The following is a 288,358-nucleotide window of genomic DNA, read 5'->3' on the forward strand; positions in this document are numbered from 1 at the left end:
AAACCTACCTGGAGATCAGTGAAGCGTCTGATACCCTCTAATATAGAAAATCATCAGTTAAGGTAGTGATTAACATAAGAACAGTGAAGTCAGGGGTAATTGGCTAAAAATGAGGCAGCAGCGTCTATTTTGAACAGGAAATTAAACACCTGCTCTAAGGTTACAGGTGGAGCTTCTGAGAGGTGTCCATGGGGAGTGACATTACTTAGCAATCTTTGCACAGAAAGTTATGACAGTTGTCCACGGTGCAGAGCTGAGAGTACCTGTCAGCAGAAGGGGGTCTGAGTGTCCTACAGGAACAACCAAATAATAGTGACTGTTACAGTAACAGAAACAAAAGGGAACTTAATCATAAAAACTGCTGGATTAATAACATGGGTACTGGTAAAAATCTCTGCCACGAGTGAGGAGAGGCTTTGTATTTGAAAATGAGAGAGGAAGAGAAGCAGCAGTGATCATAGATAACAATATAGTCCTCCATCATGTACAAGAAGAAAAAACAATGATGATATAGTAGACCAGAAATGTTGTACAGCAGCAGTGTACAAAGACTTGCTGAGACTTCATGGGGATGTATGAGGCATGTAAAGCTTTAGTGTCTGTTAAAGATAAATGTAGTCTGCAGGTGTTGAGAAAGATGTTCAGGGAAGATGAGTAGCTTACAAAGTCATTTCTCTCTACTCATGTCCCTTCGATGCGTCTTTAAGGTGCAGAGAGTTCCTATACCCTTTTGACTCACTCTGATGTTACAGAAGATGGCCCTTTATATGTGGATTTGTAATTGTCATTGATGTTGTAACTCACATGCTGCTCTTTCACTTTCACCCACAGACTCTCCTTCTCGATGTTTTTTTTTCCAAGGCAAGCCTTTCAGGGCTCTTTTCCAATGATGTCTTCTTTCTGAATGTAGAAATGCAGTGTCCTTGGCTTTTGACAAACTTTTGTGTCTTGCCCTGTTTGTAAGCTTAGAGTCTAAAATGTTTCCTATGTGCCATCCTAATATCAATGGTGTAATGAACCTCAGCATTAAATTAAGATTCTAAAGTTATGTGAGAGAACGGTTCCAGCTTAGGAGTAGGTGTGTTGCAGATATCTTTGTATCAAAACAGAGGCAGGCAAGTTAGGAAGGTTACACAGAAAATATATTAATCCTCATCCTGCAATGTGACCAGCACAAAGTGTAGTGTGTGGGGGTTTTTTTTATTTCATGTGCAAGAAAGATCTTTCTTGTAGATTTCAAATCCTGTATTGGGTAGGACACATTAAAAAAAGAAGTTTTGCATTGAAGCAGCAACTCACATGAGAATGCCTTTGCCTCACAGCTTGGCAGCTTGGCATCTATATTAAAAAAATAAGAACATAAAAGTGACACTTCAGTATTACTCAAATAATTAAAGCTGCCCCGCCTTACTAGAATTTCCATTACTACTGATGTATATTAATCTCAATATACACGAAAACAAATTTTTTGTTCCTAGCACAAGCTTTGTCTGTATCAAAAGCATATTGTACCTTTTAATGCAAAAAAAAATACTACTTTTCTGTATCATTAATTTATATCCACTACTTCTGTGTTGTCTTTTCCACCCTTGCTTTTCCACGTCCTTCCATTCCATCTACTTGCTTCCCAGGACACACACAAATTAGATTACGTATACTATATGGCAGAACAGTTGGTTTTTCACCATAAATATTTTGCATGCTGTTTTTCTTGAGGCACAGTTTTGCTCCCTATATATTTTAATTATCTCCTAAATGTATATCCTACCTTTCTGACTTTTGAGGTCTGTGCCTGCCTGATACTTTTAGACCGCTGATGGTGAGCTACAATCCTACTCTGCACCTTGTTCCTTGAAGAGTATATTCCCTGCCAGAGCGTCTCCTGTGCTGGCCACAGATTCCCTGCCTCTCCAACACTTAAAATGACCCAGTAAGTTAGTTTCCACTGTTTCCATGCAGGGTCAAAGTAAAAGGATTGCAGGAAAAATAATAAGGGTCTGTGTTTTAATCTAACCCTCCCATACCAAAATCAGCACTGCACTGTGTTTAATTCTTTTTATTTGTTTTCCTAGGAATGGCTTATTGAGGTATCATTGTACGCAAGTCCATACCACTCACGTGTATTTTATTCAAATCCATCTTTCAGAAGGGGAGAAAAGGTATGACAGACAAAACATGTGATTGCTAACAAGAGCTCATACAACTTTCAAAATGCGACGTGGCAGGCATCTCTTCACACTCTGGGCAAATGGCACACGGTACCGGGAGACATTAGGTTTTTAAAAGTGAAGTTAAACTGATAAATTAGACCTCATTTATTGAACAGCAGTTACAGCCAATTGCCCAGGGAGTCATTTGACACCTTTGAAGACCCTGCTAACTTAATTGGTGATAGTTTGGGGGCTGAAGGAAACATTTAAGCCTGTAGCAGCAGGACACCGTGCAGCATGAAAATGGAGAAGACAGGCATTCTCACTGACAAGGGGAGTCATATATAGATTTTTGTGTCCATTGTTTTCGCCTATTTGTGTGTGTGCTTTACTCAGTCAATCAAATATAATTGACACCACTGGGTTCTGTTGTTTTGTGGATGACAGGAGCTAATGCAAGGGAAAAAAGCTGGAAGTAAACTTCCCCCTGAAAGGCTGTGTAAAGGTTTTTCCACTGGGCTTGTGACATTTTTTGCTCAATTGTATTAATTGATGTAGTGGCAAGGCAGTTGGAAAGATGATGGATACTGATCACTACACTTTTCTTTTTTCTTTTTTTTTTTTTTTGAAGTATCTGGGTATTAACATAAACTCTGATTTTGTGTAAGCGCTAGGAATGCAGCCAGTAATAACATAAGGTAAAGGTTTAAGCACCAGCAGACCAAATTTATGGGACCCAACAGTCACAGCTGGAGATTACTACAGAATGAGGAAGGGATGTTGCCTTGGGACGGACTTCTACTCAGGACACCCAAGTTCCCGCCTTGACTTTTCTCTTCCCTTTTTCCCCTTGTGTTGGAGCACTCCAGGTGTACTGGCTCCTTGCATCAGCTCAAAGGGCATATTTAATTTAAGATAATCTGGCTCTTCCCTAGATTTAAAGTGTCTCCAAATTCAGATTGGAAATTTAATTGCCTGAATGAGGTGACAGAGGAGGTCAGTAGATTTTGATTCCAGCAGTTAGTTACCACAGTTAGGTGGCTGGCTTCCAGCTCTGCAGACCATAAGACTGGGTGTTCTCTTGATTCGAGGTACAATGTACTAACTACCCTGTGCCTTTCTGTGAGGACGCTGACAAAATCACACACACATTTACTATTCTGCCTCACAGCTTTCCGCAGAGGACACTGTAGTCCCAGCACAAAGGAGGTGTCCCCATGTGCACATGACCAAGTGCAGAGACAGCAGGAATGTGGTAACACAAGCATAGCTTTGCCTTTGAATACAGATGCTTGATCTAGGCTAACACAGACATCAATCAGTCAGTTTCCTAAAGGATGTCATCTCTGGAGTTGTCTCAGTATGTAAATTGCATAATAATAATCTTAGTTTTTCTGAAAAGACACCAGTGTCAGCTTCTTGCTTCTGGACTTCATTCAAAGGAGGTGGCTAAAAAGGGAGTTTCTGAGGGTCCAGACTCCTAAAGGAGAAAGTTCTGAGGCCTTGACATATCAATGTGAGTGCACCTGTGAATCAACATTAGGGGGAGCATAGGTATCATCTATGAACACGCAGGTTGAGCGAATATTGAACCACTCATAATCTTCCATTTACTCATTGTCTACAGTTGTGGTTACTAGGCTGGGTGATGAATGCATTTCATCTGTTAATCTACTAATTAGAAACTTGGCTTTAAATGCCCCACCACCTTCTTCTGGATTCTATTATATATTACTGGCTTAAGATCTACAAGAGGGGGCATTGCTCAGAGAAAATTGTCCCCAAAGTTCTTATCCAGATACAACATTTCATCAAGAAAACTCAGGCAAATTCATAAATACCAAGGCATTTTTTTCATAAATAAATATTCCCATGCTCTATTCCATAAATATTTGCTTTAGCAACTTGCAATAAAAGAGTTGGGCCCACAGTTTAAGTGATCTGAATTCATTTCCTTCTCTATCACTGACATTGTGTAAGATGGTGGCAATTTAGAGTGAGAGCCACAAAAGGGCTTAATATCTTGCTCCTTCTGGAAATCAGAGTACAAAGTACTGTTTTCCCCCCACAATGCAGAAAGCCACATAAGAATAGGACACCCATAAAAAGGCAAACTGGCAAGGATAAGCCCAAGTTAACCAGAAGGAAATATGTGGAAGGGAGAGACTCAGCTCTGCTCCTCTCTGTGAGTCAGGGAAAGGACGGTACCTCTTTTAGCCAGAACTGTAGCCAACTACAACATCCTTTCTCTAGATTTCTAACCAGATTCTTGTCACACAACATACTTCAGTGGTACATTAGCTCAAAAGAAATGGTGCCTGGTCATGGGTTCGCTGCCCTCCTCTCTCTGATGCGGAGTAATGTTCTGTACCTGGACTTCAGAAAGCATCATGACCCCAAGTCTGTAGGACACCTGGTGAAGGTTGTCCCACTGGTTCTTGCTGGAGTTGTTTCAGGAAGAGTGGATCCGGCCAGCAAGGAGCCTGGCTTTTGCTGGTGGTGGCTGTGGGAAGTCATTCTTCTCTCTGAGCAATGAACAGTTTGGTGCCAGGACTTGTGCAGTTGTGCACCAGCAAATGTGTGTAAGAGTTCTACTGGTGAACATGTGAGAGTCTGGAGTCTGTCTCTTCTTGAATTTGCAGACTGCAAAATTACCATATTCCCACAAATCCCCAGAAAGAGTGCAAAAAAGTAATCCATTGTTTCCCTCTGATTTCAGGCTTCACAGACTTTCCTCTTTGGATGCCTTGGTGTGCGTGATCATAATGCCTAGTATGCAATATGTGAAACAGTTGGGTCTCCTGCAAGGGCAGATCTCTCTAGAAAGAGGTGGAAACATTTGCAAATTAAGTGGTAGATAATCAAAAGCAGATAGTAAAACAAAGTAAATAATGTCAGTGTAGAATTATCTTAATAGTTCAGCCAATTCTTTCGTGTTATTTCTTTGGTAACTATTGATAACAGTTTGCCCATTTAGAAGGTAGAGATCCATCAAAACAAACCTGTAGTTATTTCAAAGTATTTGACTGTTATCACATATAGTCTCAGTCAGAGGCAGTAATAAGCTGCATACAATTAGACTGAGCAGATGTTTGAATTGTGTACTTTTAGTCTACAAGCTGATGGGAAATGAAGAGCTAGACGGAGACGCATTCCTGCTTGAAGAATGCCAAGTAGCTATCAAAGGGAGAGGCATGAGTTTCACACTTCATTGAAGGATAGAGCTTTTTACCAACCAGTGCAGACTCCTGGTATAAAAATTGATATGTTTGCATACCTATGGAAAGGAAAACCTTTGTTTTTATTAGGAGGACTAAGGTCGAGTAAGGGGGTTAAAGACACCACTCTTCAGCAAGTAAGAAAGGGGGGAGGGAGGGAATAGCAAGTCATCTGAACAAGGAAAGGGGATGCTCTTTTGACATAATTTTAGCATAAGCAGAAGAATTGCTGTTCTTGTTGATTCTTCAGCTTTGTCTTCTGTATGTATAAGTGTTCTGCCTGGTTTTAGATTTTATGGAGAATTACTGCACTTAGCCTGCTTTGATTAGTGGCTTAACAGAACTGGAAAACAATATGATGTTCCTTGCCCAAGGATGTGCTGAATCTATAAAATGGGGCCCAGGGATACCTCAAATATTTCAGGTCCTCAGCATATCCTTCACACTCTAGCCAAAGGATATCAGACACCCTTTTGAGCTGCATGGGTCACAGGAGAGTGGGCATCACAGGGATCAAAGGAGGCAGAAGTTTCCCAGTGACTGTTGATGATGCTGAAGGCTCTCTGTGTGCAATAAAATACTGGATACAGGCTTGAGCTTGGAGGCTCACGGAAGGAGATGTGTCACATTTGTGAAGACAAGATTTTCTTGTTCATGTAGGAACTTGTAAAATTATAAGGAAGCCACAACTCAGTATCTTGGAGGAAGACAAAAAAGTTAAAATATTTGCCTGATCCAACAGAAACTGCCTGATGAGATTTTCAGTTGTGATGTCAAGTTCATCTAAAGCATTTGAATTCAATTTATTTCAGTAAACTTTCAGTCACACCCATGTAATGTTTAAGAATATACAGCATATCCTCCACATTCAGATGGTTCAGATGTTATTTCAGGTCGCTGATCCTACCAGGCAATTAGTATATTACTGTCCTCATAATTTAGCAGATAGCTTCTAAAATGTGTAAATGGAACAAACCATTTTCCACTGGCAGGGAAAGCACCATGTGCCAAGTTGTGGATTTCTTGCAAGGTGCCATGGAACTGGGAACATGTGCTGTGAAGTCCCCCGGAGGTCGCAGATCTGCGAAAGACAAAGACCTACACAAAAAGGATGATTAGGATATACACATTTGAAATGAGGCTTAGAACAACTTTTATTATAATTACTTTTTCCCCTTTAGATCCCTTTCAGATAGCTTCTTAAAGTATTGGTGTCACCCTGGAGTTGGCCTTCCTAATTAATCCTTCAGAAGTTTGATCATACGTGTATCGATTTATATTTCTGTCATGTGTTGTGTCATTATACGAAGTAGGAGCATGGCCTGGCATCACTGAAAAAATCTGTCAGTGGATGTTTTGTTCCATTTCAGCGGGAGATTTTTGTTCTATATAGCCCTTGGATGAACAGAGAGGGAGTTATTTTCAGACATTCCTGAAACTGAAATAACTCCAACGTGTTAGTGCAAACAGTGTGAAACAAATGTACAGACACTTCTCCCTGCAGATGTTTGTAATTTTCTGGTAATTCTCCCAATGTAACCATGGCAGTGTGGGAAACACTGGCAACAACGGGGGAGTCTGTAGTCAGCATCCTTTCTGTATTTCATTATGAAGTTGGAAATACTCTTCTGTGCCAGGAAGATAAATCCAGTACAGCTTGAGAGCTGTGGCTGTAGAATCTGCTATCTCTTCATAGTGGAATCGGTTCTACTTTAAATCAAAACCCAAGAAAATAAAAAAGATGGAATATTGGTATTTCTTGTCGAGGTGGTGAACATCCTAACTTAAACTTCATTCCAATGATTTTTTCAGTTATTCTTTTCTTGTCTGCATGGTAATTAGTTAAGTTCTTAAGATAAACACAAGTGGAAATACTGATGCTAAAGATTGGAAAGAAGGCTGAATTCATTCAAAGCAAAATGTTTCCCAAGTATTCTGTAGCTGTCATTTGTGGGAACTGTGATACCTTTAGGGAAGCTCTCTAACGCATGGTACAGCTCATCATTCAATTCACCATCCATCTACTGAAAAAAATCCATGCATTGTTATTTATTGTTCTTCTTGAAGTATACTGATCGCTTCATAGAAGACATGGGAAAACATGACGTTTATTAAAGGGGCTTTTCAGTGTTATGCTTCAGCTGTATCACAATAATTGTGACAAAAATAGTGGCAGCAACGAATGTATCCCAGTATAAAAAATACACGTGTGATTCTTCACTGTAGTACTGAGGAATACAGTCTCATACTGCTGTCAGTCCCTTCATGATTAGTCAAATATGCTATAGCTTCTGATCAAACAACATTTTTTATTTCCAAACCATCATTTGCATGCTCCTTGATAGTATTCTTCGGATGCATACAATATGTATGTCATACCAACATGCAGGTGGATGACGGTGAGTGTTAGGTAACTGCAAATCTGTATACAATTGTATTTCGGTGTTGGTTTATCTGTGTGTAGATGCAAGTGTGTGTTTCCTCAAAGCCAGATTTGTCCATTTATTCTCTAATCGGATTTGCAGGAATGGAAAACGTGTAGTTGTCTTTTGGATTAATTTGATGAGGTTGTACTGCGTGTGACATGTGCAGAGACCAACTCTTCCATGCGCAGAGATGCACCTAATCTACGTGCACAAGCCAAATGAACTCATGGTATTTCGTGCTACTTCTTTTAGGTTTTCGATAGGTAAATTTTGTCTTAAGATACACAGGGATTCTGACTACTGCCCACGAAAATTGTGGATGTAAAACAAGTAGAGGGTTTATGTCAAGATAGAGAAGGCTGGAGCAGCTGCACGTGAGCTGTCCATCGGATCTCTAATGCCTGGTGGCATATTTCCTGGTTATGGTATGAAGCCACCACTTCATCACTTCCTCAGCTTCCCATCCACAGCACAGCTGAATGCAGTCCCAGACTCAACTGTCTTGCAGTAAATGCTATGGGAGCTGGTTTTTTAAATATACCCGCTATTGAGATGCCTGTGTAATTATCTTTTCTAATAGAGTTTATCAGTAAGCAGTGCCCTTTCCTATTTCATAACTAGCATCTAAATTATGCACATTAGCTCAAGATTTTCATAATACTTCAAAGGATCTAGGTCTGGAGAGTGCATCAAGGAAGTAATAAATATTGTAAGGAGTAGCATGTATAGAATATAATGTGCATGTGGAGACTGTAATGGGAATGCATTACTTTTTATAATGTCTTGGGTGAAATATTCTGAAATCAGCACACCTGCAGTATAAAATTGTGTACTTTCTAGAATTTAAAGATTGCAGTCCATCAGAGGACTTCACTTCTGCTTTTTCACTTGTAGCCAAGGCAGGTGCTTGGTTGTATATGCAATTATGTTAGTGGGCCTTATATGAATGCAAGCAGGTGCCAAGACTGACTGTAAAAGCAGAACCTTCTTTAGTAAATAAATGAAAGAAGAGCCTTTGTATAGATCTCTTGACACCTTTTTACTAAACTTATTCTAAAAACCAAAGTCATTTAAGCAGAACAATGAGATTTAATAACATCATAAAAACAGGGGAGGGTCAGGAAACATACAATGAAGTTTGGCCTTTCAGTGAGTTGTCTTAGACTTCTGGTTTTGCTGAAGTTATGCCGATGTCATATAGGCCTAAACTTTGTTTAACCACCATGTTCATGTATATGCTTGCATTTGCCAAGCAGGATGACTTTTTCAGATGATTTAAACGAGCATATTAGATCAATGCTGTTAGTGTTTTACATCAGTGGAGAATGCTGCCTGTACTATGCAGTGGCATGCTAAAAGAAAAAAGCTAGGGTTTTCTTGAGCTCACTACCTTGCTTGCCACAGTGGGAAGCGGAAACCTGGGGCACATCTTCCTTTATTCATAGGTGAATGAAAGTGTGGTGTGCAAGGAATATTTGTCACCAGATGCAATTGTATTCATGTAATAGACACAATATTTATATGTTTCACTCTAACTTTTGACACCTGCTCTTCACCGATCAAGCTTGATTGTGCTTGTACGTTGGAATGAAGTGGACAGCATTCTTGCAGGCCCTGCAGGGGCTTGTGTTTTTACTTTTCACAGTAATAGATGAAAAGGGAGCAGAGCAAACTGTTGGTGTGGTCATCCAAAGTTCGTTTTCTCTTTCTGTTTATTGTCCTGCAATTGTTTCTTTAACCCACTCTATTGATCTAGAGAGGGGAAGCTTAGTGCTCTGCCACAGTGACCTGCTCCTTGGGGAAAGAATAAATGATCCCAGAAAAAGAAAGGGAAGAAAGGAAGGGAAAAAAACCCCCAGCAAACCCTGAAGATTGACTGGGGACCCTAGTGGATTCCGTCTTACACCAGAGCATCATTTAAGTCTATGTTCTTCCATCTACCTTGTTTGCAGTAAATAGCTGCCCATTATGTCAGGTCAGGCGAGCGCTGTGGCGTCACAGCCCAGCAGCCGTGATCAGCTTGCCAAGCGTGCAGGGGACGGCCTCCGGGGAGCAGACGCATGTGTCAAGTTCTTGAGCTGTCAAGGCTCAAAGCGACAGTTTATCTAGAGGGTTTAAAACATCCTTGCAAAGTTTTCCCTTCTTCCCTCCCCCTCTCTTCTTGTTGACAATCTGCTTGAAAGAAGACAGATGCTGGAGCAGTTTTCTTTAGACTTGTTTAATTCCACAAGGTGCAATGCACCAAATACAATTGCGCCCATCTTTTAAGAGGCCAAGTTGAGGAGGCAGACACTTTGTTGGGGGAAGGGCAAGGGATCCTTTATGCTAACACAAACATTTCCAGATTAATTTGATGCTGTCATTACACCTTCCTTGCATTCTTTGCCCACAGTAAACAAACTACATTAAAGTTCCTAGAGCGACCAAAGAATTGTGTCTGGGGTGACATTTTTCAAGCTGCTTTTCAAATGCATTTAGTTGAATATTTTATAGCCCTATGGCACAGCACCAAATTATAAATATGACATATATTTTTCCCTTGCATCATTTTAGCTTAGAACACAATAGGGTTGTCTGTGGATTTCTTTGCATGAAAATAAGATTTATCTTGTAAATAGAGATGAATCACTTATGAAAGCATATCATGCAATGCCAGTTCCATATGATTGCCACCTTTGCAGGCTGATTCTGTTCATGGTACAAATCCAGAGCCATTTGTCCTAGACATTATGTCCAGTAGAGTAAGCTTTAGAAATACAACCTCTCAAAATATAAATTATTCTGTACTCTCTTTGTAGTTTGCTGTCCTCTGATCACAAGGAAGCACATTTGCACTCAGGGCAAACTTTTTTCTGCTCCTGAGTGCCTTTTGACACATGAAAGATAATTTCTATATTTTCTTCTGAAGTTGCACCTCCATCAGGAGGAGGGGAAGTGTACCATTTCAAGAAATCTCTCTTTCTACTGTGCTTCCTTTCTGTCTCCTACAAACATACCAGTTTGACAGCCAGTAATAGAAAACCTTCCTTTGAGATGATCCTGCCATTACCCATCTCCATAGAACAAGAAAAGTGATAAAAGCAGTGAAGAAAAGCTGAAACACCCCTCCTTCACCACCACTTTTGCCATACTTGATCTCCTTGAATAATTGCATTTCTCCATCAGAAGTTACAGACCTTAGAAGAGCTCCCAGCAGGGAGAGGCACAGTTTAAACCAGGGAGTAGACAGAAAGGTGCACCATGTTTATTCTCATGCTCCCTTCATTCTTCAGACAGGTAAGGGAGGGACCTTGAGCTGTCTGCAGACACAAATGATCAAATGCTTTGGACTTCCACATGTATATCCTCAAACTCAGGGACAGCAAACTGGCCTGCGCATCATTCTTAGTTCTCTGTATGGTTTCCCAGTACAGATGATAATGCATATGCACAGAGCAGTGAACAAAAAAGCACTCACTCATCCTTCCTATAACAGGCAACCAGTCAGGTTTGGAGTTAGCATTATGACCGTGTGGTAGCTCTGTTTGATTTGCATCCTCCAAAAGTCTGTCTGGAAAACCTCTTCTCACATAAAGCCATCTGACTAATGAGAGACATCCATTGTAACACCCATCTATCCTTTGGTATCTGTTTCTGGGGAGACCTTATAGCCGTCTTTCAGTACTTAAAGGGGCCCTACAGAAAAGGTGGAGAGGGACTCTCTTTATCAAGGAGTGTAGTGATAGGATGAGGGGTAATGGTTTTAAACTGAAAGACGGTAGATTTAGAGTAGATATTAGGAAGAAATTCTTTACTGTGAGGGTGGTGAGACACTGGAACAGGCTGCCCAGGGAAGTTGTGGATGCCCCATCCCTGGAAGTGTTGAAGGCCAGGCTGGATGGGGCTTTGAGCAGCCTGGTCTAGTGGGAGGTGTCCCTGCCCAGGGCAGGGGGGTTGGAACTAGATGATCTTTAAGGTCCCTTCTAACCCGAACCATTCTATGATTCTGTGATTCTGTTTCTTCAGAAAGGGAATGCTCACAATAAGCATGTTTGCAAAAGGTATCAGCTAAATCTGAACCTCTTCTTAGAGGCTCCTTGCTAAATGTCTTTAGGTGGCAATGGTCTTTTCAGTGAATGCCTATGATTTTCTTCTGATTTCCACCCAAATTCAGATAACAGAAACCTATACTAACCCTGATAGCACTAGTAATGGCATCAAGTCTATTTCTGTGGTCTAGGCAGTTTCCTGTGCCTCTACCAATTTTCTAAAAGGTATTATGTTAGATATTGCATCCAAACTTGAATTGACAGGTTAGTTACTGCCAGCAGGGCACTGTTAATCTCACGCAAATATAGCACAAAATGCCTTACAGTAGCACTAAACTTTACACGTGGCCTGCACCATGCTGAACTTCTAGCATGCACAGCCTGGAATTGAAGAAAAGGAAGTGCAGTAACTGTGGAACAAGTAATTTTCCGTTTCCCATACTACCAGCAGCCTGTTAAGATAATTTTTGAGGCAAGAAAAAAATGTTGCAAACCAATAGTCACAGGTTATTTATTGCTTGATTGCTCTGCAAATCTTTTTAAGTGCCCCCCTCTACTTTTGCCTGGCAGCTTACCAGTCACTGGATGAGCATCTTGGTCTCTTTCAGATCTGTAGAGTGAGCCGGGTTGTCATGGCACAGAGATGCCACAATATAAGGTCTCTGAGCAAGTTTCCACAATTAAAAAAAAAAAGCAGGAAAGTGAGCTTCTCCAGCAGTAAAATTTTACTAGCAATGCAAGTACATACAGTAACTTTTAGGGTCCTCAAGCCTGTGCTTAGCACAGCACAGGCTCAGTGGAGTAGCAAGTCACGAAGTGAAGATTTGGAGTTACATCTGGGTGTGTGATCTCCAGATGGTGCCCTGTGCTGCTTGGGCAATCTCCTTCCTCTGTGCAACTGCTTCACAAGGACAGCACAAGCTGGCCTTCCAGAACTAAGCCTACACTACTTTCAGCCCCAGCCATCCCCTTTCTTGTCTGTCCTACTGTATAACAAAGTGTTGATGACTGGTATTCTTCCTGTCCATTGTATCCAGCATCCTTAATCTTTTCTTCCACTAAGTGACTGCATACTCAGTGAGAAATATCAAAGTAAATGGAGCAAACGTAACAGTTCATGTTAGAGTTTCTTTACATCATTTGCATAAGCTGATAAGTGACATAGAAATGCTCATGAGGCAATTAATCTTTTTTTAATGCAATGGAAGGTGTGAAGGATGTAACCTAAGCATAGGGCTATGCTCTGAATAATGAAGAGACAATAAAATATTGAACATGATTTCTTTCTCTGTACTGAATAAAAAGAACCTATGAAAAATATGAGATCATAATGCACACGACTGGTTGGACAACCTTGCGACTGTCGTAGTCAGACTTATGAAGGCATGATGCTGTATGCAAACATAATGTTATTTCAATAAAAATTTTTGACTGCAATATAGAAACTGAGCAAATATCTTTTTCTTAAATGGTTTTCATATATGACTCCATGGAGAGCAATGTTTGTTCATACCACATTGGAAAGCAGGAGTTAGATTATAGAAATTGCCAAGGACCACAGTGATTGATGAATGCATATTTTAAAATTATTTTTTCCTATTACATTGAAATCAATAACCTCGATACATCTCCTCATGACTAGCATGATTCCAAAATCACAAATTTCTGTCTTTTCTACATCTTTCAGTAAATTGAGAAAGTGATAAACTTAACTACTTTATGTGGCATTTAGATTTGTTTTTGACAGTGGCTTATGAACAGTGACCTCATTCACAGCAACCCATGACCATGCCTGTTGAAAGAGCTCTTCTATGTTGTTTTGTGACAACTTTGAAAGATATATCAGCGTTATCAGAAAGCCTTCCTGAACTTTGAACAGTGTTTTCAAAAAGATGTTAATCTTTTTTGATTGATCTTAAATAGCAGAACTGTATGGATTTGGCTTTCTCCACTAAAGTTCAAGATTTCAGAGATGGTAAGAGAATCCAGGATACCACTGTTAGAATTCTGTTAGCATCCTACTGATTATACGGTGCAGTGGAAACATACTAAGCCATCCTTTAGGATACCAAGTCTCCATCCATTTCAGGAATGTTCAGAATTATAACAAGAGAGCACTTCAATTCATAAAAAACAAGCTGCAATCAGGAAAAGAGGATTTATCAGAATAAAGTCTTTAAGTGTTTTTTTCATGTTAAAATGCATCAAACTGAATAACTGAACTGTATTACTGCTATTCGAGGAAAATTTACCTAGTGATTAGAAAATGTCATTAAAAGGAAAATGATTGGCTGTAAAAGTCTTTCCCTGATAAAATGTGTTGACCTAAATGATATTCCTCAAAGGTAAGTCAGAGTGTTATGTGATGTTCTCTTATCGATTGTTGATTCTGTGTGTACCTCTGGGAACAGAAACCACAAAGAAATGTTTTGAAAGAAAAAAGAGTGACCTTTTCTATGAAGGCATTTTAATACTATGTGATGCTGAAATAAATAACTGAAAGTATAACAAAGGGGGGAAAAAATCTTTGTGAAAAAGTAGGCATTTTTATATATTCAGGATGAAATCAGCGTTATAATACAGCAACTGCTGTCTACACTGAAAGCTATAACTTCAAATCAGCCCTTTATATTCATGCACTCAATGTTGGAGAGGCAAGATAAAGTAGCAATCTTTTGCACAGAAAGCATGAAAGCTACATCTGGGATGATAAATAAAATGTTGCATCATTGTCACAGTTGAAAACCAGAAGTTTCTACAGTAATTTTTTTTGCAATTCTGTTATATCAAAACAAAAACCAACCCAGTATTTTCTGGGGTTTCTTTGTTGTTTAATATTTCAAAGAGAGTGGTATTGTTTATTAGTCAAGCCAACTCTCATATCCTTAGAAGAAGAGGCTTGGTAGGTGCTATAACAGTAGAAGGAAATTAAACTGCATTCAGCTAACTGAAATAACTTGAAGATCATGATTACTTTTAGTGAAATATTTGAATCATGTTACTGGAAATCTTATTTCTGGCCATCTGTCAGGCTGACTTATACATGCTAAGTTATATACAAGACTTACAGGGAGCACCATGTGACTTCTTTTTCATCAGTTTCTTTATGGTCTAAAGAGAACTAAACAATCCATCCTAAGCCTAATGTATTCCAAATCCCGAGAGGAGGAAGGAGGGTAAGTGTGGATCTATAGAGGGTTATGACCTTTAAGAGAACTCCAATTACAGGTACTGTGGGTAATTTCTCTTGGATCTTTATACGCCTCAAGACTAAGTAGTTACTATTCTAGTGTTCAAGATATGCCTATATAAAATAACATATATCATGAAAGTATTCCTAAACATTTTAGTTGGAATATATTTTGGACATGGTATTAATGAATCATACGAACAGTTTAATACTGAAAATCAAACACAGCAGAATGGAAATAACAAGGCATTTATATTAGAAGGAATTTTTGCAACATAGTGCAAATATAAATATATTTTGTTTAGACAGAATATTCCATCTGTGTTTTGTATCTCATCATTGCTAAATCATAGCAGTAAAACTCAGTAAACTGAGATGAGTAGCTAGTATTAAGAAGAACTAAATCTATAGATGGAATACCAAGTCTTGACAGGGAGATGGAGTAAAGGTTTAAATCTTCACCTTTCCTTCCAACAAAAACTACAATTCCGTCTTTTTTTTTTTTTTTTACCTTAGAGAGAAAACTGGTTAAATAAAAAGAAATAAAAATATAGAAATATAGTATAGAAAAAATGCACAAAATCACCAATCTGTTCTTGGACAGGAAAACAGAGCAGGCAAGTACAGGCTTCCTAATATTTAGCTGGAACTTTGTGGTTTCCTTTTAGTTTCAAAGGCACACACAAGTACACAGGGTTTCTTCCCTCTAAATTTGGGCAACAGAATTTGCTCACTTTGTGTGAATTTACCCACTCTTTAGTTTACCTCAGCTCTTCATCAGCATTTGAAGCCAGGAGAAATACATCACTCTGCCATGACCTGGAATGATGTCTTTTTCTTTGGGGCAAAGTCTTTCCAAACTCAGAAGCTACATGTTGATACTTTATGCTATTCTACTTAATGACACAAAAATTGATCTTCCTGTGACAGAAGATGTTTAAATTTGAATGTGAAGAGGATAGGACAATAGAAATACTTTACAACAGTGGATTGGTGTTCAGCTCATATATTCCAGGTAAGAAGAGGAGGGAAGGAGCAGAAGTCCCCCAGGCAGAAGCTGGGCTGGAGGTCTGCCTGCCCAGCAGATAGGGTTGGCCCACAAGTTAAGAGTAAGCCAGCACCCACCAGAACTCAGGAAGGCAGATCCTTCAGTAGAGGAGGAGGGTGCAAAAGGAGATGTTCTCCTTGTCTGTTGGAGAAGTTGGCTGCAAGGGAGGAGGAAAGAGACTGCCTGGCAAAGGAGAGCACTGCAGATCAAAGTGGTGTTTTGATACTAGTCAGGAATTTTCCCAGCATCTCCATGGCTTTCTTGGGTTGAAGAGATTGATCAGGCCACCAGTGTCACACTCAGCCACTTCTCACATCACACTAGCCATATCCCTGCTCTGTCACTAGAGTGTCCCCTCCAGGTGGCTATCCGGTCACTTTTCACTTAGGCACTCACCCGAGCTCCATCGCCCTTACCCAAAGGCCGCCTGTCTGCGCCCTGTACAGCAGTAACACCAGCATATCTCCGACCCCCTGTCACTGCCCAGAGGCCAGAGCTGCCTGAGCAAGAGGTCACCTGGGACTCTGCCTGCCATGGAGGCTGTGGCAGCCACCCTCCAGCCATGCAGCCTGCTGCTACCCTCCAGCCCTCGCACCCTGACCTCAGCCCTCTCTGCTTTTACTGGAGCAGTTCTTTCCTGCAGAAGCAGCTCCCGTGGCCATTGCCACGTTCAGTGGTGGTCACTGTTTCAAGTGCCGACACAAATTTGTGTCATTTGCATGTTTTGGTTTATTTCTTAAGTTTTGTCTTCCTTTCACAGTACCATGAATGCTACCACCGGCGTTTTCTCAACACTACAGTATCTTCACACTGTAAGAATTGTCACTGCCTACACGGTTGCTTGGTTTTTACATGTTTTTAGTGTTTTATGACTTTTTTCCAATAGTTTTATGCACCCTTGCTGCTGTTATTTTCCTTTAATATTTGTACTTCTTTATTATTTTTACTGTCACTGACTTCATTTACTTTTCCAGTTTGCTCATGCAATCTGTTTGCATGTGATTTCTATTTTTATCTTTCTTTACATTTGATATTATTGTTTGCACAGTTCATACCAACTAAATGTTTCTGTTTCACTGCACTGTTTGCACAAGCAGCCTGCCTTCCAGGTGAGAGGCTCAGGCGTGAAGGAGTCTTTAAGATCTGTGCAGACCCCATTGCCTGCCATAGGCAGCCAGTCACACTGGAAGGGAGAAAGTGGAGGAGCAAGAAATGGCAAAAGAATAAGACAAGAGCCAATGGGAGATGGTGCTAGGGAAAACACAGAAAGAAGGAACTACAAACTCAGAAAATATGAGATACCAAATATTTCAGGTTCCCTACTAAACAGTGACTTAGACTTTTCTTGCTCTCATAAGCAGCAAAACAAGAAACATGGATCCCACCATTCCCCCTTCAGTGGGACAGTCCCATCCTCCATTTGCTGTAAAATATAGCAAAAAAAAAAATTATTTCATTGACTAACTAAGAGCCAGCCTTGAATATGATCCAAATAGGCTTCTACCTTTCCTTTCGGACCACCAAACACTCCTTGCAGTGTCATGCAAAAGTCACCAAGGCAGTAACTGAGGTCCCTTGGTAAGGTGTCTTGATGCTTGTGAATGACTTTGTGAAGCAGGGGGCACACAAAGGTTGCCACACGTAGGTAACAACTTCACAGCTCTGTTAATTTCCAGGGCTCCTGTAGCTGCTAAAAGTAGGGCTGGCTGAGGTCAGCCCAGTTAGAGCTGTGGAACACACGGGTGTCATGCAGCTGCCCACACTGCGTGCCACTGATGATGATCACATACCAGTGGAGATCTACCATGGCTTGAAAACATGGTAGCAACAGTACAGTACTGGCAATGTGCACTCACAGCCCAGAAAGCCAACTGCATCCTGGGCTGCATCAAAAGAAGGGTGGCCAGCAGGTCGAGGGAGGTCATTCTGCTCCTCTACTCTACTCTCATGAGACCCCACCTGGAGTACTGTGTCCAGCTTTGGAGTGCCCAACATAAGAAGGATATTGACCTGTTGGAATGGGTCCAGAGAAGGGTGACAAGGATGATCAGAGGGCTGGAGCACCTCTCCTACGAAGACAAGCTTGATAACCACAATGAACATAGTTAGCGTGCAGAATTTTTATGAAAGGGATCGGAAATCTGTTGGCAAAACATGGTTCCCTCTGACATTTTGTCCAAGTTCACCTTTTACTTCATACTTCATTGCATTTGGGAATGGTCTCAACTATTTAAAGTAAAACAAAAAGTGTTAGCATGGGCTAAAGGTTATGTACCTAGCCTTGGTCTTCTCTAAGTAATACCAGAGGAATAACAATTCCAGAGGGAATGGACTAACATATAACATTCATCAGATATAATAAGCCATAGGATAATTTCTAGATGCGAAGATTCTCTTTTAAAAGCTGGTTTACGAAAATAATGATCACTCCTTTACCTTCGCATTGTGTGGCCTGGATCTTTTTAAAGTTCTTTCTTCACTTATCTACTAGGATTTCAAACATTTTTAAAACTTATATTCTCCTACGGAACTGCTGAACCTTTCTAATGACAGCTGCTCCATTAGCCTCCCCTTCAGAGTTTTGTTCTAATCTGTGGAAGCAATTGTCAGAGACACCTTACAGCAAAATAAACCGAGTCTCTGTACTGAAGTCACTGAAGTTACAGAAATGTTTAATATAGAGGAATCTGTTTGCAGATGGACGGAAAGGTAACCTTATTTTTGAGTTAATATTAATTAGATTGTTTTTGGCATAAAAAGACATGAAGAAAGGGGAGAGTAGCCCAGAGAAAGCTTAATTGTGTATGATATTTTTTCAATCACAGCAGAGAGTACCTGGCACATGCCAGGTACTATTCTTTAAAACCACAAAGCAGTCTTTAGCAGTCAATGGACTAGAGTCCATGCCTTGAAGAAGACAAACACAGTTTAGTGTTGCCATACAGATCTCTCTCTCTCTTTTTATTTTTTCTTGAGTTGTAAGTAATGTTTGGATACATCTTGATAACATCTCTCCCATGTAAGTTCGAGATTGCACAAGATCAGGATATTTTTCAGAGTCACATTTTTGCCTTACAGCAAAATGTTGATACAATCAAGACTGGCTAGATTACAGGCAATCACAATTTTTTAAAGTCGTGTTAGGTATTAACACAATAAATCTAGCACCTGAGCAGATAAAATTATACACCGGATAAGATCTTATAGTTTATTTGTTTACAAAACTGCCAGGATGATTTTTAGGACCTTATTTCACTGTGTCCATGTAGACACAACTGATATAAGCACTGGATAAGATTATAGTTTTGTTCTGCCTCCAAGAAAATGTATAGTATTCTTCCTTTGTTGGGGGAAGTTGCCGTGGCTTAGTTTTTCCCTGAACATCTCCAGGTAGGTGGCTGGAGACTCTTTTAGGCAACTGGGAGCAGCTATAAAACTATTTTAATGTTGTGTTCATTCTTTTTAAGGTGTAGGTACTCACGTTGCACTGTATGGGCTGGGAAAGGTGGCGGGGGGAGGTCAAATGACCCTGTGGGACAGCCAAAACTGTCACATGAACTAGAAAGGGGGAATGACATTCTCTCACGGAATCATGGAATTTCAGAGTTGGAAGGGTCCTCTAGAGATCATCTAGTCCAACTCCCCTGGTAAAGCAGGATTGTCCAGAGCACATTACTCAGGACTACATCCAGACGGGTCTTGAAAGTCTCCAGAGAAGGGGACTCCACAACCTCCCTGGGCAGCCTCTTCCAGTGCTCTGTCACCCTCACTGGAAAGAAGTTTTTTCTCATATTTTATTGGAACTTGCTATGTTCCAGCTTGTGCCCGTTACCCCTCGTCCTGTTACTGGGAACCACTGAAAAGAGTCTGGCTCCATCCTCCTTAAACCCACCCTTTAGATACTTGTAAACGTTAATAAGGTCTCCCCTCAGCCTTCTCTTCTCCAGGCTAAAGAGTCCCAGCTCTTTCAGCCTTTCCTCATAAGGGAGGTGCTCCAATCCCTCAATCATCTTTGTTGCCCTACGCTGGACTCTCTCCAGTAGTTCCCTGTCTTGAACTGGGGAGCCCAGAGCTGGACACAGTGTTCCAGTTGTGGCCTCACCAGTGCAGAGTAGAGGGGGAGAATGACCTCCCTTGGCCTGCTGGCCACACTCTTCCCTATGCAGCCCAGAATTCCATTGGCCCTCTTGGCAACAAGGGCACATTGCTTGCTCATGGATAATTAACTGTCTACCACGACGCCCAGATCCTTTTCTTCAGAGCTGCTTTCCAGCAGGTCCACCCCTAACCTATACTGGTGCCTGACATTCTTCCTCCCCAGATGCAGGACCCTATACTCATCCTTGTTGAACCTCATTAGGTTCTTCCCTGCCCAGCTCTCCAGCCTGTCTAGGTCACACTGGATGGCAGCACGGCCCCCTGGGGTGTCAGCCACCCCACCCAGTTTGGTATCATCAGTGAACTTGATGAGGATACACTCTGTCCCCTCATCCAGGTCTTTGCTGAGTTCCTTAAACGATACTGGTCCAAGTATTGATCCCTGGGGGACACCACTGGTTACAGGCCTCCAACTCGACCCTGCTCCGTTAATCACAACCCTCTGAGTCCTGTCACACAGCCAGCTCTCAATCCACCTCACTGTCCCCTCATCTAGTCCACACTTCCTCAGTTTCCTAAGGAGGATGTTATGAGAGACAGTGTCAAAAGCCTTGCTGAAGTCAAGGTAGATGACATCTGCTGCTCTGCCCTCATCTAGCCAACCAGTTATAACATCATAGAAGGCTATGAGCTTGGTTAAGCATGATTTACCCTTGGTAAATCCATGTTGACCACTTCCAATAACTTCCTGCTGCTGAGAGTGCTTGGATATGACATCCATAACAAGTCGTTCCCTTACCTTCCCAGCCTCATCTCAAGCTGTGTTTGTTTTCACAGGGGCTCATGGTGGATGGAGGAGTGAGCACTTCTCATTGCAGTCCCTCCTGGGGAGAGAAGGACATTGCACAGCACCTGGCAGTGAGGACCAGGAGGCTTGTTTAGACCAAACTCCTTGGAAACCATAGGAACAAATGCACACAGCAGTCAGTGCCCAGCCATGCCTTTCCTTTTGATGGCATGGCCTGCCGTGCAAAGGGATAATGCTGTTGCTTCATGGGGCTGGTTATTGCCCCTGGCCAAGGGAGCTCAGCACTGCTCCAGATTTGTCCTGGCTGTGGCCCATTCTCTTCTCTCACAAAACTAACCTATCACATGGAGGTGAGCAGCAGAAACATGTTGCCCACAGCTTTGGGAGCATCACAAGGGACAGTTGCATGTGCTGCGGGTAAATGTCCCTAAGGTGACTACAGCCAAGGCTGTGAGGTTACGAGCCCACCAGTAGCACCCACAGAAGGAACCCCCCTGAGAGCACCTCGTTGGCCTAAGAAAACCGGAGAAGCATATGCACTGGATATGGACATCTGTCCAACAGGTATGTTGGGTGTATTTTCTTTTTTGGAACAGAAATGACAGGGCAGAATATTTGAAAAGCTTTGAAGATAAAAAGCCTTGCATTGCTTTATTATATGTTGAACACTTACTCAATATTACAAACCAGAACAAACCTGTCTAACATACAGTTGACACAAGCCTGTATTGGTAATATCAGCAGTAATCTGCACTAACAGTAGTTATCTTCAGCAATTGATTATTGCAAGTAAATAGGGATTTATTTAGCATTTGCTTTCATTGTAGATCTACATAAAATATATCTCTGGGATTTTTAATTGAAAGTGCTACCAGATGATCCATTTTGCAATTGTTCAGTACAATAGTGAAAAGAAAAGACTTTGTGATTGGATTTGTACTCTTCAGCCCTTAGTCTGTGTACACTCGTATTGATTCAGGTAATGCATTCATCAGGGAAATAAAAATGTTAGGCCTTATTTAATTAAACCAAATTACTTTTGTGGCTTTTACATAGTTTTGCTTATTTTTTTCCCTTCTGGGAGTCCCATTAACATATGTTGAGCTTTGCATTTTATTTGTAACCAAAAAAATAAGAGCGGGAGATAACTTCTGTGAATGGCAGTCATATGTAACCTCTCAGACGGCACAAATCAAAGAGCATTAAGTGAACATCCTTTAAAGTAACATTTAGCTTTAGAAAAGAATCAGAAACTGGAGGACCTAAAATTACTTGGCTTGAATCTCTGTTACCATATTCCTTTTGATACCTCTTTGTGTGTTCAGAACTGGAGCTGACTGCAAATCAAGTTCCAGAATGAGCTGGGTTTGGCTGGGGTAGAGTTCATTTTCTTCTTAGTAGCTAGTATGGGGCTATGCTTTAGATTTGTGCTGAAAACACTGTTGATAATATAGATGTTTTAGCTATGGCTGAGCGGTGCTTACACGGAGTCGAGGCCTTTTCTGCTCCTCACAGCGCCCCACCAGCGAGGAGGCTGGGAGTGCACAAGAAGTTTGGAGGGGACACAGCTGGGACAGCTGATCCCAACTGACCAAAGGGATATTCCATACCATGTGACATCATGCTTTGTATATAAAGCTGGGGGAAGAAGAAGGAAGGGGGGGTTGTTCAGAGTGGTGGTGCTTGTCTTCCCAAATAAACATTACGCATGATGGAGCCCGGCTTTCCTGGAGATGGCTGAATACTTGCCTGCCCATGGGAAGTAGTGAATGAATTCCTCATTTTCCTTTGCTTGTACACATAGCTTTTGCTTTCCTATTAAACTGTCTTTATCTCAACGCACAAGTTTTCTCACTTTTACCCTTCTGATTCTCTCCCCCATCCCACTGGGGGTGAGTGAGTGGCTACGTGGTGCTTCATTGCCAGCTGGGGTTAAGCCACAACAGTCCTTAACTGCAGACGAGGAACAGGCAAATATCTGTAGATAAATACCCACACAATATAACTGCCAGTAGTCGTGTAATCTCACTGACCACATCATATGCAAACTGCAGGCGTGGAGGAAGAGTTTCAGAGTACATACTCTGAAAGACCCAGGCTTGCCACTTGTAAAAGTAATTCAAATCCATACAGTTCAGGTATTACTTTGTACAACTTTGTTCTCCAATACCTGCAAATCTGTTAATGATTGTGTAAAAAGTCCTTGCTTCAATATGCATGTCTCTATGCACCTATGTGATTATAAAATAGGGGAATATAAGTGGCAAACCTCCATATTCCTTGATTGTCCCCACTCTGCTGTGTTCTCAGCATTTCTGTGTCTTACACTTGTCCGGAATTGCCACAAGCAGGTTTAGAAGGAGCTGTAAATGAACAATAAAACTAAAGAAATCAATTCCTTCACTAATTGAACACTTTTTACAATATTAATAATTAGATTCTCAGCTGAGATAAACTTTCATGATTCCTATCTAAATTATAGTTTTCTTTCCTCTATGAATCTTCCAAACTATGGAACACAGAGTAGCCCATTTTTCCTGTGGAGTTTGTTTCAATAATCTATTCTGAAACACACTTTCTGGGATGGGCGGGGGGGGGGGGGGGATTCTCAAATAGACAAAGAATGCAATATCTTCTAATAGCTGACAACCCTCTAATTTCTGCTTGTTTTTATTTTCATAGCAACTTCTAATGGATACATCAGTTACTCAGGAGGACAGTAATTACATTAAAGCATTAATTTGTTTTCAGTAAGAACATATCTGTAAATAGCTAGATGAGTACAGAGTGAAAATTTTACCAGCAGTCATTATGCAGGAACTTCCTAAGCATCCTGAGAATGTCGTAGGGTCTTTCTGATTACAGTGGTCTTTCATTTTCTTATTTGCAAATTTGGTATCACACAGAATTTCTGAACTAAATAAATAGTTTTCCGTATTATTTGCTACTTGATATAGTGCTGACAAACAAGCTGGGTCTCTGGACTTTAAAACACAGATTCATTCACCCTCCTAAGCCTTTTTTCCCCATATGCAGTATATATGTAGTTACGAATATATTGTTCACAGATATTACTGTGTTTCAGTAACTCAGCTAGGTGAGGAAAAAAATAAGAATACAGGCTTTAGCAACAGAATTATATTCTGAGAAGATGTCCCCCATGAACACTATAAGAACAAGAAGCATCTCCCCACAGATGTTAAGAAAAAGCGGTAACTCTAGCTCTGTCTGTTGGAGAGAAATTTATGTGCTTCCTGGAATGATTAATGCTCCTCATGAGTGATTGAGCTTTTTCTTTTTGCTCAGATACCTGTTAAGACTGTCTTAACCCTTGGCACTTTTAAAGAGTATCAAGCAAGCAGGATGGGATGGGACAGCCAGGCAAGTCACAGAAGAGTATGATGGAAAATGAAAAGTGGTTCAGCACACCACTGTTGGGAGTGTGCCAACACCACATCTTAACCCAAAGAGATTATAGTCCCGATTAGGCACAGTGCAGTAATGGAAAACCGTCAGATTCATTCAGTATTCAAGGTGGGCAGCTGTATAACAATTTGTTTCACAACAAAAAGTTGACAGAACAAATCCAAAACAACTCTGTGTGCATGTTTACATGGGAAGCTATTGGCATCAGCAGTGCATTTGAAGGTGTGCTTCAAGTCCCTTATGCTTTTTGTAACATTTTCAAATTCATTGCTGTCTTCAAGATGACAGGAAATTCAGGTCTGCCTTCCTCCTGGGAGATCTTTATTCACAGACAAGTCAAAAACCCTTGACAAAAGGCAACCAAGGGAACTTGCTGACCTTTTAGCTGCCTGTCTAACATCAGTGCAAGTATTGCTTCCTGATAAAATGAGAAATTCAATTTAAGGGGAAACGTAGCAGGTATTTGAGTAGGTGCTCATTTTATTTTACTTCTTGGGCTGTCTCTCAAACAGAAAACAAATATAAATAAACAAGACTCCATCCTTCATTCCTGTGCATTTGCCAGAGCTAACAATGCTGCACACACGGGTGACATCGTTCTTGCACCATTGTCCACCCCTCTGTCTGCTCTCTCGTTCACTCATTAATGATTAACTCCCCAAACTAAAATTCTCATTTTATATTATCCCATTAATTTTTGTCCTTAATTTAGGAAGAGAGGTTCCCTTCATTGAAAACCCATTAGTACTACCTCAGTTCTTCGGAAATTAGCTGATTCTTCAACCATGGCTAACCATGGTAACTTCCAGACTTTGGAGGACAGGTATAATGCCAGCATGCACAAAGCTTGCTGGATTATAAGGGTAGCCTAGATTTGTGGCCCAACACATCCAACACCTTTTCTGTATGAACCCCTTTTCATCTCCCTCACTTGCCCCAAATGAACTATTTGTTTCTAATAGGATTGGTCTGAAAACCTTGAGCTTCCACATGGAAAGTCTTGGCTGAAGAATGCATCAGGGTCTGGAGCATCTCTCCTATGAGGAAAGGCTGAGAGAGCTGGGACTGTTCAGCTTGGAGAAGAGAAGGCTCAGGGGAATCTTATCAGTGTATATAAATATCTGAAGGGCGAGCACAAAGAAGACAGAGGCAGGCTCTTTTCAGTGGTGCCCAGCAGCAGGACCAGGGGCAAAGAGGCACAAAGTGAAACACAGGAGGTTCCCTCTGAATGTAAATACTTTTTCACTGTGAGGAGGACTGAGCACTGTCACAAGTTGCCCAGGGAGGTGGTAGAGTCTCCATCCTTGGAGATATTAAAAACCCATCTGGACAAGGTTCTGGACAACCGGCTCTGGGTGGCCCTGCTAGAGCTGAGGAGTTGGACCAGATGACCTCTGGAGGTCTCTTCCAACCTCAACTCTTCTGTGATTATGTGATGCATGCAGGACATTTGAAGCCAATAGTTAAACTGGGTTCTTCAAAGGAGAAGAGATGCCATTTTATGTATAGGAAGCAAATTAAAATAACATGGGTCTCCAACTTTGAGAAAGGCAGAGAATGACATTAAAAGTGCTCGCATTTATATATTATAATTAGGAAGAGTCTCCCTGTTGTACTCTGCTAATCAATTTTTTTGTCTTTAGTGTACTAACAATTGAAAACTTTTCATACATAAAGTTAGCTTCTCTGCCTTGGTGTGTACATGAGGATGTACTGTTTTACTTGTATATAGAACACAAAATATAGGAAAGTTTCAAAAATAAATTCTCCCATGCTTGTAGAAGCTAACATACCAATCTAAGTTGTGGCCTATTATGAAAAGTAACCCCAAAATGTAGAAAAGTTTAAGTACAAACTTTAATCTTAGTGATTTACATGTAAGCCTCGATTTGTACGTATTTATTGCATATCTTTGGCATCATTAGTTTAAATTTGCTAAGCTGGTCAATACAGCTAGATTTGGAAGCTCTTTAAGAGTTTGTTCCCATCGCAAGGCTACAGCAGAAAAAATATCCATTGTGAAGAGACAAATAAAAAAGGCAGAACAAGTCTATTACTGGACTTGTAAAATTATTCACACCATAGTATCTTTCGTTTTTTGTTATTTGCAGTTAACATAGAACCATAGAATGGTTCGGGTTGGAAGGGACCTTAAAGATCATCTAGTTCCAACCCCCCTGCCCTGGGCAGGGACACTTTCCAGTACACCAGGTTGCCCAAAGCCCCATCCAGCCTGGCCTTGAACACTTCCAGGGATGGGGCATCCACAACATCCCCGTAGTGGATGGTGCTTTTAGGAAAAATAGCACTATAGCTATTGTAGTATGGATGTACCTTGGTGTTCCTTGTGGTTTCGATTTACTGCACGTAGCTAAAATACACTTGGTAACTACTTACCTCCTGCCAAGCAATCTGTAAAATTTGTAGGTAATGAATGGAACAAAACAGGGATTACTACTTCCTGCGTTAGATGTCCAGGAATAAATGTATGACTTGAGAGCTACCTGCTTTCTAAACAACCTTTGCTGGTTATAAGAATTGCACTGCATTCGAGTGCATGGGGAACATCCTCTAGCACATGAGAGAAATTATCTGCCATAGTAACCTGCTAAAATTCCCTGGCACTGTGCGGGCCTCTGAGCCAGCACCCTGCAAAGCATGCAGAGCATTGCTGGGTCTGTTCCCAACAGGCAGCTCACGTGCAGCCAGCTTGTTTTGGACTTACAGAGAGTTTATATATATGGTTGTGGGCTGTTCTATGTGATTTGGTCTTAGTTGACCCCATTTAATCTATTAGCATAGATTCAGCCTCTTACCTGGGCTCAGGCAGGGCTGCTGGTTAACCATGGAAAGGGCAAGTATAGCAGAACTTGTGCATCAGCACAGCAGTTTTTGCAGCAGTCTCCTTTTCCTATGTTCTTCCACTACTCTCTCTACGTCTAAGAATCTCACTGCAGTTAAACAAATACAAAAACCTAGTAGTAATTTTCTTCAGGTAATTAGTAATATTAATATCTGCTGTAAAGATGCATGTGGAAATTGAGGTGATGAGCACCGAATGGCCAAAGTCTAAGAAAGCGCTGAAGTCTCTGTTCTTCCTTGCTTGTGTTCTCCCCTCTCAGTAAAGCTGCAGTTACAGTGGATGTTGATACGTGAGTCCCAGAACTGCTCCCCATGACACCACCAGAAAAATTAAAAGTATTACGAGCTATTTTTCCTTCAGTCATATCCATGGTAAGAAATATTACCATACATATACTGCATGTGCAGGTCTGCAATGCTGATTTACAGTCCTTCTGGCTGAGCTGTGAGGACATTTTCTCATTAGTATTTTAGCTATGTATTACTGCCTCCCCTATTTGGGCAGTAGGAAAGAAAAGGGTTTATTTGAAAGGACTTTATGGGAGGTAGGAAAAGGACAAGGAATTTTGAAGAATGAACTAGAAAGGTAGAACTGCCTCATTTCTCCTGAGCTTTCAAAAGATCCAGGTAAATCCTGCAGAGATACCACAGAAATAGCATTTCAGATTGACACCATAGAGCTCTCTAGTATCTCTCCTAATTATTACATATAACTCCATAGGACCGACATTTTTCAGTATGTCATTATCATGAATCTTGGATTGCTGATGACTTTGACAACTAGAATTTGATGATTGAAATGCTGTCTGCATGCTCCATCAAAATACAAAAACGCTTCTCACTGGAAACAAAACCCGGCTTCCCTATGTAATACTGTCTGTTCTGCATTGCTTCAGTGATAATGTACTTTTTATTTTTTTTTTAAGTGACCGTTTCAGTGTACTGGAGATACACTAAGGACATATAACAATCAGATCTTACCAGCTGTTTCATATTCAGCCCACACACCCTGCTAGGAGTGGAAACTGCCCTTCCAGAATGGCCTTAGCTTCTGTGTGGACAAAGACAAGGCAAAACAAATTGTCATGACTGATAAAAACGAGCCAGCTGCCTTTCCAGGGTAAGCTGCCTCTTCAGATTTACATTTGCTGAAACGGTCCACTTTGTGCACTGCAAGGCATCCTCCTCCCTGTGCATGTATGTTCTGGTACTGCCCATTAGTACACTTAAACTTATTGCAGTTACGTGTACAGAGGACAGTGACTTTACTGGCAGGATGGTGGATCAGTTTGTCACTCACACACCTGCTAGCCCCGCTGCCATGGATCATCACTCAATCCTAGAAGCCCAGTTTCTGAAACATTCAGAAAAATCAGTTTCTTCAAATGTCAAGCTAGAAACAGAAATGCAGAAGTAAAGAGGCTTTTTGATACCTCTCCAAGATTTTTGCACTTCTGCTCTCTGTTCTGGATGAAATTTTTTTGGTGCAGGAAACCCTGATAGTTCAGGTTATATGAACCACAGATAAACACTTGAACTAAATTGTGGAGCTTCTGACATCCTACCTATTATTTTTCTAACACGTATAGCCTTCCGTGGAGAGCACCAGTCAAGGTTAGCAGTACAGAATCCCAGACCAAGTTTTAGGAAAGTTAAATGTTCACTTCCTTGATTCTCACTGGTGTTTCACTTTGGCTAAAAAATGGGGTCATATTTGCAGAAACAATTATATTACTTATATTTTAATTCAACTATTATGCACTACCATAAGGCTGCAACACATTAGGGCTGCAACACTTTAGGGCTTCATGGGGACCAAACAAGTGTTAGCTAAGGAAAAAAAAATCCAAGAAAATGACTATGCAAGACCACCTAAAACATGTTTTCTTCACTTTTACTTTTCCAAGTTCCACTTGCATATATCAGGAATGCAAATAGGTTTATTTGTAGCAGTGCATAGGTGCATATCATCTTTTGATAAATTCATATGTACAGATTAACCTTTTAAGTCCTCAGTACTAAGATTCTAGATAAGCGGCATAAGTTCCCCCATAACATTGCTTTTGGCTGTCTGTGGTTATGCTGTTTATGGTAGCTCCGTAGGAAAATCTGAAGGAAGACCTTCCACAGGGGTGAACTGAAGGACCCTCCTTGAAGCTGTAATCATCGCTATCACTACAACATCCCTGAGTTATGAATCACAGGTGTGAGAGCAGTTCAGTGGCCATCAAAAGAGAGTATTTGTACTCTCTTGGGGTGCAACAGGTCATAGCAGTGCCTATGGTCCTGTGAAGATGAGTGACTGTTGCTCTACCCCCAAAAACCACAGACGTTTCCATGTGGAGGAGTAAAGATGCATAGCAAAACTTCCTTAATGTTTTTCCCCCATACAAGAAAAGAAGGTAGTCAGTCATACTGTAAATCTTACTCTTGCCATGTCCCATTCTGCAAAACTTTGCACTTTTAAGATAAGGTAACAATGTCATAACACAATCTGAATTATATCAAGCTAAACTGTTTTCTAAACCTGGATGCGGCATTCACTGTCTGAAAGAGTTCAGAAGTACTGAGTAAAATGTGGCCTCAGAAAGAAGATGTCACACAGCAGTCTCTTGGTGACATTAGCCACCAAGGATGCAAGACATGGATGTGTAAGATGGAATAAGGATAGTATAGGAAGGACTGAGAAAAGAGGGCAGGTGCAGTGATCACACAACATACTCCTCTTTTACTGGAGTGGCTGAGATGCACTTAATCGCATGGTGGCAAAGCTGGCATTTTTGTTGCTGGACCCTGGAGATACTGGCTTATTCTGCATTTTAAAACGAGGCTCGTTTTGGGCTGCGCTATCTTCTTTCTTAACCAGAGGTGCCACAATGACACTTTGGTCCCAGCTGACTGACATTCACCCAACAAATATAACCGCTCCAAGGCCATTTTCTCTTTTGTCACGACAGCTTCACCTGCCTTGGGGGCACTGCAAAGCCCCTGAGCAGATGAGGTACATAACACTGGGAGGAGATTTTTTAAGTAACCCCGCAAAAAGATTTGTTCAGCGCGATCTATCTGAAGTGAGTTGCCAGGTTGATCAGAGGTGTCATCTTTGTTTAGGAGGTCTATAAAGTAAGAAACATATAAGCATGGCAGTATATTTCTATAATGAGAAGAACCAATTTGTTATGTGTTTAGAAAGGAAATTTCTCCCATGTCTTCCTACAGTCACCAAGTGGTGAGTAATAGGTATAGAGAGATGCAGGTCTTGCCCCTTTAAAACGAAGAGCACTGCTCTACAGCATAAAAAGAAAATGAATAAAATACACATCCCAGGCTCCCTGTCCCACACAGTTTCCATGCCCTCATACCAGTTGCACCAAGGGTCACAGCACCGCCACAGAGAATATCTAGATTTGGAGAGAAGAAAAGGTAATTTTCAGCAGATCTAAAGCCAGCAGATGCAATGCATCTGACAGGTCTGCTGCTGTAAAGGATGTGTTGGGTTGGGGGTAGACTGAAATGAAAGTCTGTCCAGGAAAATTTTGGCTGGCAGCTGATCCCAAAGACCATGCTATTTTCGGTATGGGCCAAGGCTGAGGTTGCTGTGGCTTGAGTCAGGGGAAGCAAAGCAGATCCCTCAGGCTTCAGTTCTTCCCCCAACCCTCCCTTTCTCTGCTATGAGCAAAAAGGATGAGGAAATACCGTGGAGACAATTTACAGTTCAGTGACCTACACAACCTACAGGATTCAAACTGAATTTAGAGATAAATCAAGGGTAATCCGGTGGGTTTTTCACAGTTTATTCCCGCCAAGCTTGTCATTCCCTCAGTATATTTATTGCTTCTGAGTTTGGTTCTGACAAGGGGTATTGATAAAGTGGACAAATTTATTATTTAAGTTTAAAACATATTTGAAAGAATTTACTGGTTAATATTTTATTATGTACTAACAGTTCATCAAGAAATAATATTTTGCCCTAATTTTTTCAGAGGCTTTGAAGATCTCTGCAGCCAGCATGAACAAAATGAACCGCCTGCGCGCCTGCATGAAATCTGCTTTCTGGCAGTTGCCCCAGCTGAAGTGCACGTTCTCGGGAGACCACAGAGGAGACCCAGACCGCTACACGCTATTGATCACAGATGAATGGGCTGCAGTAACAAATCCTAGAGATAGCTCACCACTTTTTTTTTTTTTTTCTGAAGACCTTTTCAAACCTTTCTCTAATCACTGGGTAGAAAGCAGTAAATTAAAGCAGCAGGTTCAGGCTTTGGAAACACTTAGCAGGCAGGGTGCAGCAGGAGAACGTATAAGAGTTTGAATTATTGTATGCTGCAACCTTCCACGTTTACATTTGAGTCATAAGTTATGGAAGTGTGCATAAATAAGAATTAAATATCTGGAAAGTCTTTTTTCTTCTGTCCTTTGATTACAGCTCTGTTTTATTTATGACTCCCAAAAGAGAGCCAAACTTCTATTACGTGACATTTCTTCTGTAAATTGTTAAAGAATCACAAAAATGAAATACTTCACAGCAGGTTTTTCCTCTATTGCTACCTGCCTGTGGTATTAGCTTGGTCCCTGTCTCAACCCCCTCTTTAGTAGGTGATTTTTTTTTTCTTGTAGGGAAGCATCTTATTATAGTTTGTGTGCCTCTTTCTGTGATTTTATCTAAAGCCAGGTGATTTAGCTGTACAAGGTATTTGATGCTTCTGCTGCTTGCAAGGTTATGGTAATATTTTCACTGCTAGAACCTGAAATATATTACAATAAAATAAAATTTAAAAAAGAAAATCCTTGCATGAACATATGGCAAGCTGTGTATTGAACAAAGTTAGAGGCTATATAAGTTTTCACATTGTGGGTCAAAGCAGCGTTTTCTTGCCTCCATCGTACCTCTGGTCTGCTTTTCTGGACCCCCCTGCTCTGACAGAAATGCTCCTCTGAATTTCAGCCTCAGTTTTATTTATTTTATTTTATTTTATTTATTGCCAGGTCATATTTATTTTTCTTTCTATCGGCACTCACCTTAGATAAGTCTCCTCTCTCGCAGGTATTCATACCTAGCTATATTTATAGAATAGTCTTTTCTACCTTCAGCTTTCATTTTGCCAGACTAAACAGTCCTAAAGACATCAGAAACGGTGCTATGGAGGGCATAAATCTGAGAGTACCATTGCTAAAACTTTATAGGCTCCTATACCAGCCTTTATCGTTATTTGTTTCATTCTTCCCTAAGCAGAGCACACCCTTAAGTACTGCAAGCATGATTACTAGTCCAGCCCTTTTCTGTTGTTTCTGTAATACTTGGTTTCATCTCTTGCACTGGTAATGGTTGTTCTTACAGCATGCTGTTTGAGCTTCTTGCACCAATACAAAAACATTTCAGTTATTTCTTTCTGGCCACACTCAAATTCTTTGATGCATTATATACAGCCCTTTTGTTGATGCTTTTAGCAAGACTTCTGCTGTTACCCATATTAGTCTTCATTTTTCTTATTATCCTTCCTTCTCTGCTCCCTTTTCATCTGCTGTTTTGCTGTACCTAAGGGTTTTGAATTAAAACTAGGTTTGGAGGATACATAACTGCTTCCCTTTGATTTAAAATTTCTGTCAGCTGGGGCAGTACTGGGACCAGTGCTGTTTAACATCTTTGTAGATGACATGGACAATGGGATTGAGTACACCCTCAGCAAGTTTGTGGATGACATCAAGCTGTGTGGTGTGGCCGACATGCTGGAGGGAAGGGACGCCATCCAGAGGGATTTGGACACACTTGAGAGATGGGCCTGTGCAAACCTCATGAAGTTCAACCACGCCAGCTGCAAGGTCCTGCACCTGGGTCATGGCAATCTCAGGCACAAATACAGGCTGGGCGGAGAATGGATTGAGAGCAGCCCTAAGGAGAAGGACGTGGGGGTGCTGGTAGATGAGAAACTCAACATGAGCAGGCAATGCGTACTTGCATCCCAGAAAGCCAACCGCATCCTGGGCTGCATCAGAAGAAGCGTGGCCAGCAGGGGGAGAGAGATGATTCTGCCCCTTTACTGTGCTCTCATGAGACCCCACCTGGAGTACAGCATCCAGCTTTGGGACCCCCAACATAATAGCACATGGACCTGTTGGAGGGAGTCCAGAGGAGGGTGACAAAGATGCTGAGAGGGCTGGAGAACCTCTGCTATGAGGACAGGCTGAGAGAGTTGAGGTTGTTCAGCCTGGAGAAGAGAAAGCTCAGAGGAGACCTTATAGCAGCCTTCCAGGACCTAGAGGGAGCCTACTGGAAAGATGGGGAGGGACTCTTTAGCAGGGAGTGTAGTGATAGGACGAGGAGTAACAGTTTTGAAGTGAAAGAGGGTAGATTTAGAGTAGATATTAGGAAGAAATTCTTTACTGTGAGGGTGATGAGACACTGGAACAGGTTGCCCAGAGAAGTTGTGGATGCCCCATCCCTGGAAGTGTTGAAGGCCAGGCTGGATGGGGCTTTGAGCAGCCTGGTCTAGTGGGAGGCGTCCCTGCCCATGGCAGGGCCTTTGGAACTAGGTAGTCTTAAAGGTCCCTTCCAACTCTATTCTCTGATTCTATGTCAGCATCCGTTCCCAAAAAAAAAGTGCCTCAGGGTCGAAGGAAAGTCCGTCTGACAAATAGGGCCACTTCTCGAGAAAGAATCTGTGCAGTTGACTTCCTTATCATGTCAGCCTTTTCTCTAGAACATTTTTTAGCATCTGCCCTTTTCATCCCTGATCTTCTCCCAGAGGATCTCATACTGTCATTTGTCCTGGTAGGAAAGCTAGAGCTAGATCAGGATTATCTCCTTACCTTACATGTGCTCCTACATCACATTCTTGCTCTTGGCGGTTGGTGACTTTTTCCTAGGGCTGCTCACTTGCCAGGCCAACCTGCTCTTCTGCTCAAGGAGTCCTTGAGCTACAGGTCAGCTGCTGCCCACTGGTGCCAGCATGGCATTTCTGCCTCCATCCTTGCAATGCCTGTCACTGGTCAGAGACCAGTGCTCCTTACTGTCACAGCATTAAATCCTGGGCCATCGGCCATCTTTGTTATCTGGCATTTCCCAGGGATAAGAAACGGCTGTTCCCTCTCCCTTCTCTTTTTCCCAGTAAGTGCAGGCACCAAGCAGCCGCCAGTAGCAGGCAATGGGATGCTGCCTGTGATTCCCACAGCATTGCAGTTCCCACACCTCAGTTCTGGTTGCCTGTGGGCATAAGCTGGGTGCTTGTCAGGGGTTTCCCACAAACCTAAAATGAACATGGCAAAATCTATACATGGAGATTGTGTGCTTCATTCTCAGACCAAGCCTCAAATTTGCAGCATAGCGATGAGGCTGACTTGGGTTTTATTTTTTAAGAATTGCTAACAAAAAGTTTCTGGTTAAGACACCATTCACTCCCCTGGGAGCAAGGACTCTGTTGAGTATCTGAGTAGAAGCATCTGCTTTTTCATAATTCTGTCTAGGTAGTTCAGTCAACACAGTACAGTAGCTCAACGACCAGCTTTAGTAATTTTTATTTTTTAATAGCTTTTATAGTAATTTTAGTTTCATTAACATATATGTTTATTGTTTCAGTATTCTTTTGAGAAGAGACATAAGCAATAAGTAAAGAAAAAGATCATGCTTAGACAATGTTCCCAAAACCCAAATAAAAAGTAACTGTTTTGTTTAATCCTGAAAACAAAGTATATTTAAAAAATTGGACTTTTTTAAAGCTGCTTTTTTTTGGTTTGTTTTACTGTTTCCTACTTTCTGACTGCTTCTGACGTTATTTCCTTCTGACCTGTGTTATAACTGAGGTTGGATCCTGCAAATCATTAGTACCCGGAATGAGGTTAACTTTTGCACAGGCTTATTTTGAGGATTTGACCAGGTTGCAATGGTCAAAAGGCAAATTGCTGCTTGAGCCTTTAGTTGCACCTATTTGTTCCTCTCTCTTTTGTTGTAAATACAGTGTTGTGTATATAGCGTTATGTAAGAAGCCATTAATTAATAATGGATGCATAAGCAGACCATACATGTTGTTAAGCACTGCTGTCTTCAGCATACAGCATTGACAGGAGATGACAGAGAAGATAACTTGCCCTCTGACACCTTATATCCTCATTCTCAGTCCATTATCCTAAATGCTGGGAGAGCCTGGACAGAGACCTCTTTGCCATCTGGCTGTCTTTCAATGTTTTCTCCTACGACGCTTATCTCCTTTCTATTTATGGACTGAAGGCCATACATGGAGGTGGCTCATCACCACACAAACCTTTCTTGTATCTGTGTCAGCACGTGGAAATAGCAGTGTCTGACCACAGACTCGCAATACTTTTAATATATATTTCCAAAGAAAAGTGAAATCCAGAGAGATCACTTCAATCTAGAGACCCTGTCATTCCCAAACGCAGAAAAAAAACTGCAGCAGAGAACAGTCGCCCCACCAGCCCAAACAGTAAAGGCAAAAAAATCCCAGTATGCAGACATAGTTTGAGTTAAGCTGCACACAGTGGAGCTATTTCTGCTTTTATTCATTAGTAGTATGTTATCAGTAAACTCACAAATAAAAGTATATCACACTGTCATCAGCCTTTTCTTAATGTACTTTGAAAATATTCATCATCTAAATCTGTTTCTTTCTCAAGCCCAGCTCTGGAAGTGAATCAAAAAGATTAAACAGGGTTCTCCCAGCTTGGGCTTTATCGCGGTAGACTGACAGCGACACTCCCTCTTCTTCCTGCCTCTTGCTCTTAAATGCTTTCATAAGTGAATTTATTGTTATTAGTTCTCATTAACACTGCCAATTTGGGGAAACACATTTCTCCTATTAAGATGCAGGCAGTCGACATGTTCCTTTCTGGGACTGGTGTAACAGGTTTACATAAGCTTTGTGTCACTGAAAGGAAGAGAAGAGATTACCAACTTTCTTCTTTTCTGGGACAAGAAATTTCCCCAAGATTTCTTCAGTCGGCAAGTTGCAAAAAAAATGGCTGTAATGCAGCTGTTGCATCAGACAAACATTGTCTTCTCGCAATGGGTATTTGTGCTTCCATCTTAGATCAGCCTAATCTCACATCATACAAATCTCAGCAGCCTTCCAAGTGTCAAATCTCTACAGGTACCCTCTTCATTTGCCTTCTTGCTTGCATTAAATTGTTCGCCACTGACCCACATATTGTCTACACAAAATATTTCTTTGCCTGTACAACACAAAGCAATGCGTTGGGGTCAAATGACTACCACTTGCAAATTGCTAGTATTATGCTGCTTTCATACACCTTCTGTCTTCTCCTCAGAAAAATAATTTTCAACCAATGTTACTCCATAGTGATTTTTACTGTTCTCCATGTTTTTCTGCATTGTGTCATGTAAACTACACAATACTACTATAATATTGCCCTCTGAAAGAATCATCATATTTTTTCTCCTTAAAAAGTAAGTTGATAATTAAAAGCTGCATTTTTCCCGTAGCTCATAGTGAGCTTTTTCTGTTTAAGGAAAACAAAATCCATGTGATAGCACTCAGAAACTAAACTCTGTTTCTTGAATGAAAAAAAGTTGTAGCTTGGAGCGCTGATTTGCTAACTCAAGCTTTCTGTCATTATTAGACAAGCAGATCATTAAATATAACAAGGAGAAATAAATTCTGTATTTTCAAATGAATATTTTGAACAAGGATTTAAGAAAATTAATGGAGGGCTACGCATCCTTTTGGGAAAACACAGGGACTTTCAAAGAAGTAAAATAAGCAAATATTCCTCATTTCAGATACTTTAAATGCTCAATTAGGAACAAGGTGAATTTTTATTTTTCTCTTCTTTAGTGTTTAACATTTAGGTAATGTTTTACACAAGTGGATTTTTGCTGTACACACAGCGGAGAGTATATCATACCAGGTATAAATCCAGTCCTTGTAAATCAGGAAATTCAGACTTCAGCTAAGGACACAGAAAGCCTTTCCTCTGGCCCCTGGTATTGACACTGACCAATTTTCTGCATGCAGGCCAGCAATGGAAAGCGAAGAGCTGTGTTGCAGAGAGGGGAGTGTAATCTGGACCAGTTTGGCATAGCGGTGATGTACAGCTAGTGCAGCCTGGGCAGGAAGACGGTACCACAATCCACCCAGGAGACTGCTGGCAGTAGGGTAAACGTGTATGTCCTGTGTTAATGGCAAATAAGTGAATTAGAGAGTAAGCCAGCAGCATCCAAAGCTACCGCCTTGCAAAATGCAGGAGGTATGCACAGGCAGGTTCCTGCCTGTGGAGTAAAGAGGCAAGGAGCTCTGACACAGCCAGGGACCTCTCAAATTCCCCCTTACTGGGTTGGCATTTCCGAGCAAAGCTTAGCACTTCCTGCAGCAAATGGGTAATGGCCATGATGAACTAGCAGCGGCAAATATTAAACCACTGAGGTCCTCTGGGAAAATCTCATTGCTGTGATTTAATTCCCTGGGTATGTCCAATGCTAGTAGCATCTCTTGACCTTAAAAATGTTTTCTTTAGGAGCTGTGTTCCGGGAAGCTCTGGCTCAAATGGTTCAGTTTGCTTTAATGACTACATGAGGAATCCCATCAGGGAGTCTAAGGAAGTATCAGAAGAAAGAGCTTTTACACTGAAAATGAAAGTTAATTACAATTTAGCAGTCATGAAAAATGGTGTACCCTCTTTAAGGACCTTATCCCCCATTGCTCTGTCTGTACATATCTCACCCATTTTTGACCAGAACTCAGAGACTGTAAAATGCTACCTGACTTGTTTGCACTGCACTTAGGTAAACACCAATAGATTGGAAACCAAGTGATTCATATCCTGTGTACACGCTTTGGAGACCTGAAGCTGAAATTCTTCCCTTACAGTCATATCTGGCAGCTGAAATGTCTTACTCCCAGCCATGGGGAGTAAAAGCAACCTTTTCCACTGTTTGCTGCTTTGTGATTACCCCTGGCTGTTGTTTTGGCTGTCCTTCTCTCTTGTTTTTCCTCTCCTGGAAATTAGACTGGGTATTTAGTCACCAATCTTCCTTCTGCTTCCACGGAACCTAAAAGCTGCCCATCTAAGGATTTAAACCACACTCGTGTAGCTATTAACTTGAGTAGAAGGTGACGGAGTTGAGTCTGAAATCTGAAAGGCGCAGTCTCTTTGCAGGTTTTTCTCCCTATAGGAGCAATATCAAGAATTTTTCACTTAATGTCTCTGATGGATGGTATGATCTGAATGTCTGAAGAGAAGACTGCTCCTTCCCTGGTGCTGCAACAAAGCTCTCATAAGGAGGTACTGTAATATCAGCCGGTGAATACACTGAGAAGGCTGGCATCCTTAATGCTTTTAACATCCCTGCTCTGACACGAGATCCTGTACTAGTCTGTGAGCATCTGGCTGCTGGGGGAAAAAGCGCAGACATCCTAGGAGATTAGATATGCCCATCTGAACTTAAAACAAGTGGAAGCTATATGTGATTGAAACATGTCAAAGTCTTCAGCTTCTCAGGGGCTCAACCCATACCCAGGCACTGGCATTTCAGCCGTCTCAAGCCGTGGGGAGAGGTCTGCGAGGAACAGCCCCCCATCTCTTTCCCCCACCGTCCCACGAAGTACTGCCGACCTGGAACCCTGGCTTCCCCACGTGGCAGCACTGACTGGGGCTCAAGGTGGTGCTGGGCCCACAGGGAGATAAGGGCTGATGAATGATGTGGATGGTCTGGGGGACGAGATAACGGCCTGGGACCTATCCAGCAAGTATGCAGTGGGAGGAGATGCTCCCTACTACCACCACAGCCCTATCTCCCACCACTGTTTGGGAAGGAGGTGAGGCCCTGACCCTGTGTTTATTGTTACGAGGGTGTTTCCACCTTCTTGAATGGAAAATCTTACCTGAGAAAAAGCTTGGAAAGTGAGCTCATACCTTCAAAAGCCTTTACCAGGTTTCCTAACCCACACATAGAGTCACAGAATCATAGAATCGCCTGGGTTGGAAGGGACCTTGCAGATCATCTAGTCCAACCATCAACGGAACTGACAAAAACCATCACTAAATCATATCTCTAAGCACTATGTCTACCCGCCTTTTAAATACCTCCAGGGATGGTGCTTCTCCATCACACTCATCTGGTTCCTTGCCTCCTACTTGCTCAAGCACAAGGTCCCCAGTGACCACAAGTGTGTTTGGTAGGTTATTCCTCTGCCTTGCTGCCAATTCACACATGTCTAATTTCACATCTTCTTGGTATTGTGATGCAGGAAAATCTTCCATCCCTTGTTTCATGTTTTAACATCTTCAAGAGAAGCCATTGGCTCTCAGCGTTTTGTAATATTTAAGTCACTCTTGCAACTGGCAAAATTTGGGATAACCCAGCAGGAGAAAGGATGTTCTGTAATGCTTTTGAAAAAACAATGCAAAAGGAGATGTGTGCTTTCACCTTTTTTAATTAAACGACTCTATTTGTTACATTTAAAAAAAACCAACAAAACAAGCAAAAACGTTCCCAAACCTGGAAGTAATCCTTTGGACCTTACTAATAGATGGTTAATATTGCTGCTGTCACAAAGATAACTGCGAAGATGAGGTGGGGTTTTTTTCTTAAAATGAAGTTGAAAAAACAGGTGTTTTTAAAAATGTGAGGCCATGGAATGTGGGAAATAAGAGCAGACCAAATTTATTGTTGTTTGAAGAGACTTTTAACATTATCAACTAAAGCCGGTTGATGATCTCTTTTCAGGAGTGAAGCCTCTTCAGCAAACGAGTGTTTAATAATCCTTGTGCTCTCATTTTTGTAATCATTTCAGTCTGATATTAAATACGACTTGTTCAGATGTCTCTCTGATACAAGGTATGCGTGTCAGTGTTTGGACAGAGAATAATTGGATTCATATCTCTGTTATGCTTTCAAATTGCTAGGTCAGATTTGGGTCTCTGGCTCTAAATTCTTCAATTCTATTCTAAGTCAAAGGAATGTGACAGATTTAATACCTAGAATAAGTTATTAACTGCAATGATGCATAAACCAGTGGCACTTTCAGAAGTAATAGTCTATAGTTCTTCTGTTTTCTAAAGAAAAAATTAAAATATAATCTTATTTTTTTGTTTCCTGCAGCCCTTGTAAACATTTTTCTTGATTAATCCATGAAGAACTTGAAACTGATATGCCCATAAATGTGATCTTCTTACCTTTTTATTGCAGTAATAATTTCTGTTGGGATTAGTTTTCCTTTCAAAATTATAAAAGCGAGAGGAATTTATACACACACATGGCATTAAAGCATCACTAGCTATAAACAGAAAGTGCCTGTTCCTACCACGAACTGTTCATGAAAGACTAATATAGAATTACGGGCTGTGTGGAAAGAAATCAAGAAAGATTGGGCGAGTGGGGAACTTTGCCAGCCTGTGTATGTGCTCAGCTGAAAAATAGAGTGGCCTGTTGACTTTGTTAAAACTGAAAATGCTTCAGTTTGCTTCTCCTACAGGCTGGTTACTTCTGGTGTGCTCCATGCCCTCCACTTCAGCTTGTGTTACTCCTGCTATTGCAGGGACCCTGGTGCAGACTCTTGAGATGGAAGCTGCGGTTCCTACACACAATTTTGCCACAAGTCCCTTGTGGCTGGAGGGTTGTTTTTTTCTAACCCTCCTAACTGTCAGTGTTTATGAGGACAGATTGTTACATTTCACTCTTTAGGTAATGGATGATCATTGTTGGTGATTACTGAGGGCTAAGGGGGAGGCAGCCTACTATGCTTGGCAATAGACGTATTTTGGTTTTCAGATATTGTCTTAGGGAATTTGTCCCTCTGTAACAGTCTAAAGGATCACTGGGCTACTCTGAATGTCTGTATTTGGAGGAAGGTCTGTGGGTAAATGTAGTATTTTTTTACTACATAAACTGATACATCCAGAAAAAAAGAGTAGAGTAGCACTCCAGCACACAATCCAGATCTGGGAATTTTGATACATGAAATGTGGTCGTATCTCTCCATAGTTGGTATTTGCTTAATATAAACTAAAAAACAACCACTATTCATCACATTTCGCATCATGATACCCTCAGAAATTGCCTGGAGCACTGTGCATATCATTATGTCCAGATATCTGTGTTTTCTTTGCCGCTGTTTGCATGAATAACATCAGAAATAAGCCAATTTTTAATTTTTTAACAAATCGCGTATTTTTTCCACCGGGATGTTATTCTCTTCCTTTGAACTCAAAAAGGTGGAACTGGTCTTCTAAGTAACTGCAAGAGAAATTATGTAGAATGTGGAGTTGAGCTTAGGGATCCTACATCCCAGAAGAACAGCATAATTTCAGAATTATAGCTCTCATTTTGACTGTAAAATTTATTCTAGATCTGAAAATATGGTGGTTTTGTAAAAAGTTCACATCTCAGTATCTACTTTCAGAAAATCTTTTACTGAAATGTTGCCAATTAGCCCTAACTAGAATACAGAATATAGCATATAGCATAGAGGAACTCTTGAAGAAATTTACTTTAATGACTGTTATATCCTTTCTACTACAACTGTGGTGTTTTGGGAAAACTGCCTAGTAGGCTAGAGCCAAGAGAATTTATAAAGCTGTCATGAAAGCCTATGAGAACTAGCCCAGTCTACCTGAAAAGGACACTTTTGCTTACTAAGTAGCATAATAATCACAAGACATGATGACAATGTATTGTCCTTTTAGGAGTGATCTCACGGCAGTTTTCATCCTTCTCATTCAGAAGCCATGTTTAATAAGTATTAAATATTTTCCCTGAGGTACTCGGTACCGGAAGATCTAAGAAGTCTTAGCTACTAGCCAGCTAAGCACTAGTGATGAGGGCAAATGATTGGGAGACACTGCTTTATACGTTTATGATTGTGTTAGTGTCTTTATAACCTTTTTAAATCTTGCTTTTCACTTTTTTTGCAGTATTATGCAAAGTAATTTAATATATATATGACATCATGATGGCTAAGTGCTTTGGCTAAAGTGATAAATTATAGGAAATCTTGAAGCTGAGACTGCTGTGCTATCTTTAATTCACCATGTTGTGTCTAGTTACAGCCGGGATCCCAACGCAGTGGGGAACATTCTGTACCTATAAATCACGACCGGTCATGTGCACACTTACATCCCCACTCTTATTTTGTTATGAGAATCACTTTCTGCTGTTTTAGGTACCCTTGGCATTTCCGATGGTTTATGAATAGTCACTTTTATACCAAATGATATATTCTGCTGTGACGGTGCAATCAGAGACATTTTGTCTTTCACACATTATGCCCGGTCATTGCCCAGGCCACCATTTATTAGTGGTGTCAATAGCGCCCTACTGCCGACAGCCAGTATGAAAATAGGAAATACACAGGATGGTGGAAACGACTGCAAAAGAGTTTATTAGAACTGCTTTAATATTTTGCATAGCTAAAATCTGTAGCTGCTCTAGGGAGGCAGTAAGTGGGCTTGAGTCCATAAGGAATGATAGAAATCTGCCAGTATGTCAATTTTAATGTAAAGGTCCACAAAATGCAGGACTGACAACCATCAGCATGAAAGAAAAGGGAGTGCACAGTTCAGAAAACTGCTACTAGGATCCTTCAGTTGCTGCTTTGTACTATGTACAAAGCTACTGTGGTGAACTTGAAGATTCGAAAGTTGTTGTGGATTTTTTTTTTTAAAGAGTGTGAAAAAATCCAGTAATTTGGGAGGTACGGTCAACTGAATTGAAATCAATTAAGTAAGTATTGAGGTTCCAAATTTTGCTTTTTAGAAAAAAGTAGCAAATAACAAGTCATATCTTGGTAAATATGTTGAAACACGCTTTCATTCCGTACTTTTTTTGATGTATTGAAGGTAGTTTTCATGATGTCATCCAGATAGTTTAAATAAACTGTTTGCATATAAGGTTAACAAGCTGCAGTGGTAGCAGGGTCTGTGTGGGATTATATTAGAATTAATTTGATCAATTACTTTTAGTTCCAGAGGTCTCCAGATGAGACAGAAGCCAGCATATGCAGTTTGGCAGATGAAGAATCAGTGCAGTCAACAGATGCCGTGAAGGTAATGAACATTCTTTCAAACTTCATTTTTCATCCTGAGCAGAGAAGACAACTAAGCCAAGACACTGCTGCTCAGAGCAGCCAAAATGATAACCATAAATAATCATAATAGAAAGCCCGTGGCTTAAATGCAATTGAGAAGGATAAAATAAGTATTTTGCCATTAAAATGATGTTGTTAAACCTGGAATTTTCATTATGATTTGCCCTGAAGCACATGGAGGTTCCTCTACCTTGAGATGCAGCTTCTGAATTAAAAGATTGCAGAGAATTTTCTTTTGATAAACTGCTTGCAAGAAGAAGCTGGGATAAACAACGTTTAGTCAAATCAGGGGAAATCTCTATGATAAGGTATTTAATTTCCACAGCTGACTTGAAAATCAGGAGGATCGATCCTGCTGGCCAGCTCTCGTGGAAGACAGTGGGTGGCACACCCATGAAAGAGTGCCGTGGGCTCAGTGCTGTCCGGCACTCATGGTCTCATATACACAAAACTCCTGATGATTCATTAGCAGTTTTTAACTGGGTTCAAACTGTAAAATAGGACCACAGATTTTCAACGTTCAACAAGAGCAGCAAGCTGCCTGCAGTCCATATCCTGAGACTGTTTCATGCTAATGAATGAAATTTGTTATTGGCTTGAAATTTATTAGAATCCAAGCATAACTAAACTGATACCTCAGTGGAAATGAAAATTGTGACAACAAATGCAAAAATGTAATCTTTCATGCATTGAATTACACATACACACTCTATTTTCTTTCAACTGCATTTTCTTTCTTTTCCTGGCTCTCACTAATAACTTCTCTGTATGAGAAAGCTTGATGTACTTACAAGTCATCCATACACCCATGAATACCAAGCAGTTGAATTTTTTTTTAACAAATATAATAATATTGCTTTTCTAAAATAAAGCCGTTTTATATTTGAATGTCTAAGTGTAGATTTAGAATGTTACACCTTATTTATATGCCAACCTGCTATAAATTTTCATTTAACTGTATGAGCATAGTTTCACATTAAGTTGAAAATTGTCAGGTGGCTTTCATGTGTTAAAAATGTGGAAGTTCCGGATTCGTGTTTTATATTTTTGTAAGATTAAGACAAAAGCTAATACAGTTTAAAAAAATCTGTCTTCATTATAAATCTGATGTATCTGTTGGAAAAGAGAAATAGTTTGATTATTTCAATGCAACTTTTTAAAATTACCACATTTAAAAGTAAGATGATGCAGAAATGTAGCACATTAGCTCAGCTCAAAATTTTGTTGATCAGAATTGCTTATACCTTCAACTACTTCTTTCCAAAAATTCTGTGATAGCAGTGTTTGTAACCTGCCAATGTTTTATTTAAAGTATTGTGATAACTTTATCTTTCATTGAAATATCACAGGTAGTTACATTCACTGCAAACCATCCTGTTCCAGTTTTTATATTCTGAATATATATTTACGGTCTGAGTCTGTATTTATATTCTGAATTTATATTTACAGTCTTGCAGTATTTTCGCTTTGCCGGCACAAAATCAAATTTCAATCCACCAAGTTCTGATGGCCAGGCATCTTTTTTCTCTGACTTCTCAGTGAGAGAGTCCGTTCCTCTGTATGCAGCTATTACCAAGTGATTCGCTTCACTTTCATACTTTGGCACTTCTCAGTCATGCAGCCATTGCACTTTGTTACCTTTGAACAGAGGTTCTGGGCAGAAATCCTGCAGTTCGCCTGGCACGTTGATTATTGCCGTGTGAGTTTTAATCTGCACTCTAAGAGTAAAGATGGTCTTATTATTGATTGTATTATCCCTGTCTTCTTTCTTCACATCTCCCACTGTTTTTTCAATAATTCAAATAAATTCTCTTTCAGCCTCTTGCCTTTGCAGCTCCTCATAGAAGCAGCAAGCCGTACATAACGCAGGCATAGCCAGCAGCGTGTGCCCATCAGGTACACAGCAAAACAGGTCATTAAGATTTGCAGTTTGCAGGGAAAGCAGTTGGTGTGTGTAATCAACACCCACAGTTCATTAAATGCCTCTTGGTTGTCATAGGTGACGTTGCCTGTCAAGCGGTAACAACCCACTGCAGTCAATTTTGATAACTTTATTTCCCTATCAAAAATTTGGCTATCACAGATGTAATGAAATGTTGACAGTAGGCGGTTTTAAATGTTTTCAGTGTTCGGGTACTGGATGATACCGCTCACGAGAGACAGTTGCTTTCACCAGAGCTTTTACTAGATAGGAAACTCTACCTTCACCCTGCATCCGCAGCATTATTGGCTGGCAGGACATGCTCCTTTAGCCTGTCTTGCTTGCTCTGTTTTATCAGGATATGTAAGAATGCACATCTGAAGAAATATTTATTGACTTCAGTGAGATTTAGAGTTTATATGACTGGGAACACTCAAGAAAACTAATTCAAATTAACTAAAGGTGTAAATTTAAAGTTGTGATTACTTTAACTGCATTATGTGCACATTCTCTTTCAAAATTAAAGTGGCCCTAATTCGATTTAACTACATTTACTTCCAAAGTAAATTAATACATTCTAAATGAGAGCTGGCTACACAGAAATTTAATGTGGTTTATCCAATCCATTTTAAAAGTTAATTCAGATTGATTTTTCTGTATGTTCTAGACAAAACCATCAGCTCTTAAATCAGCTCTGAAATGGAATGTGAAATCCTATTTCATTTAGGTGTGTAGTCTAAAATGCTACTTGCTAGCTCCTCTAAGGATTATTCTGCATGTCTGCAGCCTATGCTTATACCTAAATATATTTTTTAAGAATCAAAATACTAGTTTTGTCATTGGAAATGTTTCTACATTACAATTCCTTTGCAATAGAGGATTCCTACAGGAATGCCACTCAACCTCTCTGGACCTTAGATCAGTAACTATTGAGTGTTTTTAAAATGTATGTTTTCATGTCAGGCTTTGAGAGCTGTTATAAGTCCTCAGAAGGAAGAGAAATTAACAAATTATTATTATTATATCATGAACCAGTGCAGAACAGAACTCAGGGACATAAAGAGTATGTGCGTAAAAGAAGGCACACTGGCCTGACTTACAGAAGTTATTCTGAAGTTAATACAGCATACGTACATGCATACACATCCAAGCTTTTGATAAATTAAAAAATAATGGCAGTGGGCTATAATGTGTAACACAAGATCCACGTTAACTGCGTCAGAATGACACATACTTTTTTTTGCTAACTCTCCTAACAGCAGAATGAAATGTAGCAAGAAAGATGATTGCAGATGATTCTTGATAACAACCACCCCTATTAATACAGAGGTAGTTAATGGCATTTTCTTAGGGCATGTTATCGTCTAGTATATGTTACCTTGTTATCAAATTCAGAGCAGGAGAGGAACTATTATTTTTTACAAAGTTGAAGAATGCTTTATTCTTCCAGAGAGAACTGTTAGTATACCATTAGTTCACCATTAGCTCAAACAACCCCATTTGTTGATTGATTGATAGATGGACAGAACGGTATTTGTTATATGTATAACCTGTAAAGATAAGTTAGAAGAAGACTTATGAAGTGCCTCAGTGAGTTAGTATAACAAATTTTACTGGCAGTCAATACAGATTTGTTCTCCTAACCTTCTTGGTGATTTTGATGAGAAAGTAAAGATATGTCTGCCTAGGAAAGTGCAATTGTGCCACATCCTAGTATACCACTGCTAATCTAATTAAAGGTCCCTCGAGGGTTTTTTCTCTGATAGCACACGTTAAGACTGTGCTGCTGCAATGACTGTTGTTATCAGTGCTTGCCCTGTGAGGCTGGTGTGGATAAACTATCGCATGTTACAGTCATACCTTTATTTGGTTGTGTAGATGAACATGAAGAGGATAAAGTCTCTTTGAAAAATAGATTACTATCTAAATTAGACTAAAAAAAAATAAGAAATGGGGGGCCGTGAATGTTAGGGGTAGAAAGAACCTTAGGATTTTTAAAGTTTGAGTTTTGAAATGTTGATCTGCTGGTGTTTAGTTTGTATGAATACTTGATTTTGCTTGGAACAGATAATTTAAATACTTAAATTCAGTTTACAGGTATGAATTTATTCATGCTGAATACTTTCACAATTTTAACATTTTCTTTTAAAATCTTATGTGTTTGTTTCAGATTAGTTGGTATTTCAAAGATCTAAAGGTACTAAGTCTTCCAAAAATCAAATATATAAATGTCCAGCAAAGTGCCACAAGTTTAGATCTAAAGCAATCTAAATCTTATCGTACAGCACACTCCTGTCTAGGGGCCATACAAAAATTTAAGTTCTCAGTGTGTGCACCAGCCAAAGCCAGTTCTTGTGGTTTCAGCGCTGCATTTTCATACTTGTGGTTATCTATAGAAGGGGTGTTCAATATTTAAGGAACTTTCTACTGTCTCTTCCAAAGTCTCATGGGAATAGGAAATATCTATGAAGAATAATGTACAGGTGACAAACTTGTTATTTACATTCATGTCATATTTTGTGCCCTGTCCCAAAGCACCTCATGGTACATATGCCTTCTCCAGAATTCGTTCTCATGTTGATAAGATAAGGATAATTTAATACACAATATAACACACTGAACAAATGAAAGAGCTTTAATTAACTATGGAGTAAATTGATCCAATTTTCTATTTGGTAAAGGCTATTTAATATTCCTCCCTGAACACACAAAGATTTCTCTGGAACTGCTGGAGCAAAGTAACAGTAAGTAGGGCACATTCACTGAAATGTCTAAGCAGCACTACCAACTCCATGACATAGAAGGTTTATTTAAAATACTGTTGGTTACTTGGTCTGCTAAGCGTGTGGCCGTATGAGAAGGCAGCATGGTCTGGTACAAGTGCATTTCCAAGCCTTGTATGTAACATATACTGAGAGCTCTTTTTATGAAACTGAGCATGCGGTTCTGACTGGGAGAGTGCAAAGAGGTCGGGGCTGGCAGAACCTCCTGCGGGCTGTCCCTGTCCCTCGCGCGGGCAGCTGGCAGGTCAGCGGCGGCAAAAAGGGCTCCCTGAGCTCTCCCTGAACAGTGTCTTACTGGCTGGGTGTTTAGACCCTGCTTCAGTGCAAGGGTGTTAGTTTAGACCACTGCCAAATGCAGTGATTTATCAGATTAGCATATATCATGGGCCTGAGCTCAAGCTTATGTTGCCTTCCTGAGGGACAGGAATGAACAGTTACCTCTACTGTGGTGGTGGCATGGAGTAAAACTATGTGACGTGAAATATGACTACAGAGTAAATCATTAGCAATGACAAAGTTAAGAATGAGGAACCCATTCCCATTAGGATCAGTGGAAAAAAGGCATCGATACTGAGCTTAGAACTTCTTCTAGATTTTGCAACTTGACCTATTATAACAAAGGAAATGAAGGTGTATTAATACCTCCTACATCTGACATCTATGAATAAAATGTAGGCCTAATTACCACTCTTCCTCAAAGAGAATTAATCAGTGGGATAAAGCTTGTTTACATCCAACCATATTGCGAGCAATAATTTGCTCCATTTGCGTCATCTTAAACACTGAACTCAGCAATTTCCTACTTGAGTGACTTCTGCAATTTTTTAATCATAAATGGATTTGGAGGAAACTCCACGAAATGAGCAATTCCTTTAAGGTCACTGCTCCCTTTGTCATCTGGGAAGCGTGCATACACATTGCACCACCAAGGAGTGCTCTTTGGCAGCAGCTGTAGGTGCTCTGCCTTGCAGCTCACTGGCTTTTGGCCCCGTGTAGAGTCTGGCCCTTCCTGGCAGGCTCTCACCACATTTCTCCGCTGCTGCTGCTGCAGCTACTTTCATTCCTGGCCTACTAACAGAAAAGGATCGGAGATCTTCCCCTTTAAACTTCAAAAGTGGATTTTATTTTGTAGCTCCCACACGACACAGCAAGCAACTTCTGATGTGTCCGCTTGCTCCTCAGCGTGGTCTTTCCTGCTGACCCTCCTTTCTCTATGTCTTGTGTGTACATCCCAAGTTCTTCTCCAGTATAGCCAAAATTTTCATAAAGTGCCTAGAGGGTATTTCTAGATTTCTCTACAACACCCAGCCTCCCTAAGAACCTTTTATTAAGGGATCCCTCACCAGACAAATATTTTACCCTGTGTCAGGGTGTTTCATTCCTGTACTAAACTACAGAATACAAGCATAGCATCATAAGTTCTTCTCCTCCAGTAGAAATTACAGCCTCTGTAAAAGTTTTCTTGCTGGGTTTCAAGCTCATTTTTAAAATCCTAAAGTTGTCAGCAGATTAGTTTTGATTATCTTTTTACTGTTTTTCAGGATGGAAGGAGTCATTAACATAAAGTAGTACAGCAGTACCTCTGATATCAGGTTCTTTAACAACCAGGTATCTTCTATCTGAGTCACAGTAAAACTTCCGCAAAGTATCTTACAGTACTTCGGGTGTCCAGTCATAGATAACAATTTATAGCTCTTTTGGCACTGGACAAGTACATACAGCACAGAAAGACATCCACTGCCCTTAGACATTTATAGTTTAAGACAAGAAACAGTAGGTAGTTTAAACAAATGGGAAAGGCTAATGAAATGGCACACTAAACCTGTAAACATGAAACATTAAAACAGAAATAGAAACATTAAAAGCCTGTTTTTCTGAAGGTCTCTGTGACATCCAAAAAACTTCTGAATGGTGTCAAGAGGGTAGTGTTGCAGTATACATAATTCCTGGCTAAAGAAATGGTAAAGGGTCAGCTCTGTGGAAGAGCAGACTTTATTAAACCTGAGGCTTCGCTGTATAGATACTGTAGCTGCACTCTCCAGCTTCCCTTCTGTTTGGAAGCCTGATTTGCTCTCTGCCACCCTTCAAAGATTAACACACAAATTCTTAAACACCAAGAACCAAAACTTCCCTGTATTGATTTTTAGTATGATTCAAAACTCATTCAGTGTATTTATATGAACAAGAACCATGAGGAAATTAGAATTAAATAATAGTTTCTAACAGTTGTGTTTCACATATGCACAGAAACTTTTTAATATGACAGCTCTACTCATCAAAATAGAATTTTATCTGAGCATTGAAAGAGACTACCGAAGTTTTAAAGATGCTCCTATGCCAGATGTGCATTTTCTGACTTCTTAGGCTTCAGTGTTAAAGCTGGTAAGAAAGAACACTCAAGTGTTTTCTCTAAAGTAGCAGCAGAACTACAATTTTATTTTATTATTCTTAATAGTGCATATATTGACTTTGTTCAAATTTCCAAATAAAACTGACTATTCATAAAAGAACAGCATATTTCAGCCTGAAAGGTGAGAATCTGATATTGTTACAGGGGAAAATACCCCTGCAATTAAAGACTGCTAAGGAGTTTATTTGTCTTAGAATTACTCCTGCTCCAAGATGTTTGCAGACAGGGAAACACATATTTGCATCTGTTATATATAGCACAGGCTTGGAAGGTTACCTATGTCACTTCAAGGACTAGACAGTCAGGTCTAAATCCTTGACTGTGGCTGAAGAACATCCCCACTGGTTCAAAGGAGCTGGTGGTCTCATTAAGCTGGTCTCTACACTTTCACGTTTTGGATCAGGCATCTAACAGTCTTCTTTCCTGCTATTTCTTGAAGCTGAATTAGCTCCTAGCAGACCTTAGGGATGAAGACAGTAGCCAAAGCTTGTGGGCACAAATAGTAGCCATCCTTGCATGCCATCAGCCAGCCAGAGACTGACACTAGAGTTTCTCCACTGTTTCTGTACTGCCAGATGGTGCATAGGACTGGGGCACTCCATTCATGGCAGGCAAATTTGCCTTTGGGAAACCATCCGCACTGGGAGTGAACAATAAAGACATCCACTGTAGAGGAGAAATGAGACTTCTTGTTGTCTTTCATACTGCTTATGTTCTGTGCCAGAGCTATACAGCAAGTCCTAGAAGGTGTAGAGTACGTGGCAAGTTGACAGCCTCAAAAAAAAGCCCTCTCTGGCTCAGTCTTGCTCACTTAGACTGTAAGGCCTTTTGGATGGAGCCAAAACATACGGTGTTTGTACAGGACCTAACCCAGTGGGCTCCCAGTTGATGACGTGAGGTCATATATGCTATTCCGTTAGAAAATACTGAGAAGCTATTTGGTTATATTATTATAATGCAGTGGGTGCCAGAAAGTGCAAATGGTGCTTTTGAAAAGCCCCCAGAAAAGTTAATCTAGCTCTGCAGTGTTGCAGTGTAACGAATAGCCACTTTCCAGCTAGTCAGAAGTCTAATTACAGCACACTGCAAGCAGATGAATTTACCTGTGGTCTCCGTTTGCAGTGCAGGCGCACACATGCACATTGAAGTGCATGATGAATGATGATGAATCCATGATCCCCTTCTACATTCCCTTCCCAAAGCATGGGATTTGATATCTGTTCAGAGCACAAAAGAAGAGGATAAACAAGCATCAGTCATTTTTAACAAGAGAAGTTCAGTAAAGGGAAGAAAACAAAATCTGTCTTCAAGTTATGCTACCCATAAAAGAAACAAATTCAAATGTTGAGCCTTTGAGGGAAAGCAATGAAAGAAAAAACAACCCTTAAGTATAAAAAAAACCCCAAACCAAACAAAACAACAACCAAAAAACCCCCACTGCATCTTGACAGAGTCATTTTGGAGAGGAAAAAGAGGAAAAATAGATGAAGGAGACAATCACTTTGCTGTATCCTCCACAAAGAGACCTAGACAAAATAGCCTGTTAGCTCCTAAAACCACCTCTCTCTGGTCTGGAGGGGTAAGTCCTGTTGATATCAGAATGACCCTTGCGGGTATGGGGGAAACGACCTCCCTGCCCAGCGACCTTGCCTCGGTGAGACGCATTCCAGAGGCGGCTGCCCAATGCCGGGCTTACTCCTCACCCGGTAGCAGTCAGTGGATTCAGACTGAAGTGTTTTGACAGGTAGGAGGATACCATGGCACAAAGCCATAGCATCAGCGCTGAAGAGAGAGGGGAGAAGCCTTGCCAAAACACACTCCCTCAAAGCTAGCTGCTTACTATAATCGCACATCATTTATTGAATATGAAAGACAGTCTGATACAGGCAGGGTGCAATGACCTTGCAATTTATTTCACTTTTCTTTGCCACAGACAAGACACAGCTGGGTCAGACTGAGGTTCTTATCCGCTCTCTGCCCAATATATGCTTTTTTCCCCGCCTAATGTTAGTTTTCTTTACACAGACCAATTAGGAGAAATTCCTCTTCAGAAGTTAGCAGCTCAGATACAGTGCAGGTGTTTACACTGACCCAGCTCAACTGCTCACTGCTAAATCTGTCCAGAGCACTACCCAGTATCTCGGTGGTCTCCAGATACTGTAGGGGCCCTGCCTTGCTGACCTCGCCAGTGCTTGCCCAGGGCTGGAGGAGAGACCACCAGGACTCCTCCCACAGCCATTGCAAATAGCACTTGTCCTTGCGTGGTGCATCCTGATGCTTACCAGCTTGGACTGCCAGAAAAGCAGTGTTGAGTTTGTTTCAGATACCATTTTGGGAACACTTATGGTATCACCCTGAGTTTCTCGCTAATAGAATGTACAGCCTTTATTAAATATGTCTGTGCAATTCCAGGCATCAGATATTTCTCTTGAGTTTTAACAGGTTCATTTCTTTTGTGGCAAACAACATTACCATGTATAAGGTATTTATACAGAGTAAGATGGAACATGTATAAAAATACTAATCTTGTTAGGCAGCTCCATGTTTTAGATGGCACACAGTGTCTGAGCTCTCCTCCTATCTGCAGGTCCTTTTGTTTAAATAATTAGTGTGTTTTGTTGACGTTATTAGACTTGAAGGCTTGAATGACTTAGAAAGTTTAAGAGTGTACCTTCACCTCCCTTCACTGCGCCCAAATTCCCTTTCAGTCTTCTCATAGCGTACAAACAGTGCTATACTCCCTGGAAACTTGACTGACTTAATTTAACTGCAGACAACCAGGATAAGTATATTATTGACACAAAAGCAGATAACTGAATGTGGGCAACTTTTGGCAGGTGACCATCTAGTGACATGACAAATGTGCCGCTTTCATGCCAAGTGCCATAAACAGCCATGTATGTGCTGCTTTTTTATAATCCACAGGGCAGGTTACATGGATAGGACAGTTCACAGATCTATTCTTATGAAATATATAAGCTGTAGGTAGAAAACATAGATTTATTTACCTAATGGGTTTACTTGCAGAAAGTGTCTAACTCTTAACGCACATAGCAGCTTAGGATCAGAAAGCACTGTATATGTATTCATTCAGCAGCTCCTGCAGTACTCCTATGGCAAATATCCCTCTGTTCCAACTATTCCATAATTTTTTTCCTTTAGTTCTGTTAATTAATATTCATATAGTGCTTACTATTATTCTCCCAGGAAAGCACTGCATTATTTCATTTTGCTTGAACAGATCTTCCCCATTTGTTAATGTATTCTTTTCTCTTCGTGTTTTACAGGGCATTAATATGGTTTGCATGTGCTTGCCTGATCTCTTGATCTGAGGTCACAAAATTTCATAGTGCAAAATGCAGTCCAAGTCTTTTTTCTCATAAATGAAATGAAAGCAAAATATTCAGCTCTGTAGTGCTCTCACAAATCAAAGACTAAGTGAAGGATTTAGGACTCTCTCTAATAAAAAAAGCTTACAGAGAGTACTTAGTCAGGGATAAAGCCACATAAGAAAAAGGTAAATAAGGTAATAAAAGACTTGTGTATGTCCCCAGTCTTCACAACCTTTACCCCCAGGCACTTGGGATGCTGTTAAACAGTAACAACAAGAGGCAGATTATTTCGCCTTGCGATGGTCTTGCAAGAACGAAAGGAGAGTAGCTTCAGTCCTAGTGGAGTCATCCAGGCACTTTTGAATTCCCTAGTGAGTTGGGATCCAACCAGTTTAAGATAGGGCTCTCCCAGATACCACATGGCAGAACAAAACCTAGAGGTCCCTCCCGAGGCCCTTCTATGCTTCGTAACACCTAAAGCCACGTAGAGAGATGTCATGCTCAAAGAGCTGGAAAAATAAACCCAAACTGATGTGAGAATGTGACTGGGGAAAATCAGCTCATGAAAGCCAAATCTGACATTAGTTTTGGACTTCATTGAATTTATTTTTTGCACAATCATAACCTCAGCTGTTGCTCTGGGAATTATAATGTAATGTTTTCCTTCATAGCCTTTAGGCTATCAATTAATGAATTCTTGGAGATTGTTACTATTTGTACAATATAAAATATATCAAGTTTATCTACTTTCTCATGGTGTCCAACGAGAGGATGATGGAGCCGTTCTTCTAACTGAACTTTAATTCTAACATCAACGAACTAAATCCTGATTCACAGGCACTGCTAGTGTAAATGTCCCGAGTACACTCCATGTCAACTCACGATGCTTCTTAGAGAAAAGCTCACTAAAAATTATATTTCTAGCTGGTCTCTGATGAAATACTTCACTAGTTTCGTCAGTGGAGCCTTAGACTCCTCTACTCATCTTCAATTCTGTTTTAGCACCTTAGTAAAGCTTTTGGGATAGATATTGTGGAGACAGTATAAGAGTGGTGAGAATACTTTTCTGGCATTGAAGCTGGCCAACAGCTCTGAAACAGATCCACCTCCTAGGAATGGAGGGAACTCCTGCGTGTTACTCCAGGGAACCCCTGCGTGTAAAGAGAATTCCTGTGAATTTTTTTAAATCAGGAAAATACAAAAGATTTTCATTTTTTTTCCCAATTTGTCTTCTTCAAGGACCTACATGCTTTCTTTCTGGTAACTTTTGGGGTGCCCTGTTACTGCAGCTCACTTTTCTTGCCTACAGAAAAGAAAGTCCCAATATTTTGGGGGGATTTCCTAGGATCCTCACTGAAATGGATGAGTATCACCCAGACAACTGCTTAGAGTAGATCAATATACATCTTCCATTTAAACAAGCAAATGTCACATTGTAAATTACTATATGCACATTAAGCTCTCCCTTGTTCCTTATTTTCAGGGCAAAAGAATCTTTGCTATCAGACATTCAGAAATACAACATGCTTCGCAACTACTTTAATTCTTTTTCTTGCAAACAGAGTATAAAATTAAATATAAAGGTTCAAGCCTAATGAGTTATGTTATAAATAACCCAGCCCTTGACATTTCTTCTTTGTGCGTAAACTTTTTTTTCTTCTTTTCCATTTTAAATCATGATTTATGAACCGGAGTTTCACAATCCAGCTGCTCGCCTTGGGGATCCATTCCAGAACAGCACTGGAAAGGACGGCAGGTCATCTGGAGCAGAGGTTGTCATCGGTTCTCCCAGCTGGTCCCTAACCTGACAATGGCACTAGCTGCAGAACAATGCAGATGTTGCAACAGTTACTGAAAGACAGTAAGAGAGAAAAGAATTAGAACAAAGGAAGTTGAAAATTGATTACAAAAATACTCCACAAGAATTTACATTATTGAAATCCAACTTTAGCATATCTAAACAGTTTTGGTAACACGTGGGAAGCCTGTACTGCATCATCATGGAGTTTAGAAAAATGGTATTCTACTCTCCAGGCAGTTTTCATTCATTTTAAAAAACATTCTGGTTTACACAGTTATTTCCTGCCTTCAGGTTTACATTGAGTATGTCAGCAACTTCCAAGAAACAGGCTGGATTTTTCCCTGGAAGGTTTTTGCCGGCTGGATTTTTCACTGGAAGTTTTTTTTCCAACAGATCAGATTCCCGTAAGAAGTACCCAGGTGGGAGGTCAGCCATCTTGGCTTTCAGCCATGTTGCTGGCATCAGGTCCATGCTGAAAGAGCAGAGAAGGGAATCTGATGTCCAGGGAAAACAACAGGCAGCTGCCAGAGAACCGAGGGTGGGAAAGAGCTGCTTGGATGCAACACAGAGTAATCATTGTGCGCTTATGTGGCATGTCCAGACCACAATATAAATGCAATCAGAGTAGGGAAAAATGGACTGGGAAAGTCTTGAGATGATTATGAACAATTACCAGCATCATTTCTGTGCTTATTGCATTTCCATTTTCCTCAAGGGGAAGATAGCACACTGCCGATGGCTCTTCCAGAGCAAGTTGTTCATTCAGTTCTCTTTGCACCATCATCTGTGAAGATAACAGAGGAAATAAGGGCAAAGGAAAGAGAGAAGCTAGAAAGCAACAGTCTATAAAAATATGCTGTGAAACAGTGTAAGGAGGAAAAGGAAAACAAAACACATCTTGATATTGTGCCAGGATCACCATATTGTGCCAGGTTCTGCTTAGGCATGCAGTATTTTTCCCTCTACCTTGAAATTTTCATCTCAGTTTTTCCAAAAATTAGAATGAAAAATGAAAGATTATATGTTCTAAAAATGGATCTATGCATTTTGTCAGATACAAGACTGAGGAGCATAAGGCAGTGGGATGAACCAGAAATTTCTTGAGGTCCATTCCAACCCCATCTCCTAAGATCCCATGATAAGGCAGAACGTTATCACAGACAGATACATAACTGACAAAAATAACAGATCAGGTTGAACAAATGTGAGAGACAAGATCATTTTTTTAAAGAATTCTTAAGAAAATACTGTATACAGGATTTATATTGTGACAGAATGATCTAAGTGATTTTGGTTTATGTTTCAGGATTACTATCTTGCTTCACGTGAATTGGAATACTTGTTTGTGTTGGATGCTTTCCTTTTAGAAAATCCCCTGTGCCTTCTTTTTCAGATATAAATAAAGTCAAAAAAAATATGTGAAGTGTGGATGAAGGAGGAAAAACAACAGATCCAGACTCCCTGGTACCATTCAGTGGAAGCAGATGCCAAACATAACAAATAAGTTTTACAACGAGCTTTACACACTAGTCACCTTCTTCAAGAAAACTCTCAGGCAAGAAAAAAAGGGAGTTTAATTCTGCACCTCTTGATAAGCCCTTTTCAACAATCCATAAAATGGGGGTATCTCCGAGGCAATAAAAGAATCCAGTGCTTGTTCTTGCATTTATGGCTACAGTCTAAAACTGAACAAAAGGAATTAGTCTGCAGAAGCTGTCTAGGTCCAGAGGTAACAAGATGCCACCCAGCACCTAGAAGATGTAGACCTAGAAGACAGGAAGTGACCCAGTCTGCTTCCTGTTCTAAGATCTCATATACATAGACCATTCTTGAAAGACATTGTTCAGACTACTGCGTAGTGTCTCATGGAAGCGTTGATCCACACACAATCAGCTCCACACGTATTAGAAAGTTTTCTAAGTATCCACACAAAACTTTCTCATATGCAAATAAGCCTGTGCTTCTTGACACATTATGAGGGAAATGCATTATGGTTCACCATCACTTTTCTTTACACCATTCTTTACAACTTCTCATAGATTGGGTTAGTATCAAGTCCCTCATTGTCTTCTCAGCTTTTCCTCACAGATCATGTTATTTAACATCTTATCCTTCTTGTTACTGTCCTTTGAAGTCCTTTTAGTTTGTCTACATCTTTCTTACTGTGCTCTGCAGACACAATATTCTTGACCTGGGGCCTGAGCATGGAGTTGAGTATGCCTTATATAAAATGCCTCATGCCTTATATAAAGTGCTCCTGTTAATATTCCCAGAATGAAAACTGCCTTTGCAGGTGATGTCCTCAGGATCAACTTGTGGTGTGCTCTACACTCTCAATTTCCTGACGCAGTTTTGTTTCCTCAAAAATCAGTCCTTGTTTTGTATTCGTGCATTTCATATTAGCTTCCTGAATGTGATATTTATTTTTTAAATTCTAATAGGCAATTCTCAAGTTCTTTAATTTCAGAATTTAATCCTCTTTCAGCTCCTCTCACTTATTGATAGTGCATCTACACATTCATTAAGTCTGAATCTTTTTCATCAACAAAACCACAATTGAAGGACTGACCCAGAATAGATACCAGTGGCATCAGCTTACGACATCTTTACATTTTGGCTGTGAAGCATTGACTATTCCTTTCTGATATGGCTTCTTGACTCTCTGTTGTGGTAGATGGATGAGACAGCAACTAGCTGCTACTTCCCATCAGTTTCAGATAGCTTCTCTGGGAAGCAGGTGTGTCTTTGAAAATGCCTATTACAGTAATTACTCAAAGCTATCAAGCGAAATGTTTTTTCTAAAGACAACAAACTACTTTAAGTTTCCAGTCAGTAATGTGCTATGGCTTTGATTCAGTAGATTAGCATTTTTCAATATTGCAAGCCATTTGTTACTTCTTTCTTCGTTCGTATATTCCTCATCTGCTTGGATGGACAATGTCTGATGCATCTTTCATTCGGCTAACTGGTGCACAGGTTTTATGATGCTTTTCTGGTGTACATCTCTCTGACTTTTGTGACTGAATTTGTTATCCACTTTGTAAAGATGCATGAAGAGAAGTTCCAGTCACACTGCTTTCTCAGTATGTTTTGATGCGCATAGTTCTCTACCAATGTAGCTACCTAACTAGAGAAATGGTAATTCCTGGACAATGGAGGTCTGAAGTTAGCCGCCAGAGGGAGTCTACCTAGCTTCAAATGTAACACAAAATACCCTGTGATCTCACAGGAAAAGGACTATTTCAGACCATGAATTCTGAAAGAAAGCCTGAGAAAATGGAATATGAGGACATCAGTGGCAACCTTGAAGTATGTTCTGGGTATAAACTGTGTTTCCCAGTGTAGCTTAAACACCTGTGTTAGAAAAGGAAGACTCTTCATTTACTGACTTCATAAAGTAACTTGCTGTTTATTCCAGCTTTGACAGAAATGTCTGGGGAAAATGAAATCCAATGCACTGCTTTTCTTTGATGAAGAAAAAACACAAAATCCTTTGACTGAGACCAATGAATTTTTCCAGAAGTAACATGCTCATCTGAAATAATAGGTTCCATGTCAGCATACTGACTTAGCAAAGAGAAATATATTCTTGGCAATAGCTTAGGGGTCTTATAAGAGAACAAAAAGCTCACTAGTTCAAAATAGAATTTGCTTCATTTTTTATACTTCTGGTTAAATAACAGTATGAGAATTTCCTAAGGCTGATGGTTTATGTTAATGATTTTTTAAGAGAAGTGGCTTCTAAATAACATTTACTCTCTAAGCCAGAAAACCCACAATGCATTCCTGTCACACTGAAGTCATAATTACAAATCCACTAATGTTTTTCATTTAATTTAATTTGAATTTTCTAATGCTTGTATCTAATAAGCAGTACAATGTCAGCGTTTAAATTTTTCATCCATCAGAACCTCAGAGAAGACTTTCATTTCCTCTGTGTTTTAAAAGGCTTCAGTAAAAATGTATAAGCCCCTGAAAAAAAATACAAAAGAATTTATCCCATGTAAAATTCCAACAGGTTACACTAATCTTGATCTTGACTCAGTATGCATAAATTGCTTAGATGACACTGAAAGATGAAGATATATTAAATACTTTTAATGCTACCCTGAATCCCACACTGTCTCAGGGCGTACGGAAAAACTAAGCAAATGGCCATATCTTTATACAGAATGTCTCCAGGGATGGGGCTTCCACCACCTCACTGGAACATCTGTTCCAATGTCTCACCAGCCTCATTGTAAAGAACTTCTTCCTAATGTCTAATCTAAACCTACCCTGCCCTAGTTTAAAACCATTGCCTCTTGTCCTATTGCTCCACTCCCTGATAAAGAGTCCCTCCCCATCTTTCCTGTAGGCTCCCTTCAGGTACTGGAAGGCTGCTATATGGTCTCCCCTGAGCCTTCTCTTCTTCAGGCTGAACAACCCCAATTCTGTCCTAATAGGAGACGTGTTCCACCCCTCTGATCATCCTCGTGGCCCTCCTCTGGACCCACTCCAACAGGTCCCTGTCCTTCTTGTGCTGAGGGCTCCAGAGCTGGACACAGTACTCCAGCTGGGGTTGGGTCTCACAAGAGTGGAGTAGAGGGGGAGAATCACCTCTCTTGACCTGCTGGCCATGCTTATGCCTATGTTTTCATTGACAGCTTTCAAGGTACCTCCTGAATGCTCCAACTGTATTCTCAGTACACCACAAATACAGGGGAGAGAATACACAGCGCCTCAAGAAACGCCACCCTCCCCCAGTCCCCATCCACTCCTCTATATCCAGTGAAAGGATGTAAGGACCACTGGTAGACTGTTTCTTGGAGCTTGGACAAGGGAGAGTGATGAGCAGGGGTCAGATCTAATTCTTTGAGAGATGCTTAGCCTTCCTCAGTCTTTCTCCATGACCAGTTGGTGCCTGGACCTGGCAACCTGTATCACTGCAAACATCTGTCTTCACAGGTCCCTGCTGCCTAAACACCTACACAAAAGCATTGGTGCCAGCTCTGCGCTTGCATTTTTGCATTTCTCTCAGTCCGCCCAGTCTTCACCAGTTCTTCAGATAATGTTGCCTCTGGGACAAGCCCTTCTACATGTGCAGCCTGCTCCACAAAAATAATATGCCAACATAATTTTTTCAGACCTTCCTTGACAAATAGGTACACAGAAGTCAGCCTAGCACATAGACTAGCTTGATGACGGCAAATGCTGGGGCACATACCAGGGTCACAAAATGAATAAAACTGTTAATGCATTGTCAGCAACAGCAGTGATGGTGAGAACCATGCAGACTGCCCTGAATCTGTTTGTGGACCACACACTGCAGGCACCAGCACTCTCTCTGGTGGAGGCAGGCAAGTGTCCTGTCACTGCAAGGGCTGTGCTCCATCCTTCTCTGCTCCATGTAACCAGCCCTGCCACCTGGGAAGGGGATGGGACACCTCCTCAGCTCCAGACAGGACAGATGAGGCAGCTGCTTACTCTGGTCATGGTTCCTACTGCACTGAGAGCCCCAAGTGGATTTCTTCCTTGATGGAGTCAGGCACCTTCCCAGCAGGTGCCTATTGCTAGCATGACAGTGTGCACTTTTAGGAAATCTCTGGAGTGTTTAGGTAAAAGCCAAAGAATAACTAAAGCTCAATCTACACAGGTGTGCAAGTGTCCAACCCTTTTGATCTCATTAGGAAACAGGTACCTGAATGATCTTGGGGATATAAGGTAAATTTTTAGATCACTAAAAGCATGCAGACAGTTGCAGGTCTTACTGCATGCCTGTGCAAATCAGTGTTGTATGAACTGCCTTTCTGTGCTGACGAAACTTAGCCAAATGTAGGAACAGAGGAACCACCACAAGGCAGAAGTAGGGTCCTATCCCAACCACAAAAAAAATTCTCCTCCCACATAATAAAATGAATGTAGGGTAAATCTTCCAAACATCAAGAAGCAGATCATTTATATTTTAAAACATGAAGACTAATTAACCTTATAAATATTTAACTTAGTTTAACTATGGGTGACACTACACCATATGAATGTATAAGTCTTTCTTAAGGTTTCAACTACCACGTCTACATTCAGATTTTTGTACTGAACCAGATTTATTTAATTTTTATAGATCAAAAAGTACTGCAACTGAGTAATAGTTCAATCATTGGTTATAATAAAATAAATATTCTCTGAACATGAAACTTAATTCTTAGCTATTGTTCCAAACCATCATGTTCTTCACCACTTCTCACATGTGCTATTCATTACTTATTTGCCACGCAAGACCTATTTAATATTTTTAGTCCTGTGTTTCTGTCACCAAGTACATGGGAGTTGTTTCCAGACCACCTGGGACAAAACCAGCCAGGCTTGTTCAGACTGCGAACCCGGCTGGATCCTGCCTGGGCTGGCAAAATCACTTCTGACGGCCCATCTCAGCTGGCTGGTTGGAGGATGAGCACAGCAATAACCTCCTATAGGACAGGGCAACAAAAAACAGAGTGCAGCCGCATCCACTGCTGACACAGAGAGAACTGGGGAGATTTTGGGGCACAGCCAGGCAGCCCATCCTCACAGAGCAGGTGCTGCTCCCAGCCGACACCTCAAACGGCACGTTACAACCAAAGGGTTCCCAGCATGTTGATCGTAGTGGTTCGGCCGTTCACCTGACGGCTTCCGACCGCAATCACTCCCACAGGCACTGCAGGCAGGTCGGCTGCGGTGAGCGGGCAGCCACTGCGGACAGCCAGGTGAGCAGCTGGGAAAACGTGGCTTTGAAACACCACAGCTTTTGCAGAAACTGAATTGGTCTATGAAAGAGGAAGGTGGGTATGTTTGCTGGAGGAAATTACTCCAAATAATTCAAAGAGCTCAAATATCTTGAAATAATTAATTCCGTGGGCTGGTCGTGTTTGTTCCTCTGGATAAATCAGCTTGTCAGCCATTTATGATCTCTATTCCTAGCATCAGGCAGGAAGTGGGAGGCTGCCCTTCCTTCTTCCCTTTTAATCTGTAGAACTGCAAACCAGAAGGAAGAACTGAGATATCAGTCCATTATCCTTATGTTAATGTGCCAGTATATTAGCAGACACAGGAAAAGAACTTAGTGATCTCGAGGACAAACAAAGTTTTTTTGTTATACACTAAAATTTTGCTTCTCAAACTTCTGGCTTGGTGTATTCTGGTGTATATATATATATACACACACACACACAAACACACACACACACACAGAGATAGATATTTATACATTGAGAGATATATATAGTCTAGATATAGGGAGACTATAGACAGATACAGAGTGTATATATAAACAGAGTATATACTCTTTATAGAGTATATAGAGAGTACAGTGTATACATATAGTCTTTATACAGCCCACATATACACTATATATCTATATATGTAAATTATCTGTATACACTGATATATATATACATATATTTTGTAAATATATATATATATGTATATATCCTATCTCCCCACCCTTCCACTCTCTATGTATTGTTTTAAAGTGGCTTTTTATGTGTGGATCTATGTATTTTGTGCCTAAAAGATCAAAGCTACAAAAGCTAAAATATAGTTTGTGTCAAAGAGGACATCCACCCGAGTTGCCCAAGGTAAGGGCCAAAAGCAAGGTGAGATTTGCTATAGGTTTCCTGTATGGCCAATAGAAAGAGATAAGGGAGATAAGCGGGGGTGATCTAGGGTAAATTGGAATTGCTCTCTGTATCTCGTACTGGTTAAATAGGGAACATAGAAATGGGGATGCTTACGTCACAGACAATTTAATATCATGCTTAAAATTAGGTAAGACAAAGCTCTTTAAAATCTGTCTTTATCTGAAAGGGAAAAGATGCCTTAGACAGAAAGTCCCTCTTTTTGGTAGTGCTAGGTTTTTTAAGGAGGTCTGCTTAGGTGAAGTTAAGACAATCCCACCATGTGCCATTCTGGAATGCTCATGCAGAATTTCATTAGTATCACCTTAAGTTCATTCTAAGTTCATCCTGAACAGGTTCAGTGATTTCACTAATTAACTTACTGGCAGAATCATACTTGCAACCTATAGTATTGAAATGAGATGCTTGGTGCATCTCCAGTTTTTTGACATACACAACACTAGGTTAATCAAAGCAAAGAAAATATATTGTAGGATACAACATAAACTAGATAAACATAAAATTAGAAAACTGCATGCACTCTTCTGTAGCTAAAATTCTGGTTTATACAGGTTAAGCACTTAAAAAATCCCATCTAAGACAGCAAGTGAATCTCAATGGTTTGTTACTGAAGCTCCCATCTCTTTATCACTGGATTCCTCACTATCTTATGGCTGCGTGCTCCTCTAAGGACTTCCCTGAGCTCTCAAAGCTGTTTTCTTAGGAAAAAATTTGAAAATGTGATTATTAGCTTGTTTAGACAATATTTTGATTGCTTTCTCGATGCTCTTGAGAGATTAATCTTTTTTTCTTACTCTGTGTTTAGCATCTGTTATGACTTGAAGCACAAATTTGAAGCAAATAGATTTTCCAAGACCAAACTTACGCCTCTACAGGATAAACTTAGCTGGAGCATAGTGAAATAAAATTTGTCAAAGAAGGACGATGGTGTAAAGCCAGATTTTGGCTTAACATATCTGAAAATATCTTAAAGAAAAACAAATATATGTATCATATATATAAATATATGTATTAGATACTGTATTAGCTCCAGTGGCAGCAGTGCCAGACTCTTCTTTTGTAGTGCTGTTCAGTGCATATTTGCAAGCTTTCCTGTTACTTATTGGGAAAGCCATAATCAACATTAAATTGATAAACTAATTGTTATAACAACCAGAGACAGTGCTATTTGGTGGAAATCAATTATGTTAGAAGTTTTTCATTTTTCCTACTTATCTTTTGCCTGGTCTGGCTATAATGTAGACAGATGCCCCAAGTCAGTTTACAGCAAAATTGTAAATTATGCAAATTACAGCTGCATTTGGGCTGTGGAACTTTGAAACAAAGCAAATACCGGTTCATGCATATTCACTGTGCAATTTTCAATGAAAAATTGCTTTCACATGCCCTTATCTTATATGTTCACAAAGTGGGAAAAAAATCTCAGTGGATTGTAGATTATGCTCTGAAAAAAACGACTAGAGACATTTAAAACAACTTTTTCTGGCGCCTAGCTCTCTTAATCCATGCAAATACAAACATTTTGAGAGATATTTTTAAGTTCGAGTGTGTTTTTTGTTTTCTTTAATTTTAGGGCTCTGGAATTTTTTAAAGCAGCAGCAGTACATGTGCCAGTGTGTCTGGAAGAGAGGGAAGTAATTTTTTCTCAGACTAATTTTGGATTGAGTATTACTGATAGTATTTTGAGTCAGGTTAATTCTACAGCCACTTTATAATTTTTATGAAGATAAATACCATAACCAGCCAACAAGACACATTTAAGATTAAGGCTTAATAACTTAAAGAGTTTACAATTTAGGATATATGCATATGCTTTGCTAAATGAGATTTTCTCACCTAACTGCAGTTGTCTCAAAGTCAAGTACCTGTCTATGTATTTGTGTAAGCATCCTCTCTGGGCAATGGAAATAGGCAGTCATCAGGCAATCCATCCTAGCGTAAGAGTTAAAGACAGGTAGGACTCTAGACAAATAATCTTTTCTTCTGTTTCCTTCTGTAACTTACAAATTGAGATGAATAGTTAAGACTAGATTCCTGCCTTTTAGCCAGCTAAAGTTATGAGGGGTAAACTGTACCCAAAATGCATATGAAAATGCCAAGGGAGAACTGAAGTGAAGGGTTTTGGACCTTTATGTTGGATATGCGCGTTCTTAAAATTCCAACAGTGGTCTCAGAGAGCAGATTTCTGTTCTCTTACTTTCTGCTTTAAAATCAAAGTGAATTACCTCAGATCAACCACACGCAGCAATCTGAGAGGGGCAAACTTTTTTAAACCTGTAGAAGAGCAGATGCAATGTGTATCTGCTCTTGCAATGTGTAATTGCAGCAGAGGAACGGCTGGAACCCAAAACCCTGACTCTCCACAAGCTCTTCATAGACCCTCTTGGCAACTCCCTATCAATGGCTTCAAAGTCATGAGAACACACAAAATAAAGACTTTGTCTCCAGTGTCTGGAATATAAACAACAAATATTGTTCCTTATCTAGCCCAAAGATCTAGTTGCAATGTTGCCTTTGCCTTTTATGCGCACTTTATAAATGGATGAATTAGCCAGCACTATAGTTTAATGTTTTAAGAATGCAGATCTTCTTTCAGAAAAATCCCATGATCAGTAAAACCTGCTTTTGTTCCTATGGTAACAACTGAAAACTCTCAGCCACCTTAGGATATGGCAAGCCCCCCCACTCCCATCACTGGGATCCCGCAGCATGGCAGTTGGCTGCTGTATATGAATATCTCAGCTGCTTCTTTGGGCCAAGCAAGCAGGAAAACAACCTTCCTTCCCACAGGATCAAGACTTGGCAGAACACCACAGTGCTCCCAAGGTTTATGTTTATGGTGATGAACTGGAAAAGTGATTCCACCTGTTTTTGCTGCATGTCGCTTCCATCTTCTTCTATGCTGCCATCTTCTCTACCTTCAGGCTTTTGCCATGATTCTCAGTAAGGTCCCCACACATGCAAAAAGCTTCCTCTTCATTCACATTCTCCCCTACTCCCTCCTCAAATCTTCTAGACTAAGGTTAGCTCAAGAATTGTAACTATTTGAAAGAGAAAGACAATCTAAACTTTCTTCACCCACCAAGTGATAACACAAAACTTATCTCATCTTAGTAAGTTCTACTCTAGATGGAGGTGGAGGTAGTACTGCTGTCTGATAGATGTACACTGCGATGCAGCTCTGGTTACAGGATTTTTTTAACAAAGTGCGTGCTTTCAGCAGGTGATTTTCCTTTTTCTTCTAAAAACAGACACTTAGAAATGGATTGTTGTTTTTCTTCCCATTAAACTATTTTCATTATGATTCTGACCCTAATGTTCTCACTAGATTAAATTTTCCCTGGAGAAATTAGATAAAAATAAATGGTAATGATAAATCCTCCCCTGGTGAAGCAGTGATGGTAAGAGTTAGGAGGCATTTCTGAGCAGTTCCTAACACAGTACCAGAAACTAGCTGCAGAAAAAGATAATCACGTCTGACCCTGTCTCCTGGCTGAGGAAAACAAAATGGTCCACAGTTGAAGAATCTTGGAATACATTAAAGAAAAATTGCATAATAGCTACATGATAGCTACATGAAACCTTTTCTCTGACCAGAGGGATTTTCAAATGGTAACTCATGATGTGCGAAACAGGGATGGCACCAACAGAGACTGTGCATTTACTTGTCTCTGACACTCTGCCAAAGGTCCAGCCGCTTTCCCTCCACCATTCTGTTTTCCTATGTACCCTTGTATCATCCAGTTTTGGATGAAAGAATGAAGACAACCAAAAACATCAATATAGACACATATGTCTAAGAAGAATCAAATAATATGCACTGAAGTGAATTGCTACAAATATGACTCAGAGAGCAGCTAAGATTGCATACGCCTTTTTAAGCAGACTGCCTGCTTCTTATGATTCTACCTCTAACTGGAAGTCCCAGCAAGTTAGAGAATAGTAAAAAATGGATGTTGACTTTATTGATTTGTTGTCAAAAGTCTTGTAACAATATATCCCTCATAAACAAGTTAAAATTCATTAACAAAATGTTGCAAATGTTCATACCTTATATGGGACCAGCTGCAGACCTTACGTGATTTCTTTACATTCTCTGACAGTAGGAAAGCAGGTCAAGACAGCTTTATATTTACAGAAATTTATTAAATTGACTTAGTCATGGACCATGGGCTTGTAGTTACAGGACCCCAGAATTTTGCTGGGGTGTAGTAGAACAAATAATTACTCATCATTTAGGAACCCTTAGCTCTCTTTAGTGTGATTAAGACTATGCTACTCTCTGTGGCCATAAGCAGATGCTTGAAGAAGGGGTAGCTTCAGGCAAATGCATATGATGCTTCTTCCAAGTATTTTCCTACCTCCAACCGTTATGGGGTTTTTTAGATGCATGGCTTCTACCTTGGCAAGGCATGCCTCTGGTTTACCACCTACTAAAAACATCCTTGTGTTTGGTTTCAGCATGACTCCTGTATTGGGACACAACTCCTTATGAGCTTTGGGGAACAGCAGTCAGTGAACAGGCGACTGAAGCCCAAAGCAAATCAGGATGTCTCAGAAGTTGCTGTATGTGTCTCAGCAAGTTGCAATGGCCTGGTTTAGATTTAAGACCAGTAATGCCAAAATAAAAACAAAGCTTTGCTGGAAGGCATTTTGTCTCTTATAAAGCATAAGCAGTGGAGGACAATCCTGACAGCAGATAAACGCGCATCACAGTAACTAATGTTTCTTGCTTAGTTCTTACCTCCCATTAGTGCTTATGAAGATGGAAAAAATTACTGTTCTTCTACATCCTCTTACTGTTGTAACAGGGTAAGCATACTCAGCTAATATAGAGCTTTATATTTTAGTATACTGCAACATTAGATGAACTGGGAAACAGAAATTCCCATTCCATTAATTGATTGAGGGCAGTACCTGTCACTACTCCAAAGGTGAATGAAGTACCTGACTGGTAAAAGAACCGGTCTCTTTCACATATATGAAAATTATTTTGGTCTAATAAATGAAAACACTGACCACTCACTAGCAAAGAATAAAACAAAGGTGACAGAACAAATAAATTTTTTGTAAAATAAGAAATTAAATACCCAGCTGGAAAGATGGCATATGTTTCACAGAAGAACAGTCATCATGATCTGAAGTGTAATGTTCATTTGGCTGACTGGATGAGTGGGCACATGTGTCAACCGCACAGATTTTGTAAATATTAGTGTTTTGTAATTTTTCTTAGGAAGGCTGACTCACCGCAGAGCTTTACTGCTGTATGCAAGTGTAGGCACTACACAATAGCATGTTATTCCTTTTTTAATATTTTATAAATGGGAAAAATCAAATCTCCAAAGTCATCTACACTAATTCTAAGCACTCTGGTGGTTGCTGTTCCCTCACTGCACTTAGCCATTTTCTTACAATATTTCTTACTGAGGAAATATTCTTTTACTATTTCCTGAACATTTCTCTTTTATGACGTTTTCATAAGGAAGCTAGTGAAACATTATATATTGATCTAATATAGAGTAGGTACAAAACTGGTTAGAAAACAAAGTCAAAGACTATTTTTCAGTGATTACCATTTTTATGGAAGGACGCATGGAACGAAAGATGACAGTGGTCTACCATAGGCCTGATACAATTTAATATTCTCTCCAGTGATGGAACCGGGAGAATGGATATCATATTTGCAAGTAATACCAAACAGCTGTAGCATAGCAAGAGAATTCAACACGGTCAAAACAGATTGGAGTAAATGTTGGTAAAAAGAAAGACAAAATTCAGCTGGGAATGTGAGATTTTACCCCAAAGTCTGACTAAACCACTTCACAGATACAAAATGAGGCCGGTATCCGTTCTGAATATGTTCACAAACTGAATGCGTCCCAAGAGCAACACGCTGCTACAAAGTCGTACTCCCTATGAGGAGGTATAACTGGCAGGTAGCAACGGAGTTTTAGGTTACACATGAGGAATATCTTTTCTGATGCTAGAGAGCACAGCACCAAAAGCAGCTTGACTGCAGAGGTTTTGGGGTCTTCATCACTGGAAACCTTAAGAAAAGGTTTGACAAATATTTTCCAGCAAATGGGCAGATAACCGGTGGCTCCCTGCAAATTCAAACCACAGGGGCTGACCTAGACCTTGTATAAGTCACTATCACTCTCTCTTCCAATATAACTTTTTATTCATCTTGAGTTTCTTTCAGTTTCATTGATATTTCAGTGCTAAAATGACATGACATTGCAGTGGCTGTTAAATTAGTACAATACTAAGATAGAGTCAGTGAAGTCTGACGTGTAAGAAGTTACAAAAATCTGACATATTTGATTACAAAATCTTGATTTATATTGCTTAGAACTTTCTCATCTTTATTTTGCATCTAATTTAGTTGTTTCTGGACAGATGAACAGAAGTGTATCCAAGCAAAGTAATAAATGGTATATTGCCCATACCCAAACAACTTCTTATAACTATTTCGACAATTCAGCACCTCTGTGGCCTGAACTAGGGAAATGACACAACCCTAACACTTGCATTTTTCCTTTTAAAAGCCATTTAAAATCAACAAGATTATACTCCTCAGTGAAACCTGCTTTTGCATGATAAAAGGAAGTATTTTATTGCATAACAGCTCCCAAGCATGTTTATGCACAAGACGCTTTTGATTTCCATCTCTCCTCTGCAAAGGCTGGGTGGCAAAGGCTTGCAGAGCCCACAGCTGCCATGAGCAGAAGCAGGAGAGGTACGGTGAAAGTTTTGTGCAGCAGATGTATTGACTGCTGGGTGGTGGGCTAAAACTAGAAATGACCATTTCTGGAGGATTCTCAATTTTTCTCAAGGCTATTCAAGAAAGCATGGGACCTGACAATGGCTGATAGAAGGGAAGAAATAAAAGCCCACCCATAAAAATGGGTGTGGGTAAGGCTAGTACTGTGACAGTGAGACTTGCTGCCTAGGTTTGGAAACTGTTGAAATGTTAGGCATTACAGAAAAAAACCAAATCCTAGCTGTTTCAAGCTGGGCATCCAAATTAGTAAACACTTCAATTTTCCAGTCTCTGATCACTGCCTGTGTAATAGGCAACGTACTCCCACAGGAATACTCTGAAGATAAAATTCATCACTGCCTCTGAAATGCGGAGATTTGGTAGTGAAAAGCCTCAAAGAAAAGCTTGTGAGGAGGCGAATCTTTTTGTCTTCAGAGTAGGGCTAGAACTGCATATAATAAATGCAGTACAGTGCTAACTGTTAAGAAACAATAAGGAAAAATAGTGTCTGTTAACACTGTGGTCAATGCTCCTTGGAAAGAGGGCTCCTATAGAAACATTAGCATGTAACCAGGTAATTAAAGCAGGCACACAGTGCATACACAAAGGGCTGAAACAAGTTCCACATGTAAATTTAGCCTTGATGTTTCTACTGTTCAGGTTCTTGACTTGGCAATCTTAATACCCTTCTCACGTAGCGTTACAGAGGTGGGTTTATTGGCTGCAAAGGAAGGGGTGGCTGCAGTTTCCATTAGGACACATGGGTAGCTTCCTCTCCTCTGCCTTAAATTCTGACTTAGTAGCACGAGGTAGAGTTGACAGCTATTACATATTTGTTGAATGACACACAGATTAATACCTACACTGACAGGGATGAGGCTTGGCTTTAAATTGAGGTTTTGGTTTTTTTGCAGTAACATATCACGATCTCATATGTGATTGGCTTTTTGCAATCATCTCGTGCAGCATTAATGGTTTTCCAATTTATTTCTGTGATTGTTTTTTTCTGTTTTGGATTATTTTTCCACATGGATTTACTAATTCACAGTTTTTCAAACTAAAATCTCAGTTAGTTAAAAATCCATGTCCTGTAGTTACCTTTGTGTTACTCCTTGACACCTCTGCCACAAAAACATCTGTAATAGATTTCTGTGGCCAAAGATCTCAGAAGCATTGGAAAGGTAAGTAAAAAAATCTCCATCCTATAAATACAATGTTACTTTGAATCACAGAATCTAAACTCCTTACATACCTTTCTTAACGAGTGACAAAAAAAAGTAATACCACAGCTGACATCTTGTTTGTTCTTCATTTTATTCTGCTTCTGTAGCATACTCAATTGGTGTGATAGATGACTACTTCAAGGTATTTCAGAGCGCGCTGATTTATAGTCTAGCCACACGAATGTTAAAGGCACGGGTGTGAATCTTGATGAAGTCAGAAAACTAGTCAATCTAGTGGAAAACTATTAAATACCTAAATATTATGCTATATTAGTATGCTTGCCAGAAATGTAAAAAATTTAATACAGCTCGTATGAACTTTCTAATCATAGCAAATAAAATTATGGTGAGATACCTTAATGTATAAAGTCAAAGGACACAATCTTATTACTGAGGTGTTTGAATCATAATTTCTAGATAAAGCGTGCACATGCCATTTATTTGAAAAGCTTCCAGGAACAGCATAGCAGAACAGGAATACCACAACAATTTGGAAAGGCAGTAAGGATGTAATGATAGTGCCATCCACAAAAATGTACATGCCAGAAAACTGCACTTTCTGGCTGGAAAATGTTTGTACCTTTTGAATAGATGTTTTTCAGCTTCTAACTCTACATTTTTAAATCTTAAAAAGACATCTGAATGTTATTTAGAGATATACTGAACAGCAATGGGCTGAGTTTAGGAATAGAACAAAAATATGAATAGAGTATATTTCATGTCATAGTCACTGCAAACAACCAAAGCATCACTACTATTCTTGTTTTGTACAGAAAGGGGAAATACGGATAAGTTGGAAAATTTCGCATTCCCATGAAGCTTAAAAATGCTACCCAACTTCGTAAATGACAAAAGAGTTACTACAGCTTCTAGTGATATTGTAGCTCTGTTGGTCTCAAAATACATCTTTTACTAGAGTAGTGACAACTTCTTCTGACCTGAGGAAAATGGGAAAACTTGGTTGTTCCTTTTCCATCTACTTCTATTCTTCTAAGAAGAGATATTGTCACTCTCGTTAGAATTTTTGTTCATAAATCTCCTCTATTTGATAACTTCTTTGTTATTTACAATAGGAAACTTGGAGTTCCCAAGCTTTAACACAAATTTAGGTGTCCTGACTGGGAGATTTACAAGGTCTTACTGAAAGCACTGAGGCATAAAACGTCCTCAGATGTCAGAAGGCGTGAGGGACATTCTCTTTTAACTTAGCACTACTCATCTCCAAGGAGGGAGATCTCCACAATTTCTGCTGTCTTGAGCTTGAGCAGCACAGATAAAATAATGCCTGATATGTTTCCAAGATAACACATATTTCTGCTTACATATTTACCACTTTCTTATTTTGTGATTGGGAAGAGGCCGAAGCGAAACAATATGTAAGACTGCATTCTTTCCACTTAGTCTTTAATAGGCACTCTGCAAACACTAGAGAGGTGCCACCCTTGCCCCAAAGAGCTTATAGCCTGTAGAAACAGACACATTCTTCCTACGCAAAGAGCGCTGTCTCCACTGGACACAGTTTAGAAATTAAGTTCAACACAGCAAACATTAACAAAGTCCTCACAAAGCACGAGCATGCTGAATGGATGAAACCTGTTCTTTATCAATATGGAAAATCAAGATACTTTTTAAAACTTGTTTTCAATATAGCAGAAACAACAGTAACAGCTCAAATCAAGTGTTAAGTATCCTAGGTAATGCTTACTATATGGACACTGTTGACATCTGACTTAATCTTTTTTTTAAAATGAGTATTATAACTTAACATTTTGGAAGAATTTGTATCATTTGTGACCTAAGTCACAAAATGTTTTTCTTTGTGGGTTAGCTCACAAATGGAGGGAGGGAAGAAAAGCAATTTGGAAATGGTAACTTAGGGAATGGGCCTGCAAATATTTTACTTGCACAAGAAGTGTTACTTTAGTAGTTGTGACTATTACTGTACTCCACCAAACGACTGCTCTGCAAGAGTGGGGCGTAATACTTTTAATCCTCACTCCCTAACGAAGACCTGTTGGAGTGAGTCCGGTGGAGGAGCATGAAGATGATCAGAGGGCTGGAGCACCTCTGCTATGAGGACAGGCTGAGAGAGCTGGGGTTGATCAGCCTGGAAAAGAGAAGGCTCCGGGGAGACCTTATAGCGGCCTTCCAGTGTCTGAAGGAAAGATGGGGAGGGACTCTTTATCAGGGAGTGTAGCAATAGGATGAGGAGTAACAGTTTTAAACTAAAGGAGGGGAGATTTAGATTTTAGATTAGATACCAGGAAGAAATTTTTCACTATGAGGGTGGTGAGGCACTGGAACAGGGAAGTTGCGCATGTCCCTTCCTTGGAGGTGTTCAAGGCCAGGCTGGATGGGGCTTTGAGCAGCCTGGTCTAGTGGGAGGTGTCCCTGCCCAGGGCAGGGGGATTGGAACTAGATCATCTTTAAGGTCCCTTCCAACCCGAACCATTCTATGGTTCTATGATTCTCTCGTTCTATGATCTCTTCAACAGTGTCCTGAGTGGAGTTTCCTCCCAGAAAGTCAGTTTCTAATTCACCGGCTCAGCATGAAAGGGAAAATAAAGCTTCTGGAAGTTCCTCCCTTGCAATGCTACAAGTCTCCATGTCGCCGTGCCGTCCGGACTCCTCGCGCAAGGCTGACAACGGGAAATGCTTCAGAGGGGAGAAGCCGGGAACGGCAGGGTGAGAAGAGGGGAGGGAAAAGAGCTTCTCCCATCGCGGCACCGGCCACGGTCCCGATCCCCATCCCGGTCCCGATTACACTCCCGACCCCGATCCCCATGCCCATCCCGATCCCGCTCCTGCTCCAGGTCCCGATCCCGGCCCTGGTGCCGGTGGCGGCCCCGATCCCCATCCCGATCCCAGTCCCGGTCCCGGGCGCGCGCGCGCTCCCGCCGCTTGCCGGCCGCCTCCCGTCACGTGGCGGGAGGGGGGCGGGGCGGTCGTCACGTGAGCTCGGTGGAGGAGAGGCGGGCCGGGGGGGGCGCTGGGGCTGGCGGGGAAGATGGCGGCGGAGAGGGAGCCCCCGCCGCTGGGGGAGGCGCGGCCCGCCGACTTCGAGGAGCTGGAGGACGGCGAGGACCTCTTCACCAGCACCGTGTCCACCCTGGAGGTGAGAGCCCGCCCGTCCCCGCGGGCCCCGAGCACCGCCGCCGGACCGGCACCCGGCCGGGCCCTCCCTCCCCTCCCCGCCAGGCCGCTGGTGCCGCGCTCCTGAGTGGGGCCGTCGGCCCCCCGCCGGCCCTTACGGGCCCAGGCCCCAGCCCCAGCTGCAGCCCCGCCGCCTGCCACAGTTCTGGGAGCGGCGGCTGCTCGGCGCTTCCCGGCGGGCAGGCGAGTGGCCTCGGCCGCGCCGGGGCTCGGTGGTTCCCCTCAGGGCTTCTCCTGCCAAAAGGAACCGTACCCTCCTTTTTCCAAGTACCGCCGTGCTAGGTCGCCGCCTTCCCTCTCTCGCCTTGCCCCCTTCCTGTACTGCCGGAGTAATAAATATTTCCACCTTTCCTCTACGACGCCAGTTTCGCTGGTCCTGTCCCCCCGCGCCTCCCCTCCACCCCCCCTTAGATTTTGGGTGGATGTATGACATCCCATTTTTGTTTGGCCTCTTTCCGAGGCTTCACCCCCTTCCAGTTTGCAAAAAAGTTGTAGAAACTTAACTCCTCTCTCAGCCTGGGAGCGCCAGGCTGCGGGTCCTATCGCCGAGCGGCTGCCGGGGCCCCGCCGGCCACTCGCCCCCGGGCAGCCCGGGCCGCCACCGGCCACCGAAGGCAGGAGGGATCTGGGTCTGGAAGAGAAGAAAACTAGTAGTGGATAAATACCTCTTTAAACCGTGGTTGCTTTCTATGTCAGGAGTCTAGTACCAAAAAAAAACCCAAACCCAAACAAACACAACTGAACGTGTAAATAGGTCCTCGTTCTGAAAAATATATGTTCATTCGTTATAATGGGTGGTTTTCGTGCTGAGTTGTTGTGGTCGTGTTTCACCTGTGTGTTTTGCTAGTGTCTTCTGGAAGAACTTTGTTCTTCCTATACATAGTTGCCCATTTAAAAAGAAAATTGTTCCTGTTCCTCTTTTTCTGAAGAGTTTCCTGTCCCTGACCTTTACAGTGATAGGATCAGTGCATGTTTCTTTGTTTTGCTCTGGCTGTTGCCTGTCCTTCACAAAAAAGGCCAGTACACAAAGAGGCTCTGAAATGTATTTTAAAGTCACTTGTTTTCTCTCAAGTCAGTTTATTTTTTTTTTCTTGTTATAGATGCATAATCTGTGCATTGGTACAAAAAGATCTGTGGAAAAATGCTGTGAAGGAATAGCAAATGATGTGAACCTGCAGTTGACAAGAACAGTATGAACAGACCTCTGTGCGATACAGCGTGTATTATTGGAGTCTTGTTCTGTGCCTTAAGAAAGACTGCAGTATAACATATTGTCTGTACTGATATGGTCTAGAATTAAAGCTGCAAGAGACAAGATAGATTTAGCATCTAAATCACAGTTACAATGAGAAGTCCTTATCTTAATGAGTAAAAATAGTTACTGAAAACTCCCGTAACTGCAAAAACTGTCAAAAAAATGCACTTTCTATTGGGTGATTTGGATGACAGTTCTGTTGTGCTGCTTTGTTTTGTAGACAGTCTATTTAGAAGAAAGTAGCTAAGCAGAAAGGGGAAGCCTCTTAGAGAGAAGCTTTGAAAAGCTTTGTCAGTAAAGATTTTTTTTGACATGTTAGTCAGCTACAGCATTTAGGGAAGAGCCCTAGTCTTGCAATGTTCCTGCAAATTTGGAAGGAAGAAATCATGAAAGTTTACTTTAAACTTCTCACTAGGTTGAACGTAGATTGTTTAACTCAAGCGTATAGGACACCTTATTCCAGAGAATGATTATCTCATGGTGTGGACCTTATTAAATTTCTGTCTTGAGTGTTGCTTTAATCCTGAAGTAGCTGATTCTAAATGTCAGTGGGAGTTCTGTACTGACAACATGGTGTCACTGGTGCTAACAGAATGGTGGTGTGCTTTTTGTAGTTGATTGTGTATTTGTTTGCTGATGCCAGAGGAGAGGGCATGGCAGGGGATGGTGAGGTCCAAAGCCAACTTATATGAAGGCTATGATACTCTGAAGGGGATCACAACTGGTTTACCTTGGAGCTGTCCATTTGCTCTTTTGTGTGATTAATTTCAGCCCTCTCCCGCCATTTTTTTCTTGCTTTCATTTTCTTTGCAGCTGGCAAAGGATGTGCTGTTCCTTTCTTACCTATTATTTGGTTGTCCAGTGGAGAAGCTGTAAGATTTCTAATAGGTTTTCCAAATAGCTTCCATGTTAGCAAAATCTCCATTTAGAAAATACATGCTAACTTGTCTAAGTTTCTTCTGACAAAATATGAATTCAATGTATTATATGAATGGCAAATATGAAATATTTAAATACAGGAAGGCTTATCTATTATTTAAGTGGAGGAAGACTTCAGTGTCTTATCTGTATAATCAAATGGAGAATATTGTTTATTTCAAGTTGAATTATCTAATATGAAGAAAAAGAAGCTGGAGTTTTAACTTTCTTTGTGCACATATTAAAAGCTAATGTCTCTGTGGATGTAAGGCACCTGTGAGCTGTGGGCATGGGGCTGAGCAGCAGTTTGTCTGAGCTGGTGGGGTTCTCATTTCCTCATCGGATATCCACGGTGCCTAAGAGTAGTACTGCCTCCATTAAATTCGTGGTGACTGAGTGGTCTCCCTTCAGCTGTCAGCATTTCTTTCATCAATGAGAACAGCTAGACTGAATCAGACTAATGGTCTAAGCCAAGATTGTGTTTACAACAATACTTAACAGTGGATGCTGGGTGAAGAGTATTGCTGATGATTATATGTATGTGCTGGTAGTCACCTGCAGTGCTCTCTCAGTTACCAGAATTTTGTAGCTTAAGGACTTCCTGAGCCCTAGATAGCATTACAATATTAATAATCTTCCATGGACTTACCTGCTTGCTAAAATGTCAAGTGTTTGTTTTTTTATTTTGTTAAAAAAAAAAAAAAAGAGGTGTCCATGATATGCACAACAAGAAGTTCTGGAAGTTAACTGTTCATTATGATAAGAATCATCCCCTGTTATAAGTTTGTCATTAACAAATTTGTGGTCTGTGTCCTCTGCCACTACTGGGAGAGACTGCAAACAACTGTATGAAAGTCACTTTTGGCAACATACATGAAAAAAGATTAGGTTAGATAAAAGTGTTAGATTTTCTGAAAAATTATATGTTTAGTGTTATTCTCATGTCATCATTTCCTCCTCCTCCTTGCCCTAGTCTGTTTCTCCGCCACCTCCCTTGTTTATCTGTTGCACAACTTCTTCATTCATTTCCCTTAAACTTCTCACTCATTTCTCTATGGCCTATCTTTGTCCTTTGTAAAGCAGGTGCTATGTGAACATGTAGCTAAGATGCCACATACTCATTTCAATCGGTATTTATATTCCTGGCAGTTTTTTTGAAATGGAAGAATACATGGAGGCACCTGAAAACAATGAGTAAGCAGTAGATGTGTTAATCTGTTGATGACTGTCATTTGGGGCAGGGTGTGTGTATAATCTCATTGCCAGTTTATCAGTTTATGTCAAAGATCTGCAATATGCATTTGGTTTTTGCAAGCAAGGCAAAACATTAGATAGGCACAGAAGTCCAGATGTCTTTAATGATATCCATTGAATTTAACAGTGACAATTATAGAGGATGCAGTAAAGACCTTATTGGAATATCTGAGAGGAAAATTTAAGTCCTTCAATACTGTACTATACCTTTGCAGCAAACTAAGTCTATATCCAAGATTATTGGTGTAATTCTACTGGAAATGTTTGTCTTGTTCCTTGGTGTTAAATCCAGTCTGTAATGGAAGCATGCAGGCATTCATTCTTTCATTCTAGTGTGATTGCTTGTGTCCTCTTACTGTCTGCTGAAAACATTACTGTCCTACTGTTGAGACTGTTCGCTCTGCCCATGCTGTGATTTGTGAGCTTCTGTAACCCTGTTTCAGACAATGAGCCAGGTTAACTTGAACAACTTGAATAGTATGATGGTCAGCTTTTGTTAGCCTACTGTGTTGTGACTGAAGGAGGCTAGGAGGAGTTCAGACGAGTAGTTGAACGGGTCTGGGGCAGGAATCTACCATTAAGAGAAGGGAGGATGCCCAGACATTTAGGGCTATAATTTCAGCCAAGAGAAAATGTGAGAGCTTGTTCTTGTTTCTTCATAAGTCAAAGCTATAAAATATGTAGTTATTGCCACCAAACGTAATGCACAATAAACGGAGTAAATTGAGCTTGTAATTGGAATGGGTCCATAGGCCTCTCACCAGAAACTTGTAAAGCAAGAAATTTCCCAGGCATGTACTTTTCAGGAAATGGACAAGTTTGTGACATCTTGTGAATCGCTGGCATCAAGCAAGTTTAAAATTTGTGAACAGCTATGCTGTCTCATCTTGCATTTGTTGGTTCATTGCACTGTTAGCTCCTCTGACAGCCATTTTAATCACCATTTTAGCTGTACTTCATAGAGATAAAAGAGTAAAGTTGGGGTTCTGTCTTTTAGCATGCACCTGTAGTAGAGTATAGCTGGAATAGCTTAATATGTTAATAGTTGTTGGTGTGTGCATGTCTGTTTTTTATGAGAGGCTGAATAGCGCACTCTGACCCACTGACTGTGTAAAATAATCAGATTATTAGGAATTACTGACTCTAGTTTCTGATACGTTCAGGCTGTGGCTTTCTGGGCTTTCATAGTTCCTTGAGGACTATGTCTGTTTTGAGGATAAATTTTGAAGATAACAAACTAAACTTTGTTGCAAAAACGCTTTAAAATGAGCTGATGTTGTATTCAAGCCATGAATAATTTTTAATAAGTTTCTACATATTGTCTTTTTCATATAAAGTCCTAACTGTTTGTGAAGATATTTAACCCCATCCTTAATTTATCTTGTCTGAGAATGACAGCTGCTTAAAAATACAAAAGACTCACTGAAAGATTAATAGGCCAGGAAATACCTTATTCAGCTGTCAGCTTGTTGTGGTTTAAGTCCAGCTGGCAGCTGAGCCCTGCACAGCCACTCATTCACTTCCCCCAGCAGGATGCGAGAGAGAATTGAAAGGGTAAAAGTGAGAAAACTTGTGGATCATGATAAAGACAATGTAATAGGTAAAGCAAAAGCTGTGTGTGCAAGCAATATATAATGAATTCATTCACTCCTTCCCATCGGCAGGCAGGTGTTTGGCCATTTCTGGGGAAGCAGGGCGTCATTGTGTGTAATGGTTGCTTGGGAAGACAAATGCCATAACTCCAAACATCCTCTCCATCCTCCTTCTTCCCCCAGCTTTTATTGCTGAACACAGCGTTACCTGGTGTGGGATATCCCTCTGGTCAGTTGGGGTCAGCTGTCCCAGCTGCGTCTCCTCCCAGCTTCTTGTGCACCCCCAGCCTCCTCGCTGTCAGGGCAGTGAGAAACAGGGAAGGCCTACATGCTGTGTAAGCACTGCTCAGCAATAACTGAAATGTCCCTGTGTTGTCAACAGTGTTTTGGTCACAAATCCAAACCATGTAGCTCTACAAGCCATTATGAAGAAAATTATCCCAGCCAAAACCAGTATGCAGCTGAAAGGGTATTTTAAAGGAAAGACTTTTTACTTGTAAATTATCCACAAAACTAAGCTTTAATATCTACTGTTCTTAAAAATGGAACTTGATATTTGTGACAAATATACATTTATTATATCTTTATAAAACAAATAATACGCAGACAGAACTTCCGTTTGACTGGAAATCTTCCTGTAAGAGTCACTTCTAGACTTTGTGTCTTGTATACAAATTATACAAGCTACATGAATAAGGTTTGCTTCTTGAGCTTTCTAAGATGCCCTTAAGGTCTATTTGAGTCCTCTGCTTTTGCAAATATTCTTCAGTTGTGGTTTGTGGAAAACAGGGTATATGAAATTTGGAGAAAACCATCTGAAACTGGTACACTAACTACAGCTGTGAAGCCTGGTATAGGGTACAGAATTCTTGTCTTTCTTTAACAGTGCCAACGGACAGGATCTTTCCCAGCTCAGTAACAGAAAGAAATCCATAATCCTACTAGGACTTGGTGGCATTTATTTATAGCTATTCTGTGGAGGAATCCATTCCTTTCTGCAAAGCGATAATAGCTTTGTATTGGCCTCTGGTTAACTGTTTCTTTGGCATGTAAATACTTGGGATTTTATATAATACCATACATTGATCAGGTTTAAGTGTTCAAGGCTAATTTTGTATCTAGTAGGGTTTCTTCTTTTGATTAGAAGACAGGTATAGTTGAAAGTAACCATCAGTAACCAAAATAGCTACCTCAGAAAAAATTGAAAAGATAGGCAAAGGGAATAGCTTGAAGTTCTCCAAGAGCTCTTTTCCACCATTCATTAGTCAAGAGGTCAAGGGCACAATTAAGGGATAAAGCAGAAAGCCCTCTGCTGTGTGCAACAAGTGTTCAGGAAGGCTTTTATTCCCTGTGCCTGGCTGTATTACAGCTGTTTTTCATGGAGGTGAATTGACAAGCGTGAACTACATGCCATTCTGCATCTGTGGTAGTGTGGGGTCCCCACGATGTCCTAAACCTCAGATCTATCAAAATGTTAAGTGGGTTGCTGTTCAAAGTTGACTAGCAGCAAAACTAGTTTGGAATGAGTATCTGTGTTTTTCTGAAGAATTGCACTTGCTGATAACAACTTTAAACTGCTTGAACCTCATGGGGAAATCAAGCATTCCCATTCTTTGCTGTTCTAGCTGAAGTACAAGATCTTGAAGTCGCAGCTCTGTGTAGCACTGCCTGGAGAGACAGACTGTTTCTTCCAGAATAGGCTACTTCTGAGTTCCAAAATCACTTAAAACTGTTGACTATTACATGTGACACATACAATCTATACTATCATTTATCAAATAATGACGCATGTCAAGAGGTGAGGTTGTCTTAAATTTCATAGTTAATTTTGTCTAAATTAGTTGCAAGTCTTGTGATACAACTTAAGTATCATGCTTCATAGAGTGAACAAATACACCTGTATTACCCCAGAGCCCTCTACTTGCCATTCGGTAATTTTGGCATTGGTTTAGTATGAGATGAGAAGTGTACATGTGACTAGTGGATTGGTTCCTTTTAAGGTTATGAACTCTACTACCTACGTACAGTTCCCGTGTGTTTCTGCTTTGGCTTTCTTTGCAGGCTTTGGAGCAAAATCAAACAAGCAGTTTGAGAGGCTGCTCCTTTCATTGTTCATCATTTTGGTTTGTTTGTTGGTTTCCCCACATTACATATGGGCTTTTGAGAGAGTGGCAGCCTTTGGCAAAGGGAAGGGGGTATAACCTCTTCTGTCATCTGAATGGAGTGGTTCCTTGTTGCAACCATAATCTAGAGAAATATAAATTTTCTGATATTCTTATATTTGCTTTCATCTTCCTTCTGTCTTCAGCATGGAAAACATTGAGGAAAACATTTCTTTCTTAGCTCCTCTGTACCAGAATTTCAGGTGATTCAGATCTGGATAGATGTGGGGGGCAGGATCTTGCTCTGTGCCACTTACAGTAAAGCAGCGGTGCCACGCTCCATGTCAGGATGTACACTGTTCCTGGAGAGCAAGCTATAAGGGAGGGCCTCTCCCTTAGAACTGTTGCCCTGCTGCATTTATGAGTGTGAAAATACAATCCAGACAGACTTTTCAGTATTTTTCATCTTTAATCTTTTGTAGCCTGTGGCATATGTTGAAGTGTAGCCTGAAATGTTTACTACCTGTTTCAAATTCTGATTCTGAACTTAATTACTCTATGCAAAAAACAGGAAGCAAATAAGGACATAATTTACAGATGTTCCTTTTAAAGTGCATGCATCGATGAGTAACTATGCTGTTGAAGACTCCTTAGCTAGCTATCTTGGATGAAGTTGTGAGAAGCGAGTCTTGCAAATTTTCTAGTACTATGGCAGTAAACATAGTTGGTACTTACTCAACAAGGATTTTCTAACTAAAGGACTAATCTTCAGTTAGGTGTGTATTTATATGGTAGCCCGTCTTCGGTATTGCTTTAATTTTCCTTGGTGTCTTACAGTATTTCTTTTTCAAAGTCATCAGTGAACTAAAAGAACTGTACCTATGGCAAGCCTAGCTTCCATGTACAGTACAATGTGACCCTCTGTGGCAATAATCCCCAAACGTAACCTGTTGCAAAGCTATCAAAATTTCTTATGCCTGCAAGCATCCTTGAATTATTTGGATGGCATTAATGCATTCTTTTAGTCTCTGAAAAACTGGTATAGAGCACTTGGGGATTTCTTTATGAATTTTTTTCTATGTACAAATACAAATTTAAATCCAAGCCTTTCCAAAAGGAACTTAATAATCAAATTACATTCGGTAGTACTAATAAACTTATTCTAGATATTTCAGTAGCAACTTTTGTTTCATGTTAATTAAACCTGGGGAAATGGGTAACTTTTTTTTTCTCTCTGACAAATGAAAAGAACTGTTGACTAGCTCATATCCTTTGTTTATTGTTACCATGCTAGGAGTAGGAAATGGAAATAGCTGACAGGGTTTCCTTTTTGTACATCTTGCCTTGTTTCTTTGCAATGAAAGAATGTTTGTTGCAATAATTCTTATATACTGACACATGGCAACTGGTTCTGTGCTAATTATTTAACTTTTTTTTTTAATAAACAGTCAAGTCCTTCATCTCCAGAGCCAGCAAGTCTTCCTGCAGAAGACCTCAGCACAAATTCCAATGGTCCAAAGCCGGCAGAAATAATGCTAGATGATGACAGAGAAGACCTCTTTGCCGGTAATTGCTCTTTTCTTCTAATGTGTCTGCATAAATTCTTTCGCTCTTGGACTGAAAGAAGGGTGCTTTGCTGGGAAGGAGGGTTAAAACCTTTTAAGTAGTTTGACAATGATGTACAGGTTTTTTCTTGTGGTGCTTTGTAATGTTAGTTAAGTTTGTTTACTAAATACAAGTTTCTCAGTAGTGTGTACTGTCAGTGCATAGTGTGGCTGTGTTAGCTGGTTGGTAACATGTTCTGCTGACTTTAGTAACAGTACTTATCATTGTGTAATAAACAATATTCTAATCTGTTTGTAAAAACATTACTGAAGTTGCATCCTTGTTTTCTTCTTAATAACCATACATAAGCTGTCCCAGTCTTTTTTTCCAATTATAAAGAAAGATAATTCAGATCGTAATGCAAATTGGAGGGATTATCTTTTTCTTAAGACACTCTTGTTATAATGAAAAGGTAACAAACTGGCATATGGGACCAGTCCTGTTGTTTCACTAGGGCATGATTCTGTCTGATACTTGACAGTACTGCATGTTTTGGAGAAAGATATGTGAAAGTTCTGATAAGTAATCAGTCAATAAACACATTTCTAATTTTCTGTTAATCTGTCACTACTTTGGTGTTGGTTTTTGACTATCCTAACATGGGTTATGGTTGCTGTCAATTACAGGTGTAGGAGCAGTAACTAATCAAGAAAGGAGATATGATATTTGGAGTGTATTATGTATGTGAAAAGTTGATTCTGAATGCTGCTTCTCAATACTAACACTTTTCCTATTATTACATATTGAGTGAGTGAGTTGTCAGTCTGCTTTGAATACAGTCCCCACCTCATCTTCATTGATTCTCTGATGTAATAATTCAAAAAGAAACTTTATAGCCTTTAGTTCTGGGCTATTCTTTGTAAACACATGCATACACATGCCCATTACACTTGGTCTGAACTTACTAAATTTGTATTTGCATATATTTGAACTTATATTTTCTCATGACACACTTAGAATGTATTGACTAGTTTACTAACTCTCTGACAGTGTTTCAAGAGGAAAAAGTATAAAGAATAGATGGGTAATCTTACTTCTGTTGTATTTATGCTACCTGGTTTTATGACTTATAAAGACCAGCAGTGCTCCAGCAATGAAGCTTTCTAGTACTAGTAATGTGGTTATTTAGCTTCAGTATATAAAGCTGGCTTTTTATAACCATAGAGCCATCTGGAATGGATATTTTAGGAAAGCCAATTCTCCTTTGGATAATATTAAGAAAAAAGGTGGCTGGAGTAAATATTGAGGGGAACCAGACAGAATGAACAAATGTTAGCAGCCAGATTGTTTCAACTGAAATGAATGCTGTGAGGAAAACACACAGAACTGATTTAATGAGTTTGAGTTTTTCTACGGAATACATTCTCTTAAATGCATGCAGCTCTGAACTGAAAGCATCTAATACACTGCATGTCTAACACAACTAAGGCTGGTCTTTGAAAGGTCAATTTATATACAGAATGAGACTAGTACAAACTCTCAAATAGGGGGAAAAAAACAGGAGTGATTTATGGAGCCTAAGACAGAGTATCTTTCACAGTATCCTGTTCTAAGCAGGAACTTGGTGTAATACGGTTGTACCCTAGTGATGAACTTCTGTCCTTGTATCACTGTCAGCATAGGTGTTCTCAAAAATGATGCGTGATTTGTGTTCCAGTGCTGTGCACTTACAAGTATAAACTGTTTTTTTCTTTCTTAGGACTGTTTTGCTTGACAGTGATGTTAATCCATATGATTAACTTTCTGATACTGATTTGCAATGAATAGAAACAGTGTAAGAAGGCAACATGAGATTTCTATTTTCTCGCTTCCAGCATGATTGTGTAAGCCTGGCTTTCTATGAAAGCAGGACTTAATTTACAAGTGAGTGTGACTGGATTTTTTACTTGAACATGCTGAAATTCCAAATAAAACTATCTTGGGACAGCTTATAGGAATGCTTAACCGGAGAGGAAGAGAATGAAGTTCCACAGCTTTCTAACTTATGTTGTTCCTTCATATTGAATTATTAGACACTATGTAATCTAGGTGAAGGAAATCCTATGGGTGGCTGTTGAAAGGAGGGGCTTTGCTTTGGGGGCATAAACAATTCTAGTTTTGCACACTTATTTGTAAAATATATGGTGGTATGCCTCTCTAGATATTGTAGACTTGATAAGTGTTTTTCATTTTTCCATCTAGTAATGCAACCTAATAGAAGAAGAGGTGAGAGAGAACAAATTATATGATTTCCTGTACTGTTTAATGCAGTTCAGAACCTGGGTTTTCTTAGTCTTTTTTGACTATACTTAAAACCTCTTTGCTATTATGTTTCTGAGGCAGCTACAGGATAGTATGTGCAATAAAATGTTTTAGATATTCATTACCTTGTCTCTGGTGAGTCATAAGTGCTTTGGCTGAACTATTAAAACTGAGTTTCAAAGGTGGAAGAAAATGAGTTTTCCAGCTGTCATTGGAGACCAGTAAATTTTCCTGCTGCGTGCATTAGTATTGTGGTTCTTGCTTCTGTGAAAAAAGCAAACTGTCTTGCTAAACCCACTTAAGCACTTTCACCCTTAGAATAAAAGTCAGTGTGTTGATTATTTGGCCAAAAAAGAATTAGTTTATCTTACCTTATAGAGCTCTTACATCTGGAGACCATAATGGTCTCCAAAATCAGGTAGTATTAAGAGTATGTGTCTTAAAACCTGGCTGTCCATAAGCTTCTAATGTAGAGTGAAGAACTAGATACTGAATTAATCTTCCAAAATGTAGGCCTTAAGTTCTCTGCAGAAACATGCCGTGGATTGCCTGTGCAGTACGTAGCTGTCTGCTTATTGCCTCTGGTACTCATAGATGATGAGCAGGACTGTGGAGTTATATCAGTGCTCTGTCACCATTTTTGGAACAATGGAAAATTATCAATTTTCCTCTCCCCAGTCTGGTAAAAGATTACTTTTTATTTTCTTTCGGGTTTTTTTGAGCTATGAAAGGTGTTTGGGGATGGATCATCTTATGCAAGTATCTAGTTACTGTGTCCTAGGGAAAGTCAATGATTTGGGGTGGGGGGTGATATTTGCTTTACTGGGTTTTTGTTTTGTTTTTCTTCAGGTCTTGATATGTTTGTTTTAGGCTTTTTTCCTAGGAGCTGATACAGAAAAGGAGATGCTAATTCTGCGGACCAGAGGAGACGTGTGCTTTAGGCACAGCTGAACAGCAAAACTTTCTAGGCTGTTGTCATGTGGTGTGTCTGATCAGAAGAGTTCAGTGCAGATGCCTTGCTGGTTTTTAGAAGTTGTTTGTTCGGTTCTAGGTCTTTTCCGCAAGAAACAGATGCACAAAAGCATGTACGTCTACAGCTTTGAAGTCAGAAGAAGGCCTTACTAGTGGCTGACTGTTCCATTAAAACTATTTCTGTTCTCATTAAGATTATCTTAATACTCCTGATATAACAGCAAGGGTCATGGCCCATGACTTAGGTGTAGTAGTTCTTACAGTCACTTCTGTTAGGATATCTGTCTCTGAAATAAATATTGCTACACCTGAAGCCTTTTTTTTTAATAACTTGTCCTTTGTTCTGGACAACAGTTTCTGCTTCAGTTTACTTCCACATTTATGTGATCACCCGAGTAAACTTTCAAAGATAATAAGCCAATTGAAACACCCAAGCCATGTCAGAATGTTAGAGGTCTGACATTTAGAAGTGTGACCAGTAAAAATAACTTACTCAGCTGAAGTGAGTAAGTTCTATGGAACTCTATGCTAGTGAAGAATTGCAAACTTGCACTTCCTAAGCTGAGTTTGACAAATACTGGTGGTGAAAAGTAAAGAAACAAGAGCTGTGTAATGCTAAGATTGAGCCCTGTGCTTGAGTGCTGATAAAAAATCGGTGTAGTTGGCTGTAAAATGTTAATTAAGCATAAATGCAGCAGGATGAGATGTTTTCATGTTCTTTTGGAGCTAAGGGTCTTGACAGTGATCCATAACAAAGCCTGTTAATGGATTGTGAAGTAGGTAGTTACGTGTAGAAGACTTAACAGCATTAGATTGGTGGGAGTGCTTAACATGTGGTGATAACTGCCTTAACTGATACAAGTGTTCGATCTCACTGTTTTTCTCCTAAAAGTTGGGCAGAGTAGTTGCGTCTCTTTATGCAAGAAGAGCTTGTGCTTTTGAGAACTTCCCAGGAAAGCAAGACATCTAGATTTTATTTTTCATTCAAATACTAATACAGAATATTGAAAAAACCAACGCCTCCCCCCCCCCAAGCCACAGCCTGATTCTTAAGTTTTCAGGGGAAAATCTAAAATGAAAAAATCAAGCAAATATTTCTGAAGTGGCATAGTTTCTACTCTGAAACCTACTGAATTCATCTTTCCATGAAAAACAAAACAAAACAAACCACAAACAGAAGAATTCTCAATGAAACTTTTTAATCTAGACCATGTCATCTGATTTCTCGAAGTGAACAAATGTATGTAAGAAGCATAAATGTCAGAGTTCATCAGAACAAATCTATTTCTTGGGAAGTCGATCTTCAGTTTATGTACTCAAAGACTGCTTTTCTGAGGGGGAAAAAAATAGCTAGAAAGTATAAGAACCTGCTGTTGCTATATAAAGTTAATACTTCTTTTTCCCTTCAGAATCTTTTAATACTTTTTTTTTTAAACTAAAAGTACAACATCCTTGTCTCTGTCCTGCTCTGTCCCATCACCTCCTTCCACTATCTTTTCCATTTCACTCGTCTAGATTTATGTAATGTCTAGAATTATGCATGCAAACTTGGGGGTGAGAGGTAATGGGAGGCAGGATGGTATAAATTCTCCTTTTTTCTTCCTAAAATAACTGACCTGCTGCTATCAAACAAACAGATACTGTTTCATCTGGGTAAGTTCTTCCAGGAAAATAGAAAAGCAGGGCTAGTAGGCAACACCTCTTAAAAATTTGCTCATGTCCAACCAACCTAGGGTCAAACAGCTTTAGAAATACTGATGTGGTCAAAGTCTAACGTTGCTGGCCTTGATGAAAGGAAACCTCGCCTTTCCCACTGCTTGTTCCTGCCGCTTTCTCTTTAACAGAAATAATGCACCAGCGCAGCAATATCTTCAGCTACCTGCTGAACATGTGATCCACAACCCAGATCAGTTTATTATACTAATGGGTGTGTGGATACAAGTCTAAAAAAGAGGATTGCTAGGAAGGAGTGTGCTTCTATCTCATCTGATAGCAGTGCTGGTTTGTTACATCGAATTCACATTTTTTTCATGAAGTCATACTTTTACAGGAACAGGAATGTTTTCTAAGCTGGTGAAAGTGAGAAATCTCTGTGCTTTGAATTGTTTCATGACTTGTTTTATAAGCCTGTCTAAAATTTGAAGGTATAGAGAAGTACTTGGTGGTGATTAATAGTTTGTTTCCTGAACACACATCCTGGAATACAACTGGTGATAGAAAAAGGAAGAATTGAGTGGAATGGCTTTATTTTATGATTTTTAAAAACATTTTATATTATATCATATTATATATATATATAACATATTATATTACATAGGTATATGTATATTTTCTCAGAAATGTTTCTGTGAAATAGTCATTTGTATAACATATATGTATTGAAGGCTGTTAGCCACCAAAGGAGAGAACTACCTCTTTTCCATGTTTAAATGTTGTTGTTCTAGCAATATAAAAGCTTTTTTTGCAACTCCCTCAGCATGGCTTCCCACCTGATCTGAGGTTTTGAATTAAAGTTTTTTATTGGTTTACCCTTCCTGTGGCATTTGAGGACAGGAAGCATCAGCAGGATTCTTCAGAAAGATTTATCATTAAGAATAAAGCTAGTAGGAAAACAAAGCTTTTCAAATAAAGCTTTTAGATAATCTTTATTTGTATTAAAAATGCAGAATATGAAAAGGTGATTGCTTTCCATTTTAGTTTGAAAATACTATGAAAATGTGCAATTTGAAATCAGGAAGAGTATTGCCAGCTGGCTGAGGGAAGTCATCATTACCCTCTGCTCAGCCCTGGTGAGGCCACACCTGGAGTGCTGAGCCCAGGTCTGAGCTGCCCAGTACAAGGGAGACATGGACAAACTGGAGTGAGTCCAGTGCAGGGCCATGAAGATGATTAAGGGCATGAAGTGTATGGCATATGAGTAGAGACTGAGAGAGCTGGGGCTGTTGAGCCTGGAGAAGAACAGGCTTGGGGGGAAACCTACAATATGTATAAATGCCTGATGGGAGGGAATGGAGAAGAGGGAGCCAGACTTCAGTGGTGCCCACTGACAGGACAAGAGGCAGCGAGCACAAACTGAAATACAGATAGTACATAAGAAAAAAAAATTGTAGGTTTTTTTTGTTTGGTTGGTTTTTTATTAATGGTGAGGGTGGTCAAGCACTGGCACAGGTTTTCCAAGGAGGAGGTGCATTCTCCATCCTTGGAGATGCTCAAAACCCATCTGGACATGGTCCAGAGCAGTGTGCTCTAGCTGACCCTGCCTGAGCGGAAGGGTTAGACCAGATGATCTGCAGAGGTCCTTTCCAAATTTGGCAATTCAGTGATGTACTCCAAAACACAGTGGTGACAGCAGACTTTGTCAGCCGCAAGCCAGAATGAGCATCTGCTTCAAACCAGGTTAAGGCATAGTGACCTTGAAGTTTGGTTTTCAATTTATTTTGGGCTTCATTATCAAACAAAATGTAGGCACACAGTCATTTTTGTCACTGAAATAAGAGAAGTGTGGTTTTGTTCATTTATATAAAACATCAAGGACTGGCAAAAAAGGTGTTATAGAATAATGGGAAACAGAATTGACTAACAGAGTATCTCAAAATGACAGCAGAGATAAAGCTGAGTGGTTTTGATATATTGATTATGAAAGACCATAATGTAACTTTTTGCAGTAATAAATAATATGGTTCATTGGATGCTATTTCCAGTTCTATTTTTACATTGCTAGTAGATTGTGGGCTGTTCTAGAGAAGCATACAATCCTACACAGGACAAAAATGAGATTTTTTTTTTAACACACATTACAACTATTTCACAAATTTTAAAGTAGATCTGATCTTTAAAACTTCTCTTTTCTTAACTGTTGAGTAAGGGCTAGTTATATTCATTATATACACCAGACTTTAAAAAGTTTGGAAGAGAGATGGCATATTTTCATGTCAAATTCAGTGGTTCGTATAGACAGAAGTTTCAAGCACAGGTCTTCTACAAATTGCATAGTAAACCTTTTTGGTGACGTTGCATAACTCGAGGTGGATCTGGTTTAGTGCCTTTTTACCTCCATGGTAAAGTAGTAGTTACAAACTAAACTTCCTGTGGCAAGACTTGAGATCAGTTGGGAAGTCAATTTTGGTATCAAATGACTGTTCTGTGGTCGATGTTGTCTTTTACGGAACTAGAATTCTTGAAAACATGCATTTAGCAAGAACCACATCATTAGTTATTTAAACTAGAGCAGGAACTTCTCTATACCCAGGAAGTGTGTAATTTGCCGGTGGTCAAAACCAGTTAGAGGAGAGCTTGTGGGATTTGTAGAGCAGAGATTTACATCCCATTTAAAGACAGATGAACCGTCTACAGTCTGAAGAAAGTATTCAGTTTCTAGTGAACTGTTTTAAGCCCCAAAGAGACTGAAGACAGAGACTAAAGATAATTAGTCTTACTGTCAGAATGTCTCACCTAATATTTCTGTTTTACAGGTTGTGGGCTTTTGGCAGCGGCGGGGTGTGTTATGGTTGTGTAACTTCATTTAACACATGGCATGGTCAATTACCAGCCTATATGACTAAATCAGCTGTTGTTCAGAGAGGAAAAAAATTAAAATTAGTACAGGTGCTGAACAAGACCTGCTTGTGTGGTAAAAAAATTTCATTAATTTTCACAATATCTGATGCAGAAATGGATCTTATCACTGGTGATAGGGTTGCAGCAACTTATCACTCGTGACTAGTTTAAAAGACTCTTTACCTAACAGTATATTAAAAAAAATAAATTGCAATCTTAATCTTATTTTAAGCCATTATGTGCTACAAGCTGAAATATCACATCTAGTTTTAGCTATGTATTGAAATAAATTATCTGGCACAAATGGATGCCATTTACAGGTGATCTTTTTAAATTTGTATATCGTCATTTTTTAGTGTGCATGTTTGTTATCTTTGTGATGCACATCCATCTCTAGCGCACAAAAACCTCTTTGCTAACTCAAAATGTTTATCTAGAAGCAACAGAAGAAGTTTCGTTGGACAGTCCAGAAAGGGATCCAATACTTTCACCAGAACCTACTCCAGCAATCACTCCTGTAACACCGACTACATTAGTAGCTCCCAGAATGGAATCGAAAAGCGTAACAGCCCCTGTGATTTTTGATAGATCCAGAGAAGAGGTACGCAGTAAAATTGTAAATTATGGAAATGTCTTGTTTGTTTCTTGAATTTTTTTCTTCTTTTAAAACTACAGTTCCTAAATGTTGACTCACGGGATCATCTTTTGATAAGGGGAAGTCTGTAAAAGAAAATGTATTCTGTTTATTTTGCATATAAAGTTTAGTGTGAATTGGACCTATGAAAATACCATAAGAATTCATTACTTAGGTGATTATATTGGAGATATGTAGTGCAAAGAACAAGAACCTTCTTTCCTTCAGAATAGATACTGTAAAAGTGCATGTAGGAGCAAGCCGAAAGCTTGATACAGGAGAACTGTTGATGATGTATATATAATACCTCTTACTAGCATGTTATAGGTTTCAACTTGGATTTCTGAAGCTGTTGTTAATGGGGAAATGGAAGAAGCAGTTGTTAGCATTATCCTGCATGCTAACAAACAGCTGAAGCTAATGGTACTTCCAATATTGCTATTTCCATTTGGCATTCCATTCAAAGCCTGGGCATTGCCGAATGCCATTCATTCTGGAGTGTTCTCGTGCTAGACGGTGCTTCTGCTAAATGAGTTTGCAAACAAGACTTGCCTGTGACTTGATGATGGCTGCTTCCCCACACACCAGAAGATGGCATTTTATTCTGATTTTTTTTCCTCCCCCTTCAGCCCTGGTACACTGTCCCGTCTGCCGTAGTGTTTCTGAAGACCTCTGTTTTTATCAAGCTTATGCATATTACCTGAAAGAGTACAAAATTCTGCATGATTAGAGCTCAGGCAAGCATCAGAAAATTCTCATCTGTTACTTTTCCCTTCCCAAGCTCTTCTGCTACAGATACCATTAATAAAAAGGAATATCTGTCGTTTGACTAATGGCATATAGAAACATCACAAATGAAAGCGGTTTTAGAACCATAGTATCTGCTGGCATTGTAGAAGATACAATGAACATACCCCTAAGATAAATATTTGCTAAAAATTTTAAGGCCAACAAGTTCTGAGAAAAGGCTGACATACTAAAAGTTTTGCAGGAAGGCTTAAATGTAAAACCATAGAAATACAGAATCATTTAGGTTGGAAAAGACCTTTAAGATCACGGAATCCAACCCTAAACCTAACACTGCCAAGTACACCACATGAACTTTGTCCCAGTGACAAATCAATGTTAGAAATTATATTCACTTAACATTGGATGGTAGTTTTGTAAGGGTTTTTAAATTATACAAACATACTGACTTTTCCTCCTCCTTCCTCTGTACCCTTATCCTTGTAACCATTCATAATATGAATGCACATTACTGTGTTAAATATGGCTTATCTTTTTCCTAGATGGAAGAGGAAGCAAATGGAGATTTGTTTGATATAGAAATCAATGTATCAGACCCAGAGAAAGTTGGTAAGTTCCTTGAGCCTAGTTAAGTCAGATGGTAGACTGTCTTGTTCCTTGAAGACTATTCTGAGATTTTAGCATGATTTCTTATTCAGTTACCTTTTCGCAGTTTTTAGTATCTAAATGGAAAGCTATTTAATATATATTTTGGAACAAAAAGTGTGTGGAGGGATTAAAATAACTTGCTCTCAGATAAGTATCTTAATTTTTTTACAGGAGATGGCATGAATGCTTACATGGCATACAGAGTAACAACAAAGGTAACCGGTGCAACAAATATTTGCAGATAACTTTGTATCATATTTGAGTAGATGAATCAGTAATTCATAACGATTTTTTTTTTAAGACAACACTTTCCATGTTCCACAAAAATGAATTCTCAGTTAAAAGAAGATTCAGTGATTTTCTTGGCTTGCACAGCAAATTAGCAACAAAGTACATGCACATTGGTTACATTGTGCCTCCAGCTCCAGAAAAAAGTATTGTAGGTAAGTGTAGTTCCTCTAAGGTTGAATTTAAGCATGTAATTTAAGTACTGTAATACAAATTAAGTATTTTAATACCTGTTGGGCTTGAAAAATAAATTACTTTTCTGCACAAATATTACTTACTGCTTATCAGGTAGTCCGAACTATTAAGTATTCTTCCTGTTCTGTATTTTAAAAAAGTTCAGGTTAAATTGGGAAGATATGTACTGGTCTCTTTGTAACTCAGACCAGTGTTGATAATAAGAAGGAACAGTCGTCTTAATACATGGCCTTCTGTTTCTTATCTATCATTCTTTCTTCACTGTTGCCCTTCAAGATCTGATTAGTCTATCAAAACAAAGATGTTAAAAGAAAGTTTATTTTTAACTTGTGCTGTTATCAGTTGCCTGCAATACAGAGAGCTTCATATGTACTCCACTTCTGTAATACTTCAGTCTGTTTCTTTTGGTCATGGTGAATGCTAAAACCTCTAGTTTATTCTTCAAAGTTCTAATTCAGAAAACACTTTTGAGTGATGCTGGTCTTCATAAATGCCTTGAAGGATCGGATCCTTTCTCCATGAGCTAAGAAGCATGTCTGATGTGTTGAAGCAACTTCAGTTTTATGACCTATAAGTAGTAGAGTTTTTTTCAAAATAACTATTTAAAGCAAGAAAACCCATTGAAGTCTTTTGGATTACCCATATAAGTCAGTGATTGGACTCTAGAATGCTGTTTGATATGTAGGGTGTAGTAGGACTTTTTCAGTAGTTAGTCTGTAAAGTTGATCAGAGCAGCAGCTTCTCATATAAGTAGGAATAGGTAGACTGAGTAGATGTAGGCAGCAGAAAGCTTGGGAAAATCATGCTTTTAATCTGTGTAAAATCACTGCATTTTTCAGTCTAGGATTGAAAACTTGGTCTGAATTTTTCTTAGTTCTTGAAGTAATGTATGATTCTGTAATAACCATTTGTTTCATATAACAAAAATAATTTTAATTACAAATGCTAACATGGCTTATAAAGGTGGAATGAGGCTTCTATTCACGTCCTTTGGATGATGCAACAATTAAGGCATTTATGACAGTGTGCAATTATGTGGAAATGTAGTGCTTCCATCACAGTCAACTTTATCTGTAAAACAAAGCTTGGACTGGATTTGAGATACTACTTTAACAAAACCAGTATAAATATTGATACACCTGGAAGTGTGTAAAATGGTGGGACTTAACTGCAGTCTAAGCAAGCATGGGCTGTCACTTCAGATCCTTATATAGAGACTTTGCTAAGCTACGGAGAAGTTGGGAAAACTCAGAGACTCTGTAGGACATTTTCCAAAGAGCATGAAGTTCCCGCTTTAAACTTGAACTTCAGTGCACAGGTGGTATTTAGCTCTGTCCAAAAATACGCAGTCTATACACTTCTAATTCTGGAGAAAAGAAGGGATACTAGGCTGATTTAAAATGAGGCACGTTAAAGCAGAGTTGTCAAAACAGCCAAAAGTAAGATGACATATTGTGTTTACATCACAGGTGTTTATTTTCAAAGTCTTAATACAAAGTATACAGTCAGTGTTATGCAGTATGTATTGTAAAAAAAACTCCTTAGTCTGTTCATTTTGTTACACTGTTGATAACACCTGGAGTTTTAAGCTCCAACTTTATTTTGGTGATGAGTGGGAGGGGCTGGCATTTCAGACCTTAGCCACAAATTCAAGTGGTCAATTACTGACTGTAGAATAACAGGATAAAACTTAGTCAGTGGTGAGCTAGAGCTGGACATTCAGCCAGACTGCCTCACTACTTACGTAAGTGTGTTGGAAAATCACGCTTTCTGTTTTCAAGAAAATAATCTATTTAAATCATGGATCCTTTCCTGTGAAGCATTAGAGTGCTCAGGCTACAGAAACTGCCTTTACATGTGCATTTAAGTAGGCTTATATTAGCAGAGAAAGAAACCTGATATGGTATCTAGAAATAGCTGTCAATATCACAAGGTAAGAATTCCTCATTTTGGTCATTTGATTACATATTCAGTTCTTTCCCTATGAACTTCCATTGCTATCAGATGTGAAGGATCTTTTGTATTAAACTGCAGCATTTCTGGAGTGAAATATTAACAAATAGTAATACTCTAATGCCAAGAGATGAGGCATGTGAATTACCTCACCTTTGTTTGCATACTTTAATCCTTAAAGACTTATTCAATTTTACAGATAAATTTGTGGATTCACAGTTATGTTACAGTGTGTAGTATACCATTGAAAAAAATGCCGATCGGGTTTATTTTCATCATGTTACAGAGAAGGGAAAAAATAAGACTTCACTGAGAGGTTAAGGGTCCCTCCTTGTTCCTGTAAGGATGCTGTCTGTCCCCTCCATGGGTTACTGTGTGAAACTTCTAAAGCCAGAAGGAGATCTGGTGAGGAATGACTTTGGGAACTATTGACCTGGCAGGTCACAGAGTTCATATTCAGAATCTCAGAACTTATAGCTGGAGAAGCACAGAACTAACAGAGCAGGAATACACTACAGGTAGAAAGAAGATGTCTGGACTGTATCATAACGTACCTCGCCTGTGTTTTAGGAAATAATTATGAATGTTCAGTGTTTCATGGTGTTTTTGAAAGGACTCGGGTTTCTTAACTGTCTGAGTTTAGGTCTTTAGCATGAAAAATATTGACCTCACAGTTTTAGAATTCCTCTGTTGCTGAGGTTGGATGTATTTTCCATACCATGATATATCAGTAACTCTGGCTACCCTATCGCAGTTTTTTGGCCACTCTTGAATTGGACAGAGGAAGCGATGTGAAACTGCATACACTTTATTCCACTAATTTTATTCTCCATTCAGTTTGTAGCTGTTCATATGCTTCAGAATTTTCAGAGCTGGTTAGTTTACCTTAGTTGACTAAAAAACTCTTAGTTTTAGAACTTAAAAAAATAATAGAATGAAAATATTGCTATAAGCTTACCAATTAATAGGCTTATAACCTGAGATTTATTTTCCTATTCTGCTTTATTTGGGTAACTGTTTTCTTCTTCTGAACATGAGTGACCAGTAAGACTCTGATCTTCATTTAGATTGGCTTCATAAATGCAAGTTAAACTAGTTCTGTATAACTTCTAGTCACAATTATTAATACATTACAGGAAATAACATATTTCAAGAGCTGTTTCCACAAAACCATGCAGCATGCAGTACTGATGGGGGTTTTTTTGTTCCTGTGTAGTGTTTTTCATTGTAATTTAACTTAAATACGTAAACCTGGGTGAGCTTTATCTTCTAATCACATCAGTTATATTAATGATTATTTATGATAAAATAAAATCAATATGATGCCATTTTCTTCAAAGGCATGACCAAGGTTAAAGTAGGCAAGGAAGATTCTTCATCTACTGAATTTGTAGAGAAAAGAAGAGCAGCTCTAGAAAGGTAATGTATGTATCTAACTAAAACTTGTTTAGCCTCAAAATGACTTGTAATATACTACGTGGGCTCTGTAATTGATTTTTGGGCCATCTGTATTTAGATTCTGGAGGCTGTATGCAGCTGCCCAATTTTTGTGTAGAAATGGAATAATTCCTATTAACAATGGGAAATGTAGCCTTATTCAGAGAGAGGATTATAGCTAACTCTTTTCAAACTGATTGGTCCTTAGACTTCAGATTGCAGAGATTCAGTAAGTAAAACTTTCTCTATCAGTTACTTAGGCGTTTTGGGTTTAAGGAATTAATGCACTTCAGCAGTATTATCTGTTCCATAGAAAAATCAACTCTTGGGCAGGGAGATGGGTAAAAGAGACCTTCAGTCACTTGCAAGTAAAACGGCCTTCTGGTGACTTATGGCACATGGATGTGGCTAGCTGAATTTTGGCATAAGAGATATTGGATCTCTGTCACCCAGTACTGGTATACAACTGAAATTGTTCACGTATCTTTATCGTGGAAGGGTTCCATCACTGATATGCTGCATCATTTCCCTCTGTTGACATGGCTAGTAAAGCCTTCAGAAGGTAACTAGTAGAACTTACCAAGTATACAGCCTCGATTTTTGTATGATTTTATAATTTGCCCCTTGCTGTGATGCAGTTGCATCATATGAGAACAATAGACCATTTGACAGTTTCAGTTAAACTAGAAGATTACCAAAAGTCAAAGGCTTTACGTTGTATGCTTAAAGACCTATATAACAGATAACATATGAAGCACTTGAACTCCTGAAGTTCCAGAGCCAATCTTAATCAAAAAATATCTCTTCAGAATCCTGTTGATAATATCTTTCCATTTCCTAAGTAACAGAAGAACATCTGAAATGATACTGAATCTCAAAATACTGATAGATTAGTTATCTCTTACTGAAAATTGGCATATAGCTTAACACTTGCCAATTAAAATTGCACCCAGAGGTTACTGAAGTTCTTCTGTCACTTGGATTGGAACTGTGAAACACATTCTAGTTGTACAAGAAGTCTATTGCTAAAGGAGCGCTGCTGTGAGATAGGAAGACTTGGAATTAGAGTCTGGAATTAGCGTAATTGGGCTTAGATAACTGAAGAGGTAGTTCCACACAACTTTAGGTCTCTGTAATAGAGATGACTGATTTCCCTGTCGGTTGCTTACTCGAGCAACTGAAATAGAATTAGAAAAAGTTCAATTCACAAGCTTGTGTGTGTGCTTTAAGTGCTACTTTTTCATTTATTTGTTAAAGGAGTTGCTCTAGTGTACCACTTCTAGCGGATGTTGAGCACTCCTCCCATACTGGGTAGTGGACACCTTGGGACTTCTCACAATGTTGGAAAGGCTTCACAGTATATTCATTCCCCCCCACACCCCCGAAAGACTATGAATATCTGGCAAGGAGCAACTTTTTTGTCATGCCAACTTTGGCTGTCTTTTCCTTTTAGAATCAAAACGTTACCTACCTACCAAGATGTTCAAACAATATTTAGAAGCGGTTGTTCTGTTGCTCTTGCCTAAAGCTGCCGAAAACGTATTAATGTTCCCCAGAAAGTCAGACCAAAGAAATCTGCTTTTTTTAACTGAGAACTATAGGGAAAGTGGACAGGAAAGCAATATACCTTGTTAGTTGAGTTCACTAAAATTTACGCCCTGCAATAGTGAACTTACATACTACAAGTCTGCCTGCCAGATGTCCTCAAGCACATTGCCAGTTGTCTCCACTGAAAATGTTAGAAGTCTCCCTTGAAGTAAAGACTGTTCTCTAGCAGCAAATTTCTAAAGAAAAATCTCTTTGTCTGCTTGCCACGTTAACTTGTACTTGCTATTGAGTATAGAACAAGGAAGGAAAAGCTGAGCAATCGACTGTATAAAATAGTTTCATTGCAACCCTTAGCTTCTTTAGGAAGAAAAATAAGGATCTGGTGACCGTAGGGGATGGAAAAAATACATTACATTATCAACACACTCAGACTTTCAGTTAAAAGTCCCAGCCCACATCTCTTTCTAGGACAGTTTCGAAGCAATTTGTGAATGTAATAGGGCTGTTCTGGTACTTCACAACTGAGGCTTGAGCAAAGCTAAAGCTTTGCAAAAAGTAGAGTGTGCTGCTGATTGTTTCTGTCACTACATCTTAATTGACAATATCACATACTTTCTTATATTCCTGTGATCTTTTGAGGTACTAGATTTCTATAAAGCATTCACGTAATCGTCACATTTTCTGTTAATATGTAATGTTAAAATCAGTTATGGCAAACTTGCAGCAGTCTTTAGCAGAAGACAAACTTGCAGCACTTTTTAGAGGAAGAATACTGTTGAAATTTCTCTATTCAAACCATATTTCTTCAATTGACAGTTTTTAGATCTAAGCAGAAACACAAAAAATTGCAAAGGGAAGGAGTTGCATTGATTTTTATTTTTCTTTGGGAGCGGTGGGGGGGTGTATAAGTCCATTAGAACTAAAATTGGTTTAAGGTTTTAGTCTAGACAGCAAATAAATAGTTCATACCTAGAACATAATCAGCTCACTTCCCAAGTTTTCCTTTAATTTTAAAATAAGTCATCCAGAATCATCTGTAACAAAAAGCCTGTCCACTGGACTGTACAAGAATGTTGAAACGAGCTCATCTATTTTTTTTCTGGCATAAATTGGCTGTTATTAGAGGATGAGGACTTTGCTCAGCAGTTGAAAATGGGAGTTCTAATATTTTACCACTGTGCAACATACAGTTACGGCAGGTCCAACCTTAAGGAGTTTCTGGTGTAAACAACTATGTTAGAAACCACTGTGTTCATTTCTGTTGTGTTATGTTGTGGTATGGTGTGCACGGGGCTGCAATTAGTTTCAGTCAGAAGTTCCAGGTTTTGTGGCAGCCTTACTGGAGTAAGGCTTCAGTGAATGTTTCAACAGCTTAGTGGTCCTAGGGTGTAACTGTGTAGGATTTAGCCTAAGTGTTTGTTGGAGGAAAGTGAAAGAATGCTAAATATGGTTTGAAGAGTCATCAGAGAGGCAAAGGATTGAAGGGGCATGGAGGCTGAACTATCATCTGACCCTTTAGAGGTGACTTTTTAAGAGTGTTCAAGCCCCATTAGATAATGAGGGAGGTTTTATGCCTCCATTGTACCCATTCTTTAGGTGAAGCGCACTTTTTAATGCTGTCAGCCACATTAAATCTGTTTTGTTATCTAATATTTTAATTTTTAAAATCACAGGTATCTACAACGAACAGTAAAACACCCAACCTTGTTACAGGACCCAGATCTAAGACAGTTCTTGGAAAGTTCTGAGGTATTTAAGTTCTTTCAAGTTCCCCTATTTAATTCTAGATATGGTAACCTACAAAGCAATATATTCTCTTTGTATTGAGACATAATCCCCTAAATTCATATGAAGTCAAATTGGATTGCACCCTTCATGGGGCAGAATGGCAGAGGCTACTTACGTAATGGTGTGCCTCTGCCTCTGATAAAACTTAGAGAGGTAGTGACCAAAAGATATTTGCTGTTCAGTGACTTCTCAAGCATGTTGGTCTGTCCAGTTCTGAGTGAAGCTTGTCATATACGGTGAAAAATCATAATTGATGTTACTGGTTGTTAAGTAAGATCAAGAATTAAGCTGGCTTGGGAGCAGCTGTCTTGCCTTTAGGAGTCCAACTTGAGGTGTATTGGTAGGATAATGGGAAAATGCTAGCAATGCTGCTGGCCAGGCTCCATGGTATAGTGAATAGAGGACTTCGGTCAGCTGTGCCATCAGTCTGGCACCTTTCACAATATTAAATGTATCATTAAAGATACATAATATCTTTATAAAACTGCATACTGGATTCACTGTAATACTGAACTGTCTTTTGGTCAATGTCAATATCTTAGTTATACTAATAAGTCACAGAGACCTCACTACTGACAAAAGCATCATTGACAGATAATTTACAGTGGATTTGTCAATGCTGACAGACAAAACATTGCATGAAGGGTAAATGGTCTGACATAGGGGCCACCTTGTATGGCGTATTCAGACTAGCCTGAATAATAATATCAATTAAATTTGAAGTTTGTTAACTTACCCCTGAGGATTTCTGAGTACCTAAGCAAACGCACAGTTTTGTTGATATGCATGAGATAGGTTGTGAAATCTGGCCTATAATGAAAAGCAAAAAGACATAAACCTTTTATAATGAGCACGCAGTGCAAATCTTGAATTACAATTAAATGTTTTACAGAATTTATTTCATCTAATTTGTTGTAAATCTAAGCTTTTCTGTTCCTATAGTGGCAGTTTGTTCTCTGTAGTGTCTAGGTGGCTAGTTAGGACCTTTGGCTAGTTCATAATAATTTTGGACAAGTGGGTTGTTTGTTCCATTTAAATGTAAAGACGTAGAAGAAAAGTAAATAGTCTATATTTTTAAGTTTTCCTCTTGAGAATGTAAAAGTAGTAAATCTGAGAAATTAGATTCCACTACACTGAAACACATAGGAGTAAAGAAAACACTATATCCTTTTCTTTCCCCCTTGTGCCCAGTTAAACCTCCATCCTTTTAACCAGTCTGTTTGCCCTTATTTGTCATTCAATTCCAGCTGCCGAGAGCGGTTAACACCCAGGCTCTGAGTGGAGCAGGAATATTGAGGATGGTGAACAAGGCTGCCGACGCTGTCAACAAAATGACAATCAAGATGAATGAATCGGATGCAGTAAGAGCTGATTTTTCGGCTTGAATAATGAGACGAATTAATGAGCCTCAACAATTGCATTTTATAGCTGTAGAAGTAGAAAATGGGTTATTAATTTGCTTATTGGCTTGAATTCTTAGCTGTATCAGTTGACCACCCTGGCAGTATGTGGATAATTTGCTTCTTTAAAACCAGAAATGGTGTTGGTAATCTAATTTGTAATGCTTGACTCTTTCATCTTTTGTCAGTGGTTTGAAGAAAAACAGCAGCAATTTGAGAATCTGGATCAGCAACTTAGGAAACTTCATGCCAGTGTTGAAGCGTTAGTCTGCCACAGAAAAGGTAACTTTTATGTGGCTTCATGAAATGACGTGCTTAGAACTTTAGGAAATGGTGATGAAACAAGAACTTAGTATGTTAGCGCTCTTAACTAATTAATTGAGTTAAACAGTATATTTTAATGCAAAAAAATCTTCTAAATGTACCTTTTTGTTTAAACTTCTGTAGCATTTTTGTATACTGCTTTTTAATTTTAATTTTAATCAGAATATCTATCATTCCTGAAGTTACTACATTGATTTAGCATCGCTTTTTTTGTTGCAGAGATTCAGTACCATACCTAGCAAGTGATTCTACTACAGTAGACATCCATAAATGTATCTCTAGGTCTCATAGCAAGAGTCATTTCCTTCTGAACAAAAAGTGGCTGCATAAATCCATTTAAACATCTTTTAGTTCATATTGCTCTGTTAACTGAGTTTAAACTCTTAAACAGGAATTACTATTCTTAATTTGGTCCATGTAATGATACATCATCAAGCTACTGTTAAGTTAAACTTTTCTGGAAAGATAAGTAGACTCACAATATCAGATTTTGGTTTACTTATTTTATAGAGAAGCAAAGCCTGTAAGTTTACATTTTAAAATGACCTGTGCTGCTGTGTTGTCCAAGATTGCTTTCTGACAGATGACTTTTAAAAGCCAAACACCAAAACTTCGATTTCTAGATAAAGGAAGACCATAAATATGCCTTCTGACACTACTGTGTTATGTTAAAATATGAAGTCACCTTTCAGCTTTACAGTTTGAAATGTGTGTGAAAACATCATAAGTTGCATTCTCATAACTCTGTCAGGAATTACCCTCTGCTGTAAAAAATCTTTGGCCAGATGTCCTCAACACTGAAGAGTATTTTAAAAAGTAATGGAAAATCGAAGTGTTGTTTGGGTTTTTTTTTTACTGTTGGTTTGACACCTGCTTATAGGTTTGAAGAAGCGTTTATTTTTTCTAACGAGTTGTGTTTAAATTTTAAGGATTTTAAAAATCTGAAGACATTTTGCTTCTACAAATGTTTCTGGTGTTCTGATGATTCCACAGAAGCAGCAGATTTGCAAACAAACCTGCACTTTCAGTCGTGAAGTAATTTGAATTAACATTTGTTCAAAGGTCCTTCATATGACTTAACTTTGTACAGGATGACTTACATGGGATTTGATGAGACAATTGTCTTAGAATTTGTTAATAAATAAGCTCAAAACTTTACCTTCATAGATGCCAGCCACGCTGGTATGTGGTTTGTTTTTTTTTTTTTTTCTTTTAAGGCTTGTCAGGATGTTGCAACACATTACAGTATTCACAATTAAAGGTACTTTAATCAATAAAACAGTCCAACAGAAAGAAATTCCACTCATGGGGGTGGATGGTTTTGTGAAACAGCTGAGATTTTTTTCCAATCTGAACTGCATGGAACAACTGTGCTATAGACCTATTTCAAATTTGCTCTGTAGGTGACTTGTTTTGTGTGCTTGCATTTTCTCTGAAGTAGGCAGGTGGGTAACACCGAAGTGACAGTTTTTTCCCTGTCTGTTGATAGACAGTGTAGGCATGACATTAGCAGTCTCAACAAAATATTTACTGATGGAAAGGTGGTTTTGTGCAGGAGGTTTTCTCCTAAATGTGGTTTCATCATGATCTTCTTGTGTATTTTATCATGAGCTTTAGAAAATACAGCTTGTATTTTTTCAGTTGGTTAAGTTAGGTTTGAAATAGGGCGGAGGTCTCTGCTCCATTGATGTATGCTGCAGAGTAATGTAACAAATTAACTACATTGTACTGAACATCACTCCTGTATTTCAGAGCTTTCAGCCAACACAGCTGCCTTTGCTAAAAGTGCTGCCATGTTAGGTAACTCTGAGGACCACACTGCTCTATCTAGGGCTTTGTCTCAGCTTGCAGAGGTTGAGGAGAAGATAGATCAATTGCATCAAGAACAAGCTTTTGCTGATTTCTATGTGTTCTCAGAACTGCTTGGTGATTACATTCGTCTCATTGCTGCAGTAAAAGTGAGTACTACTAGGAAAAAACCTGATATTTTTCTGTGTGTAAAGTCACATTCCTCAACTTCTAGATTTAGGGTAAATGAATGTGTGCATTTGCACACATTGTAACACAATGAAGACTAAGTTTCTGCCTGAAACTTAGCTGAGTAAAATGAATGCGTCCATGATCAGTTATTCCAATGATAAAAATGGTTGTGATCAAAAATGTGAATGGATTAATAAGATTCAGCCAAAATGTAAATGGTGGACATATTCTTCTTTGAGCAGTACTAGTTGTGCAGCAGTTGACCAGCACTAGTAGTGTATGGTGTCCCCAGATACTAGAGTATTAGGGGACACCATACACTACTGTGTCTAAGCATACTGTACTTGTTTCTTTCAGGTTACTACATTTTCAGTATGCTCATCAATTTTTGAGGACGTAATTTTGCCGTGTTTGGCAGATAGCCAATAGTTTCTGTAAATAAGAAACAAATATAATTTGTGGATTTACATCTCATTAAAGGAAATACTCAATTTTGGTGTAAGTCATGCTGCACAGCATAGTTAGCTTTTGATATGGGAAGGGGTGCCTACAGATTTTATCCAGAAATATCTTTGAACTTGCCAGGTTGTTGGGAGTATCCATTTTTCTTTTATTTTCTTTTTTTTTTGTTTTTTACTATGTATCCTTTGATTCTGCTACCTTAGTCCATTGCTAACAAAAATGTATTGCTGAAAAGCATGTAATCCATATGCATAAAAAACTTGCTAGAATCTGCATTTAGAGAAGTATTTGCATAATAGAGCACTTTGTAGTGGTTCTTTTGGTAGTCTTTTGATGAAATGAGGAACGTAAAATGGTTTGGGGCACTAAGGTATCTGCTCTGAAAAGGATTCTTGAATATCCTGTTATTTGTGGAAGGTACTGAGCTGCGCAAGCATGCTGCCAAATGAAATGCAAGACAACATATGGTAGACACAGTAAGGTTTCTTTGAGTATACTTCTTCCAGTTTTATCCAGAATTACCTTTTCCTACTAGGAATTTAGATAGCTTTAACAATTCCATTTGTTTAATAAATTTGTCTGTCCTTACAGGGTGTGTTTGATCATCGAATGAAATGCTGGCAGAAGTGGCAAGATGCTCAGGTCACTTTACAAAAAAAACGTGAAGCTGAAGCAAAGCTCCAACTTGCCAACAAACCTGATAAACTGCAGCAAGCTAAAGATGAGATAAAAGAGGTAATGTTATCAAACATTATTTTGGAGGCTAGACTTTCTGCATTAACTCATTCATTCTGCATTAATGCACTACTTTATACCATTTTTATTTAGAAATCATTTACTCATGTTCTGTTTTCCATATTTACTGAAATTGTTAAAAGGAATTTATTTAAAATATTAAATGTGCGCAATTGTTACTCATTGTAAGATCTGTAAGGCAGTTAATACTGTCTCTACAGAGTCTGGGAGATGGGAGGAGGGGATCATGGACAAGTTAAATAATGCTTTTTAAGTGTTAAGAGATCACTTGGGTAGGCAGAGGAGCATCTCTTGGCTTCTAAAGCTAAAATCCAGCTAAGATGACTAATGGAGAACTGTTCCGATGTTTTTCTTAATTATGCAGCGTATCTACCCATATATATGTGTGTGTATATATGGTGTAATTTCAGTAAAAATAAATCTAACATGTTGAAGTGTCATAATTTATACACTTTTTCTGTCATGCTTCACTAAGGAAATTGAAGAGGTAGGACAACTTAATTATTTAACATTAATGCATTCTAATTATGCACCAGTAGTCTCCCATTAAATAATGGGAGAACATCATTGCAGGTTTCAAGCTCTCTTACGCAGTTACTTTGTTTGGCTTTCTCATTGGTCACTAACCACATGCTGCTTTGTTCTTTTTTGCCCTTCAATGTATTTTGCGTACGGTGTTGAAGTTACTCATTAACTTGGCTTTTTCTTAAAAAAGACCTTTGTTTACTGGGAAAACTTGCTGTCACTCTTGTGTGACCACATTCTTGCTGGTTGCCTCTCTTGATGTCACCCATCCATCCACAATACGAGTGAGCTGGAACTCCTTGTCAAAAATACTTCCCGAGTACTGGAAGTAGTAGGATCCTTTCTCAGTCCCAATATTAAAAGAATTAATTATGTTGTTCCTGAAGGATTTATTTTTCCTCCTTTATTGGATGATTAGAGAAGGTTGTTAGTAAACCCACAATTTGAATGTACTGATGGAAAGTTATTGCTGCCATTGAAATACGTTCAGAGTTGCTGAATTCTGTAATGGTAATCCTTCTGGCAGAGAAATTGCAAAGTGGAAGCCTACATAGCTTGAGTTTCATCCATTACTCAGTTGCTTTTTGCAGATAAAAGGCCAAAGAGCAGTCCTAGAAATACCCTATTGAATAAGGAGAAATTTTTCCTTGTCAGAAGCTGTAAGATGGCAGACTATTATCCAGGGATAATTTGTATAGGACCTGGCATTTGGGCATGATGAAACTGGAATGTTCGATCCATTAGGCCTACAGAGGTTTTCACTGAAGTCTCAGGCACCTCTAGTTGCTGTGGTAGGAAGGCACAGACAGTCATAACCTACCTTTTCCTTGGCTGAGTTTTGTAATGTTTCAGTTATCGAATAACTCTTCAGGCTGTTCTTCTGTGAAGAACATCCCATTATGACTTACTGCATAGCTTCGTAGTGTATAACTGAAAAGGCAATAAGAGGACTGTGAATAATAAATATCTATTTATTTCTATTTTTAGTTTAGAACATACGTGATGTTGATCTCCTGTCACAATAGTAACTTGACACTGCACCACAAAGTGCTCTTGTGAATAAATAGCACCAGTGGATTGCTAACAGGAATATGCTGTATTGAAGAATGTTGTTTCCCTGCTGCCTTTTTCTGAGGAAGATAAGCGTTAGTGGATGTATTGGCTCCCATGACTCAGTTAATATGTTGAGATGGACAGATACAGTTGCATTTTAAATATCTGTTAGCTTGCATGCATCTGAAGTGTGGGGCTGATAGCTTTTTTTCACAATTTATCTACACACTAACAATATAATAGGTGTGTAAAAGCAGTTATAAGGTAACGTAGATGCTGGTGATCTTGTATTGTGTAGCTGGATGCCTTTACCCTTAAACTAAGGAGAAACGTAACTCCCAATATGGCAAAATCGGACAAGCAACATCACTTTCTCTGAATTTTCCTTTTGTGCCCTCCTTACCTGCAGCAATTTTCCTACTGCTGCTTTCTCTGAAAATAGTCCCCACTGAATAAAAAAGCATCTGTTTTGGATTGCCTAAGGAATGTGCATTCTGGCTGGAGAGCCAATAAACAGGTCCTCAATAGCTCGTCATCTGCAACGGAAATAGGATAGAGATAATCATATACTTGAAAATAGGCAGAGAGGAAGATTTAATCATCTCTTCTGGGATTAGGAAAGTATAGGGAACTAACTTTTGAGACTCTTCCACACTTGGTTAGACAGGTAGTCACCGAAATCTTACAGGTTTAGATTCCTTTTACAACAGTGTTTGTAAACAGAATAGCAGATAACGCTTTAGTGGTCCTTTTTCTTTCCTAAACAACCTCTAGAAAATGTTGTTAAGTGTTCCTTAATGGCAATACTAAGATATTTTTACATTTCATCTACAGATAGCATTACGTTAGATATACCATTGTTTTAACTGATCTGATGCAATCCTATTATACAAACTGTTATTTTGAAATTGTTATTGTAAGACTTCCCCTTAAGTATGCCAAAAAATCAAATATGTCCTGTTCAGCTCTTGAGTGACTCTCACTAATACACTAAAAAATGTTCAGATACTGGTAGACTGAATGGACAACACGAAGTCTTACCTCTGCATGTCTTTCCTTTGCCAGTGGGAGACAAAAGTTCAGCAAGGGGAAAAAGATTTTGAACAGATCTCCAAAACCATTCGCAAGGAAGTGGGAAGATTTGAGGCACGTATAATTTTGTCCAAGTAAATGACAGTTTTACTTTAGATAATATTGACTTTCCAAGTAAAATTGGTTAAGAGGTTAATATGCCATAATTTATTTATTAACAGAAGGAACGAGTGAAAGACTTTAAAACTGTTATTATCAAGTACTTAGAGTCGTTAGTGCAAACACAACAGCAGGTAAGATAAATTTTAAGTTTTGTACAAGTTAATATTTAATATGTTCCATATTAGGTTAGTTAAAGACTGGCTTTAAGTATAGCAGTTTCTAATACATAAAGAACGACTTCTAGTCTGCACTGTGTTGCAGAATAACATAGTGAAAATAGTTTCCCAGCTATTGCTATGCTTCCTTGCACAGCTCTAATTCAGGGAAGCAAGGGAGAAGCTCCCTTAGGGCGATATGCGCGAATGGAGGGTCTTGTCATCTTCTGAAACTGAAGTAATACTTTCACTTATAGATTGCAGTAAATTGTCATAAACATGTGCTTAGACTTACTGAAGAGACTTGAATACTTAAATGTTCATTGCTCTTTTTAAAAAGTATAAAGTATTACTGAATATTTTAGAGCAGTAAAACAGTTTCCAGTGACTCAGAAGTAACCTTGCTCCCAAAAGAGTGTCTGGAGTCTTCCCGTTCATTCTGGGAATATTAACCTTTGTGTAAGGGTACCGCTTTTTTTTTTCAATTAGAGTTAAAAATAGCAAACTGGTTTTGCAAACAAATTCTGTATAACTGTGTTTTACAGCATTGTGTTCAATGTGTGGTAACAACTCTGTTGCTATGACCAGATTTGTGTATTACTTGTATTTTTTCTTGCATTATGTAATAGTGTGAGTGAATGGATAATATGAAGCACCTATGTTGTTATTTTGTCCAGTGGAGATAAGTTTTCCACAAGAGAAGTAAGGTACATGTGTTTTCTTTTTCAACATTTAGTACTTAGTAATGAGTGTTTTTCCTTTCTCTTCAAGCTAATAAAATACTGGGAGGCATTCCTACCTGAAGCCAAAGCCATCGCCTAAAAGAAGAATATTCCAAATGACAAGACACTCTGGATGTTTGTCCTGGATAAAACTAAATTCCACAGTGAAATCACTTTAAATCATCCAAATAAACCACTATATATTTTATGAATTAACATGTGGCTTTTTTTATATACTACAGCATTTTATTAACCAGCTGCATGTCCTGACCCTCTTTGAAGTGGACTGTGGCATGATGTTCTGCAATACATTGCTGAATTGAACACTATTGTGTCTTAATACTTGCACTAAAATGTGCACTGCAAGGCCAGAAAGCTGATATTTTTGTTCTTTACAATGATCTGTAGTATGTTTACCTGATCTTTATGAAACAAATTTATTTGCATTGATTAATGTTCACTTAAACATTCCTGTACAAAATCATGTTTTTGTGATTCCAATAATAAAGGGATGTACCTTGTGAAACATTAAACACTCTGGTTTTGTATCTGTAGATATTTACTGCTGTTCTTAGAAGTATCCTTTAAAACAAATTGAGATTATATCAAAGGCAGAAACAACACTTAGTAAAGAATGCTGGAGGTGGTATTAAAGGTACACAAAGAAGTATTTCTGGTAAACTATTCTGTTTTTTAATTCTGAATCTATTCTTTACAGGTATTCTTTTCACCTGAAGTTATCACTGCCTTGGTACACTGTAATGCGTTAATACTCACAGGGTCAAATGACTGATGCTTGGGCAACAGACAGGCATAAACTGAAATCTCTTCCAAGAGCTTTACAAAGCTTCTGAAGGGTTAAGGTCACCTGCATGGTCAAATACTGATGTCCTACTTGACTGCTAAATTTCATCAATTGTCTTCAGTGGTCTCAGGATACAAAAAGAAAAAATCTTGCAATACTTCTGGTAGTCAGGGAAGAAGAAAAGTAGATAATTCAGCTGAGTGCAAGACAGTTGTAAGGGCTAGCATTCTACTTGGATTTTCTTGGGTAGAAAATACATTTGCAGGGACTGATTATATCTTCTGTAAGAAATCAGAGCAGCTACACATTTTTCTGAAATATACAATATCAACATAGGATGTTCTGCCCTGTCATTCTAATGACATACTGAGCTTGTCAATGGCATGTATTAGTATTAATGGCAGGTATTAATAGTAACAAATTTTAAACAAATATTAATCATACAAAACACAGGAGAAGCTGTTGCTTTCAGCTAATCATAAGACTGCAGGATAAGCCCATGAATTTTTATTGGTTTTGGTCCAGCTTGAAGAAACACCCAATACTCTTTCTGAACAGAATGGAAACGTGAATTCAGCTGGAAGATCATACACAATTTATGCAATAAAATTAGTGTAAACTTTCCAGATTAGTGTCTCCTGTTTTTTCTGTACTTAAGAGTTCTGTTCACTCTGTATTTCTAGGAATTTTCAAGGAAATTAGTACAGAAACTGTTACGTTAAAAAAAAAATTATCAAGCATCTTTTTAATGGTGAAATGCTAAAACCTTACGCTTATAATACCTTGTGCATCAGTGTTTGTTAAGTCATTTAGCTTGTAACTGCTTTTGTAAAGCTTAAGTATGCAAGAGGTTTAAGATGATGAAATTGATCTAGGCATAACACTCTACTAAGTACTGTGATATACTTGGCTTTGGCTTGCTCAGTGCTAATGAAAATTGACCAACATTAAACTTCAGATTTGTTCCAGTGAGAGTGAAAGCGAGTACTTCCAGAATTAAAGACCCAATTTGGACATGCAGAGCTCAAAATGGGTAAACTTATACTTTCATCATCTTTTTTTCTTTAAGTGTTTCATCCAACTTTCTTAGCTCTTGATCTTTTTTTTTTTTTTTTTTTTATTCTATCAGGAATAGAATTCAGTTGAATTATGGGTCAGATTTCTTCTGTCTGTGATGAGAGAATGAGGAATAGCTTTCACATTAGTTTCCTAGCAGGGATTAGTGTGACTTTCTTTGTCGTAGACAACTGAAAATGAGGAGGAGTTGTGTGTTGGATTTTTTTGGGTTTTTTTCTTAAAACAGCAGAAGCCTGTTGGAGAACAAAAGGATAATAGCATTTCTGGAGTTCAGTGTCCCAGAGGGTTGCTAATACAAAAAATCTGTAGTCTGCTTTTTGCGTCACAAGGTTAATTTGAACAGAAGATCCAGATCAGCTGTCACATTTGGTTAGCATAAAACTCTTGTTGTTTCAAGACTCTGTTAATTTATTTTGTGTATATTCCCCTCCATTATGAAGATTAAAGGTCTATCGTCATCCTAGTACAATAACTATTCATATTAGCAGATGTTTCTGAAGCCAAGTGAATGGAGGTGTTGCTGAACTATTTTCTCCATGGAGCTCACTACAGGATCTTGCGCTAAATTTAAGTGTTGTTTCCCTGAAACTCCAAGCCAGTGTACCACTGAAGAATCACTAGCGTGAACAAAATGAATGTTTTCAAAATGGTGAACTACATTTGGAATACTGTATAAAAGACAAGGTTTTGTCTTTTACTAAACTACTGAAGTTTATTTTACTTTTCAGGTTAAAATAAACTCTGTAGACGTTTACAAAAATTTTAAGTGATCCCCATTCTTGTAGCCGTCATGTCCACGTGCTTTTTTAATTAAAAATATATGATGTGATGTGGCTCACATGGAAGACATTTTTCCCTCTTAAACTGACTTTCAGTCTACAATAAGCCTCCGATTCTTTAGTCACTGTCCCCTTTAAAATGGAATATTCTGCTTCCCTATCAATTATTCGTTCTTTTACCTCTCCTAAGTTATTTCCCTCTGAAAGCCTCATATGGCAGCTTGTGTTTCAGCATCTCTGGAGTTCATGCCCCAGATATGTCAGTTTCTTTCAAATTCTGGTGGAGATGAGCTGCTGGCTAGTATATCCTCTGCATTTAAGTGAACAGCCAACATCCACTAAAATTACACGTACAGTGAAATGATTGTCTTAAAGAAAAACAAAAAGGAAAAAAAGAAAACGTACATATTTTTTTTTTCTGTCCTTCCACTGTAGAGTACAACAGGCTGTGTAATAATTTCAATCTCTGGCAAAATATAAGTCAATTACAACCATGTGAGAAAAAAAAGCTCAGTATTAAAACATATAAGGAGCTAAAGTTCCAGGATGTTCAAAATGTTACTTGTTATCTGCTAAAGGGATTCTTCCTTTTTTAAAAATTCGTGTCTTCCATAGTTGAATGGGGGGTGAGCTTGCTAGTAAGTAAAATTACTTGTGACTTCTCTGCTAAAACACTACTTTTTTTTTTTGTTTTCCCCTTCAGATCAGTAAGGAAATGACTAACATAGGGAAGGGATATAAAATAACCCAAATCTGTTTTCTGTCATTAAGAAAGAGGGTCTCAGAAGAGTATGCAAGGCAGGTTAGGCAGAATAATTCTAGCAGGATATTTGTATGAAAACTAAAGCGAAAGAAAGGTGCAATGAAAATGGAGGGGCGAGAAAAGACTTGAGATAAACATTGTATCTGTGGCTTAGAGAGATCGAGATAAGAAGAGCACAAGGAAGGAAGATAGCACAAATCGTGACAAAAGAAACGCTTTATCTTAGCCTCACATCTGATGTGGAACTTCCACGGGAGGTCTCAGTAGGGTAGAGGAGCACTGCACCATATGAAAACCTGCAGTTATTTTACATCGTACTAATACACTGATTTCCCCTACCTTGACCCACCCACGCACGTGTGTGCACACGCTCCAGGTGTTCAGAAAACTACCTACTTACCAGCTCCAAACATTGTGGCTCTTAGGAGAAGCACTGAGGTTTTTATTTGATACTATGAACTCAAGTAGAAAACTGACTGACCTTTCTGGAGTTTTATGATTCTGCCTGTAGTTGTTTTGTTGGTCTTGTTTGTACTTGCTGGCTGATGAAAGTGCTTTGTGATATTTTAGAAACAACTACACAGCTTTAAAAAAACCCAAACAACAAAAAAAAAACCACGCAGCTAAATCTTTAGAGGTGTAGGAAGACGTGAACCCCTTAAAAAGTAAATGCTGTTCTACTCCAAGTTTTATCAAGTGTGTTGAATTTCGCTACTTATTTAAGAGACCAGTATCTGTGGGAGTACAAGGAGTAGTGGGAGGTGCAAGTTTACTTAAAACCAGTCTTTCTGGCAGCAACTGAAAAATTGGCAAACTGAGGTTGTGATCTTATTAAGGACTATCTCTTGTTTTAATCTGGCCTCTTGTTTGATGTGTGCTTTACTTATCACTTTGATTAGAATTTTTATATGCATTTCTTTGCCTACTTCTATTCTGGGAACTAGCCATTCAGAAAGTCCTTGAATCGTGAGGATTAGTGGAAACTGATCTTTCACAGTGGCCTATGTTGGTTCCTTTTTCTCCCCCATGAATCATTCTAGCATGATGAATGCTGAATCCCCCGCATAGGAGGAATTGCAGTGACAGATTTGGGAAAAACAGAAATGGCTAGCAAAGGGGTGTTTTTGTTTTGTTTTCAAAAATATATTTCATTTTTAGATAGTCTGAAAGTTCGATTGTGAAAATGCCACGTTCTTATTCAATGATTTAAGCGTGGCTTACTTCACTGATTGAACTTGATTCTAAATGGTGGTGATTCATAGTTTCTGTAATTGTGGAAGGTTAAGCTAAAGTCTAATGACAGGTAACAGTTAAAACTGGCATATATTTATTAATTTATTTTACATTTTGGATCAAGTTAACTTAAGAATATAACCCAAGATACTGATACCTGTAACAAAAACCAGCAGTGAAGACCAACACCTACAGTTCTTAGAGGACGTTTTGGAGCTTGCTCAAGAGATGAATTTAAAGGCAGCCTATGTAATTGTTAACAGTAGAGCTCAAGCCTTTTACAGTTTTGCTTTTAAGATTACTAACATTAATACATGTTACACAAGTTCAAATCAAGCTACACTTACAAGTATTTTCTCCTTGCTTTGTTGTTTGTGGGAATCATTGTATTATTTCTGCAATCAGGTTTCAAAAAGAGGAATCCTGGATGGTTTTCAACACACGTTAATAGCACTTCATGAATTAATGTTTATTAAATTTTTGCTCCTCAATGTATGAGACAAATACAATCCTTGGCCAGTCAGCCATGTGGAGAAATCCTATTTTTTCTTTAGATGTAACTTTAAAGATTAGCCAACTAATGATGATATATTGTGCAAATTAAGTATTTAACATTCCAAAACATATTGACGTATTTGAATTCAGCGCACCATGTAATCTTCCTTGTTCCTCTTGGCTGATGCACAGTCAAAAGTTCCATTATGTACTATTGAATTTGAAACCAGATTAATGCCTCAAACTTTCCTTTGTTAATAAGTTATATAATATTAGGGAGAAAAGTAGCTTTTTGAAATAATTGGTTATTAGATTGCAAAGAACCACAAATAGTGCCCCCATGAAATTCTTCTACTGGCTTCTCATCAGCATAAATGCATTATGGCATAAATGGTGTCCATACATTTTGTATTTGGGGAAGAACAGCAACTAAGCTTGAAGGCTGGAGTCTTAACCAGAAACTAACGATAATGGTAGCATGATAATTACTCTCTAGCATGCCCACATTTACCAGACTGAATAGACTATTACATGGCCTGTCTTTCCTTGGGATGATTATAATGTATTTATCAGAGTACACTTTGGGGGAAAATGGGATTCCTTATTCACTCCCTTCAGTCATCACTGTGTTCCAAAGACATGGTCCCTACAGCAAGAGCACATGGGGACTGGAAACCTGTTCGCCCCTGTCACCACTACCACAGAGCAGCACTGGGACTGTCCTGCTGGTCGTCTGCAGTTGAGGACACTGCCACAGGAGCAGCATTGTGCAAATGCCTGGGGACTATCATGCTTTGATTTCATGTCATTTTTTATTATGTATCGTTGTTACTTTGCTTTAATTTAGCAAAGTGAACTAGTGTGGTTTGCTTTAGTCCTCTTGGTTTTAGTCAAAAGCCTTCCATTTTGTATTGAATTCTTCAGGTCACAGATCTTTGCTTAAAGCAAAATATAATTAAATTTAACTGGCAGTAAAATGAAGAGAAATGGAGGGAAAAAGAGCTTGTAATGTTTTTTCCCTGATGTTACTAGTCTAGAAGGAAGCAAATTAGTTTTCAGATGTTTCAAAAAGCTGATCTTGGAAGCACCAAGATAGCGTAACCACAGAGGTCAGATAAAAGCAATAATTTGTTTTCTGCCCATTTTTGAGGTACGTTTTTATACTTGACTCTGCTTACGCAAAATCAAGCCCTGTATACACATGAATTTATAATGGCGTGTTACTCTTTAAAAGATCAGTGGCAGATGGTAAAGTTGCATGTCTTAACCATTTAGCCTCTGAGACTCTCCAGCATTCATAAAACCTTACAAGGTGAGTTTTAAGGTACTGCCATCTAAAACAGCTGCAGTTTGTTGTCATTTTGCGGTGCTTCTGAATGGTCCTGAAGCTTGGGGTTAGCAAATTTGTGCGAGATGGGAGCGTTACCCTGCGCAACTGCACTGACTACTAAATGCATCTGGCATTGCACGCTCTGTTTCTGCCCCCGTTACTGCTGAAGTCATCAACACAGATGCTTATTTTGGGGAGGTAGAGAAGTTTCATTTTATTTTCCCCATGACTAGAAATCATCTACACTTCTCTGAAATGGTTTGGTTTGCTCTGCTAAATAATGAAGTAAGAGGCAGCTTCTCGGGAACAGCCACAATACAGGCAACTCTCCTCAGTGCTGACCTTTTTTTTTTTCCCCCTCAATTTCATGTACCAGTTCACAACAGGCATTATGAAAGGTACCGTATTTGTACAGCTATTAGGAGTTTGTTGACCAAGCAGGCCTAGGGAGTGGTTTGAGCCATGCTGCAAATGGATAAATTAATCCCTTTGGAAGTTAATTTCTTTTCTCCACGCTTTTCTGTGCTCCAAAGCAACACTGCTGCCCTGGCATATTAAAGCAGGTGCTTTCAAACTTTGCTTTTACAAATACGGTGTTTTCAGAGGAACCCGCCCTCCTCTCACCTCCCCCCCCACCCAGAGCTGGGTACCGCGACGACGGTGGCACCGCCGCTCTGCTGGCGTGCGGCCAGCCCCCTGCCTAGTCCGAGGAAAGGCCTCGACCCTCCACTCCACCGGCACCGCTTCCTCGCACGCCCTTAAAGCCGGTTTTTCCCCCTTCCCGCCTGCCTTCCTCCGTGCGTGAGCCGCCGCCGGGGCTGAGGGGAGGAGAACGGCCCGTCCAGTCCCGCCCCGCCCGGGGTCACGTGGGCGGCGTCACGTGCGGCGTGCAGATGGCCGCGGCGCCGCCGCCGCTGCTCGCCGCTCGCCCGCCGCCCTGAGGGGGAGCCGGCGCCCCTCCCTCCCCCCTCCGTTCCCCTCCCCACGGGCCGCCATGGAGGTGTACATCCCCTCCTTCCGCTACGAGGAGAGCGAGCTGGAGCGGGGCTACACGGTGAGGGGCGGCGGGGCGGGAGACCCCCGCGCCTCGGGGAACGCGATGTGGCGGCGGGCGAGCGGGGGCCGGCCCGGGGGCCAGGCCGCCACGCAGGTGCCGGCCTGAGGGGCCCGCGGGGCGGGACGGGGCCGCCCTGCCCTCCCCGTGCCTCCCCTGATGAGGCCTGCCCTGGCCACCTCGTCGCAGGAAGGTTGGCCTCGACCCGTCGGGCATCTCCTGGCCCAGGCGAGCTTCATGCTGTGGAGCGGTGGCGGTAGCGACAGCGGTTAACGCAGCGTGGGCAGCGGGTCGGGGGGAGGGGTGGGGCTTCCGTGCCGCTGGGCCCGGCAGAGAGAGGCGCATCACCAGGTCCAGGTGCGGGCTCCCCAGCGCAGGGCCAAACATGATGACGGGACAGGGGCGTCTCTCGCGTGAGGAAAAGTGGAGAGAGCGGAGACTGTTCGGCCTGGAGAAGGCTCATGGGGGAATCTCATTGCTGTATACAAATAACCTCAGCAGAGGGAATGGGGAAGAGGGAGCCAGACTCTTCTCGTTGGTGCCCGGTGACAGTACAAGTGGCAATAGGCACGCATCAAAATACAAGGAATACCATTTAAATATAAGACAAAACCGTTCTGTTACCACGAGGGTGGTCAAGCACTGTCACAGGTTGCCCAGAGGACTGTGGAGTCTCCATCCTTGGAGGTTCTCAAAACCTGAGTGGACATGGTTCTGGGCAGCCTGCTGTAGCTGACCCTGCTTGAGCAGAGGGCTTAGTCTACACAGTTCTCAGAGGTCCTTTTTGACCTTGGTGGTTTTCTCATCCCAAGGAGCTGTTGAGCTGTAAGTTTTCCACATGAGATGGGATGCTCTGGACCAAAGTCCAAGGCGTTTGACTTAAGGTGGATCTTCAAAGCTAGCTTATTTTTATTAAATTTATTCATTTGGTAGTTTTGAGCTGTTAAGAAATACCGGGAAAAAAATCTAATGTTGTGGAATTGCTAGAAGATTGATCCATGTAGGCATAGTTGCATGAAGCAAGTGCATCTGCCTGATGCTAATGCTGTATATTCTTTGGTCCTCACTGTCACTGTAAATATTGTAATATTGGCAAGTATTTACAAGCCTTGTAAACCACTTCATATGCGTTAATGTGGGAGTGTGACTGCATTAATGTTTCTGCCTTAGGTGAACTTAAATGCAAGTGGTCCCCCTACAACATGTCTGTGTGATTTTAGGGAATGAAATCGCCTTTAAAACATTCTGATTGAGTGTGGTTATAATAGCACAGACTGATCCCAGCATATCACAGTTGGGCAGGCTAGTTGAAGTGACAGAGTGAGCATATTGCACAAATAGGATTTTTCATAGCAATATATATATTATTTGGTTTTAGTCTGTTTTTTATTTCTTTAATAGTAATTCTGTCAGTAAATCCTCCTATCTAGAGGATTTGCTATTTTAAATTTTATAAATGTTAAGCTATGTAAGCATGAAAGAAATCAGAAATGAAACTGTATCTTTCTGGAAGTCTTTCAAGAAAATGATCTTGAAAGTGAAAATGTTTGATTATTACAGCACTGTTGATTATTACAGCACTGTTACTCTCAGGTCACTGGTGATGAGTCAAACTCATGCATCTGAAACTTTCTCAAGCTCAATAGTTTGGTAGTTGTTCTTGCATGATTAGTTGGCCTCTTCAATCAGATGAGTGGGGTTCTATTCCACGTCCCATACAAAATTTATCATGCTTTAAGCTATCGGATGCATCAGTTCAAGGATTTCCCTGATCATGAAACTGTACTAGAAGTCACAGCTAATATTCCTCTGAGTCAGACGTGCTTGTGGGAGAGAACATGGAATTCTGTGCTGATAATAACATGGTGTATTTCCTTTATGTTTTAAAGAGTTTATGGACTATGCATGAGCAAGGCGTATTCTAATGTAATTGTCAATTTGTTACATTGCTAAATAATCTGCATAAGTATTGTTCCAAGTATAGAAATTCATGGCCGATGCAAATGACTACACTATAAGCCCTCCCTCCAGCAAAACTGAGATTAATGAGAGTTTACCATTGCTCTGTACTAGCTAGGAAGATATTGTGTAGGCAGAGATATTTACATAAGACAAACCAGTAACATAGGAATTGTTTTCCATTGAGCGAAAAGGTGATTTCACTCGGACAGCTGGTGCTTGTGAATGTTGCTGTGTCCAGACCACATCAGCTCTCATTCTTTTGGACCTCATTTTGTGGGCGTTAACAGTCAGAAGCTGTGGGTTTGGTAGATACCGCTATAAAAGATGGGGCTTGCAGAATGTTGAAGACTTTGTGATTAAGTAGATGTTTCACCAGTTCTGTGCTGCCTGAATCTGATGCATTAGAAAAGTCGAGATAAGCACAGGAAGTGACTCTGTGAAGTATTGAATCTCTTTGAAATGTAACCTTCAAATTGAAGGGGATGGGTGCTTACCTGGAATAATGCAGTGTATCTGAGTGAAGTATGTTTTTTTTCTGTGAAATTATATAGATAGTTCAATTTCAGTTATTTTGCATCATCAGGCTTATGTATAGTATTAACATTTAAAACAGTATGGTGATAAAGGTCAAAGAAAGCATATTGCCTCTGATGAACACGGCTGGCAAACTGGTAACAACGGATGAGGAGAAGGCTGGGGTACTTAACAACTTTTTTGCCTCAGTCTTCACTGGCAACCTCTCTTCCCACACCTCTCCAGTGGATGGACCACATGTCAGGGACTGGGGTAGCAAAGTCCCTCCCACTGTAAGAGAAGATCAGTGTTGAGACCACCTGAGGAACCTGACAAGTCTATGGGACCTGAAGGGGTTGGCTGATGTAGTTGCCAAGCCACTCTACACAAGATTTGAAAATTCATGGCAGTCAGGTGAAGTCCCCGGTGAAAGGGAAACGTTGCACCCATTTGTAAAAAAGGTAGAAAGGAGGACACTGAGAACTACCCACCTGGCAGACTCACCTCTGTGCCTGGGAAGATCATGGAACAGATTCTCCTAGAAGTTATGCTAAGGCACATGGAGGACAGGGAGGCAATTCAAGAAAGCCAGCATGGCTTTACCAAGAACAAGTCCTGCCTGACCAGCTTAGTGGTGTTCTATGATGGAGTGACTGCATCAGTGGACGAGGGAAGTGGTGTGATCTGTCTGGACTTCTGTAGGGCCTTTGACGCAGTTCCCACCACATTCTTCTCTCTAAATTGGAGAGATACGGATTTGATGGGTGGACTGTTTGGTGGATGAGGAGTTGGCTGGATGTTTGCATCCAGAGGGTAGTGGTCAATGGCTCAATCTCCAGATGGAGATCAGTGACAAGTGGTATCCCTCAGGGGTCTGTATTGGGGCTAGTACTGTTTAATGTCTTCATCAATGACATAGACAGTGGGATCGAGTGCACCCTCAGCAAGTTTGCAGACAACATCAAGTGAAGGACAGGATGCCGTCCAGAGGAACCTGAACAAGCTGGAGAAGCAGGATGGTGTGAACCTCATGAGGTTCAACAAGGCCAAGTGCCAGGTCCTGCGCTTGGGTTGGGACAACCCCAGGTATCGATACAGAGTCAGGGATGAAAGGATTGAGAGCAGCCCTGCCGAGAAGGACCTGGGGTTGCTGGTGGATGAAAAGCTGGACATGAGCTGGCAACATGCACTCGCAGCCCAAAAAGCCCATCGTATCCTGGGCTGCATCAAAAGAAGTGATTCTAGCCCTCTACTCCGCTCTGGTGAGACCCCACCTGGAGTACTGCGTCCAGCTCTGAAGTCCTCAGCACAGGAAACACATGGACCTGCTGAATCGGGTCCGGAGGAGGGTCACAAAAATGATGAGCGGGATGGAACACCTCTCCTACAAGGAGAGGCTGAGACAGTTGGGGTTGTTCAGGCTGGAGAAGAGAAGGCTCCAGAGAGACCTTATTGCAGCCTTTTAATACTTAAAGGAGGCTTGTAAGAAAGATGAGGAGAGGCTTTTTAGTATGGCCTGTTGCAATAGGACAAGAGGTAATGACTTTAAACTAAAAGAGGGTAGATTCAGGTCTGATATAAGGAAGAAATTTTTTACGATGTGGGTGGTGAAGCACTCGAACAGGTTATCTACAGAGGTTGTAGATGCTCTATCCCTGGAAACATTCAAGGTCAGGTTGGACAGGGCTCTGAGCAACCTGATTGAGTTGACGATGTCCCTGCTTATTGCAGGGGCGTTGGACTAGATGACCTTTAAAGGTCCCTTCCAACCCAAGCTGTTCTATGATTTTGTGATCACAGGAGTAGTACTTTACACAGCTTGAGGTTTTACTGTTTTCTTTCCCACGAGTGATAACTTGTTCAGAATGACAATGTTTTCTTGGAGTAGCTAAAACAAGGAACTATCAGAGATGATGTGGTTAATAGCAGAAAAGGATGATGGAGCTTGAGACAGATAGAAGATTGCTCACCAGCCCAGTAACGTGCCAGGGGGTTACAGAGGGTGTCTTCTGCACTGTGATTGTCAGGGTCCATTGCAGAGAAACAGGGCTGAAGAGGGCACTTGAGAAGTGTGGTGATGGTTATTCTAGTTTCTTTGCTAGAAACAATGATGATGGTGTCCTCTTGCATGAAATGAGAGACCGGAAGGAGACTCTTTCCTCTCTGCATGGCTACCAAAATATGCTTTCCTGAAGTCTCGGAGTTCCTGGTTCCTTATCTTTAGCAGAACAGAATCCAGTTCCTCTCGGATTCAGCCTGCCACTGTGTATTTTCACTGCCTAGAAGGGAAAGAGTCAAAAAGAGTGTTTGTCCTTTTCTTTAAGGAAGCTCATTGCCAACTTCCTTTTTTTTGTTTTCAGCTTGCCTTCCCTGAAACCTGTTGTTTCAGATGATTTTCGACTTGGTATGGCTAGGCAGCACTCACTGGTAAAGTGGAATGGGCACAGACCCATCAACTACGGGCTAGCTGTAGAAGCAGAATGCAGCGCTGGGTACAGGGTGGGAGTGACTTTCCAGGGAAACTGGAAATTCTCCCTAGCTTCAAAGGGGAAAAATACAGAGAAATGAAGAAATAGAAAGGATGGGGTCTTGACCAGTGAAAGATCAGCTTAGAGAGATAAAAGATTAGAAAGAAAAATGAGGGAAAAGTCTATAATGCAACACTTGAGATAGGGCTCTGCTAACAATGTAAATGGGAAACACTCTCAGTCTTTTTTTTTTTTTTTTTCATGAGCTCAGCTTTACTAAAGCACTCTTCCTCTGATATAAAACCTTGAAAGCCTTTTTTTCACTACCACCACCTCTGCAAGAAAAAATACAGAGTAAACCTGCTCTTGTTCCAGTTCTGTTTGGGGTATACGTAAAATGATGAAACACAGAATAAGGAAAATGTCTGTTTTCCTTGTGGACAATTAAATTTCATTGTCCGTTTAAATTGATGACACTAGCTTCCAAACTATTGAGCCTGTGCTAATGAATGCAACAGTTGTTCATAATTTGGCAGTGAATGACCTTTAAATGTAGACGCTTCCTAAGGGTGTCCCTAGGGAACAATTCAACTTCGAAATGACACCCATGTGTTCTTGTTATCATTTAAATATGCTCTCTTTGTCAATAACAGAATAATAAATACTAGTTAGATTTCTAATGTTGATTCAGATGCTAGGAAACTTACTGAATAAATTAGTACACAGTTGACTTATATTGACCAAAAAAATTTTACAGTGGTATATTGCAGGTCAAGGTGACATACATTTAAATGTGTTGTAGAGCAGAGGGCATACTTGACTGACACATGTGCTTACTACGTTTTTAATTAACACTTCCAATACTACTACCCAAATTGCTCCTGGAGTTGCAGATGTTGTGGAAGTACAATATGACATGAAAGATCCTGAAGTACTGTGGATTTTTTGAAAGTCCATGGACTTTACCATGGTAAAAGCGGCTTAATTACTAGTCATACTCTCATTTATGGAAGTATAAAAATACAAGAACTTAAAGTTTGGTATAGCTTATGTATTCCAGCATTTTTTACTGTTGTAAATGTGCGTAGAGTCAAAAAGGGAAGTTGTTAGATGTTCTTCCGTATGAAGCCTAAGAGTAAGCCACAGTAGCAAGTGATAAATGTGAAAGATAAAGGGAGAATATTTATAAATATTGTATTTATAAAGCATGGACGGAGTAATTATGTGAGTAAGTTTATGTAAAAACACTTTAAAGTATTATTATTCTAACCCTTTCACTGGGTCTCTGGACTGTGTGAACATGATAGTTTAAAAAACCTGAACAGGCTCTGTGTGCCTTGAGTATGAAATCTGCCATTGTGAAGACTGCTTGCTTACTGGTCTCGCTTACAAGTTCACCACGTGTTACCTTGTGTCATAAGTCCTATTGAAATCAGTAACAGACCAGTTACTCCAAATTCAAGGAAGTTAACCAGAAATAATAGATGATAGATCAATTAGACTTTTTTATTGTCTTAGTGTCTGCGTAGAGGATTTTTAAATGTCCTGGTTACTCCACAAGGCAGTCAGAGTAGGTCTGTACAGATACTTCTGTCTCCTACCTGAGAAGATGAAGAAGATAAAGATAATTTGACAGATGCCAGTGCTTCTGTAATGTCAGAAAAATCCTATTTTGGCACTTGTTTTTTTCAGTTCCAGTGAAGGAGCATGGAAGAAATAGTGGAAGTGAAAGAAACAGATCTGATAGTTTAGGCCAAAGATTTCTGTTACTGAAGATATTTTTTTTGTTGTTGTTAAGGTGTGCATTTGTCATCAGTGATGATGAAATTTTTTTCCTCCAGTCTGTTTTCCTGTTGAGAGACTTTGAGTCAGTGATACGAAACTGACCACTTGATATGCAACAGGAACTTGAGTGTGAAGTAAGACACACAGAATTTTGCAGTGCGCAGGAAGACAGCTAAGGCAGAAACTGGAAAAAGGTAAAATCAAAGTGAAAAACTGACTGAATGTATACATAACAATCAGCTAAAGCTGTTTCCTTTTTTATGTGTTTAATCTGCTTCGAGGTGTGGACAGATTAGACAGAGACATAGAACTGCAGTGATCTCTAATTGTTGTGCAATTGCTTAAAGCCCCCTGATTCGCAGTCATGAAATCCTAGTGGAAAGGGCCATGTAAGATTTCTCTGAGTAAGAAATCACTTTCGATATATTCCTGAGGGGGGTTCAGCAGTAGGATAAAGAAGCAATAGCATGATTACCTATATCAATTTACCATCTGAAAGACCAAAATTTGACACATTCTGTCAGTAAACCATAACTGCAAAGCATGCATTACGCAGTTCTCTCCCAAGATCTACTGAGTTGTGGTTTTGATGAGGAAGTTACATTTTCAGAAAGATAGGGGGTAGCAGAGTGTTCGAACATGCATCACAATAAAGATATATATGAATTCCATCGAATCTTTGAGAGGTAGTAGTGGCAAAACTTTGTTAATAATACGACACTACCAATGGAATTATTTCATCAGAGGGATTCACGCTTAACTGTTCCTGCTGGTGTTTTCTGTCTGTATAGCATCAAGTTGTGATACTTGTAAAATCTTGTCAACAAAGATAGTGTTAAACATTATGTACATTCTTTACCTCCCAAGAGTGAGAACACACCAGGCTTTAAAATGCAACATGAGGGAAGATGCAATAAAGGCCTCCCTTTTTTTTTTTTTTTATTACTGTAAAGCACATTTTAATTGGTCTTTGAACTTTTTAATGCCTTATGTAATTCATTCCAGGTTTAACTGATAATTAGTCATCATTGTCATGGTATTTATTAAGTTACCTTGGAATTTTAGTATATGATACCATTTTTATGTTAGGTGACTGGTGAGTCCTGGAGAAGCTGAGGATGTGTTTTTCATCTACAGCAGTGACTAGGTTATTACATTAATTAAATTAGTATTGCAGGAGCAGTTTTAGAAAGCTTTCTTTCTAATAATAGGTATTTATTTTTAGAATAACTGGAAACTTTGAATGGCAATTCTTCAAACCATTACAATCCAAATTATGCACTGGAAAATACCACCAGATATCCACCCACTTACAGATCTCAGTTTTTGTAGTCTTTGTGAGGAATGTTGTCTGTGCTGCTAATTTACATGGACACATTCGTCTTGGCCTTAACTGTCTCTCTTTTTAAGTTCCTTCTTGAATTTTTTACCTGGAGGAACTTAAAGGATTGCTTGTATGGAGACTGAATATACGTAGATCTTAGTGGTTCTTGTAATGATAATCTTTGAATTCACAAGAAACAGGAAAGAAATCAATGGGACTTTATGCTGCAGCTTAGTGACCTAATTGTGTTTCTTACGCAACAGGCCACTGAGGACAAAGTTTAGTCAGTCTCCACCCAGCTCTGATGAGGTGGAGAAAGGTCTTTCTGTCAGCCTGGTGGTGAGGAGAACATTGAGAAGGCAGGCTTGCATGGCAGAGCACTTGGTGGTAGAACTTCAGTACTACATTTGGGTACAGTGGAAGTACTTAACGTTAGGTATGCACCATGGAAGTGTGCTAATGGAAACTTTCCAGCTACTGCGTTTTGAATACTCCTATTGTAAGCACAATAGGAACCATTATTTCTCCTGTTTACAAGAATTATATGAGGACTTGTAGCAACTTTTCATTTTCAGTTTTCTATAAACCTGGACTTCCTGTGGCTTGGGGAAGGCTAAATAGCATTTTGTAGGACATTCTGGAAGGGGATTTTGGTGACAAAGCAGAAGTATCATCATCCCCCTTGAAAGTGACATTCTATTTTTAATGGGAAATTAGAGGAGAAATGTATGTAGTCTGTTAACAAACTGTTTGTTCTTAGGTGTCCTGATGTTAAAGATTTTGTAGCTGGAACAGGGATATTCTCTTCCTGGGAACAGTTATTTTTAAAAATTATTATTTCAACTTTATATATCATGTTATAAACATTCCACATTACACAAGCCGTTAAACATTGTGTGGTTGTTGGTTTTCTTTAAAATAAAATTTTTGGGGTGCAATGGTAGTGCTTGGATACTTTTAGGCATTGAAATAAGACAGGACAGAAAGAGCATACCATGAGAAAGGAGCACCGTTTCCATTCTAGGTTCTAAACAAAGTATTTTTCCTCTCATTCCTCCTCTGCTGGTGCAGTAAGAGCTCCACCTCCTGTTCAAAACAACCTTCAGTTCTAAAAACATATAAATAGGAAATCTGAGAAGATGCTTTTGGATGTTGAAGCTACCACCAGTGCAGCTAGAATAGTTAATTTATAAGAAGTGACAGCCAAACCTCCACTGCTTCTTCCATTTAGTATATTATTTATTTGTATGTCAGAATGTTTGTGGGTCCCAGTTAAGACTAGGGCATCGAGGTGACAGTTGCTGAATTGGGTACATGGTACACAGTTTCAGAAATCACTCTTGAAAAGCATTGCCTATACTCGGTCATAGTTGTTTGCCTGATGAGATGCTGTGAAAAGTAATGTCAATCGAAAACAGTGTTGTTATTGTTTCACTACTTAATTCTTTAATATAGTGAAGATAAAACTTCTGTGAAAGTCTTTTCTCCCACTAGTTTACCCTGAATACCTATCTTCATTATTATTATTATTTTTTATATTCCTTGTCTCCTCCTGTAATTGATTCACTTTTTAAAAATGGATTCCCTTTTTATACCAAGGCAGAAGGTATTCATGTGCTGCAGTATCTCCAAATTGGAAAATAATGAAATCTAAAGCTTTCCTATCATCTTTTACGTAAAGACAAACAAAGAATCTTGATTATGTGGTGAAACAATCAATTGTTCAACAGCAAGTTTGTATTGATTACAGTGAACTGCTTTTATGAAAAGTGACCATGCTAACTGCCTTCACTTCTGGTCTTGCACAGGACTGTTTCTTTGCATATGGATTCCCTTCCATACCCTTTACTTAGTAATCAAGCTCTTTCCAGTACTAGCACTCCCTGGTCATGAGTTTTCCTTGCAGTCAAGTTGTGATGGTAATTACAGTCTTAACATTGTTGTTCTTTTGAGATGTGGAAACATAAGGAACGTGTCTTCAGTTTAATCATAAATTAATGGATTAATAGACTTATAGTAATGTCAGGCAATGTTATAAAAATATTAACTTTGCTTGAAAGATGTGAAGAAATGGATGTTCAGGGAAAAAAATGCAAACCAAATTTGTAATTGAGTGTTATGCCATTATAGAATCAGAAAATAAATTAGCCTGTTGCTTTTCTGCGTTCCTCCAAATTCTAAAAAAAATTATGTCCCATGATGACATACACTAGATGAAACTCCAAAATGCTCCACTCTTAAAAGCAGGCTAGAGAACTTTTAAAAGCAGATTTTAATTAAAGATCCATTCTCCCTCTAAAAGCCAAAGACCTAGCTTCCATTTTTATGTTGCAGTGAGGGAGCATAAAAAGTCAGTAAATACTGAAAAATTCTATTTTTGGTATTGAATAGAAAATGTCAGAGGCTTTCCTTTTGCTGAGCACTCAGTACGTGGATGTATGATTGGTAGGAGTACAATCTTTGCACTATTTCCTCTGTATGTTTTAAAAATTCCTGTTTCACAGAGAGATTATTAAGCTCAAGTAGATTGTGAAGTACAGCTGAGTATGCTTTTTTATTTTTTTTAAATTTCCTTTCCATATTTCTCCGTTATATCAAAATCTGTTCCTTTAGTAGTTTTGGTTTTACCTTGCCTTGGCAAAAATGTTACAATGTCAGACTTCAGGTTTTGCCATAAATTCTTAGTGCCAGTTGGGAAGAGGGAAAGGATATTTTTAGATGTGTTTTAAAACAACTGGGTAAGAACTTGTTAGGAGTGTTATTGAGGATAGTAATTGTCTCCACTCAAATAAGACAATCCTTATGTTGGCCTGAATTAGAGACAAAGTAGGAGAATATACTCTAATTTCAGCACTTGCGTCTAGGTCCTTTAACATTTTCTCTTTACCTTTTGGTGCCTACTTGCTATTGTGTATTTATCTGGAAAGTAAACATAAGGAGAATACACTAATGGAAATCAGAAACCGTTTTAAGGTACTTGGTAGAATGATTTTTTTCTCTATGTGTATTTAGTTCTATATTTGAATTTTTCCATTACTACTAGATGGTTTGTATCTAATTGTGGCTTTAGAAAACCCTAAATGTAGTTTTAAGGCTGAAAACCCTGGAACCATCTGGTTTGTAATATGGAACTCTAAATTAAAAATTCTGCCTAGACCATGGGAGAAAGAAGGGAATTTCTTCTGAAAGAAGAAATTGTTCTGTAAACTAAGAAAAGATGACTAAAAGTTAGTTCCTGAAACAATGAAAGCCACTGCTTTTTCTTTTGCCTGTGGACGTGATCAATGTCATTACTCTTTTTAAATGCATTGGCCAGGATAATATGACCAACAAAAAACTTTCCTAGGTGTTTAAATGACATATTTTGTGAACTGATATAGACAATGCAGTTACTTTAGCTTTGAAGTGCATTTGGTATCTGGGAAAGAACTGGCAACATACTGCACATTCAAAACTATTTTTTGCTACTCGCAAACTAAATTGTCAAAAAATTGCTGATTTGAAAGGGGGTAAAAACCTGCTTAAAGTAATCACAGATACAACTGTTATCTGTTACGGGGTAAGAACTTAATGCCCCATTTCTCAAATGAGTTTTTACAATAACGAGATAGCTGTATCACACTCCTAAGTGAAAAGCTCATGAACTTGCCTGCATGGTTATTTCCAACCTCTACTCTTCTAAGAAGCTCCCAAAGTTGTTGTTGCTTATAAAAGTGGAAAATGGACCTGATAAAAATGTTTAGTCTGCAGGGCTGTGTTTTATTTATCATATCACAAAAGAACAATGTTTTGTTGCATCATGGTCAAAATAGAAGCGACCTTGCTTGTTCATGAGTGCTCAAAGCCTAGAGATAAGAGGCAAAATAATAGAGTACAATAGAAAGAGTGTAGTGTAATTATTTGTGGCTTGTCAAGTGAAGCCCTCTCAGGCCCCAAGTGATTCAAATCTGGGAACTCTGCACAATTCTGTACACTAACCGTAGCCAGCATCAGAGAAATCTCACCCAGCTTCTCCGACAGTACTGAAATTGCATCAGTTTGTCATGCACTGAGCATGCCAGCTTCACACAATATCATTTGCTTGCAAATGGGCCTGGCCCCAATGCCCTGAGACACATTCTTTGGTATCTGACTCTTGGCCTGTGATTTGTCATGTCTCTAGTGCTATCGGCGTAAAGTAATTTTAATAGATTCTGATGGTTTGCTTGTGGAAGGTAAAGAATGCACTACAGATTGTGTCAGGTAGCTTTCTATGGCACGTAGCATGGTAGAGGCCCTCATGATGGTGATAGCCAAACAAAGAGTATGGAGAAATGAGAACCCTATTTTGAGTGGTATTTAACGCTCTCCTTCTCGACACCCTGCTGTGGACATCCTTGCTAACTCAGCAGGTTCAAGAACTCAGCAGCTCAATAGAGCAGTGTTATTTGTGCTGAAGAGTTGTTTACAGATGGAACATATAGTCAAAAATCAGTAGCGTTGTTTCTTCCTATTCAAAAAGAAAAATGTAAAAGGTGTGTAAAAATGTTAATTAATTTCCGGACACTAAACTGTATATATTTTTTTTCTTGGTGTTTAACTCTGTATTTATTATTTGGAGTTTTAGTACTCTCTAAATAAAATCACTGGATTTTTTAGCAAGTACATTCTTTAATACTGTAAAAAAGAAAAAAAAACAACAAAACTTGTACAATTTATACTGAAATGTATCTAGTATAAAATTATATAAATATGGTCTAGAATATAGATTCCTGAAGAATTTCTTCATAGATTTTAATTGCAATAGTTATTTGACAATTATTGGATTACTAAATATTTATTTGGAATAGTTTTCTTGCATAATGCAGTAAATATGTGGCATTTTTTCACTCTTCCTTTGACACCACTGGATGAGATTATTTTGCCATTGACAACTCTGATCTTTGCATCATTTTTTTCAGCTGACTTCCTTAATTGATTACTACTTTGGTGTTGGAGCCTGCAGCATAGCTCTCCAGAATTCTGCTGACACCAATCGATTAATGTGAAGGTGTTAATGTTAGTGATTTCATCTAAGAAACATTCAAAACCATGTCAGTAATCTGTTCTTAAAAACTGCCGGATCATTGAATCTTGTTATTTTGAACATGTTAGTTTGGGTTAACAAGGATTTCTCTGGAGAGCCAAAAAAGAAATATTTTAGTGAATCTTGTGGGAAGAGCAGATTTTTATTCAGTTGTTGTACATTAGTATAGCGTACATGCACATGCCTTAATATTTAACAGACTGTTTTAAAATATGTTCTTATTAATATTTATGGTATCTCTGAGGAATTTGTAAAAATGCTTGAGCACAAACTATTTCTTTTTAGTTTTACCTAGGGAATTTCTGACAGCAGTGTAACTCTGAGCACCCCGCTAGCAAGTCTGTGCAAGTCTGCACTTTCTTTCCCACTGTAGCTTCCACATTTGCTTAGCAGTTTTGCATAACTAAGCAAAATTTTAAAATGAACCTGCATTTTTTTCCTTTTCTGTTCTAAATATATTCAGAAAAATACTGTTGTGTTATACAGTTCCTTAGGGAAATTCTGTGTTAGGATCAGAACTCACTGTTCAATATTGCACATAAAAAGAAAGAAGGAAAGTTTATTTTTAAGCTTGATGTAAACCAACTTTTGAAGTATGTTTTGCTTTTATTTCTTGGTGGAGGTTTTTGTAGGATGACTTCTTAAAACAACGTAGACTTTTGCAATGTGCTAGCTTACATGTGTGCTGTTTGTGCATCAGTGAAACAGCTCTGCCTGATGTCCTAGTTAAAAAAAAGGTGGTTTGTTGTGAAAGTACAAGTTAGTTGAATCCAGTGAGCGTGCTGTTAACACAAGTTTGTTTGTACTGAAGGCAATCTAAATCAGTTGCCACTAAACAAACATCAAAACAACTAAGTACTGCGGTCAGTGTAATCTCCTTGTATTCAGGTAGGGGCAGAACATAGACGTGCATGCACACACACATGTTTGTACGTATGTAGGTGCAGGTACACAGAAGCCCATGCGTATGTCAATAATGGAAGGATTTACTGGGTTGTATTGCAGAGGGGTCTGCTTGAGGTCTTGCGTGATTTGATGTTTTAATAACCTGGATGATAGAATAAGACTGTCCTTAATTAAATTTGCTGTCAACACCAAGGTGGAAGTGACTGTGAACGTGCTGGAGAACAAAAGTAGAATTAAAAATAATTTTTATGAATTGGAAACATTATTCAAGAAAGGAAAACGGGGTGCTAATTCAATAGGAAGTAGTGCTAAGTGCTGTATTTTGTCAAAAATAATCAGGAGCATGAAGTAAGATTCAAGAGATTAGGTAACAGATATTCCTGAAAGGATCTGGGTCTTATTGTGCATCGCAAGATGGCCATGTCACTCATGTCATGCTGTTGCAGAATAGGAAAATGCATGTTGGGGTTTCAAAAGATGAATGTTAAAAAAGACATCAACGATAAGGAGTGTATACTAAGAATGGAGTACCATGTCCAATTTTAGTACTGCATTCTAAGAAACATCTGAGTGTGTGGGAAAGAGTGTCCACAGGAGAAGGCAGTGTAGGAGGAAATAATGACGTGTTACACTGCCTTCTGTATCTCTGGTCAGTGTGAAGAATGAAATACACCAGGGGCTGTTTAAATTGAAAAGAGAACACTGAGCAGGAGCTTCATAATAATCCTTAGTAACATAAAAGGCTGTTGAGAAAAGAAAGGAGGCAGTCAGTTTGTGGATTGGAGATGCTGTGGTCCTATGTTGTGCAATTTCCTGTCCTATCCACAAGAACTAAAAGAGACTAATTATGAAATGTTGCTGAGTAATAAAGATGCTGCAGCACCAGAACACCCTTCAGGAGCAGGGTGTGGAAACTCTGTCTATACAAGATTCAGATGTTTCTGTCAAGAGTAAGAAGTATAGTTGATCTTGCCTGTGGGTAGCAGGCTGAGCCAGATAACTCCCAGGAATACAGAGCCAGAATAGACCTGAGGTAATTCAGTACTGGGATATAATATATAGAAAGCCCATGTAAGCAAATTTAGTGGATGTTCTGAAGCCCAGCTGGCCATCTCCCAGCAAAGTCTTCCTCAAGCTTCTTTTTGTGAGCTTCCCTTGACACTGGGCAATTGTCCTTTGCATTGTTTCAAAAATTTTACCTATATCCATCCCCCTAACCTCTTATCACTTATAAATTCTGTGGCTTTCTAAAACTCTTGAGAGTTTACCCAAAGTAGCTCTGTTCTCTTCTCCTGGGAATTGTAGGAGCATCTCATAGTGGAAGAGTTGCTGAAACAATCATGAGCCGCTCCATCTCTGTCTCTGTATACAGAAGAAGAAACATCATTTGTCAGTTTGCTCAAGAGAGCCTTTTGCAAGGTCCTCCTGGCAGGTAATCATTTTTTTCTGCTCCCAGCTTTAAATTTTGAGGTGACAGCAGTGCTCAGAGCGGACTTGTCACATCAGATTATTTATTTTTTTTCATTTTTAAGCACTGCTAATATTATTCAATAGACCATTTGTGTTCACTGTGTAACTGGTTTAGTACTTCAGAATTTGACCCCCCTGATCTGTTTTCATAACTTTAAATGTACATAGCAATGAAGGGAGATGCAGAACATTAGGGACAAGATCTCCCTCTATAAGCTAGTCAAGAAACTGCAAAAAATTAGTGCCACACTTACCTCAGTACACCTTTTCCTATGTGTAATATCTGCCATAAAATGAAACCTTTCTAAATGTTGAATTGCTAGATGGGTAGCTTATTAAGAATTGTCTAGATTGGTGGCTTAGCTGTGAAGCAGAAAGAAGCACAGGGACAGAAGTGACAGGAGTCCTGATCAGAGCTCTGGGTCTCCAGCCCCAGTCCAACCCTTTGTACTCATCTGTCTTTTAAAAAAGGAGACGGGCACATTTTTGTAGGAGCCGAAAGCCATGCAGGAGCCCTTCCCAGAGTTAACACCTGAAGAGCACAGACGTGTTTCACCTCAGTCCTGTCTCATTTGAAGGGGCATGAAAGTAGACTCTACAAGTTTGGAAAGTTAGAAGGCTCTTCAGGCTTACTAATGACTGAGATAACAGAACAAAGACCAAGCAGTTTGTGCCACTTATTCCCAAATGTTTTCAAAACCTGATCAAAGAATTGTATTTTTTAAAAGAGCACTTACAGAATTTGTAGGGCAACCATTGTTGCCAAGTTGCATACCTTTATCTGCAGAACGTGCTGTAGGTATCACCTAATCTTGCATTTGTTTAATGAATTAGTCAAGCAGGTACTTTTAGCTTTGTGGGATCAGCTGCTGCTTGTCAGTGTATGCTTCAGTGCTCAAAGATCAGTGTCATCTCCATTTCCTGATGTTTCATGCATGTTAACTGGAAATACAGACCATGTCTCTGCCCTGATGCAGGAGGCATTGTGTAATGACTCTTCAGTAAAGTTCTTGTGTGCTTCGTCCCATGTTCTTTCTGTTGGGTGCTGACATGCTCCATTGGGTCGCAGACTGTGTGCTTTGCCAGAAGTCACAGATAGAGCAAGAACAAGGCAATATAATAGTGCTCTGCCACCTGCCACTCTAATCCTCTCCTGCTCCTTAGAGGCATACACAGATAGTTTAGATTCACTTTAATTTTGATATATGTAATTAATTTATTGCTCATGTTTAGATGTAGCTTTTTGGCCTTAACACTAAGGAAATGATCAAAGCATGTGCAGTAATACCTTAAAACAGAAGGCTTGGTGCAAAATATTGGGTGTACAGCAGTATGGTGATATGCCTCTGTCCTAAACACTAAAGATTTAACTTTGATTACTGACTAATGTTCTTATGGACGTTTTTAACCTGAGAGCTCACTGCATGCATGGACTGCCCAGCTGCTAGTGGGGGACAGAAGAGATGAGGTGCCATGAAATAATACTCTGAGAAGAAGCTGAGTGTGGAAATCCCCAAGTCAGCCAAATACACTTACACCCATGCGGTCACAGTGTGGCTTTGCACTGCTATACAGGGATCAGGGCTTTGAAACTAATATGAATAAAAAGCTGTAGTTTGATCAGAGCAGCCTACTGATGTAGTAGTATGTCTAGTATTGAAGCTGGCCTGGCAATAGCTTTGGCATTTGTTACTTTCTACTTCCACAGAGAACGAATCGAGGTTTCTGATAGACTTTAGGGCCCTTTTCTTGGTGTAGACAGCTTGGAAATGTAAAAAATCCCCTTTAATGGAAATATAGAATGGTCTGGGTTGGAAGGGACACTTAAAAATCATCTAGTCCAACCCCCTGCCATGGCAGAAACATCTTTCACTAGACAGGGTTTGCTGATCAGGTTCAACCTGACCTTTAGCACTTCCAGTGATGGGATATGTACATTGTCTCTGGGTACCCTGTTCGAGTGCTTCACCACCCACATCGTAAAAAATTTCTTCCTTGTATCAGATCTGAATCTGCCCTCTTTTAGTTTAAAGCCATTACCTCTTGTCCTGTTGCAACAGGCCATACTAAAAAGCCTCTCCTCATCTTTCTTACGAGCCTCCTTTAAGTATTAAAAGGCTGCAATAAGGTCTCTCTGGAGCCTTCTCTTCTCCAGCCCAACTGTCTCAACCTCTCCTTGTAGGAGAGGTGTTCCATCCCGCTCATCATTTTTGTGACCCTCCTCTGGACCCGATCCAGCAGAGGACTCTAGAACTGGATGCGGTACTCCAGGTGGGGTCTCACCAGAGCCGGGTAGAGGGGCAGAATCACCTCCCTCAACCCGACTCAGGTGCAGGACTCCTCAGGCTTGTCAAGGTCCGTCTGGGGATCTGTCCCTCAAGCAAATCAATTGCACTACTCAGCTAGGTATTTGGTTCAGTTCTGTGTTTAGATGGCACTTACAAGACCTGGGATGAAACATGAGCAAGACCAACCACAACAATGCTCACTGAGTAGTGCCATGCCAAGATCTTGAGAAACAAGTTTTTAATTATCACTTGAGGCATTAAGCCTGGAGGGACTGATTAGGTTCTACATGGACAGCATTATTTCTTGAATTCTCTGACTTTGGAGTGCTTGACTTTTAACTTCAGTGTACTTTTGTTGTATTTTTTTTGAGGTAATAATGTCTAAATTTATACTTTTACAGTGGATGTTTTAGTACTCGGTATTTCAGTGAAAACAGTAGTGAAGTTCACTGTATAGTTTTGGGGAAAAAAAAAGGCGCAGAGTTACAGGCTTCTTAAATTTTTTATAGCACGTCACTGTTTGGTTTTTTTCTTTTATTCTCCTTTGTGTAACATTGTAAATATTTAAATATGGCTCCCAAAAATAAAATCTCTATAAAATGTTGAGCTCCTGTTGAAGGCTCTAGGGATTTAGTGTGCTAAGTTAGAACTGGTTGAATGCATTTTAAAAGTAACTTTTGGCTGTAATTGTTCGCTTCAATGACTTCGTCTAGTGGTCAGAAGTAAAAGGCAGGGGACAGGCCAGCCTCCTGGTGACCGCTGAGACACTCCGAGGTCCAGGTTCTGTCTTGGGGTTCCAGCTACTCCTGAGCAGCTGGGATGAGGAATGTCTCTTGTAAGCTCCCAGTATTAGCACATATTGAGCAATACCAGCCTGACTTGGTTTAGACACAGTGGAAACTTGCAGTCGCTACAGAATATTCCTTTTAATTTGCAGCGATTTTGAAGGAGAAAGAAGAGTGAATTTGTATTTCTGTTGCTTAAGCTTTCTAAGCAAAGGTTTCTTTCAGGAGTGGGAATTAGCACTGCTTTCTCTTAGTAGGTTCTTGGAATTAATCCTGGCTGAAATGAAATCAGAGGCAAATGTGTGTTATTAAAAAGCTCAATGGTCAAAGAAATGCACTTAGAATTCACACTTAGTGAAAGCCTTGCTGTTTTTCAGTTGTTGTTGGGGTACTGATTTCACACATAAGCATGTGTATGTGTGTCTAATATATATATTTATAAAAAATAAGAGCATATTCAGCACTTCAGAAAATGAGCCGCCTCTTTTATTAATCTGTGAGTGTACTCATATTAGTGTTAAGATCTTGAACTGATCCTCCTAAAACATTAATTGTTTAAATTAATAAAATAGTATATTACGTGAGAAAGTGTATGTATTACAGAGCACTTTATTGTTTATCTGGCTTATTAGTTAGTTGTGTATTAAAGCAGACAACATTTACACAAATAATTAGATATTTCTGTGACCTTGGTTTTTATGTATAAAACAAAAGAGTAGCAAGCGCAGCCTGATTCATGGGGGCTTATTGTTGTAACCGCTATTCATGTTTAATTGGGAAAGTACAGGAAGTACACATTTTTCTCATTTAAAACGTCTACTAGACTGAAGTTTGTTTCTCATGGGTGTTTTTTAAGAAATTTATTGGAAAAAATTGAAATTCTTCATAAAATGTGGCTCTCAGCTGTAGATACTGGTATATGATAAGCATTCTTTACAAGCCTTTAACTTAATTATTTTGTTATTTATAATAACAAGAATAATGAATGTTTAAAATTCCATAGAAAACACTGGAGTATTTTTGCCTCGAATGTTGGTGTAAGTTATCTCAGGTTCACTCGTTGGAGTGATGGTTTTTGTCAGTTTCTATCTTTGCTGGCGTGCCTAGCAGACCAGTAGGGGTCACTCTATGCATTGAATTTAGGAAATGTGTAAGTAATTTTAATTACTGTTTTTAATTGTGTATGCTAGCACACTTGAAAATAGTAAATCCTAGAGAACAATTTTACTCATTTTGTGTTATGTTATTCTATTCTCTTTGAGTTGGGAATATCCATACAAAACATATAATAGTTTACATTTTCTAAGCTAACTGCAAAGCGTGGATATGTCAGAAACTGGATGTGTAATGATACTGTTTCAGGAGGTTCGAACTTTGAGAGAGTCTTCACAGTTTGCTGAAAAATTGTGAAGAGCTGCTGAAAAGAAAGTGGTTCTGTTTGGAGCTGACGTATTTCCATGCCCTGACACAACAAAAGAGGCTGGAAAGTCTCATGAGGCAGGTTGATGGCCCATGTAAATGCTTCAGTAATATTTTCTTCTATTTCACTAAAAAAAACCCTAACAAACTTTAAAGCCATTTTAATGAGTTTAGTGGAAAGATACCAGGCATATTTTTCCTTCTAAAATGTGCATCTGTTAAATGAAATAGATGACTGATAATATCCTGCTCTTCTAAGTCAGGTGGTTAATCGTGCAACTAGTTGATAATCAATGTGGTCACTTCGAACCAATATATAAGATGCATCTGTTTCCAGTTTTTCTGTAGTAGGAATGTTATGAAATATTTCTTCCCCTCCTGCCCTCCCCTAAAAATCTATATCCTAGGATTTGAAATGTTTTCTATACAAGGTTGAAGAAAGATGAAAGGACGTAAGCATCTCAGTCCTTTCTTAAATGGGGCATTTAACCAGTTTTAAATTAAACATGAAGGCTGAGATTTGTTCCTTGTAATACTTCCATTACTGAGATTTCTTAATGAGGAGTGCATTGCACATAATTAGATGGTAACTATCCGTGTTGTTTGTTTTCGTGTCCTTCCCATGATCTCCTCTTCCACACTTATTGCCGTAGTTTCTGTACATATGTTATTCTGTGCCACAGTTGTGCCTGCAGGAGCTCACATACGGCTCTCAAGCCTTGTTTCAAAATATTTTGAAGCTATTGAGAATCTTCAGGCAAGTGGTCTATGGAGAAAGCTTTGTTTTCCAGGAAAAACTACTCCAGCCAGGTGCTCTAGCTGAGATCCAGGACCTCAGAGTTCAGTTTCTGATTCAGGCAAGTAACAGTGGTCTGGTAGTTTGCTTCAGAAAAGCATGGAGAACCGTGTAGAGTCAGGTGAAACTGAGAGAGTAAGAGTGTATTTGTAATATTTGTAGGCTTTGCTTCAGAGGTTACCTGTGTGATTAATTTCTGTAATACTGGTACAACAGCAGATGGGAGCAGAAAGAGGTAATAGCAAGATAGTAGGTAGCAGCATTGCTTTTTTTCTGTGCCTGCTGAGATTTGCTTAATTTGGTTGATGAGCAGTATCTGAAAACTTGTGCTGATCACTTTTGCACACATTCCACTCTGATGAGAGAACCAAAGATGTGCACAAATGTGTGTCCTTCTCCCTTTTTCCAGTGAGTTGATTGAAATTGCACTTATGTTGCTAATTTGTGCATTATAATAAAATATATCTTTATTTCTTCCTTTTCCTAACTGTTGTCTTTTTACTAAGAGTTGCACAGCATGGGAGAGTGAATGGTGGAGGAACAAGTGGTGGAAGAGATTGTTAATGTTTTCCTTGTGTTCTTATTTTATAAAATTGATATTTTGCTTGATTAAGTGTTCTAAAAAGTGATATCTTATAAGCACAAAAATGCCTTCAAATGTCTGTGATACATTTTTGATTGGAATAGAGTAACCCATTTAGTAATCCTGTAAAGCTATGAGTATCTTTTCAGTTACTTGAATTAACAAAATTACTTCAGCTTCAGTGTAAATATTTTTTAGTGTAGCATGAGACTACTTTTTTTTTTCCTTCTTCTAATGTTTGTTCTCTGCATCTCTAGTGAAGTCATTGTAGCTTAAGTGAATTACAGCTTTTTTTGATTCTCTCTGGCCGCAGTCTACTGGCTGTTCTGGTCATCTCAGCCTAAAATATTTCAACAGCTTTATATGTAGCCTTTATTTCTTCAAAACTGATCTTTGAAACAAAAGCCTGTTCTTCTTTTAATTTCAAATACATTATTTTTTATTATGCTTACCAAAACTTTAAAAGATTGAACATGTGACTATTTCCACCTCTTCAGTTGATGAATATGTGGCAAAATTCTGCAGTGGCTCAAGTTAATGGTATGTTGCTAACATGGTAGCAATTTAGATTATTAGTTTCAGTTAGGTAATACTAATGGTTACTGTAGCACATAGTACTTAACATGGCCTATGTATGATTTATTCTGATGGTTAATGGTAAATGAGTAGTGATAATTGGAAGATTGTAGTGTGTTTTTTTTAAAAGGGTATGTTTGGTTAGGGCAAATGATTGTTGCATTACTCAGTGATTAATTGTATTGCTTCTTGCAATTTTTCTTCAAAAAAATCTATCTGTTCTGAGGTAGATTGAAATAAGACTTTCAAGGAGAGTTCAGGGTCTCGATATGAATTGGGAATATGACAAAATGTCAGCACACTGAACTACACTTTCAAATGGCAACTTAGTGAATGAGATACCAGAAAAAAACCACCTGAAATCCTTTTACTACTTCATCCATGGGCGAAACATACGCTCATCTCTCTTGAAAATATGTCCACATAATGATTTTTGAAGTATGGTGACAAGATCACCAAATGTATATGTTCAGACCCTATAAAGGGAACAGGTTCAGTATCTGAGAAGATAAAAATATTCTGTCACTTTATTGACTGAAGCAATGTTTCAGTGGTTTTAGATGACGTGTGATTCTTTTCTTTTTCTTTATATACTGCTTTTCTGTACATACATTATAAATTTTTATTCTATGCAGGCTTTTTTTTCTTAAATCACAGATGCACCATTACTTTTTTTAACTCAAATCTTATTTTACTTAACATAAAAATCTTAAAACTTAAAAAAAAGTGGAAAATTAGTAAAAAACACCTAAACAGTTCACAGACCAAAACAGTTAGTGATGTAACTGAGAGTTGATAACAGTCGAGCCACCTAGGCAGGGTGAAAAGACTTTTTACAATGTACAGTAGTAAATGTCGTACAGGTTTTGGAAGTTACTGCTTGTACACTGAACTTTGTAAAGAACACAAATCGGTCTTTGTCAAGGAGCAGAATAAGAAGACTGAAGCTGGAGAAGGGAGCAGAAAGTGACATGGGAGTGCAGTGAGAAGTCGTCTTAAATCCTCAGTGTGGGACGCTTTTGATGTGCCTTCAGTGCAAAGATGAGCCCCTGCTCAAAGGAGCCCTCTTAAGTAATGTGTTTTCCGATAGAAAGATGTCGTTATGTGATGCAGGTTGTAGTGTCTTGTGCTTTGGGATTCAAGATAGCGGAGAGAGAACTGTAAATTACTGCAAATTAGTAAACATTTTGTGACTACATGCATTTGTTTTTCTTAGTCTTTCAGGATTCCTTTAAAAAATGTAGGTTCTTAGTTTATTGTAAACCTTTTATAAGACAACAGCCTATGGCACTAAAATCTATACTTCTTCACTAACAAAGAAAGATGCCTCTGATGCATAATGAATCCAAATATTAGTTTTTCTTTTGACTTTGACTTTAACTCCATTGAGTTCAACTAGGAAAACAAAAGTCATTGCTTCAGCGTAGTGTGCCTGTCTAGAAAGATGGGATGATACTGCTACAGGCGTGCTTTGAGCAATGACTTGGGCATTTACCCAGTTCATATATCCCTGTCATAAAGACTCAGTTTCTGTTCTTTTGAAGTCAGATGCAGTGATGTAGGCTTTCTGTGAATTATTCACAGGGAAGAAAAAATCTTCTGCCTCTTCTGAAATAGAAAGAAATATCCGTGATGTATGTTTTCCTGTAATGAAATAAAGAAATACTAAAATAATGCCCTAAATATGAGCAAGTCATTTAGATTCTTCCATGCTACAGTTAGGATCTGCTTTAGGAAAATAAAAGCTGAATCTAAAAGGATTTAAGTAGTAACATTACAGATGTAAAAGTCACTTTATGTTATCTAAAGATTGAAAGAGCAAAGTGTGTTTATTATAATTCACTTTCAAATTCTGCATGTCCTTTATCTGTGCATTTGTCAGCAGCCTGCCATACAGTCTCTGTTTCCAGTCCTCTTAGCTTCTATTCTATTACAGTGGAAATGTATGGCTTCTTGCCTTTCCTAAGGGAACTCCCTCCAAGGTATGTCCAGCAAAATTTGGGAATGATTAATACTGAGTAGCATATCCTTGATTTTCAGAGTGACTCAAAATAGATTAACTTCACTGAATGCTGAATGGAGAGATGTTTCTTGTGCTTCAGATAGATACTGTGCACTTCAAATAAAGCAGTTATAGATCCAGAGTTAACTTAAAAGGAGGTTCACTTGTGTTTTTTGTGTTTTTCGTAATTGGTTATGAATTGCTGCCATCATCTGTATCAGTGTCAAGGCTTTGAGCCCAGATATTTATGCATATCAGACAACTGAGATGAAGAGAATTTCCTGTTTTCTGTATAAGCACGACGTACAAGAACCAGACTTGGAAAGGACAAAACATAATTTGTCTGCAACTTCTTGTCTAAAGATATTCTTCTTGATAATTTTGAGTTCTTATGAATAAAAGCTTATGTAGTGAAGGATTTTATGGCAGGGATGAAGAAGACTTCTTTGTTTTCTTTGTTTAAAAAAAAAAAGTCAGTGCTAGAATAAGTTTCTTAAATATACATAAAATAGCATCCTATCTATACTGTCCGTTGTCTGGAGTACTTCCTATTCCCTTCCCACTGACTTCAAGAACATTTCAGAGAGTTTGCTTTTCAGACATTTGGCATCACATACATTGAATGTGTGACTGTTTGGTTTTTTTGTTTTTTTTTTATTTTACATTTTCCCCTTAGGTCTGTACATATTAAATACGCATGGTTTTGTGTATGTGCAAACAAATGCTGACAGCTAACCATAGTATCTGAGATGACACAGTTTCTGTTAGAGGTGTACCAAAGTAACTGTAGAAGAATGTTGAAGATGCATTTGAAAGCCATTTGGTAAGACTAAGTCTTTGGTTTCATTTTTGTGAATCATTGTAAATATTGGCTTCTGGGATGACATTTTCCATCACAAATAATTAGTAAACATCGAAATTCTTCTTAAGTTTCAGTGAGAACAATTCACCTGCTTCTGAGAAAAAAAAACAAAAACAAAGGGAAAAAAGTGTCTTGCCGGGGTTAATGAAATAAATTAAGTCTTGTAATTGTTGTGCTGCTGCTTTTTTTTTTTTTTTTTTTTCCCTTTGGAGTAGAAATTGGGAAACTCGATCCAAACTTAGCCAAATGACCTCCGAAAATCTCGGTTTAGCCCAAGGTTTTTTACAGTCTGAAAGCAAAATTCTTCTAGGTTTTTTGCAGCAATTGTGTTACAAGAGCACCAAGAAAAGAATAAGACACATCTAACTATTCTTTTTGTCTGAAATAAGTTTCAGTGACACAACTGAACTGAAAATAGCAAGGCTGCTATCATGTTTTTTCTTCATTAATAGGTCAAATATAGGATAGTCCATGTTGTTTCTACTGAGAAATAGCAGAAGATGTACTCTACTTGTTATAGGCATTATTCACTTGCATTCCTCTGTTATTTTTAAAGCATGGTTTTATCTATTTATGTAGGACTTGGATTTAGTCAACCTCTGGTGTCGTGCTGGTTGTCTAAGTCACAGGATAGGAGATGCCTTCTCTGAGAGCTGAGTCTTTTACCTCTTTCCCCTTGAAATGGAAAGGATTTTCTGAGTATCTTAGGTGGCTAGTAGTTTTATTTTAAATCTGAAAATTGTTTTCAATTGTAAGTAGTTAACCTGAATGTAAGGCTTAACTTAGAAAGGCTGAACAACACTTACACATTGTGAAGAGCTGCTTTTGAACCATCAGCTTCTTTTCCACCTCAGAATTTTTTTTTTTTTTAAATAAAGACCTACTTGCTCCTGTCTACTGTAATACATGAAATGGAAAGCAAGTTCTTCTGAGTTCTCTTCTGTCATCCATGTACCCCTAGAAGTTTCATGGTTTCAGGTTATTCAGGTACTTGCTGGTTTGAATCAGCGCAGTTTACTTTGTGCTAAAACTGCTTTGAGTTTTCCAGTTAGACTGCTGATGCAAAGATAGATTCTGTAGGGAATGATTGTATATTGTAATTATATCCTTACAGGTTACTCTGCGGAAAATAAGTTTACATTGATGTGGTTTTCTACTCAAGATAGCAAAAAGGAGAAAGTAATAAAAATAAGAAAATTAATATTTTAGCTGCAGAACGATTTGTATGGAGAGCCTCTGCCCAAGAACTCTTCAGTATTTAAATCAATACAGTTTGAAAGACTCTAATGCAAGGTGATATAATGACCTCTGAAATACTAATGATCAGTTATCACTTCCATTGGGAAACTGTACCAGTCCCAAGCATAAAAATGGTCATTTAAAATGTCTTTACTAAGCAGCACAGAATTGTACAGAACTAAATCTTGAGTAGATCTAGCTCCCTAAATGGTAATTCCATCTTTTTTTAAAAGGTCAGCTCAATTAGATTTTGGCAAGATTGAGTCTTCAGTGTCTCTTAGTATATTCATCAGGACACATTGGCTGGTAGTTTGCAAGTGTTCATGAGCAAAACAGGTTAGTAATACATTGGTACCAGTACAAATAGATTGTCCTCATCACCACATAGACAAAACACTCATGAGAACTGTGCAATTCTTTAAGCGCTAGTGGCATGATATAATGAAGTTGTATTCCATTAAGCACCTGTATACAAGGGAGCTAAATGTCATCATCTGAGTGTGGCTGCATTTCTGTGATACAACCTCATCTGTTCCGTCAACTAGTTTTGCTCTGATCAATAAGCAGTTTTCTGTGGCCTTTCACTACTGTCAGATGTCATTGAATGATGTAAATACACGTCAGAAACTAGAAACTTGACAGCTCACCTAGACTAAAGAGAGAAGTGTGGGAGGGGGTGTACTGCTGGGGTAGACAGAAATGACAGCTGATGTCTGCTATGTATAAATGATTTGATATTGCTACAGACAAGATTTTTCATTTTCCATAAGCATGCAGCAAAACGGCCATGGCTTGTACAAGTCAAATCGTCAAAAAGGCTGAAGAGGAAAAATAGAAGGCTTTTTATATTACAGGACAGCACTGAACTCAGTGTTTTGAATGGCACACTTAAAAGTTACCTCTTACTTTATTCTTGTCTTCTGATACTAAATCTTCAGTCCTACTTGCTGTTAAAGTGAAGGAATATTAAATAAATATTGCAAATGTTCTCTTGGGCAGCGTGCAGTGCATAAAATATCTACTCATGCTAGCATACTCTTTCAAAGGATCAGAGAATTCACTTCTTCAATATTTCACCATAGAACCAAAAAATGGAAAAGGTTTTTTCTTGGTTGTTTTTTTTTTTTTTTTTGCAGTTGAAGCTTAAAAAAAACCCTTCAAAATTGACAGTAGGGGAATAAAGAAGAAAAGAGTTATATTCCATAGTGGGCAATTGTAGCTGAAATGGGCAATATTTTTTTTTCATTTGAATTTTTTTTGGTTAAACTTCATGATTACAATGAGGATCAATGGCCACAGGAGTTTGTACAAAGAGGAGAAAGCCTAGTACTACTCAGTATTTCATTTATAGTTGTTGTATCTTGTGGTCTCACAAGGTGGAACAGACTCTTTTCTCTGATTTTACCGTAAGGTGTTTACAACTCAAGTTCCAGACCACAATTTTCTGGGAGGAGAGGAAGTTTCTGTAATAGATGGTTGGGGCTAGATAAACATTCAAGCTGTTTGAACAGGAGCATGGTATTTGGCTTTGTGTCTTGAGGGTTAGTTTAATCCTTCCTATGCAGCACAGACATCTTATCTTCACCGTATTTACTACCGCATAAGAAGGAAAAAGTGATTTTGAAGAGAAAGTAAATATATTAGTAAAATGAAGTCTGTTTCTAAAAAAATGTGTGGTTTTATTAATCTAAAGTAACACCTGCTGGTGCATTAACAGAGAGATCTGTTCTCTAGCCTACTTGTACTAGCAATCTCGCTGGTACCAAGTTGCCCTCCACCTTCCCCTCTTGGCCACTGGCAAAACTGCTGAGAAGATGGGGGTGTTATCTTTGTGTGATGGTGTGTGCATGTGTATACAGGTGTGTAATGAAGCTAACTGTCTATGGTATCCAGTTGAGTCTTTGCTACCTTAATAGTAGTATCATGCTTTAATGTTCTTATCCTTTAGACTGAAGTGTGATTTGTATGAAGAAAAGCTCAGGAGCCCTCAGATTCGGTACTGTGGTTCCTCTACGGCATGCTTTGGGCATATGCCATGTGGCCAGTGCTTATGTGCTGGAGATTTGGTCTTCACAGGTCGCTCACTGTACTGCCCATGTGTACCAGGATGTCTCAGCTGAGAGGCCTGCTCTCAGAGTGAGTGTCACAATTCTCATTGACTTCTGGAGTCCTTGGTTTGGCCCCTCAGATTATTCTGCACCTCTAAGGGGTTTTCTACAGGGCTTTTAAACAGTAGTTGTCCTTGACTGGAAAACTTAGACCACGTTTCTTGAGAGGGGTGTGAATCTTGGTTAAGAGTAGCCAACCAAAACCACTCTAAATTAACTGAGTTCCCTGTATTTTCTGGGATCAGGTCTTACTTCTGCCTTTCCTTTGTATTGTTAATAATTACCTTTATGTTGTAGTATTTACCTTTGTGTCGTATACAAGAAATGGCTAGGTGGTCATCTACATTTCTAATGAGTACACAGAGAAGTTAAGTAGGTGATCCCAGGTGACTTTGCTAGCATATTTGGATTAATTCAATGCATACGATGAACTATTGTGATGAAAGGGAGACTGCTGGAAAGCCCTGTGCAGGCCGGTGCTTATTTTAAATCAGAAAATTATTCTGAGTTCATTTCTATTTTGGCTTATGAACTCATTCAGAGCCAGTATTGTTGCCGTGCAAATGAGAAATGTTGTCACTCTTTCTGATACATAAAATGACCAAAATGATTTTACAATAGCAGTAGAGTGTGTAGAATAATTGTTGCAAAAACAGAGTTCTGTCAAGGTGTAGCTATTAAGCAGGACTTTTGTTACTGACTTAATTGTGGCCAGGATATTACCCACTTTTTCTGGTGGAGAGAGATAGATAATTGACTTGTGGAGTGGAGGAAATCGTTACACAGAAGGAAGATACTCTAGCTGCAGTCTTGTGTGTCTGAACTCAAGTACGTTGAGAATGGTTATTGAAATTCTCTAGAAGCTAGCAAGTGGGCTCTGCTGCAACTTAGAGCTTTCCTGTGCTTTAGGATACTTTTTAGTATTTTTAAAAATCTTTTTAGATAGTTTTAAAACAATCTACTGCATATTTTCTAAAAACTAATTTTTGGGTGTCTTTTTTTTTTTTTTTTTTTTTTACAAAATCACCTTTGTTGTACTTTTAATACTTGATTGCTAGTGCTGTCAACTGCGATTAGGTATCTCATAGTCAAGTATAACTTCTCAAAATGTTGTAACCTCCAGAATACATTGAAAATCCCCAAATGAAGAGGGTTAAATGCCGTTGTTCACAATCCCACTCTTGATATGGTATTTAAAAAAAAATCTTTCTAGAGCTATTTCTGCAACAGTTCTGAAATACACTTGCAATTCTAAATATACTGCACAGTGATATAAAGATTAAAACTAATTTGTGATAACAGGGAGTGGTATGGTTGCCCCATACATATACTGATCATAGCAATTTTCCATACGATTCTGATTTTTCACTCTGTGTATTGCATATGTTAAAGTAAACACATAGCCAGGGTTGGGGTTTTTTTAATTTATTTACAGATTTTGCAGTGTTTCTGTCACTTCAACTTCTTGTTCCTTATTAAGACTTCAGAGATACAAACCAGTAGCTCAGTAATTGCTTTCTTGAATCTGCCTTTAATAATTACATTTAGTAAAGCTGTATCGAAAATTAGAAAGGCAGAGACTAATGGAAAACTAGATTTTTCACTGAATTAGAAAGCAAGACAATCCATATATTGACAACATTTCAAGTTGAAACAGATCAGGAAAACTGTTTTGGACTGTCTGTGCAAAGAGGCAAACACAGGCCTGATGTGCAGTGGCATCTGCATTTTATACAGGCAGAGAAACTATAAGCGATTTCATGTAAATAGGTGTCTTGAGAGGGGACAGTAGAAATCTGATTTGGAAGCAAGTCACTTGAGGTTTTTTTTAGTCAGAGAACTTCTTTTTTTCGCATTAACAAAATGTCTAGAAAGTACAACTTTTCACTGATTAAAATGCGTTGAAATAGGAGATGGGGGAACGAAGAAACATGTTTTAAGTTCTTACTTTAGACTGGACCATAATCTGCGGAAGAATGTTTTCTAGATTGGTATGACAGCACTGTGAGCTAGCTTGTACGAAGGGGGTAGAAGAGGGATGGTATTGGGTCATTATTTAGTCATTACTGGAACTTTTCAAAAAAATTTAAGGCATTTGAATTCCCATTTTAAGAACAAGCAAAAACATGAAAACTATTTTGAGACTTCTATTTCTGATATGTTGAATATTTTAAATGCCTCTTATTACAAGCAGGCAATGTATTTATTTATTTATTTATTAAGGACAGTGTGTTCATTAATAAATGGATGCATTGTGGTACCTTAAAATTAGAAAAACAAACAACTTTAAAATGTCTACAGATTTTGCAGTGTGAAAAGATCATCTCACAGTTCCATATTGTTGGTTAGATATAAAAGCATGTGCTTACAAGATTTGTATTTTAAATGAGGTTTATTTACTGTTCTGCCTCTACATGCTTTCTGTTTTCATGTAGTAACTGAGATGTTTTGTTGATAAAGATCATTTGAGTATCTTTGTGTATTCTGTAGTGTCTTGAGATTGTGCCTTGCTTCAGTTTTATCCTCAAAATAGACACTGTGCCTATCAAAGGTTATTCTAATATGCTCAGCATTTTTGGACACCTTCATTTTTACCCAACAGTAGAGTTCACTTACATGCTACGTATTTAATAATAGTTTGCTTTGACAGCATAATACTTTTATCCTGCTGCGCTTTAGAACATACTCACAGAATTGGGCACATCTTGCCTGAGTCTTTGTGAGATTTGGATTGAGGTACATCAATAGAGTATAACTCCTGTGAGATGACACTGTGGACCAATTTAAATAAACATGGAAAAAGAGTTTTGCTTATGTAAATTTATACTGTTTATTTATTGGATATTAAATTCATTTTACTTTAAATTTCTGCTGTATTTTCAATTTTCAGAATGTTTCATTGAACATAGGTTTGAAGGCTGCTGAACACCGATAAGCATTGATCTTCTCTTACTAGAAGCTTCACCTTAAATCCTAATCGCATAAGATAGAATTTAAATACTAAATTTCGTTGTGTTAAGATACATGTATTAATTGGTATGTAATCTTGAGTGCATGATTAATGTGCGTTCGTAATCTGATAAGCGTCTTCATTAATCCATCAACTTTTATGACATATGGAGAGTGACAGTTGTTGCTAGTTAGCTTTTGAACCTTTGTTGGAGCAGTGTGCTGTACTGTTCAGTGATAACAACAAAGAAGACACTGTTACATCACCAGCAATCTTGAGAAATTTCATTCTTGTTTGTAGAACCCATAAAAGCTAATATTATCCTCTTTTGGAATGGAAATAATGAATGTATAAGAAAGCACTGCCAGAGTCACAGAGGAAATGGAGAGAATCACAAAGGGGAGGCATGGTTGGGATTCCCTCTTGGCTCTCAGTAATTGCCACTTGAGCAAACCAGCATTATTTGTAATTTAGGAAGGATGTTGTCAATTATGACTAAATTACTGTTTGAACAGTGACTTTTAGACCTGATTTTTTTTTTTCCCTGTACCTGTTGGGAAAAATGAAAGACTCTTAAGAAGAGAAATAGTGTGGAGGTAGTTGTCTCCCATCCCACCCACCTTCTTCAAAATACTGGAACAGGATCTTCACAGAAACAACAGGTTCAGCATATCATTTGATAAATCAGAATAAATTAAACTTTTCAGGGTAGTTATTCTGCAAAGCCGAAGGACAAATTGCTGCTTGATAACACAAAACTGTACAAATTTGTGACAGAGGAAAGGTCGTGAATGTATAACTGGATCTTCAAACTGCCTTCCAAAAAACAAGCACAGAAAAGGAAGCAATTGTTTTTGTCTTTTTAATTTTCCTCCTGACTTGGAAGGAGCTTTCACAGGATCATAGAGTCATTTGGGTTGGCAGGGGCCCATGGAGGTCCAGGCACCCCCTGACCCCACCCCTGCTCAAAACAGGCCCAACATAGATCAGATTGCGCAGGGTCTTGTCCTATCATGTTTCGGCTTTCTCCACTACCTCTCTGGGCCCCTGCTCCAGTGTTTATCTAATGTAGACTTTCTGATGGAACTATTAAATAGGCCAGATATGGCAGTAGATCTGGTGCTAGTCTTACTTTTCTAGAAAAATTAAGTGAGCTTTGCATGCCATAATTTTCCATTGGTTCTTTTAAAAAAATGGATAGAAAGAGATTTGATACAAAATGTTGTTTTCAGTGCAAAGAAAGATCTGGGAGTAGGATTATACGTTTTACAGTATTTATTTCTATTTCTGATAGGTAGAATTTTACAAGCTATTTATTTATTTTGCAGATTGCTAATGGTGACACATCTTGGGGGAAGACTTTTTTGAAGCCCAGCATATTGGGTAATATGTACGTAAAGCAGTAACTGTCCAAAAGCATTCAAATCCTTGTTTTCTAGTTTTTTTCCTGAAACTATTTTATAACTTGTCACTGTAAACTGCACTAACACTTCATATCTTTCTTGAAGACCATTACATATCCTGTCAGTCTTCACTGTCAGAAATGTTATGTTCAGTTTTAGTAGAGTGTTACAATTTCATGTAGAATTAATAGTCAAGATTTTACAAAGCTTACATGTGATAAGGGAATAAGAAAACGTCACCCTTTTAACGCTAGCAGGTTTTTTTACCTGCACATTTTAATGAATTGGTTTACTCTATTTTCTGTGGTCTCAAAAAATAATTAGAGGAGTTTGTTCTACTTAAAAGTCCTCCACTGATTTCATTCAGAAACTTGTTAGTAGTTGCAGTGATTTAAGAAGTTTTGAGAAAAATAGCTTTTTTCCTTTTATGTATTTCAAGACTACCTGAAGTATGAATGCTATTTGATGATTTTTCAGTTACGTAGTGTTACGTGTGCCAAAAACACTGGCTAGAGCAAAATTCTGCAGTGGTTCGTGGTTTTGCAGGTTAATGTCTTTTTTGAGACTTTTGTTCTCTCTTGAGGTAGAGGAGCAAAGAGATATTTTTCATAGAGAGTCTCTTCCCTCAGGTAGAAAAATCAATACCGCATTTTGTGGAGTAGATCTTCTATTTCCTCCTCCACCTCTTTAATATACCCTGGAAGAAGGCATTGAAAAATGTTGGATCTACGTGTAGAACAACAGTGGTCCTTGCAGCAATACCAATTCTCCTGTTAAATCAGCTAGATGCCAGCACCTAGCTGGCAGTGCGTGGTGGACTTGACTTTAGGAGATATTTGGGCTTGTATGTGCACTTGCCAGGTTTCGTGGTGGTTTTGGGGGTTTTTTTTGTTGTTGTTTTCTTTCCCCCCCACATTTTACGTGCAGTCTGTATTCAGAAGCCTTCCTGACAAAACCAGGAAGAAGCGAGTAAGTGCCAGGGTTGGTTTCTCGTGTCCTGAAATGAGGACCTGTACAACAATATGTGAGGTGGGGTGTGTTTGCTTTCTGCAGGGGTGTAAGCACATTGTACACCTCTGCTCGGCATCCGCCTCATCTCTGAGGACTTGCGCTTTTAACCTCGGGCCTTAATTGTGCCCAAGTGGGATGCTTTAAGTAGGTTTTCCAAGGAAAAACATGAAATAAGTTGTTCAACATTGCAGGAGCACTTGGATTTTAGATCTAAAGTTTCTGAAGTGACTGTGATGTTGTTATTTGCTTTAATCTCGAGGCCACACTTCCTGTACATATGGTTTTCCTGCCTTTTAAAGTATTTTTTTAGTTCTTACATGGAAAGAGCCCCTAAGGACATTGTCCTTTGCTCATTTGTTTGCATCACACTGTCAGTCCTGCCTGCTGAGCTGAGTGGACCTTCAGTGGGGAAAAGTAGTGTGTGAGTGACCGCTGCAAGTATACACAGGGATGCTTGCTTACATTGTGTAAAAAGCTTAAATGACACTACAAGTATTTTATATATAATTCACAGCCATTTTTTCTTAATGGCTTCCCCTTTTTCTACTTTGTACCCCTGATCAGGCAACTAGGAATGAAGGGAAGGGAAAATATCATTTGGATAGGTACCGCCTCAGACATATGACCAGTGGATGTGGAGCTTTTAGTCCCTAGTACAGACTTCTAGACTAAGAGGCGCTTGAGTTTTTATCATCCAGCTGCCCCACCAGCAGTGGTGGGAGGGCGAGGAATACCATGTGTTACCAGTGGGTTTTCGCAGGAAGCAGATGCAGCAATACACATTTCTGATTCATACACAACAAAATCATGCGTTCCCTTCAATGTTGCAGGAGCCGGAGTACCTCAGGCTAAAGCCCCTTCTCCTGCTCTTCCCTGGCCTGCTTATTTTGATGGTAACGCAGTATGGTCTTTTTGGGTGTTGTTCCCCTACGCCATAGTGCAGATTTCTGTCTAGCGTCTCTTTCTTACAAAAACTTAAAAACATTCTCTAGTCTTTTTTCTGCTCCCCAACATCATCTCCTGAACTGTAGAAGAGTATTCTGTAGGCCTGAAACTTGCTCTAACTTTGTGGAGATGCCATAAACTTTCAGTCAGCGTGGACACACTGTAGAAACAACAAAGCACCAGCAGTGCTGATACCATTGGAAAACCTACATTATTCACATACTCCCCGCAAAGTTCTGTTAGGAGTTGGGCTTTTTTCCAGAAGTTTATGGGTTGGCCAGATTTGCCTCCCAGCTGTCTTCCTGGTCTTTGTCCGCGTCTTGGGGGAACTTGTGTGAAATGGTTTGGGTTTTATTTTGGGTTAGGTTTGGGGTTTTTGACTGGGTTTTTTTGGCATGGGTAAAGTAAAATATATTTTTCTTTAAGTATGTGTTTGGACTGTCTCAGCTGTAACTTTCTAAAAATATTTTCTGTCTGAAGCACATACCTGATATGGAAAATCTAAGCCCAAAAATTAAAGGTTGGCAAAACTATAAGTAACTGAGAACAGTCTTGTAATGGAAAATATTAGATTATTATAATTACTCCTAGCACTGCCATTAACTCTGATAATGTATTTTATTAAATTAACTCCATCACAGGTCCTCTTGAAATGTTATTGAGATGCTAATTAAAAATAGCAGTAGTCTGCGAGCTGCAGTGTGAAACAGGAAGGTGAGGAATCGGCTGATGCAAGGTGAATGTCCCTTCATTATCCTCTCAGATTTCTTACCTGTGAAACACGTGTGTAAGTGACAGAAAAGGTACGCAGGGACAGAGGCTGCACAGAAAGATGAGCAGTTGCTTGCTGAGGCAGTTGGAGTTAAGATGGCACCTCATACACATACAGGATCAGGTAAGTTGCATTTCCTCTGCCCTGTAAATAGAGAGTGGAACTTTCTGTAAATACATAGAAGAATCAACTTTTGGTGCAACTAAGACTTTAAAGTAAACTAAGGAAAGGTTACATTCCTTCTGCAGGCAGGCACTGGAGACAATAATAGACCCTTTGTAACACAAAAATATTTGAAGACGTTATTTATGGCAGTGTTTTGTGTGAATAGAAAAGGCAAAAGTTTTTCTGTTCAGTACAAAAGGTGAGAACCAGGAAAATGCCAAGATTCAATGAAGTTTGCGTAGGGGAATGAAGTTTTCACTAAGTTCACAAAAAGGCAAAAAGAAAATTTGAAGCCTCAGAATGAGGGAAGGAGTGATATCTGTAGTGACTTCTTATTGCTATCTGTCATTTTTTTTCTTGATAGTACTTTTGAGTTTGTCCAAATGAATGTAGGGGTTTAAGTCTGTGTGTATAGGGGACTTGGTTAGTATCTGCAGGTGGTGAACATACAGAGTTTTCTAGTACAGTAAATGAATATTTCTTTTACAGCCAAGAACCAGGACATGAAATGTGACATTTCAGCTAAAAATGAGTTTATGGATATTGTTTCCTCACAGTGCTGTGTTCAGGAATCTACTAGCTTTTATTACTGAAGGGTTCAAGCCAAGTTAGTCCTTCGGTAGCCTGTGCTTGGCTGTCTTTAATTTTTTTCTTCTTTGATGAAACGACAGTCACAGATTTTTAGACCTATGAATGATATTTTTTGACTCTGATGCTTCTAGTTAACACAAGGCACAAATCTCCTTAAATGTTATCTTCAGTTCAAGTGACAGTGAGCAATTAAACGTTTAGCATGATTTTCAATCATCTGTTTCCTGACGCTTTGTTTGCAATATGCATGCTTTTATTTCCACGTTTCCAGCATCAGACTCAATTTATAACTTACTTAAAATCTTCCTGAAATGTGTTGGATACGTAATACTTTATCTGGCTGAATACATGTGCAGGCATGTAATTACTCGATGTTTGCCTCGCTATCTTCCAAGTGATTGAGAGGCCAGTTGCAAATTAACATAATTCTCACTGAATCAATTTTCATTGTCTTTGAAATGATAAATATTTAATTGCCCAACCAGTGTTCTCTGATAGGTTATTCAATCTTGCATTGCAAAATTGCTAATAGGATACTTTAATTATATATATTATCCTGGGTGTTGGTGTGTATTCGTATTACTGCTGCTTTTGAACCTATGCAATATGTTGACATAATTGCACTAGGTGTAGTCTCCATAAACGTTCAGATATTGCCTTTTCTCTGACATGGGTGTTTGAGTTAAATTCTGTACTGTCTTAGCTCTTTTGCTGTTCTACCTGAAGTGTCTGAGATTCACCTACTTGCTGTGTTTTATACTGTAACTCTAAGGGAAGCAAATTAGGAAATACTTTTCTCTCTTCCCTTGTGTTCAAGTCAAATCTGAACCCTGTATCCCTCTGAACTTCACACTCACCCTGTTACCTTTTGTGGGATGCCTGTACTCGCTGTCTGCAGCTCCCACAGATGTAACCAGGAGAGAGCCAGGCTGGCCCCCCTCGGCACTCCGCTTTGTCCAGACTTTGCCACGAGTTTTGCAGCTTGTGTTACCCACGCTGCTGCCAGCAGTACCTGAACTAGTTTAAATCTGGCTCAGGAATATCTGCGTTCACTGTGACCACCAGGCCAACTACAACATAAATGCTCTGTTAGTCACAGCATGTAAATTCAGAAGCTTAAAAACTTAAAGTCTTAATTTGGGCACAATATTCTATTATTTCTGGGCAGCGTTAGCGATAGCTGCTCTTGTGTTTTCTTCAGTAGTTGTGCCGAGTTTGTCGCTTCCATTCTCTCCATCTTCCCTCCACGTGAAGAACCATCTGGTTGTCTGCAGCTGGATGTATTGATAACCACATCCTGGTAGCCTGTTTTAGGTCTTCTCTCAGTCACAGCAGGCTTAGTCCAGTAAGAAGTGAAAACTGCCTTATAGCCATTTGAACTTATTTCTTCATGCCACTTTGAATTACTATTCAAAATAGATTAACCTGGCAAGAGAAACCTTTGGTGAGCAGGATGGCATTCTTTGATAAATTGATACAATGACTCTTCTTTTTAGATGTTTGCTGATGTTTGAAATAATGCTGTCAGTTTCATGTAAGAATAACACAGATTGTAGGCAATAGCAGAGGTAATTAGGTTTTCATTTTGGAAGGCAGACCAGTGCTAATTTAGTGAAAGTTTGGATGAGTTAACTCCTTGAAAGGAAGTGCCTGAAAATGTTGCATATATCCTAACTGCTTATCTTCAGTATTAACAGAATAGCATTTGAATCCTCCATTTTGGGGCTGAAGACAGGCTAATCCCAATATTTAAATGTAACACATGAAGGATCTTTGCTAAACTGCACAGACATTCAGAAAGGCAACCTCCTTTGACTACTTTGACTACCGCTCTTGAAAAATGATTTGGATGAACTACTTACGTTGGCAGGTAAAGAGAAGCAGAGACTTCTCAGATGGATTATCGCAGAGACCCTAATAAGAAAAGATGTAAGGTAGATATACAGTATTTCTTTCGCCTGGTATTTACTCACCATGAAGAATGTGGAGCTGATTTTTAATAGCTTGTATATACTGTAACTTGACTAAATACTGTTATGTTTCATGTTCATATGTGTTTAGTTAGTCACTAGCAGAGGAAAAGACTAAATTCACATGCAGTGGAATATGAGACAGTACAAAGCCAGCTCTTTTGAACTGTAATGCTCATGACCCTGCTGCGTGTATGCTTTTTTTAATGTGTTCTTTGATGCCATTTGACTTCTTTGTTTGTAAACAAAACATCTGTGCTTAGGAGGGCTTAGGTGGCCCAGGTGTTCTGCAGACAGCAAATACAAGTGCAAACAAACACAGACTTAAAGTTTCCAGAAAAAACATAGTCTTGTGTCTAGCTTCTTGCAAAAAGGGGTTTCTTGCAGCTAGTTGGCTGCAACATGGGGGCACTTTAATTGTGGTTAGGAGTTGCGTCCCACCTTGAGACGGAAGAGGACTCTTTATAGACTCTCCAGATAAAACAGCAAATGATTTTGTAACAAAATAGAAGAGTCCTTATATTTCATCAAGCTTGGAATTCCTCCATTTCATGTAAATATACTTTTGCCATCAGTTATTTTTTGTAATATTCGATTTTATCTCAATGTACTATTTCTATCGGAAAGTTCTTCTTTTCCATAAAAAGGTTTATGGTTGTTCTATTAGTAGAACACTTCCGATAAGAGACATTGAGATGATCCAGATGGACAAATAGAGCAGAGCAGGCTAATTTTTTTGTCTGTGTAGCTGTAGGCATTAGCATGTGTTAGAAACTTTTCCCTTTTTCAGTAAAAGACCAACACATTTTTCCTTAAGTTTAATTCTAAGGAAGTTAGCCAAATAGGTGACTGCAGTGACAATGAGTTTTTAAAAGGGTGTCATCTGTGTAACTGTTGAGCTCTGCAGGGCTAGTAAAGAAAAATACCAAAAGCAAGTCAGGTCTTGTAGCTTCTTGGTTTGGTTACAAATTAGATTTCCATAGTCAGTGTTTTGCTGGCAAGGGAGAGGCTTTTTAGCTTGGAAAGCCAAGTAAGTTATTTTTCAGGAAATGACAGAGAAGTTCCTATGGGATTTTATGAACCATGTGTTTGGAAAAGATTGGTTTAAAGAGAGTTGAAAAAATCAGAAAACTACTTACTCTTATATGTCAGCTACTCTTTCATTCAACAGTGACAGCTCTGTAGAAGCCTCCCTCGAGCTTCCCATGTTGTAGGAATTACAAAATTGTCTGACTGGGTTGCAGTATAAATTGTTTTACTACCTTTTCCTCTATACCCTAAGAAATATGACATACACTTCTCAAAGGCCATCTTCAGAAGAATACCCCCGAGTCCTATGCACGTCTTTTGTACATAATTCCTACCAACACTGCCATTTTATGAGTGGAGGAGGACCATGCTGCAAAAGAGCATAGGAAAGGGAATATCCTTAATTATTTTGTAGTATTGGTGGGAAAGACAAACTGCATGCTGAAAGGCTCTCAAAGAGACTGTAGTCTGGTTTGGGTAGGTACTGGTACCCGTTACACTGGTAAGTGTTAGTGAAGAGGCAGCTTTTTCAGTAAATAAAGGGCTGAAGGTAACATAAAATTACTAAGGAGACATTTGAAGTAGGAGCCACATTTATAAGAATCTGTGCTTCTGATTGTTCTTAGGTACACAGCTTTTTTTTTTAGTAATGAAGGTCCAAGTTAGATTGCAATAACATGGCATTTTAACAGAAGGAGTCAGTGAAAAAATATACTTGTCCTCTCAATGTGTTTATGTCACAGTAGAAAATCTGTTTATTGTATTATAAAAACAGTAAGGCTACTTCTCCAGGCCAGGAGAGGTCAGGTAACTGCTTCACAGAGGTTGGAGCTGTTGGGAATATTATCTGGAAATCCTGCAGTGGATGTTTCACTTCTCTGACATGGTCTTTCTCCTTCACAGACTCTGGACAAAGCGATGTCATAATTGCATAATGCCAAGCCTTGATTTCCATAGTTAATAGAACTGTACTTTTTTCTTGTGCTGTAACTTAATATTGTACATTGTAGTTGGGATTGAGTGAAAGACTCTGATTTCATATAACAGACATGAGAGTGCTTGGGATGGGAGAAACGGGCTGTTTGTGGGTCCAGCCCAGATTTTGAACTGACTTTAGGTAAGATAAGTGCATCTTGTAATGGATAATGTAATGGACCTCAATCTCTTTGAGGCCCTTCAGAAAAAGTGAACACTTGTGTTGAGTAGAGCTGTGTAGGTCAAAGCACAGGCACAACAAGCAGTTGCCCAGGTCTGCAGAGAGGCAGTGCTAGCTCTGGGCCCACTGCCTGCCTGTGAGGACCAGTGCTGCAAACGTCTGCGCTACCTGAGCTGCCTGTCTGCAGCTCCTGCTTTCGGCCTGCTCTCATGGCCATCAGCAAGAAGAGTTTAGCACATGTGAGACCTGCGCCTAGGAAGGATGGATGACTTTCAGCATTGTCCCTGTTCATCCTCCCCCCTCCCCCCCCAACACTGATTACTCTCAGTTTCTAATACCTAATCTTTTGCTTCTTTTCCTTTACTACCTCTTACAGCCACTTTCATCCCTTCTTAGGGCCTCAGCAAAACCAAAAGGATCAAACCGAGCTCTTCAGGGCTGTTCTGCCCCTGAACCTCTTAGCTGTGCCCCAACTTGTTTCCCAGTTCTGCAGCAGCAAGGGGGCCCTTTCCTCATGGGAAGACCGTACAGGAGCTTGTGTAGGGGATGCTTGTGTAGAGTGGGGAGAGCAGTTGCTACTGGAGGAAGCAAAGATATGACTATAAGCAATCTACCTAAGGCACAGAAGGTCTTATCTCAGCAAGTGGACATAGTGGGAATGACCCAAAGTAAGTGGTGGGTGCAAGATGGAGAGAAGTAGAGCTGAGGCGAGTATGGCTGGAGAGGAGAGAAAAAGGGAGATTTCCCTTACCTCATGCCGCTGTGACCCATGTCAAGCCTGTTTCTGCACCCTTAAGCTGCCCTGTACCCACTGTAGAACTGAGTTTTGCTGCCCCCCCCTTCCAAAGGATGAAGTCAGAATAACTTAATTTGTTTTCATTTGGGGGATAGCGAGATTCAGTTTTATCAAGGGTGCTATGAAGTTTGAGTTGGCTCTGAGTACCGTCGTCTCCGCCTTTGCTGTGGAGGGCATTCAGAAGTATGGAGCGTTGCCATGAGGCACTTACACCCCTGAGATACTGAACTGCTGCTGAAGCTACATGCAGCTCTGGTTAGCACCACCACCCAGCTGCTCTTACTGATTCTGTGGACTATCGTTTTCCCTGCATCAGTTGGATAGGAATAGGTTTAAAGTCATCTTTGGTCTCTACTATATGCCGTGGTCTTGTTCTAGTCATAGCACAGCTGAGACAGAAAATGTGCCATTGTCTGAACAACAATGAAACACTAAACACGTGGAAATCCTATTAGTGTTTCATGGACTGTAGCTGTCATTTTCATTTGCTCTGGAATTCCTTCCGTACAGCCACGACAAAGGTTTAAGGTTGAGTTTCTTGACACTTTGAATGCATTAGCTGTTTGTCAGACAAAAGTCTGTCAAGCATACTGAAGCATCTAAAGGGATATATTTATTTCTGTAAGTAACATATTTAATAGAATTAGTGTTGGTAAGCTTGGTCTTGAGAGGGAAAAGCACAGTACTAGAATTTTGTGTTGGTTTTTTTTTTTCCTGGTCAATGTTAGACAAATGTGTCTGTTTTTTGTAAACTTCTCTTTTTCTGTTTCTGGTTTTTGTATCTTCTCACTCTAAACAAGGCTGCCCAAAATCTCTTTCTTAACTGTAATTTTTCAGAAGTTTATATATTTTGCAATTCATTTTTCCATTTATAAATATACACAATATGATGGTATTAATTTACCATGATTATAAGCCATGTAGTTAGTGTAATTTTCATGAGGGAATATAAAAGTACCATCTGTGTATTTCTTGTGTAATAGAAAACCAAGCTGAGAAGTTACTGTTCTCATTAGTGTTCCTCCATACTCCTGGTCATGTTTGTCATTCTTGTCTGTGTTTTTTGTTAAACTGTTAATTCTGGGGTTTTTGAGACAAAGTTACTTGAGCTGGGTGTTTTTGCATCAAATAAAAGCTATCCTTTTGTATCCAGTGTCAGCATTTGACATCTGTAGGAACTGAAGGAGGGCAGTATCAGTGTTATTTAGCACACAGTTCTTGATGTGCACTTAAAACACTAGTGGGTTTACAGGAAGGCAGGGGTGGTTCTTGTATGTCTTATTGGTTCCTATTTACTTCCATTTGTGCTTTCTGTCTTGGAAGCTCACAGTGATAGAGTACCAGTTGTTTGCCCGTATATAATCCAATTTAGTTATTTAGTAGTACCGTCCAGTTTCTGCAGCAGGAAGAGAAAAGTAGGTATTCTTCTTGAAAATAGTGAAAAAGGATCATTTAGTTAGAGGTTTGCTAGCGGTGAGAAACTGATAAATTCGGGAAAATGGCAAAATTAAGCATACTTGTGAACAATAAGAAATTAAGAAAGTAGTTTCCAAGATCTGAATATAATCCATATGTTTGGAATAAAGTGGAGGCGAAGAAGAGAGGGAAGAAAGGTGTTTTTTTGAGAAGTATCATACATAAACCTGTTTTGTGGGCAGACGTGAAAGTTTTTACTATCTCCTTAATGAAAACCTTAGGAATTCTTCTTGAAGAGTTTCCTTCATGGTTCTGATGGTTATGAATAGCACCTGCGGGTCTGCGATTCTGCTAGGCAAAAGATCAACATTATTTGTACTGGCATCCAAACCAAAGGTGCGTGTCCCATACACCATTTATGTGGGTTAAATTCTGTTGGAAGAATGCTTTTAATGGATAATGATCTTCTGGCTTTGTACAAGCATCATTAACTGTTGTGGTAGTAACCAAGAAAGATGAGTTGTTTCTAGTTTCACGGTACTTGTAAAGAGTTTTCTAATTGGTGTCTTCATATCTGTGGTCCCTTGTGTCCTACTCAGGATGAACTGCAAATCTTTCAGTGTAGTGTAATTTCTGGTATTTCAATGACTATGGGAAAAGCATTTCACTTGTCTTATTCAGTGATTAATTGTTGCATTTTTTATTTAACTAGTTGTCACTTATAAAAAGTCATATGTCTTTTCAGAGTTATCTGTTCATAGAACATGAACATTTTTACAAGAAAAGTAATTTCCTTGCAGTGTTGCATTTTTCCCCCATAGTTCTTCCGTCTTTATTTTGGCACTTTCATCTGTGTTCACCAGTTTCCTTACATTGTTTTTCTGTCAGGGCCTGCAATTGCTCAGTTAAATTTGTGTGTGATTTGTCTATAGCTATTTTGAATCCATGAAAAGATCCTATCTCTTTCGTAAGCTAATGTATCTTTCTGTCTTTCACACAAAGCCATGTTGTTATATGAAGTAGTGGCACAGAAACTCACTTCTGTGCTTTTCGTTTGCTCTTGAGAATTGTGATCTGGTAAACAGTGAGGAGGCAAACCTGGAATTTATGCTGTCTAAATAAAATCATTTAATAACGTCAAGTTCATAAGCACAATACGTGTTATTTCACTTACTTGCATTTCTGCTTTATAAGTTACTTTGTAAATCAGTTTAATACTTAGATTTGCATTAAACAAAAACATATACAGATTTTCTACTTACTTATCACAAATTGCTTTAAATTTATGAAATATAGGTGCCACAGTGAGTAGATTAGAAATGCCACTTGCGGGGTTTGTTTTCAAACAGTAATTTTCGTCTTCCTGCAGGGCAGATCTGTTGTCCAGCTTTGCAAATTTTAGATGTCTGCTAGAGCTGGATCCAAGGGCTTTGGATGGTAGGAGGCAAAGTTAAAAGCTCTGTACTGCTGCAAACAGTTGAAGGTGTAAAGGTAGCAGATTTGTGGTTTTGGAAAGGACAAGTGCACAGGAAGCTGTGGTTATCTCTTCTCACATCTTATGCAAAAGTAACTGGCAAGTATATTCTTTAGTGTCATTAGCAAAAATTATGCAAACTAATTAAAACTTTGCTAAGATTAAAAAGGAGGCTGAATAAATGCTGCCGACTTTCCGGTGTTCGGAAGACTTTTCTGTAGTTCCTTAACCAGTGATGAAACACAGAACAAGATAGATACGTGCTTTGAGAAGAAAGTCCACAGAGGGTTTTGTGTTTCCTTTCTTCCCCATATTCCAACTCTTCTCCTTTATGAAATGACAGGTTTATAGACTTTCGGAGGGAAAGACGTTTCTCTGAAGTTGCGCATATATGACTAAAATCAAAATGAGACCGCACAAGCCAAGCCATGATTCACAAGAAAGTTACCTGTCAAAGGAGTGCTTACAGCTGAGGCAGGAGCCCCCTAGACTTCTCCAAATTGCTTGGCAAACCCTGTAGCCAGCAAAACGCTAAACTAACAGTGGTGTGGAGGCTCTTAGCTGACTGAGGTGTAAGTGGGTGTTAGGAGTCGCTCATAATTGCTGGAGATTTAAGTTAATTCAGAACTGTTGCAGAACCTTAACTAGTGACTTGTTGTCACTTCTAACTTAACTAGTTTTATATTCGGTTAACCATTCTTCCCACCAAGGTATCCTTGAAACTATTTCAGTACAATGGCTTTCCTGTACAATCCAAAACGTTTTGTTCCTTGCAGAACTATTTATTTCATACAGTGTGTAGAATAATGATGTAAATAATGTTTTCCCCTCATATAATTAGGATGTTAAGTCTCAACTAAAGAAAAAAGCCTACATTGATTTTTCTTTGCATGTGATTCTCTTTACAACTCTGAACTTACAACATATTCCTAAGGGTGCCTTGGAGTTTTTTCACGTGTAGAGGAAATTGTTTAATAGCCAATAGCTGTTCTCCCAAAATAGTCTAAATAGATAGGGGGGGAAAAAAATCAATACACCCAAATAAGGTCATCTGCTCACAGCGATTAGGACACAGAAATAGTCCTTTTCAAAGAGGTACAATGTGGCACAAGTTATTTTGATGGATTACAACAATCTGAACTAATTTTGGTAATGTAAACATTGGTGTGAAATGACTGCAGTCCCATCCATACTGCATTCAAACAAAGGTAGACGCATTTCAGTCTGGATTAAATAAAGTGCTGTCTGTTTCTAATGTGGTTTGGCTAGTGGGTGAAAACCATAGCATTTTGACCTGTTTGAAAGGCAGGTTCTAGTAGACAATAGAAAGTGTTTATCCAGTATGGTTCCTGTGTGTTTGCTCTGATCAATGCTAGCTGGGTATAGTGTGACAGAAAAACCCCTTTTTTCTGCACTCAGGCATAAATACAGTTTGCAAATGTATTTCAAATAACTTCTTATTTGGCCTAAGTCTTGGGTCTTGATGTAAACATCTATCCTGAACATCATCTCTCATTGTCCTGGAAATAATTATTTCCAGCATTTTCTGAGCAAAACAGAAAACAAAGAACTCCTACATAGACCAGGCACCTTTTCCGTATGCTTTTCTGCTGATCTTGTCTTCATTTAATAGACCGTGTTTTCTTGAGTACTTGAAAGTATTTCTCATCACTTGCCCTCAGAACTGACCCAGTGACCTGCGAATCAAGAAAATGTCATGTTAGTGACTACTAATTAGTGGATCCAGAGAGCTGCTTCTCCTGGCCTTTCAACCTTCCAGAGGCAGCAACAAAAGCTGTCACATGTATCATACAAAGAAAACAAGCATTTGCAATGTTTCGGGTTTGGTTTGTTTTTTTTTTTTCCTTAGGGTGTAGATAGTAGCACAAGCTCAATTGAGGCTACAGTTGAATTTGTAGGTTAGGAGGAAATTAACCTATGATACAGTGTTTGCATTTATTTCTCCTTTTCCATGCATAACATACTGCATTGTGTTATCCAGCTCTTCCTGAACATGTGTGAGTGTGTTAGTGTGCCGTATTGTAAGAGGGGAAAAAGAATGAATCTTCATTTATTTTCTTTTTTTCTTTTGTTCTTATCATCCTTTGTTTTAATCTTTTGTTTTAACTACTTCAGAATATATTAAGTATTTTTGAATGGGAATATTTTAGTGCTTAGTTTTTAATGTACAGTATACAGTCCAGGCTTAACTTGTCTTTTTGTATGTTTGTTGAACAAACTTGTTAACAGAAGATTCGACCGTACTTCCCATTGTTGTACTTCTGCACATGGTCATGGGTCGTCATGGGTTTTTTGGGGCCGCCTACTGAAATGACTGTGGTAAAATGTGCAGTCACAGCCATGTCACAGAACTGTTTGTACTAGTACATTAATCTCCTTTTTATTATTTATAATTTTCAGGTCTTTAAAATAGAGGTGCTAATGAGTGGAAGGAAACACTTTGTGGAGAAGAGGTATAGTGAATTCCATGCACTTCATAAAAAGGTAGTGATCTCTTTCTTTATAAGATGTAACTTTGTTTTGCCTTAGTTGTGATATTTTCCTCTCTCTTGAAATTGTTGCAATACGTGGTTTATCTTAAATTCATTTTATGAGCCATGTCTCTGGAAATGAGTTCCCAACTAATTCAGTTTCTTCTCTGTTTTGTGGAAAGGAATGATGACTTCTCAGATGTTACTAACTCTCCTTTTTGGTTATTGTTTACACGCTGTGTTGCTAAAATGCTGTCTGTAGTATGTTTTTCTTGTAAAATCACAAAAAAAGACACATTCCTACACCAAATAAATACGTTTTTCATTTTTACCCAATTAGGAAAATAATTTGTTAGTTCTGTATATTGTGTTGCTTACCTGCTCTATGTAAAGCTCCGGAAACAACTTATATACATCAGGAAACTAGAAATGGAAAAAAGGGAGTAGATCATCTCATGCAGCTGCTCTTCATACAATGAACATGATAAAAAATTTCTGCTAAACTTGTCTACTGAATCATGGTGCTAATATATAGAAGGGAACTCAGTACTTTCAAGAGTTCTTTAAACTGTTTTGATCACTGTTGAAGGAAAACTATGATTTCTGCACTCCAGACTTAACTGAATGCTGCCATACAGTTGTGCAGCTGCAAGGCAAGTTTTACATTTTTTTCTGCCTTATGGAGGCCAAGTATTCTGAAGGAGATTCTAGAAAAGCATTGGAGCCCACTGCCAGCAATGGGGCTGCAATGGGGCTGTTTGTTCCTTTGTAGCTTTCAGTGGCAGTGGACTATGGGTGCACGCTCAACTTCTTCGACTGGTGCTGCTTGCCTTGAGTATGGAAAAGCTTCCTCTGCAAGCAATAGAGGGGAGCATGGGCATTTACAGTTCCTGCCACTGCAGTGTCAGAGGAGCTTACCCACACCAGCATGTTTGCTGGTGGCCTTGAATCAGCTCAGGAATCATCTTATTCAGGGAACAAGCATTGTCCTGGTGGTAGTGAGGGTGGATTTTGCCAGCCTTATTTGATGTATGGATATAAACAAACTTGGGTCAACAACAGGCAACTACAGACCCATCTGTGTGTTAGCCCTCAAAAGTCCAAAGGAAAAGAATATATTTTGCTTTACTGCACTGTAATTAAGATATGGCAGTATTTCTTGCCTTTTTGTTTCTTGCCCAAGTTGTGGTATTAGCTGCCACTTTTTAATACTCATTTCCTTGTTTAGTGTTTCAATTCATGTATGTCTCAGATATTTTTCTCCCTTGTGTTTGCATTAAATATGATACCGCATGTGCAACAGTATCAGAATCAGTAGCACAACTCACACACCCACCACCAAGCCTTGCAATATGTGTGCTTTATTTTACATATGAGAATAATCCTGCAATAGAAAGTAAAGCAGGCGAGTAGAAATTATACAACAAAAATAAGTTAGGAAACATTAAGAGGGGAAAATCAAGACTTATATGTTTAAAACGCACCCTACCCAAGTAGACTGTCTCCTGTGGGTAGGATAGAGCAGGATAGAGTAGAACAGGGTAGAACAGAATAGAATATATTCAGTTGGAAGGGACCTAAAACAATCATGTAGTCCAACTGCCTGATGCCTTCAGGGATGACCAAAAGTTAAATCACGTTATTAAGGGCAGCATCCAAATGCCTGTTAAACACTGACAGGGTTGGGGCATTGACCAGCTTTCTAGGAAGCCTGTTCCAGTGTTTCGCCGTCCTCCTGGGAAAGAAATACTTCCTAATGTCCAGTCTAAACATCCCCTGGTGTAGCTTGAACCATTCCCACATGTTCTGTCACTGGATACCAGGGAGGAGAGATCAGCACCTGCCTCTCCTCTTCCTCTCTTTGGGAAGCTGTAGAGGGCAATGAGGTCACCCCTCAGCCTCCTTTTCTCCAAACTAGACAAACGCAGAGTCCTCAGCTGCTCCTCAGAGGGCATGCCTTCCAGCCCTTCCACCAGCTTTGTTGCCCTCCTCTGGACACGTTCAAGGAGCTTCACATCCATCTTAAATTATGGGGCTCAGAAGTGCACACAGTACTCAAGGTGAGGCTGCACTATTGCTCAATACAGCGGGATAATCACCTCTTTTGACCGGCTGGCCATGCTGTGTTTGATGCACCCCAGGGTGCAGTTTGCTCTCTGGGCTGCCAGGGCACAGTGATTCTTTCTGAGCCTGAGAAGTCCAGCCGCTTCTCTCCCAATGTATGCTTGTGCCCGGCTTTACTCTGTCCTAGGTGCAGGATCTGACATTTGGACTTGTTATTGATAATTGCCATTGGTAATTGCCCAGTGCTCCAATCTATTTAGATCCTTCTGCAAGGCATCTTGTCCCTCAAGAGAGTCAACAGCACCTCCCAGTTTGGGGTCATCAGCAAACTTTGTAATGGTGCATTGTGCTCCTGCATCTAGGTCATCGATGAATATATTGAGCAGAACTAGCCCTAGGACTGAGTCCTGAGGAACACTACTGGTGACTGGTTGCCGGCCAGAAGTAGCCCCATTTACCCATTCACCCACTGAGCCCTGCCCTTCAGCCAGTTCTTCACCCAGTGCAGTGTGTACCTGATCATCTCACAGTTGGACAACTCGTCCTGAAGGGTGCTGTGCCTGATAATTGTTTTATTCTTGAAATGCCTTTCAGTAGTACCCAGGATAATCTTCTCCATAATTTTTCCAAGTACTGAGGTTAGACTAATAGGTCTGAACCCCAGGTTCCCTGGGTCTTCCCTCACGCTCTTCTTGTAGATTGGACTAACACTGGCTGGCTCCCAGTCAGCAGGGACCTCCGCAAATTCCCAAGACCTTTGGTAGATGATCAAGAGGGGTCTTGCTGTAACATTTGCCATCTCCTTCCGCCAACTCTCGGATGAATCCCATTAGCACTTGTGAACATTCAGCTGATACAGCTGGCTCCTCACAATTTCAGTGTTCACAAACGGGCACTGAATGGTCCACAAATTGTTCACTGTTCCCACAGTCATGGTCCTCCAACTCAGGGGACCGGGCAGCCCAAGGTCTATCAGTATTAAAGACCGAGGCAAAAAAGCATTGAATGCCTCTGCTTTTTCTTCTTCCCCTTGTTGTCTGATTTCACTGTAATTTCTGGAGTTGCACAATTACTCCACACAAAAGTCACGAATGACTGCAGTCTTGCTCTCAGATTTGTCTCCTTGTACACTGATTCCTCTGCAGTAACTTCCTTTCCAGAGATTTCTCCTTAGAACACCAGGAAAAACATAAATGATGGTCCCTTTCTTCTTTCCAGAAATAGCAGCAAAATAAACAAACCTGAAAAACAGGTATTCTAACCAGACACTTTGCACCACTCTTCAATTTGTTTCATCTTATTCCTCATCTGCTTTCTGTCTGTTCAAATTACTCTGCCAACTCGATAATGACTTTTTCTTATTTGTTCCATGTATGGATGCAAAGCACTTAGCATATTTTGGCAACAGTATACCTCTTTTCTTAAGTTTTGTTTTTTGAAGTTGTAGTAAAATTTCAGTAAACATGGTTGAACAGCTTGTGCTCTGAACTTTTCTTAGAGTATTTAGTGTTACAGAAATCCCCGAGAAAGCATTCTCTGGTAATACAGTATGTGGTTTCACCCTTTCTTCTCTCTGTTTTGTGTTAGAGCAGAAAATCTCAATGCTCTTAAAAAAAGTAGGCTGTGTATTTGAACAATTTGTACTGGAGAAGAATATTTTTGAACTTGTATCTTGATTGTTCTTTGTGAACAATTTGTTTACATCCCATGACACTATTTATACTCAGGTCCAGATACCACTTTGCTTTCAGCATGCCAATAGGGTATTTTTTTTTTTTTGTTCCTCTCTTCCCCTTTAATTTAAAATGTAAGTTTCACTCTAAATTGCTGTGCGTACTGGCAATTGGAAAGGTATCTTTAGATTTACTGTGTATTCAAGGTGCCCTTAGTGCTGGAGATGTCTGTAGTGAGCAGGAGAAACAAAGCTTCTGTAGAGAACAACTGTGGTAGAAAATGGAGGCTGAAGGGGAGACCGTGCCTTTCACTGGAGAAGAACATGCTCCACTGTCATCGTATGGAGGAAGGAGGGCTCCATTGCTTATGTAGGACATTATTCATTCATCAGAATGCCAATTAATGTTTTGATTAATTTTGATAATTATTTTTTTTAACAAAACCATTTCCAAGAACATGGCTGGATTTGTCTCCTTCATGGGCTCAACCTTTCTCACGTTCCAGTTGTGTAAAGAAATTAAACCCCACTTCCTGTGCAACCTGGCTGTAGTGAAAAGGGTGTACAGTCTTTTCAAGACCGCCATGCAGCACCAGGAGTACAAATTATTGCCTTGACAGAAACCATCCACTGCTGTTGGCTTTTCTGAAATAGTTTGCATAAACCATTATACTTTGCCCTGGTTATGAATGACAAACCAGGCCTTTCAGGTTATCCGCCATTGAGATTACAGTGTTGTATTCAAGTCTGAACAAAAGTTTTATTATTCTCATATGGAGAGTTTTTTAGAAATAATTAAATTCTTTCTATGTGTATAATATAGTAAAAAAATACAACCATTTTTTTGTATTTATTCTCTAATCCCTTTTTATACTTTTTTCCTTTACGTTTTTAAATATTCGTAGTTCTTTTTAAGCAGCAGAATGCTAGAAGGTGACAGCGTCGCAGCTACTGCAGTGAAATTTGCAAAAATCTTGATTTCTCTACATCTCGTTTTGCAAATTCTTTATAATTTTAGAATAATTAGTATACACTGTAAATCATACTGACTTTTCACACTCAGACAAATAATTCTTTACTTCATAATATGAGCCATCTTTTAGTGTTGCAGGAAATAGACCCTACAAATAGGTATTATGTCGGTGTTACGAACGGGAAGGTATTGCAGCCAATAATTGTCCTCAGATAAATATTTCTTGTGTAGGGACAGCTCTGAAGCAACATAGCTAACATATACATAGGTTTGCTTAATATTCTTTGACATTGTAGTAATTATTTGTTGCAATATATTATTGGATTATTGTAAGCATAAGAAAATGGGCTTATGTTTTATTCTTTGTACATCTGTATAGCGTGTGCTTTATACCTACACACAGTACCTGTGTGTGAATATTTACGCAGTTGTTTTTTGGATGCTTTATATAGCAGGGCCACAAAGCACGAAAGGATTGTTAATCATCAGCTGAGGTACCAGCCACAGAGTATTTATCTTGTAAGCAGCTAGGCCTTGGTGGATGCTTGTATTGTTTCAGATCTGTCTCCCCTCATCTGGAGCATTCTCCTCATTTGTTACTCATCTGCAGGTGCTGTCATAGTTCGCAACAGCTGTGACCATAGCTTCTTCATCATTCCCGACTAATTTAGAGGAAAAATTGGGGGTTTATAGTCTGGCTTTAAGATCAGTCAGTAAAAGTACACGGGTTTGGAGTGTTGTTTTGGTGGGTTGTTTTTCTCACTTCACATTTAATTGTAATTTAGCACTGTTAAGAAACAAGGAAGTCACAAAATGTTTCCAGAGCAATTGAGGTTTCCTTGCTGCAGCTTTGTTACTTGTAATTGTAGAGACGTTGATATGTTGGCACTGCTTTTTTCCTATAGTGACATCTCAGCAAGCTCAAAGATGAAATGTAAATTCTCAGTCTCCCATGGGTATGCATGTCAAAGTCAATTTTGAGTTTCTTTCCTTGAATTCCTTGCCTCGGATTTACTCAGAGGCAATATCTAACAGAAAGAATGTCTAATGTCACCTTCTATTAAAATGCAATGGAGTCTATACCAGTTATTATTTTTTGCTCTGTAGTTTTGAGGAAAACATAGATGTGTTTTGGTTTTGAAAAAATATATTGCTCCAGCAAGAGGATTCTCAGTGTTGTCAGAATGTATTTTTGTGTCCACCTATATGCCCTCATGTGTATGCATATGCACATTCCTGTATATCTCTATAAAAGCTTTCCTGTGGGAATCTTTGGAGGAATAGTTACGGAGCTCTCTGGGAAATATATTCAGTGGCAATCTTGCCATTTCTCTGTATAAGAGAAATACACAAAACTGTCGGTCTGTTGGTGCAATTTGAGAGCATGGATATTTTGCTGTCTTTATTGTGAGCTCTCCAGAGAAATGGCTAGCTCTCCTCCCTGGACTTCTCCCACCTGCTCACAGTTGCCTAAATCTAGAGTTAGAAATTCTCTCGGTGTTTTGTCACTGCACTTAGCAAGGTAATACCTGGGTATGTCATGGTGACATTGTGAGGTATCATCCCAGGCTAGCTAACTGGGAGCTCATGTCAAGTATTCTTACATAGTTGTTGCAGTTTTGTTCTAAGGCGGTTACTCACAACAAATTTTTGGTAAGGTACCAGGGCAGATAGATGTGGAGATTATTAACTGCAGCCCGTAGGTGTGAAGTCTGCTGTTACTTCAGTGAGTTGATGGTGAGTAATTTCATTGCCATGCTGTTGTCCTTTATGCGTGGTTATTTAACCTGTACTGCCTCATCTCTAAAATAAACATGTTTATTTTATTAAAGGGATGCTATTATACTTCGTTTCTGTCTGCGTTTCTTTTCATTTGCAGCTCAAGAAGTTCATAAGAACTCCAGAGATCCCTTCAAAGCATGTGAGAAACTGGGTCCCCAAGGTCCTGGAGCAGCGACGGCAAGGCTTGGAGTTGTACTTGCAGGTGAATCTCCTCTCGGCACTGTGAAAGTAAAAGCAGCATCCATTTTCAGAGTGGTAGTGTCCAAAGCATTTGAACATATAAAGTGGGGTGCTCTACTGACAGACAATTTTAGAGGGGGAAGATGAGCTACTTACTGGCAGTGATGATTGCTAGAAATCCAGACTGTTTTTCATTTTTTTTCTGATTCTGGCAAAAGCTGCTGACTGACTTTGGCAAACCTACTAGTATCTCATTTTCCTGTACCTAAAATGGGGAAAATAATGTTACTCTCTCCAAAGTTATTCTGACCATACCAATCAGAAGTGTTGCAGAAGAGATACAAGGAGGCTTTATTTAACTCATCTCTATTTAGACCGACTAGAGAAGAATCAACTCATCAAATTCATATCCCTCTACTGTACATGCCTGTATCTGAATTGTTCATCTAATTGAAATAGGCACCTATCATTCCATATTCATCTCAGTTGGTTTGGAAACTTGTATTTAAAGTCCCAGACTGGACCTTTTTGGGTTCTGATCTTACTACAGGCTGTAAAGGGAGTCTGCAGGAATGACTGAGACATATAGAAATCTAAATATACCAGTGATAAATCCCAGCCTTTTTTAATAAACGGAATTTTCAATCTCACCATGACTGCTTTAAAAATGTCCTGTGGTGTACTTTCACAGCCATTTCTGTGGTGATAAAGTCGGATTAAGGAGTTCCTCTAGACGTGTTCCCAGTTCACCTCACCTTCAGCTGTATTGATGCAAGTGCTGTTTTATTGAAGAGGATCATAGAAATTATCTGAGTCAGAGGATAATTGTTTTGGGAGGACGACAAGAGTGAGAGTATTCTTTTACTCAGATCAGAGTAGTAAAAACAGTAGAAATTTCATAGGTCTGATTTATGTCATGATCCACAGTTGCAGTGGCACAACTGGAAGAATGGTGAACTACAACATAGTGGACAGTGAGCTGCATTCATAGAAAATAGATGGTAACCTGCACCGCTCAGTTACCACCCTGATTCTTGGGAAGGTTTGTAAAAGGAAACTGCCTAAGGAGGAGAATGGAATTAGAGTGTGAGATGAGATAGTACTACTTCTGACATTAAACTTCTAAAAAATTTGGGAATGAGGAGAAAAACACAGCTCAGATTTTGTTCTGAGATATAGGGAGCATTTCAGGCAACACAGTTAATTTTAATTTATTTTTTTTAATATTTCGTTACTGTTGTTAAATTGAAAAATTTAATCCTTTTTTCCTTCTTGCTCTATGATATTTATAGCATTATTGGCATCTAAAAATTACATTTATTGTATGGGTGAAAAAACATTGCTGTTGGAAACAATTTGGTTTTAAAAAGAAATAAGCCTTTTTGGTTTTGGTGTCTGTCAGCACAGCTTGCTCCATCATCAGTATATTTTTATCTTACAGCCATTTGCTGTGAATTTTGGTTGCTTTTTTTTTTAATTTTTTTTTTATTTTTGTGCAGCTGTCTTTTGGAGAATATCACTACTAGGGCACATGTACCAATTTCTCTTACGAGGTTGATTTTGTTAAAGAGATACAGGGGTAGATTGATTAGCAGTTTTTGATTGCTGATAAACTTTAAAAGAACATCTCCCCCTTCTGGAAGAGTTAGTCAACTCTTGTTCTTGTGCAGCCTTGTACATTTAATTAACTTTACTCTTCTATCACTGTTGGCTATCATAGGAACATGCAGTCGTTTAGATTGGAAGGGACTGCTGGACATCATCTGATTAAAACATGACAAGCCTCTAAGTTATACCCACACTAATGTGCATACTAAATTAAAACAAGAACAAAAATCAGTAATATTCTTGTCAAAGTCATTAATTTCTGTTTCTGCTGATAGAAAGCAGAACTAATCATCCATGAGATTTTAACTTTTAAAATAATGAGAGCCTGATTTTAGACAATTAAAAGTTCATATTAAGGTCAGTTATCAGGAGAGTTTTAATAGTGCCAAGCATCTTGCAGGACACAGTGTAGGAACATGCTACAATTTCAGAAGACATGGACAGTTTTTGATTTAACACTATGTATATAAAACATTGCAAACATATTTTCAGATGATAAAGAAAAGCAAGAAATTCTTCTCTCTGCGCCGGAAGGTGCTGCAGTTGCCAGTACCATGTTACTTTGTTGTGACCTTTTCATGATGAAACCACACTCTTAAATCCTTTCAGCACAAGTTGGTTGTTTCTTGGAGTGGATGGACAGAAGATCAGAAACACTTCATTATATCTTTCTGAAGAATAGCAAAATTATGAATAAACCAAATACTACTAAATTGTGAGATACAGATAGTAATTTTCTTAAATTTGTCAGTATCCACTGTTAACTAATATTCATCAGATGGCTTATTTTTCTCTTGTTTATGAAAAGTTGAGTGGGGATTTTTTTCTTGTTAGATCAATTTTCATGGATTTGTGAAAGAATAATTTATCTATATTATTTTTAAGTGACTTTTATATTTTACAAGTGTGGCTGGAATTTACAACTTAAGTTTTTAATACTGTGGAACAGTTGACTAGTAAGCACCAGTATGTGTAGTAATTTAACTGCATGTATAATAATAATAATACCAGAGCCCTCATGAATACTGGGAACAGTCAAGTGACTGACAAGAGGAAAAAAGGAGTATGTTTAATTTATTAATGAGGAAACAGATGCAAAGATGAGTGTGGCCCCAGACATTCAAGCAAATTAGTATGAAGCAATAAGCCATTGCTCCTCTGCTGATCTGTGGTAACTGTCTCTGTGCATGATATTAACCTGCAGTACAGAGGACTTGTTTGAGCCTGAGCTGGCTTAGTTTCAGCTAAATAAGAAAATGCCCGTTACTGACAGTGGAAGAGGACTAAACCAGCTCTAATTACCTTGTGGTGGCTATCAACCAAGAGTTACCATAAATCAATTAGTGTGTGATATAAATTCTTATTTAATAGCTACTTTTTTGTATATCTGAGCTTGTAGCTTGTAATACAGCAGAGGTGAGAATCCAGGTGGTTTTGATTTAAAATTTGTAAAACAAATCATTGGCTTGCACTATTGCTAACAAAAATCTCTCTGATGGTAGTATTAGATTGCTAGGATTCGAACTTAGCTATTATTTGTTTATGATTACGAAATGCCTTCTCTTGATATGTTTCCTGAAGAGTTTGTGGTTGAGAAAAGGTAGAGGATACAGATTTGAGGTAGCTAGTTGTGTAGGGAGCCTGGAGAAGTGCTGCCAACTGGACCTGCATTGAAAATCTGTGATTCCTGATAGTATGTTTGTGACCCTGGAGAAATATGTTTGCTTGAAAGTACCAGAAGGTGAAGGTAAGTGTGGAAGATGATAGGGCAGACCATTAATCAGCATTGTAGCTTCTGGGTGGTGGTTGGTTTTTTGGGTTTTTTAATCCACTGTATAATCTTGGACTGACTGGTTATCACAAAGCAATGAAGAAATACAGTCTTCTTTGGAAGTGTATTTAAAGGAGATAAAGATTACTTGAAATGCTCCCTTTTGCACAGTTCTTGTTGTGTATGAGTTCGGTAAGTCATCTTATGGATGGGTCAACTGGACAGCTAGTTGGGGTTTTATTTTGGACATTGAAGAGATTGTTGGGATTCCTAAGGGCAGCACTAAGGGACCTTATCTAATTGGTTATTGAAGCAGCTGCAGCTGCATCGTCAATCTGATCAGTATTTGTTACAAATAGATTTTATATGATGTACTCTTGGAGGAGCAGTTTTTATGGGGCTTATTTCCAGAGAATTGGTAATGGGAAAGAATTTGATCTAGCCACCTGCTCTCTAGTGATTTGGAGTTAGGTCATATCCTTGTCCCAGTAAGCTGACACTGGATGTTATTGCCATCCAGTCTCTCTGCCCCAGGGACTTGCCCTTTGACAGGTCTGCCTTTTAAAGTTCAATGGAATAGATATTTTCTAACCCCCTTGGGCAGAAGAAATCTCATCATTTGCTGATATCATCAGTCCAACAAGATAACAGGCATCGTTAACAGAATTCACTGTGAAGTGTCACCCACACCTCAGCATGAGACTGTGTAGCTGCTGCTCGTCTTCACTGAAATAATTTGGTTATGGAGAGAGATTTTGGAGGAGGCCCATATTTTTGATGGGGTTCAGGATTCTGACTTGTTTCTTGTGGTCTGGGTAACCTGAAGAAATTCTTCTTGTGACTGGCGAGACTAGTATAAAACACGGGCTGTAAGCCTTCTGAACTGCCCTGTATGTATGTAGGGTTTATATGTACATATGTCTCTAACCAGAGTTAATATGTAGAGCTAATATTTCTCTCTCGGCTGAGGTCAAGAAAACATACTTGCCTTTTATTTACTCTTGAACTTTTTACAAAGAGAACAGTCCTGATACTGGAGATAAGATTGGTTAAAGTGCTGCTTGGCTGTGAGACTTGAAGACTTGATGAACTTCAACATTCCAGCAGTTTCAGGAATCCAAATCTTCAAAATGAATTATGGAGTTTATGAAACTGGACTAGAGATTTGTTTTCCATTTAAGGGAATAATCTGGAGATCTGAGAAGCACTTTGACCTATATTTCAGTATTCTTCAAAATGCATTTCTCTTTAAAAATATTTTAACTACCAATCCTTCCTGAAAAAGATAAATAAAACCATATCTGTTGTGATTTTGCTCTTAAGAAAGTAGAATCCAATCCTGTCTCCTTAGTTTCCAGCAGGGTGGAGTTAGGAAAACAGTGGATGGAGTGATGAATAATCTGTAGTGGCTTTATGAGTAAGTTCATCAGAAATATAAAAGAGAAAATCACCCGTTATTATATTACACTTTTTTACTCTTTTTTTGGAGAACAGTTCAACAGCAACTGCAAAAAAATTAAGACAAAGGAGCTATTTCTGCATTTAGTGACTGCAGAAGGAATAATATCTTAATAATAATATCAGAAAATTTGGCCCAAGGTGTTGTTTCTTTGTGGGCCACGCTGATTTTCTTTAATTACTTCAATAAGTGTTGATACTGAGTTCCTTGTAGTAAAGTTTAAATAAATAGCCTTTTGTAACTGGACAATGGGCATGAACAAATCACTAAATCTGGATGGAAGGATTAAATAACCTTCCCTAGCCCCAGGAAAAAAAAAAACCAACTCTGATTTTAGTCATCAAAACCTTTGAAACTGTCTTCTTCTAAGTTAACCTAGTTGTGTGCTTGTTGCTTCATAAAAGTTTTAGGTTCAATTAAAAAAATTAAAATGCTGAAAGGATCTTTTTGTTGATTTGGAAACTGTGTTGCAGAGCATTGTAGAGCTAATACAGCTTTTCGTATTTCAACTGAGAATAAGAATCTTCTGTTTTCTTTGAGTGTCAGTCATTGCCCATTTTCACTATCATTCTGGGGAGTGAGATAATTTGATTTCTCAGGGTTTTTTACCTGATTGTGAAGAAAAAGAGTTTTCCATCACCTAGTGGGAAGTTTCATTAGTTCTTCACTACTAAACTGATTCAATTTCTGTTTGCCTCTTGCTATTCCAACAAGGAGAAATGCGACCTCAGTCATTTATAACCTTGTCTGTCCAGAAGACTGGAGAGGTCTCTGCTTGATTAAAGCCATCTGGACTCCTGATGTCAGTCTGCAAGTACTCCACATTGTACACTGGCTAGAGCTTTGCCTTCCAGTAGCTGAATACTTCTTCTCTGTAACTGTAGCTGAAATACTGCTTCAGAGCTGTCTTAGGTGGGGTAGGATCGGAAAGTGGGGAAAACAAATTCTTGGTGGTGCACAGTATTTGTCACTGTTTTCTCTTTGTGAAGTGGAGGAAAAAATGTCCCATGGTAGTACATAAAAGTCAGCCTGAGCTCCGCTGGGCAGAACAAAAGCTAGGATTTCATATAAAGAAAGGGAGATCTTGGCGTGTGTGATGGTTGAAGCTGACAAAGTTCTCTAGCATGAGAAGCAATCTATAAGTGCTTTTAAAATGGAACAGTTCTTGACGTTCCATTATCAATATTACAGAAGAAAACAAATGTAATGGCTGTAGTGGTAGACGTTTTTGAACCAGTGCTGTTGGATCTGTTTAGAAATATTGAGATCTCAGTGTGTAATACGTGCACTTTTGAGACATTCATTTGCTTTTGCCCAATAAAAATAAATCAAGTTGGTTACAATTTTATTCTGGAAATGTAATAGCAAAATGATCTTAGAACTATTCAGTGATCATTCAGCTCTTCAAATTTTATTTCTGTGCAATTCACATTCATCATATTTATCCACTCTGTCAATGTTAATATTCATTACAGTTGTTCTTCCTGTATGTTCTCAGAAGTGTGTTCTGTATGAAGCATTTCATTATTCCTGTATACCTGTGTGTCTTTGCCGAAGGCTGTTGTGAATGCAAAATTTCAAATTGTTTCATAGGAAGACTGGAAACGTTCATGGAAGAGTAGTTTATATCAAGCATAGAAGGTTTTCAAGCTGCAAATAACTTTCGAAGCTGCAAAAGAAGAAAAATGTCTCATATGTTAGTCTTTCTCATTTATACTCTCCCTTGATACCATTTGTAGCCATTTTTGGAGGTAGGATACGGTGCTAAACGGACCTTTGGTCTGAACCATTATGAACTTTCTTATATAGTTCTTAAAGTAATTAAACACATACTTGTGTTTCAGCTTGTTACTAGATTTGATTAAACATTAATGTGTTTTCGTGAACTGAGCCCTGCATGTATCACAAACACTTCTTAAAAGAAAAAAGATTGAATCATAAGGCTGACAAGACGAGGTTGAATCATATTGATATAATGAAGAGGTGTGCAGGTCAAATGCCACTGTGCAAAGCCACTTGTAAAGGCTAATGCCTTTTAAGACCAAATCTTTTACACATGGGAGGTAATTGGCTGTATATTTAAAAGCCAAACTCAGAGGAAGAAATTTCAAGCTATAAAACTTTTGTGCAAAATATGGGCCTATTTTTGTTCTTCTCCACCTTGTTCTGTGCATGAAAAAAAAACTGTGGGTTTTTTACCACTAGGCTTCTGTTCAACCACTCCCCATATCTGAGAGCAGGAGCTGGATGGAATTTGCTTTGACTTCCTTGTGTCATTCATTAACCACCACAAAGATTTCTGCAGAGGCAATCCTTCCCTTTGTCCTATGCGTACATTCGCTGTTGAAATCTGTTTCTAACTAATTTAAGACCAAATTGGCTTATTTGCAGAAAATAAAATTTTCCATCAAGTCCAGAATAGGTGCTTATCTTCCTGATTGCTGTTTCTGGAAACAAGTTTTGTTTTAGATACAAGTGAATACATTTGGAAGAATGAATCTAGTGTTAGGAAGTTGCAAGTAAAAGTTGGATTTAGTGAAATAAGGTTTAACTGATGTTTTGCTGGAAAATCTGGTGAGTCACCCACGTGTATTAATCACATTGAAAATTCTCTCCATTATCCAAAATTATTCAGTGTCTTCCTTCTCTAACTCCATTTAGTCTGCCGTAATCAAGGTTGAACTGTACCTGTAAGGAACTCTAAAAGCAATGGTATGGTAAGTATAAAAAGGCAAAATGTTCTTTGTCCTCATTAAAGATTGTGAGCAGAGTGTTAAATAATATTAATGGCTGGGATTGTCAGTACTTAACAGTACTTTCCTAGTACAAGTGATTTTATTGATCGATACAGTCTCAATGTAACAGGGCAGATTATTCCACTGATTTTATCGAAACCTTAACTAAGTTTGTTAGTGTACCACATATCTTTAAATAGATCTAGATGATGATGTAGATTAAGAAAAGCAGACCACCATCCATCTTTTTTTGATCGGTTAATAACTTAAATCCATCATTGCTGCAACCAGCTCTCTTAAGATTCTGTTGTGCATACATGTTTCTTTGGTGGTACAGATACATAGCTGGTTTTAGATGGCTGTGGATTTTAAAGAAGTGTGCTTGACACATGCAGGATTGCATATTTGTTAAGAGGAGATGGAAAGCAAAATAAAACAGGAAAGCAAAAACATTCTGTAGATAATTTAGAGGAGAGCCATTTATTAAGAGTGTTTTCAGAGGTGTTTCCTGCGGAAGTACTCCAAGCATTTTTCAGGCACACTTAGGAAAATTACCTGGTTTATGTTTTAAGAGTTACATTTTTTGCTTTTCAAGTGGTGCTACATTGTGGTTTATGATTCATGTTTTTTCCTTCATTTTCAATCATCTGATTTTGCCGTATAGAATTATGCTGCGTGAACTTTTCGCACATTTCACTTCTACATGTTAGAGCTGATCAAAATAAATTTTACTCAGTTAAAAGCAGAATTTACGTTAGAAGTCATAACAGGTTTAGAAACCGTGCCTAAGTGCTTGTTCTCTTTTCATTATCTGTATGTCATAATGTTGTTGTATCACATACTTTTGCCCAAGTTAAGGTGAACATCAAACTGTACTAATTGTGAGTTTATATACAGTGAGAAATGGCATTAAAGGCATTAAATTTTCTTTTTCCTTAATAAATATTTAATAGAACTGTATCAAGCCTGAGCTTCTTTGGGGGGAAAAAAATAGAAGTCAAACAATTTTGGTCGATTGAAGGAAGGAAGGAGGGAGCTGTAATTCCGGCAAAGAGTCTTTATTATCACCACCTGAAGTGTAGTAAAAGACTCAGTTTCCCCCATCTTTTTAATTAATCTACAGCATCTTGAACACATTTTCATTTCCTACTTTGTGTTGTTTTACATAAGCTAATTCTTATTTTTGGTATACAATTGACTATTGCTTTTTTTAATTGGACTTTCGAGGCAAGTTAAGTTTTAAGGGCTTTTTCTTCAAAATTAATCTCTAAAGTTACTTAATGAATTGCCAATTAAGGGAAAATACTTTTTTCTAGTGAAAGAGTATTTTAGTTTTGCAAATGTAGCATAGCACACTATGTTGTGTTATGGTTGTCCAGTAAATTAGCATATGATTTGGATCATTGCCTTTGTGCAATCTGATAGTATTCTTTTGCCTACACTTTTTGTGTGAATGAAGACCAATCATTAATAGTCTTTACATATTTATGAACTGCACATGCAAGGGAAAAAAGTTCATGAAGAAGTGAATAATTCTGTCTTTATAGCAGGATTTAAATTTCCACCTAAGACACAGGCCACATTTGGAGGTGAGAGGAAGGAAACAAAATATTGACTATATGCTGAATAACTGATTGCCATCCATTCTGTGCTTTGGATGAAGAACTGATTCTGGGAGGGAAAGTGTTACAGGATCATACTACATATGTAAGCAATATTAAATAAATCCTTACACATAAGGATACTGAATTGAAGTTTGATACACTAAACCTGACAATTCTTCACTTTTTTGATGGTTGGACTAGATGATCTGAAAGGTCCCTTCCAACCTAGGCAGTTCTGTGATTCTATGATTCTATGAAGTGTGCCATAATGACTTTAATGTTTTTATCTAACATTGTTTGTATCATTTAGCATAAACCATTCTGAAGGGAAAACAAAACAAAACACAAAAAAAACAACAAAAATTGTGGAACTGATCACATGGTTTTACTGGAAAGATACTGAATTAAGTAAGCAGTAATTCTCAAGCTTCTGCTTTAGAGATATTGGAAGGAAAGAGCACAGGAACAGAAAAATTCTTTGCAAGAAGGGCTGCTTAGGCAAGAAGTAAGAGCTAGTCTATCAGCAGGTAAAAGAGGTGAGCAGAGCAGGAGTTGACTTGTCTTCTTCAGATAGGTTGTGCAAAGGTGGTCAGTGAGCCTTCTCCTTTGGTCCTGCAGTAAATTGGACTCTCCTGCACTGGATATAATTCCCTTGTGTGTGTTCCTTTTTCTTGGCTTTTATACAATCTTGCATGTCTCCTTTCTGAAGGATATGTTGAAGGATTTCAGAGTGAACTAAGAGGAAAAGGTCCTGTGCTCATGGGTAGCCTAGGAGAGTAACAAACGCATGTTATCTTCTGCTAATGTTGTCCATCTCCACACGCATCGGCATTGCTTGCCTTTATTTTAATTTTCACCTGCTTATTGTCTCTGTAATCCAAATGTAGTACGGATTTAGTTAAGTGTAAAAACGCTCATTTTACTGAAACTGTTGATTGTAGAATGTCTTGATTGAGACAGACTTGAATTTAAGTGCAAGTACATTTATGAACAAATATGCATTACTGAATGATGTGCAAATTTATAATTCTGATATGGATTTTTCCTGTTGACTTTAAAAACATGGTCATTGACATAAGAAACTTTCATAGAGTTTCTTTCATTCTTATCATAAATATTATGAATTATATATAAGAAAATTTTTAAGAAGTATAGATACAAAAATTGAGTTTTGTGATGCAGTATCTTCTTTTTAATTTCTCATAACTATCATTGTCCATTGTGTTTATCTAATATACTTTTTCTTCTGTAGATGAAAAAAGTTTGCAGAAACAAAGTGTGAAGTACAAGTAGAACCTTTAATTTCATTAGGCACGTCGTAACTGGTGAAGATTAATGTATATATCTCTTGCTAATTCTTTTCAATTACTCAGTTCATATAAATTCCCAAACCTTGTTAATTATGCTGAAGTCAAGTGGTAATTTTTAACAGTATTTCCACAGCAAGGGAATTTTCCTGGTCTAACCTTGCCCTCCTGTAGAAACTCTCAGCAGATTAGGCATTCTGACTCTAGTCCATTCATTTTCAGCACAAGCCTAATTGCTGCCGACTGCCTGCCACAGGTACCCTGGTTATCGTACATTTAAGGGATGCAGGTTCTTCTGAGAACAAATAAGGAAAGATTAATTGTTTGTTTTGTTTCATCCCAAGAGAAATGTGGGAGCTTAATCAAGAAAAATAATTTCTTCTGTTGATTTGGCTTATTTGTGGAAAGGGATAATTGTATAGAGGCTTGTATAGAGGCAGGCACAGAGCTATGCATTTTGAAAGAAATTTTGCTGTTTGCCTGCTTGGGAGGCAAAGATACAGCAAAATGAATGTAACACAGCATTGGAATTGATGGGGATGGTTCACATTTCTCATAGTAAGTAATTTGGCTGCTGGGCTTTTATTTGAACCAATATTGCTAGGTGGTATTGTCATTTGTTTTGTCTGCTTCTTTGGATATCTAATCAAGGAGACAATAGTAGGGGGAAAAACGCTTTTCCAAATTGTCCTTAATTGCTAGAGCACGAAGTGAGCTAAACACTCTGGTATTTCCAATTAAAGAACTTGTTTCCAGCAAGCACCATTAAATCTATCTTTCCCAATCTGATAAATAAGCTATCAAAGAGTGGAACAGATTAATTGAGAGCAATTAGTTGAAAGCTCAGTATAACAGTCAGAGTAAACCAACGTTATCAATGAATGCAAATTTTACATAAAGCAATAAGAAGCACTGATGCAACAAAATAGAGTTGAGAGTAACCACTAAGCACAAAGGAAAATTTTATCTGTGGTACAAAAATTAGTCGTCTTTGTTTCTCCTCACAACAAAAGCACTAAAAGCTGTTTCTTTTTAAGACCTGTGTTACAGGAATGACAAATAGTATTTAGCACCTTTGCTATGTACATTTCTCCTTCAACGTGCTGCAGAAAATAAGACATGGGAAAATCACAGATCCTGCAATTCAGAGCCGATCACAAGGTTTACTCCAAGTGCATCTAAATGTCAAGAAAGCCCTGTTTATACTACAACATTTGTGTTTGTTACTGTCTAGTAGACATGGTAATCTCTAAGTGTGGTTTGCTTATGTTAATAACCAGTAACCCCTGTGTTTGATAGAGACTTAAGCCTAGCACGTTAGATTTTGATTCCTCTTTAATACAGGTGGGTGTCCCTAATGATACGTATCTAGACATTTTTGATGGGTGTTCCTTTCTTCCAGCTGTCTGTGCATGCCAAATGGTATTGACTCACATGGTGTAAGTATCATTCTGCACACGGGTCCTCTGGATATTTCCCTTAATGACAAAACGTAGGAGAACCACCTGGATGCTCCCCTTAAATGCCAGCCCTTTGCCTTTTGCGAATGAGTGTATCAGCATGAGGAGAACATCATCTTAGATATTGAAATAGATTTATAGGCTTTCAGTATTAGTATGTTCAAAGAAAATATTGCCTGTTGGTTCAGTTGTTGATATTTGTTGTGTATAAAAGACTTTGGAGTAATGTGCTCCATCAGGAAGGCAGGAGAGGATACACATAGCCTGTTACGCACTAAACAGACTAATTTCTAAGTTGGATTTTACAGAACTACCTTGGCTAGGCAAGTTGTATCACTGCTTTGTGTGTTGGCATCACTCACGTAAACTGACAGCACAAATATACCAGCTGCCATGGCTTTTAAAACTGCTCTCTTAGAACAGCAGTTTGTGTGGTGCATCACTGACCAGTGATGTGGCTAGAGTCTGCTTTTGTAGAATTACAGTTTTTAAATGGTTGGATGAAAATCTTATTTCTTATGCTGTTGTAACCCACTGGGTATGTCTATTCTAGGAAAATGAAAAGGTCATTGATAACTTTCCCAATAAAACGCTCTGAGAAAATGTCATTCCAGTTACGTGTATTTGACTGGGGGAGTTCATCCCCCATTTTCTGAGCACCTTATTTTTTTATTTCCAGAATATCATCATCAGTAGGGAAATACAGCATTCATAACTGTGATAGTATGGTGTCATATCAGCACATGAACTGATGATAACAGACATGCTGCAACAGATGCAGCACTTTGAACACAGGTCATTTATAGTATTTTTCTTTATGTCCTTGCTGGCAAGTCACTAGGAGATCACAGTTGTATTGTGAGTAACTGGTTTTCTGAGCAGCTCCCCTGTAATGTCGGCTTCTGTTCAGAATGTCTCCAAGAAATCACGAGGAAGTTAGACGAGCGGAACCTCTTCCAGTTTCTCCAGATGTCAGGGCATCCAGATCTCCAAGCGCGCTTTTCAGCATGGGGTCATGCTCTCACACCTGGTTCAGTGGGGAAGATTCCTAATGTAACGTTTCAAAAGCACTCATAAAGCCACAGAAGGTTACAGACGAGCAGAGACCATGCACAGGATTCACAATCTTGCAGCCATCAGCATTTAAGCAGCTGTCTCTACGTTGTCCCATCAGATGTTTCTCTGTGTATTTGGATTCAGTCAAGGTCAGGCAGTGATACATGCTAATGGTTTTGAACAGCAGCAATTGTATAACTTCAGGATTAGGAAGCTGTTGGCTTTTTTGTAGTGACGTTGTATTTCTATGCCATGAAATAGTGTTTCCCTGCTTTCCAGATGGATTTTTTTTTTAATAATTAATCAAATTCAGGCAAGTTTAATCATGTGACCTTAATTAGTTATCCAACTGGAATGATGAGGACATGTACTGCAAGAGTAAGTTACCATAGGATATTGAGGTCTTTTCGTAGTATTGGAAATAAAGGTTAGTGGAGCTTGTGATTAATTTGTTCTCTAATGATGCAGGAGGCTGTTGATAACTGTGGTCCAATGCAGATACTCAGGAACTGTGTTAGTAATATAAAAGTACAGACAGCATTTCAGTGAAGTGGTCTAGCGGCCAGGCTTGGCATATCTCAAAAAAAATTGAATGGGGGGGGGGGCGGGCAGGAAAAGAATCCCAATTGCTCTACTTTGGTCAATTATTTTTGCCCGATTTTACAAAGTGTTGATGCTAACCAAGGAAGTCAGAGTCTACCATCGGACCATTGATTAACACTGAGATACAGGACAGGTGGAGAAGCTGAGCTTGTTAATGTGTGGATGGAGACTTCTGAATTATTTTCCCTGTAGTGTATTTACCAGTTATAACTAGCATGTTATCATTTTTATATCTGTATGTTATCTTAACCACCATGTTACCATTTTTATATCTATAGCAGATTCTTTCAATTTCATATGTCACTACCCATCTTCCCACCTATTTTCCATTTTGTTTTTTTCCCTGAAATTTCATTTTGTCCCCTTCACTGGTTTGTTCAATCTATGTATCAGTCATAGTGTTGTGTTCTGATGATCATGTGTTGGAGGTCACCTCTGTGTCCAGTCAACAGAGAAGGTGTAAGGTCTTTTGTAGTTTTCAGTTCTACTATAACTCTTTTCCGAACCCTTATACTACATCCACATCCACTTTGATTTCAGGGTACCATGTCTCCAGACATACTTGCATTGATGGCATACTCTCTTTTATTTGCTTATCATGGAGTCTAGAGTCTGATTAAGCTCTCCATGCCACAGTATTACAGCATTGTTTTGTCCTTTCATTGAGGCACAACAAAATGTTACTTAAGATAACAATTTAACCTTAGCTTCAGATGCGATAGCTTACTTTTAGGGTAAACCAGAGCCTTTGGGGACAGAATAACTACTGAGAAGCAAGAGTGCAACACAGCCTTTTTGCGATTCTTCTTGCATGGGAAACTCATAGACCAAATATTTGTGCCAAAAATGAATAATAGAAGTAAAGAAGATTGCTATCTGAAAATGCCAGAATATCTGATTCATGAATTCATGATTCTCAGTTTCAACCTCATTTGTGGACTGTATTGGCCAAAATTAAGTAGTTTTCCAGTTGCTCAATAAGGATCATCAAGCAATTGCTAAGTGTGACGTCAAAAACATGAGATTTATAGAGAGCAGCTTGGCATTCTAGCATTATTTTAATGTTGTAATTTTAAACAGAAATCCAGATAGCTATCTTTTGTTAGGGGGCTAAATTGCAATCTTGATTCTCCTCTCTGGAGAAGTCATCCCTTTTTCAATAATAAGAATGTGGAGAGTTTTAGCCAAATCAGAACATTATCTGTGGAATTGTTATGCTGTGATAAATGCAGCCCCGCAACTGGTGCTACTTGTCTTCCATCAGCACAGAAGAAGTATTTGGTCAGCATTCGCTGACCAAGTTAGGATGGTCTCTTTTCACAAGTAATTGCATTGTTCCTCACCTTTATTGTGGACTCTCTTGCTAGTGAGTTTTGGGAGGGACAAGTGTCAAGGAACAGAACCATAATGAAGTACCTGCGATTAAGCAAGGATTACATTGCTCCGTTAATTCTGTAAAAACTTGTCAGTTTGGCACCCAAATAAATGCCTAGAGTGCGTAAAACATGGAGCAGAGTGACCTCTAGAAGAAAAATCAATGGCAATTCATATTTCATATGTCTATAATTGCTTGTGAGAGCATGGCAGCAGTTTGTTTATAGAATAGCTCGTTCTACCACGAATTGTTTCCTGACTTTTTCTTCTTTTCAGTGGTGATGCCTCTCATGGACTGTGAATCACAGCCAGACGCAGCAATAGACAAGTTTTATTGGTGGTGATTTTTTATTATTGTTTTCACATTACTGTCTTCAGAATTGCTGCACCGTGCTCTGTTTGAACCAGTGCACTAATCTGTAGTCACAAGTAAATCGTGTTCCAACTGTTTTCTTGGAATACTTCTGAAGCTTTTACCTTCTTTTTAGTAGGCAAGGCTTTATCCTCTGGCAAGTTATCCATTTGCTAGTGTTTTAACCATCAAACTGAATCCATTGTGTGGCCTTCGTTTTCAAGCAATTTGTCAGAGAGGCAAGGAATTCTCACAGTCTGCTAATTTAAAGACAGAATTTTGAAAATATCTTTTTCCCCCCTGCTTTGCTTTGCTTTGTTTTTCCATTTTTTTTAAGAAGCTGTTGTAAGATTTGTATCCCCACTGAGGACCGAGATGTCATAGGGATAGAGAAAATGCCGCTCACTTTATGGATTACTGTTAGGTCAACAAAACTTTGGCAGCATTGATTAACTTGACAGTGAGTACAGCAGTACATTTATCACTTATGGCTGTGCTGTAGAAAATCTAATAAGAGGCAAACAATTCCCTTTAGAGCAGTAACAGGTTCACTGTGGCTAACGGTGCATGCACTGGAAATTTCTGACTTTAAATTATACCCTTGCTGCTAGTTGGGTCATTGACTCAAAGCTACTGCACTTTCACTGCTATGTTCTGTATTATTAATTTGATCAAAATTGTTTTGGCTTCTATAAATGTGATTAAACCATGTATTGGAGTTCCTATAAACTCATAAGCATTTTGAAGAAGGCATGTAGAAGGAGCTTGATCCAAGCTTCATTATGTAGAAGGGGCAGCTGCCTGTTAGAACTACAAATGTTTGGGGTCTTACAAGGTTATATAAGAAAAATTTTGAACTCTTGCTTACAAATCTGCCTGTAACTCACAGATTTAAATACACCCAAAACCCAAATCTGTCTTTCATTTAATAAGTTTCAATGGCTGGTCAGAAGAACATTTTTCGTATGTTCAAATGTGTGATTTGTTAGTTATCGGTAATTACCTTAAAAATTCTATACAAGTTGATTTATAGATATGTTCTTCCAGTTGTCTTGTTTTTGTAAGAATTATGAGAATTGAACAATGAACAAGAGATGTTCTGTCTCTCCTGTGTATAGCTGCTGCCGCTTGACTGAAAGTTAGTGTTTGGTTCTAATCTGATCATGAATTTATTATTTTTTTTTTTGTCCGGTATTGCTTGGTTTCACTTTAATAAATCTTTTCTGGAAGTCTGTGACCAGTATATTGGGAAGTATCTTTGCATTGCAAATATAGAGAAAAAACATCTTGGGGCGGGGGGGGAAGGTGTTAAGTCTTGTACTTGGTATTTCTCTTAAATGGAAGCCCTGCATAAGAGATTCTTTTACAGAAATGTACCAAGCTTTTTTTTCAGTTCAAATAACCAAAAGTGAGTAAAGGCCACATACCTGAATAATTGTGTTTCTAGATACACGCAAGAAAGAACAGTGAAGAAAATGCAGTATTAAGTGCAGATCAGAACATACAGTGTGCAACTAAATTTGTGGATTTTATCTTTGTGATACAATCTGCAAAATTGCTGTTCACATGGGAGAGTAGGTTGGGTTTTTTTTAACATTAGGATATGTGGCTCACTAGAGTAGGGAGGCTTTGTGAGTAGCAACTGTTATTTCAAGTATTTTGTGTTATTTTAGGAAACTGTTTAAATTGGAGGTTTTGTTCTGCAATATCTGTAAAAATGATGTCGTTTTCTTTGTTGGGAGAGAAGTATTCTACTTGGATCAATTGTCAGGAGGCTTAATGTAATAAGGCAGTTTGTGGTCTGACTAAAAGAAACACTGTGCAAAAGAAATTCCCATAGCAGTTTGTTTTTAACAGAAAAACTGAGTTCACCTGAAACATAAATACATTGAAAACCAAGGCTTAATAAGGTAGAGCAGCTATAGAAGGAAACAGAGTAGGGTGCTCTCCAAAGTATGATTTACAGTGGCTACAATTTAACCAAATATCTGTGTTAATGATAATACAGCTCTTGCAACAGCCTAACAGCATATTCTTTGCAAGAAATGATCAAGCAAGCTGACCTAAGTACTCTTTGCATAGTGAGGGGAAAAATACAGTTAAAATAATGCTGTTTCATTCTCCTTTTTCTTTTAATTTGCAGTTGTGTGCAAAAGTTGTGTTTCTCACTCTCTTACTGCATTTTAGAGGCAGCAAGACACATTTCCACACTTTTTCCTGGGTTCATACAATAAAGGAGTTACCCTACTGCCTGCCTTACTGAAGAGAGACCTGATATTGATTAACTATCACACTGGCATCAGAACTACTCTTAGGATTCAATTTTTTTGTTGTTTTGCATATTTTATTGATCAAAAGTGGTAAATGAGCATCAAGCGTGCAAGAAGACGATGAATTGTTTACTTGCATAAAATAACCTTTCAATAAGGGAAGATGCATTGCTCACACTTTTGGTGCTGTTCTGCTGCCCGAAGCAGATGGCATTCAGCTGCTATTGATTTGCTCCTATAGTTACAGAGCAGCATGTAACAAGGCGTGCTTATTTCTCTGAGAGGTGAGGGTTTTTTGCCAGGGAGGTGGGAGTGAAAATGGAAGGACAGGGGGGTTTGGGGCTTGCTTTGGGGTGGGTTTTTTGGCAAGAAAAAACAGGGAAAACCTTGCAACTTCTGTTAGCAGCTCTATGCAAACAAAAAGCAGGGTTCGCATGCTTGCAGAGAAAGGGACTTACTTTGTCTAGTTCTAGCATTTCTGGTAACATTAATTCCCGTTGCAGATTGAGTCTCTGAGCAAGCAGGTATTTAAGATTGTAAAGATCTTCCAGAATTTAGCATCGCAGACTCTACACCACACTTCTTAGCTGCTATATTTTTTTATTTATACTTGTCTTTTCCCACTTTTGTAAAGACTGTCGACTCCTTAGAAAGACAAAATCATACTGCAAATGCTTCATTCTGCAAACAGTTCATTTCACTGATGAGTAAAGAATTTAATAATTTGCTGTTGGATCTCTCATGAAATGGGAGGGGGGAGCAGAGAGGGACAAAGATAGCTCTCTGTGAAAGTTTATTTGAAAGGGTATTTAATGCAGAATTTTGGCATGAACAAGATCTTTAATTGTTTGACAGATTTTAATGAAATGTAGGTATATGATAGAAGAGAGTTTCAGTAAAGAGAGCTTAGAAATCGTTTTAAGACAAACGTTTTAGATAATTTAAAGTTTTATTTCTGGAAGAGTAGTATGGTGGGTGGTATTGAGAAGCGGGGTGCAGCTGTCAATCGATCTGTTCTAACATAGAAGTAACCCTTCTGTCAAGATCTACAAGTGTGGTAGTATGAGAGTTAAGAGTTGTTTCAGTCCGAGGTAGAAATCTCTTATGAATGGTTTTTGGTGAGAACAAACCTTGGTGAGTTTTTCAGAAAACAGATGCTTTTGAATCAATGGCTAATGCTGTCAGCATAGCATTTACGGCATTGTTCTAAGTTGATTGGGTCTTGCTCTCCTATGGGGGCTAGGAAAATGTTTTAAACATAAGAATTATTACAAACAGAAGTTAATTTGATGGGACCTGGAAAAGTGCACATTTATAAGCAGGGTTTTCTGTGTTACAGTGGTTCTACAAGAAAGCCAGTTGCTGAAAGGGCTACCAACACTCTAAAGTAAAAAAGAAAACTCAAAAAAAAACCCCACCATATAAATCTAAATATATTTGGTCAGCTATGTTACCCCTTCTTTACCTCTGCAAAAATGACACAATGAGTTCATTAACCCTAGGTGCAGTGAATTCCCTGTGCTTTCTACATGCTCTTGTTCGGACTTTGGAGCGGGTACCTGCTGCTTAGTCTAATTAGTTTCAAAGGGAATGTCGAGTCATTTCTCAAGAGTTTACTCTGACCCCAAACCTCTGACAAGAAAATAGCAGGGAGACCAAATAAGAAGTTATTGTAGAGTTGAATAGTGTTTTTGTTACAGTATCTTGTGGAAACAATGCAGATGAGGAAACCATCCTTAGATGATTTCTAACTTTTTGATATCACATTTGCGTGAAATTGTCATTCTTGTGAAAAGCGAGACTTCCTCAGTCTTCATGAACCACCTGACTCTTTCCTTGTTCCCAGCAAAACATGTTAGAGCCGTGGGACGTTTCTTATGAAGCAAAAAGGAGTGAAAATGCTATTCAAGGCTATTCTTAATGTTTCAGTGTTTTTCTGGGCTTATTCAGTTCTCTTGAAACTGTGTTATTTGACCAAACCCACATTATCTGACCAAAAAATCTAACATTCGGTGCAACATCTGCACCTTAACAGAGTAGTCTGTGACATTATCCAGAGAGTGGGTTTTTTGGGGATCGAGAAAAAGCCGGTCATGCTGCAGAGATACCCCTCTGTTTCTCTGACTACTGAGGTATCATTCTGTTGCATGTGGCTCTGAAGAATGGAGTATAGCTTAGTGTTTTTTAACTGTGCCTTTTCTTCAGGCTTGCTCATAGCTTTCCTCCTTATAAAGGTCTATTTACAACCATAGTAAATATAGTAGATAGAAAATATGGCAGTGTAGGAAAAAACAGTAAGCATGTTCTGTGCAGAAATAGGGGACAGTTTTCTTCAAATTCTGCTTTGAATGAGGCATGGTAAAAGGAGAAAAAATATTTTTTATATATTTTAGTATGTCTAGAAATTAAACATGAAAATACAAACACTGCAGCCCTTCTGCAGCTAAAACTGTATTCTCTGTCAAACAGTTTTTTTAATGAAGTGTGAATTACTTTAATATATCTTGCAATCTGTCTACATAAAACTTCTAGTGAATTGATGAAACAGTCATTTCACTTTTATTTTACATTCAGAAATGTATTTTCTCTCAGATAATTTGTATTCAATACCAGTAAAACAAGGCAAGCAATATTTGGTTCCAAGTCATGTTCTAAGTTTTCTTAAAACATTTGTTGTGTTCCAGTAACTCTTTTCTGTTTTATTTTTGTTTTGTTGTAATATTATTTAGCTTTGCAAATCGTTAAGTAGTGTGCATATTGCTAAAATAAAACTTTTCAGAGTTGACAGCAAGCGAGGTGTGTTGGATTATCATCCCTGCATCACCCCTTCTTCTTCACTGCATGCAACAGGGATGCTGTCTGCCCAGCGGGTCAGCCTCCAGCTCGGCCCTCTGTCCCCAGCAGTCCTTCCACAAAGCAGAACAGAGCTCCCATGTCCCCTCAGCAAGTCTCCACCATCACTAATGCTGGGAGAGGAAGGAGGTAGAGCGGTTGTGGGTGCACAAAAGCTGACAAATTACCTTTTACTGTGGGGGTTTGCTGGTGAGGACTGGCAGGTGGGACCGGCCTCTTCCAACCACCTGAAAGGCACAAAGGCTGAGTGAAATGGAGGGAGGAGAGAGTGAGTTGGCCGTATCCCAGCCATACTCCATCTTCCTTCTCTGGAACAGCCATTTACTGCTGCAGGCTAGTACAGTTAACCCTGTAACTCACTTGGCATAGCATAAAATAATAGTTGGAGCAGATTAGACCAGAGGTTCTCCTGGGAGGACAGCCTGCCTCTGATAGTGCTTAAAACCAGGTACATGAGGGACAACAGAGACAACATGCTTTGGTAATTCATCCTTAATACACTCTCCATTTCCATGTGTTTTCAGTTCAATGAATTCCTCTTACATCAGTCTGTTCAGTGTGCAGCACCTGCAATGGTCTGTGGCCCGTGGTTTAGCTACTTGTTCCATGAAGTCCCTCCTTCTGTCTAAAGCCCCTCCTTTTTTATAAGAATAAGATATAATTTCTGATGATTTCTTGATTCCTTTTCTAATTGTTTCTAATAGTTTCCAATAAACTTTTGATTTGCTTTTTTTAATTGCTGCTGGATAGGGAGCTTATCTTTTGAGGGATATAATGTAGCCCCCAGCATCTTACTCCCCTCATTGCTAATGGTCAGTCTAAAGTCCATCATTGTTGGTTATTTTTTTTCCCATAGGCATCACTCCTAACCTGTGTTCTCCTAAACTCTCTGTGAGGACTTGTAACTACTTATTTATCTTTGCAAGGATCGTGGCTGCTAGGTTTGCCTTAAAGCCTTTGGTGGGGGTCTTTGTCAGAAGCCTTTTGGAAATGAAAGCAGGCTCTACCAACAGGGCCACATTTATCTGTGCTTGTTGATCCTTTCAGGGGCTGCAGTAAGTTTTGAAAAAGGGGCTCCCTTAACAGCAGCCCTATGATTCTTTTCCATCCAGATGTGTTTACACATGTGTCTACTAATTGTACTCCTTATTGAAGTTGTTACTAACTTCCCTGGTACAGGCATACTAGTTTATAAATCACAGTTCTTTCATACTACTCCTTTTTTTTTTTTTTAATTATGTTTGTCTTTTTTTAGTCCTCTGGTTCTAGAGTGGCCATAAACAATACGGTATACACCGATGCTAATTCAGAAAATTTATCAGTGAGTTCCCTTAGGCCTGTTGAAAGAATACTGTGTGATCCTGATGACTTCTTACTGTAACAAGCAAATGCTCTTCTGTGTATTTTAGTACCTCAGTTCGACATACCTTGATGAGGATCAAAAAAAAAAAAAAAGGAAAACTAAAAGTTTTCAGAGGGTTCAGAGTTTAAATCTGGCAGTGATGAATGCTGGTGGCTTGATGATGACTGCTCCTGGCTTGGATGGGAGTACTCTTCGCTGGGCAAAAAATGGGCTGGCTGGCTGGGTCCAAAGAGTTGTGGCGAATGGAGCTAAGTCCAGTTGGCAGCTGGTCACAAGTCGTGTTCCCCAGGGCTCAGTGTTGGAGCCAGCTCTATTTAATGTCTTTATCAATGATCTGGATGAGGGGATTTCAGTAAGTTTGCAGACAACACCAAGTTGGGCAGGAGTGTTGATCTGCTTGATGGTAGGATGGTTCTACAGAGGGATCTGGACAGGCTGGATCGCTGAGCCAAGACCAATGGTAAGAGGTTCAACAAGGCTGAGTGCAGGGCCTTGCACTTGGGTGACACCAACCCCATGCAGCGCTACAGGATTGGGGATGAGTGGCTGGAAAGCTGCCCAGCAGAAAAGGACCTGGGGGTATTGGTTGAAGCATGAGCCAGCAGTGTGTCCAGGTGGCCAAGGAGGCCAACAGCATCCTGGCCTGTATCAAGAATAGTGTGGTGAGTAGGACTACGGAAGTGATTATCCCCCCATACTCGGCACTGATGAGGCCACACCTCAAATACTGTGTTCAGTTTTGGGCCTCTCACTACAAGAAAGACATTGAGGTGCTGAAGCATGTTCAGAAAAGAGCAACGAAGCTGGTGAGGGGTCTGGAGCACAAACCTTATGAGGAGCGGCTGAGGGAGCTGGGGTTGTTCAGCCTGGAGAAGAGGAGGCTGAGGGGAGACCTTATCGCTCTCCACAGCTACCTGAAAGGAGGGTGTAGAGAGGTGGGGTTCAGTCTGTTCTCCTAAGTATTAGGCGATAGGGCAAGAGGAAATGGCCTCAAGTTGCACCAGGGGGAATTTAGACTGGGTATTAGGAAAAATTTCTTCACCAAAGGGGTTGTTAAGCACTGGAACAGGCTGCCCAGGGAAATGATTGAGTCATCATCCCTGGAGGCATTTAAAAGATGTGTAGATGTGGTGCTAAGGGACGTGGTTTAGTGGTGGACTGGGCAGTGCTACGTTAATGGTTGGACTGGATGGTCTTAAGAGTCTTTTGCAACCGAAGTGATTCTATGACTCTAAGAAAGGGTTATGACGTACTAAGAAGACAGGAATGTGCACTAAATTTAGAGGAACAGTCTTAGGACCGAAGAAACATTTGCAAATTTGGAAAATCTAGAACTGACATTTTCAGTACCAGTTTTATTTGCCTTAGAGTGTGTATTTATGGTAGTCTTTAATTACCTGATCAGATACTGTTGGGTGGTTTTGCGTCTTTTTCCCATCTGACTTTCTCAGTGCACAAGAATCAGCATAGAAGGAGCGCAGCATCTGACTGTGCGAGAAACAAAAAAAACTACCGGTTTCCAAACTTGTCAGGTGTCGTAGTTTGCAACCTGAATGTTGGGGGTTTTTTTTAATTACAGCATATTGGTATTTAGTTCCTTTAAGCTTTCAGAAAACAGTCCTACAAGTTTAAACGTTTTCTGCTTTACCTGTTGTTGTATTGTGGATTGTAAATGCAGTTGCTTTTTTCTAAACTTTCTTCCCCTGTACTCTTGAGAAGACTTTTCCAAGCATAGCTAACTCATTTCTTTACCATCCCAGATGTGTATTTTCTGGATCTACTGATACGTATATTATTGTCTAAGGTATTCTTGCACCTGTTTGTTATCAGCAGCATTATTGACATGGTCTTAATTACTTGTTAATTGTCCATTGTCTTAGTGGTCCATTGACTTTTAAAAAACACTTCAGCCATTTTAAAATCAACATTTATTTTGGTGTCTTTCTTTGTCATTAATGGATCTGCTTACTCTTTGTACTACTTTTCCCTGTTGCTTATTTTTAAAAGCCTTTCTTGTTCCTAGTAACTTTTTTTTAATATCATTAACTCGTCCTGCCCTTCTGCTTCTTTTCCTTTTGCTCTGTTGATTTCTTCATTTCTCATCCAGCTTTGTCTTAACCTCCAGTCCTTTGAGCAGTGTCTCAGGAAATGATATTGACTGCTTCCTTTCATTTTTATTTTTCAAAGGAACTGTAGTCTGTTGCACTTTGTTTCTAATCTTTCAAGGGCTAGTCTCCTATTTTGCTGCAGAGAGATTCACTTTTGCTCCCACTACATTATGTTCCCAGTTTTCTGAAAAAACATTTCAATATTGTGTTTTTCACATCAAGTGGCTTATGTTTGTACACTCTAGCCTCAAGTCAATCCACTCGACACTTAGTAGTTAAATATTAGTTGGAACTGTAAATGTGTAATTAACTACCTTTCTAACTAAAGTACTCACTACCTTAAAACTTACTTCATAGTATTTTTAATCAAGATCAGTAACATTCTGTAAAGCTAGGTTAGGTTACGGCTTAAGTAAAAATGTTAATAGCTCGTAGACACTGTCATTAATTTCTGCATACACATTTTCAGTGATGATCCAGCAGTCATTTAACGTGTTGGGATTCCCTTCCGTCTAGTTCATTTTTCCTCTGCGTAGCTTGAGAATGCTGCGATAGATGGATTTGTCACTCAGGAGGTATCTGGTGAGTTTTAAGCTCACTGGAGGTATAACAAATGGTTGGTGCAGGAATTTTTCTGCTATTCTCCAGTCTTGAGCTTCAGAGGTGCAATTCCCCTCTGCACTTTTTTTTTTACTTTTGTGACTTTACATTAACTTTCAGATAGTGACCTGTGGATCTGTGTTGGAAGTATTTTGGCATGTAAAACCTACAGTCAAGGTCTTGTTCCCTTTCAAGCTCCACTGTGTAAATGGCACTCTTACTGTTGACTTCCCCTTGATATGTATATGTAGTCTGGGAGTGTTAGCTAGCTGGTACTTCATATGGAGCATCACTTCTGTGTCGTATGTGTGTTTGAATTCTTCTTGTATCTTTATACAGTTTTAAGCGTGTCTGATAACCTCCTCCTGTTCTTACAAAACTGCCCATCAGTGAATGTTTGTGGTAGTAATGAAAAGTGGAGAGTCCTTACTACGACAACTTCAGTGACAACTTATTTAGAAATAATTCTGGTCGATAACCTGTAACAACATCCTCCCTGAAGAAAGGAGTGAGTTTCTTCATAGTTCTTTACAATGGGTAATATAAAACATTATTGTATCTGCTATTACTTTAAAAAAAGGAAAGCTTTCTCTTACAAGTCTGGTTCCTTCGTCTACTTGGTTTTTAGTTAATGTGTTCTTTTGGTAACCTTTTTATCATTTCATGGGACTGTGTAAAGCAGTTCAGGAAAAGCAGGTTAATAGAAGAATATAGACTCTAAAGTGTTCTAAAAGATGTGGGTTTTGGTCCCAGTGGAGACTGACACTCCAGCCTACTTACTGTAGCTGGAATGTATTGATTTTCTTCTCCCCCATTTTAGCTGCACCACTGAATTAGGTATTGTGAAGCATCTTTCCCTGTGAAGAGAGGAAAAACTGTCATGAACTTTTTCACCCTAACAGTACAGCATTTCAAACTAAACCCGATTGAATGGAAAAGTCTGTAAGGACTCTTAAAAACCTTGTAACTCAGCTCCCCACTCTGATTTCTCCCCCTCCAACAGCTGTTCCAGCAACCTTGAGAAAGTATGATAGGTGATTGTAATAAATTAATTTTTAAATCTTTTTTTCATTAAAATGAACAACAATAATAATCTGTGGAAACGATGCCTTTCTGTGGCGTGATCTCCTAAGGTTAGCACAGTGGTCTTGTTCAGGTTTTCAGCAAGATGTTCAGTTACTGTTATAATTGGCTGATGAGTAGGTTTGGACCTAACTAGAATGCCAGTGTTCGATTTTGCAGTGTCCTCTGTGAAGATATGTCACCATTTACCCTGGCTTTAGTGACAATTTTCTAAAAAGGAAACTCGTGGGAAATCATTATGCTGTTTATATGTCTCCCTTGTTGGAGAGCATTATCCTGTGATATTTTAGCACTGTTTTCCACTGCATGATGGCATCTAGCTAAGGTTAAGGCAGAACAAGTCCCTTTGCAATTTTGTGACTATATTTTACTCGCTGAAGGAGAAAAGATAACCGACAATTAAGTATTTCAGATGTCACTGAAAGAACATGTGCAACTAATCAATGACATCCTTAGGGAACATGATTTTATGAAACTGATAAGGTAGAAAAATTGGGATTTTTGTGATTTGTGTTACATAATAATAATTGCACCCTTTCGATGAAAAAGACATTTCTGCTGATGTAAACATCAGGCTTTCCCTTGTGGGTTGGTTTTTTTTTCCTGAAGCACAGAGTAGTTCATTAAAGTGTGACAGTAACAGATAAACACCCTTTACGATTTTCTAAGAAAATATGGCGCTTATACTCTTTAGTACAGCTGAAATCAATGAGTTTGAAAAATACATTTCTGGAGTCACTTCCCAAATCACTTGCCAGAGGTTGTGTTAGGTGTTTTAGTTTTGGGGTTTTTATTTATTTTAGGAAGGAAATACACATGCTGGTTTGTTTTTTTTTTTTTTCTTAAATTAGTCTGCTTAGCACTCTGGGGCCCATATTTGAAACTCATTGCTGTGATCATGGCAGAATCAGATGTATTAGAAATTGACTTTACTAACAAACTAATTGTGAGTTTTTATTTCTTTGAAAATATGTATCTTTAAGTTTCTGATTGCAGTGTAAACACAGTAGTAGTCCTGTTTACAAGCCAGTGTCATATATTCACTTGAACAAAGGCTACGGTTGAGCATGTTACATCACAGATTATAGATAGTGGTTTAGAAACTTTACCTGCTCGTTCATTTTCTGCTCAGCTATTATTTAAAGATCATCAAGTTTGTAAAATATGTATTTCTTACAAGATTTCAGTCAGAAGTCAAAAATCTTTGTTTTAGGGGTTGTTCCAGGTAAATTAAGCCAATTATGATAAAATTTATTTCTGATCTAAGAGTATGTTTTTTAACAACTTAAATAGGAATTTGAGAATGCTTACATTTTTCCCTGGACCACCAGCAGAGGTAGGAAATGCAGCTATACAGACATACCTAATCCAGTGTGGCTGGCTTTTTTTGTTGTTGTTCCCAGGTTTTTCTCTCTTTTTCTGTGGTTTCTACCATGTATATTAAATGTCTGGATTATGTGCTGGCCCTTTTTTGTATTGAAGCCAATGAAGTCAAGGCAGCAGATAATTTGCACCCTTATTAGTATAATTAACTTGTACCTTCATTTATTCTTTAATTCCTTGAGATGTATGTCACATCACATCAGCTGAAAAATCCTTCTTTGTTCAATGCAGTCATTCCTCCCTTCATAAAATTCTGGAAATGACAAAATTCCCAGTCAACAGAGGCGGCATCCAAAATAACAGTGCAGTGCAAAATTGCCTTTGCTTCTCTGCAAATGCTACGTTTTCAAGTTTATTGATCACCAAAGCAGAGTTACTGACAGTTGACAAACTATATGGATTAACACACTGAAACAGATGCTACTTGCTTCCATCTTTTTGTGATACATATTTGGCCAGGGCAGGGTTAGCAGGGCTTGGGTTGACTTGATGTGTGTCATGAACAAAAACTAAAAGAAACAGGATGAGATACTAATCTGGAGCGCGTGGAAGCAGAAACAAATAGGTTTGCAAGAGCTGTCGGGATTTTTCCTTTCATACACTGATGTATCCTTCTTTTCTTCTGTGACAATCGCTGTTCTGTTCAGCAGCCTCAGCAGGCAGCTCAACTTTTGGAAGAAGCCGTCAGGAGGTGCAAGCATGAGGTTGCACGTAAGCATTGGATGCCCTTAAACATCTTTATACAACTTTTTGCAGTTCTTCATTGCATATAATTAGTAAGATGGTTTTATTTGAGCAAATCATGCGCATTGTTATGCAGTTCACACGCCCTCTGAATATGCATCCACCTCCACCCCTCCTTCTGTGCATAACCTGAATGCAGAATAGGATAAATTTTGCAGCGGCAGAGTGCTGGTTTTGCAGTATGCAGATGAAGTGGCATTTTTTAATGCAGCATCTTCATATAGAGGTGAACTGAAAGGCTTAACACTTGCCAACGTTTCAGACCTCCTTGCTTGTTACAGCCGTTGAAATCTAGAACAGAAAAGTTCAAAAGCTGCATTTTGCCCTGTTCTTTTCTTCTAACTCATTAGTGACGGCGACAGCTGTTGAAGAAATGTAAACTCTGGATTGAGAGCCTACATTTGCAAATGTAACATAAAAAAAGAAACAGTTCTCAAATATCTTTGTTTTTAAATGTGTTTCTCTCTTGAAGCCTGTGCACATCTTCTGTAATTTTAACACTAGCTGGGTTTTCATTACACAAATAACCAAACCATTTGCTATAAAACCTGCTATAAAATCCAGATGACCTCTGGATGTCTCTTCCAACCTAATTTTTTTTGCTATCCTTTTATCCTCTACATACCATTGTGTCTCCCTAGTGATATTGTAATGTAAAAGAACACACACACAGGAACAGGTTACCTCCTGAATGTAAACAGAGTAATGCTTCTTCCCATCACCAGTCTTGTTTCTTCTCTGGGCTTTGTTTCTCCTATCATAGAGTGTGAAAATGAACAGGATGAACGTGGATAGCTTTACTTGTGCAAGTCGTTTTATTTCTAAATCTAGTGAAGTTTCTTCCATGCATACGTTCACTCCGGATCCAGACCTTTACGAAGGAAAACTCTTTAGGCAAGAGCTTGTGGCGTTCATTTGCATGTGAAGTTCGTGTGTTGTAAGATTGTATGGCAGTACGAACAGTAAATAAATAGGTGCTTAATCTTTTGGGTGAGACATTGGTTGAATTTATGGACTGTTTTGTTTGACTTGTGAAAATTAAAAATTGAGAATGATTTTTGGTCTGCTTCTATGAAATTGTCAGGGATCTGTTGTTTCCTTTGAAAGCCATTCTTTCATGATGAGCTTGCACCTAAGCATCTCATTTATCTGCTACATATTTTTAATTAATCTACTGAAAATTGATCATCATCTCATCAATGGAAAAATGAAGGAGAATGGAATCTGGCCATTATGTCATTGCTGTGGAGGAATGTGGCAGGTCCAGCCAGCAGCTCTTTGGTCAGAGCTTTGTCCTGAGACTCACAGCGCAGATACAAGGTGTATGTTGCAAGCTGATCTGTCAAGCCAAGCAAAGAGTTTCTCTTGTTAGCATTTACCATGGCATGCATTAATAAAATTGCACAAAGTGGAGACTTTCTTTTTCCATTGATGGGTCGGTCAGGAGTCTTCTGTGAGGTGGACGTGAAAGCACTGAGGTGTAGCTGCTTTATTTTATGTCTTAAATAATCAGAATTTTATTCGCAAATGAGTGTGACAATAACTTAGTTCCAGAATCAGACGTCTTTGCTTGAGAGGCATCTAGCTTGGCACCAGTGATGGCATGTGAAAAAGAATGTAATAGCATAAGTTGAATGTATTTATATGTGATTCATTAAGAGTTGTGGTTTTGCCATTGAAATGAAGCCCTCCAAAATAGCTGTAAAAAAAACAGAGAAGAATTGAAAAGTGTTGCAAGTGGGAAGTGTTTTGGTAGCTTGAATAAAAGTGTGTGATATCTAAAATATTAAAAAAACTTGGGTTTCTATTGTGCCTCTTTTTTTTTTTTTTTTTTTTTTTTTTTTTACAGACAGTCATTTTAGAAAATGAAGAGCTCCCTAAAATATTTCTTGATTTCCTGAACGTTCGCCATGTACCTACCTTGCCAAAAGCAGAAAGCTGTGGGTAAGCTCTCATTTACTGAAAAATACATGGAGGCCAAAAGGCCCACAGCCACTCACTGCTGATCCAGTTCCATTGACTTAAAATGGTCTTGCTGCCAACTCTAACACTGTAAAATAAATGGGCATTAGGTTCATGTTAAGTACGTTTATATATCCCCAAAAGGTGGTAAAATAAATCCAGCCTGTTCAAAGACAGAAGTGAGGTTTAATGTAATATTCTTGGAAAGCAAAAGAGAGTTTAGATGAGAAAAATATGATTTTCTCATAGATCTTGAAGTATCTACTGAAATTAATTTTGTAGAATATTCATAAACACTCACTGAAGTTGCATAGAAGAAAGCCTTTGCGTGTGTTTTATGGTCCTGGTATCTGGACAAAATAGAATTTCATTCTGCGATCATCTCAAGATCTCCCTCTGTGTATTTGAAAAGGGGGACTTTCACCTTTCTGATGACATCTACCCCAGTAGCCCCATTGCCCTTTCTCTGGGAAGGGCTCTTGATCAGGGTGGGAGAACAGAATCTTAGTATGATTATGATGAGTGTAATGACTACAGAAATACCGAACAGTGTGACTGGAAGCTCTGCTACCATCTGCAGCTGTAATGTTTGTAGAGAGAATAATTTATTTTGCTGTGCCAGCTGATGTAGTTGGAAAGTCTAGCCAGAACTTGCTCCCCAGGAAGCTATGTGTCCCTTTTCCACTTTGGGGGAGGCTGTGTGCATCTGCACTGGAGAGAAGGCAAGTTGAAAAAAACGGAAATAATGTTGATGCCCCCTTACACTCAGAGGTGTCTATGGCCCAGGGCAGTCTCCAGAATCATTCAGAAGCTAACAGACTTGGATTTTGCACTTGTAGCTAATAACATCAGCCAGCACCCTCAATGGGACTGTACCCCATCACTTCATAGATAGATAGATACACTTGTGAATCTGTTAAGAGTAAAATGGATGCTGTCATTTCCAAGTAGTGGTGGTTGTAAAATGATACGATCTCCCACATTCATTCCATCACACTGCATTGTGCAGCTACTGATCAGAAAAATGTTGCTCTCTGAAGTGTTAAAGGATTTGGGTGTTTTTTTACTGTATAGTTAGTTTTGTTGTAACTGAAGTTTCCTCTCGCTTTACTTGCAGCTCTTTTGATGAAACAGAATCCGAAGAATCAAGGTGAGCTTGATTCCTACTCTTTCTAGGACACCAGATTAATAAACTACTTGAAATTACTGGAGTTTATTGTATTTGTTCCTTGCAGTTGGCAAAATAATTAGATTAAAATTAATGTGTTTGTTAAATATTATGGCTAGTTTCATCAGCTGTGCTAGATCCATCCATTTGTAGTATGAATTGAGCATCCTTATGCTTGTATTGAAAAATTCCTTACAAAACCCTAATAGAATACTGCTAGCTCTGAAGTAGTTCTGGGAATGTTTTTTACCCATTTAAGTGTGTTTTTCGTAGCAAGAAGTAGCAGAAGAAATTACAGAGGTTTGGCTTCTCCCCTATGCATTTGATAGAGCTTTGTATATATCTGGTTGCACTACTTGGCACGTATATGTACAGAGCAGAGCAGAGAGGGCTGGTGCTGGCTGGGGGAAGATGTCTGTACCGTGACCAGGGTGGGACACAGGCCTGTGGGGGACTTCCGAGGACTTCCTCTCCGTTGGTGAGGTGTACAGCAACCGCTTTGGGGGCTGGAAGAAGAACATGGTGAAATTCTGAGTCTGTCTGGTGGCCTGACGAGCCTGTAGACCGTAGAGCCTGGTTGTAGGTGACCTTGTAGCCTGAATTACACCGAGGACCAGGGAGCAGAGCGGGATCAGGAGGTCTCAAAGCCAGCTGCGAGCCGCCCCTCCTGGATGCAGCCCCTTCACCTCCAACTGCATGTTGATGTTCTCACTGCGCGGCTGAGAAGCAGAGAGCTTTGCTCCCAGGGGATGGAGCCTGCCCTTTTTGGGCAGCCCTGGTGTGCAGAAACGCACCGGCATGGCTCCTGCGCGGTTCCACCACCTCACTTTATCAAAGCTAGTTTGTAGAATATTCTGTTTGCTGTCCCTTGATACTGACATCCCTGTTCTTGACCTTTCCAGCAAACTGTCCCACCAGCCCGTGCTGCTGTTCCTAAGGGATCCATATGTCTTGCCTAAAGCCAACGGTAATCAAACCTGTCATCTGTTAACAGCGCTTTACTGATCTGACCCTCCACCGCATAAAACACATTATTATTAATACCGGCCTAGTCAAATGACACTGGTCCAAAATCTAATAACCTGCCAATAAAACGATAGTTCTCGTGTAAGAAACCATTAAAACACTAAGTGGGGTGGGTGATTTATAAAAGGGTGGAATTTTCTCCCTCAGTTGTTCTTTCAGACAAACCTACTGAGAATTCAAATCAAAAGACGAAGAACATTGCTTTTCTTTTCTTGTTGTTGACCCTTTGGGCTGTTTTGCCTGAAGGATTTGAACTTAGTGGCCCAGTCCTTTTTAAGTGCTTTTTCCCTAAACACCACTCGATCTACTGTGAGCATGTTTGTATTTCCATTTGGATTATTACTATTTCTTATCGTTTGTAACCTCTAGAGCTCTTTAGGGGAAAAGAAAAGAAGAATGTATACCTTAGGTATAATTGATGTGTTTCACAGGACATTTATGTTAGCCTTCATCTCTTAATACGCAGTTCAAAAGAGTGTTTGAAAGAGCTTGCTATAAACCCTTTTTCTTTTTTTTTTTTTTTTTTTACAAAAAGTTCTCTGCGCTATTAATTCAGAGAACTTATCCTCTCTTTTAAATTAAATGTGTGCAGGAAAAAAATACCATTTTTAGTAGTCTGTTCCTCCTGCTTTTGTCATTTTACTTGTTTGAATTGTTATGTCTACTACATTTTGGATTAAAAATGTAGTACACTTCCAAGGGCGAATTTTTCTCCCAGAGCTGCAAATTGGGATTCTTTTTTTTTAATGTAGCATTTTGTTTGAAATCAAGTGTCAGGTTCTTGAGCTGCCTTGAAAATCATGAAATTTTTAAGAGTAAATTTAGGAAAGAACACTTGTTTGCTTGTAGTTTCTTAGCCAACGAAGAGTACTTCCTTGAGCTTTTCTCAAGATGTATATAAATACCTGAAGGGTGGGTGTAAAGAAGACAAAGCCAGGCTCTTTTGAGTGGTGCCCAGTGGCAGGACAAGAACATCAGGAAACATTCTGTCACTGTTAGGGTGACTGAACACTGGTACAGGTTTCCCAGTATGGTGGTGGAGTCCCCATCCTTGGAGATTCTCAGACGCCACCTGGACATGGTCCTGCGCAACTGGCTCTAGGTGTCTGTGCTTGAGCAGGGGCTTGGACCAGATGATAGCCAGGCATCTCTTCCAGCTGCAGCCATTCTGTGATTCTCTCGTTTTTTCAACCTGTTTTTCAAAACCATAGGGACTGAGATCATGTATTTGGAGAGTTAAATAGTGTCTCTTGCAGGCAGTGGCCACTCTGGCTAGTGGTGCAGACCAACAGTACTGACCCTATGGAGTCCTAATGAAGTTAAAAGTTGTAGTTGAAACAGAGTGCAGAGGTCCTGTGTGACCGAGGTCCGCATTGGAAAACACCTTACAGGGTCGTTTAGTTTTTACTTCAACTTTGCACTAGTCTGGTCACATGAACGGAATGCCCATCTGAGGCTGGAGGGCAAATCACAAAATTGATGAACCGAAGCACATTAAGGGCAGATGGTCACTTCACAAGGTCACTCCTGACCCAACAGTAATGCAGAGGCGCCCACAGACTTGCCTCTGTCTAAAAGTTGGTCCAGATGCTGCTTATACTAATATTTAGAGCAAGCCACATCGCATGTCTTAATCTTACTGTTTAACGCTCCTCTTAATTGCAAACTTGGATTCCTCAAGAGCGTTTAATTCCATACCATTCCTGAGAGAGAAAATGGATTTCATATACAGTTATCCTGAAAAATGAAGACAGTACTTAATGTTTCCAGCCCACATGCAAGGTTTTGCTGTGAGACTTCTATTCGAGATTTTGCAGTTCTGTGATGATATTTATCATCCTTCCCTAACGCGTACTCCAAGTAAAGCTAAACTTCCTTTTCTTGAAATCATCAGGAGCTTTATAATGAATTTTGCAACTACTCTTTTAAGTAGCGCTTTACTTGGATTAAGATAAAAGCCTCTTCTAATGCATGACACGTTTAAATATTAAGTAGGCCTCATTAATGACATCTGAAACAAAGGACTTTTCAGGCTTTTGCCAAGGCATTTTTTTGGGCTTAACACACAATATTTAGAATTTCACATGGCAGGTGAAAATTCTTTGTATTTGAAGACCCTAAAATATCAGATTAATTTGGTAGTTAGCTTAATGAATTAAAACACAAACTAGAATGTGAGCTGTAGTTTAAAAAAGGAGTAAGAAAACCAAGTCGTAAGTCTAGAGGCTCTACTCATTGACACAAGTCTAGTTAGAAAGAAACAAAGTTTTACGCATCTACCACTGCCTTTAATTCTTTTTCACTTTTAATTTGCAGCACAGAGAAAATATAGATGAACTTCCTAAAACTTTCTCTCTCAGATCAGTTCTTACTTTGATAGAGTCCGATTCCTTTGTAAAAAGCAGCCAAGGTTGTTCAAACTATGACCAAAAGTAAGTGTCCATTACCAAATAACTGTTCACTGTATGTACTCTTCGATGTAGGTGAACAGTGACGGTTGCTTGGATCAGAAGTGAAGTTAGTTGTTCCTCGATATAGGAATGCCTGTGTTAACATCTCCCCATAAAACAGGAAATTGTGTATTTGTGGGGTTTTAATTAAATAAATAGTTGTTTCTGGAATGTGACACTCAAAGAACAATTTTTTTTTCCCCCTCATTGCATTGTCTTTGTAAAATACAGTCTTGCCATTATGGTAATGACTGGACTTCAAGCATTGTTGAGTTGCAAGACAACTTTCCAAAAATAAGATTCCAAGTTACCGACCTCATGGATTGTTAGACCCACTTTTTTGTGATGTATCTAACACAGTCTGAGCGCGTGAGGACATTGCTTTTTGCGTAAGGTGGCCACTTCTTTGTGAGGGTGCGGGAAATAAGAAATTATGTACTATTTTGAAGAAAAAGGAAGGAAGAATCTAAAATGCTGCAAATTGAAAACGATACCTCAACAGCTAAAAAATGGAATCTCAGATTTACTGCCACTTGTTTGAAAATGTTCTGATGATTCTTTTAACCATCTAAGTATCACAGATCTGCAGGACTGTGCTTCAGTCTTTATTTATATATCTATATTTATATCTTTAATTTAATATGCTTGATTTTTTTAAGGAACAAAGCCTCACAGTAGATCTGATGCTGTACAGTTGTGTCATTTTTTTAATCAATACATATTTTCCTATATATTCTGTATGTTATAGAAGAACCAGTAAAAACTGGTTCTGGTAAATGCTGCTGGAACTGCAGCATTTAATTTAGAAGGAACGCATCAGATTGCCCTTACAAGTTTATTTTTAATAACATTAATGACAACAGCATAGGGTTATTCTACCAGGGTGATTTGGGATAGCTGAGCCTGCAGGACTTGAGGAATCATTACTGGATTCAAAATATTAACAAGTAATTTATAATGGTGATTTACTATGAGAAGTTGGGGAGAGTTATGCATCTGTTGTTTGTGGTGGAGGTTGCAGTTCATTAAAACATCCTAGAATACCTCTGTTTGTCACATCTTTAATACACTGGAATCACCTTATGAGATAACACCTTTAAACTAATAAGGATTTTTTTCGTACCAAGTCCAAATCTACTTTTTGCTCAGTATTTTTACCTCCAAAATGATTGTAGCAAAAGAATTAGGGGCAAAACCTAATTCCCAACCACATTAGGGGATCTAATTTATCAAGTACGTAATGATTTCTATAGAAGTTGCATTTCCCCTTTTTGAATATCCTGTAGGCTGACAGGTGAAGGAAAGGTTGGTCAGCGTGGAAAGTTCTGTATTAGAAATAGCCTTTTCTAGGCAAACCCGTTTCCTGGGGTACTAGCAATTTTAAGATCATACGATGTGATCAGAAATTCTTACTCTTAATGCCCAGTGATTTAAGTAAACCCTTCATTAAAAACACAGGAGTCGGTGCATTTGAAAAATGTTTTCACTTCAGTAAGGTACATCCTGCCATTCCTCTGTGTGGATCTGTTACTGTGTTTTATCAGGTAATTCTTTTGTGCTAAATTTAACATGAAAATTAAGTGCCAGATTGCTCTAGGTCTGTGGTAAGAACATAGTGGTTTGGTTTTTTTTTTTCCTTCAGATATTATGGGATGACTTTTTGTAACACATGACGTTTTACATTTAGACAGCTTGAAATCTTCCCGCCTCAAATAATCATCTCTGATTGTATAGGCATCCTCAAGTCCTCTCAGTCTAAACACTGCTGTAAACCACAATGGAAAAACAGCTTTGAAGTATTCCCAGTAGCAATCTTGGAATTCCTTCAAGTATATTGAGATTTTGTTAGAAATTGAATTGCCAGTGTAATCCATCTTCCTTGTGAGAAAAGATTCAGATAAAGAGCTGGAGCCTAGCAGCATTAAGTATTAGAACATCCCTTTAAATCAATAAGCTACAAATCTGGCAGCGCATTCATGCAATGCCCAGTGCTACACTAAAGTGGCTTTAGTGCTGAAACAGCATTACTAATAGCACATCCCCAACACGGATAAGCAGTTGAGTGATGCAGTAACCCAAATTACACGGGGCCTTACCTAGTTAAGTTTCACAAAAACATTTATATTGTACTGACGTAGATAAGAAGGCAAGTTTTTTTCCTTTTTTTTTTTTCCTCTTTTTTTTTTTTTTCAGATGACTTTCCAAATGTGGTTATAGAAGGCATTCTACATGGAATATTTTATCCTCATTTACTGCCCAGGTAGAAGTGACGCGTGCCTAGAAGAAGCTGAATCAAGTCTCCGAGTCATGTTTAGTGGAATTAACAGGAATAAAACTCTGTGATGTGAAAAATCATGCTCAGAAGCAAGAGGCACAACCTCACTTTAAGTTCAAGCATTTTATCTTTTTAAATAAAATTAATGTCACTACAATTGCTGCTTTTAAAAAAAAAGATATGGAAACAGTATTGAAGTTATTTATACCTTCTATATATTGACATGCTCTAACTATTTAACACTAAAAGCTGAAAGTCATACACTGAATTACACTAACCTTTGAATAGAACTGAAAGCTTTACTAATTATTTCTATGATTTCTATCATAAATTACACTAAACCTTGTTGCACCAGGATTTTTCCGAGCACATTACCCATTGCTGGCAGTGGATGGATCAAAAGTGCTGGCACTGAAGAGAGTATGTGAGAAATTGCCAAAAAAAAAAAATAAATTAAAGCAAGAAGAAATTGAAAGGGACTTAAAAGAATTTTATTCATTTTTCTTAAATTATTTTGAATCTGCTTCTTAATATCAGGTTGGAAAAGAACCAGTGCAGGTGTATGGAGAGTTTCTACTGTAAAACATGCTTCCATATTCTGAAATACATAGTGCTCTCAGGAAATTTTCTAGATGTCAGTTGAAATGATTTTATCTACCAGGGGATTTTACATGGCATTTATGCGTCTCCATTCAGTTATGACACCTAATCTGTTTGCGTGTTTACTCTTCACCTCAACTTGCAGACTGTATTCCATATCTTAACATTTTATTACTCACAGAGCATACAACTCTGTGGTAATCTAAAGCAAGAATATGATTAAGTAGTAAAATGATAAAACTAAAACTGATATATATACGCGCTAGTATGTATTTGTTCAGGTTTAACTGGAAATTTGTATGTGTTACTGGACATTACAAAATAAATTACTAGAACTTGAATGTACCACTTCAGTGTCTTTGTTGTGCATTTGTATTCAAACAAGACATTTCTCTGAGCTTGTGCCATCAGAGATGGGTCTCGCAGGTATCTCCACATGAAGCATGAGAAAATACCTGGGTGTCTGCTCATTTAAGACCCTCAGCACCATGCTATCTGCACATGCTAGGCTTTTCCTTCGCGGGATGGAGAAATTCAGTGTAATTGAACAGCCAGTGAGTCACTGGAGTCATCAGAGGAAGGGCCGGTTGCACAAAAGCCATGATAGCAAAGATAGACATGACCAGAAGCCTGATCCTGGAGACGCAGGCGTTTCCTCCTGATGACTACAAAACCTGTTTTAAAGCTGCTTGGGGACGGTGAAAAGCTGTGACTGGCAGAAAAGGTAGGCCTGTGGCTGCAGCATCTGTTCAGGCAGCAGAACTCTGTGCTGTCTGTGGTACCAACCTCCAGGAAAATTTTCGGCTACTAGCGGAAAGCTACTTGGGCGAGGGAGTCTAAGGCATTCTTGCTGTTACTGTCTAACGCTGCTTCCCAGTGAATTTTACTTCAAATGGTTAACAGAAAGAAACATGAACAGGGGTAAAACAGAAGTCTGATTGCCTAGTACTGGGCAAATTTAGAGGCTCTTGACAAGTTCTTCTCTAGCTCTGTTTTAAAGAGGGCGATAATCCTTTCATGAGTCTTTGACAAAAAGTGTCAGTATTTACCTTCTGGAGAAGCCCCAGGACTGTGGGTGGTGAACCAGCAGAAGCCCACCCTGTAACTACACCTGAGGCAAATCCCTGCCCACAGCGTTCTCCTGTTTCCTTGCACAGGGGTGCCAGTCGGTTCCTACAAGCTCTGTGCTGTAGTACCCACTCCTCCCCTGCACCACTCAACGTCTGGGCACCTCACGTGGGCTCCAGGACACCCTCAGGACACCTACAAAGATAAGCCGTGTGCCGCCTGCAGTGCAGGTGGATGAATCCTTCATCAGATCTTGGCATTGGCTCTTCTATCTTGAGTTCAAAAACACTGGAAACTCAGGAGAAAAAGTCCCCATCTCTATCCTGTGGGGTACTATGTAACTCACTAAGGAGCCTAACAAACGCAGCTGCCTCTAAGAGGTACATTATGCTGACCTTGTTCAAAAGCTACCAGTTAAGATGGATTAAAAGTTATTTAAGAAGCATTACAAAAATAACAAATGTACAGTCGCATCTCTGACATACAGCAAAACTGCAAGAAAAAGCATGGAGCTTTATCATAAATAACATTAGCTAGCTGTTATAAAATCCACTGTGCTGTAAAACAAGGACCCCTCTACTTTAATCAGTTACTAACTGATGATCTTACTTAATGAGAGACAGAGCTGCTCTTTCTTGGTTACAGCATTGTATCTGAATACTGTGGTTTTTTGAAAGACAGCGGGGACTTTATCTTGCACATTAAGATCAGAGAAATTTAGCCTCCCTGCTCTAACCTTACAACCTCATTTCCTGGAAAGGAGCACCCCCTGCATATTTGGCAGAATCAGCAGAGGTAAGAAGAAAAGGCCTTTGGTGGGGAGAATAGAAAAAGCTCTTCATTAAGTATTCATTTGAAATCAAAGTTTATTTATTCAAAACAATTCTCTATTTTACTTTTTTTTCATTTTTAAAAATGCTGATACTGTTACAGAAAATAATATTTTCAGTTGAAAGGAAGAAACAAATACTGCAAAAACTTCCAAAGATAATAAAATGACTGTATTTCAAACCTTGAAAAAATAGAAGTACTTCTAAAATTTTTCATGAAAGACTTTTTCTGCAAGATCTAGGATTTAGTGGGATATGTCTTGAATTTCAAGGAGTGACAGCTCCACCAAGTTGTTATAGAAATGGTTGTATCTTTTATGTATTTAGCAAATTGTAGGTATTGTCTAAATATAGCCTTGTATGTTTTGAGGAGAAAACTCAATGGATAGTTAAGATCAGTCAAAAAGAGGCCTTAAAAGAAAGTGATTAAGTTTTACTTTCCATTCTGACTGTTGGTCTTACCAGTCACCTACTTCAACCACAAATGGTTCTTTTACAGTTATTTTGCCACTGTTCACAATCACACAGTCTTGAAGGGGCTGGTCGTGTTCATCTGTCTGCTGTAGTTCTATCAAGTGCACCACAGACTGTTAAAACAAAAAAAAAAAAAAGTTCAGTTTAGCCAAGGAAACTCCAGTGGCTCAAGTCTGGTACCAGGTAAACAACTAAGTGCCCCTAGCATTATTATTTATTAAGCAACTTCTGAACAAGGGCCTTTACCCTGTTGAGTTCCTACATGCTTTCCCCCCCCCCCCCCACATTAACAGTTGTGCCACTCTGCAACCCACACACAGTTGGCAGAGCACATGGAAGGCTGTTTGTCCTTCTACAAAAACTTTCAGCCAACAAAAATATAAAGAAGGGGCAACTGAAAATACCCTTTCAGCTGATCAGTCTAGCACATACAAGGTCTATCTGTAGCCTATGAGCAGAATGTGAATCCAGAGATCATAAAGGATGAGCAGTAATTATTTTTCTAATGATACAGCATAACTGTGCTTCAAGAAACCTGATGACTGCTCTTATCTTTAGTATAACACATACACAGATTTCAAGCGCGGTACCATGCTCTCCAGTCAAACAGGTACACATACTGGCCTCAGGCCAGGCAACTAATTTAAGTAGAATTTTTAAAGGGCAAAATTCAGTTAGGAATACTGACAACCTCGCTTTGGATATCTGTCCATTAATCTAACTAAACTAGAATTTAGTCTAAATCTCTCCTCAAAAATTTCCAGCTACTACTGCAGCTCCTGAGAATTTAATTCAATATGAACGTGGGAGTGGGGGGCAAGTGCTCTGATGAGGTTTTCGAACTCCTCAAAGAACTGGTCAGTGCAGCAGCTCATGTTTTCCCCATTCATTTCAAAATAGAGATTAAATGGAATAATTCTAAAAAGGAAAGCCAGACGACTAAAATTATAATGACTTTAAGTGCCAGTTTAAAACTTAAATTGTATTTGGCCTTTGTGTACAATTTGAGGGAATTAACTATTTTTTTTCTTTTTAAACAGAACTGAAAATGTGTCTTTGTGTATTTTACATTCACACGCTTCTAAAAACCCTAACAGTGAAAGCATTATCTATAACTGGCACAGCCTCCAAAATTAGATTTTAGCTTGCAGAAATACAATTATTTCATGGCTAACAGCGTTAGTGAAACGGGGACCTGAACTTATTCCATTTGTAATCTGCAAAGGTGTCAGTGTTGATTTCAGCGGTTAGTGGTCTGAAACAAGAGCCGTGAAAACCAAAGGCACGATTTAAGTTTCCATTTCTGCAGTCACCATTTGCTATTTCAGTTCTAAATCGTCCAGCTCCAGGCTCTTCATATTTTCTACCATGTACATATTAGATAAACACTCAATTGTTTTGAGCCACAATGGTGTAAGTTACACTAACACAGATATAACACGGCAGAATTTGTCCAGATTTTCTTGGATTAACCTTGTCACGACTTTTGGCTTACCATTCCATCAAGGACTTTGCCAAATACTACATGTTTTCCATCTAACCAGGAAGGCTTTGTCACACTGATGAAGAACTGGGATCCATTGGTGTCTGGGCCAGAATTAGCCATGCTAACCCATCCAATTCCATAGTGTTTGAGCTTGAAGTTCTCATCTGGAAACCTTTCTCCATAGATGCTTCTTCCTATGACATAAAATATGAAAGCACACTTAAAAAAAAAAAAAACACAACCAAAAAACCTGACTTTTTGTTCAAAAGTGGGCAAAACAAAATATAAATTCAGGACTTGAAGATTCATTGTTTGAATATGTACAGCAACATCACCGTTCCATCATCAGTGATTCCATAACTAAAAGCTTTTTGTGTGTAAAGAAAAAGGTATGCTAAACACCGCATGTAAGGAGAGAATATTTAGAGCTGATGATGCTTTATCCTTTGAATTTAACAGGCAAGCTGACAGGTCCTGTTTATATACATCACTGAACAACAGAATACTTCACCCTGTTCAACAAATTTAAATTACATAATTATGGCCACTAAAAATAAGTTTGCCATGTTTTGTGACAATTTTAGCCTTTGCTTTTACAACTTTTCCTCCTAATAAGAAATTGTTTTAGACATGTTGAGAAATGTATGAAGACCAAAAATGGAAGTTAGCCTAAAAGACTCAGTGTGGATTTGTACTATCATTACATAAGGATTTTGATGTTTCTAAGATAGTTCAGAAGAGAAAACATTTTCAGTCACATTTAAACCACCATCACTTTGAAAAGAGAAGGCTGTCTGTCTCATTTCTTATTTGTACAGTGCCTAGCACAACAGGGACACTGCTCACCTTTAATGCTAAAACCCTGTCTTTGGTATTTTAGCCTTTCCCATTGTTTGCTGCAAGGAAAAGGAATGTGTGTTTCCCATTCTGTCCCAGCGGGTAAATCACTAACATTTTATGCAGACAGTTCAAATTGTAGCACATAAAGAATGGGTGTGTAAAGGAAGAGAAGAAATCAGAAGCTAGAATGCATGCAACACAAGAGATGATGCACTGGGATTGCTGTTCTTAGTGGACTGAAGTAGTCTTGTGGAGGCTTGGCAGGGAGAAGTGATACACACAGCCAGAACTCACACCACCAGTAAATTCATTGTTTTAATTTCAGTAAGAGAAAAGAGAGGGGCATGACCTTCATTTTCTAATTTCTCTACCCCTTTTTGAAATTCCCTCCCATCGCACATTTCAGGAGGTTCCACAGAAGTGGCTGACCTGAGGGCAGAAAGGACACAGCCTACTCCTTCCCTACCTGCCTTCCCTCTACGTGCTTTCACTGTTTCATCACAGATTAGTTTTCTGCTGGATGACTTGAACTGGTTCACGTGTACATGCAATCAGTCAGTGCCTCAGGGAAGGAACGCTGTTGCAAAGCCAGAGCAGGGGAAGGGCAGAGACGTCCATCTTTTGGAGACAGTATGTTGTAGGAGCAGCTCCGCTGATCACGTGGGTCCAGCCCACCACGCAAAGCCATGCTTCTTGAAGAGGGACAAGTCACTGACAGAAAAGAGCTATCTGCAAAAATTGAGGACAAAGGAAGCTCTACACATACTTATTATAATCAGGTAATCAAAATAATTGCAGCTTATGTTCCAAGATGCCTGGAAAAGTACTAGATGCTCTAAAACAAATGTTGGTTGTTTTTTTTTTAGACTTATGTGAGCTGAAAGAATGAGAGAATAAGCTGTTTTGCCCATCTTTTCAGCAGACATTCAAAGAAAGGAAAGGGAACCTGGAAGATACTAAGCATGTTACCTCCTGATCCATCTCCAGCTGTAAAGTCTCCTCCTTGAATCATGAAGTCTTTGATCACACGATGAAATTTACTTCCTTTGTATCCATATCCTCTCTAAGAAAATGAAATAATTCTTTAAATGAACACAACATCCGGTTCCATACAGTCATACGGAAATGCACATATGGTGAATGGCCAGATTTCACAGAATATACCACCACTGGAGACAAATACTGGCAAGCAACAAATTAAACTGAGACGCAGGTGAATGCAGCTAGGCTGCACTGCCACAAAGCAGGTATTATTCAGGTGACCAAAGCCACTGTCTTATTTGACTGGTATCTGACCACAGAACCTCTACACGCCAGAACTGCATGGCAGGGACAGACTGAGGTGGCAATACGCAACACCTCATAATTACATCTCATGAAACAAGCCCCAAGGACCTGAGAAGACACACACCAGTGCACAGCCTTGGGGATGGCACTCTTGCACAGGCTCCACTGAGTTAAGATCAACAGTTCAGAATGGAAACAGCATTAAACAAATATTTACTTCCCAATGCAAACTTCAGTACACATTGGAAGAAAACTGCAAACATACTTCTCCAGTTGCCAGCGCAATGAAGTTCTCCACAGTCTTTGGCACAACTTTTCCAAACAATCCAATTACAATTCTGCCAACATCTTTGTCTCCAATCTTCACATCAAAGAACACCTGAACATTTTTGTGAAGAGAACAAAAGTGATACAAACATGAGCACAACAAAAGGCCAAGCTTCTGAAAGCTAACGTGGTAAGAAATGCTTGTGGCTTGTCTACATTAATAGGATCCTCCAATTCCTAAGGATGCTGTTCAAGAAAAATGCTTTCAGAGCTACCAAATTCAGATTATGCAGAAAACTCTTTGAGAACTGGTGACTATACATTTTGATTCTTTTTGCTTTGAAGGGCTCAATGAGACTGCTGTATCACAAATTTGAAAGTAGCATTCAAGAAAATTTTTCCCATACATGCATGTCTTTAAAGCTGTACAGAAAAGATCAAATCTGAAAGTAAGGAAAAGCAACGATACTATTCCAGCATGGTGAACAATAACAATAAACTATAGTACTGACACTCCCCACAATTAATAGTTTGCTATCCACTCACAATCTTTACTCCTCCAGGCATTAGCATGTGTGTGATTAAGTATAGGCAAAAGCCTAAATAAATTTCATTAAATTGACAAACAGCGGGAAGAAAATCCGATGGCTCAGGCAAGGAGTCACTTTCCTAAATATGAATTCAAACCTGATAAAGAAATAACCAGGCTACATTATTCCGATGATTGCCTAAAAGCTTCAACATTAACATTGCTAAAAAACAACTTCAAAAAGGCAAATGAGTTATAAAGCATTTTAATATAGTTCAGAATATATGAATGCATATTTGAACGTGCAAAAATGTTCCAACAATTAACTGAAAATAGGAACAGCTGTCAGGAAATGAGGCATTTTGAAGTTCTGAAAAAGTTACATAGAGACTATTACAACTTCTAGGAAACAGCAATGTGTATGCCTATGATGTGGTATTTGCTGTTCCTTGTGGCACTCGACCAAGTATTACTTGTCTGCAATGCTAAGAAATTAGTCCAATGATGATAATAAATGACCACAGTCTCTCCAACGTGAATGCCTCTTTCACGCTCTCCTACTAAACATTTCTACTGTTTCTTGATCTTCCATGTGGTTTCGACTGTTGAACTTTTGGCTAACGCTATAAAAGCGCCATAAAGAAAATAAAATTCCTTTTGATACACCTCATTCATTTCCTTGGCACTTGGCACTAAACAACATACTTCTTAAATGTGTGGCTCCCAAAGTATTAACAGCACACTTTCACTAACTTCTTAACCTTTTTTTAGACACACTTCTCTGAATTTTGCCAGCAGGGCTATCCAGGTAAGGGTTATTGCCTGCCTACATTTTCTAAATGCACCTTATTTTGCCTGGAAATGTTGTCCTCGTAGAAGGACTGCCTGAAATAACACAAGCATATGAGAGTAACACAACCGAGGCTACCAAACAATGACTGCAGACAGCAGTAACATCAAACATTTTCACAGAGCACAATGGAGACAAGTCCCTCATACATGGTAAATCTAACCCAAGCAGGCGGCTTCATTCACGGCAGAGCTGCTTACCTAAGCTGCAAGACTAGTACTTCTAAAAAGCTTCACTTCAGCTTATTCTGCATTTGCGAACAAACAGTAAGTTCCCGGCTTCCTGTTAGCACTCCACATACCTGTGCTACGCCCTTGGTGATTTTTGGAAAGCTCTGCACTTCCTAATTATGCACTACATAAGGTGTCTGTGCGTATTTCTGGACAGGAAATCAAATATGGAAATATTTGGTAGCCCTAGATGCAATTTTTGCATAGAGAAGCCATGTCCTCTTAAGCATATTTCCTCAAGTTCTCTGCAAACTCAGTAAGCATGGAGACTCTAGTGAGCTGGTCAACACAGCAGTCTCAAATCTCAAAAAACATCTGGCCTGATTCTTCACCAGACTCTTAAAGAAAATAAATATCATAAATTTTCAGTCTTATTAATATTTATATATATATATATTTAATCTTATTTGCAATTTGTGTAAGTATTTCAAGACTGAAACGAAAAAGAGTCCACCAGTAAGAGTGGCTGGCTCTCATAACATATTCATATATAATTTACGGAAGATGGTGTATATCAAAAAGAAAAAAACATCCAAGCCTATTCAATTTTCGGGGGGGGGGGGGAGGGAAACCGACTGTGAAAGAAAGATTTCAGGATTCCTAGAGACTGGGTAATATAATGACAAATGAACTCCTGATAAGTGCAAAATACTGCATGTGGAAGAGGACTACACAGCTGCAACCACGGGTCCCAAATCAGCTACAACTCAGAAAAGACATCTGGGGTCACCCTGAGCAGCCTGATGAAAAGTTTGGCCCTGGGCTTGTGCAGGTCAGAGAAGGGAAATGAATGTTAGAAATAATTAAAAATGGGTAAGAACAAGAGATGGGCACAGTATACACCTGCACTGCGCACTCAGAGTATGAGTGCTGCATGTAATCCTGGCTTCTCTATTGCAGAACGATAAAATCAACTTTAAAAAGGTACAGAAAAGGGAAGCACAGATGCTCAAGGACCTGGAATACCTTTCACATGAAGAAAGATTAAATAAAACTATGCAAGCTGGGAGAGAGAAAACTGGTGTGATTTGATGAGCTCTGTAAAGTTACGAGTGGCTTGGACAAAGAAAATGGGCGGCTGCAATACTCTGTGTCCCACAACGTAAGAATCAGAAAAGAGCATAAAATGAAATCCCAGGCAGAAAGTCCAAAGAAGCAAAGTACTTTATGCATAATTAAACTGGAATATATTGCCAGAAGACAACTTGGAGGCTCAAACGTATGAGATTTACTGCAACACCAAAAAAATAACCAAACTCATGATGGCAATAAGACTGCAGACAACTATAGACAATGGTGGCAATGGAGTCCAGATATAAAGGCACAGCTTATGAAGCTGAGGAAGCAGATCTGCCCCTGCCCTGTCACGCTTCCACGAGTGGATGTCTATCTCACCACGAGCACGACGCTCACTCCTGAGTGCAGGTGAAGAGGTGGAAACACCTAATCCCTACTTCACCCAAAGCCGGGGCAGACGTCCCACTTCCTGAACCAGCAAAAACTTTCTGGAAAGCACTGGTGGCGTGTTGCGATTACCAGGTCCACGCCCGTGGAGGTGGCCTGGCTGGTGAGCCCATCTCTTGGGCCCTGCCATCTGCCATCGCCGCGGGCACCATCCTGCCCGGCAAGGAGACGGGCCACGCTGGGCCACGCCGGCGGCCGGCTCTGAGGCACCACGGGCTTCAGCCCAGCTTTTAACCCACAGCAGGCACCCGGGCCTGTCACGAGCAGGAACAAGTAGGGAGTGGGGAAGAAAGGGAAAATACAGTGACAGCTCGGGACACACACAGTTTCACCAAAGATGGGGACAGACAGACACACACACAAAAACTAAGCCCAGCACAGCTAAGTGGTTACAGCCAGCGCAGACACCTCCACACAGCCCCAGGCAGACTGCCGATGGCGACAGCGGAGACCGAGGATGTAATTACGGATTTTAAAGTCACCAGATGCAGGCTGGGCTCACTGAAGAGTCTGAGGTGCGCCAGCGCCTACGGAAAGGGGGTATGCCTAAAGAGGTTTAAGAAAAAGAAGAAAAATAACAACCCCAAAACACTTATAAAGCGGGAAAGTTGAAGCATTTGTCCAAGCCCTCCTCAAACGCCACCCGCGCTGGGGCCTCCCTCCTGACCGGAATCCGTCCCGGGAAGGGGGGAGCCGGCGAGGGGCCGGTTTCACACTATAAAAGCAGGGTGAACGGCAGCCCCCGGCGCCTCGGTGACCGCCGACACCGGGCCCCAAGCCGGCAGGAAAATCCCCCCCCTTCGGGTGCCCGCTGAGGAGCCGCCGCGGCCCCCTCACGTCCCACCGACCCCGACTCGCCTCAGGCCAGCGGCCGGGGGGAGGCTTCCCGGTCGGCAGAGCCGCGGGCGAGAGTCACCTTGGCTGTCACGCTGGGTCCTCTCTTCTTGAAGCCCTCAGCCGCCGGGGCCAGGAAGCAAAGGCAAGCGACAGCGCCGAGGAACGCCGCCGGCCCCCCGCCGGCCATGGCGCTGAGGCGAGCACTGCGGCGCCTGCGCCCGCCGCTGGGCGGGCGGCTCCTCCCGCGCCATGTGGCGGGGGGAGCGGCGGGGCGGTCAACCATCCGAGTTGCGGCCGGCGCTGGCGCTGCTTAGCCTCGGGGGGTGGATGGGAGGGGCGAGGCGCGAAGGGCCTGCGGAGCGCGGGCGCTGGGGTCCCTGCGGGGGCTGAGGTGGGAGCGGGGGGAGGTGCGGTGCCTTTAGACCCCGCCGCTTTCGCCCGAGGGACTTTTCTATTTCTTGGGTACGGGGAGTTGCCAGGGTGAGCCCCGGGCCCCTAGCTGGGTTTGGGCGGGTGTGTGGGTGTGTGATGGTCGTGGTGCGCGGTCCTTGTGGGACGCGCGGGAAGCTGTGTGGCCTCCTCGGAGGCTCCGCCCGGGCAAACAGGAGCTGGAGGTACCTGCAAGGGGCGAAGTAGCCAAGTAGTCCTGCTGCGACTTCAGACAGTCCGTCTGCATGGGGGGGGCGTTCCTCGAAGATCCCACGAGTGGGTGAAGTAGCCAGAACAGTAGATGCTCGGGGGATTTTGAAAGTGGATCGCTGATCTTTCATCTTTGGGGTGTAAGGCCCTTGCGATACTTCTGGTTTCCTTTGTGTTAGCGCTAGAGGTGCACTGCTCGGCAGCACCCCAGCTGCGGGCAGTAACGGAGCTGCACCCAGCGAATTCATCAGACTTCTTTCCGAAGCTGTTGCGTGCCCTCCTCCCTGTCTAGCAAATTTCTTTACCTTTGACACTGGCCTGTTACTTTCTCTGCTCAAAAATCATTTGCACTCAGGACCTGTCCCAAATGGTGTTGCTGCTACGGTCCCCAGAAAATTTGCAAGTTGTAACACGCAGTTACGTTTGTGGCCTTCCAAGTGCCAGCATCTGAAATAAAAAATAGTGGACACAGATACGCTGCAAGCGGGAGGCAGACAGTGGCCTACGTAAACACGCTTGGGATTAAACTGAGCAGCAACTGTGTTTTGGGTATACAGCACGCAGCACCTCGGTGGAGTTTGGTGCAGGTCGCAATGCCAGCCCAGAGCTCGGGTAGAGTGCCTGAGGGAGGACAAGCTCTGCGCCGCTACAGCTACACCGTCATTGCTGCTGAGCCTCCTGCTTGAGCCACTGTCTCAGTTAACGAATAAGTAGACACAATAGCTGAAAAGTTGATGTCTACGGTGTGCATTTCAGGTGGTCTGTCCAGTTGACCAAATGCCCACTATCAGTTGAAGAGTGTTGGGCATGCGCCTGCAACACATCTACTGGTTTCGTTTCACCTGACAGGGATCAGGTTGGTGCATGGCGAGACCTCTGCACTGAGCACCAGAGCACAGTAAGTGGGGGTGTTTGAAAGATCTACTTCAAAAGTGATCCAAAATAAAACATACCACAGACATCCACTAATGCTCATCTTTGACTATAGATGGGTCATAGACTGGTTTTTGCAGGGGATGTCACTTTTCTGCTGTTTTCCATTCTGCCGCACATGCTGCCTACACTAGTGCATCTGAGCGCAATGAGATTTCTCATCAGATGACTGTAGTAAAAATTTGTTTCCCAGGCACAGCAGAGAGTGGTGGTTCCTGATTCTACGTTACATAGCACATGAGCAGAAACACTAAATTATCATCTTGCTTAGTTGATGACTGACACAAATAGATCCCCATTCCTCAAGAGGTGTGAAATATCTGCGGTTGTAGCTCCTCGGTCAAAGAACCACCTGGACTAATCTACGGCTTAACTTTAGCACCTGACCTATGTGCAGGCATTTTGTAAAACTGAGGGCTTTACCAAAGCCCTGCCCGTGGGGTTTCACTGTCAGCATAGAAGGCTGTGGGGCTTCAGAGCATGGTTCAAGACATTTACCCAGTTTCCCTGTAGCTAATTAGATCGGTTTGTCTTAGTCCTGAAACAAAACTAGTTCATGTGTATATAGGTGGTTAAAGTACTTCTTTGATCCCATGGTCAGTGGTTGCTATATTTCACACTCATATTCTTCATTAAATAGAAAAGCAGGCCCAAAACTTCACTGTCTCTTATGCTAAACTCTTTGATATGTCAGTGCACTTTCAGAGAGTATGTGAGTATGACAGTTTACTCAGAGTAAACTGAGTATGTGTTTATTTTCTCTGACGACTTGATAAGGTACTGAGAATTTAAAATTAAGATTCATCTGCCTTCCTTGCATTGCATCACCGCATAATAGTTTTTTAATAGCTCTGGAGTTAAGATTTATTGCAGAAATATAACAAAATCCACAGATATACTCATTCGTTGCAGTAGTTGGGTATAAACTTTAAAAGGACGGTATTATTGTATAAATATGTTAGAAAATAGTTAGGGATTTTAAGTAAATACTCACAGAAACCTTTTGCGGCCCATATGTACCTAATCACATAGATCTCAATAGTTAGAATCCAGAAGGTGAAAACTTAACATTTCCATCTGTCTTTATCACTACAATCTGTTTTATTACAGCTACCTATTCAGTATTTCTGTGCTCTGAAGTTGTAGTCATTACGCTTACATTAAACCAGAAATGTTACAGACTGTTGAATGTTCAGAGGAATACGATGAAAATGGAAAAAAGTTCTGCATGGATCATATATGAGGGCATGTTAAAATTCTTCAGCACTTTGAAGGTAATATTTTTAGGTTTGCATTCAAATCATGAGGTGCAGAGGAACAAGCAATGAGCTGGAAAGACAAGAAAAGATGGTCTGGCTGGGCAGCTCCTTAATTCAGTACTCCTTAATATGGAAGGGCCTATTCAGTGCAGGTGTGCTGAACAGAACTATCCACAGTACTCCCCAGAGTTCCCTTTCAGTCTCTCAATAAAAAATGTTGGTGTTTGCAAGGATGGCTTCCCTCTTCATTGAAATGTAAATATGTTTCATCCATGTATAAGATGGTAGTATGCAGCAGGAAGAATGAAAAGAGCGGTTAATAGAGCTGAACAGACTTAAAAACAGCAAGATGAGACACGACCTGGTTTACATTATCTTGGGAAGTTTATGCACATTGATGATACTGATAAATAATTTTTTTGGAAGAAGATAAAACAATGTTTAAGGATGAAATCTCAAAGCAGAAACTTAATATGTTCAATGAAAACTCATTTTTACATGGAAAATCTCTTCCTGACACTGAAAGTACATGTTCTTTCTGTAGGAATTTGATGTCACAACTATCAAACTGAAAGTCCACAAAATCTAGACAAACAGTAGGCTTTGTACTAACTGTGAAAAGAATGAGATCCTTACAATAAAACTAGGGACCAATATGTAAAAATCTGTTATGACCTCTTTATTTTCCTGTTTTAATTATTCATAACTATCTTGAAGGTTTTGGAGGTCTCCACAAACTTTACACGGACAAACTGAGTACAGTTGTCTGAGAAGTACACTGAACTCACTGTGGCTTTGCACAGGGACAGTTGCTCTATACTAAAATAAAGTGCAAAATCAGGAGAGGGTCTACGACAGAAGACCATTCTTTCATGTTCTATCCTTCCTAGCCACGAACAATTTGTTCCCCTTTGGTGCAGCTGATTTGAAGACTGTTATCATTTCTCCCCTCAGTTTTCTCTTCTGTAGACTAAATAACCCCAGTTCCTTCAATCTTTCCACATGGGTCAAATATTAGAGCAGGCATCAGTCGTCTGGCTGTGTAGTTTTTAGTTGAAGTGTTACCTTTACCCTTAAATGTGAGTAGAAGTTACGGATAATTTCTTGCTTTAAAAAAAAAAATTGATCAAGTGACGTGACGCTATTGTGACAAAAATTACATAGCCCATTAAAATAATGTGTTTAAACTATCTTGTGTTTGTAATATGGTGCACAGGACATTCTGCATTTTAGAGCTATCAGACCTGCATTATTTTGGTGCTTGCTGTCTTGTGAAGTAATCAAGCCGTTAAAAGAATAATTTGCTACTGTTTGACAGTCTTCAATTTAAGTAATAGTATCTATAATGAAGTGTTTCATTGCTTCTGATGGGCTTTTTACAATTTAAAATGGGTAGAGAAGAGAGATATATTAAACGTATAGCATCTGACAGATTTTGATTTCTAGTAGTACTAGCATTGGCAGTAATTCTAGCACTTCTTTTCAGCACTACGGCATTTTAGTGAGCTATGATTTATTGTAGTAATAGAGAAATATTTCATATCCAAACTGCTCTAGTATATCATGTTATACAGGTAAAAAGAATTCTGGGCATGATATAGGTAATAATAATGCTTTATGGTTCTGTAGACACTTTCATCAATGTTAACTGCTTGACAGCTGCCAGGATAAAACTTGGAGTAAGCTCTGTGTTCTGTAAGGCAGCTGTAACTGAGCTTTTATTTTCAGTTCCTCACTTTGAAATGAGTTTTTGATTCCAAACGTGAATCACTGAAAGTGTGTCATCTTTCCCATGCTTGATCTTTGTCCATATTGCTTCATAATGCCATCATACTACTTGTCTTGGATTTTTAATGTATCACTGGCAGAGTAAAGTCTCATGTTTAAAGCCAAACTTTAATCCCATAAAGCCTAAGAAGTGACACCACTTCATCTTATACATTGTCTGTATTATAAAATGGTTAAAAGTTATAAAATATCAGGGCCATTGTGACTGCATATAATTCTAAGAGACAACAGTTTAAAAAAACAACTTAAGGTCCACAAATTCTAAGTCACTATATATGGCCTTCATGAATAATGAAGAAAGACGTTTATGGGGAGTTTTGTTTGTGTCTTTTTATCTTTTCCTTTGTGTGACTTCAGAAAGATGGAGTGTATCATATGTGCTGTCTCTTCTATTAAATCACTTGTAAAATGGCTTAGACTTCTCCTGTCATCTGGTGCACTTATGCAAAATAAATGTGCCCTATGCTCCGGATAAGTGTCTTCCTTTTGGTGAATAGTTCTTAAGCTTTTTAAATTTTGTATCCAAACACAATTTGAAGTGTCACCCTTTCCACTCTAATGGTCAAAACATTTATTTAGGTGATACTAGCAACGTGTTTTCAAAGTAGTGCAGCTGGAGCCAGAACCATTTTTGCTTTGAGCACATTTGTTTACAGGATATCAGAGCTATCTCTAATTGCACATCTCACTGCAGTGAGCATTTAGCACATAGTCATTCATTTGAATTCTGTTTTTCATACCATCAGCAGTTGCGTAAGATTCCTTAGGGGAAAAGAAAAAAAAACTAATAGTAGAGCCTAGCTGTAAGGAAGTACATAGTCAGATTTCTTTGTTTTCAAGGCTGAAAACCTAAAACTTCTTTGTAGCACCTTAAAATTATGTGCATTTTTCTTTCTCTGATTATTCCTTACAATAAACATTCTAGTTCTCCAAACACTTTTGTACCTCCCTTAACTGTAGCCGTGGTCGCTCTTCCATGGAACTGTTCACACCTAAAGCTAAATACTTGGGTGTTTGAAAAGTGTGCCTTTGTCCGTAGCTTTAATTTCCAGTAATCGGTACTTACAGCCTGGTAATGCCCAAAGGTACCAATCAGGATATACAACCTGTGGCTCTGGGCTCTTAAAAGAAAAGAGAAGAGAACTCCTTCCTTAAAAACGCTGATGGGAAGTTGAAAAAGTTGCGAAGCAACATCCCATGACATGACTATGGTGAAGAATTGATCTAGCTCTGCTCTTTTCATGTGAGATTTTTAATTATTATTAATATAGTTGTTGGGAGGGAGGGGGGTCGAGCAAGGGGGAAGTAGGGGAAGAAGGAAATAGGAAGAGTGAAACAGAGAAAGATCATTAATTGTTTAGGAGGTAAACAGTAGCAGAATATAAGTAACACGCAGAAGACGACTGACATACTAAGCATTGAGAAGGCATGCAAATGGGATTGGTCCCCACCTTCCAAATACCAGAGAAGATTGTAGTAGTCAAGAGGAAAAGCGGGGCTTACAGCTGTTGAAGAATAAAGTGCCAATGAACAAGTACAAGAGTTTTTCCTTTACCAGGCATAAAGAAAGCGGTCAGATGTTTAGAGAGCTTTTATATGAAAAGTGATAATTTTAAAAAAGACCAGAGTATCTAGAATGAGGGAGAAGGCTGCTTTGAGGATGGTTTTAAATGGACAAAAATATGTTGGTGGTTTGTTTCAAGATGCATGAAAGGAGAGAATAAATGATATTTCTCTCTTCAACTCACTCTGGAGCCTGCTGTGCTGACAGAAGTACCATAGCTTATTAGTACAGGAAATATGGCTTAGAACATACAGAGAAAACAGACATGTAGTTTCAGTGTCCCTGAAGTTCAGCATTGTTATTACCATGCTAAAAGTAGCATCTGATCAAGGACCCCATCTATCTAGTAGGTTTCTAATCAGTAAGATGCAGTGTTGCTGAAAAGATTAATTAATCTACTATCTTACAGAATACACTACATAAGAAAAATATCTTAAGCTACCTACAAAGATTTGGGGCTGGTTCTTCACCTGCATATTTCTTTTTAACTGTGAAAGAGATTTCATACACATATGCAGTTGCCTGCATACATTTGACTTAAGTACCAACCTATTTGTTGCATGTTTCAGCTCATTATGAAAATACACACTGGAGTAAAGAAAATATTTTATCAGAGCTGTAATATTCTTTCTGGAGATGTTGCCAATGAGAGATCAAATTTCTGAGAAATACATACCATGATCCTTTGTCTATACGAAATAATTTTTTGTAAATTTTTGTGTGTTAAATGTGTGCAGTAGCTAAAGGAACTCTGCCAGGATTAAGTAAGGATCTAGGAAAGGCCTCTAGCGCTACCTACAAGATGAGCAGTAAGTGCTCACCTGTAGGCAAGTATTATATAGTTGGTGTTTTTCCTTAATATCTTTTATTTGAACAATGTTAGAGACAATTATATGTAAAGTCCTGTACAGTGATCAGTGTTAAGAATTTCTATGTCGCAGCGTCTAGGAAAGTATGATGGTTTCTCACATTTAAAAAAAAACAGTATCCTGACTAGCACAACATAGTAACTCGGCATGTATTGACATTTTAGTGGTGTTTGTGTGGGTTCTGCAACATTCAAATGAATGCCATTGAAGCTATTTTTTGTTTCCCTCTCTGTTATATATTCTAAATTGATTCTTCCTATTCTAAGTGTTTTATTTTATAAAAATCCTACTCTAGAGGGCTTTGTAAATTCTACACTTTTTGCCCAGTAACTTGTTACAGCAGTCACCATTGTATTTCATCATGGGGTTTTTCATAATGCTGGTAATGAATGGTAATGTGAGTGTGTTATTTCTGAGAAAGCAATTCTAGATAATTTGGAAATAATTCTGATTCTCAGTTTTGGAGAGATGCACTGATGGCTGTAGGACCCTTTATATGTACAAGTCAGATGTTCACAGGTGCCTGAAGGACCTCAATGTTGAATTCCCATTATCAAAAGAAGAACCAAGACGTCTGATATGAAAAGCTGGGAATTTTAAACACCTTGTTCGCTTTTGGAAAGGAGCTTTCAGCGATTGGGGAATTTTTCAGTATTGTTTTTAGACTTTACAGGGTTAAGCTAGTGGAAAAGAGTAGTGTTTTAAAGATATTTTTTTAAAGTGTCAGCAGCCCCCCTAAGCCCTGAAGACTACACAAAACATTTTAAAACAAGAATGTCTTACAAAATACATAGAATATACATAATGCATAGAAATGCAATTGTCTGGAATGTCAATTTGCTCATACTGCTGTCACTTCTTAATATTTAATTCATCAGAAACCAATGCTGATTACATGTTTTCCGCTTGCCATTTTTGTTCTCTGTATTTCCTGTGAAGCAAGAATGCTAAGCATTAACTGTATGTACTTGCGCTTAATACCTTGCCTTTAAGTGTTTTACTGATTTTCAGTTTTATCACCTATTGATATGAAGCATTGTAACATGAAAGAAAAAGTGGAAACAGTCTGGGGAATTTAAATTGGTGTGAATAAATATAACAGGTCTCTGATCAACCTGATCTAGTTGAAGATGTCCCTGCTTATTGCAGGGGGGTTGGACTAGATGACCTTTAAAGGTCTTTTCCATCCCAAACCGTTCTTTGATTCTACAGAAAGGAATTAAATTTGTGACTGCAAGCAAAAGAACCTGGGATAAAGAGCTCAAGGATCAGATGTGTTAATATCATTTTACTGGGAAATGCTTTCAGAAATATGACTTCATACGGTTTTTTACATTCTAAAATGCTTAGTGTAATTGTAATGCCATTGAAAAGTTTGTTATTGCTTCAGTCTTTAGGTTGCTTATACTTTGCTGGATGCCATATTTTCTCTCTGTCTAAAAGCACACCTTAATTACATAATGTTTTGGATGGCACATCTCAGAGAGTTTTGGTTGACAAAGGAATGATTTGGAGGGTGAAACAGATTACAGAATCCCATTTATATTATTTAATCCATTAAATCCTAGATAATCCTCATTAGAGGCCCAAAAGCCTTACATTGATTATTGTTTTTCAGTTCAAAATAGACTTCTGTGGATTTAACTCAAATCCCATAAATGCTACCTGGAAGCTGATTTATTTTTATGTCAGTTTTTACACATTTTAAAATATGGCCCTGGTTTCTAGCAGAAGGAGCGGCAGAGTAGAAACAGAGCAGATGTTTCTCTGATTATATCTAGGGATATGTCAATGGTATTCTTAGAAATAGAGAAATTTTGGCTTGGCAAACTACTGGTGGCATTTTTCTCCTCATTAAAACATCAGATTGATAAAGTCCATGTACTGTTCTGTTCGAAAATGTTCAGGCTTCTTTAAACATTAGCATTCTTATGATTTCATTGGCACTGCAGGCTTCTAGGGAAGTCACTTTTTACAGATCTCTTCCTTCACATCTTTCCTTCCATCAACCTGACAAGTGAGAAAAAAGTCACCCGTAAGACTGCCAGTTATGGCTGCTGCTAAAGGCAAGGGATTACAGTGAATACTTAAAATTCAGTTCCAGGAAAGCTTTTTCCTTTTTGGGGCTATGCCCTGTCTCTCTCCCAGTTGACAGAAAAGCCAGCACTTTCTTAGATTTAGCAATGTTCTGTGTCAAAATTCTCTAACTTCAGAGAGCGTAGCCAGAGAAGTGACAGCTTTATATGTATCCCTTTGTAGGAGACCTCAGTAGTGTTGTAAATCCGAAGTTTATTCACAACTGTTGTGCTCATACGTTGCTATAAAAGCAGACTGATATATCATGTGACATGCAAACTACTGTTTTCACACTTAGGACACCAATCTGTAAATTTGAACCAGTAAATCTTCTTGAAAGTGACGACAAAATTGGTACTCGTTTCATAAACACATTGGCTATGTATATTATGTCTAATGCAGCAAATGTTCCCCTAGAGGATAAACAATGTCATCCACAGTTAAAGTGTTGTCTTTTAATGACACGCTTCATAAATTATAATGTCATTAGGAAATTAGATTCAAACCATTTAGAAAAGCAAAATGAGTGTTTGAAATGTAAATTAGAACTTGGATCTTTTTTTGTGCCTCTTTAGCATCAGTGTAAACTCAGTTCTTACAAATTGGTGTTTGCCTCTGTCAAAGCAGGATACTCAAGAGCACATGAACAGCGCGTTGGTGAAGCCTTCCAGCAGGGGTGTCCTTGCTGGCTGACCTTTTCTTCTCTCTGTCTTCTGTCTGTGATGCTTCCCCATTAATTGCATTTTCTGTCTGAGTAGGATTTCTACGTTTGGTAGTGTAGGATTTGGACATTTGGCAGCCTGTAAGGATCAGCTTGGCTAAGGACGTTTTTTTCTAGTGAGACTAAGAGTGTCCACATGTGGTCTCTTCTGCCAGAATGTATGAGCGGTAGAAGAGACGTTTCACAGCTATGATCTGATTAAATGAAGCTTATCCATAGTTGTGTCTGAACCTCTTACCAGTTCAAATACAGAGACATGATTCGTGCTTCTTCCTTCAGACCTAGAATAGGCCCCCATGACTACAGATAGTATCACAAGTTGTATTTCAGCCATAACCCGAATGACCAAAATTGTCAGGTGTCCCAATCCTGACCTCCAGAGGAAAATAAGATGACCGTGACTTTCAGATGAATTCATTAGAAAGAACTCCTCTGTGAAAGCTGGGTCAGGAGCAGGTCATCTGTGAGGGACAGGTAAGAAGACCGGCACAAGTTCATACTGTGGCAAGCTGGAATAAACATGACGTTAAAGCTTCGGGTTCCCTTCCCTTCTCTTCCCTTTCCACTGACTTTTTCAGAGATTCACAAAAAGTTTTAGCTCATTTGCCTGCACAGTGACTTATATCACTACCTCATTGCTACATAGAGATCAGTTGCAGGCCCCATCTGTATTTTTCAAAAGTTACTGTTTTGGGAGAGTGACGAGTCCTCACTGCAGCAGCTCCCAGCAGTACAGTGACAACTGTTTCCCTATCATCCAGTGGATGCGATTGCTTCTGCTATTAAGACATCAGGATGCTGACAAGAAATCAAGTGGAACTAGCTCATCCTGAATCACAGCAAGGTCAAAATTGTGCTGTGAGATAATGCTTTGAATACCTGTCTGAGATACTGTTTCCAGCAGTATACAGACCTCTGTGTCACTCTATGAAGCCTTGGCATCCTGTCTGAAATTGGATAACCAGCTAGTGTCACTATCCACAAATGCCTTATTTAACGTTTAGCTTGCCTGGAAACTTTGTCTCTCCCTGCTCGGCAAGGACCTGATAAAGCAAACAGTGAATTTTGTTAAGATCTTAAACAAATCTCAGCTGCTTCAGTTGAAGCTGGTTGGCTGAGCATGTTAGGAGCCCATCAGGCACTGAGCTCATACCCAGCTTTGCATCTGCTTTTCCAACAGGATCATCTTCAAAGTCCTGAATTGTCTGAGTGAGTTGAATGAGGTAGAAAGCAGTTCTCCTTCCCTAAACCTGTGCTTCGTCACCTATTAATGTTTCCTTTCTGTATCTACCTAGCAGTAATGTCAGCAAAACAAGAAAATCTAATAGCAAGTATATTTTCAAATGATCTTTACAGGCATTCAAAGCTACAGAAGCTAAAGTCATGCCTTGGAGGGGAAAAAAAAAACCAAACCAAAACAAAGCTTCTGGCATGAGTAATCCCAGCTGTTGTCAGTAATATCATGTGCTATTGCTGATATCATGCAGGTAATGGCTATAAGACTGACCACATGGATAAGTGGTTGAAATCAGTTAAATTATTTGCTTGATTCTAAAATTGTAGTCCACTAACCAGTTGCAAATTGTCTGTATTTTGTTTTCTGAATAACAGATGTGTTTGGAAGGCATCGTATTTCAGAATAATAAGACTGTTTTTAACAGAACCCTGGGCTTCACAAGGAAGTGTTTTTCAGAATTGGCTTGGGGAGGGAAGAAGAGGTCTTTTAGATACACCATTGTCTTTGCAAAGAATGCAGCTACAGCTCCTTTCTCAGGGAAATGAGAAATGATCATATATGATTATACATAGCTATAGTTCATGAGCTGTGGGCTGTATTATTATGAACATTATCCCTACAAACATTAAAAGGTAGCAGACCCTAGTTATTTGCAGCTGCCATTCCTGAAGCAGGAGAAATTAGGATACTCCAGGTAAGAGGACCCTGTGACTGAGGAGCAGGAAAAAGGCTTCGCACACTGTCACAGCCATCTCTGACACAGACCCAACTACTTATGAGAGCTCAGAAGCTGCAGTGGCAGTTCCATTTCTCTCATGAAGATATTGGCAGCTGAAAAGAGAGTTTGGTATTTTGAGGATTTGGCTTTCCAAACAGCCTCAGAATTTTACATTCCAGCCTGGAAAGTACTGCCAGAAACTCTGAAAGAAATCGTCTAAAAAAAGCGCACACAGGAGTAGAGTGAATGGGCTAACGGAAGTGGTGAGTGCCTGGTCTGACTTCAGGTGTCATCAAAGCTGCCATTAACCTCAGGAAGCCTTAAATCAGGAGAAAAAGTCTGATGTCAAAAGCCGTGTGGCAACCTAGTTCGGACTAGTATCACCACAACACGAGGAAAGACTATTTTCAACTACATCAAATCTTGTGTACTTAGTGACTACACATCACTTTTAGCGTTGTCTCATGATCAGTGTGGTAAATTCAATAGGACTTGGGAGAACAGACTTAATCTAGTTTATTCTGGATAAAAGGGTATAATTATGAGGAGAAGAATCAGTGAAAAGACAAGCAGTTCATGTTTATTTTGTATGCCTTTTTTCCAAGAAACCCCAACAGCACAAAAAGAAAAAGACAGACTGAAGAAAGTAATAATAACAAGGCCAAATTACACTCAGAAATACGTATTTTTGGTCTTGCCTTGTGATTCCTTTTTCACTTGAAGGCAAAAGAAAAGTGTTATTAAAGTTTCCCAGTGACAACACATAGCCCTAGTGGCTACTACCATTGACTCTGAAAGGAGTCAGGATCAGGAGCAGAAGGGATGACATAAAAGGCGGTGTTTACTCAAATTCTAGTTGGAAAGGTACAGCTGAGGTACTTTATTCTAAGAAGAAATAGGTTCAAAAAGTTCCAAGGATGAACAAGGAATATACTTTTTATTTTCAAGAATTACTGGTATGCCTCATGTAGGCATAACCTTTTTTGTGAATGTAGTTATAGATTGCAGATTTCCATTATTTTAAATTTTATTTAATTCAATTTTCCTGCCTTGATTCAACCCCATAGGAAACAGGAGTAGCATTATTGGACTTTGAGAAAAATGTAGAGAAACAGGGAGAAATCGCTTTGATTAGAATGGAATACTCTTTGGAGACCAAAGGATTTTTTTTCTGCAGGACTGAAGTAGATGTTTCAGAAGTTGCCAGTCAAGAGACACCTAAAAACTAATAACAGATGTATCTTGCGCTTCTCTCAGCATGGCAGAACAGTAGCTTGAGAGATGAGTGCTGTAGATAGGGAGCTGGTTTTGCAGTTCAGCTGCTTTTACTGACCCCTTTTTCCTTTCCCAAATGTAATGTCTATGGACCAAGAACAGTGATTTTTCATCAAAAGGATGAAAAAAAAGTTTTCATGGTTTCATCAGCCTAACATGTAACTTTAACATATGTGCAGTTATGAGGCTGTCATTATAGCATTACATCCAAAGGTCATCAAAGGAGCATTTCCCATTGAATTTCAGGGTAAGGGGAAGGTCCATTGGGTCAAGACCTTTTGTGTTTACTCATAATTACTCAGAAAAATTTTCAACAGAAAGTCTGCAGCAGATAGAATAGGAGAGGAAAAGGTAACAAGTCTGAGTATTCACTCACTAATGATAATACTAGCCACCCATTTTACATTTGTCCCCTGGATGTTACTGTATGTTATTAAGGATTAGACAATGAATAACATTGATAAGAAGATTATCCTCTTTCTCTGTAACTGGAGCTACATGTTATTTTTCATTGTTTCATAGCCTACACTCCTTAATCTTCTTTTCTTCAAAGCCTTTTCTCCAGTCATAGAAGAGGGGAACTGATCTGTGTGTAAGAACCGGAGATGGTACAGGTAGCCCATGAGATGCTACTATCAGCGAGAAGTATGACTGTGGGGAGAAGGGTCTGTGATAGATAAGAAAAGAAACTGATGGGAGTCCTTACAGGTGCAACAGGACAAAGATGTCCTTCTGTATTGCTCCTAATCTGACTTAATTGTGGGCTATTGCCAAAAAGAGATGATCCTATTCTTTCTTCTCTCTTCCTGTGCGTCGCAAGTGGCAAGCTCTATCTGGTCCTTTATGTCATATGAAATAATCAAACAGCTATGCAGGGAGTCCGATAAACCTGCTGATCTGATAGAGAACATACCCTTCTTTTTTGTAGATTAGTTATCTGGTGGATCAGTGAACCAGAACAGCTCCTTCTAGAGCCTGATAATCATAGAATCATAAAATAGTTTGGGTAGGAAGGGACTATTTAAAGGTCATCTAGTCCAACACCCCTGCAATGAGCGGGGACATCATCAGGTTGCTCAGAGCCCCGTCCAACATGACCTTGAATGTTTCCAGGGATAGGGCATGTGATTAATAGATGGGGCATAATTAATGGATCCAGTTTTATGTTGGTGAAGAAAAAACAGAGGGTAGAAAAGTGGGATAGTGAGAGACGCCTGCTGTTATGTTAGATTAAATAGAACATGTAGATGCATCCTAAAAAATGTCAAATAGCCATATAGGACGGACTCAATTCTAGGATCTCGTAGTCGATTGGACCTCTCTGTGCCTGTTTCCTTTCTACTCAACAGATATATAAATGCTTTTGTATTTTTCTTTGCAAAGCATTGCAAAGACAACTGACTAATTCAACAACACAGTTCCTCTCAGGATCTGTCGCAGATGCTGGTGATGACTCGCCCACGTTGCAGTCCCATGCAGTTGCCAGCTTCCTTCTGCCTGCTTTTGTATCACTTCTGATGTCTTGTTAGGCCTACAGAGTGGGGCTGACTGGAATAGGAGTGAATTCCTCTTTTTCACACTACTAAGGACTGAGACAAAAAAGTTAAGGGTTATCTAGGTGTTAAATGATGCTGTTGGTTTTCTTTTGATCAAAACATTTGGGTAGCTGAGCTAAAGCATACAGCTGTGCCCACACATGCACAATTCTTGCTAACAGCTTTCTTGCTGCTTTGTTTTTTTTTCCTCATCACTCTTCCCTGTAGCATCACTGAAAGTTACATTATTAATTTCTATATTAATTAACATGTCAAATCAGGAAAACCAGCTACTATATGTCATAATTTTAATTTAAAAATTTTTCTTTAATGCAGTTTTAATGCTGGTGTGGATGATGGGACCCCAGTTCAGGACTCCTCAGTACAAGAGACATGGACAGACTAGAGAGAGCCCAGCGAAGGGCCATGAAGATGATGAATGGACTGGAGCATCTGTCCTATGAAGAAAGGCTGAAAGATCTGGGACCGTTCAGCCTGGAGAAGAGAAGGCTCAGGGGGATCTCACCAATGTATATAAATACCTAAAGGGAAAGTGCAAAGAGGATGGAGACAGGCTCTTTTCAGTGGTGCACCATAGCAGGACTGGAGGCAACAAGCACAAACTGAAACACAGGAGGCTTCATCTGAACATCAGGAAATACTTTTTCACTGTGAGGGTGACCAAGCACTGGCAGAGGTTGCTCAGGGAGGTGGTGGAATCTCCATCCTACAAGATACTCAAAAGGTGCCTGACCACGGTCCTGGGCAACTGGCTGTAGGTATCTCTGCTTGAGCAGGGACTTGGACGAGATGACCTCCAGCTGTCTCTTCCAACCTCAAATGTTCCATGATTCTATTAACCTCCTGTTTTTACTGAGAGTTTGAACTTCTGTCACTTTACTGCTTACAACCCTTTCTGATGATAAAATATGCAGTAATATGATTTCCCAATGTGTCCAACTGTTCTGTGTGATTCATCCGCAAGAAGAAATACCAGAATTACTGCCATATGCACTCTGTCTTTAATCTTACAAAAATAAACACTGAAGCCATTGAGGGTAAAGCAAATTGCTCCGGTTCCTAAAATAGAACAAACAGCAACATGTTATCCTCTTCTTCATCATGCAGAAGTAACTGAAGAATTCTCTGCTAGTAATTAATATGGAAAAAGTATAAGAGAAACAAGGCAAAACCTATATGAATGTGGAGGCAATTTAGGAAAGATTTTGCAATATGTAGTTAACCCCCCAAATGTTAAACGTCCCATTCTCAGAGTTAGCTCCAAGAACAACATTGTACTCCGTGATCTAGCTGCCACGAATAGGACTTTCAGTAGCTTTACCAAAGGCTCTATTCATCAAATTTAAGGGCACAGGCAAAGGAAATCGATTCACTTCTGGACCACTTTCCACTGAATGACTTTCCACTGTGAAATTCGTAAAATAAATAGTCTACTACCAGTTGCAATTGTACAAGACCGTTGCACAGTTTTTCTTGGGATTTTAGATGAAGCTGTGATCCTTGTGCTCCATCCTCTCAATAAATGTCACTAGTTCATTGTGAATTATTACTGCATGTGCATACCGTATATTTCATACAAGCAGGGATAGCTGAAGAATATCTAGGACTCTTAGATCTTGCGTCCCAGACTCATACCCCTTGTGATAGAGAGGCACTCTTACTGCATTGGAATAATTTTTGATACGTCTTGTGATGGTGTTTGGATTGCTGTTTGAATTTGTTTTCCAGGTTTAAGCTTTCTCGTTATTTCAATACCATGATAGAAATAGGGCTATAGCTGAAGCACAGAGTCAAAATCACTGCGGATTTTAAAAGTTATGGGTTGTACAGTATGCTCTGACAGCAGAATTCCTCTACAGAGCATGCCTCCAAGGCTTTCTGTAATCTAAATCAAGTCGTCTGTCTTTGTGGGACTTCCTGAGAGATCGGTTGAGATCACGAGCTGTTTGGGACAAACACGCCATAGAAGATGCAGCCATGGCATAAAGTAAATCCACTTTCCCATGTTGTCAGTCAGCCTCAGTCTTACTCTATCAGCAATGGTAAGATTTTAAGGCATTGCACTAACTGTTTTTCCTGCTCGTGTTTCTTGTCTAGGCATTAGCCTAGCCTGCTTCCTATGTGATGCAGTAGCCTTCTCTCCCTGCCTTCTGTGAGGCAGGTTAATTTTTTTTTATTCCACCCCTGTCCCCACCTTATTATTGAGCTCATTTCAGATACTCTTTCAGCATGTCTGATTTTTCCCTCATACTTCATAATTCTCATCCCTTTTATCTTTAAAGTTTAACACACCACTAACATCAGTTGAGCAACTTTTGAGACAGCCCTCTTGAAGGCAAACAATATAAATAAAGCTGTTCTGACATAAGTTGTCACCTCAGAAGTGCCAGAGGTGTGTGGACAGTGCTTTATGAAGTCATCTGTTCTTCAGCTGCTGGGAATGAAATGTGACAGTGCAATCTCTGTTTGTGGTTGGCTGTAAAAGGCAGAGGCAGTGAGAATAGGAGATTCCAGTGTCCTAATTCGGTTTCATAACAGTTATGTTTGTGTCCTGGGACAAATAACAAAAGCCCCCCAAATACTGCACATATGTTTAGCTGTTCACATGACATTTGTTCCATTGGTTTCAAATAATACATTTTTATGTATGAAGTCTAAACCCATACTTACTCCATGTAAGATTAAGACCTATTTTTTTCACTGGCCTGGTTTCTTCATCTGGAGGATAGCCATCTGCTATGTTAGAGATATTGGTAAGAGGGTTTGTAGATAAAAATTGTGAAGGAGGTTTTTAATTGCCACTATTTCTTTTTACTTGTTCCTACCATTTATTCTTGGCCAAATAAAAAAAATCTTAATGGAATAAAGTCTGAGTAAAACTTAAATAAGTTTTGTGATACCTTACCTTTCTATGCATTTTTAACTAAATATAATTGTCTGCCAGACAAAAGCAGCTTCCTGTTACACTACTGATTGCTTCAGGAAGTTCCAGATTTTCTCCTAAATATATAATAGCTGCACCACCCTCATAACATCCTAAAGGGCATACCACTTCTGTAGACTTCTTTTTGGCAGAAGTACTCAAAAGTGAATGTTCTGGGCTGCAAGTTAAATGCTGTTTGAGGACTTCTTGACTGCATGTACACTTACAAGTTTGGACCATATAAATGTGTACAGAGATGTTTTGAAACAAGCCAGATCTGTTTATTATTCCAACTTAATTGCTGAACGGGCAGACTGCCCTACTCTCTTTAACTTTTTATTGCAGGGAAGCTGTCTAATCTGGCTCTTCCTCCATCAACAGAACTTTGTGAACTGTTCACATCCCACTTTGAGAACAAAATTAAGATCATTGTGAGTCAGCTGCCCTCTAACGAGGCTGCCAACACTAACAATTCTGTAATTCCAAATCTTGAGCCTGTCACAATTCTCAAGCTACAAATACTTTTGGCATTTTATGCTCCAACACCTCAAGGCACTATTATGTTTTGCCAAATCTTTGGTCTAAACAGTTACAGTTTTTCTTGATTCTCTAATCCCTCTGGGTTCTCACATTGTTAATCTTTCTTTGATGGTGGAGAACTTCTTAATAATGCCACAAAGTAAAACAATTATCAGTCCAGATTTTAAGAAAAAAATCTGTTACCAATAGAAGATCCAGCATGTTGCCATCTAATATTCAATCATCATTCTTTTTAATTTTATTTTAGTGATTGTAACACATTGCAAATGTGGCAATATCTTTCAAAGAAGTCTCTTGGCTTTCTCTCAGGCTGGACCCTGTCTTCTGCACTGTGAAACAATATTCTTAAGAGTTTATTTTTGATCTTCATACCCTGACTGATGATGAATTTTTTGCTGCTGCTGCTAGATCTCTCTATTTCCTTTGGCATTATTTTGATCACAATAGAATATTAGGTCTCTTGGCAACCGAGATTGATTTAGTTCTTGTTTTCATTGAGTTCTATTATGTGCATAGTGATTCTGCCTTTCTCTTTCTGTCCCTCTCTCTCATGCATATATTCTCAGGCACACATACTCAAGAGTATCTTGTACATACCAGAGCACAAAGCAGGCCAGCAGAAGTGGTCCGGTGGTTAATAACCAACTCTCCTGGCCAGTGTGTGGGTTTCCACATTGTAATTCAATTAATAGTTGTAATACCTAGCACGTACATCATTTTTCATCAGAAGGTATGAAAGCTTTTTACAAAGATGCATAAGAACTAGTATGTCTGTAAAGACACTGTTGCAGACAGGGAAGTTTGCCTTTTTTATTACCGGGGAGCATAGCTGGTCTGGGAACAGAAACCAAGCTATCGGCGTATAGTATCATGAAGAAAGGGGTGTCATTACTGACATCTCACAGGTTTTCAGCCATCCAGTCTCAACCCATTTGTATGGCATAGTTTTTGTCCTTAGGTCCTGTTTCTTTTAGTCTTTATCTGTGTCAGTGCAAGTCTTGTAATATCCTTTGCAAAATGTTCGTATCTAGGCCATTTTATGTGTACAGCACTATCAATTGGGTATTCATTTGCCCAGATGCAATCTAATGCTATACAGTCTGGGAGGTCTGCTTAGGTGTTCAGGTGTTAGATTACTCCATTTTGCAGCACAGTGTCTATTAGCACTGGTCTTCTGCTCAGCTTTTCTTGAAATGTAAACCTGAGACATGTAAAGCTAAATCACTCGTCATTGGTTCCAGAAAGAAACTGCACCTGGTTTCCTTGTTTGCATTCTTTATCGATGCTCAAGGTATTCCTGCCTCGTAAACCAAAAGCCCTTTTTTACCAACTCTTATCTTATAGACAACTAATAGGTATTATTCTCAGCCTTTTTTAGATACATTTGGTGTCTGTTGTGTTTCTTGAAAAGACTGACAAAATACCAGTTCATTCTTCTTTGTAGATTATATTAAATGTTTTATATAGTCAAGTCCTCTTTATGTCAACATCTATTTTCCAGAATGTTTTGAAATTATCTGGGATATTTCAGTAAGTGATCTGACTTTCCTCAAGTAGAAAGTGAAATCTTAAAGGGATAGAAAAATGAAATCTTAATTCCGTTCTTCTTGAGTCACTGTTTCAGAGATTTAAAATAATATATGGAATATTACTGGTGTATTTAACCAAAAATGTATTTTAGATGAGTTTGGTAATCAAACACTCAAGGTATCAAATACTAGTCATTTTTTTCAACAGATTTTATATAGGAAAATGCTTAAAATATGGCTTTTAAGTGGATATAACTGTAGTGCAATGAAAGTTGTGTTTTTCATTTTCTCTTAGATTTTCTATATTGCATTTGTTCTTTTGAGGGGCTTCAGTGTAGCCAGTCCTGAAAACCTAACCTGTGTTCTAAAAGTAAAGCTGCTTTTTTTTCTGATCACACCATATCACCGATAATAAAGATTAAAGAATCAGAGGTTAGCTAATAAATCTACTTATCTTATGTAAAAGGAAAAGTATCTAGCTCATTCTCCCACAGCTGTGTTGATTCTATGCAACTACCAGGAATTAAAAGTGGTAAAAAAATACATTTTAATTACAGAAAAATAGAAGAAGGAAAAGCAGCTATGACTCAATGCAGACCAGGAGTAAGGCTGTTGGAAGGTGCCATTTTTATATGGTCACTTTGCGGACCACAGTCACAGTCGATTTTAAACAGAGACAATTTTACCAATCTAGGTGTAAAATGCTTAGGAACTGTTTTCTTAGTAACAGTACAGTGTAAACATCCCATTGAATAAACTGAAATTAAATATGCTTAACAATAATTCATTTTTTTGAAATGGTAACTTCCACGTGCTTATTCAAGCTAGTAGGTGACTACCTTTAACTAACTCATCTTTTTCTCAAGTATATATCTTGGCCATTTGTCAAGTGAAAATGTGTTCCAAAATTCTCGTGAATACTAAACCAGATCTAATAAATCCAGTATCATACTCTGTTTTATGCAGAGTCTATTCCTTCTGACTGAAACCCTATTGATTTTCAATCTACTTCTTAGGATACAAAGATAACATATTACGTAGCCGTCAGATTAATTTCCAGAATTCTATATCTGTCCATAGTGGAGATTTTAACAGAAATGAATGAAGATAAGTGTTTTGTGACTCAAGTTCAAATTGTATTCAGGAAACGCTATATTGCCTACACACACATCAGCATACCATTTCTCATTCTCTTTTATAAAAAATACTACAGAAAATAGCCATTGAGCATACTCCATGGAAGATAAACTCTGAAAATTGTGTCTTTGAATGCTGTCTTGTTCAAAGCCTAAAAAGGCTTTGTGGAAAAACTGAATTCTCATGCTGAACCTGAAAGAGGTTCTCAGGTTATTCAGAATTCGGTCTGTGAATATTATCACCCTTTGTACATGATTAGGCAAAGTTAAAAAGAAGTAATAACGATTCTGTCATTTCTTCAGGTCACGTGGTTTTAGCTGAGGAATCATTTTCCCTCCAAATCACTCTTCAAGAGAATTACTGTAGTCTTTAGCCATGGCATAAATATATATTAAAATTTTTCTTACTGCTTTTGTCTAAAGTATGTGATCAAAGCATGCAAATTTTCAGTATTTTCCAGCAATGGTAAGGTGAGCAATAAGTGCTTGATTTAAAAATGGAAGCTTTGTACTCTGAATTCCTGATAGTGTTTACTATAGCACTTATCCTGCTGAAATCAGTGGGACTTTGATGCTGATGGCATCAAAATTTGCCCATTCTTACTATTCTTTACTCTTGCTTACCAAAAAATGAAATAAAAAAGAAGTTGTTATATAGTAAGGGAGCTTCTCGAAGTGCATGTTTTGTCTTTGCTTTTGTTCCTTCCAGCCTATTACTTTTGCTTTGGAACTATTTATATAATAATAAAAGAAATGCTTTAATCTAACATTTCTTTATGGTCTGTATTACTTACATTGTTCTGCATGCACTGAAGGTAGTCTAATGTTGCAATTCTATGCTAAATCTATAAAGCCTTTGTCTTGAGGTTGTGAAAGCCTGAAAGAGGTGCTCAGAAAAATATCATCTCTACTTTTTTTTTTTTTCCCTTTTTTTCTGTACTCTACTTCTATATCTTTACATTTCCTGATGCGTGTTTCTGAAAGAAGTGTCTCTGGGCTTTCTTGCTAGCTACTCAGATCTTCTGCCTCTGCTTTTCTGTGATTTTTTTAGAAATCTGAAGAACTCTCAGAAAGTACCACAAAGAACAAGACTGCATGGTGGACAACCAAATTAACAGTCAAAATGGCAGGAGGAATACATTTTGAAAGGTACATGCCAGGGTTACTCAGGGAAAGAGAAGTTTAACAGAGCAGAAGAGTAAGATCAGGAGCATACCTTTCTCACCTCCTTGAGATGTAACTAGAGTCTGCTGTTCAGTAACAGAAAGGACAGCAACTTGGCAACAGAGAAAGTGAACTTAATTTCTTGCTTGAATCATTCAGAACTTTAAAAATATTGTGTATGGAATTTTGATGGCTAGGACAAGTCGTGATTTAGATTAGGTTAGATTTGTGTGATAAGTCCTTTTGTTTCACCTCTATAATGAAGCTCACTTGTACCCTAAGTGATTAAATAGTAAAAGCTAAGTCACTGTTAAAGTTTTTATGTTATCAGTGGGTTTTAGGGCATTTTATCTTAAGTAGTACCATTCTATTGAAGTGTGTGGCATGTTTTAATAATCCATGTAGGTGCAGAATAGACAGGAAATTATTCTGAAATGTAGAAGATTTTGAATGTCAAGAGAGTCCTAGGTTAATTGACTTGCCTGGCATGCATTAAAAGTGTGTTCTAACAGAGAAATGGGTGGTTTCATATCAAAAGTAGTGATAACATTCCAGAATGTTATTAATCCATTTCAGATAAACAGCATAATAATCCATCCATATGTACAAAGTGTAATTTCAGTTTGTATGTCTGAAAAGAAACAACACAAGTAATGATTAATTTGACTTGAAAAAACTCTGTTGAACTGCATGTACTGCATGTCAGTTAATCATGCATTATATTGGCAACATGACTTTGACTTTTTTGATATTCCCTGGAAATTTAAATGTAATAGGTTAAAAATACTAACTCTTGGAAAACTCAAAAACATAAAGGCTCTAAGGAAACAATAGTCCTTACCAGGAGTTTTGCAGTAAAAGAGTAAATGCATTTAGGTGACTAATTAGCCTAAAATAGGGTATCAACAAACAAATGTTCAAGTTTAGCACTAAGCACATTCTGTTTAGTAGACGCTTTGTTAAAGAAAGAAATCGTAAACTTATCCCAAATGCCTTTCTGGTGGAGTGGTAGAGGTCATTTTGCAAGTTCCTCCTGCACCTGTCTTCTTTAAGTGACACGGGCTGTGTATATCACAGCCTCCAGCATCACACAAAGAGCATACACAGAGAATTTCTTCTCAATATATGTGTATGTGTGAAGAACTTACCAGCTATGGCTTATTTTTGTCATCTGACAGATAAAAATTACAGCATGTTCAGCCAGCACAACAAATAGTGTGGGAGGTCCCTCTCATTCAGCAGAAGAATCAAATTAACCTGCCTCTGAGGGTGCTCTGCATTAGTCTGACTGGACTGAATAAGAATGTGATTGCTTTTCCTACTTCCGTCTGAATATTGTAAGCTTCAGAAGAGATGCAATAAATTATTTTAGGGCAATAGCATCTTACGCTTTGAGAACAAATTCCAAAGTGAAAGTGTAATATTGTGGTTAGGTTGCCAAAATATGAAACACCTGTACCTTACTATTTACATGTTGTCTTATAAATGTGCTGTATAAACTGTTGAATCTGTTTTGAAGTCACTTTCTCATACTGTAAGTTAAATAACCAACATGAAAGAACATCAGAAAATCAAATTCTGTACTTTGAAAACTCCAAGACCTTCAGTCTATGCTGTTGTGGAAGTCTAAACAGTATGTCTTAGAATCTCTGTAGTGGGCTTCTCTCACTGGAACAAAAGCAGCAATGGTAATCCTTTTGAGATTAAGTGAAAGAAAGTATCCCGTACATGTTGCTAGAGCAACTGTGTGTGTACCAGAAGTGAAGTGTTACAGCAACAGCATTCCGAGGTTTGCTCTTGGCTTTCGGGAGGAACCAAAGTCTTGTGATCGCAGCACTGACTGCAATCACATGTATAGATTTGACACTCTTGCAGGTGAACATGGTTTAGCCCGTGGCTCTGAAATGTGAGATTTCTCTACAGTGGTTGTCAGGCAGAAGCTTAAACTTTGTTCCTGCATTTCACCCAGTCGTCCACACGGAACAGCCGTGAGTGCCACCTGAGTCCTCACGTTCTGGTCAAGTTCCATCTGCCCCTTGTAGCCAGTAGCTGTTCTGCAGACAGTTTGCACAGCAGGCTGCAGATAGCCAGTGCCTAAGTCTCTGCTGCTTTCCTGCAAAATTTGTTGTCAAGAAGTTAGATGGAGTTTTATAGCTTGCTGTTTGATTCATAACCCTTCATTTTCCTCAACAGTTATTCCAAACTGCCAACACAGGCGTTACCTGTGCTGTAAGCTGGCTCACACTTTCTTTGTACTTCCATTTTATCTGTGGTGATTGGCCTTGGTTTTTCTGCTTTTTCGTGATGCAAAATTGTGTTTTGATAAATTATCTGTGTTTGTCTTTCAAGCATCAGCAATTGCTACAAGTGCACTGATGTGCTTAACATCTTGTAGGGTTCTCAGTATTATCTGGTTAAGATTTTCTTATGTTTATGAGATAAAACTGACCATTACATTTCGGCCTAGTGGAACCTTTCCCTGTGGTTATCAGCGGCTGCTGTGAACATTTTTATTTCCTCTGTTCTGTGTGGAGTATTCACTTTCTAAGGTCCCCTGATCATTTTCATTTGACTTGTTCCTCTTCCAGCGCAGAGGCCCATAGCATCCCTTGTCTTTCCATTTCTTTACCTATGGTACATTGTATTCTGGAGATTATTTCTTGGGGGTCTTTTCTACTAAAAGTCTCAAGTTTGTTATCGGGTATTTTGGCGGGAAGCAGGAGAAGGTAGGGCTCTTAAAGCATACAGTAGAAAGAAGTGATTTATTTTTTAACTTTTTTGAACTTAACAGCTATACCACAGTTGCCTGCAATTGTAGTGCACTTGAACTCAGTGACCGAAGTGTTTCTTTCCAGTGTACACTTTCCATCTCTTCTTTCTAAACCCAAAAATCAGTACTTGCATTGCCAATGTAGCAGAACACCTAACCTGTTCCAGCCAAAATGTGGAATAGCTCACAAAATCATGTCTCTCTAACAGCTTTGGGTTTTAGGGTTGTCTTTTTTTAATGTCTGTTCGGCTGGCTAGAGGCTAAGTGCCTGTGACAGGATACAGAGAGCCTACTTGTTTTCTCCAAACAAGGCAGTTAGCTCCCAGTATAGATTTAGCACGGATGCACAAGGTGAAATAATAAGGCCAGTCTGGTTGTCAGAAGGCAAACAGGAAACTAGAAAAACTGCTTTTTGTTAGTGAGAAGGGAAGAGTGCAGGATTTCACAATGGGGCGCTTAGGCAGGTTTCTAGCCTAAGCTGTGTGGTTGTTCCGTGTATTTCCATACATCAGCTGGTTTGGTTTTGGCTCCCTTGCCATGAATAATTCACACTGGAGGATGTCAGAAAGTAAGCAGAAAATTGCCAGCTGCAATATGAATGCTCTCTATTGAAAATCCAGTTGTTTTATCTATGTCATTTATTCTTTGAGCAGCTGTATTTCTGGATTCAGTTCTAGACTTCAGTTGCTATGAACCCATAGTTCCAGGTAACATTATGGCAAGTACTTAACCACGTGAAGAACTGAAACAAACATTTGTCTGCTAAAGCACCAGAAATTGAACTAAAGCAACTATGGTGGAGTGGCAAGGTCTCTACTGTAGTTACTTAGTTATTTCAATTGTTGATTTAGATATTCGTCCTGTAAAGTTCATCTTCATATGCTGTTCATTTTTATTCATTTACATCGTAAACTCCGTTGGTCGTGAGGTGCTATTTATTAGTACTGCTGTAGCAGCCCAAAGTTTTCTACTCGATGCTAAAGCTGTGACCAGAGGTTTTTCACAGTGTGAACGGTACACACCACACGTCTCCTCCAGAAGAGCTATCACCCTCTCCCCAAGGCCTTCTGTACACATGAAAGTTTACCAAAACAGCTGTTCCTGAATAATGACACTAGAATGAACACCTGTATTCCAGAATTTGACTTACTGAAGTAAGTACCACATAGAGGCTTATTTTAAGCAAAAAATCATCTACCAGACATAGTCCAGCAAAAAACAAAGAACATTGGCAGGGCAGGTATTTCAGACGTGTTCTTGCAGCCTTTTACCACATGGTACACAAGGCAAAGGAAGACACAGTCCCTGCTTTGAACTTTTGTTCCCTGGGGCTGTCAGTCTTTTCCTTTCCTCATCAATAGATTCACTGGTGATTTATGAAGTGGGGGGGGGGGGGGGAACAAAACAACAAAAAAACTACCAGGGTGCAGGCCTAGAAAAATCTGCTAGAAAAGTATATGTTGTGAAAAAGCAGTTAAGTGGAAAACACAAAGTGTGAGGGTTTTCTGGTTTTTTCTGACATTGAGTCATGATTGTGATGCTAAGCCAAAATTGAAAAAGAACCCCATAATTTCCATTTATTTATGCAAACATTGTGGTAAAACCACGGCATTCTCATGACAATACTAACCATTGAAATGCTACTATTCTTGAGTTTTGTCCAGACCTTATCATTCTCATGTCACATGCAAACAATCATATTTAATAGATTCCGTATTTATGAGAGCTATTTTTAGATAAAGTACAGGAAAACTCTCTAGACTACGTTTTGCTGTTTGAAGTAGCCACCCAGTCTTCCTTAAGCATTCAAAATGTTGAGTTGCTTAGTTTTGGAGAGCTTGACATGAGGGATTGTAAAGGAGGTCTGCCTTTCAGAGTGCTCCCTTACACCCTTTCTGAAACTACAGTGAATGAAATACGTGTAAGAGTGTGCACTCAACCATGCAGAAATCAAAAAATTGTGAAAACTGTACTTAAAGATGTCAGATGTGCTTAAAGTATTCTGACTACTAATCTTGTTATCACCCAGAGAATGGATCTTAAATTGTATAATCCTATCTGGAAAGCTGTCTTAATATACTGTATCATAGATTAAACTGTGTCATTGGTTAAAAAAAAAAAGGGAAAAAAAGAGACAAAACCTATATTTGAATAGTTAATTTAATTGTCCAATAATTGAGAATCCTTTCAGATAGGCTGTGCGTGAAAGTAGGAATTAAATTAACCCAAGTTTGGCATGTTTAAGTTCAACTTTATTTGTACCCTGACTTGATTTATTTTTACTTGGTCTTTACAACTGAGTAATTCCTTCTCTCATCCCATCTGCGGTGTGCCTTGCTTGGAGCAGAGTTTTTTTTGCTGATGGACATAAATATTTGAATCTGCCTGTGAGGGGGATTTGGTGGCTGGGGGAATTGGTAATAGACTATAGAGCATTTCACCTCAAAGGTCACTAGTTCACATCCGTATCAGGTCAATAGTGGCAGAAAGTCATTATGCATCGGGCTGGCATCTGTTTGGTGGCCATTGCCAAATCATTTAATAATCTCAGTCCAATTCCACGTGACCAGGTGCTTTCTGCTCTCCCCACAGCCTCCTCGGGGCTTTCTTACCTGCTCCCAAGGAAGCATCCCAATCCCAATTTTTGAGGGACCCCTTCATCCCCCAGGCACCCAAAAAGGGACTCAGACAGGGACCCGCACCTCCCAGGCTCTGCCGCACACCAGCACCCCCAGAGAGAGGGCAGCGGGGGAGGGGGGGCGGCTGCCTCGGGGAGGGGGGGCTGCCTCTCCCGCACCCCTCTCATTGCCATCCCTCCGGGGCGTCTCGCAGGCAACGCCGCGGCAGCGGCCACCGGCCCCGCCGCACCTCCCCCTGGCCCTCGCCCCGCGGGCGCCCCCTGCGGCCCCTCCCGGCGGCTGCGGCCGCCGCTCCGCCCGCGGGGGTCTGGCCCTCCTGCCGCCGCTCCTTTCCCACGAGGGAAAGCAGCCCGGGGGGGAGGGTGGGGGAGGAGGTGGGTGTCTCCGTGGGCGCGCAGCGGGGCTGGCCCCTTCACCTGGCGGCGCTGGACGCGGGGGCTGAGCCGCCTGCGCCGGCAGGTCGCCGGCCGCCGGGGGCGCGCAGGGAGCTCAGCGCGGAGGTCCGGGCTCTGGAGAGCAGGGTCTCCTGCCTCGGCACTCTCCCGACCCACGGGGCTCGCCACCGCCGGACCGACGCAGCCCTTTCCGCTCCGCATCCCTCGCCTGACCCCGGGGCGTGCTGTTAGCCAGGGGCGGGCGAGGGGGAAACAGCTTTTTTGGCCAGTTTTAGCCGCTCTCGCCACGCCTTGGTTGCTTTCCAATTTCGGGGAAAGAGAAGGAGGCGGGGTGGGACGTAGGGGGGGAAGTGCCTGGCTTCAGTTCAGGAAATGCTCGGGAGGTGGCGAGTGCCGCCAGGCCGCCCCGTCGCCCCGCCGCTGCGCGGGGAGGCCCGGGACGCGGCCCCGCTCCCCAGCGGCAGCGGCGCCGGGGCCGCCCGGCCGTGCGGGGCTCGGGGGAAGCCCCCCCGGGCTTGCCGGACGGGTGGGCTGACCTGCCCCAGGCAGGGTTCTCGCTGGGGGTACCACGTTCGGACCACGTGTGTAGAAATAGGTCCGTGCATTGCGTAGAGCCTTCCTCCATCCCTCCTCCTCCCCCTCTTCTTCGCTTCGAGGGAAACTAAATCCAGACGGTGAGCTGTAGGAGAGCGCGAATCCCCGTGAATCCCATCTGAATAAATGTCTATATTAATGAATTATTAACTCAGCCGCTCATGACCTTAAAACTGGAATGAGGAGACGCCTAGGGCAAGAAGGAAAGATGCTGAATCCTTTATCGGACTCCTGTCAGAGGTAACCGACCATTTGTCTTCCCCAGATCAGGAGAATTAATTAATATGAAAGGCAAACTTTTTAATTGTGTGTCAAACGAAATCAGATAGGGTGTCCCCGATTCAATCCCCTCCTAAGAGGGGTTTAGCTCCCTTTTCTACCCCCAGCATAAAATAAAACTTTCAAGTTTCCAAAGAGACGGACATCCTTCCTAAGGGTTATTTACAAAACAAACAAACAAACAAAAACAATCAAAGAAAAGAAAAGAAAAAATCCCAGGGAAAATGATGAATTTGGGTAGTTAATTTATCGATCTTGGCTCCTCTTCCCGCTTGTTTTATTTTAGAGGTCATTAATCAATGAAGAAAAACACCACCGTGTTCCCCCTTTGCATTTAATACACTTACCCTCCTTATTTATTTCTTTTGAACAAATTCCTAGCAAATATTCACCAATCGATTCGTAGGCGATGGATTTTTATAAAGGTTTGATCGCTTTCTAAACGGTCAATGTGATTTGTTTCAGCGCTCGTCCTCTAATAATGAAAAAGCCTGAGAGAAGGGGAAGGAGAGGCAGTAGTTAATAACTCCTTCCTTTTCCTCCGCATCTTTACACACAGAAGTCGCATCCAGGAGGAAAAAAATAATAATAATTAAAAAAAATCAAACCAACGACTAAGAAATAGTAACAAATAGGCGGTAGAGAAACTCGGGGGAGACAAAAGGGACGCGCAGACACCGCTCTGCCTGGGGAAGCGAGACCAGAGGTCAGGGTTGGCTACAGCCATCCCGGGGGGGCGCAGGCTCCGGGGCTGGCAAACACGCTCGCAGATCTGCTAGTCCAGGTCTTTCCGAGGGGACGGAGGAGACGGGAGACGTTTGGAGAGGCTGGGACCAGAGCCGTTTTCTGTCCTAAGCGGGCACCTCGCTCCCTTCCCCGGGGCGGGGAGCCCCGCTCGCCCCGCTCCCCCCGCTCGCCCCTCGGCAGCGCAGCTCCCCCACCGCTCCCGCAGCTTCCCCGCCGTCGCTATCCGCCTTTCCCGGCGCGGGTCGAGCAAGCCCGGCGCAGCCGGGGGTGCTTGTCCCTAAGTAAAAAGAATAATAAAATAAAAAGCCAAAGGACGAGGCTTCTTGGGTCCGCCGGAGTCACGGGGAGCGCCGGACGGTGCTGCCGGGCCGCAGCCCCGCAGACCTGCGGGGACCGGGTCCCTCCCGCCCGCCGCCCGCGTCGCCCTCTCCCGCCGCCCGCCCGGCCCTGAGAACGGACGAAGGCGGCGAGCCTTCTACTTCTTTCTTCCCCTCTCCTCCACTTAGGCTGGGTCCCAAAGTGTCAGGGGGTCTATAAATTTCATTCTGACACCCTGATCGCTCGAAGCGCTACTTTTCTAGCTGTAAAAGAAAAAAAAAAAAAAGCAACCAAAAAAACCCCCAACCCACAGTAACAGATTAAAGTCCTCCTAATATGAACCCGCATGGAATATTTCTGTTAACAACTCAAGGCAAGTGCAGATATTGACAATGTACTTAAGCCCATTAGCAAGGAGCTTTTCCCCACTTCATCACGTTTTTCTAGCGTGAAACGAATTTTCAGAGATTGCTGCCACTAAAAGCGATTGAGTATTTTTAAAAGACGTCCGGTAAGGAAAACAGCAATAATGCAGAAGTGCACATTTAAAAAAAAAAAATGAAAAGAGTCGGAAGGGGCGATATAAAATTGTGACCAGGAGGGAGCTGACCAAGGACGAGACACTGTATTAATGCGGTGAAAACAGAGAAAACCCATTGGCAGAGGAGGGTACCCAACAGCGCGCTGTGCGCACGATGGCGAGTGTGCGGACAGACTCCCACCCCGCACCTCTGTTCCTCGGCTGCACGGCAGCGTTTCAGAACTTCAGAACGTGGATTATTAGAGCGAAAGGGCTGAAAATTCATTACATGTTGCACAATGGAATTGATCAAAGACATCAAGAAGGCTTTTATAGCCAACTTTATAACCCATAAAAATCGGGGGGCTTTCCTACTCGTGTTTGCTTTTAACTTAGGTGTTATCAATCTATACAGCACATGACGGATGACCTTGTCAAAATTACGCCAGTCAAAACATTTTTTGCCCCAGCCCTGTTCAAATTTGTGTTAAAATGTCCTGCCTTAGACACAGACAAAGTCTAAACAGCAGCAGCTTTCCCAGGGTCTGCGAGGATGAAGGGTGGGAAAGAAAGAAACTAGGAACAGGGTGGGGGGAAAGGCAAAAACAGTTTACACGCGGACATGTTATGTTTGTCAGCAAGCGTGCGTTTAGTGTCAGCGGGACACCTGACAGTGGGGGCTTTTCTGACCTAGAGAGATGTTTTGGTGGCACAAACACTTTGTGTAAGTATTTGGTCTTAAATGCATGGGATGCTACGTACATGCTCTATACATAAGAGATTATAGTTCTCGTCTAGTTTTTCATACAGTGTAGGAAAGAAACTGAAAAAACCTATTAAAATACTCACTGAGTAGCGGGGCGGAAAAAAAAAAGCAGACAATTTTTAAGCATAGTGGAAAGAAAAGGTCGCTAGAAATGAGAAGTTTCTCGCCACAGGTTGCACCTCCGTCTGCATAGTTCTTGCTCTGTGCTGTAAGCGAGCACAGAGAGCAAGAGAGAGACGTGCTGCAGGGGACATTCTGGGGCGGTGAGTTTCCTCACCGGTGTTGGGACCTTCTGGGGCAGGTCTCAGGTAGCCGAGGGGACCGGGGTCATGCCAGGAGACACGTGAAGTAGCCGGGAGAGTATCAGGACAGCGAAATGGGCCGGGAAGGTCTCTAAAATCCACCCTCGTCGGGGGGAGCAAAAGACAAGTGAGGCAAGGCCGTGGTTGCCGGGAGCCTGGCAGGGTGCGAAGCGCTCGCTGGCCACCGCCACCGCCCCGGCGCTGGGGACCGCACAGCGACGCGGCTCCTGGTCGGGGCTGCGCCGGGCTATCGCTGCCCTTCCACCAGGGCAAGAGCCCGACTCTTCCCGGCGCTGTAGAGGAGGCTGGGTGGCGTGGGGGGTGGTGGGGGTGCGGGGGGTGGGGGGAGCGGGGGAGGGAGGGACAGAGGAGGGAAAGGCAAGAAAGGGACACCTTTAAAAGTTGAGCAAGGAACAAAGTGGGGGAAGTTGCCAAAAAAAAAAAAAAAAAAAAAGGGCTCTGCGTTCAAGCTCGCTGGTAGCTTCCCGCTCCCTCCCCTCCCTCTCGCACACACACACACCACACACCAAACACACGCGCACCCGCACACACACACACACACACACACGCACGCACACTCTCTTGTATTTTGCGCTGTCGTAAAACCCACGTGTCTAGCCCGGAGGCTGCCAGAGCCCAGCAAAGAGCCCGGGCGCGACTGCGATGCGCAGCCACGGCAGAGGGAGCCCGGCGGCTCGCAGCTAGCCGGCCCGCCGGTCCCCGGCACCTGGGAGAGGATCACACCGGTTCCCCCTGGACGAAGACCAGGAAAGCCTCTCCTCTCCACCCTCCTCCGCCTCCAGGGCTGTCGGGGCTGCCCGCACCTCCGCACGCCGACCGCGCAGCAGCCGCTCCGGCGCACCCCGCTCAGGTAAGGCAGCTCCGGGGCGGGGGCCCCGGCACAGCCAGCCCAGCCGGGGCCGCAGCGGGGTACCTTCTCCCGGGGGTGGGGTGCTGCCGGGCCGCGTCCTCCTCCTGTAAACGCTGGAGCGCCCGGAGAGAAAAAAAACGCGCGCGTCTGTGCGTGGGGCTGAAGTTTCCTCCTCCCTGTTGTCAACTTTGTGAGTCGTTTGCTCCCGCCGAGGGAGGGAAGGGAACTGAAAGGGAAAGAGATTGCCTGCGCCGGGGACGGGGTGGGCTGCGCGCCCCCCGGGGCGGCTGGCTCTCCGTCCGCGGGCGTGAGGGGCTGCCCGCCGCCGCTGCTGTCCTCCTGCCCGCGCTCCGAGGGAGGCGGGGGGGCAAAGTCTGGTCGCCGGGGCCAGCGCGTTTCTCGCCTGTCCGCCCTGGGGCTCTTCGGGACGAGGTTTTTCTTCTGCCGAGCCTGGCAGGGGCGGGGAAGCGAGTCGGGGACGGTCCCGCCGCCGACCGCGGGCAGCCGGCGCGGGACGCCCACGCGTGGGCCGGCGTGTCCGAGCGCGGAGAGGCGCCGCGGCGTCGGGGCGGCCCGTCCGGGGCGGGGCGGGGGTCTCACGTCTGCTGTCCCCCTTCCTCTCCGCTCCACAGGCAGCGCGATGCTGAAGCCCGGCGACCCCGGCGGATCCGCTTTCCTGAAGGTAGATCCCGCCTATCTGCAGCACTGGCAGCAGCTCTTCCCGCAGAGCGGCCAGCTCAAGAGCAGCGGGGCCCTCGCCCAGCTCCAGCCGCCCGACAGAGCCGAGCCCCCGGCCGACAGCCTCCGCCAGCGCCCGGCCTCTCTCTCCTCCGCCTCCTCGTCCTCTTCCTCCTCCACTCCGTCTTCCTCCTCCACCTCCTCCTGCGTGGCCGCGGCGGCCGCTTCCCTGGCCGGCCTGACCTCCCTGCCTGTGACCCAGCTCCCGGTCTTCGGGCCGCTGCAGAGCTCCGAGCCCCCGGCCGGGGGAGCGCCCGCTCCCCTGCAGGGCAAGGACTTGTGCGGGGCCGGCGGCGGCGGCAGCAAATGCGGCGAGCGCGCTGCCGCCCGGTTCCGGTGCACGGCCGAGGAGCTGGACTACTACCTGTACGGGCAGCAACGCATGGAGATCATCCCCTTGAACCAGCACACCAGTGACCCCAACAACCGTACGTATCGTGCCCCATGTCGCAGTCCCCCTCCCCGCCATCCTCCTCCTCCCCCCGCATCGGCACAGCCTCGGGACGCCCCAGGTTGGGGGACGGCAGTCGGTGCTTGCACCGCTCCCTCCGTGAGCAGCATCCTCCGCCCTGCCCTTCCCTCCTTCAGGCTGCTTTTGCGTTGTTCCCAGTGCTTTCGGGAGGCAGGCGGTAGCCCCTCGACGATAGCTCTTCTTGTCCGAGACCCACGTCCTTCCCTGGAAGGCGTGCTTCCCCGGGAAGGCTGCTGTGGGGGTAGGTTTCTCTCGGAGGGCTACTTAGGAAACTGGATTCAGAAATGCTTCAGAGCAACTTGCTATAAAACTGGTCCTTTCTTGCCTTGCTCGTCTCACTGCGTTCCTGCCTGGGAAGCCCGGGCTTCGCTGAATACCCAGAAATCAATTACTTCTCCGAGCTGGGCAGGGGAAAAGTTGCAGTTTTCATCCGATGGACGAGGGCAAAGTTTTCCTCCCTCTTATCTCGGAGTATCGTTTTCCTTTCAGACCTCGTTAACACCTCGCCGGTTTTAGTTTTCACCCCTACGGAAAAGCATGACATGATCATTTAGTAAGAAAAGCTGGTTTTCTAGACGAAAAAGTCGTCTGCCTGACTGTCAGAATTAATTTAGGACTTGGTGGTTAGAAAACGTTTAATACTGGTATTGCCAGTTATAGAGGTGTTTTGTTGTAGGTTTTGGTTTTTTTTTTTTTTTTTGAGAGGGGGGCACCCCTATTATCAAACATCCGTATCGATGAGACGTTTGTGATTTTGGAAATTGGTTCTTTTGCCTGTCTTTTGTTCCTGTATCTGTCGATACTACACAACCGAGGAGATTCACGGGGTGAAAAAAAGTAGATGAACTATATTAATTGATCAGATTTATTGCTAACATTCAGAGCATACGGATCTGTCCCTGTTAAAACACTGGAACATGGCTTCAGCGTGTGCACTTTTTTTCCATTGCTTCAAACACCCTCTTTTATCCTAAGGTATCTTAAATTTCTTCATTTTTGTTGTCCCCCTCCCTGAAATATCTATTTAAGGAAGGCTGTTGAACGGACAAAAGATACCCCAAAGCAGCGGTCCGTAAACACATGCCCAAGCGAAATGCGTATTCGTTTAATTTCATTTCAGATGCGGGGTTTGTTTTGAAAGTTTCCATGAAACTCTGTTGTGTATTAATTGAACTGCGTGGATGCTAGCATAGTCTTAAGCATTGCGCGTACGTCTTGAAGAGCGAGAGGAAAGTTGACTCTGAGTTTGGTGGGTATCCCCCCCCCTTCTTAACGTTGCAAATCTTTCTATATTGGATACCGACTTTGTTTTGAGCGACTTCCTCATGCTTAGTTTTACCTTGTAGTGAAACGTGTTAGTGTATTTTCTATTCGCGGGTGCAGAAAACGTGATCTCATAAATTACATGCACTTAATGGAATCTGAAATGCACTTTTAATCGCCAACGGAACCGTTCAGACAATACATGTTTTACTTCTCGGAGCAGCTCTGCAAATCTGCAAGATAAAGGTTTTAAAAAGAGAAAGGAAGTTAAAAAAAAGCGATTTGGGGGGGAGCATTTTTAAGGAGGGAGTGGAATAATAGCATGCCGCAGAGTTGCAGGCGAAGCCTGCACAGTTTCTTCCCAACCGCGCTGTTGAAGGTGGGTTCGAGAAAGCAAAGGTGTCGATGGGCGGAAAGGACGCGTGTGACCCGTGTCCGGCCGGGACGGGGCCGCACTCGCCGTCCGAAGGACGGGGCCGGGGACTGCCAGCACGGTCTGTCCTTCTCCCCCCCCCCCTTTTTTTTTTTTTCCTGCAGCTAGGTCTAAAAAGTCTCATCATTGAACTTGTTTACAAGGCGACTTTCCCTCCAGCGGTTATTAAGTGAGCAAAACTTTTAACCCGAGTGTTTCCACCTTCTCGGACCAGGTGTGTTTGCTTTGGGCAACTCCTTCTTAGAAATAAAGAAAAAATAAATTAAAAAAAAAGCGCACAGTAAATGAGGAAGGAGCAGGGGAGCTGCGGTCCGTGGCGTGCCACGCACGCCACTCGCTCGCAGGGCCGGAGGCGCAGCGAAGCGAAGTCGCAGGGCATCGTCCTGGCTGCCCCTGCGCGGTCCCGGAGTGCCCGGGGGGTCACGGAAGGAGTCCGTGCGCTGGCGGCGGTTTTCATCCGCTCCGACCCCGTCCCTCGCTCCCCGCTCCGGTGCCCGTTTGAGGGGAAGGAGGTCGGGGCTGTGGCTGAGGGGTGGCGCGATCGACTTCGGTTGGAGTTATACTCGCTTGCCCCACCGAAACTCCGAGGCGGACAAGCAGGCGCCTTGCGGGGTGTGTGTGTGTGTGTGTGTAGGTGTGTAGTTGTGTGTGTGGGTGTGGGTGTGTGTCTCTCCAGCCAGGGACAGAAACCCGCAGGGCCCGATCCCCTCCCGGCCGCGGGGTGCAGGGCCGCCGCCTCGGCCTTGCTGGCTGGTTTGGGGTGGGCGGCAAGGCGCCCGCCTGCTGCTCGGGTTTTAACTTTAGATGTACCTCCTCCGCCAACCGAGTGCCCCGTTTCCCCTTCTTTTTCAAATTACACCCTCTCCGAGCATCCCCTTCTTCTCTGTTTTTCAAACGCCCTCTCTCCCCATCCCCGAGCATCCCTATCTTCTCCGGGGCCCTCCCGGCAGGATCCACCCCCTGGGCTGACCCGCTCGGGAGAGGCGCCTGCATACTCCTCCGGTGCCCCGAAGAGCGGCCGCCCCAGAGCCACGGGTCAGCGGGCGGGCTGGCGGCTCCCGCGGGGGCGGTGGCGGCCTCGCCGCCTCCGCGCCGGGAAAGCCCGAGGCGCTCCGGGGCTGTCCGCCACCCCCCGGGCCCGGCTCCCCTGCGCCCGGCCCGGCCCGGCGCCGGGCGGCCGCCGTGGGAAGATGGATGGGGGGCGGTTTCCCCATAGACACACGCCTTGGTCGTCAAATATCAATGAATATGGCACGGTCTTGGGCGAGAGAGGGTGGCGAGAGCCGCCAAGGAGCTGTGGGTTAAAGGCCTGTGTGTAATTGTTTTAAATTGAAAGGGGTTTAGTTCGGGGAAAAAAAAAAAAAGAAAAAAAAAAAGAAAAAAAGGAACCAACCAAGAAACGGCCTTAATTAGGGCCCTGCAGTCTTTACTCCCAGGGAAGTAAAGGGGATTATGTTAAAATCCTGATAATGTGGCAGGCGGCTGGGGACCGTTTTCTTCCCAGCTCTGAATCTGGAAGGCTGAGGGTATTTCTGGGAGCTGGGGGAGGGGGCCGGCGAGGAGATCTCCTAGGGCGAGTTTGTGGGGTGCGGGGTCGGCTTGCTCCCGGGTAGGGTTGCCCTTCGCTGCTGGGGAGAGGCTTTCGCAGCAGAGAAGTCTGCGACTCCTCTACCTGCACCAGAAAGCGCCAGCCTGCCACTGTAATAAATATGCTGTGTAAAACTAAAGTGTCACGCAAGCAAGCAGTTTGCACGCCTCTTCCCATTCAATTTACGGGGACACACTGTATATATAACATGCTGTGAAGTGGATCGGTATGGGGAATATTTGGATTTTTTTTTTTTCTCTAGACTGCTGGTAACCTGTATGATTTAGCTATTTTACATCATTAGTTACCCAGCACCCTTAAACATAGCAGATAGCCATATATTAGATTGAGGTTAGAGAAGGTGGTGACTGTTTATTTAGGGTGATAAAATGGTCCATCAGCAGTAATCTCCATCGATATGTGCCACCAGGAGATGAAGGATGAGGGGACAAGCCACAATTAATTGCCCTATAGTTTTGTAGGAGAGAGTGGAGCCGGTGCGGACTGAACTTCGATCTCCTCTCCCAGAGCCTATTCATCATCTCTACATTGTATATGGGGGTCTCTCAGGGGCAGGGGGCGGCAAGGTTTATCTACACACAATATTCTCCTACCCTTCTCATACCTGACACGGAAATTTAATTCATTCATACCTTCAATCGAAGGCAGGGAAAATTAAACCCACCTCCCCCAACCCGCCCCCCACCCACCTCGCAAAAACGACCCGAAAGCCGCTCCGCAAGCGGGATGGTCCCCCCCGACCCCCCGTCCCACCCCGGGGTGCCCAGGCGAGCCCCCTCACACCGTCATCCTCGGAGGAGCTGGGGCGGGGGGTGACAGATGCACCCTGGCCGGGGGGCTCGGTCCCCGCCGGGGGTCGGGACACCGCTTGGTGCGGCCGGCGGGGGCTCCGCATCGCCTCCCCCTCCGATGCGAGGGGGTAAAACACCGGGGAGGGGGGGTGTCGGACCCCGTGAGGGTAGGGCAGAGCTGGGGCGGGGTGGCCGGGAGCCGGTGACGTGGGAGCCGGTGCCGGGGGGGAGCCGGTGCCGTCCGTGACTCGCTGCCCTCCGGCGGCCGCTCCGCACCCCCCGGGCCGCGATCCGGCCCCTAGGGCGGCCGGCTGGGGGCTCGGCACCGCTCTCCACAGCGAGTATTTAGACTAGATAAACAAATAAATAAAAGGAACCTGAGGGAGAAAGCGTATCTGAGCTTCCTCCCCCAGAAAGCCCACCGCAAGGCAGGCAGCCTGTGAGAAACTGCGATTAATTTTGCAAAAAGAGATGTGTGCCAGCTCGTCGATGAGGAAACTGAGGCATGAGGAGCCCGCGATCCCTCGGAAAAAGCCGACCCTCGGGAAATGAAAGGGTACCGTCTCACCTAGCCCACCCTCCTTCTTAGTTGGGTACCCTGGCCCAGCCGCCGTGATTTATACTCGCAAGTGAGTAATACCGTGTGAAATGATGGCCACTTACACCGGATACCTGCATGCTTGTGGTGAATTATGAAGCAAAGGGTCAGAGGCCACCCTTCTTTAATACCAGCAAACTGCAGGTATCCTGTGTAACTGCACCTCTGAAGCATATTATTGCCGGGGCAAAAATGTATTTCTTTCATTTATTGTTACAGCTGGTTTGCTGGTTAAAACACTGTGTTGGATCCTACTTTTCACTGACAAAAGCTTTCTCCTTTCAGATTCCCTTTAAAATATGCAGTAGTAATGTTATTTAAGTTGGAGAGTGTTTATAATTGTATTTTGGGGGCAATGACGTGTCCATTCCTTTTGCTTAGGTTTAGTACTTTTAAGGGTACTCACATAGAGCTATAGTGCTGGCATTACACTGTGTTCATTTTTATGGAGGCAAATAAATGATAACAAATTACACTCCTCCCAAAAGAGCCATACCAAACAGCTCCACTAGGAAATAGTTTGATTTTTTTTCTTGCTTCTTCCTTGACTTAACCCTCCTGTCTGTAGAGTGTGAAGGTAGGAAGTGAGGAACTGATCGCCTTCCAAAAAGTCTGGCCACATCTGGGCCTGCAATGGAGCATTCCCACTGACCCTACCTTCTACATCTCCTGATGTTATCAGGAAACACTCTGCTCCGGCTGCAGTCCTCCTTGCTTTTTCTGTTTTCATCAGCTCCCTCAATTTTCTCACGTTTCTTGCTGTTTCTTGCCTTGATTTGGGGCTTGACTGATGCTATTGCAGCCAGTGGAAGTATTCATTTTAGCAGACCTTGGAGGAGGTCTGTACTCACACAGCTGCTCTCTGAGGCCAAAATAGGGCACAGTACGATTCTCCTTGTTGCCTTGTGTTGCAGTCCTCTGGAAAGCTCACACTTGTCCCACCATGTTCCTTTTATGTGAACTTCCCACACCCATGTGCGTCTTAATGGTTGCTATCCAGTTTAGAGACCCTAGTGATGTCAGTGGGCCACAACACTCCCCCTCTCAAAAAAACCCCCTTCTTTTCCATGTATTATTAAGCAAATTGGTGCACTGCATCACATCCTACTTTGCAGTGTCCTTGAAGATGACGCTGTTAATCCTTTCTGTGAGGCAGGATAGTGCACAAGCCTTGAAGTTCCCTGGTCCCCTGAGGCAGAGGAATCCACTGCTTACAGTGACTGTCTTTAAATGGGTAGTATAACATTATTGAAAATGTTCTTGTGTTAAAGCCTTCCAGGTATCATTACACAAAAGTTAGTTACGGAAGAGGAAAAATGCATGATAACTTTTTACTCAAGGCATGGTAAAATATGTCTAGTAAGGCTTCCACTCCATATAACATTTATGAGGTATTTTTAAAATTTTATTTGTACAATTAAAAACTGAAGAGATGTATAAAGCATGCAACTAAGAAGAATTCCAGTATTGCTTAGTACTAAAGACAAACTCCTTTCCTCTCATCAACAAGCTGTACGCCAAAACAGTTTCAGAAGATGTTCCACTTTCCAAATTTTCAGCTTTGGCAGGACAATGGGAAAGGAACACAGCAGGAGATCAGATACTGCTGCTGCCAAGCATTAAGACATTACCAGTGGTTTTGGATAGTGGAAAATAAATATCACTCTGTGTGACTTTCAGTAAGGGTAAATGACATTGACACAGGTTTTGTTTATAATCCCTGTCAATTTCTTAATTTCTTTTCCTTGAAAAGGTAGAAATAAAATGTTTTATCCACATTCATGCACATATATTGCCAGGATGAATTGAAGAAATCCTTGTTCTAGGCAGGTACTAAAAGTAGTGTGCATGAAAAATTATGCATATCTGGTGGCAGGATGCAGGAAATTGACACTGAAATTGCCTGAGTGGAGTCATGAAGATGCCTGAGCATGTTTAATGTAAGTTGCTACGGAGACATGGTGTCTCCAATAAAGCCATTAATAATCAGGTAGTTGGGAGGAGGGTTATGCATCGGGAAGATGGTCAAACAGTACAAATAGGTCTGATTCAAGGGCCTGCCCTGGGTGCTAACTGACATCATGGTTAGACATCCTCTCCTAATGCCCTCAGTTTTCCTGTCCGATGTTTTCTTTCTAACTTGCATGGTAGATGCTGGATTTGTTTAAAATGTACTCACATACCAACCTGTTTGAGGTTAGTTTTTTTTCTTTTTTCCTGTTTGAGATCCTTTCCTGTATGATCTCCAATGCCAAAATCCAATGCAACTCCTGAGATCTTTGGATATACCAAAAACACAGGGTTTCTTGATGACTGGTTTTGAAGAGGAAAGAAAAGATGTTGGGGCAATACCTCACTTTCCAAGCTAGCTGTGGAAACAACAACAACAAAAAAACCCAGCATGTACTCGCTGCCTTTTATTCATCATGCCTGGGAAAGGCTGTAGGAATATTTGCTGCATAATAATCTTCTCTCAGGACAAGCCAGAAACCTCTTCCCTGGGGTTCTGCAAATCTCATCCTCCATCCACCTCTAAGGGACGTGGCTGAGTGAGCAAAACCCCTCTGCAGTTGCGACTTAACGAAAGAGCTGTTTTGCGACAGGGGTTATGTTGTTAAGGAAAGGCTTTAACCCTCCAGCCAGAAGGCTTCTTTTTTTTTTTTTTTTTTTTTTTCTTTTTTTTTTTCTTTTTTTTTTTTTTTGGCCAATCTAAGCAGGGCCCCCACCAGGGGGCTTTGTCCTGTAGCTGCTGTGGTGCACTGCAGTGCCGGCAAGGGCTCTTCTTCCCTCCTGCCTTTACGCTGCATGACATCTTAGGGATGGCATGGGGCGAGTTTCATGATGCTGTGCATTTCTGGCCGCCTTCTGCATGGGCACCCATCAGGGTACTGCACAGCTCAGGGCTGTCTTGCTTGATTCCTGCTAAGACCTGTAATCGATGTCACAGGCAGAGAACCCGAGCAGACGAGCACTGAGCAGGGACACGTGCATTACCTGCAAGACTTGAAGGTGTAATAATTTTGAGGAATTTTTAGCTTCCACGTGTAGCTTTCAAATAATTTCATGATGCTGAATGCATCATTTTTGTATGGTACAATTTAAAAGGGGATGACAGGAAATAGTGCTTAGGAAGTGTGTCTAAAACTGGAGAATGAAAACAGATGCCATATTTTGAAAACACAGCTTTTATTATCCTTTAGCAGATTTTACTGAATAGGGAGGCAGGTTTTCCTTTGAAGGCTTTGTAGGAAAGAGGCCCACATAATGCATAGTATATCCACCTCAGAAAGAAGAACAGCTGAGTCAGTCCCCCTGAGAATTGAAACTGTGGTTACAGGCAATCTAGCAAGTCTAAATCGGTGCCTTAGGCCAAGAAGCTCCAGCTTCTATAGTGAATACTATGATTTATTCTTTTTAAGAATGTATAAAATTATTGGGGGAAAGATCTAGGACTTGCTACATGAGTACTATGGCATAGTTATTGTTTTACCTTTGTATTTCTGGAATAAATTTATATGAAAACTGTGCTACAGAAGTGAAATGAGCAGAAGACAGTAACCTATTTCAATAGATTTATTGTTATGTTAACTCAGCATACCTCCAGAGAAATGGATTTCCTGAGCGTGAAGCATTTTCCTGGAAGTTGTACATTCATGGCATGTGCAACAGTGTCCAGTGGAAACATTTAACCAAAATTTTCTTTGCTCGAAAATGAAAAATCACAGTAGGATCTTTGCAAAATAGAGAAACATCATCCGTTATTAAGAACAGTTAGGGAAATCAACATTTTTACAAACTAGTCTTTTTCATGGGAACCAGGCATATTGGTTTTGTTCTTAGCCTCAGCTACGTGTAACAGGCAAAGAACATGCATTCCTGTTCAATAAAATTTTTTAAACACGTGCTAGGAATTGGTAATATTTGCTATTACGTTATTTCAATTTAAAGATTAGATTCGGCTATAAGAAAGCAAATGTCCATGCATGCTCTGATTTGTCATTCATGAGGTTCTGTTTTATTTAGTTTATTTTCCAAACAGACAGGCATGCACACACAGGTAAATGTAAAACGTGGAGAGAATTTTCATTTAAAATAACGATGAAATTAAATCCTGTTCAAATTAAACCTTTGGGCTTAACTTGGGGGGACTTGTAAGGTGTTATGATTGTGTTTTAAAATGTCTCACGTAAACACACTGGGATGGTTTAAATGGGCTATTAGTCAAAAAAATAATCTTGAAAAACTGTGTTAAAATAAATGAGTCTTGGCAGGTCTGTGAGCACACCAGGCTTGCAAAATATCTGCAGGGTTTCTGCTCTGCTTTTTGGGATTTCTTATTCAGGGCTTTGGCAAGATTGGGGAAACCATGCCTAGCAGCGCGCCGAAGGTCCCGGTGCGCGTGAGTGCTGAGCAAGGGCGAGAGGACAGGGTGAAGCAGGGGGCTCTGCGGGACCTTGCCCGTGGCAGGGGTGGTGGTGGCGGTCAGCAGCACCATATTGACAGTGTTTTCCCCCGCTTTGCCCCACAGGCTGCGACATGTGTGCCGATAACCGCAACGGCGAGTGCCCCATGCACGGGCCCCTCCACTCCCTGCGCCGTCTGGTGGGCACCAGCAGCGCTGCCGCAGCGGCTCCTCCACCCGAGATCCCGGAATGGCTGCGGGACCTGCCCCGGGAAGTGTGTTTGTGCACCAGCACGGTGCCTGGCCTGGCCTACGGCATTTGTGCAGCGCAGCGAATCCAGCAGGGCACCTGGATCGGGCCCTTCCAGGGAGTCCTGCTCTTGCCAGAGAAGGTTCAAGCAGGAGCCATCAGGAACACTCAGCATCTCTGGGAAGTAAGTCACCATCTTTCCTTCCTTGTCAAATTTGACTGTTTTGACGTAGACATTGAGTGTAGCTGTATGTAGTACTTGCACCGTTCACTTTGTGCGAAAATAAACCAACACAGTTTATGGAAGCCGAGCCAGCAGATATGAAAATGTAGCCAGTGCAAGCAAAACTCTTGCTGCGCTAGAGGTAGCCAGAAAACTGGTGGCCACCTCAGAGCTCCAATTGGTTTGCACAGGAAGAGCAGGTTGTCGCAGGTGCTGCAATGTGGAATAGAGGGATGTGGCCAGAGAAGGCTGAAGGTCACAACACAGGCTGCTCTTTACATTTTGACCTGAGTAACAAGAGCTGATGGAGCTCTCAGGTCACGGTACCAGCCGTATCACCTTAGGCTCAGTAGCACGTGTGGGTTGAGGTGGCGCATTGTACCATCACTGTAGCCCACAGACAGGCCAAGAAAGCTGCTGAAAGAAGCGCGCGAGCCCATTCTACAGCCCCGCTGTTTGCACAGTGAAGGTTTTAGCACTTGTTCATGGTTTAGTTCAGCTCTGGTCCTGCACCCACTGTGCATTCCCCTAATGGTGCTTTCAGTACTTCTACATAAAAGCCACTTTCAGCTCTCTGAAGGTGTAATTTTTTTTTGTATTTGTCACCATCTTAGAGAGGGTAACAGTGATAATTGATATGAAAACATGCCGGGCGTGATAGTTTGGTTTATTTTGCGATGAACGCTCACTGTGGCTTGGCAGAACAGATCACAAACCTGCTATTGTATTTGTTTGGCCGTACAGGGACATCCATGGCTGTTACTGTTCGTGACCGTGTACATTTTCTCCAGTAAAGCACTCCTGTTATGTGCTTAGGTATAGTTTGTACACAGATGCTAGCAACAGCATCATGTGGTAAGTTAATTTAGAAAGAAAAGACAGTATATGCTCATTTTAGATGCAGATCTAATAATTAATAGGGACCACATATAATCCCTGCGTGTGTCAGTGCTTCTTATTTACAGAACAAACCTACGATCTGCCCAGTCTTTTGCCATTCATTTCTTCTTTGCTTTGTGCTGGAAGGTGTCATTTCTTGGTTCTGCTCAGTCCTCTGTAGCTGCAGCTTCTGCACACCTCAAGCCAAACTGCTGTGGAGAGGCAGTAGAAACGTGCCCGTAGATCTGCAGGTGATATTTACTCACCTAGACCAAATCTGAGTCATCACAGTATAAGGGGATGTGCTTGCTGGTTAGAAACCCGACAAGGAGTCTGTGAAGATGCAAAGAGTGTTTTTGTTGTCTTCAGTGGGTATACAGTAAAAATGAATGGATTTTTAAAAGATATTTGGTGTTGTGGAGCCAGCACGTTGTGTCTAGCATTTGTTCACAGAAAACCTGTGACCCTGAGGCTGTCAGCTCTTTGGGACTGATGATTACCTCTTTTAATCATTGTGTTCTGTTTTTGCATGCTATCTAATATATGTGACTTCTTTCTATGAGTAGGAGCTGCTATGCATTTCCTAAATGCAAACAAATAGTAGATAACGCATCAGGGTCTTTGTCTCAAAGTATTTACCCAAAAGAGTCATTGTGGCAAGAGGGAAATTTTCACATTAAAGAGTAAAAAGATCAGTCTCAGAACACACTTAAATGTACTCAGTGAAACTGGATGACTTGCAGTCACTGCAAGTTTTGTTGCCTTCGGTGGGGATGGAATTTCTCTCGTACACCAGATATTAATAAATTGGACTTAAATTTGTTCCTACCAAAGCCCAGTGATTATAATGAGAGCATTTTGGGAGGTGTTATTAATAATTATTTTTTTTCGAACACTCTATGATGATGTTGGAGGCTTTATTTTCATTGTTAAGAAGTGTTTTGTGGTTTAGACTATGCTAATTAATGGAATATAAAATAACAAAATAAGCTTGCCAGATCACCAAGTTACATAAAACACTGAAATTTAGCTAAAATAAATGAGATAATTTTACATTGTATTTTAATAATTGCTTTTTCAACTTATTGTTTTCTATTATGAATCAGTTTTATGCGAGTTAACTTGCAAATGTTGATAATATTTTTAAATAGGCAAGATTTTTTGAGTCTAATTTCAGATGAACTTAAAAAATGTTTTAAAGCAATGAAAGAAGGAAGGTTGTTGGGGGGAAAGCCAAAAGCAAAGAAGAAAAAGATGTTAAGTAAAAATAAAAAATAGTACTGATGTACGTGCCAGGTTCAAGAAAACGATAGGTGTAAGCTGAGTTTTTGTATGGGTTTGCTCTTCTGCTCTTAACACACAACACAGATTTCCTGTTGGCTAGCAAAATGAGTGTGTGTATTTTAAGTGAATTATCTTAAAAATAATAATTAAATTCAGGGCGGTCGGGGAGGTATTGTGGGCAGCTCACAGACTCCGTTTATTTCTTCTAATGGCAAAAATTGTTAGCAAAGAATCACATACCCTAAGCTCTAGCTAAAAGTTTTGGCCGTTTCTCATCTGTTTTGACTTTCAATTTGGTATATTTTATCTATCAGAGGACTAATGTTTAATAAAGAAAAATATATCAAAAGAAAGTAATCACAAAGTGCGTGTAATTTTACAAAGCTGATCTATGAAAATAAATAAAAGCAATTGAAAGTACGTATCTGAATAGTCTGTATTCTTTCAGTCTATATGGTATAGGAGTGTGGATTAAATCGCTGTAAACATTAGAGGAATGTCTCATCATTGTCTCTTTATAAAGTTGTGGCTTTAGTCAATTCTTTTCCACCAGTCTTTTCAAGATAGTTGCAAATATGAGTATGTCCACAGATCAGTTATTCAGCATTAGGTCTTGATGGACCTTAGGGAGAGGACTTCTTAGTACCGTAAATAGCCTTCTAATATTTTTTTCTCTCAGCACTGCAAAGTAAAGTTGATAGATATTTGTTTTTGTTTGCAGTCCTTTGTTTTCAATGTACACCAGATAAATAGAAGGGCTACAGCAAAGACTTTTAAGCATAGTTCCTGATTTGGTGTCTTTTTTTATTCTCTTTGTTGTGGGAAACATCAGAAGCACGGCATTTGATGTATAGTTCAACGCTATGGAAATATGCTTCAGTCTGTCCGCACAAGTGTTCCCACCATGCACTCAATGTTTGCTTTGTATGTAATCCATACAGCATAATGTACAGTGATTCAGAGTAAATTACATACCATTCCATTACCTCACAACAGGCCTTGACACCTATGGGTGTTCATGGGAAATTATAGAGTTCTCTCGCAATCAGCCAAGATAATTTTTTATAACTTTCAGAAAGATCAGCCCTTTAGAAAGCCAAAAATATTAGTCATTTTTAGTTGTAGATCTTTTTTTTTTTTTTTTTTTTTCCTTTGGCCCACTTCTATCCAATCCAGAGTTTGCTTGTATTTTATAAAAATACAATAAACTCTGATTTGTTTAAAACAAAAACAGGACTGGGTGTATTAAGTAAACACTCTCTTTGGTAATACAGGCATTTATTCCAGCACTGTTTGATAATATTTCTGATCTTTTTTTTTCTTTTTTTTTTTCATTTTGAAGTAACGAGAACAATCCTTTTGTTATTGCAAAGAAAACAGAGACTTTCTCAGCAATTAGGTCTTACTGATGAGAATGAGATAATTTTCCCCTAATGTGTTTTCTAATAAAGAAGTGAAAAGGCACACTTGATTCCAACATATATGAAAACATTATCTCAATTATTAATGTGTCCTTACTCCCTGGAGATAAATTAATCTAGTTGCACATGGTTTCCCCTTTCTGTTTAACATCAAAATTTAATAAGAGTAGACTTAAGGAATGTATACGATATACACTTAAATTCTATTAGATTAAAATACAGAAGTTTAAAAGGCTTATGCATTTTAGTAGTCAAAGTTTTTCAGGCTCCAAACTTTAAACTGTGAATTCTGGAAATGACTAAATTGTAAATGGTCTTTTCCCCTGCAAATGCAGTTTAAATGAAAAAACTTTTACTGACGGATGGATCACAGGATAGAATCTTAGTTTCCTTTTTTTTATTCATCTCATAAAGAGTTTGCTGTCTATCTTGATTTTTTTTTTTGTCAGAGGGCAAATAGTTTTTTTCTTTGGAATAGCGCAAGAACATCCAGTATCTTATTTCGCTTTATTTTAACTTGACTTAATTTAAGTTTTGCTTTCCTGGAAGAAATACTTTTTCATGTGTTAGTTTTTTTACAGGGATGAGCAAAATGCATGTATAGCAGGGCGTTCATTAGTAATTACAAAATGCTAAGCCTGCGTTGCCGGTTTTCCCCTTAAATGGGCTGGAATAACTGGCACTACTAGAAAGTGTGCATGTCATTTTAATCAAGTACCATTTGGGTACTTCATGGCCTTTTTGTGCCTCAACTGAAGTCAAAGAAAACACTGCCTTTGACTTCATCTGCCCCAAAACCAGGCGTTTTGCTGGGATGCCTGCTGGCCAGAGTCCATGCAGCGGTACTGTACATTTCTGTACAAATTAATATGCAGAGAGAATCCTTACCTTTCAAATGAAGCACTTCTTCTAGTTATGGTGATAGATTCGTATTCAGATTCTCAAGGCTGTAGTTTTGGACTGAATTCGCTGTTACAGAAAAGCACTGGGGGATAGAATTATGTGCACGCCGTAGTTCTATTAAAGTGAAAATTATGTTTCTCAGCAATCCATCATCTAGTATTCTAGACTGCTTGTCAGCCCTGTTTCAAATATGTCATGTTCATGAAATTCAAATAATTTTGTCTTGAAAAAAAACCCTTAGTTATATTACTATTATATCTTAAATTATGCAGAGTAACAGCTGGTGCCATTCTGTTCTTGTTTTGTTGTGCCCATTCTGAGGATTTTGTGTGGTGTACCACCCTTGCGTTCATTTTCTGTTAAAAAAGCACAATAATTTTTACTTTTACATGGATTTTAAGTTCACGTACTGCCTGCTGGAAATATCCCTAATGTTGTGTTCAGTAGCTTGCTAAGCTGAAAGTCCCGTAACAGCACATTGAGCGCCACAGCTTCTTTAATTTATGTACCTTAGAAGAAAATTGCACTAAGCCGCTATAAAGAAGCTTGCTAATGTTGGTATTTCTGGATCACTTAGTATCACATTTTTCCAGGTAACTTTTGTAAGTTATATATTACTTACTTAGGGTCAATATAAGTTAGTTTGATCCTAAATATAAAAGCTGCTTTTTGTTTGATTTAGAAAAGCTGAACTAAACCTTGGTCGTTCTTTTAGAAACCCTGTGATTTTTATAAGACTTTTTCACACCTTATCTTCATGTATCTCTGTGTCTCCGATGTGTTTATTCCATGTATGCAAGGTATCTATTGTATGCAGATAAATAAGCCTAAGCATACTTGCAACAAAATAAATCTAATTTAGCACAAGGACTGATTCTCTTCCTATTTAACGCAGTGAAGTTTGGAATAAACTTTGGTGAGGAGTTGGATACAGCCCTGGAATCTCAACAGTGTTACTGAAAACAATAATTCTGTGGACTGCATGGAACATGCACTCATCTGGACACACACTATTCTCAGAAAAAAAATATTTTCTAAATTGCCAGATCGTGCAGGGACTCTGTGTTTTTCTATGGCACATAATCTCACCTTGGAGATTTTATTATGTAATATGCAAAAATACTGAAATGGAACACAAATAAACGTAAAAGCTCATTTCTGCCCTTATTTGACCACTACCTTTCCATACTGCTCAAAAGTGACCCAATCACCAATATTACAGAAACAATTATTTTTTTGTATTAGTTAGTAAAAGCAATTTCTATTGTTGGATGAAATCTATTTTGTAAAGCTTGAAATTACTCCTAATTTATGATACCATTAACAGTGAATTATTTCTATTGACTTTTGATTCAAAGTGGGTGAATAAAGGCAGTATTTTAATGAGATATATGGCTATCCAAAATGTGTTGCGTACCTGATGCCAATAATATATTGGTTATAGATTTGATAAGCCAAAACTGCAGCATACACGTTTCAGGGTGGCGGTGAAGCTCAATGTTTTGCAGAACTGCCTCAATCACTGCTTTGTATGTTTTGGTCTCCCAGGTTTCATGGCATCAAACACGCATGGACTTTAAAATGCAGACTTTTGAGTAACCGCTTAACATAAAAGCCGGGAAATTCAGAGCAGGGTATACTTTCCTTCCACGCATTTGGCACCTTTTTCAGATAAGTTACAGAATTCCATTATCCAAATTGTTACACATGTGTGACAGAGGTTGACCTTTAGTCATGTCAATCCTTTTTGTGTAGGCCTCGGGCTCCAGCCTAATGGCTCAAAGCCTGATTTACTCACTGTAATAAGGGCAGGAGGTCGAGCAATTGTCAGCTTGCCTGCTCGTACTCGTCTCAGAGCCTGGTTGAAGGCTGTTAACACAAAGCTTTTCAAAGTGAATTTACAACCACCACCACTGACAGAGGCCAATCAGTACACCATAAATGTCAGGTTAGTGAGATTGAGCAGTAAGTAAAGTACTGGCAGCCCACTATTGGCTGAAATCAATTGCTTAAGGTTTAACTGAGAATAGCAATCCGTGTATAACTACGTCTGCAGAGCTGGCTTAAGTGTGGAGAGCAAGTTGGAGAGTGAGTTAGGTAGAATTACCCACTAGCAGCAGACATGGCACCAAGCCCTGCATTTGTTCTCCTTCCATACGAATGGTGCCTGCACCCGATGTCATTCAGCGGTTGGACCTGCCTCTTAGTTCCAGAAATAGGATTCTTCTTTTTTATGTATGTTAAAAAAAAAAAAAAAAGAAGAAAGGTGAAACAGCATGCTACCTTACCTGGACAAAGGCGGCTAGGAAAAATTTTTAATGTATTCGTTCAGTAACACTCGACTATTTTTAGTCTTTGGTTCCAGAGGAGCCATTTTCATAAGGAAACTGTGGCTTTTTGCTGTTGGCTTGCAACTGGGAACTATCACAGAATTCGCTAATGAGTGATTATGTACCTGATGGTCTGAATATCCATGAGATGTAGTTACCCACAAGACTGAATGTTTTTATCATTTTGCGTAGTGACAGCTTGGACAACAATTCATTTGGCTTTGAAAGCATCAGCATTAAAATGTAGGAATCCATTAAAATGCTGTATGCCAGGATTTATAAATTAGGCAATTTCCTTGATTATTGCAATCATTTACAAAATTGATTGTCCCAGTGTGGTATAGGCAGACTTCAGCAATGATCATTGACAACAGGCACATCCTCTAATATCTATACTCATTGTTCCCTAAAAGAAAAGCCACTCTGCTACGAGGTTATTCTCCATCTCAAGGTCAATTATGCATTGAAAAAGTCTACTAATGTAGAAGATTGCACATCTTTAAAGGAGAACCGCATCAGCTATTTACAGACTGTAATGATAGCTGGAACACTTATTTTTTCTTCTGTTTGTAATTTGTTTGCTGACGGCCAAGGCATTCACTTGAGTCTGCAGTGCATATTCTCTTTCTGATCCATTATTGAAAGGTAAATAATTTTGGCAAATTGCAGCTGTAAATATTTATTTGATTGAAGATTTAAAAGTCAATAATGTGTTTTATTTGTTGCATCTTAAAGTTCTAATTAACCTATAGATATAGTGTATAGTAACTTGACTTGGGTCAATTGTTTCTGCGAGACATAATAAAGACATTATGTCACAAAGCAAATACGCTCTAGAAGTTTTCCTATATTAAAACAAATACAATAAAGCCGCAAAATGCTAGCCACCAACCACAAAACCACAGTGCTTTCTACTTGCGTGAAAATAAGCAATGTGCCCGGTAAAAACCTATAAATGCTAAACCTTAAAATGCAGGTAATTACAGGAGATTTCTTTTTGCAAACTATAGATGAGGTCCAGTTATAGCTGGCAACAAGCTAATTTGTGTCAGGCCTCATGCAGATCATGAGCTTCCAGGACTAACATCCTGCAGTTGTTAATCAGCCCTTGCTCAGACAAGATAGCCATTGGTGTCACTAGGAACTTTGATTTAGTGAGGTCTTCAGGCATGACTGAATAACACAGTATCACTTTAATCACAATTCTTAAATCATTTTTTTCCGAGATAGGCCAAGCATTCTTTTAGAACCGTAGGGCCACCTGCATATTGTCTGCCACTGTCTGTACAACAAAAGTAACATGCAGTTAAGGTAAAGGTACCCTTGTATAAATACATTAATTTGACCTAAAGTTAATATTTTACTGTGAAGAAAGGGAGGGTTGCGTTTTCAGTGATTGTGTAGCAGTGCATTGTATTTAGTTAGAGGAGTATTACCATCAAATAAAACCATTTTTTTTGGTATCTTGTAAAAAGTCTGTAACTCATAAGTTTGTTGTTTGTACTACATTGCATTTTTGTTGCATGGATTTAGCAAGATGTACATAAACAATTCCATATTTTAACAGTAATTCAACCTGGTATTTCTGTGTAGAGACATACCGGTGTATAAGCAAGCAAATTTAGTGACCCCAGGGCATTTCTAAAGATGTTTTGGTTTCATCTGTGGAACAACAAAGTAGAGAAAAGTGGTTTTATCATGAGTACGAGAAACTCCTACTGAAACAGAGGCCATATGAAGGCTCTGTTCTTCCTGGTGTTCACCTGTAACAAAGCCCTGAATTTGGAAATAGAGTAATGGTCAGTATTTCTTACCATCCTAAACCGGAAAGAAACACCTCCTACATTAAGTGAAGTGTAATGTATAAAGCAAATGAAGTAAGCAGATCTAGGTTTATGATTTTTAGCTTGGATAATCTTCCAGTTGTGTTAAGGTCAGTATTTTTAAAAAATGTATCTACTTTTTGCCTGATGCCATGTCAGCATTGACTGTGGAAAGCAGGGCATTAGTTTTTTATCAATCTGTCAAAAGAACTTTTATAGCTGTATGATTGGTGACTGATACTATTTTTAGATCACCATTTTACAGAAAGAGCTTACGATTGAAGTAAAAATAATAAAAAAAAGTGTTCTATTTTCTGGTCTATTTATATTTCTATTTTAAGTTGACTTGAATTCTGTCCCCATTTCCATTGCTCTGGTAAAAGAAGGAGATGAAAGAGATGTACAATTACTTACGGAAAAATGAGAAGGACTCAAGTGTGTGTGTGTGTGTGTGTGTGTGTGTATGTGTGTATATTTATTTATTTATTTGTAAGATAATAAAGCACATCTTCATTGCCAATTGGCGATGTGAAGCTTTGCTGAGCTACAGATATTTCCCTGTGTTTGTTTTAATTCATTTTATTGTGACCAGCAAGATTTCAGAGAGCGCTGCGGTAGCAAAGTTACATTTTTCCACCTCTGAAGAAATGAGTTGTTTTTCAGAGCAAACATTCTGAGAAGGATTTGACATTTGATGGAAAAAATTCCCAACTTAAAAAAAATTGATTCTCATCCATGACATAGGGCCATTCTCCACTTCAGAGCAGGAAAACTCATCTACAGGTCGGTTAGGTGCATCTAGATGGCATGCACTGTGAGAGTTCAGGGAGAAACACTAACATTGCATCAAAATAAATATGTTTCTTTTTAACTAATGCAAAAATATCATCAGAATACTTAAGCAAAACTAATTGGTTCCTGAAGAAAAGTTTGGTTTTTAACAAGACGGTTTTCTCATACAGAAAAGTGGAGGTTGCAGATTAGTTTTTGACCAGCTTTAACAGAAATGCATGAAAAGTTATGCAGACTTAAAAATTTCACTCAGAGCTACTGTAACCTGTTGGGGCAGTTGGCAAACTGTACCAAGCTAAGACCTCATCTGTGTTTTCAGCAGTGCTCTCTGCAAATTGCTGAGCACCGTACTCTGTCTCTGGCATTTTGCTGGTGAGAGGCTCTTCCTCAGAAATTTGAGGTCTTGTTTCTGTGTTGGGACCAGAACTTTTCACACAACTGAACCTGCTCTGTTGTTCATGGACCAACACAGTAGAGTTTAATTTGCTGTAAATCTTTCAGCACGTTTAAAAGTCAGGTAAAGAGTTCAGGAAGCTCAATATCTGATGCAATTTTATGACAAACATAACAAAAATGAACATTGGTATTTCCTTAAGACACACACTAATCTGAAGAATTTTAAGAAAAATATGGGTACTGTATTTATGTTCAAATCTTTGCATCATTGTTGTCTCATCTGAATTTCATTCTTTTTTTCTCTTCTGATCAAACCAGGATCACATTCAAGTTATTTGGAGTAAGAGATAATTTTTTAGGAATATTGACCTGCTTGCTTGTTTGTCCAGAGTGGTACCTATTGCGTCCCCAGTCTAAGGACTTGGTGAATTTCCAACAGTGAGAGTTCTCCAGCAGAAATCGCGTGGCCTGGGCTCAGGGGTGTCTCTAGCCCACCATATGGTGGAACATACATTAGAGTAGGCTGTATATCTGAGCCTGGGTGGGCTCAGACAGTAACTCTGGCTGGGTAGCTATTTGACCTTGGGGTCTGCCATTCCCAACAAAAGATGGCTGAGGGTCAGGCTGAGGTCTGCAGCCTCCCTTTCCTCCAAAGACTACATTTGTCTGTCTCTTTTCTTAACCTTTGTGGGTTTTTGTTTATTTAATAAAATGTTAATTTTTATGCCCTAATTACCCAAGAGTGACACGTCCCAGAGGCAAGGCTGTTGCAGAAGTTTTACTTCATTGTTTGAAATAGATTTTTCCTTTACTTTTGAAAGACTAGTTTGTGTACAATTTCAATGTTTTCTGCCAAGCCAAATGAGGTGGCTTCTTTTTTTAAAGATATAGCAACTGTCATGTTGGATCACTTTAAGGACTTTGTAGGGTTTTACTCGGCTTAATCCTTCATTCTGAGTACATATTTCTTCCACATTATTACTTATCTCTTCTGAAATCTCACGGGTCCACATACTATACTTTATGCTATTCATTTCCCACTCTATGGCCTGCATGTCATAGTGGCTGTATTTATGATCAGAAATAGCTAGCAATGCCTCTCAAGGCGCTATCAATCACAATTTGAAATAACAACGATAGTCACTGAAGAAGTTTGCAGAAGGCCCTCTCCCCTCTCTGAAGCTGAGCAGCACACTGCTCCCGTACCCCACCCGGACACTGGCTGGGGGGCAGTCCAGGGAAAACGCTCCTTTCTCTGTCACATTTGACTTTCAGATCATCTGTCCTAAGGGGTGAAAGACATCAAGAATTTAAACTTGATGCTGCATCCACAGAGAAAACAGCTGACCCCAGTGATAGTTAAGCCAAGGCAATTCCATGTCTTGGAATTTACCTAATGCAGTACAATAATTTACCTAGTGCGATTCAGCCTAGTAAAGGTACGGACTACCATGGTGTTTGTTTTACTATTTTTTACCTTCTCTTACTTTTGTTTTATTTTTTTATTATTATTTTTATTTTTTTTTATTAAATGCTTATTTATTTTATAGTTTATTACTGTCAAAAATCTTACATTAAAAATGCTTTTAGTGATTTCTGAAAAGGTGTGCATTTGTCCCCGTGCTTTCTACAAAGAGGGCAAACATTCTTACATTCCCTTTCTGCATGGAAGGTGACTTAATTTATTTGTAGAATTAGCATTAAGTTTGTTGTTGAGAGCGTTCTTTTCTAGTTCTAAGTGTCATCCCACACTCACTGTGGAAAAAAAGTTTCCTCTTTCACAGGCAAAGCTGGACTGGATGTATGTTAATATTTTGATAGTTAATTCCATTGCTTTATTTAAATAATGCAACAGTCAGTCATTGCAACTTGATATTAACTTATCTAGTAAATCTCTAAAAGAAGTACTATTGAGAAATTTCTATGTAAGAAAGACTTTGTAGTGCAGCATCCAAGGATCAGATTGCTACAGACTGAAAGTCTGACTGAATTTCTCCCTCTTTCATACTCTTTGAAGGCTTCACCGTAAAAATCAGAGAGCTAGATATCTTATCTTCCACTTTTCCTCAGCAAATTCGTGTATCTATGGAGGCTGAAAAAGTGGACCTTTAGATCATAGGGAAAATTGAGGCAACAGACAGATGCAGGCTGCTAAAACAATGTGTTTGAAGAAGAAGATGGAGAATAGGACAGTGAGGCAATGTAGTGCCAGTGAGTTTGGAGAAAGAGCCAGGGCACTTTCAGACTATGACTCTTGCAGAAGATTACTGCCATTCTTTCTCTTTGTTCTCAAAGATTACAGGTAGTTTTACCACTCTCTCACAAACCAGGCTAGACTTGTCTCATGAGCAATCTATCTATTATTCAGTTTTTGAGTTGGTGCTCTCTGACGATGAGTTGTGGATATCCCCACAGAAAGTCACAGGCAGCATGTTAAGAAATGAGGGCGTTAGGAGTTAGTCGTTTTTCTCCCTCGTGTTCTCATGGTTTTCTGCTCTGGATTTTTCCCACTCTCTTGTTGACAAATTTAAATATTTTATCTAGTTTGAGGTTTCAAAAGCTTGCAAGTACTACAAAAGATAGCTTTGTGAATGCGGGGACGCAAAGCTTTTCTTAGAGATCTTTCAGTGTGTCCTTCACATTGCACTAGGAAGTATGATAATCACACCAAGGGTGGACCATGGGCAGGCACAACTAGGCATGAGCTTGCTATGTCTGTGGTCTAAGCTGACCAGACAGATGCCTGCTGTGGACTGGAAGCCATGTGGGAGTGTGTCTGCTAGAACAGTGCCATGCCCGAGGGAACAAATCCTAGCAAAGCTGATTGTCTTAGGGGCTGAAAATGGACTGTGCCCAGGGAGCATTTATTATGATTAAAGTGAGCTGGATCTCTGTGCCTTCTGATGTGCTTTGTCCTGTGCCTGCTGGGGAAAGTTTTTGTGACTATTTGACCAACACCTTACTAGATTTTCTGAAAATTTAAAGACGAGATAGGCTTCTGCTTTATCTGCAGGTGATTTATCCTAGCAGTAATACTGACAGGGCTTCCTAGTGGCTCCAAGTCAATCATGGGCAAATGGTGCAATTGCAAATACCAGAGAAGGTCTTACATCGTGTACCTTATAACAGGGCAGTTTTGCACATACACGCAAGCCAAGTTAGTACTAACATATGCTAAAACTGCTCACAAATCATATGGTTGGAAGTTGAACAGTTTCACATTAGTGACTTGAAAACTCCTAATAAACTTCACCATTTAAACAAACAAACCAAAAAATTCAGTTGCTCTGCCTAGCTATGATCAATTGGGTAAGAATATTCTCCTGTGTGTATGACAACTACAAATAGTACAAATGGAAGCCTGGGTGCTGTAAGCTCATAGCTTACAGCACAGCTCACTGCACGATTCTGAGCTTTCATTTACTCCCTCCAAGACCGTAGGCTTTTTTAGCTCTTCTCATTCTACGTTTCATGGTGATAGTACTTGCTAGTGAATAAAAGGACTCCAACATTATTCTCCATTCTAGCAACACAAAAATGGTAGAAGTTTCAAAGAGGGCAAAAATTTTAAATTCATACATCAGTCTCTTAAACTTTCCATCCTGGAGGAGTCTGTTGGAATGGGACCAGGGGATGAGAAGAGAGACTTTGGCTTTATGCATGACTATAGGAGTTTGTGTTTGAGTTGCCCATGTGTATTATGGCATTTAACTCTCCAGCAGAGGGTTATGGCAGCTATACATTGTATTAAATGAATAATATCATGTGACTGAAATATCTTTGAAAAGTTACCTCGTGTCTAGAGACCACAACCAGAGAACTGTGGGAAAAGAGAAGAGAGTACAAGGTGCTTGTGGAGGTGACCAGCTTCTGGAAAAAAACACATTTGAATAGACTTCTTAATGGAGCTTTATATATTGTCTTCATTAGAGAAAAAGTTAGAGTTGATTTGACTTCTTTGCATGGACATTTATATATGGAATAAAAAACCCCAAAACTGTCAGGTGGCTTTTCTGTTCAATGGATGAGACGGGATAGACAAAACATCACAGCTAGAGGCTGAAGTTAGACAAAACGCGTCTCAAAAAAATAAGGTAACTATGTTTTGCAGTAGTTAAGAATATCTTACTAAAAGAGGCAGGTACCTTACTTCGACTCTTCAAAAGGCCATTAGAAGTGTCAAGTTCTACACCTGTGGTTTGGATGATCTGGGCCTTTGCCTTCATGGTCTGTGAACCTCCAAACCCTTTGCTTTACCTCTCAGGCCATGCATGAGGAGAGCAAGAATGCCTGCATCTCCTTGTAGCTACTTCATCTTCAGTGGGGCACTTACTGGGAATTTCTTCCCTCAGCTGTCCAGGTAGACTCTGCTTTCTTCTTGCCTTTTTTTTTTTTTCTTTTGTGGGGACAGAGAATTGCCACAGGAAAGGGGCCAGAGCACAGCAGTTTAGTTTGAGGTGTTAGTCTTTCATTTCACAACTAGCGTATTTCTGCCCTGGGCTGACTGCCACCAGCCTTGCAGGTTTGTCACGATCTCTGCAGCTTCAGATGTGGCCATCCTGGCTTGCTGGTTCATCTGGGCGTTTCTTGCCTTAGCAATTCCCTGCCATTATGGGGGCATCAGGTAGTCATGGCACACTGGTCCTCTCTCTTTTTTCTGTCCCTTTTCCTGGACTGAAGTTAATGGCCTATGAATTATAGTCTGGAGCAGATGATCGAAGTCCCTTCTGGCTTTAAAATCCATGAAGCCAACCAAGAAAAGTTACCGTGTCTGTGTAAACGTTATCGAAACTGAGCTCTGCTCATTCTCCCAAGTAAGAGTTTCTGTGCTTATAAATTCCTCTCAGCCTCCTTTTCTGACAGAGTGCAGCACATCAGAGGAATTGTCTGATAAAGATGGGGAGAGAGGAGAGGGATTATTATAAAAGCCAGCCATGTGGCTTCTGCCCGGAAGTCTGCATATTTCCCTTATACATGAAGTGGCGTATACAGACTGCAGCTTAACCCAGAGCTCCAGAGGAATAATAATATGGAAGAAAGAGCAACAGTAGCTCTGAATTTTCTTGCAATGATGCTATTGCAACAACACTGAATGGACATGCACCCATGCACCACAACCCCCACAGCTGTCACTTTGGCAAACCTTTTGATGAATTGGATCTTGATATTTACAGAATCTATTAAAATACAGCCCATCATGTGTTTGTTTATATGTTGACAAGATGATGTACACCCTGCGGGTCAAGGGTGATGTGAACTGTTTTGGTGTTCTTGTCAAAGCAGCTAAAAAAAGAGCATTTAAATAATTTTTGTAGAATAATTGTCTAAGAATGCAAGAGCAACATACAGAATTCTTACTTCGAAAAAAAAATCTCTACTGATCTGACACAAAAATCTGAGCTTGTTATCAATCAAAAAGACTTTCCTACTTCTTCTCTAATATGTTAGAAAATTGGCAGCTCAGAGGGAAAAACAAATAGCAAAATTAAACAGAAAGGAATTGATTTAACTACTTGGGTGGTTTATCCAGTACCATAAAAAATCTTTCACTTGAGCTTGTCACTTATTAAATATATTTTTTTTTAACAAATGAGGCTATATAGCACATACAAAATCCTGCACTATTTTCCTATGAATATTCTAAGTCAAAATTATCTTTATGAATGTATCAGTTGTATTTCTTTGATCATCATTCATATGTGTTTGATTTCTCTTTGCAGTTATGAAGGAAAAATACTATCTGAAATTAAATCCTGTCAATCTAGTTGTCCTCACAGATATGCCTTGTGAATCCAAATGTGACTGTATCAAGGGTATTACCTGTGTAAAATTGGACCCCAGACTCATACGCTGAAGGATTCCAAAGCATTCTCTCAACTTCATTGTATTTTTTTTAAATTATGTTCTCATGAAGTGGGCTAAGAGCTAAGGCAACTTATTGTAGAATAATATCTTCCCATCTCACATTTTTATTACCTGGGTTTTTTTGGCATGTTGGAGTCACATACCTCAGAAATAAGTAATTCCTGTGCCAGCAAAAAGCTAAGACATGGTCATTTTTGTGCCATAAAAGAATCATGGAAGAGAGCAGGTAAAGAAGATGAGTTTTGAGGGAACAGAAAATTTACAGTTTTCTCAGATTTGTTATGTGCATGTTGTCAAACTGTGGAGGTATCCAAATGCTTCACTGTTTTAGAAAGGAGTAGGTGCATTTGGAACACAGAGTGGAGCTGGGATGAAAAGGCTGAGAGAGAAAAAGGCTGTGTGAAGCTGAAAAGAAAAAAAAGAAGGGGTGGATAAAGCAGGGGAAAGGAAGCACTGGATCGAGGCAGGGTGAGAAAGGAGGGATCAGGAGTGTTGCGTATGAGGAGCACAAGGTGACTGCTGGACCTGAGTGGTCCTGAGGTGTTGCGCTGAAGAAGTGGTAGTGTTGGCCCTCATGTCCCCCTTGAGAAGAAGGGCCTGAGAACAGCTTGTGCTACCTTCAGATTTCCTAGTCCTAAAGGGAGCAAGCTGTGCTGGTTCGGCTCTGGTGAAAGCTTATTCCCGGGCTCTGGGGTCCCTCGGAAAGCTACCCCTTGGATCAGGTCTGGGAAAGGAAGCAGAGCAGCCTGGTTTTTTATTCATATTACTGAAAGGAGGTTCAGGGCTTTTCTGAGCTGAAATACTGCTAGCTTTTCTTTTTCTTTTTTTTTTTTTTTCTTCTTTTGTTATATATTTCTAAGGCTGTTCTGGCAAAGAAAAGTGCTTATAACTTTGTTTCAAAATGAAAGCCAAGAGCCTCCTTCACATATTTGGGAACTTCTCTCTTCCTCTTGACTCCTTCATCGTGCCTTAACCTTCCTCCAAAAGCATTACTTTAAGTATTTTTCTCCCCCCCCCTTTTTTTTTTTTTTGGCTTTTCTGTTGGGACTGCCAATAGTGAACCAGTTAGAACTAGTTGTGAGATTCCAGTCTACAGACAGTGGCCCAGATGGAGCTGAGCTGATACCACCAAAAGCAAAGGCATGGTCATCAGATACTGGTGCCCTTTGATGACAAAGGATTTACCTGCCTTCTGCAATGAGGTCTTGGGCTGAGTTATTTCTGAATAAGCTATTGGATCGCAATATAACTGAGTTTTCGGTGTTGCTAGCCCGGATGCATCATTGCAGTGTGCCTACATGTGGTGCATTAGGCTGCATCCCATAATGTTAGCGTGGTTTGAGTTTCTGCTCTTGAAGCCACCCAAATCGGTGATGGAGGCTCTGCCCAGAGCTCAGTGATTAGACTGAACAGAAGATGTTAGTGTCCTAGGAAGAAAAAAAATAAATGTCCCAGTTTGCCTGTTGCGCTGAGCTGTTTATTACGACGTATGATGATCTCTAATTAGATGCCACAGATCTTTCGCGTGCATGGAATGTGGAAACCTCAAATAAGAAAATCTGAATCTTGATAACTTTTTTTTTTTTAACTTAATTTCAAGTGTTAAGCTCACAACAGAATTAGAAAAATCCTTTATCAAACCAATGAGAAAACTTGTGCTTAATTTCCTGGAATCTTACGTTAAATTTTGATGTGTAACATTTAAAGCACTTAAGCAGTACAGTGTAAGGCAAAGGAAGGTGGTCAACGTGATTTGAAACTGAAGGTATATGCAAAAAAAAAATCCAATTCTCTTAACTTTTTAATTTTATTTTTATTTTATTTTATTTTATTTTATTTTATTTTATTTTATTTATTTATAAGCAACTAATAAAGGTTGCGGTGTGGTTTATACCCCTGTAAACTGGTACATGAATTACAGACAAATGTCACACTTGCATTACATTTTCCAGATTTTCTAAGTTTGTCAGACTGAATACTCTTTGGACAGTGTTTCTGACAGTTTAATTAATTATAATGGAAAGATAACAAAGTGCTCATGCCTTTAACTGTATTCTTTGGCAAGTATTACACTTTATGAAGAACTTCAGAACTCTAAAAAGGAAAAAATCCAATATATTAGTTAAGCTTTTTCATTTTTATTAATGTTCTTTGTTATGTGGGAAACAGACTTCCAGGCAAGAAGAATGAAAACAAGAAAGAACCAAAGAAATGTCTCTTCCAGTGTCATGCTAACAGGCTCTTGTAGGCCTCATGGACAGATTAGCTCCCATTCAGTGAGTGTCTTTAGAAGTAAGGAGGTATGGTACAGGATTGAGTCACCAGTTATAGGTACATAATCCTCAGTGTTAGGGTCAGATGTTAAATAAAATAAAAAAAAAAGAAAACAGCCAAGTTGCCTACTCTTAACTGCGGTTGCTTCCACCAGAGGCTACTAAGCTCTTGTCCATAGCTCCCTGGTGGTCTGCAGGACCTTGCAAAACGTTCTGCAGATTACGTGGAGGGCTGAGTTCAAAGGGGTCTCACTAGGTGGTATAATAGTGAGCCGTATTTCAGCACTATTGTGACAGATGCTTTCCCTGACACAAGACAGGACCTGCACCATGCCTGGCGTTGGCATTCCACTAGGATTTCCACATAAGCGGTTAAGGACGGCCGTGTGTTCATCAGGCACTTGTTTGCAAATGTCGTATTTGTGTATGTGGGCACTCAGTTTCCCTGTGAAATCTTGTCATAGCTGCACGCCAAGTGTCAATATGGAGTGTGGGCGCAGCTCACTTCAACGGGGTAAAAAATGGCCTTCCCTGTAGCTGGTTGCACTGTCTGGATAATAAGATTATGGCAAGAGTCACTAGATGACACTGTTACATAGTTTCACACAATCTTTTTTTCTTAGTGCCTGTGTTCAGTCGTTGAAGGTACGCTGTATTGTCTCCCATGTTTCAGTTCCAGCTAGTTTATACTGCTGCAAGCACCAGGACGATTTTCTGTCCGATTACATCTTTCTGACTAGACTTCACTGGAGGGCAGAGTTGGTCCTTCCTTTCAGACAAGACTGAATATAATTTGCATCACAAAGACCCAATTTTGACAGCAATGATTTCTCCTCTGGTAAGAAAGAGATCTGCAAAGACCTCTGCCTTTGGAGAACTCAGAAGATACTCATGTCCACCGTGGGAAGAGCCTGTGGTGGCACAGGGACTGCTGGGTCACCTGGTGTGGTGCCTTTCGAGAGAGCAGGTCAGCGAGGGGAGCCACAGCTGCTTTACTGGAAGCCCACCTGCCCTCCCAGTTGAACCTGGTTCTGCCGTGGAGTGATGGACCCTTTGGAGCCACTGTCACCTTTCACGTGGAAACTCTGCCTTCCCTTGGCCCTACTCCCGGCGGAGGGATAAGTGCCTCTGGTCTTAAGCAGAGCTTTTTGTTCTCCTCCCTCTGGTAAGGTTGAAATAGTTAGGCTCACCAGGCTCTATTATTTTATGCTGTCGTTTGCAACGTCAAGATTTTGCTGCAATGCAAGCAGTGGTATGCAATTATTGTCAGGCTCCAGACATACTCATATTCTTGCCACTCGTGTATTATCTCAAGGCTTCCAGAGAATTACTTGAAGCATGCCAGCCAGTCAAGTCTTGAAATTAAAATTGAGTGGAAGTGGCATGCTTTTAGGGTTTTGGTTTTTTTTTTTTTACTTTTAAACATGTGTCTGAAAAGCTTTCCCAACACAGTAGTTTTGTGAGCAGTATGACAAAAAGGGATTTTTTTTTCCTTTTACTTTTGAGTTGCCCTGCTGGAATCATTTACTGCGTAGAAAAGGTCATTTTGGGGAAGTAGCTTTCAGCAGCATTACAACCACAGCTCTCCTGAAAGCTGCTGTTGCTGCTGTACACTGTACCAAAAAAACCCCAAAAAACAGAAAGGAAAAAAGAAAAAAAGAAAAAGCAAAAGCGAGAAGTACATTTGGAAAGAAAGCTGAAATTAAAAAAAAAAAAAAAAGCAAAAAAGAACTATATTCCTTGCATCATTTCTCCTGGTTGGTTGACAGCATGCTTTCATAGTCCAGTCATAATAGAGGCTAAGAATTTTTAAGAATGGTACCATGGTACCATGCTGTACATACACTTATAAATGTATTTATTTAAAGAAGCTATTCTTGTTTTGCTAATCAAAAATGCACTACAATAGTCACACTCGAATGTTAAGATGATAAAGTTTGTTTGTACAATTATTTTTTTTCTTAAAGAGCGTGAGAAAGCAACCAATGTAAAAGCAATATAAAAACAGCTGACTTTTTGGCACACTAGTCTCAGTGAACTCCACCCAGGGTGTGGCAATTTATAGCAGGTTATATTTGCACTGTCAGTCACTAACGTTTGATATCAGTAAGGAGAAGGCTCCGGGGAGACCTTGTAGCAGCCTTCCAGTACCTAAAGGGGGCCTACAGGAGAGATGGGGAGGGACTCTTTATCAGGGAGTGGAGTGATAGGATGAGGGTTAATGGTTTTAAATTGAAAGAGGGTAGATTTAGATTAGATATTAGGAAGAAATTCTTTACTGTGAGGGTGGTGAGGCACTGGAACAGGTTGCCCAGGGAAGCTGTGGCTGCCCCATCCCTGGAAGTGTTCAAGGCCAGGCTGGATGGGGCTTGGAGCAACCTGGTCTAGTGGGAGGTGTCCCTGCCCAGGGCAGGGGGGTTGGAACTAGGTGATCTTTAAGGTCCCTCCCAACCCAAACCATTCTATGATTCTATGGTCTCAGTCCTTGCTTATGGTGTATTCCCCTCTGATGGTGGCTGTTTCTCTCCATCACTCTGCAATGACATTGGATAATAGTGTTAGTTTATGTACCTAACATTAGTTCGTTAATGTTATGTGAAATGAATCCTACCTTCAACTCCATAACAAACTTCATTTTACAGTGCATGTGAACAAAGGAAATAATCAATAGTGGCCCAATATTTATTATCAGTTTCCCCCACTGTAAATTAACTAAGGGCATGTTAAGTTGCAGCCAAAGTTGTGCCTGCACTTTTGGGCAGATACAAGCCAACTAGCTTTAATCGAGTTAATTATTTCATCCCTATAAATGATGTAACACCAGCAGTAGTGAGCTTACCATGGGATGCAAAACTCATAGTAAAGCGTGGTAAATAGCTGTTAAGTACAACCCACGCTGCTGTGATTGCCCTGCTGTTGTGGCCCAGGTAGCTAATTTACACTTAGAGAACAGATTTGTCTGCATCAGTCCTGGTCACTTTGCTTGCAGGGTAGACATGCTCTAAATCAGTAGGGTTTTTAATCTGTGATTATACTTGACATATATGAAAGCAGAACTGGGACGATATAATTTGCTATGCAATGCATCTGATATGCCTACTAAAGCAAAGACTGCTTAATTTAAGCATTCTCTGTTTTGTAAATGCAGAACCACCAATATTTTTCTTGGATAACATTTGTTCCCAACTGTAGCCATCAGAAGGTCAGAAGAAGTTCAAAATGACATGATGGAGTTTATCTATTTGTTTGGAAAAATGATCTGGTTATTGCCATAGCAAGTTATATTAAATTGTTTTGGTTGTATGATATAGGATTTTTATATTAATGCCATATTTTAAATGTATTTATAAAACAGTTGAGCTTTGACTATTATAGTTCAGATCTGTGCAGTTTTATAATTGAGACACTTGCAAATTTACAGTTAAAATTATTTCCACAGGACCAAACATAGATGCGTTTTAAAAGAAAAACTTCGGATAATTGCATCATGATGGATCTGTTGAGTCGTGTTCATTTCTGCTCTCAAAGATATTAAATCAATACAAATCTCAGGACTGACTGTGCGCAATATGTGAATGATGTATGTGATGAGGTTTGGATTTTTTTCTCATTTATGTGCGCAGTATATGTAGATGTGCCATTAAGCTGACAGAGTGTTTAGGCAGAGTTGCAATGTTAATGGCATGGTTTACCTCAGGTGTAAAATGGGAACTGCAATACATATCTTTCGTAATATTACAGGTGAAAAGTGCCACAATCATTTCTTTTAAGTGATGAAAGGTCTTCCTGCTCTTTCTCTCCCATCACCACAATCATTTAAAAATCTGCCAGGTATCTCCTTGCTGCTGGTTATTATTGTACAGACTTTCAGAGGACTTGCACCATAATTAAGAGCCTGAAGCATAGATGCTCTCTGTGTTGTGGAGCATAATGCCTTTTGACACTATTTTTAGTCCTGGCATGGAATTTTGTGTGTTAAGAGTTGCTCATGCCAATATGATTTTGGATATGATTCATATCCTATTTACAATGTTAAAAACTTTATTAGAAGCTGAGGGGTTTTTAGTGTTTATTGATTATGTACATTATTAGAGAAATCACATTTTAGAGTGAAAAAATATGACCCCAAAAATTACATTTAAATTTGATGAATATGAAATGTATCTACATTTGAACTATGTTACTGCTAATGATTTACCTGTAGTGACTGGAATTTACTTAATTCATAGTCATAACTGTAGTGCTAGGAAGGCAGTAATCCCTCCATCGTTTTCACTAAATTTGATGTAATAGGTATATTAGTTAAATCTCCTGAAATGTGGAAAAAAGTAGCAAAAAAGTAAATGACAACAGGAAATGTCATTTTCTTCTTTCAGGACTGCCAGACATTCTGTATAATACAGGATATCCTGTATATATGGTGAAGTCAAATATGAAAAGCATACAGGGCACACTCTTTTCTGTATTGTCATGGCAACTGATGCTTTTCCAAACATGCATCAACTTAAATTTCCAGAGATTTGGGAAAATGGCAACTGCATCTGCACCTCTTGCCTATGCAATTGGTCCAACACATGAGATCTGTTAAGCATGCACAGACTGTGCACGGTGACTTTTCTGTCCAGCACTGTTCCAAATTTCACTTTCTTGCTATTTCACATTTCATGATGTGACTTCTAAGAGTAGTTATACGCTTTTGGGATGCTGTCGAGAAGATTATCGAAGATGCAGATGGGTATTAATGGGGATCAGCAAAGGTCACTGACCCAATCTGTATCTCACTATCGAGCAAAAGTTACTTTTTTTTTTTTTGAGCATTTTTTGTGACCACCATACCTCTTCTCTACTTACACATCAGAAGCCCAGATATCCCACACCACCATTCCTCCTGCATCCGCAGTGAGAGACTCCACTGTACATTTTACTCTTCCACGTGCTGAACTTCCAGTTATATCAGCAGCATTGCTAAGTACATAATAACTGAAGAATATTTAGATATCAGTGTTATACACTGGAATCAGTGTAGAAGTGGAGATTATTAACAGCAGTGAAAGTTTTGGGGACAAAGAACACACATCCATACTAAAACCAAGCTTCATTAGTCCTGCTCACTGAGCAACTAGCCTTTAAATTATGGAATGCTCCTGAATATACCTCATTATTAAGCCTCTGGTAAGTGTCTTTTCCTCTCAGTCAGTTTGTTTATTCATCCTTGATTCCAAGGATTTGCTCAATTTTCTAGTAAGTATAATATATTTCCTATCCAGATGCCACATGGGATTACTAGACAATTTACTTATCTGGACAAAATAAATGTCTTGCCTTTGAAGCCTGGAATAACTCACATCCTTCTCTGCTCTCTACTGGCGAATGAAAAGTCTTTGAGAAAAAGAAGCAAAACCTTCCACAGTGACATGCTATCATATTCTGTTGGATGATCCTTGGTATTTTTTGACAGAATGAGTCAGCAGAGGCTAGAATCATAGTGCATTAACCTCTTCTGTCTCACTCTTCCCATACTCCCAGTTTCTTGGAGGTTTTAGACAAATTTGAACAGGCTAAGATGACAGTCCTGGGATTGCAGCAGCTGTTTGGGCTGTCTCAGTACAGTGTCTTATCTAAAGTTGGCCGTGACTCTGTAATAGCAGTGACTCCCTAATGCTAAAGTACTTTCTCATCTTCTCCACTCACCTTTTACTTTGATTTTTGGCTGAAAACGTTGGCCTCTTTAGTTTACTGTTGTTAGGTGGAGTGAGTTCAAGATACTAAGCAACCAAGGGGTTTGAGTTTAGGAATGTTTTCAAAATAACTATAAAATATGAAATTTATGTTATCCACAATATGTTGGAGGTCAGTTCGCCCTCAAAACATAATGTCTGACAATTGTGCTTTCTTAGTGTGGGTTAGAAAAAGAATATAGTAGACTTAGGAAAACATCATAATTTAAGAAGTGACACATTTCAACAAAGACATAAAACTGTAGGCAGTACAGAAAAGAAGCAAAACCTTAGGAAACCATTACTTCATTAGGACAAATATTTTATGTCTTTTAAAAGACGACTTATTAAAAAGGGTGAGCTCTAGGACATTCATGTTTGCATGAAAACATAAATCTGCCATGTGAGAATAAGAAGAGCTTCTTTCTATGGATAAAGTGATTTTTATTACAGCTTCATCAAATTCTTTGAAAATAGTTAATCTGAGTGTACGGCTAAGTGTCAGCACACAGTTATTTTTAATGTTCTCTCATCTTACAAGTGTAGTGGTCAAGCCAGTTAGGAAAGTTAGCACCATACAGTAAATATGCAGTCAGTGGGGCATAAAAAAGAAGCTGAACAAGGGGTCATTTGCTTGCTATTAGCAGGAACATGTTCCTCTTGAGGAGCCCCTTACATAAAATATACAAATGTACTTTTATTTCCTGCATTGCTTAGCTTCTCCCGCCCTTTCTTTAGTATGCCTTCCCTCTTCCTTCGCCCTCAAATGCATGGGCTAATATGTGCATATGACTTAAAGTTACCTTCCCAATGGACTGGCAGCCAGGGGATAGTAACTGGCCAAGAAAGGGCTTAGATTTTAGTTTGTCTGCTCGTAGATTCAGGGTTTATTTTCTCCCTGAATGGGAGGGAGCTGGTAGAACTCTGTACCCCACTGGGAAACCGAAGGCTTTTCTCTTCTGGCAGAGGGTAAGTGTGGCAATTCCTGCTTAGCTCAGGAAAACTATGAAGTTGCACTCCCTGTTAATCTTTTTGTATTTAAGTGAGAATTTTTTTGATTATGCACGAGGGAGAAAGAGACAGGAAAGGAGTGGGGAAAGGTTAGGCTTTCATCATGTTTTCTGGGTCTCCCAATTCATTTAGCCTTATCTGTGTCTTTTAGATTGCAAGCTCTTAGGTGCCATGGATGTTTTTATGTATGCCTTTAATAGCCTATCACTGGTATACAACAGATAACTAGTTACAAATTGTTGGAGTTTTCCAAGGAAACCAACTTTTTTTCCAGAGAATGCTGAGAAACTGAAACTGTTTGCATAAAAATGTCAGTTTCAGGGAAACCTCTGGTGAATAAAACTTTGGGGAAGATGGTTCAAAAATCATCTAAACACGTTGTTCTTACATTTTCTAAACAGGAAGTTCATTTCCCAGTTTAGAACTTCTTTCAGTTTTGAAGCTCAGTAAGCTTATAATGTAACATTTTATTATGGTTTATAAAATCTTGAAATCATGCAAATGCCTTTTTTTTTAAATTAAAAAAAAAATTGGTCCAAAACTTTTTGTTGTTGTTAATGCTTTACAAGCATTGTGAGGTTTTGGCTATATCCAGTAAAATAATTTTGCATGCAGCTCTGCTAAATAGTGATTAATTTCCCCTTTGTGTTAAACTTTGAGGGTGGTGGGAAGATAATCAAAATAAGAACCGGTTTATTTTGTTTTGTTTTTAGAATTCAGACTCGGGGGAAAAATAAAACTCATTTTGAATGAATCATTTTACTGTTAAAATTTTCAACATGGATTATAATCACTGTTTCTATTGGTTTCTAATTAACTCATCTGCTTTGAGTTCCTTTGTAAAAAAGTCAACACTTAAGGTCAGTACACGTGCTGCTCAAACTACTCTCCTATTTCTGAAATATGTCTGCTGCATCTGGGATAACCTACATGAACCATCTAAATATTTTCATTTAAAACTGTTTGTGACCAAAAGAAATGCCATTTTACCTAGAATTATTTTGTCACAAAAAAGCAGTCTTGAGAAAAGCTGGAAGGATAAAGGTAAGTTGCATAGTGTTAAAGATGAAACAGAAAAATGCAGAATCGAATAGAGAAAAAGACGAACAAAAGCTTTTGCAGTCAGTCCTAGTTTTTCACTCTAGTAAGGCATTCTTGGGTGATTTTTTGCTGCCTTTATGTAATGAGGGACAGAAAAAGGAGCATGGTGGAACAGTGGCTGATGGGAGAGTAGAGGCAAGTGAAGAGAATTTTGAATATCATCGGTTAGATATAGAAGAGAAAGTTGGAATTAATAGTAAGAAAAATGTTTCTTGATCTAGTTAGAAATAAGGACAGAGAAGAACCATAATAGCATAAATGATAATTTTGTAACAAGGTGCTCTACAATCATGGAACAGCATAACATGTGGATCAAAATGTGGCCATTTATAGAGCATATAAATGCATTGTATGTAATTTTAGGAGTGTCAGTGTTTGATTCATTCCAGGACCAAGGAAACATGCCTCCTGTTGAATTGCCAACACTCTTCCTGTCAGAATCTCCATGTTGCTTGGACATCTCCAGTCCTGGTACTGTCTTTGCTAGATACCAGATAGCTCCTGAGAACTGACTGAAGACCTGCAGAATGTAGCTTGGCCCCATGCTAGCCTCTTGGAGAGAGGCTAATTTATATTTGTTTGTAAATCTGTATCATTCTACAATTTTAAAAACTGAGTTCATGAGTTACATGCAGTGCCAATGAAGAGGAGGCTACAGCTTTACTGCTTACTTCTAGGTCAAATCTTTCTGGACTATCCTTTTTCTTGGCATGAATCTGGAATATGGACACCTAAAAGAGAAATGCTTAATTTTTGTTATCATCCGTGTAATTTTCCAAAATAAGTGCTTCCATTCTCATCTGTTGAGGGTCTCAGTCAGGATTTAATTTTCACAGCGTGAATATGTGATGAGCACATGAGCAGTTACTCAGATTTGCTGGTCATAGTCTGAGATTAATTGCAAAACATAGGTTTGCAACAATGAGCTTGCCAAAATCTATCAAGCATTGATCCTTTTCCATGTCAGCAAATATGGAAATGAAAAGAATGAAGGAATGCTTAAGCTGAAGAGCAGTTGGAACCTGTTGTGTTTCATCCACCTCAATAGATAGGCAAAACATAGTAATGATGAGTCCACCCTTTATTTACAGTATACACAATTCGTGACAGTGGTTTTTATAACTCTAAAAATTACACTTAATAAATATGAGAAGATACAGGTTTTCTTGATTACTTAAACCTAAATGTTTATTCAAGCTTTCATGAGAAGTTTGTCTTAATTTAAACAGAGCTAGGGCTGCTGAACGGATGCCATTTTTTTGATGTGGACTCAGTACACATGAAACAAGTTTTAATAACATCCACACTCATTTAACCGGTAAATGTATTCTACAGAGGCTTTGCTTCGGTATGGTTTGCCTATTGCAATCAGAATGAAACTGAAGTCGACTTTTCATAGGTAGATTGTATTTGCGGGTTTTATCCTCCATTTCATAATAAAATGATGGCTGGATTTAATTTAAAAAATTGTAAAAACTGTGTAAATATTGCTGCTGTAGTTCAGAGCAATGCAGTATTACTTGTATTGTCCCTTTTGGTGTTGATATTATGTAGAAGTTGGAGACACTAATACATTGTGGATATTGCTTCTGAGAAGGAGAAGTGAAAAAGATAGGCTTGAAGCACAGCCTGCGAGATGGCACAAAGCCAAAGCACTGAAAAATGGCAAACGTCACATTTAACAGCTGGACGCAGAAATATTTCTCTTTAATTTGGAAGGAGAAAATTTTTTTCACAGCAGGGCACTCTCAAAAGAGCACAACATCAAAGAGGGTGGGTCTCCCCAGTCAAACATCATCTGGCTCCAGTGATGGAGCAAAATGAATGAACTGTCAGGACTTTTTTCCAGTGTGTATGTTTTTGCCAAGTGAAAAGTAAAAGGTTCAGTGGCTTGTTCTGATCACAGACCAAATCCTGATAATGGAAAGCTGATTCTCTAAAGTCCTCCTCTGATCAGCTGACAGGCAATGTCTGAAGAAGACCCCGGATTGATTGATGGTCCACTTTGTATTGATGGCCCCTGCCACCCTTAGAGATAAGTGAGATATGCCAAATGCTTAACAGCTCTGGAGGGCTCCTGTGATTGTGACTCAAGCAATGTTCTAATCTAATGTTATAATCCTCACAGAAACAAATGCTCTTCCAAAGAAACTTAACATGATACTTACCAATACCAGACCTGCGCTCTGGCAAGAAAAAAATCCATTTCACATTCTCCACCATGTGTCCATTAGCAACAACAGCCCTACTCCTTAATGCACCCTTTTCATCTGCTTCTTGACTCTAATATCAGCCCCGAAGCAGTTGCAAACTAACCATCACCATGCTGGTTTTCTGACAATCCTATAATCTAACAAAGTTGAAGGAATAATACAGAACAGGCATTTTTTCAATATAAAAACATGGCGACACAGTTTGTACAGCCATTACTCATTTGTTTTATGAGGAATCTTAGGCATAGTTTATCATACACTTTATTACTTGACCTTTTAATCATCATCTGGGGAACTTAGCATTCCAGACATTCCAAAATATTCCAAACTAAAAATATCAGTATGCCTCATTATTTAAAACTCACAAAGGAATTAAGTATATTTTCTAAAATATGTCATTTTTACTGAGATTCCTCATTTATGGTGTGCCTTAATGAGACGTTTAAAAAGGGATTGAAAGAATTATCTGTGGAGTCTGTACTGCAGTAGTAACTGGGTGCTCTGCTGAGATAGATGTTCTACACATGCACTATAAAGACAGTTCCTGCACATATTTACTTACAAACTCAGAGTGAAGATAAACAACTAGTGCACAAAAAAAAGTATCAAAGTCCCTGTTTTCTACAGCCATGGGCTCAAGACAGAAAGTTTAAGTGCTTGCTGTAAGTCATGTGACAAACGTTTTTCCACAGCAGGAGCTGAACCCAGGCATCCGCAGAGCTATCCCAGTGTCTGAACAGGGTTGCTTAATGCCATTTTAAATCCTCGGAAGTGTCTAAGACATACAGACAGGGATGACAGGTAAGGCACAGAACTCAGGGAGATCTGCCTGCCTTCTGGCGCCACCACTGGAGACTTAGCAGGATGCTCAGCGCCATCAGAAGCGC

The 288,358-nt window shown here is 39.8% G+C and overlaps 4 protein-coding genes and 1 long non-coding RNA gene across 7 annotated transcripts in view; 3 read left to right on the plus strand and 2 right to left on the minus strand.

Annotated features, from left to right (window-relative positions):
- The first annotated feature begins 74,179 nt into the window (after nucleotides 1-74,179).
- Nucleotides 74,180-109,185, plus strand: SNX2 (sorting nexin 2). Of its 2 annotated transcripts, XM_054185457.1 has the most exons (15): nucleotides 74,180-74,309; nucleotides 82,917-83,034; nucleotides 91,281-91,444; nucleotides 92,767-92,833; nucleotides 93,044-93,087; nucleotides 93,174-93,315; nucleotides 96,649-96,727; nucleotides 99,967-100,042; nucleotides 101,329-101,442; nucleotides 101,670-101,763; nucleotides 103,558-103,763; nucleotides 104,839-104,982; nucleotides 107,647-107,727; nucleotides 107,835-107,906; nucleotides 108,702-109,185. In XM_054185457.1, exons 1-15 carry the CDS (start codon nucleotides 74,202-74,204, stop codon nucleotides 108,750-108,752), a joined length of 1,560 nt encoding a protein of 519 aa, XP_054041432.1. In that variant the 5' UTR covers nucleotides 74,180-74,201; the 3' UTR covers nucleotides 108,753-109,185. The 2 variants fall into 2 exon arrangements, with proteins under 2 accessions (XP_054041432.1, XP_054041433.1); XM_054185458.1 differs by lacking the exon at nucleotides 107,835-107,906 and having other exon boundaries at nucleotides 74,188-74,309.
- A 6,830-nt stretch (nucleotides 109,186-116,015) lies between these two features.
- On the plus strand, nucleotides 116,016-206,735 carry SNX24 (sorting nexin 24). Of its 2 annotated transcripts, XM_054185390.1 has the most exons (7): nucleotides 116,016-116,188; nucleotides 162,439-162,522; nucleotides 169,098-169,202; nucleotides 198,763-198,857; nucleotides 199,993-200,025; nucleotides 200,946-201,010; nucleotides 205,713-206,735. In XM_054185390.1, the coding sequence occupies exons 1-7, from the start codon at nucleotides 116,129-116,131 to the stop codon at nucleotides 205,781-205,783; spliced, it is 513 nt and encodes a 170-aa protein (XP_054041365.1). In that variant the 5' UTR covers nucleotides 116,016-116,128; the 3' UTR covers nucleotides 205,784-206,735. The 2 variants fall into 2 exon arrangements, with proteins under 2 accessions (XP_054041365.1, XP_054041366.1); XM_054185391.1 differs by lacking the exons at nucleotides 116,016-116,188; nucleotides 162,439-162,522 and adding an exon at nucleotides 162,541-168,955.
- LOC128902408 (uncharacterized) lies at nucleotides 192,374-196,634 on the minus strand. Its single transcript, XR_008463779.1, has 3 exons — nucleotides 196,326-196,634; nucleotides 194,484-194,560; nucleotides 192,374-192,483 (listed from the first exon to the last, which is right to left on the minus strand). It is a non-coding gene; the product is annotated as an uncharacterized LOC128902408 (long non-coding RNA).
- Nucleotides 206,736-208,310: 1,575 nt separating the features above from the next.
- On the minus strand, nucleotides 208,311-216,787 carry PPIC (peptidylprolyl isomerase C). Its single transcript, XM_054185389.1, has 5 exons — nucleotides 216,636-216,787; nucleotides 212,645-212,758; nucleotides 212,062-212,155; nucleotides 210,262-210,446; nucleotides 208,311-208,879 (listed from the first exon to the last, which is right to left on the minus strand). Exons 1-5 carry the CDS (start codon nucleotides 216,741-216,743, stop codon nucleotides 208,751-208,753), a joined length of 630 nt encoding a protein of 209 aa, XP_054041364.1. The 5' UTR covers nucleotides 216,744-216,787; the 3' UTR covers nucleotides 208,311-208,750.
- A 32,448-nt stretch (nucleotides 216,788-249,235) lies between these two features.
- Nucleotides 249,236-288,358, plus strand: part of PRDM6 (PR/SET domain 6) — a 74,608-nt gene continuing 35,485 nt past the window's right edge. Inside the window, exons 1-2 of the mRNA XM_054185930.1 lie at nucleotides 249,236-249,850; nucleotides 259,117-259,424. Of these exons, the coding sequence (XP_054041905.1) occupies nucleotides 249,325-249,850; nucleotides 259,117-259,424 (834 nt within the window). The 5' untranslated portion in view covers nucleotides 249,236-249,324. The remainder of the gene's footprint in view (nucleotides 249,851-259,116; nucleotides 259,425-288,358) is intronic.

This window comes from Rissa tridactyla, chromosome Z (genome assembly GCF_028500815.1).
Source record: "Rissa tridactyla isolate bRisTri1 chromosome Z, bRisTri1.patW.cur.20221130, whole genome shotgun sequence".
Lineage (NCBI taxonomy): Eukaryota > Metazoa > Chordata > Aves > Charadriiformes > Laridae > Rissa > Rissa tridactyla.

Bases quoted from the DNA above. Each gene is read 5' to 3' on its own strand.
- SNX24 (XM_054185390.1), top strand. From the start codon at position 116,129: ATGGAGGTGTACATCCCCTCCTTCCGCTACGAGGAGAGCGAGCTGGAG. The intron at 169,203-198,762 runs GTGAATCTCCTC...TTTTTTTTACAG, and splicing joins GCTTGGAGTTGTACTTGCAG to ACAGTCATTTTAGAAAATGA. The intron at 198,858-199,992 runs GTAAGCTCTCAT...CTTTACTTGCAG, and splicing joins CCAAAAGCAGAAAGCTGTGG to CTCTTTTGATGAAACAGAAT.
- SNX2 (XM_054185457.1), top strand. From the start codon at position 74,202: ATGGCGGCGGAGAGGGAGCCCCCGCCGCTGGGGGAGGCGCGGCCCGCC. The intron at 83,035-91,280 runs GTAATTGCTCTT...ATGTTTATCTAG, and splicing joins CAGAGAAGACCTCTTTGCCG to AAGCAACAGAAGAAGTTTCG. The intron at 104,983-107,646 runs GTAATGTTATCA...TTCCTTTGCCAG, and splicing joins CTAAAGATGAGATAAAAGAG to TGGGAGACAAAAGTTCAGCA.
- PPIC (XM_054185389.1), bottom strand. From the start codon at position 216,743: ATGGCCGGCGGGGGGCCGGCGGCGTTCCTCGGCGCTGTCGCTTGCCTT. The intron at 212,759-216,635 runs GTGACTCTCGCC...AAAAATGTTCAG, and splicing joins GACCCAGCGTGACAGCCAAG to GTGTTCTTTGATGTGAAGAT. The intron at 208,880-210,261 runs GTAAGCCAAAAG...TTGTTTTAACAG, and splicing joins GCAAAGTCCTTGATGGAATG to TCTGTGGTGCACTTGATAGA.